The sequence below is a fragment of the Dermacentor andersoni genome, chromosome 9 (assembly GCF_023375885.2).
Source record: "Dermacentor andersoni chromosome 9, qqDerAnde1_hic_scaffold, whole genome shotgun sequence".
NCBI lineage: Eukaryota > Metazoa > Arthropoda > Arachnida > Ixodida > Ixodidae > Dermacentor > Dermacentor andersoni.
Genome location: NC_092822.1, coordinates 105,344,463 through 105,626,904, shown reverse-complemented (window position 1 = coordinate 105,626,904; position 282,442 = coordinate 105,344,463). Strand labels below are relative to the sequence as shown.

The 282,442-nt window shown below is 46.2% G+C and overlaps 1 protein-coding gene across 1 annotated transcript; it reads left to right on the top strand.

The window, feature by feature from the left end:
- Positions 1 to 118,479: 118,479 nt before the first annotated feature.
- LOC126528457 (multidrug resistance protein mrp-7-like) lies at positions 118,480 to 256,982 on the top strand. The gene is made up of 22 exons (XM_050176339.3): positions 118,480 to 118,546; positions 120,465 to 120,581; positions 122,719 to 122,850; positions 131,084 to 131,246; positions 140,137 to 140,394; positions 163,292 to 163,495; positions 168,082 to 168,228; positions 172,751 to 172,847; positions 175,396 to 175,598; positions 178,916 to 179,092; positions 180,927 to 181,094; positions 187,104 to 187,285; positions 187,902 to 187,977; positions 188,783 to 189,020; positions 190,753 to 191,063; positions 197,391 to 197,717; positions 211,051 to 211,152; positions 212,555 to 212,728; positions 229,401 to 229,559; positions 230,465 to 230,631; positions 233,487 to 233,681; positions 254,696 to 256,982. The coding sequence occupies exons 1-22, from the start codon at positions 118,506 to 118,508 to the stop codon at positions 254,844 to 254,846; spliced, it is 3,789 nt and encodes a 1,262-aa protein (XP_050032296.3). The 5' UTR covers positions 118,480 to 118,505; the 3' UTR covers positions 254,847 to 256,982.
- Positions 256,983 to 282,442: the final 25,460 nt, after the last annotated feature.

Sequence of the window (282,442 nt, the reverse complement as noted above, 5' to 3'; positions counted from 1 at the left end):
ACTGAAAACCTACGCCGTTAACCTTAGAAAATAAAAAAACGCTTATAAAGAAAAGAAGGTTAACTAAAACACACGCGCGTTACGATAGGCCTCTCAACAATAACCTTGACACTCAGGTTACTTACACACACAAAAAAGAAAGCCCATCTACTTATTAATGAACACCTCGCGATACTACATGTTTACAAAAAAAAAACGCCTCTTTCAAATCTTGAGCTTCTCAAACAAAATATAAACATAGCTCAAAGCTTACATATTGAAAGGAACTTACATCGCGAAAATTACCAAGTGCTCAAAAATAAAACAAAACAGAACGTTTTACTTCTACGGAAGCTCTGTTTGCCTCCCGTTCCAAACGTTTACGTCTGACTCATACTTTGAGCCGTACCCGAGGTGGTCGCGGTTTGAAAGCTAATCTGGCTGCCGAGGAACAATAAAAGGGCTGACTCACTATCAGCTCCCCCAAGACGTTACGGTCTCCTGCCAATTTGCGTCCTGGCGCCCCGCTTTCCTCACAAACTCGATTGACCGCGTCGCTACTCCCCACCTGGTCTCGTCCTGCCACCTTGCGCTTCTTCGTACTGCACGCTGAGCATTGAAAAGAACTACGGAACGACGAGGAGTTTAACAGCCCCGTGCCCTTTGTCCGCGTCCGTGCAGAACATGCTTCGCGGTCCCCCTTTGACCGGTGGCTCGAACGTTTTGGATGCGTCAACATCGTCTGTGACGACCGCACCTTTTTCCTCGCGCCCTGCCCTTTTGGGTTTCTCGCCATCTTTGGCGGCGCTACATTAGTTACCGTCTTTCGGTCTTTACCGCGCTACTTTTTACGGCGCTTTCTCTTTGCACTCGCTTTCATGTCGCCTTCTCGTGCTTCGTGCTGGCCGGTACACATTTCGTCGGCCCGGATCAGTCTCTTACCCGCACAGTCTGAGTGATTTACATTTAAATCAACACTCTCTCTGCCTCGACTGGCGGACAGCTCAACCGACTCTGGCACAATGCAGCAGGCTTTACTCGAGTTATGCAACTCGCACTCTTGCGAACTGCCCTCTACTACATTGCCCAGCTCATGCTGTGCATCGGCACACAGCCCGTCGGTATCGATCGCTGTCTCACGCGCACAGTCCGAATGATTAATAACTGAATTATCTCTATCTAGGCTATCTAGACTGGCGGAGAGCCACACCGATCCCTGAACAATGCAGTTGTTCTCTCGTGAGCTACGGAGCTCGCCACCCCGAGAACTATTCTCAACTGCATCGTCCAGCTCGCACTTCACTTCTGCACTCAGATCTGGTTCTACATGGGTGCTCACGTCTGTCGGGTCAGCAGTACCCTTTTCTTCGCTAGCAACCTCGCTAACATTACCAGCGACGCACACGCGCGGTAACTGTGCCAATTTGTTCGCAGCTGGCCTAGCTGTCTCTACAGTCATCTGTTGGCACAGCACCTCGTCGCTCTCCCTGGGGCCTTTAACGGCCTCTGTTGCCACTAAGGCATCGTTAGCAGCTAGCCTTTTCCTATCATTTATGAATGTGCAGCCAATCCCACAGGCACTGCTCTTCTCGTCGGCTTTTGGCGAAAATCCGCTAGACACTTCCTCATTCTTTCGCTCTGTACTACCTGCAGAATTCTCAGACAGCCGTTGTCTCTGTGCCATTAACTGATCACAATACTGTATCTCTTTGATCAGTGCTGCCTTCTCTATCTCATACTTTTGCTCACGCTCACGCTTACGTTCCTGATACACATGTTCGCGTTTATTCTCACGTTCGTGACGCTCACACTTAAGAGTAAGTTCTTGAAGCTCACGCTTCCGTTTATTCTCGCGTTCTTCACGCTTACGCTCACTATTACGTTGACGACGCTCACGCTCACGTTCACGACGCTCACGCTCCCGTGGTTCCTGTATCACCTCCCAAGCAAGCTCAATGCTTCTGTCATCATTGCCACTATCGTTAATCGCCTTTATGATAGCCGGCGTTTTCATCTGTTCGTCCGCCTCAACTCCCAAGTCGTCGCACATCAACAACAAGTCTAACCTCGTCAACCTTCTAAGATCCATGGAAGCTGCCCCGACTGGTGGTTAGAACTGTTTTCCTTAATTAATTTGTCCAAATACACAATGCAACAAATTCCCGATTCCCAGAACTATCAAAATGAACACACAACATTTGAGTCTGGCGAATCAAAAGGAAAAAAACCACGCGCTCACTTACGGTTGCAGCACCCTGCCATCTGGTTCATTGGTCCGCTGTTCCCGGTTCCTCAGGACTCCCTGGGTCGAAGGCTCGCTCTTCTTCGCTACTCCCCAGCTTCTTAGGACCTCTTTCGACGAAGGCTCTCTCTTCTTCGCTCTTCCCGGTTCCTTGCGACTCCCTTGGACGAAGGCTCTTTTTCGCTGTTCCGGGTTCCTCAGGATCTCTCTCGACGAAGGTTGATCCGTAGCGCTGCCACCAGCTGTTGCATTCGGAGGCGATCTCACCGCTGCCAACCAGTTGTAGGAGTTGGAGGACGGACTTTGCGATGAAAACACTTGGGAGGTTTATTTTACATTATTTACAGTGAGATGTCAATGAACAGTCGTACAGTCATTACGGGCCGGCAGCAACTCGGACGCTGCGGCCCGCGGAAAGAAGTTCGAGAGAGGTGAATCCGGGAATGCTCTGGAATCTCTAGGAATGCTCTCGGTCTGCGTCTTTTAAGCCCTTCGATCTCTGGAAGGCGCGTCATGTTCGGCCAATGGGAGAGCCCGCTCAGATGACGCCACCTTCGGCCAATGGTAGGCACCCGTGCGGTGGTGTCACGCCCGGTGGCTCCCCGCGGTCTTGCCTTGCTGTGTTGCAATGCTCTCTTCAAAGGCGGCCGGTGAGACGCTGCCAGGCCTTCTCGGTACATCACAGCCGTCTTGTTGTCACGGTGCATTACAGCCGTCTTGTTGTCACGGTGCATTACAGCCAGAAGGTTGTCACGGCGCATTACAGCCGTCTTGCTTCGGGGCCCAATTTACTTGCAACAATGCCGGGCTATCCCTTCGCTTTTTAGCAGAGTCAAGCATTGAATAGCCCCACCGGCAGCGTACGAAGTGGGGGCCCTCAGCTTGTTTGCCCGTGCGCGCCTCTGCGCTTCTCAATTAGCTGTGGTGCGATTCGATGTGGTCTGGGGAACTCGAAGGGGGCTCAGGAAACAGCCCCATATCTAACAACATGAAGCGTGCTCTTCCCACACTCGGCCGTCAAAAGCTGATTAGTTATGGTCAAAGTGCTTTTGTATACGGTGTGTTGACGCGACCTTTTTTTTTTTTTTGGCCCCTTAAACTCTGACGCTTACTGGATGATGTCCGTCTGCCTGATTGGTCGGAGTAACGAAATAGCCCATTGGTAGAGAAGCCTGTCCCTTAGACGCTGCGGAAACTTATTTAAGGAATAGTTTCGGTAGTTTTGGTGTGAGCATGTAAACAGTATCCGACGGCGCAACTTCACCAGGGGAGACCAGGCCGGTCAGGCAGGCCGACGACGACGGGTATGACATCGTTCTGTTTGTAGATATCTTTGTACAGTGTAAACTTAGGGTAAAATGCCAAGTGAATAAACCTAGTTGTTGGAATGCTACCTCTCGTCGTCGTACCTGCGGATTTGGACTTGCCCCTGCCAGAGCTCATCCCCTTCATCTTCCGTCTCCCTGGTGAGCTGATGCGTCTGATATCTAACTGCTGCGTCACTTCGCTACAATAGTACTCTTGTATATGTCATGCACCTTTCACGTTTGCTCATTTTTCACACCACGTTATAAGAAAAATCTGTTTTCGGAAACGAAGTCAATAAAGTGAGATCAAAGATCTGTTGCGTTGGAAGTGGAATTTTTTTTATGTCCCGGCACATGCTGGTATAAGTATGGGCAAGACTGCGTGCGTGCCAACGCATAGCCTTCCCCCATCGTTTCTTGAGCTACAGAGATTTCTAATATACTTCAAATAGGGGCTAATATAGTTTATTGCTACGATCAGATATCGCTGTGCATTTATTCTCAGCCACATTTTTAATAGTGTCGTTTTTTAATATTCTTGCTTGAGTAGCAACGTGTAAGTACAAAACCTTAAATTTATTCGTACTTGGTAAAGCACGAAGAAACTGCACTGATGGTAATAGAAGCCATTTTCCTAGTAAGCCGGAAACCTTAATAACGATCAATAATAAATGTAGAGGATTCGTTTTTATCGAAAACAAAATTTTCTGACTTAAGAAAGAAAACTACTAAAATTGTTATAAATATGACGGTATGTCATAGTGATGCCGTGCAATAAGATTGCAGAAGCCAGTATTTCTTCACAGGCCGTTGCTGTAAATATGACTGCCTGTTATTGTGGTGCCAAGGAACAAAAATATATAGACTTCTGTATATTTTATATCGGATTCCTGTAAATGTGACGGTGTGTTTCCGTGGGCCCGTGCAGTGAAAATACACACGTCTCTATTTTTTACGGGAAATTATTGTAAGTATGAAGGCGAGTTATTGTAGAGCTGTCAAATGAGATTACGAACCCCTGTATATTTTAATGGAAATAGTTGGCAGCCGGTGCTGCCGGAAAATGCGCAGTATTTTTTTTTTGCACTGTAGTTATTGAACCTCGGTGCTACTCTTGAAATTTGATGAGCGAACTAGGCTCGAAACAATACAAGTGGCTGCCGGAAAGCTATGTTTAGGCGTGCACGGAATAGCAACAAACCAGTACGTGTGCAAGTGGACACGACCTCAGCCTTCTAAGAAGTACGGGAGGCCATGAGAAAGATATGTTTCGGAACACGACTGCAGAATATGAAGGAAAACACACGCACAATTGAGATTCCCATGTAATCTCATTTAAGAAGAACGTCTAATCCCAGTGGACAAAAACAACGTGAAAACTAAACAGCAAAAATTATAGTAATGCCATCGACAGCCACAATAGATAACTGCTGAACGTAAAGTTCAACATCCAGAAATACTATACTGGATAGGCGTGAAAAAGCAAGTTATGGAACTATAGCAATCTACAAAGAATGACAAAAAATAATTTTGTAATTTGAAGCGCACTGCCAAGAGACAGAGGGATCAATGAGAAAATTGTGTTAGAGTAAATAATTTGCTGATGACAATGCATGTAATGCCTGCGGACTCTTAGGGTGGAATATAAGTCAGATGCGCACCGTCTGGAAATAGGGGAAATATGATAGGGGTATAGAAAACGATTTTATTAGTTATTCCGAGTTTGTCAAGTTTACTGACCTCAACACAGCGATTTGTATATTCGTTTTTATGTCCTGCTTTCCATTCACGACATGTTTTCTCCTCTTTGTAATTTGTAGTATTAGGTTAGGTCATCCCATCAAAAATAAGATATAAATAAACCATCTCTAGCATCATGCAGATGATAATGTCCGAGTGCGCGCGTGCGTGCGTGCGTGCGTGCGTGCGTGCGTGCGTGCGTGCGTGCGTGTGTGTGTGTGTGTGTGTGTGTGTGTGTGTGTGTGTGTGTGTGTGTGTGTGTGTGTGTGTGTGTGTGTGTGTGTGTGTGTGTGTGTGTGTGAGAGAGAGAGAGAGACAATGATACAAGCTCTAGTGGGGAGGTGTAACGGTTGCGGGACAAGGTGCACTAAATGAGGCAGCCAAGCATATTGAGTTGACGTTCAGTTCAATTTGTTGTCTTGAAATGCTATTGTTTTGTAAAACACGCGGCTCTTATGTGAAAACAAATCGACTCCAAAGTTACTTACTTTTCGTATTAAGGTGAAAGCATTATATGTCTCATCAGATAGTCAACCTTGAGCGAAAACTCGTTCACGACACGAAAGGTGCAAGAGGCCTAGCAACCCTCTACCTTTGGTGGGAGTTCAACTACGGCCATTCGTGGGGGTCGAACTCACGGCCATTAGTGTTCATGAAGGCGAAGTTAATTCCGACACAGGTATTTAGGTATAGATGAACCCAAGACTTTGCCAGGAGTCGAGCCCTCGGCCTTTGGTGAGAGTCGAACACTGCATTTTGGTGTAAGTCGAAAGCATGAACTTTGGTAGTAATTAAGGAGAAGGTAATAAGGCACAAGTAATTAAGATAAAGTTATTAAGATAAGATAGATTCGAACCATCCACCTTTGCAATCAAGAGGGGTAACTAAGGTAAGTACACGAAGCGAATTAAGCGGGATGACTAAGCGAATTAAGAGGATGAGTAAGCGAAATAAGACGGATGCCTAAGCGAAGTTGACTAAGCGAATTAAGGGGGATGTGTACGTCATATGTCCTTCTTTTATGAAACGGCACTAGCGCTTTCGCCTTCAAGTCGTCTTAGCGATAACATAAGAGACCCTGTTAATTTTTTTTTGCGCGATTTCTCCTTTACTTTTACATTTACCTCTATCCTAAGGTCTATTCCCCTCACCGCTTAAAGCGCCGGCGCGTTTGCCAATGCCCCGTAGCGGGTATGTGCCAAAGTAGAGGACAGGAGAGCAAGCAAGCCAGGAAGAATGGCCGACATAGAACGCACCAGCGAAAGCGCACCAACGTCGTCCTGTTCTACATGTCCGCTGCCTACCGCCTCCACAGCGACTCGCCATCGCAACAGGAGCCACCGGAAGCGGAAGAGGCAATGGAAGCAGCGTGCCGATGAGTCCTCTCATTCCAAGCCGATCTCAGCCATCATTCCTGCTTCTGTGGAAGAGCCAATCAGTTGCCCGTCGCCCAGGAGCAACAGCGAAGGGACAAGCGCCGACACGCACAGTACTAATCCACGAGAAGACGAGCAAAGCGCAGCAGACGCCGCTACCGCCGCTGCTGATCATGCATCGCCCTCTACCGGGTCACCCATCGCCTACGACCAGCGTGCCACGCCTCTTGAGTTTTCCGGTGAGCAAAGTGAACGTTGTACGAGCGAGCGAGCGAGACAGGTGAACATAGGACTAATCTTGCAATGAGTCGCACAAAGAATCGTCCCATAACGCACCCGACAGTTTCCCCAACGATAATCCTACAGGAGTTGCGGTGTCCGGCGCGAACAGCTTTCAGAAGCATAAACGTACAATGAGCTAGGAAACAAAGTTATGATTGGCGAAACGTTAAAATCAGGAAGACAGTGATTTGGACTATAAATGCGAATTGCCTATAAGATAGTTCATATTAAGAGCAAGAAATGGCAGTTGGCTAGACCATGCCGCGCGTAGGGAAGATAACTGGTAATCACCGAGACTGCCACATAAGTAGCCAGGCAAGCAAAATGCACTCAGTCATGGAGAAAAACCTTTGTTTTAATTATGGGGTTTTACCTGCCAAAACCACTTTCTGATTATGAGGCACGCCGTAGTGGGGGACTCCGGAAATTTGGACTACATGGGGTTCTTTAACGTGCACCTAAATCTAAGTACACGGGTGTTTTCACATTACGCCCACATCAAAATGCGGCCACCGTGGCCAGGGTTCGATCCCGCGACCTCGGGCTTAGCCGCGCATGGAGGAAAACCTGCTAAATGGCGTGTTAAAATTGGGAACTTTGAAGGTACACGATGGAGCCAGCGGACGCAACACAGCGGTAACTCGAGATAATTGGTAGAGCCCATCAATCTGTAGGGAACATAAAGATATGCTAATGACAACGATGATGATACGCTTGGATGTTTAAGCGAGTTTCATCAGTATGGATTGTCGGTACAACTAGTTATACGGATATGTACGGCTTCAATGCATCCATTTTTCCCATCATCAAGCATACGTTGGCAAAGTCACCTGATCAGTCAATGAAGTAATCCAACTTCAAAGACCCGTTTGACAAGTTCAGAACAGGCTTCTTAATGATTACAACATTTGTAGCAGCCATATTTCCCATAGGTCGTCCGACGGATGTCATGGTGAGAAAGCATGTGTATACAAACTTGGAACTTGAAACCCTGAGACACCTTTTCCAAAAACCTGAGGAGTACCAAACGAGTACGGTTACTTGAAGAGAAAACATTCTCGAAAAAGAGATTATGAAAAATGCATATGAACACCTCCGTGACTCACAAAATTATTTTTGGTATATATATTTGCCAGATGGACGGTTGTGTAAAGGAGACTTAAATAACACGGATACAGTGTAAAGAAAAAACGTTGTTTCCTTCATGGCTTTGTATTACAGCGTGTGTAGTTGTGAGGTGCTCTTCAAAATACATGGTGATATCATGAGAAGCTAACAAAGGCACAGCCTTTGCATCGTTCACAAGTGGTGATCGTTACCCACCTGCCGCAAGTTGTTTGTTCATCCAGTTTCATTTTCATTAATTTATCGCTTCTTTATTTCGTTTATTAAGCACATGTAATTTCCCCTATGTTGTCCTTGGTCTCAGTGTTTTCAGCTTCTATGATACAGACATATAGTTAGACAAGGTAGTTAAAGTTGCGCCGACACCAAATTCACGCGGGATAATTTTGTTGTCTTTGGTAATAAGTACACAGCATCTAGAGCACCACAATGACGGCTCGCATACATTTGTTATAAAACGATTTCCATCAGACAGTTGTCCTTGGCTGCAGTCTAGCACCAACGAGTTGTTCTAGAAACATAATACACGATCCTAACAATGTGGATCCCATCCGGCTGTTTGCTTCGAGAAGTGTTGGGACTGTTATATAAAGGAAGAATGGGTGATCTGAGTTCGTTAGACGTTGTCTTCGCGCTCGAATAAAAACTAGTTTTGGTATTATTCATGCCATTCTGTGCAAGTCGCAAGACGATGAAAAGAAAAGCATTTTTGGTTTGATATTGTTCCCCCTGTCCCACCCTCCCTCCGGCACACTCATCGGGGATTCATTATGGGAAATTGTGTCTTCGCAAAGAGCTGTAGCATTCTTTTATTGCGGTGCCCATTCGATATTACTGCATTACAGGGCAAAGAGCGCGTGCGCAAGCACAAAACTTCAGCATCTTATTAGCTATCCTAGACAACCACAGTGATCGCCGCATGATTCAATCAACGCAGCTAGCACTTTTCATACTGGAGGCAAACCTTGTGCCGTAGATTTCAAATGCGTGCGAACTATTCATATAGTCATCGATATTTATAAGTATGCTGACGATTGGCCCTTTGACGTATTGGTGGTTGGCTTCAGTTGACTGCCCTTGTGAGCACGGTTGTGTTTAGGATTCCATGTGGAGATGTTATAGTGAGGAGATTCACCCTATTCGCGCTCTCAGTAGCATGAGATAAAGGCGTCGACAACGCCGACTTTTGTCGAGCGCGAACCGATGCAGCTGGAGTCGTTCACAATCACGCGCCAAACGGCTGGTAGTGCACGTCACTTGTGTCGTGACTTGGCACTTTCTGTGGTTATTGCCATCGCCCAGCATTAAACAGTAGTCACTCCACGATTTTCTCTAAGCTGGCATCGCTTAATTCTTTCGAAGAACTAGCTAAAGAGTCTTCGTGACGCGATGACGACCAATTGCAGCAGGACAGCGAACCACGTCGGCTCGGACAAGTAAAGAAAGAAACGCTAGAATGGTGCTGGTTGTAATACCTTTCTTACTCTCCTGATAAATAGATCTATGGTCGCAGTTGCCTTCACAGTTCAGTTCTGTTGGTATAGCCCATTTGTCTTCAAGAAACGAATTGTAGGGCGTTTTCGTGGCCTTGTGCATGCTGAGTTCTTTGGCAAAGGAGTCAAGATCTTCCCCTCTGATAATAATCTGTAGTCTAAAAGACCAAGGCTAGTACGCAGTCTAGAGCCGAAGGATAGACAATGATAAATAATGTGTTCTATTGAGCAGGTGAACCCTTGATCCCTTGAGCAGGTGGCCTATACGGTCACTATCCGGTACTGAAGCGTTCACGTGGCGACAGAGGGCGAGGACATGCTCTATGCATGAAGTGTATGACTCTCCCCTGGGCTTAAAATGCCCAGCAAGCTTCTTCTTGACGATATCGGTGCGGATAGAATATTTCACGAAAATCTGGCGCAGGTGATGTTTAAACGTGATCCAGTTGAGCAAATGGAGCTCATGGTTAAAAAAACAAATTTTTGCGATGCCGGTTAGATGGAATGCGACGTGCGTTAGTCTTGCAGATTCGTCCCACTGGTCAAAGGCACTCACGTGCTCGTACTGCTCCAACCGGTCTTCCACGTCGTCAACGCAAAGTCCAGCAAACACCGGTGGATCTTTCGGAGGATTGGGGACCGTCTAAGAAACGTTTCCCACCTAAGAAGTCAAGGTGGATGTCGCGGTGTTGGTGTGATGGTCTTGCGACATGGTCGGGTGTAGTTCGTATAGGCGGTGTCCCGAGCGGATCTCCAGGTATACAGCGTAATTGAAGCTGGAGGGGTACCGGGGCCGAGAGGACTGAAGAACCGGACAGCACTCTCCACCACTTATGAGAACGTTTAGGCCGTCAGACTCTCCCTTGTTCTCTCGTGTGAGAGCCCCATGACACAGGCCTGAAACGGTGATGGTGAGCATGTACAGATGACAAAATGAAGTGTATGCATAATGCTGACAACATATATACAGTCATATATCGTTAATATGGACGCCTCCGTTGCTCAGAAAAATCGTGCATAATGTGAGTCGTCCATAATAACGAATCAAGTTATAAACACAAAATTTGAAGGAATAAACGTTCCAAAATATAACGCGGTTTATTCAGCCAAAAGAACGAGATCTGGGTGTGCACTGATGCCTTCAATCCTGCTGTAGTGTCCAGAAAGCGCTACACGTAGCCTACTTGAAGTGCGCGGTCTCCGTGTCCCTCCTGTTCAAGGTATGCGAGAGCCGTTTCCAAGTCATTGCGAGCTTCACGTCGAGCAACGGTTCGTCTCTCTTCTTCATCAGCGGCTTGTGTCGGCGCAGAGCTTTCTCCGAGTTGATGTTCCTGATGAGCGGGTCTGCCGACAAGCTCCTGAAGCCGCTAGTCGCTCACAGGCTCCCTAGGCATTGGTCTCTTCCTCTTTTTCCAAGAACGCCAATACTTCTTCATCTGGGTTTTTTCACCGAGCCGTCCAAGAGCTTCACAAAGTGCCGCGAGAGGAAAGTCATCCGCTTCCTCCTCTGCATAGCATAGTGGAAGATCATCCTCTTCTACTGCAGAGATGTTGACAAGAACACTTGCGTGTCGCCAGCAGTTCGTAATTGTTTCGGGCCTCACCGCGTTCCATGCGTTCCTCAACTTTTGAAGGCACCAGCTCAAGTCAACAGTTCAACAGTGGTTCATTGTCTTCCACGCAAGCGATGTAGTGCCGTGCAAGTTCAGTTCTGTAGTGTTCCTTATTCGAGCGAATAATTCCTGCGTCCAAGGGCTGTATTTTGGCAGTCATGTTGAGTGGAAAGAACTTCAGAGTGAGGTTTTCAGATTTGCACGAGCATGCATTATGAACCATCAAAACAGCCCTTACTTTAATCTTCAAGAAGCGGTTGAATGTTGCCAGGAAGCTTTGTGTTTGAGTTTGAGTCATCCATGCTTTCTTGTTGCAATTGTAGGTGCAGCACGTGTTCGGGTCAAATGTCTTTCAAAAACACCATGGTTTGCTCCGCCTTCGCCACAACAACTGGCTTCCACTTGTGAGTGCCGCTCGCATTGCACGAGAATCCCACCGTAATTCTCTCTTTGCTGTGCTTGTTTCCAGCCACATGTTCAGAAGCCAAGGCCGATGGTGGGCCGAATGTGTAGAATAAGCCAGTCTCATTGAAGTCGTAAATATAAATCGGAGAATACTGCACATAAAGTTGCGCGACATGTTTCCAAGCACTTGCAACGGCGGCTGTATTCACGCTTCCGCTCTCTCCATGAATACGGTGGCTTCAAATTTAATGCCTGGTCTTAAATCAGCTGAGCCATCCCCTTGAGTAGTTACTGTGATGAATGCCTGGATAAATACGTAAAGTTGCAGATAATAAAATCAAGCCACTTAAGAGAGAACAGTTCTTTTAATTTAGGTGTGCAAAAATACAAATTCAGAACTGACTTACCCATCGTTGCAATGAACTCCTTCGGTTTTTGTTGCAGAATCTCGTCGCTCACAGCAGCGCCTCTGAAACACAGTTCCGCGAACAACATGTTGAGGGCCTCCTACACTTGCTCAAACTTCGGGCGTCGCTGCCGGCCGGAACTCGCACTTGGTGTCGGCCCGCTCATCGACTTCTCTGATCCTTTAAAGATTGCGTGCCCCCTTCGACATCACCAGATCAATACCAAGGTTTATTTCCACTCCAGCCTTTCACGTATTGAACACATGCTGAAGGCGTCTCACTTTTAAATTTGCATATTTCTTTCTTTAGCTCAGTGGAAACTCTGTCCATTTGCGCTTAACACCAGTCACCGTCTCCTCCGAACTGACCAGAGAAGCGTCCAGCCTTGCCTACTATGCGAAGCGAATATTGTCACGTGGTCGCAGTTGCGGCGAGTGCGATCGTCTGTCATCGACAATCTGATGCTCGTCGAAACCTACTGGCTTTTAAACGTTTACCATCGAATGTTCTAGCCTTATCACTGGTCGTCGCGCCAGTCCCAGAATTTGCTCGACACAAGACAAAAATGGCTGTATTTACCCGTTTCTTCTCCAAAATAGCCATCCATAGTCCGGACGGTGGGTTTATATATTAACGGGGCAGAATTTCATGGCCAGAGACTGGTAGCCGAAAATTTCGCCCATATTGCGGGATGTCCTTATTAACGATACATGACTATGTGTGTGTGTGTGTTTGTGTGTGTTTGTGTGTGTGTGTGTGTGTTTGTGTGTGTGTGTGTGTGTGTGTGTGTGTGTGTGTGTGTGTGTGTGTGTGTGTGTGTTGTATGCGGGCACGTCGGGCTATTTAACTATAAGGAGTGTGGGCGCCACCTTTAGAGGCTACACTCAACACTTCGCAGTATTTTCATGCTTACGAGGAGTGAGTGACTGAGTAAATACTTCATTGAAAATAAATAAAATAAGGCGTGATGGTTGTGGCCCCTATTCCAGGGCCCCACTGGCACGAGCGCCTCGCAGGGCTGGGTGCAGAAGAGCCAGTTGGCTCTCCCGCCCCTCATTCGCAAACCATGCCTCCTACTGCCTATAGCTCATTAGTGAATGTTTGTGTATTATGTCTATGTGCGGAAACCCATTGGGGCACTCTCATGTAATGCGTTTTAGTGAGGCTGCGCCTGTGCATCATGGACACTATGAACCTCGTGGGGTGTATTCTGTGTAGGTCCCGCATGCTGGGGTATGTATTCGTCTGAATACGGCGCCAGTCCCTCTCCTGTTGGCGGTTCAAATTCGACTGAGGATGTCCGAAACGTCTCCACTCGTGTCTGCTGTAAGAGGTTATCACGAGGATTCGGTGGAAGGTCGTCGTTGGGCAGTGCTGTTGCTCGGTCGTTCATTTCTCGGGAAATACGGTGTGCCCTCGCGTTCCCTGCTAGTGCCTCGTGTGCCGGATACCATATGATAGTGTGGTGCCCTTCTGGTTGATTGCCTAAAACTTTGATTGTTGATTGGGGTGCCGTGCTATTTAGAAACAGGCGGCAGGCCGCTTGCGAGTCAGATAATACGACAGTGGAATTGATGTGGCGTTCGGCGTCCTGAATTGCCAAGGCGATGGCTGCACCCACTGCCACGCATGCCGAGGAAGTTTTGAAGGATGCCGGTATTATGTTGTCCTCACACGCAGAGACTACAGCGAAGGTGTCGGAGCTGGTTCAGCTAGCATCCATGTAATACACTCCCGGTCCCATGCCGAAACTTTTGCAAAGTCTGTGCCCTTGCTGTGTGTCGTCCAGGATGGATGTTTTTGCGAAGTGACGCTTCCACAATGTACGATCAAAGATTGGAGTCTATCTGTTCCGTTTCCTCTCCGCAATGCTGGAGAGTCCCAGGGTGAAGCCTAACCTCGCAAATACTTCCCTACCGTGAGTTGAAGAACAAAGTCGTTTTTTCTGAGCATATAACGTCGCGACTGTGTACTAGCCAGAAGTATTGTGCCTACCTATTCCCTCGAACCTGTGCTAGCACATTTGGGAAGACCAAGGGTGGCGTTGAAGGCTTTTCTAATTATTGTGTTTGCCTGTATTATTTCTTGGTTCGTGAAAGCCTGATAGGGAAGGACGTATGTGAAGCAGGAACACTTTCACGAAGTACGTCTGACAGCAGATGACTAAAGGCTGTAGCGCCCACCGGTGCCGCTTCGCGAGCACGTTAAATGTCGGCGCTTTCGGTGGCCGTGCAAAAAGATGACGAGAATAAAGTTGAGCGGCGTGTACTCGCTGCAGCAGCACAGCACGCGCTATTCCATTCTAATAGGCTGCAACGCTGGTGCTCTGTTTCTGGCGCTCCGTTGCGACCCCTCGGTTTGCCACATTGGTGACTGCCGGCTAGGTGACGAACTCCAGCAACCTACCACCCTCAACCTTCCGTCTGAAGCTACATCACGCCCACGAGATCTCGCAGCCCTCCAGCTCCGCCAGCTCGCGTTCTGGCGCAAAGACCCAATGGTATGGTTAACCCAGGTTGAAGCCACATCACCACATTTCCTCGGCGACTTTTAGGTTTCGCCACTTTGCAACCTGTCTCCTGAGGTGGCTCCAGATGTGCCTGACGTCATCGCTGCACCTTTGGGCGATGCCCCGTACCAACGATTTCAGCACAGTATTCTAGATCGCACCACGACGTCTGAGAGCGCGCCCCTCCATCAGCTGCTCACCTTCGAGGAGCTTGGAGATCGCCGCCCGTCACAGTTGCTCAGCGGCATGCGACAGCTCTGGACACAAGCAACGTCAACTCGAACCGTACGCTGTTGAGGGTACACTTCCTGCAGCGTTTGCCGCAATCCATCCGCTTTGTATTGTCAGCTGCAGGACATTTGGCCCTCCACCACCTCGCCCTGCTCACTAATCGGGTTCGCGACGCGCCTTTTCATAACGTCGCCGCCCTCTCCTCTACACCTGAGACCTCAGTCATGTCCGGCTTAGAGTCTCGGATCGACCAGCTCGCCGTTCCCAGTGATGCCCTTCGGACGTCCTCCCACGACCATCGTGACTCCTCCTCACGCCCCAGCCGCCGTCCCTCTACCCCGAGCACCGATCACACAGTCCTAGAAGCTCGCCTGTTTGCTGGTACCACCGCACTTTCCAGCACCGCGCCCGCTTGTGCAAGTCCTCATGCCAGTGGTCGGTAAATGCACTGCGAGATCACTGACGGCGGCCTGCGACCTGGCTTTACATACCGGGCGCCTTTTCATCGTCATGGATTGTATTTGCGGCATGCGCTTCCTTGTAGAAACGGGGGCCGAGGTAAGCGTACTACCGCCCTTCAAGCGTGGCCATGGTTCTAAGTCCCCTAGCCCTACGTTGCGCGCGGCCAACTATAGCTCCATCGCCACGTATTGTCTACGTTACCTAACTCTCGATCTTGGCCTGCGGTGCACGTTCTGGTGGGCCTTCGTCGTTGCCGACGTCAATCAGCCTATCCTCGGCTTCGACTTCCTGGGCCATTTCGACCTCGATATCAACATGCTCCGCCGTCGCCTGATTAACAGCAAGATGCGACTCTCCATCTCTGAAGTTATGTCGGCGGCCGCTCCCACTAGCATTCACACACTGATTCTACCATGCCTGTACACTCGCATCCTTGAAGACTTTCCTGAGGTGTCGAGGCCCTGCAATTTAAATCAGCCACCCAAGCACAGCGTCACCTACCACATTGTCACACATGCTCCAACTGTTGCAGTCCGTCCGCGCCGCCTGTTCGATGAGCGTCTGGCCATTGCTAAACAGGAATTCGTGCGCATACTCCAGCTGGGTATTATTCGCTCTTCGTCTAGCGGTTGGACCTCCCCACTCCATCAGCCCAAGAAAGAAGCGACTGACTGGAGTCCGTGCGGCGACTACGGGGCGCTCAACGCTAACATGGTCCACTATACTTATCCCCTTCCACACACTGAAGGTTTCACAGGCCACATGGAAGGATTGCACAATGTTTAGTATGAACCCTGTCAAGGCCTATCACGAGATCCGCGTTGAGTCTGCCGACATCCTGAAGACAGCCACTATATGCACCTTTCGGCCTGTTTGGGTATGTGCGAATGTCCTTCGGGATACACAGCGCAGCTCAAGCGTTCCAAAGATTCATTGCCAAGGTAATGCGCGGACTATCGGCTTTCTTTGCCTACATCGACAACCTCGTCACGAGTCCCAATCCACAAGATCATGAGCAATCTCCAGGAATTCTTTCAACGCCTTCAACAAATTGGCCAGGTTGTCAACTCCCAAAAATTCGCCTTTGGGTCTTCTGTGCTCGAGTTCCTGGGTCACTGCATCTCGGCGCTGGTGATTGGTTCGTTGCCCTCCCATGTCCAGGCCATGCAAGACTTCCTAGAACCCACTACTTTGCGCCAGCTGCACGTGTTCCTAGGACAAATGAATTTCTCCCGGCGCTTCATTTCGAACTGCGCTCAGCTTTGTACTCATTGACTGACTTTCTTCGCACGACCAATGGCTCCTCATCCGCGATTTCCTGGTCCCCTGAAGCTCAAGCTCCTTTCAGGACTGCTAGATAAGCCGTCACCAATTCGGTGCTTTTCATCCACTCGAGAATTAACGTGCCTACTTCATGGGCGCAGCAAATTGACTCCGAGTGGCATCCACTGGGTTTCTCTCGGAAGTTCCAATCTGCCGAGACTCCCTACAGCGTTTTCGGCCGCGAGCTGCTCGCTGTCTACACCACCACCCAGCACTTTCGACATTTCTTGGAGGGCCAGCCATTTTATGTTCTAAAGGATCATAAGCCTCTGGTGCATGTCTTTCGTACAAACTCTTCCAAGGAAGTCGCACATCAGCTTCTTCAACTGGCCTATATATCAGAGTTACCTGCGGATATCTGACACGTTAAAGGCACCGAAATTGAGCCCACGTCACCTTCCTCTACTTCTACATCAAATGTGGACTGGGAACGTCTGGCTCGGAGGCAGGTTAAAGACCCTGACCTGCAAGCGTGGCGTTACCATGCCCGTCCCCTGCCCCCCTCTACAACTCGTTCCTCACGCCTTTGTGCCTGGCTCACTTTGGTGTGACATTTCGGCGGCTGCACCTCGCATCTTCATTCCGGCTGCCTTCCGTCGTGCGGTGTTACAATGCCTTCACATCTGCCATCCCAGCATGCGAACCATGCAGCGCCTCGTTGCACAGCACTACGTCTGGCTAAGCATTAACACCGATGTTCGCCAGTGGACACGTTCGTGCCCGGCGTGCAAGACTGCCAAAGTAACCGCCACACGAACACCCACACGCATTCTTTATTGCCACATGACTGTAGCTTTGGTCACGCCCATCATGACTTGGCTGGACCACTTCCTCCCTGTCACGACTGCCTGTGCATGTTAACGATTGACCGCTTCACCCGTTGCCTCAGAGCCGTGCCCATTCCGGACATCACTGCGGAAGCGATCGCCAAAGCCTTTGTTTCACCATGAGTTCCCCGCTTCGGCTGCCCCAGCATCGTGACCTGTGATCACGGCCGGCAATTTCACTGTACCCTGTTCACTTCTCTCAGCCGCCAGCTTGGCGCTGAACACTGCCGTACCACTGCATAACATTCCTGTGCCAAGGGCGTGGTTGAGCGGCACCACCGCCAGCTCGAAGCTGCGCTGACTGCACGCCAGGATGGGGAGCACTGGGTGGACCACCTTCCTATGGTGCTTCTCGGCCTACGCGCAGTCCTTTGTCGTTACCTTGGCTGTTCTCCGGTCGAACTCGTCTATGGTACACCCCTGAGGCTTCCTGGAGACTTGATTTTATCGGACCCCTCGCCCAGGCCGCTGCAGTACCTTCAATGCCTGCAGGAGTGCATTCAGCAACTGCACCCCGTCCCGGCCTCGATCCTCAGACTACAGCATCTTTGGTCTTTGTGCAGCCGGACCTTGCATTGTCGACCGATGTTTTTCTCCGACGAGAAGCTGTAAAGGCGCCTCTTACACCCTCCTACGATGAGCCGCACAGTGTCCTCCACAAAACGGCGAAGTCCGCCACAATCCTATAAAATAGTTACGAAGAGGTAGTCTCATTAGACCGCCTCACACCGGCCAACCTTGAAACGCCTCCCACGGTGCTCCCCGCGGATGTCGTTGGCGTATCCGTGGATCTGTATGCAACCCAGAAAGCTCCATCTCTACTTCGCCGACGAGTACATTTCGCCATTTTGCCCAGGCGGGGGGGGGGGGGGGGGTCTGTAGCGGCCCACCGACGCCGCTACGCGTGGGCGCTAAAGGTCAGCGCTCTCGGTCAGCAGTGTAAAAAGATCATAAAAATAAAGATGCGCGGCGTGTGCTCGCGGTGCAACCACGACCCATGGTAGCCCATTCTAAGTGCCTCCTACGTTGGTCCTTTGGTTTTGGTGGTGGTGAAAACTTATTGATTTGCAGTGAAATTGCTGCGGAAAGGCTCCGAGTGGTCGGAGATTCTAGGCTTGCGATGGTTGGGGCCCTCAGTCCAGGGCTCCGCTTGCGGCTGCCGCTCTGCTGGTCCGGTCAATCAGACTCAGCTGATCTTCCACGCTCTCGCTGGCCAGCAGCTCCTCCCATCGCTCCGCTATAGGGTGTTGTATGGGGTGTACTGCAATGAGTGCCTGACATGACCACGTGATATGGTATAGGATTGCTTTAGCTCAGCCCCATTTGCAACGAGAAGGGTATACCGTAGGATATATTTTGTTGAGGATGTGCAAATTAGCATACGTGCAATTGTGGATTCGCCTCCAACTGACCGATTCTTGGTTAGTTAGTGTTTGTTGGGGTGAATACGTTCGTTTAAGTCATCTAACTATATTTTTTTAAGATGGCCGAGCAGTCGCACGCGTCGGGAACGGGTTCCTCATGGGCGGAGTTCTGGAGTGTTCGGCTCGTATACCCTCGAGCTACCCTATCCACTGTCTGGTTTCCCTCTAGGCCCATATGTCCCGGGGTTCATATTATTACGATATCATCGAGCGGTGCTCAAGGGACGATACGCCGCGAGAACGACGACGAAGTGGGTCTGTGTCTTTGTCGCGAGCGAGTGTCGGCCTGGCGGTCTGGCTCCAGTGTAAACAGCCTGTATATAGCCTCTTTCATTTGTGTCTTTCCACACGGAACATTCTGGTGGAGCTCAGCGATCCCCTTCCTCACCACGAAACTCCGGAGTGGTCGGTACATCGAGCTTGTCACCATGCCTCCCGGTGACGAGACCGCCTCTGCAACGGCTTCGGCTTGTCCGACTGCTCCTATCATCACGGTTGCCCAACATCGCGACCCTGGTGTGTTCTCTGGCCTGGAGGAAGAGGACGTTGACGAATGGATCAAGCTCTATGAACACGCCAGTGCTAATAACAGGTAGGACCCAAGGATCATGCTCGCCAATGACAACTTTTACCTCGGCGGCACCCCATGCCTGTGGCACCAAACACATAACGACGAGATAACCAGTTGGGACAGTTTCAAAGAAAAGCTCAGGGAACTGTTCGGCGACCCCATTGGGCGCAAGGCTGCTGCGAGAAACGCTCTTGCGTTTCGTGTTCAGACATCAACAGAGCCGTACGTTTCATACATCCTCGACGTCGTGGCGCTCTGCCGCAAAGCTGACGATACTATGTCTGAAGCAGATAAAGTGTCGCATGTGCTGAAAGGCATCGCCGACGATGCTTTTAATTTAGCTAGTTTTCGGCCACGTCTAGACTATCGACGCCATCATCAAAGAATGCCGTCGCCTTGAAGAAGCTAAGAGCCGCCGTATCACACATCACATCACGCGGCTACCCAACACTGCTGCTACGCCGACACGTGAGGGTCGACCGTGTCACACCACCCCCTGTGACGACGTACCCCGTCTTGTTCGCCGCGAGCTGGAGGGCGCCTGTTCGCCAGTTTTCTCCGCGACACCTCCCGATCCACCAGCAACCACGATTGCGATGATTCAGGCCGTCGTCAGACAGGAATTTGAGAACGTGGGTCTCAACTCCGTGTGTTCATCGTCTCCACCCACGGTTCCCCAGTTCTGTAGCAGCCTTCCTTGTCCCCGGCAGTCCTTTTCTGCCACCCCTCGCCGAAACCCGTCCGAATGGCGTACCCCTGATGCTGATCCGATGCTGAATCGGGGGGGGGGGGGGGGGGGGGTGTTAGGATGCACGCACGCCAGTGTCTGTCGCGTTCAGGATGATTCTGTGGGCAGGTTGGCTGATGCGCCCTTGTAGGTAGTTGCAGCAAGCCATCTGGGAGTCCGTCAGAACAGTGAACGATCGTCTATGCCTGTAGCCGTGGGCAAGAGCGAGCGCAATGGCTGTTCCTTCGGCCTCGGCAAAGTTGTGGCAGCGTATGGAGGCGCTTAGTTCTTGGAGTGTGTTGTCTAGAACTGTGGTTACTGCCTTGGAGTTCGTGAGGTCGTAGTTGGCGGTGTCAACATAGTATCTGGTGTTCTTGTGCCCGTACTTTTGTTCGAGGGCTTCCACTCTGGCTTCTCGCCGTCCCTGATGTAGTCGAGGGTTCGTATTGTGGGTATTTGTTTTGGCACTACGCAGGGACGCCTCGATTCGCGACAAGGTAATTTATTTGAATTTTGAAATCCATAAATGAATCGTAGCTTCCTTCGCCTGACTCGTCGCGATAGCAACAATGAAAACGTCCTTGTTGAGAGCGAAATAGTGAGGCGTTAAATACACCGGTGGCGGCCCACTTTAAGGGTGGCTGCGCATGCGTTTGCTAAACACGGCCGGGCGACACAAGTGCGCACCTCCCGCCTAGCTCCGGCGTAGACGAACGTGGGTGCAGGTGTAAAATTGAGCAGACAATAGTTAGGTTCGTCCTCGTCAACGCTTTCGTGCTTCACGTGAACTTCGTGACGTCAGATGCTCCTCATTTACGTCACTCAAAGGTTATCCACTCCTGCTGGAGGAAATTTGGAAATGTCGAATTCTGTCATGGAAATCATTGTATAACAAATTGCTGGATACATGACCGCACACATGCCGGCCGTTACTACGATCCCCTAGATGCTGTGTATTAGCGAAAAGCAAAAACTAATCACCACAGAATATTTAATTTATTTCATGTGAAATTGTGTTAGACACACGTTTGTCTGGAATGACACGGCTAAAGGCAGAAATCTTCTGCCTGACATGGGCCTGTCACCAATACATTGCTCAAAACGTGGGCGTAATGCACAAAGAAACTTAATAATCGACCCATGGCGAGTGCGCAGTAAATAGAGTTCTACAATCAAAAAGTACAAAGAAAACCAGGCATGGTACAATTTTATTAACAAAGCCCACAATGAGTCCGAAGGGAACAATAATATCAAGCAAGGAAAACACCACACAATCTCTACAGACGCCGAGATAACGAAAAAATAAAGGTAACACACTCAGGGAACAGGAAATTTGATATACTGGCAAGGCAGTATCAGTCGGCAAACTGTTATTCTGAACGTGACATCGGATACATTTTTATTACCTTTTTTGAAATCAGTAGGTGATATGCGTGTTTCCTAATATCCAGCGTGCTTGAATGGTTGTGAATAAATACCCAAGTTGTTTAGTACCATAGTTTGTTCGGCAGCGAGGATATACAAAAAATTTGTGCCAGATCGCATTGACGGCTACGAGAGAGGTATGTTTCAAAGAAACTAATATCGTTTTTAACTATTTCTGCCCCTACATAAGTAGCGAGTCTTATTTTTATATTTTATTTATTCAGAATACCCCTAAAGGCCCTCTCGCACGAGGGTACTACATAAGGGTATACATGTATAAGGGTATACATAAGGGTATACATGTACATAAGGGTACTACATGTATGCAGTAACGTATACAGATGTAATAAGTAAGTAACAAGATGAAAAAAAACGGTAACTGATAAACAATAATCACAAAGAAATAATAATACAAGGCCAATAACATTACCGTAGTACCAATAATAATCAGAACTGTAGAAAAAGAAAATACGAATCACAAGCACACAAAAGTGGAGGGTAATCTGGGTCATAGAAAGCACTCAAACCATTAATGTATAACAAATCAGAAAACAACACAACAAGTTAACTTAAAAGGAAAAGGCAAAACGCCGCAATAAAAATAGGAACAATAACCATAAAAATATGCATGTTACACAGAAGAAAAGAACATGTTTTAACACCATTCAGTCTTGCATGACATAGTTGACGAACTTTTAAAGGGACACTCAAAGCAAATATTAAGTCAAGCTAAAGTGATAGATTAGTGCTCGAGAATATCTAAGGCGTCAATATCATCGCGAACACAGCCTTAATAATCGAGAAATTGAGATAAATGCAAGACGTGGTTAGAGACTCTCCCGGGACATTGAAGTACTTGCCCGAAGACGAAAACACGCCTCAGTTCAATTCTGTCACTAGTACTCAATCATTCGTTGCAAAACCGAAATCCTTGTATTGTAATAATAGACGAAATAGAATGCTACTTGTCCAGTTATATTTCATTTTTTAAGAAAAAAGAACTCATTGAAGTTACCCTTGACAACGACGCGGGCGGTCGAAATGTTTTATTTTCGATCGACTCCACGCCACCCACGCTTTCGCGTTTCACTAGTTTCGTTATCGCATAGTGCTGCGCTGCTTTTTTCTGGCTCGTGAAACTCGCACAAAATGCAAGTAGCATAGGATTCAACTTCCATGTTATGTCGCGGGATCCCCGAACGGTCTACGCCATTTGATCAAAAAGCAGCTGCAGTGGTGAATCCAACGTTTTGTCTTCGCTCGGCAGCGCCGTCTGTTGCACAGGGTTTTACTCACCGGCGGCAGCAAAGGGCGGTGGTGGCTTATGCGACGTCACCACTTCCCCCTCCTCCCGTTTGTGTGGAGGGAGATTTCAATTTCAAAAAAGGCATTCAGACTCTTCTGAGGAAATTTTCTCGCAAACTAAGTATTTTCTTGGCGCAAAACAAGCGTTGCGAAGTTTCTGGAATGGTTTTTAAACAGTACACGTCGACTTAGTATTCGCGATTAGTGTCCCTTTATGAACCCATGCTCAGAACACAGCCATATGATCATGGCGGCCTCAGTTTTCAGTGCAACGAATAGCTCTTTTTTGAAGAATAATTATTCTGCCTATATTACATTTATTTGCAGTACTCCATATTACGAAACAATAGCGTAAATTCCACATATTTATTAGGCTGTATAAGCGAAGTTTTACCTACGCTGTATCTGAATGTGTGCACTTAAACAGCATACCTTGTAGACCTAGAGACTGTAGAATGAATTATTGTTATATTTATATAGATTTTACTTAGAATTTTACGGCGGTGGCTTTCGGCATGCTTACTGCTCAGAAGACTCAGCCATCATGTCTCTGCAGCTCCATTCAAAGTTTTCAGCGATACCCACCAGAACCTTGTGCGAGTTTTTTACTGAAGTTAAACCTTGGAGTTGAGTCTGAAGATCATTTCCACGTGGTGGTGTTGCATGACCAATTGAGGGCGCTTTTCAGTGCTCCTGCGGCAACACCCCGCTTAAACGTTTTAGCGCCATATTCAGAAATGTATGTTAACTTGAAGCCAATATTTGACTTCATCTAAATGACGCTTCGCGCGAAGGTGCCGGGTACGTTCATTGCGTTTTCATCGGTCAGTTCACGACAGGCGTCATTTAGATTAAGGCAAGAATGGGATTCAAGACGCATTTATGGATACGGTGGCTAGAGTGCGCTTGTGAACAGGGCAGAAGGCATTTCATGGAACACGGGCCGCACCTACAGCACTCATGATGCTCGCCGAAGAAAAGCTTAGGCCCAGAAAACGGAGATCGCCGAAAGCACGTAATTCGTAGGAAGGGCCCCACATGCCACAGCGCGCCAACGCTTTGTCTGATTCATGAAGAACTAAAGTATGATAGTGCCGTCATCTTACCAGGAAACTCTGGGCTATGGCTGTTGCGTTTTTGCACACTGCCACTAAGTATATGCGCTTTCAAATAATAAAAGCCGTTATACTATGCCCGCATTGCGTATTCTTGGCGCGTTTCTGTGTATTCTCCTAATATAACAACAGTACCTTTCCGCTTTAAGCATATACACGGAAATATGTGTATTTCATCGTTCGAAGCGATCGTAGTGGTTGACACTACCGATAAAGCTCAAGGCAGGCCAAGACGAACTGTGAGGACACAAGCTTGAATGCTCTGTATTTCCCAGATGTTGTTTTATACGTGTTAAAACATGTGCGAAATCACTACCTGGGAAAGGCTATAACAACTGTCATCTACAATTTCAATACAGCATGAACTGGCTTTTTTCTAAGTTGCTTTTCTTCGCAAAGAAACTTGCTCCGAAAAAACCTCGGGCACTCTATCATGTACATCACAGATTTCTGTCAACAAGAACGTCACACGCTGTAAATAAACGCGTACTTCTAACGCATTCTGTTCGTGACCACAGCGGACGGAACGAGTGACCAATCCCAGAGACCAGCGGCCAACGAGGTAGCTGTGCCGACCGCGCCGACGACCAACCTGGTTGCGGCCAACGACAGCCCTAGCAGCCCCACGGCATCGCCCGGCGCCACACTGAACAGAATCAGTGACTCAGCCCTAGTGTGCTCGCCAATTGCGGACATTTGTACGCAGGTGAGGCCAATGGATGGGGGTCATAATGTATTTTAGATGAAGCAACCGTGAGCACATGTTCAAAAGGAACAAATAGGTCGCAATCCGAAAACTGTGCCAGAACTTAGCACGGCGAAGTTTCTTAAATGAAATAATTTGATTATGATTATTGTGATGCTTTACAGCTTCACGCGTGCATCAGGGGTGGCCTGGTAGGCTATCAGTTAAAGTTCGCGTTTACGTATTTCGTATCTATTGCCATTGTGCGATGTTTTGCTCACTGGGACGTGCTCGTGTGCGCTCAACCTACATCAACGTTCCTGTAACATACTTAGAAAGCGGATAAAGCTTGCTCACAACACTGTTAAGCAATGCGTGACCGATGGTGGGACCGAACTAGGTGGTACAGCGCAGCAACCCCACGACCTTAACATTAGGGCGCGATGTCACGCACGCTTCTCTCGCACCAAGTCGCCATTCGGAACGCCTGGCGAGGGAGTAGCATGCCAGTTTCGGGAATTTTGTCCTTACAGCTCACGCTTTGAGGCGCCGCGTTAGACTGCCCGGATTCTGAAATCGGAACATACCTACCGAGTGGTTTCAGTCCACTTGCAATGTTTTCGCACTAAAACTCACAAAGTCCGAGCAGCTGTGAATGCTACGCACATGAATTAGTCCCTCACTTGCTGTGTCACCCAGTGCCACAATCTCGGTGACTCAAGCAGGCGTGAGGTTCATTGAAGAGCGGCACGTACCCACTCCAATCATGTCCCAAGCAGCTAAAGCGTTGCCGTGAAAGAGGTTCATTGAAAAGCGGAACGTGGACGGTGTATTCGGCGCGCAGCCTGCTAAAGTGCCGGGTTCTTGTCCTTGAGGAACCCCTTGTGCCGTGGTTCAGATTCCGCTAAGCATTGGATAAATTTAAGGGATTTCTTTTCGTTATTATTACTCTAGAGTGGCACATACACATTTGCCCAATTTGGCGGCAATGGCGCCGGTGTTACGACGACGCACTATATTCGGAATCTTGTCTGCACGGTATCTAGACGACCAAGGAATGACGGTGACGACTTGGTGACGAAGGTGTGTTTGTGTTGGACACCACATCGGCGCTTGCGTTTATGACATCCGCCACCAGCCGCCTCGCTTGGAATCACATTGTATACTGATCGGATATGCATGAACCCGGAATGGCAATCGCGCAAGCACCGAACCGCCAGCCACCAGCACCCGACACTTAGTCAGTGGCCTAAGTTGTAGAGTAACCGGCAACACAGCAGCAGCCAGCACTCCGAAATTGGGAGGACACCCAATGAAAGCTTGGCTTCAATGTCGAATAATGTGATATAGCGTGATTGAAATGCTCATTTTTGTGCCGAATTGTCTACAGTGTGCCAGAAAAAAAATGGCAGGTGGCCTAATCGCTGCCTAATGAACCAGTTTGCTTTATTGATGCTTTGGTTTTTCTATTTTATTAAAAATTTGCACTTTTACACTGCTGAAGGTGTGTTCCATAAAATGATTTTCTGGCCTTGTTTGTATAATGTAACATTTTATGTTTTTTTGTTCTAACGTGCCTGTCGCAATGTAATTCTGTTGTACTTCGATTCTACATGGTTTTCTTTATTGTATGTTTACTTTACCCTTCCTGCTTGGACCTTCCAAGGCCTGCAGTATCTCCTGAATCAATAAAAGAAATTATTAATCTTTGACTTAGTGGCGCTCGCACCACGGCGTTGGTGGTCTTTAGGTTGGGCGAACCCAACGCACAAACCGAACTCGGAGGCAACTCTTTTCCATTAGCTAGCGGGTTATTATCATGCCATGTTCTTGTGTTTGGCGTCACTAGCGACGTCATTACGCGCGATTTGTACTTCCGGTTTCCAGGAATTTTGCCAAAGTCGTGCTCACGCGGCGTGTCTCTAGAATCTGCGATTCCATGGTTTGGTGTACGGTAATCAGCGAATTCAAATTACTTATAGTTATTGCAGACACTTCAGTAACTCAACTCGTAACTAAACTTATGGTCTGACATTATATCTATAATGAAACCCATAAATTTTCTACTGTACTATTTTTTCTATTTTTTCTGATTTATATTGATTTTCGTCCCCGGTCCTCTCAGAGATTTCTAATTAATTCTAATTTTTTCAGATACTTCAGTAACTCAAATTGTAACTAAATTTATGCTCCGATGTCATATCTTTAAAGAAACCCATGAATGTTTGTACTGTACTATTTTATTTTTTCTATATTTTGTGATTTATATTGAATTTCGTGCCAGTCTTCTCGGTGATTTATAAATAATTATAACTATTTCAGACACTTCAATAACTCAACTTGTAACCAAACGCATGCTTTGATAGCATATACGTAATGAAACCCATGAATATTGTACTGTAATTTTTTTTATATTTTCTTCCTATTTATTTTGAATTTCCTTCTCGGTAGTGCCAGAAGGTGAACCTGAAGTGCTGCGCAAGAAACAAGAGTGTCACTCGATGCTCGTGCCACTAAAGCACGCATACATTCGTGTCCCCTGTAGCGATGCACAGACAGCTGTAATCCGTTCTAACATGGCAGTGAAAAACAGTGATATGCCTCGAGAATACGACAAACTGTAAGGTGAGGTCGTTCTCGCGTGAGTGATTACAATTTCCGGTAATTCAAGTTTTAGTACTTTCAAGCAGTATTGAAAGCGAGACGTATGATGTTTAGCTGTTCTGTTTGCCTTTGTGCTAAAGCTTACTTTGTGATAAAGTTTGCTTTTTTGCTGAAGTTTCGCGTAGAATCCGCTCGACAAATGGCGGCACGTCTGCAAAACAGACGTGCAATATCAGTTCCTTAAGGGGCGCCTATGCAGTAACCCGAGACTCGAGGGCACCACGACGCCGGTCATGCACTATGAAAGAGCTTGGTTTACAATATTCATGGCCTCCCAGTTCGGCCTACCCACCCGATCTAGGACGCTGTACAATACCGTTCTTAAAGGGCCCCTGAAACGGTTCGGACAAATTTTGTAGACGCGTAGGGTACAGCTTAAGTAGAATATTAGCACCACAATTTAAGTGAAGCGTTACGTATTAATGGAGCTACAAGCGATTACAAGTTACCCTCCTCCCTAGCCATGCTTTTCCCCCTCAACTCGTTCGCCGAGCGATCGGGGCTAAGCTGCGCCTTCACTGGTTCTGTGTCACGATGCGACGTCACATCGTGCACTTCCGGTTGTCTTGGAGCCCACCCCCACCCGCGCGAAACCTCTCCTCTGGCCGTCAACGTGACAGCTATCGAAGCAGCGTGCTTTGCGATCATTCTGTCGTAGCGCCGAATGTGTCTGGTATTCCGGTAATCACCCACTAGCCGAACGTTTCGACCGAACGGTGGAGGCATAAACTCATGCTGATGAAGGAACTCTAGCGTAGACGTACGTGAGCTGCCTGTTCGGTCTCCACTGCCCAGCCACCCGTTGGCTCAGAGCTTAAATTAACCAGCCAAAGAAAGAGCTAATATTGCTTTAAGCAAGTGTAAAACATTTTAAACATTTACAAAAACAACGTGTTAACGATTCCACTCCTGCGAAATATTTACGCCACCAGCAAAGAAGAATACATTTTGTTACTGCTACTGTGTGTGGTTGACCTCTATGCCACCAGGTGGCTGCACCGTGCAGACTATTCACATTTGCGCTTCTGTTCGTCCCCTGAAACTACACGCAAGGGGACACGGCCAGGCCCTGTACCCTTGCGCTTGCGTTTACCCTAATACCGGTCTCGCGAAACGCTATTGCGTTAGTAATCTTTCGGTGTAAAATGACGGCCGCAATCGCGCAAATTCTGGCGCCGATCGGATAGCGGCAATCCGATGCGCTGCAGCCAGTCCGCTCGTCTACTGGCTTGCAGAGGGACACGATGTCGCAGCTTGACATATTGCCAGTCGCTACGTTTGCAGTCCACAACGCAACAAATTCAAATCATAGAGCTCGCGCAAAGACAGACCGACATTGACGGCGGAGCTCTCGTCAAAGACGGAGCACGTTGTAACACAAGCAGACGACACTTGTTGTGTGCCGGAAGTGCTTAAGTGTACTGAAAAATTGTTCTTGTGCATTTTCTTTATGTTACATTCTTTTTATAAAAGCAAATTAACTAACATTCCAACTATTACGAACATCACTTGTTTGCCATAAAGTTGGAAAAATTATCGATCACGCGCCCTGGGGTGCTATGCAGGATGCGCCGAGTTTCTCGTTCACCCGAGTTTTACCCGAGTTTGCTCGACGGCAGTCAGTGAACGGAGATAGCGCGGAACGCGCGGAAGGTGCAGGCAAAAAAATATGTAGACAAAAAGCCGCGTATGACAACATGAACGCACCCTGCGCGTGCCGCGCAGGGTGCTGCTTCTACGTTTCAAGCGCAGAAGGCTGCACAACGAAACGCGCCAGCGCCTCGTATTGTTATCAACGGATTATCGCAACTTAGCGATACCGTGACTGCCCCGCTGTCTGTCTGCACACTTGCCGTGAGCCGCTTGCCACGCCTTTCCCGGGCGCGTCAAGGGCGTGCCTCATCTTTCGGGCACTGTCTTTCTATCCGCCATCGAATGCGAACAGGGTACATGCGGGGCATTCTTGCACCTACACTGTCACTCAAACGAATACGTTAAAATACAACAAATAAAATAACCAACAGTTTTATTTCTTTAGGTATCTGTTTTTTCGTTTTCAACGCTAGAAATTTGTGATGACAAACGGATATCGAGCAAATTATTAAATTTTGCACTTCTTGCCGCGAGTGGCGACAGGGAGGCGAAAGTTTAGAAGCGGTACATTAAAGCGGGTCGCACGCACGAGGGCGTTCATACGGTGATAAGTCGCCTAGGGGCGCTGCAGTGCTATTCTCAATAAAGTCGGTCATGATCCATGGAGGGTCATGGCCACTCTTTCTTTATTAGGGGAATAGAAACGCAGCGCCGCGGTATGGCTGTTCATCGCAGGCGCTTCACTAGGCACTAGGCAATTAAGGCCCCCGCTTTACCTACTAAAAACGACACAACAGCTGTCGCTGGAAAATGGCGGTATGTTATTTTAGAGTGCGTAGTGACGCAGTTCAGTGAAAATTTACCAGTTTGTCTTTGTGCGCGAAGCCTCTGCCATACATTGCGAAAAGTGCGTGCTTCCCCAGCGACACAATTCATCGCTTGTCATCGCTTGCCCAGTGAAGGCGCCTCTGAGCGCATGTACGCAGTATATGAGTGTGTTGTGCAGTCGAAGGTGCTTGCGGATTACCTCTGCTGGAGCCAGCAGCGATCGCAGATGGATATCGTAACGACGCCGCAGCACTCGCATTTCGGCAGGTGAGGGCTCTTGTGTGCAGTTATGAAATCAGATTTCGAACAGAGAGAGGTGTTGGAACTGTTGAGTGCGCTGTGCTTGTGATGAAGAAATGCCATTGCACTGGGTCTAGAAGAGCGAGCGATTCTCGGACGCTGATCGTGTTTACGACGCTGTGGCTCCGTTTCATCACCGATGACAGAGCAGCCATCTCAAACGACTGCTGCAATACGCACTCCTCAGCATCGTCGTCCCCCTCGACCCATCGACGTCTTGCAAGCAGCTACACTGACGTGCCGATAATTATTTACTGTGCGCTACGCGCCACAATGCAGGCAATGAAACCGTGTTGTGCGGCCATCTCAGCCCGAGAAGATGTATGCATAAGCCAGCGACAGTCAACGCTTTGTTTTTGGTAGTGGTGCTCAGTACATCACCGATGAGAGTGCGTTGTGCGTGTTTTATGTCGGCGGTCAAGATTGTTGATGCCTCTCAGCTCGACACCGCGTCGCTGTTGCCGGAAGATAAGTTGGGCGTGGCCCAACTGTAGTGGGTGCGCGCGCAATAGTTACATGCCTCGCGCGGGGCGTGACCTCTGGTTTTGATTGACAGGCGAACTCGTGCTAAACTCGTACATCGCGAAACCCCCTCCGAGTTCAACTCGGGAACATGGCGGCGGCAGCAGCAGCCTGTTTCATTGCATCCAGCGGCAGCAAGCGTTAGTATGACCGTCCGGACCCGTTCACCTGCATGACCGACGGGGAGTTTCAGCGTCATTTTCGCCTGTCGAAGACATCAGTGTGACGAGCTAGGGGAAGACTCTCGTCTGCGGAGACAGCGTGGCGGGCTTCATTCGCTCACCGTCGTAGAGCAAGTCATCTGTGCCCTCCGTTTCTACGGGACTGGGAGTTTTCAGGGAAGCGTCGGCGCCGAGCGTTACATTGGACGCCATCAAACTACTGTTAGCACCTGTTAGCAACTGTGTCAGAGATGTGTCTGACGCGCTTATCGATGCGGCAGTGCGTAAGCGGTGGCTAGCTTTCCAGAATACTGCGGCGGAGCGGGCATATATAAAAGAATGCTTCCTACTTCGTGGGAACATTACGAACGTAGTCGGGTGTGTCGACGGAGCGTACGTAGGAATTAAGGCGCCTTCAATGTCAGCGTTACTGTGATTAACAGACTTTTTCGCTGGTTGATCACTTTTTGCCGATTGTTCTACTTGTCTGTCAGGGTGCCTTCCAAATGGCTCACTTTCTTGGGAAAGAGGTTAATTAAGTATAAATAGATAAATGGATATCACAAATTGTGTGAAGTAACCTATGAATCCTAATCTCAGAAAGAACTTGTGGTTCTTCATTGGTGAAGTTACTAAGTATGCACAATGCTGAATTTTGGTCATGCGTAATCTATCGGCCGCACTATGAAACAGCGAGGCATTGCACAATTTGTTGCAGCGCGAGATGTGGATGTTGCACCAAGCCGGTTGTGCCTATGCATTTGTGGCGAAATGAAAATGCATTGAGAATCTTAGTGTGTTGGCTTGCATGAAGAAAATACTTCAGATTGTTTGCTCTGTTCACTGTCGATGCATGTGCCAGAGGTTCAGTGCATCTTCTTTTTTTGGGGGGGGGGGGGGCAGCGTTATTCTGGATGGATCAATTGAATATTTTCGTCTCATAATGGGGCTCTAATTCTTAAGCAGTAGAACAATGCACATCCGATACTCTGCAGAACTCTCTGTACGTGAAGATGTCATGAACCACCAAGGCAAAATTACATATCGGGAGAAATGTGGTGCAGATGCCAATGAAAAGTGGGTCTTTAACCCACCATGATAAAAATAAAAATTGCAGAGCAAATAGACCCATTGTACAGCTTTAGAGCAATGATTACACAAAACGTGATATGCCCAAACGAGTAAACCCTTGCCGCAATGCCAAAGTAGGCTGAGCGACATGCAGCATATATTGGCATTGAACATGTCTCGTAACCGTTATTTTTATTGTAAGCCCTCGCTGTCACACCTTTCCCTCCAGCACTCCCTTTACTGAAACGTGGCACTGTCTTTCCATTGGTGTCATGATGATAATGGTAACGGCAGCAGCAAGGCTGGTTAATGCTTGCCTCTTTGATTCCTGTGAGTTTAGTGGTAAAGAATATGGCACGTGCATACATACAGCTGTGCTGCAAAATTTAACATTTGTGATTTTTTGGAGAGCTAATTTGTGTTGGGAAATTTCAAAGATGTGCACCATTGTGGCCTAATAACTGGAGCATTGGTGAGGTTGAAGACGGTGTATTGGTATAGAAGCTTGAAGTTTAATTGCACAACAATTCGACGGGACACAAAGAGAAATACACACAGCAGAATGCTTTGCTGTGTGTGTTACACTTCTTTGTGTGCCGTGGAATTGTTGTGCGATCCAACTTCAAATAGAGCATTGGGCTTCTTTGGTGCAGGACCGAGGAAGTGTGAGCTATTCGACAGCATGCCAGTGCCTTGCCACACAATTATGGAAGTCTGAAGGTTTGCGAACAAAGCTTTGCTTTCAAATCCACCTGCTCATGTAATACAAGCGCTGATTGAAAGAACCATCACACAAAAATAATGGTGAAATCAATGGCCTGTGAAAAGTAATTTGTATGTAGACACTGTTGACATAATAGGTGCCATACCAGCCTCAAAATTGTACTGCACAGAGCAGTTTGTTTCCTATGTGAAGCACAACCTCCCATTACATGCTGTGCAAATAACCAAGCTCAGTTTGTTTTGACGTGCTACACAACATTCAGTGTAATCTGTTTTTGATTCTAAAGAAGTGACAAACACCACCTCTTTTTCAAGGACGTCATGGGAATATTTGGCGAGACCTTTTTCAGCCCCTCATAATGGAAGTGTGGCCAGCCAGCTTTGCTTGGATGCCTTTATAGATTTCTGCTCCTGATGATTGTGTGCTATCAAGTTGCAGAAGTCTATGCAACTGGTGCAAGGCATTACGTGTTTCTATAGTCGGATACAACTTTAGGAGGCTGCGGAATCTGCACTTCAAGGCAGGTGAACACAAGCCTGCACCAATGGGCACGCACTCTAGACTGACATCGTGCCGCCGGACAGACTAATACTTGCTCGTTGGAGAGGGACTATTTCTTTAGACGTGTAGGCAATCGGCTGCTGCGCTTTTGTCATCTGGGTGGGGCCTCTCCTGTCTTCTGAAGTTTTATCCGACTGTAAAGGATGCTGCGTTTCATACAACACAAAAGGACAAAGTGTACAATTATTTGGCCTATGAAATGGATACATCAGAAGTGTGCTATGCAAGGGCTTAAGATGTGTGAAATATGGTACATGCAATTATAAGACAATGTTAAAGAATATGTGGTATCGAACATGCATGTAATGGCACATTTGAATCGGGGAGTGTTGCAGTCATATGCAGTCTATAGGTGATAGCATTATTAAGCTCCTGCTCTTTCCTGTCTTCATTGTGAATTACACACACCGTTCATCTTGTGGCTAATCAACACGCACTGTATTCTTGCACATAGAAAGAACAAACAGCATGATGACGTGTATGCTGCATAGGTGTATTTTTATTTACATGGTCCAAGAGTGGCACAGGTTTTCTTACGTTTTTGCCTATTTTGAAGGGACACCAAGTGCATGTTACAAGTCTCCTAATATGCACAGCACAATGTTTACTGCAATAATTTTATTCATGTTCTTGAATAATAAACAAAATATTAAACTGAAAGCTCCTTTATAAGGTGCCTTCTGTGGGCTCGACAGGAGAGCAGTGAGGGCACCAATACTACTGTTGCAGAGCAGCCCTCTGGACCTCTGCCACACTCTCAAGAGCACGTGCCTGGCGCTCGCCTACTGCCACCAGGCGGTTGAGTGCCTCCAGCAGCAGAATGTTTTGCTGCAAAAAGTGTATCGGAATGAATCAGCCGCATACAAACCATTATTTACAAAGAAAAATGCTCGTTGCACTATTAGTACTAAGTGCCCTTAACTGTGGAAGCCTCTAGCGTAGTATGCATAATAAAACAATGCGTTGGTACAACGTCGCTTTATTTTTCATAACTGGGGTTTTCTTTTTCAGAGCCAATTGTCATGTTGATTAGTGTGCCAGCAGCTGAGGTGGCCCTGCACCTTCACGAGTCTCTACTGTCAGCACCACAAACCTATTTTTGTTCGCTGGAAAACAAATGCCTCACCCTACAATCCCGTCTTATATGAGCTGATTGCATCCTATGCCTACAAACATCATATTTTTGTCCCAATACGCAATTTTCTACCATCCTCGGCTGTAGTTCTCTCTCCTTGACATCCATTCTGTCATGCTTATGTAATCACCTGATATGAATTGGCAACAAGTGATCGAATACGTGCATGGCCTGCCTGCCGATTCCTTTTTTTCTTAATCTCAGCTAGCATATCAGTTGCCACGGTTTTCTACGCCACTGTCTTCCTGCCTTAACGCTATCTCCAACAATTTTTGTTACTTCGCTTTCTGCACAGTCCTTGACATCTCAAGTTTCTTTGTTAACCTCCAGGTTTATGTGCCATATCGCATAACAGGTGGAATGCAATGATTCTAGACTTTTTTCAAGGATATCGGTAACGTGGCGATCACGATTCGGCAATGCCTTCCATGTGCTGTTCAACCCATGAAATTTTTGTCTAAGTTTCCTGCTTTATATCAGTACTTGCTATTGATATTTCACTTGGATAAAGATACTCTTCCATAAATTTTGCTGGCTTAATGTGACTCATGAATTTCTGTTATCTCACCAAGTTAGTGAAGGTTACCTTCATCTTTTCCATATTTTCGCGGGCCCACTTGCATGTAAAAGCACGAGCACTCATTGGTTCTCACTCCCTTCTTTAAACTGCTGGACATTCAGTTCGTTACTACGAAAGTGACTTAATCCGTGCACTCTTAGTATGCTAAATATGAAACAGTAGAAATATACTTATCTGCAGTTTGTCGATGTCTCCTTCACTGTGTTGGTAGCGAGATCCATCGTCGGTACCACCTCCTTTTCGCATCGCAGCTATATAGCAGTCTGCCTTTTGCCCACACTATGTAATGTTCGTGACGCTCGCAGTCACGCAGAGTGGAGGAACTCGGCGCACTCGCAGAAGCAGCACCGGACAAGTTGTTTCTTCAGCACTTCGCCGTGAACAGTAGGTGCGCGTTGCGATCTGTAAAATCGCCGAAGCTATTGGCAGTCTTACCGGGTGCACGGGAAGATTGCCCACGGAGGAACAGAACTATCCAAGAAATAGTGGCCATCGTCGAGCCTGATCACTACGTCGCGCACTGCAAGCTCGTTGTACGGGTTTGTTTACACTGGGCCTCTCTGATGCTTAGCCGCCATGCTTGCCCAGTGAATGGATGTGATGACGCCTCTACAGCGTTCCCTCGTGGTGTAATGCGAAGCGTACTAAATTACAAATTAGTCTAAGACGCATTCAGTGCACATCTCGTAAGTTTCAAAATGCTTCTAAACCACGTTAAAGTAACTAATAATATTGTACTAAATGCATTTGTTTTACAACTTGCTTCTGCATGTAATGCACTCGGTGGAACGACAAACAAGTGAAAGAAGGCACGACCATGCACCGACGGTATGATCACGTGAGCCCCAGTTTGTCGACCGCCCAGAAGGCAACGCCCAAGGAATGATAGCCAGCCAGAGTGAATCTAGATAAACCAATGAAACTGGAGGCTTGTCGAAAGACAAACTGTGTCTCGGTACCATTCGTGCTTTCATCTTGGGGCGTCGCCAGAGCTCGTGAAGATCCCGAGTTTCGCCAAACTCGGCGCATCCTGCATAGCACCCCTGGTCAGCCAATCGGATAGCTCGCCCCACTGACGTCATATAGGTGATTTCCGTCATATGGGTAGGGGCGGCTGAAAATTCTGCCTAGCAGTGTGCTGCGATCGGCAGCGATGGGCATATTTAGAACCTTATAATAAATTACACGCTTTACGCGGAGCACTTAGATGTGTCAATTAATGATCAGAAGGACCTACTCTAACGATTCCGTACGTTTGTAGAAAATCGTCAAAATCGTTTCAGGGTCCCTTTAAGAGATCTTACGCCGAAGAAGTAAGTAAGGTTTTCTTCGCAACGAATTCCAGAGAGTGCAAGAAAAAGAAATTTTCGCTCAACCATCTGCGTACATCGCGTCCAAAATCCGGCAGCGCGCCGCACCCGATCTAGTGCGCCATTCTCTGTGAAACTCAAGAACATCACCTGATGGGCGGCGATCACATATACTTTCTTGAGGCCCAGTGGACTACGTAGTCTGTTGATCTTCTAGAACAATGGATATACCTAGGAACACTGAGGGCTGAGTTCGAGCTGCTAGGAGGAAGAGGATGAGGAAAAACATTTATCAAAGAAAAAGAGAGAGGACAAGGAGGTGTCTTTCGGCTTGTGCGGGAAGTGCCCTTAGTCCAGGGCTCCTGCGGCTCTTGGTGCCTCCCGGGCCCGCCGCACCAGTTGCTGCTGGTTACCAAGGTCCGAACTAGTCAGCACGGCCTCCCACTGCTCGAGTGTGGGGTTGGGTATTCGCGGGGCTGCCTTCATGTTGGGCCACGTCCATGCGGTGTGATATAGGGAGGCGTAGTCGTTACAAAGGGGACATTTGTATGAGCATAGTGTAGGATGTATTGCGTGTAGTCTGATTAAATGGGGGTATGTATTGGTTTGTAATTGTCGCCATGTTACGGCGTCTTCACGTGAGCACCTTTTAGTGGAATACTGTGGTGCCTTGACATAGATATTCAATAGGCCACTAATTTCATCAACAAGTGATTAACACTCTTCCTACGAGTAGATAGCCGCTGACAATGTAAAGCGCCGCCTATTCCTGTAATACCTGTAATATGCTGAGTTCGTTATCTTAAATTTCTGTATTATGGCATGGGAAACGTACTGTATAGCTTAAGCTGGCGTTTCGATATGCTCGAGCATATCATCATCAGTCGTGCAATTAAAGAAACAATTACTATAATTATTCTTGTACAAAGTAGGGTCTGCCTAAACAACAGTTGCTTTGCTTTGTACAAGTGTATTCACCACACCGAGAAATAAAGGTGGACAATATGTTCTAGTTTTCCTTGACGTGGAACATATTTGCGCATTACCTACTTATGTGAATCGAACTAGACATTAATCACTAAGTGAACATCTTTGTGGATGTTCTCCTCTTAGCTACTTGCGCTGAACAATGCTACTAGGGCGTTCAAAATGGATTTTGTTGTGCCCGACACCTTTTCCAAAATACGGTGCAAACATGGCGATGACGCATCGCTATGACGAGGAAGTTTCACAAGAAGAAAAAGGAATATATGCAATTAAGAAAGCTTTCTATGCAAATATTACATTTTTTCCTTTAACTTCGGTAGTGGCTTCTCAACACGGTAAAACAAGCGCGATCAGTTCTTTCTTTCTTTGTCTTTATTCATTTTTTTTCTGTCTACGGCGATAGCAGCAAGAACACGATGAGTGACTTTTTTGCAGAATCCTGCAAAAGCACCACCGCTTCACGGCACAACGTTTGAAAACCAGCTCAAGATTTGCTGCTCAAGAATTAGTACGTCTGCTTTATGTAAGTACTTTCAATTGCTAACGCCGTGTGCATAATGAGTGTTCACCTGATGTCACATCAATTTATCAGTATAAACGTGCAGTGGAATCGAGCACGTTTTGCTCTTGCGCATGTATGCATCAAACAGTCCATGGTATTTGATTCATTTTAGATTCCAGAGTTCACTATTTGAAACGGTCGGATATTTCAGTTTTGTTAAAATATAAGGAATAACAATACTTATTATATATTAGAGAGTCGAACAAGAGTGAACGATAAAAGTGACGATTGTTCCTAATGGTTATTCAGCAAGAGATGCTATATAAAACTGACAGCTGATAACAGAAAGCATTCGTTTCTCATTTACATGCTCCTCCGTTGAATGGGCGTTCTGTGCCCTCCTAGTTGATTTTGTTTTTTTATAAAACAGCAGCTACAACTTTGAATACAGCTAATGAATGTATTTGAAGAATATCATTGAAATTCCTAATAAGCATATAGTGGTGGGGAAGTCTCTTGCTTTTATCTAAAGAAAAACTTGAGATCTCCGTTGCAGGCAGCTTGTGAGTTCTGGCTCTCCCAATTCGGCATGTCATTTCCCCCCAAAAATGGTATGTTTAGCTAATACGAGAATAAACGGCGCACCTTCGTCTGAAGTTTCTCTGTAACGCACGTACATGTAAAATTTGTTTCCACGAAACAGAGTTTTAATGAGTGAGCGTGGCGATATGCGGTAGAGGGCGCGCCAGCTTGCAGATGGAAATTGTACAACCGCATAATTAAGCTGATGGCCTCATTCCTTATGTAGGTCCGTTTTATTTGTTAATGCCAGTTCTCTTTTCTAGACGAGGTCCGCCATCGCACTCAATTTAGTATAAAAACGGCGGCATACGGAAGTTTATGGCAAAACAAACACCGAGTGCCACCCAAAAACGAGCAGTAGCGCTCATTCCGCGCTTATGATACTCTCACCACCTGCCAACATATGGGGGAGCTTGAAGGACTGAAACGGGACAGGAAACAGGAATTAGCTAAACAAGAAGCTTCGATAAGTACACAAAGCAGAAATGGACATGAAGAAATTGTGCGAACCCCTGGCCCTTTGGTAAATAATCGTGCTCGCAGATTTTTGAACTTTGGCGTCTATCCAAAACTGTCCGGGGGCTGCGCAAAGCGTTGACACGCGGAGCAACATGTTTGTGAAAGCCGATTATTTGTACATGGGACGTTAGCAGCAAGGCGACCGCGACGATGATATGACAGCAGCCACGAAAACATGAGCACTGATTTATTGCGCTACGAAGAAGAAACGTCAAACTATGTTCTCTTAGACATGGACCAATAATGAATGCGGTGCAAGTTTTCTCCCTGGAAGTTCGAAGGTCAGGTTCCGATGGTGCGACTAAAACCCCGTAGCTCGTCCCGCTCTACAAAGGCCAAGTTGTCGTATTTTTTAATTGCCGTACTTTTTTCTCTCTCTTCCGTGCAGACAGCAGTGCTCCATCACATGAGTTCCAGCGTTCCGCGCGCGACCGAGAAGCTGGGCGACACGCAGGAACCGTCTGCCTGCTGTGCCTCGCCTTTGGAGCTCTCACAGCTTCGGTAGCGCTGGCGCTCCTGATGTTCTGGTGGCGAGCGCAGGACACGGCCGAACCGTGCGTCGACTTCGACTGTCAGCTGGCGATCCGCTATCTCCGCTCACTCGTCGACTCCGACATCGAGCCCTGTGAAGATTTCTACGGCCACGTCTGCCGCAAGTGGGACGCGGAAGAAGGCGGACTCAGCTTCGTAGACGCGGCAGTAAGAGACCTGGCCCTAGCCCTGAACTGGACCCTCCTGAGTATCGGAGCTGGACGGGAGCGCTACTACGGCGCTGCAGATTTCGTACGCTTCTATGCTTCTTGCCACGCGTTCCTCGCGAGAACTGGAGACCACGGTTCCCGAGAAGAGAAGATCCAGTTTCCCCTCAAGCTGTTCGCCAACGATTCGTCGATCTTGCACTTACGAAACGTGGCAGAACTCCTGACTCGAGTAATCGTGCTTTCGCTTACCAGGGGAATTTCCACAGCATTCGGAGTCAGTCTGGTGCGGCATCGTGGTACCGTTGGTCTCTACCTATCCCGGGGAAGGAGTCTGGCCGATAAGTTGGGTGAAAGAAACCAGACTAGAATGCTCGTCGGTTACCTGCGACCGCTGTTTGATACGATCAAGCTGCACTTTCTGGCAAATTCTACGTGGCTGAACCTCGAGGATATGGTCGGCGCTTTCGAAGAGTTCGAGTTCTGTCTGATGCAGCCTGTAAAACGACGGCGCGCCACACACGCTTTAGAACAGCTCCAAGTTTCGGCCTTGGACTCTATCGTCGGAGTCGATAGCTTGGTCTGGCTTAGTGTTCTCAACGCCGCCGCAGCTACAAAGCCACCGCTGACACAGCATAGCCTGCTGCTGGCTGATTGCCTAGAATGCCTGAACTCCACGGCGCGCTCGTTCGCTGCGCGGGCTCAATACGCCGCGGTCTACGTGTACTCCCACGTGGCGACGGAGATCGGCCGCTTCATTTACAAGAGGAACGAACTCGCTCCGAAGAGAGCCGCCAACGCACCGGTCGCGTGTCTGTCGGCCAGCCGGGACGTGCTGCCGCCCGTGTGGTCCCACCTGTACAGCAACCTTAGCTACAGCGCCGCTTCAGCCGATGCGCGTACCGCCGACATCTTTGAGCGGGTACTCCACCTCGCCCCTAAAACCCAGGCCGCGTTCAGCGTCTCCATCGGCGGCGTTGAGCATCAGGCATCCACAGCGCCCTCTTTTCCGGAGGTGTCCACGGCGGATCTCTTCTTGTACAATACCACATTGGAACCGGTGTCTGGCATTCAGGGTGGCTTGTTCGACGGTATCGATCAACAGGTGTGGCAGAACTTTCCCGCGCTGTATCTCGCGGCGAGAAAGCACGAGGCCTCGAGACGACTGCGAGAGCCAGTGACGGCGGACTACGCCGTCGAGAGCGCGCTGCTTCTCAGGGGCCGCGTGACGTACCACCCTCTCCGACGTGCCGTGGTCGTTCCGGCGGCCATGCGGCGGCTGCCCGTGGCGTACCCCGAGAGTGTCCCCGTCGAGTTCGAGATGAGTACGACGGGAGCGCTGCTGGCGACCGAACTGTTTCGCACAGCCGCATTATCTCGGTTCTCCCTCCAGACGCCCTGGACGGAGTGGTACCGAAAGAGCGTCAAGAGACTCGCAGATTGCACCGAGGACGTCGTCGCAGCGTCAATGAAGAGCATCGAGAAAGAGCACGTCGAGAACGACGCCTTCGAGTTGTACGTGTGGAGCCGCGCGTTTCACGTGGCCTTGGGCGCTCTCCAGGGGTACTACCTGCCCAAAAGCGCCCGAGGCACGCCTGGCTCGCAACGCTGGTTGTTGGCGCTGCAGACTTTCTTCAAGCGCTTCTGCCTACTTTCATGCGGATCCGGAACCCTGGGCTCGGGCGTGGGACGCAAGCTGCGCTGTTTGCTTCCCGTATTGAACACAATCGAGTTTCGCTATGCTTTCGGCTGCAAGAAGTTCCGCAGAAGGGCCACGTGCTTGAGCTAGTGGCATCTGGCCGATCGTGGGCCTCTGCGAAAGACGGGAAATTTCACGTGCACATAATCTCCAAAACGCGCTTCTTTATTTTTCAGATTGTTAGCGGTTACTTTATTATTATTCAGCTTGGTCGCTTGCCTTCGAGCAACAAAAATCGCAAAAGGTTACCTGCAGAAATGCCTGTCACAATGAATAACATCTGTCTCCCGTGATTAACTGGTTGATTGACTGATTTTAAGCTATGAAGGAAACACAAGGACTATAACAAGCGCAATATTCCAGGGCATTATACTCCTTGGCCACCTGAAGTACCAAACGCACATCGAACGCATACTACACGAGTGCATTTCCATCCCACCGTCATTGGAAGGCAGCCACTGGAATCGAAGTTGGAACGCGATGCTCTGCAGTAGACGGCATGGGCTACTGAGCTTCCGAGACAGGCATCACTACGACGGATACCTCACCAGTCCCCAGCGTCTATGGTATGGAACCACTGCGGGGCTGTATTTTGAACAGGAACTGTTGTTACTCTATCTTAGACAGCAAACACACACGTGTACACACGCGCACACCCCACATACACACGAAAGACTTCTGCTCAAGTTCACTTTGTTTTCGAAGATAATAGCTTTTTGACAACACGCTGAACTAAGACTTATTTTTGGCTGCGGAAAGCGCTGGCGCAAGTAAGGTTTTGCAGGGATGGGTGTACTGCACTGGCGTAGCCAGAAATTTTGTTCGGGGGGAGGGGGCACCCGGGGGGGGGGGGGGGAGCACCCGAGCTAAAGCTTCCTCTTAAAAGGAAGCTTTAGATCAGGCGCTCCTATCTGAATACATGTAGAACGAGAATTAGTTTTTCTCGGCAACCACTCCACCAAATTTGACGAGGTTTGTTCCATTTAAATGAAAAACTTGAATTCTAGTGACCTTTTGTTTCGAATTTTTTAGTTAGGTTGTCAATTCTTAATTAAAAATTGGCAAACATTTCACATTTCCAGAAATTGAAACTATCGAGTTTAAAACTCTAACTCAACAACAAAAAATGATTTCACAAATCTGTGAAGTGCACTAATAGTGCATCTGCAGCGGCAAAATTGATATGTTAGAAATTAATTTCAAAAAATATTTTGTATTATGGAAATACGGCTTTTGCAGAACCCTTGTACACAGCGTAACCAATTCACGTAAGACATAAACTGACATACCAAATTTGTCCGCTTTGACTGTTATAGTAGATGCTGTTTACATAACGGCGATATCCGTTCTTGATGCAAACCTATTAGTTTGTAAACATCCTGCTTCTATTTTTTTTACCTTCGAAGTTTTCAAAATATTTTAAACAAAATTCAGGCCCTAAATCGAAATTCCGCTTCCAATAGGCACTAGAATTCAACTTTCTCTCTCAAATGCAACAAATTTCATTAGAAGCGATCCAGGGGTTATCTCAAGTAAGCGTTTGTGCGTTTTACATGTATCTGAATAGATCGCGTCGAAGTCGAGCTCGAGCTAAAGCTTCCTCTTAAACAATTTGTAGAGGGATCAAATACATGAATAATAACTGCATTGGCATTGCCAAAGATGATGCAAGCGAATTCTTGAACGCTACGCACTGTGAGAACAAGTAAAATATTTAGTTTTTTATAGAAGAATGTACTCTTATGTGCCGAAAATTGTGCCCAAGGTAACTGATATCAATACTTCCATGTTTTTGTCTATTCAATAAGTAAAGAAAATATCACACAAACTTTAGCACTATATCAATTCGAAACCAGCAAAGCATTGCATACCGCTGATATGAAAACCTCTAACCCTACAGCTAGAATAGAACTGGCAGAACTTTCGAAGTTAATCAACAAGCGTAAGACAGCTGACAAAAGGAAGTATAATATTGCCGCCAGCATTGCGAGAACACAAGACGACCGCCACATCCCAACTGCGTTTAAAAGAGCCGCCACACCGCAAGCGTCAAGAAAAGCACCGCAAGGCAACGCTGGGCCGGTGCTGACAGACCGGCGGCTCGTGCGCGAGAATCGGACTGGCACGCGACAGGAGGCGAAAAAGAAGAGAACGACGTTAGAAGAAGCGAAGCTCAAAGGACGTTTTTGTTGACGGGCACAGGTTCGCCCAGAATAAACTAGTTCTCATAGAAACGGCCGTCGTAACTGTTGGTTACATATCTGGTGGAGGTGCGGGGTATGACTTCAAGCCCCACACGCGCCAGGGAAGGTAGCCCGGATCCCCGAAGTTTGGAGCCAACGGAAGTAACGCCGGTCCACCAACGCACGAGCCGCCGCATACGAGGTGAGGCCCCCGAGTTTGGTCTTCTCGCCGATTCACCAAGGGCAGCGGCAGCAGTCAGCCTAGGTACCAGTGCAATGGCTACTCAAGTGATGCCTCCTCACGTAGTCGTTGATTCACCCCGGACGCCAGAATCCTTTCACGGAGACACATTCGAGGATGCCGAGGACTGGCTCGAAAACTTCGAGCGTGTCGCCAGATGTAACGGTTGGGACGAAACAAGGAAACTCCGGTATGTGTACTTCGCCCTGGAGGAATCTGCGCGCACGTGGTTTCAAAACCATGAAGCGTCGTTATCATCGTGGAACGACTTCCGACGAGAGCTGCTTGCTACGTACCCTAGCACGGACCGCAGAGAGAGGGCAGAAGCCGCTCTTCAGGCGAGGAACCAGAGAAACAACGAAAGTGTGACCATGTACATTGAGGATATGACCCACCTCTTCCGCCGAGCTGATCCAAACATGGCTGAAGACAAGAAATTGCGGCACCTAATGCGCGGTGTGAAACAGGAACTTTTTGCCGGCCTGGTTCGTAATCCGCCCCGCACTGTAGCCGAATTTCGTTCAGAGGCGACGACGATGGAGAAGACGCTGCAGCAGCGTGCGAGGCAGTACAACAGAGATGTAAGCCTCGCTTCATTTGACGTTGGGTCAGGAGCCCCCTCCAACAACATGGACATCCTACGCGAAATGGTGAGGTCCATCGTAAGGGAAGAGCTGCAGAAACTGCAGCTGGCTCAAAGCCCTCCGCCAGTGTCCTCACTTGCCGATGTCATACGCGAAGTCCGGCAAGTAATTTGTGAGCCAGAGCCTCAGGTACGGCCCCGCGCACAGCCAGAGCGTCAGGCGCGGATATCGTACGCCCAAGCTTTACGCCAGGACCTAGGACGCGCCGACTTTGGACGAACGGCCACAATACCCGAGATACTTCCTCGCAATGTGCCGCCCATGGCAGAAGGAAGGCCACGTAAAAGCGATGTATGGCGCACTGCAGACCGGCGTCCCCTTTGCTACCACTGTGGAGAGGCTGGTCACCTATACCGGGAATGTCAGTATCGCCGAGTAGGACTGCGTGGTTTCTCTGTGAATGCACCTTGCCCTCGAAACGGTGAGCGCCCTGATGAAATCGAAGCATTTTTGTCCACGCGCCAAACTATTCGAAACCCCCCGCAACATGAACCTCGATCGGCAGCGCCTATGCGTTATAGGTCGCCCAGTCCGCGCCCCTCTTCCATTTCACCGAGGCGTCGCTCACAAAGTCCGCGACGGGAAAACTAGAGCCAGCGACCTGTGGAGGCAAGGCCGCTGAAGCCCGGAACACCGAATGCCCTCCATCGCCAATCCGACAAGACGACGGCTGTGACGAACCGACGAACCAGCGCAGTGATGACGCCGTTACTTCTGAGTTGCGCGTCATCATCGACGACTTCGAAGTGACTGCGTTGATAGACACTGGTGCGGACTATTCAGTTATTAGCAGTGTACTCGCCAGAAAATTGAAAAAGGTATTGACCCATTGGACCGGACCCCCAATACGTACAGCGGGGGGACACTTAGTCGACCCCGTTGGAATGTGCACAGCAAGAATCGGCATTAGAGGCTTTACATACGTCAGCAGCTTTATTGTTCTCCCCGAGTGTTCCCGTGAGCTTATACTGGGCATGGACTTTTTGCAAACGAATGGCACAATTATCGACTTACAAGAATCACGCGTGTTGTTTTCCACAGAAAATGCCGTTACCATTTCTGATACAGAACAGCCACATATTTCCTCTCTCCGTATTGTGAATGAACACGTGACGGTGCCGGCACGGTGCAGTGTGACTGTCGTTGTAAGGAGCGACGTATTCCGTGACTATGAGGGACTTGCAGACGGAAATATCGGGCTGCTACTGGAAAAGCAAATATGCGTGGCAAGAGGCCTAGTTCACCTGCGTAACGGATGCGCGGACGTCCTCTTGACTAACTTTGGCAATGAGGCACAACACGTGGCGAAGGGAACAGTCATAGCGTCTCTTCATGACTATGTACAACTCGCGGATGTGTCAACCCTCCATGCAACATCGCCAGCTTCTGTCACTTTAGACAGTGTCCTTACCTCCATCGACATTGACCGAGAGCTGTCATCACCACAAAGAGATAAGATTGTGAGCTTGGTCACAGAGTTTGCTGAATGCTTTTCCACTTCATCGAAAGTCCGTCGTACTCCCGTCGCAAAACACCGCATTGTGGTCGAACAACCCGCAAGACCAGTGCGCCAACACCCGTACCGAGTGGCTCCAAAAGAAAGAGAAGCGATAAGAAGTCAAGTACAGGAAATGCTCAAAGACGATGTGATACAGCCATCCAATAGCCCGTGGGCATCTCCGGTAGTCCTGGTCAAAAAGAAGGATAACACCCTACGATTTTGTGTTGATTACAGGAAACTCAACCTCGTCACGAAGCGAGATGTTTATCCACTCCCACGCATCGACGACACCTTGGACAAACTACGCAATGCTTACTTCTTCTCTTCTCTGGATCTCAAAAGCGGATACTGGCAGATAGAAGTGGACGAGCGAGATCGCGAAAAAACAGCATTTGTGACACCGGATGGTCTATACGAGTTTAAGGTGCTCCCATTTGGTCTGTGTTCTGCGCCCGCCACCTTCCAGCGGATGATGGACACTGTTCTCTCCGGTCTGAAATGGCAGTCGTGTCTCGTCTACCTTGATGATGTGGTGGTCTTCTCCACTACATTCGAGCAGCACATGCAGCGACTGAGAGCAGTTCTGGATGCTATTCGCACGGCGGGATTGACCATAAAACCCGAAAAATGCCACTTCGGCTTTCGCGAGCTCCGCTTTCTCGGACACATTGTCAGTGCTGAAGGCGTCCGCCCCGATCCTGAGAAGATCACTGCAGTAGAAATGTTTCCGAAGCCAAGAGACAAAAAAGCTATTAGACGTTTCCTGGGACTGTGTGCCTACTACAGGCGTTTCGTAGAAAATTTTTCTAAGATTGCCGAACCACTCACGCGACTGACAAAAGAAGATGTCTCTTTTGTGTGGGAGAAGGAACAAGAAGACGCCTTCTCTGAGCTACGACGACGTTTGCAGAGTCCTCCTATACTTGCCCATTTTGATGAAAATGCCGAAACGGACATCCACACCGACGCGAGTAACGTTGGTCTCGGTGCCATACTTATTCAGTGGCAGAATGGAGAAGAAAAAGTTATTGCCTATGCGAGCCGTACCTTATCAAAAGCCGAGACAAATTACTCAGCTACAGAAAAGGAATGCCTGGCGGTTATATGGGCCATCAGTAAGTTCCGGCCATACTTATATGGCAGACCGTTTCGAGCCATCAGCGATCATCATTCATTGTGCTGGCTGGCGAACCTCAAGGACCCTTCTGGAAGACTCGCTAGATGGAGTTTGCGTCTGCAGGAGTATGACATCACGGTCGTTTACAAGTCCGGTCTCAAACACAATGATGCTGATTGCTTATCACGTGCACCAATCGAATCTACGTCACCTGAATACGAGCAAGATTTCCCATTTCTTAGGGCTGTAAATATGACGGAAATGGCTCATCACCAGCGTACAGATCCGGAATTACTCCTGCTCATCGAGTACCTGGAGGGTCGACAAGTGAAAGTGCCTCGAGTTTTTGTCCGCGGATTGTGTTCGTATGTCATCCGGAACAACGTCCTCTACAAACGAAACTTCGAGCACACTGGTGAGACGTTTCTACTTCTCGTACCATCATCGCTGCGAGCTGAGATCTTAGAAGCTTGCCATGATGATCCTGCAGCTGGCCACTTGGGCGTTAGTAGGACTCTGGCGAGAATCCGCCAGAAATATTACTGGCCGAAGTTGATGAATTCGGTGCAGCACTATGTCAAATCATGCCGAGATTGTCAAAGACGCAAAACACCGCCACTCAAACCAGCAGGTTTTCTGCAACCGATACAGCCACCAGCAACACCCTTTGAACAAATAGGAGTGGATTTACTTGGACCATTTCCCGTATTAACGTCAGGAAAGCGGTGGATTGTGGTAGCAACCGATTATCTGACTCGGTATGCTGAGACATCTTCTCTTACAAAAGGAACCGCCATTGAAGTGGCTCAGTTTTTTGTCACACACATAGTGTTACGACATGGCGCACCTAAAGTACTCATAACAGACAAAGGAACGGCTTTTGTTGCCCGTTTGATGCAGTTTGTTATGAAACTAACACATACTGCTCATAGAAAAACCACAGCGTACCATCCGCAAACAAACGGCCTGACCGAACGGCTCAATAGAACGCTCGCTGACATGATCTCAATGTACGTGGACATCGAGCATCGGACATGGGACAGTATTCTGCCATATGCTACCTTTGCGTATAATACTGCAGTACAAGAGACGACACATTTCACGCCATTTGAACTTGTTTACGGTCGGACAGTAACAACGACACTAGACGCGATGTTACCTGTAAACAACAGCAGTGAAGACGACCCTAACGCTAGTCAGTACGTAGAAAGGGCAGAAGAAGCACGGCAGTTGGCGAGGCACCGTATCATACAACAGCAAAACGTCGACGCAAACCGGTACAACCTAGGGCGAAGAGAGGTACAGTACAACCCCGGAGACAAAGTGTGGGTATGGACGCCAATACGTACGCCCGGTCTTTCGGAGAAGCTACTGCGCCGTTACTTTGGCCCCTACAGAGTACTTCGCCGGCTAAGTCCCTTAAATTACGAGGTAACTCCTGAAGGCCAAGTCTGCTCCACTCGACGCAGGACTCCCCCAGAGGTCGTACACGTAGTACGAATGAAGCCTTACCATGAAAGGCATTGACAACCGGAATTTGCACGTATGATCAAGCCTAGCACCAGCCATCCCCTGACCAGTGTCCATTTAAAGCAGTTGGCTTCTCTATAGGCCTTTTCTACGCATCGGGACGATGCTTCTTCGGAGGGGGCTAATGCCGCCAGCATTGCGAGAACACAAGACGACCGCCACATCCCAACTGCGTTTAAAAGAGCCGCCACACCGCAAGCGTCAAGAAAAGCACCGCAAGGCAACGCTGGGCCGGTGCTGACAGACCGGCGGCTCGTGCGCGAGAATCGGACTGGCACGCGACAGGAGGCGAAAAAGAAGAGAACGACGTTAGAAGAAGCGAAGCTCAAAGGACGTTTTTGTTGACGGGCACAGGTTCGCCCAGAATAAACTAGTTCTCATAGAAACGGCCGTCGTAACTGTTGGTTACAATATGGCTAGAATTGAACAAGCTCTCAGGAACGGAGGAAGCCTAAAAGCAGAGAAGAAGAAACTAGGAATTGGCAAGAATCAGATGTATGCGTTAAGAGACAAAGCCGGCAATATCATTATTATATGGATGAGATAGTTCAAGTGGCTGAGGAGTTCTATAGAAATTTATACAGTACGAGTGGAACCCACGATGATAATGGAAGAGAGAATAGTCTAGAGGAATTCGAAATCCCACAAGTAACGCCGGAAGAAGTAAGGAAAGCCTTGGGAGCTATGCGAAGCGGGAAGGCAGCTGGGGAGGATCAGGTAACAGCAGATTTGTTGAAGGACGGTGGGCAGATTGTTCTAGAAAAACTGGCCACCCTGTATACACAATGCCTCATGACCTCGAGCGTACCGGAATCTTGGAAGAACGCTAACATAATCCTAATACATAAGAAAGGGGATGCCAAAGACTTGAAAAATTATAGACCGATCAGCTTACTGTCCGTTGCTACAAAGTATTTACTAAGGTAATTGCAAATAGAATCAGGAACACCTTAGACTTCCGTCAACCAAAGGACCAGGCAGGATTCCGTAAAGGCTACTCAACAATAGATCATATTCACACTATCAATCAGGTGATAGAGAAATGTGCGGAATATAACCAACCATTATATATAGCATTCATTGATTATGAGAAAGCGTTTGATTCAGTCGAAACCTCAGCAGTCATGGAGGCACTGCAGAATCAGGGTGTATACGAGCCGTACGTAAAAATACTGAAAGATATCTATAGCGGCTCCACAGCCACTGTAGTCCTCCATAAAGAAGGCAACAAAATCCCTATAAAGAAAGGCGTCAGGCAGGGAGATACGATCTCTCCAATGCTATTCACAGCATGTTTACAGGAGGTATTCAGAGACCTGGATTGGGAAGAATTGGGGATAAGAGTAAATGGAGAATACCTTAGTAACTTGCGCTTCGCTGATGATATTGCCTTGCTTAGTAACTCAGGGGACCAACTGCAATGCATGCTCACTGACCTGGAGAGGCAGAGCAGAAGGGTGGGACTAAAAATTAATCTGCAGAAAACTAAAGTAATGTTTAACAGTCTCGAAAGGGAACAGCAGTTTACGATAGGTAGCGAAACACTGGAAGTGGTAAGGGAATACATCTACTTAGGGCAGGTAGTGACCACGGATCCGGATCATGAGAGTGAAATAATCAGAAGAATAAGAATGGGCTGGGGTGCGTTTGGCAGACATTGTGAGATCATGAACAGCAGGTTGCCATTATCCCTCAAGAGAAAAGTTTATAACAGCTGTGTCTTACCAGTACTCACGTACGGGGCAGAAACCTGGAGGCTTACGAAAAGGGTTCTACTTAAATTGAGGACGACGCAACGAGTTATGGAAAGAAGAATGATAGGTGTAGCATTAAGGGATAAGAAAAGAGCAAATTGGGTGAGGAAACAAACGCGCGTTAATGACATCTTAGTTGAAATCAAGAAAAAGAAATGGGCATGGGCAGGACATGTAATGAGGAGGGAAGATAACCGATGGTCATTAAGGGTTACGGACTGGATTCCGAGGGAAGGGAAGCGTAGCAGGGGGCGACAGAAAGTTAGGTGGGCAGATGAGATTAGGAAGTTTGGAGGGTCAACATGGCCACAATTAGTACATGACCGGGGCAGTTGGAGATGTATGGGAGAGGCCTTTGCCCTGCAGTGGGCGTAACCAGGCTGATGATGATGATGATGTTGATGATGATGATATGAAAACTGATATGAAAAAGGTCACGAAATGAACAAGTTGAGGACAAATATGGTAATGAAACATTGTCATTCAAGAACTTTGTTTACATTCTTGCACACATGCAACGGCCAGTGAAAAATCTCGATGACGCTGTCATTTGCTCCAATTTATTACGCAGGAGCAGCTGTCACCGGTTTTGTATCGCGAGTAATTGCACCGAAATTATAGTCGCAACAGAGAGCACGCATAAAAAGCAGGAGTTCTGCAAAATATACGAGGGCGAGTCAAATGAAAGTGACCCAATGATAATTTACGACAAACGGAGTACTTTATTTAAAAGTAGTCTCCATGAGCAATCAGATGTTTGTCCCATTGACTACCGAGTCGCGTGATTCCCGTCTCACAAAACTGCTTGGGTTGCTGCTCCAAGAAGTCTGCAACTGACTCTTTCACGTCATCGTCTGACAAGAACCTGGTTGCCTTGTGCTGTTTTTTTTTTAGTTGACCCAAAATGTAGAAGTCGCAAGGTGACAGATCTGAGCTGTTTGGCGAATATTGCAGCGTTTCCCACTTTAACTTCGCCAGCTTTATATTAACCACATCAGCGACGTAGGGACGGGCATCGTCGTGGAACAAGGTGACCCCATTCGTCAATTTTCCACGTCGTTTGTACTTGATTGCGACACGTAGCCGGTCCCACGTTTCAAAATATCGGAAAGAATTGAGTATCTCAAGACTTAGCAAATTTTATCAGTAATGGCCCTTGACGATCGAAAAAGAAGTCGTAACAGCTTTCCGGTGGTAATGACGGTCTTTGCGTTCTCTGGGGGTGGTGAATTCAAATGTTTCCACTGTAAGCTTTGCCGTCGTGTTTCAGGCTCGTAGTAGTGGCACCATGGTTCGTCCCCGATCACAATTGCAGACAAGAAGTCGTCACCCTCATTGTGATTCCGGATCAGAAGTGTCAAACCAGCGCCGAACTTCTCCGTCTTCTGGCGGTGGCTTACAATCTTCGGCATCCATTTCGCGCACAAGAGCCGATAACCGAGATGTTCATGAAATATGGCGTGAACGGAACCCTGACTAATGTTCACATGCTCAGCCGGTTCATCGATGCTTATCCTCCGTTCTTGTCTCATCAGCTTATCAACCTTTGCAATTTTGTTGGGGGTGATTGCATGGTGGCTTTGGCCCAGTCTTGGATTGTCTTTGCAACTTTCACGCCCTTCTCTCAACAGTTTGCGCCAACGTTTCACAGTGGCCAATGAAATGCAATGTTCAACGTACACGGCAGAAATACGGCGACTAATGTTTTGGAGTAAAACACCTTCAGCTGTCAGAAAACTCACGACACCACACTGTTGAACTTCTGGAGCGTCCATTACGTCACGCAACTATGTTCAACCCAGCGTATGAGAGCATTAAAGAACATTTATCCTCATACCTACTGTCACTTTTGTAAATGAGAGATGCCTGTGTGCTACGCGCATGGCTCGCAGATAATGAACCGAACCATTACTACGTGGGGTGGGTAGACGCACTTTCATTTGACTCGCCCTCGTACATTAGAAATGCGAAGATACGATGTAATATACAAATGCGAATATACAGATTGATAAAGGGCAAAAGAATGTCACTGCGAACAAAGTTCGAGTCCCCCCAGTGATGGCGGCGAGTGACCATTGTTCCCTTCTCTCGTCTGCTAGCTAGAAAGCGTACAAAACTCTTTGCTAGGCGAAAATCCACTCGGCCAGAGAAAACCGAACGCGCACCGAACTGCGCCGCGCGGTTGTCGGGGCAACATAAGAAAAACGAATGCGCTCTGGCTGGCTCTGGCAGCGCGCGGGTAGGGTAGCGAGAACGAAAAAATTGAAGAGGCTCAATGTGTTCTCGTGAATAGAAGTCAAAGTAGAAAAAATAAATAAGAACGCAGCTACCTTTGCTGGCTTTAGTGTCTTGAGATGGATGCTTTGGAGTAGGTGTGAGTGAGTGAGTGAGGAAACTTTGTTGTGAACGCCTGCAGAACCGTTAGCCTTCCCCTGTTAGGGAGGCGTTACCGTGAGGCGGCCATGACGTCTTCGCGGCGTGTGGCGCCTCTACTTCGCCCGCGGCCGCACTATTCCCTGTGGTCGACCGCGCCTGCCCCTCTTTTGGGGTGGCAGCCTCCCTCCGGTTTCGCTCGGTCGTTGCCTTTCGAGGGCCGCCGAGATCTGCTGGACGGCCTGGGTTTTGACATCTTGGTCATAGCATCTCGTTGCGGCCTCGAGCCGCGGCGGGATCGTTGTTATTGTTGCAGCTTCATGCGGATTCTTAGCACAGTCCCAAAGGATGTGAGCTGCAGTGGCTCTTTCCTTTCGGCACACACAGCACAGATCACTTTCATAAACACTTGGACACACGTGCTTCATCAGCACCGGGGTGAATAATGACCCCGTTTGAAGTTGTCGATACAAAACCGCCTCCTTACGGGTCAAGCCCGGATGAGGTGGCGGCATAGTCCTTCGCTCTAGTCGGTACCATTTCACAATTTCGTTATAGGAAGTCATTTTGTCCTTGGTTTCCCACCACCAAGACGGGTCGGCTGTAGTAGCAGCGGCACGGTTGGTTAGTCCTCGCGCCGCCGCGTTCACCGTCTCGTTGTGGTTAGCGTGAAAAATATTTTGATATTTGTGTGAGATGGCGGCACAAATGAACCACCTCAACGCTTCGTCTCATCAGACCTCGCTGCGTGCTTTGTCAACTTGTCTGATAATGTGTTGATTTGGCTTGCCTTGTTGTATGTTCCGATGTACCAATTTAAAAAAGTCAATACATCTTAGGCGTCAAATGTTTATAACAGCATTAAACCAACAAAGTTCCGCAATTGAAAATCAAACGTTTATGAAAACTTTATACGCATAAACATTCGGAATTGACATCCATGCGCTCCGTAGATTCCGCGGCCTCCGCTAGATGCCGCGGAGAGCCCGTTCGCCATGAAAACGCCCTTGAAACATTGTGCTCGGATGGGGCTGCTTGCGTTATGTAACTCCTGGTGCATGGACGTTGTCGCAAAATCACGCCCAAGTTCGCAATGTTCGCGGTGAAATGTTTTTTCGAGCGTGAAAAAGACATTCTAGACAAAATTCAGAATGATTTCCGGCGCCGGGGGTTGCTTTGGTCGGCGGTGTATGGACAGCACGAAAATATTTCGGGGGGGGGGGGGGTGAAGCCCCATAAGCCCTCCCCCCTCCCTGGCTACGCCCCTGGCACTGTAGTGCACTGCTGTATTATACTGGTTCCCGCGGAACCTGCCTTTTTTTACGCAGATTTGTTTATAAACAAGGTATTTCTGTCTTGTAAGCGTAGTATGTGAACATGCCAATCCAGCTTGTTCTAAAAGTTGCTACAATGAATAAAATATTGATATACAATCAACCGCGGCCACTAACGCTGAGCAGTGGCATTTGTCGTCAATAATCAAACTCTGAAAACCTAAAATCATATATGGAGGTACACCGCCAATTTGAAAAAGCAAAAGTTTTTTTCATGTTTCTTGCTTTTTCGGAGGAGGTGCGTCGAATCGTTATAAAGGTACTTAGAGTTTTTGAGGCGAGGATAATTTTGGTGCCACTTTTTAGCCCCTTCTGGTGCTTGTTTCCGTATGCAAATAGGCAGATATGTTCATCATAAAATTGAGTTTGCTTGGTAGCGAAATAATAAAGAAAAGCTTTTCGGTATTCCTGCACTCCTACATTAGAAAAGAGAATTCTGACTGTCAGCATTTTTAATAACGAGTGTTCAAGGGCGCTATAACGTAAAACTATTCCAAAATTTTCTATTCCAATTCTGCTATCAGCCCTCTGCGATTGGTCAAAACTTTTTTGGGCCACCCCCACTTCACCTGTCTGTCACGCGACGTCACAAAACCGCACCAACTCACCACGTCAAAGTGACGTGTACGCGATAAAGATGCATTAATATGCCGAACAAAACTGAATATTTTTCGGAATAGCCGCAGGCTGCCCCGTTCCGAAAGGAATAAAAGATGGCTGCCGCCGATCGCTGAGACGCTGGCTACTCGCACCTGCCGGAGAGCATGGGTGTATATGCGTATAATAAAACTTCTTGCGTGACCGTGTAACGTTGTCAAGCACTTTCGACACGTTTACTACCTCATTCTGCCAACTCTTCTTTGCTGAGGGTCAGTTTTAGCGTCATTCTTAAGCTTCCGTTGCATGCCGCCGCGATTTTCCACCAGCCACCACAAGCTAAGTAAGGGAAAGCCGACCAATCGCAAACGCCGGCACCACCCTCTTCATCCGGTTATCGATTTTCAGTTCACTGGCTCTGCCCCAGTGAATCCCTCTCAACTTGAGTGTGTTCCTCGCCTCTTGTGAGCCAATTAGATACGACAAGCCGCTCAGTGTAGGCAATGTTATTCGCTTTTCAAGCAAATAAAGGTGACCTCCTATGAACGATTAGAGCGTTTGATTGGTCTGTTCAGACAACCCTGCGGGTGACCGCCCGGTGCTTGCGTGGGTGGTTACGCAAATTTGACGTCAGGAAATTGGAATAGAAACATATTGGAATAGTTTTACGTTATAGGGCCCCAAGGTACACTTTTAAACTCGTTTGAAGCATCGACTTGGCGACAATTTAAGTACACAGTAAGGCAATAGAGTAGCCCTCCCCCCCCCCCCCCCCCACACACACAGACACACTAACCATACACGAAAACAAGAGCAGGTGCACAGGTCAGTCAACTGCGGCAATTACTTTCTCTTTAATGAAATACAAAAAAAGTGAAAAATATGAAGAAAATTATAAAATACGGCTCTTCTTACCTTCAGAAGTCTATGGAACGCAAAATGGTTGAGAGCAGGCGAAACATACTTTTTATTCGTGTATCCTGTATTAATAATAATAAACACTATTTATCCAAAAATCAGACGACGTGTTCAAAATATGGAGGACGCTTGAGCTTTCTCTTTAACATTGGAGCGCGATAGCGTTCAAAGACTGCTGTTTTACATGCTTGCCGGCCCCTGCAGCTTATGTGACCGTAACGTTTATTGGGAAACATTGGCTACCAACGCTGTGCACGAAGGCGAGCTTTCTGGTAGAAGCGTGGCCTGTTGCGTGGGTCGATCTCCTGTAATTGTTTCGCACTTTTAATATTTCACTCTGAGACGAGCTAACATAAGGGGCATGTGCTGCCGGTGTTTTCTTTCATTACATTAGTTTGTGGGCTGCCGTTCTCAAAATTTCGAGGAATAACATTTTGGAAAGGATGAAAGACAACGTATGAGCAACTTTGATGGCAGAGAAGTGGTTTGGTATGCGTGGTCCAGAATTTCGTTCAAAATTCCATAACGCTCTCGTGTGAACATAGGCGAGCGGTGTCATCAGCATGGGATGACGTGGACCCTGGTGCGTCCGCCGCGTCCTGTCGGCAAGGCTTGCATGGCACTCGGAGTCGTCCCAGTGCTCGACGATGTGTTCCTTGGTGGCCAGTACGTTGGTGCAGTCTTATTTTGAAACAGTGAAGTAGACTGTGTTGGAGACCTTGCAGTGCTCGCATTCCTGTCTGTTGTTCGTTGGGTACATTCCGCTCAGGAGCAAGGGATGTGGAAAGAAGTTGGTATCAAGTCTCCCGAAGTCAACCGCTTCGTCTCGGCTCAGCCTGGGGTGTGGCGGTGGCTAGCGTCTTCTGTTCAATCGGTCGGTGCGCGAGTTCGTTCGATTCCTAAATAACAGCGCTAAATGGTTTCGAAGTCCTGCGGTTTGACGTCCGGAAACTGCTCAACGGCTTAACAGAGGTGCGGCATTTGACGTAGACGGAATGATTTTGATTGCTGGGATTTATTTTTACCGATGACCAAATTCAGGGCACATTGTCAGATTTTCGGCATACAGCCTCCATCAGAATGCGGCCGCTGGATGTACTCAACAGCGCAAATTGAACACGCACCTTATCGGAACATATCTACAGAACGACATTGTTTATCCTTTTTTTCCCTGTGGCTGCTTTCTTTCTGTGCTCGCGACTTTTGTAGATACCGCTCGGCGCAAGGCGGGCCTGCTTGTATGAGAACCTTCTCGATTGTCATCTCTGATTTTGTCGGTTGCCTTTGTCGTCACCGAATTTTTTTTTCTGCAAGCTGGTTGCATGCGCGACGCGAGTGCTGCTGTGCATTCTGGAAAGCACGTGAACACCAGCGAATACTTTTACTCTACCGTGTGTCACATAATAAGAGCCGATGCGTCTGACCCGTGGAACAAATCTTGAGGGTCGACGCATGTACTCATCCCTATTGCTTTGCCCGAGTGCGGTTGTTTTTTTGTTTGTATTTTTGCGGGCAAAGTTTCGCCCTATAGCTAGTAAGTTTTGTGCCACGTCATTGTGCCGTGGTCTATCCACCATCACGACAACGGGACAAGGCAAAACTGGCTGGTTCTTGGTTCGCATTGGTCATGGTCATGACCATGACCAATGCGAGCACAAGTGTTGTGGGGAACGAAGGCAGCTAATCGCGTGACTGGCAGCCGGAAAATAAGCTCATGTCTCTGTAAAAAGCTATATTGTTTATTAACTGCACACAAGCGGAAAGCTTGACTACGTTAGGGCCGGCTATCCATGTACATAGTCGAGAATTTGAAACTACTTATTTCCCTATAACTGCGCGCGCACATGCCCAAAACACAGACATATCAAGTCTAAAATAAAAAACAAGTGCAAACAAGAGAAAAAAGAACTATAAGAAGCGCTCATATGCTGCTGCCCTAATAAAAGTTTAACGTTCAAGTAAAAGCTTCTATTGAAAATAGCCCCTCATATGCCATTTCTAAAACGGACAGAGAGGATATGATGATGGTTACGTTGATTCTAGGTGTGCTGAAAATACTGCGCATTCTTCGAAAGGAGTCCATATCTTTTTTAACACCGTGAATTAGGCTGAACCACTTCATTTCTAATGAAATGAAAAAGGCTACCGTGGGTTTTGGCCACTACCTCATCAACATTGCACTCAAGGGCAGAACTAGCATTCTCAGAACAAGACTACTGTTGGCCGTCGATCAAGAGACCGTCCTAAGTACTTTTCTTTGTATTGAACATCAGGACAGTGTGTATTCTTCTGTTGCTAATTTTTCAGAAGCACTACACAGAAACACAAAATCATCATAGGCTGATAAATTATTTTTAGAACTCAATCTTCGTTTATCAGGTGGTACTAATGGAGTTAATGCTAAAGACAGAAGTTCAATATTCTACTTGTTAAATTGTATTCTCTGAGAGCTCCTTGAAATTTCTGTATATATATTTTTACCAATGAAATAGGCAACATTACAGTGAAGCTGTGTATTGGTAGCCGATTCGTCTGTCCGTCATCCGTCTGTCGCCCGTACGCAGAAGACTCCTCCGGCGCAACCCCATGCGCATGCGCGAAATAAAAAAGGGAGAGAGACGCGCGTTATTCGATGCACCAGTAGTGGCGTCGTTGCTCTCCGTCGTGGCGGACCGCGCGCGCGGCAGTTTCTCTCCAGCTCTGAAATGCGTAGGCCACGCGTCATATTTACTCCCGAGGAGCAGGCAGCTATTTATCAGCAACGCCGCTAACAGAACTGGGTACGAGCTCGTCTACGCCATGCCGATGCTGCCGCCCGGGAACAATAACAGGCTCGTGCAGCCGAGCGCAAGCAACAGCTGTGTCCCGAGCATCCGGCAGCCTACGAAGCCGTCGTTTAATGTATACAGTCGGGATGAACCTAGTGATGCACACAGGGGCCGCACGTTTGAGCTTCGCTGGTTAATTATGTGTACGGAATGCTCGGGAGGTAATTTTCTTCGCTAAAAGCCCCTTGATTTTACGTTTTTTTTTCTTGCTTATCGAGGTTTTTTAATAGGTAACAGTTGCTTAAGAAGGATGTGTGGCATATTGTTAAAATCAACAGAAGTGAGAGCAGACAGAAAGAGCCACTGTTTCAGCATTGTAGAAGGCCAGTGCACTAACACAGCTAAACCGATTTCTTCTTCTCGTGGTGCTCGTTAAGCTGGAGAAATTTCTCTAGTACAATGTAAAAAGAAGAAAGAAATCTGTCGCGTTTACCCGGTCCTTAGCTGTGTTTAAGTGCGTTTTCCTAGTAGATGTATTCAGCAGTATTCTGTTTATTTATTTGTTTATTTATTTATTTATTTATTTATTTGTTTATTTATTTATTTATTTATTTATTTATTTATTTATTTATTTATTTATTTATTTATTTATTTCCGTACTTTCATGGCCCCAGCGGGACTTACGTTACAGAAGTGAGTGGGTAAAAAAATGTTTTGTCATAATAAAGCACAATGAAAACATTATGAAAAACAGCAATAAAAAGCACAAGTTCACGTAAAATGCAAGAACACAAAAGGTAACAAGGAAGATTATTCAAACACATAGTTTCGCGCGGCGGTTTCGAACAAACAAGAGTCAAAAATATCGGCAACAGAGGTCGTCAGGTGGTTCAGATCGCTGGCCGTCTTCGGTATGAATGAGTGGAAGTACGCATTCCTCCGGCAGCATAGAACGCGTACTTTATGGTGCGAGGGGATGTGAATGACGGCGCAGAAAGAAGTTCACTTTTGAGTTGGTGATTAAGGTAATAAATCTTGTGGAAAAGTAGCAATCGGGACAGTTTTCTACGAAAGGAACGACTAGGAAGGTTCAAGGTACTTTTCATTGCAGTTACGCTAGCACTGCGAGTGAGAGAGAGAGAGAATAAACATTTTTATTAGGTAAATGCAACTTTGGAGAGGCGTCCTCATTCCAGAATGCCTTGAGCTTGGGCAGCGTTCTGGGCCCTCGAAATCAACCGTTGCTGATGCTCGAGGTGGGAGCTGGCCAAGGCTTTCTCACAAAGCTCGTTGGTGTGGTAAGGGTTCGGAGGATTTAATGGTGCCGCTCTGCAACCCCCTACAATGTGCCTAAGTGACCCGGGCTCTTCGCAGAAGCGGCACTGAGGAGAGAATTGTGTAGGGGCTATGAGGCGATTTCTGGTTGGGTGGGGGAATGTATTAACCTGTAGAGCTCGGAGGAATCGCTCCCACTCTCTAGGTAATGACTTGTGTGGGGGTGCATATGTTCTGCGGGTTAGCTTGTAGTGATGTGTGATGTCTCGGTACGAGACTAGAAGGTGCAGGCGCTCGGGTTCAGATTCGTTGGCGTCGGCTCGGTGGGTCAAATCTTGAGCCACGTGGTTTGCGACCTCGTTTTCAGGAATGCCGTGATGAGCTAGCGCCCAGATGATCATGACTGATCTCGTTCGCGGCTTTCGATTGATGATCTGGAGCGTACTGGTATGAATTCTGCCGCTAGCAAAGTTGCGGCCAGCCTCTTGGGAGTCGGTCACTATGACTTCAACCTCTGTTTGGGAGAGCGCGAGGGCTATGGCCGCTTCCTCGGCTTGAAGGGTATTGTTTCGGGTAAGCGAAATGCTGCTCCAATGTTCTTTGTTTACGACTACGGTGCCTGTTGTGGCGGCGCGTCTGGGGTAAGACCCCGCATCCGTGTAGGCTGTAGAAAGTAAAGTCTCATATTGATTGTGTATGGCCAGGGCCCAGGCCTCCCTTCACTGTGCGTGGTGCACTGGGTGCATATTGCCAGGTAGACAACGTACGGTGATGTTGCTCCGTATGGCATGGGGTAAGCTCACAGTCTGAGGTGGCGGATGGCTGAGAGGGGCAGAGAACCCCAGGCGTGAGAGTATGGACCTCCCCGCTTCCGTAACCGCCAGCCTTGTTCGCTGACTGTATAAACGTGCATCGACGAGCTCCTCGGCCCTATTGTGCACTCCTAGTCGTAGTAGGCATTCTGTGGACGTACTTATCGGCAGGCTCGTCGCATGCTTATATGCCTTTCTGATCATTGTGTTGATTTTCTTGAATTCCGTCGTGTTGAGTAGTGCGTATGGAATAGCGTGCTATGTCTCTTGCCTTGGTTGTTATTCGCCGGATCATGTGGGTAACATTGGCTGTTGTATTCTTAAGCTTGTGAATTAGTGTATTGAAGTTAGACAACATAAAACGGGCGCTGCGATTCTGTACCGAATGTAATTGATTAGTAAGGGTATCGAGGCCCGGGTGTCATAACGAGCTTGCATATTCTAATTTAGATCGCACTAGGGTTTTGTAAACTAGTAGTTTTAATGAAGATGGAGCCATGACAAGTTACGGTGCAAGTACCCAAGCATGCGGTTGGCATTGTAACATGATCGATGTGAAGTTGCCATGAAGGCTTCTCAGTTATATGAACCCCTAAATATTTATGCGTCTTTACTTGTTCAAGTATTTAGCCTGAAATATGGTACACACTAAGATTCACGTTAGCAGACCTGTGTGAAACACACATAACTTTACATTTGTTAGTATCCAACTGTGGCCTTTTCCAGGTTTGCCGTTTTTCGAATGTTCTGCCGCGTTAGAACGCAGACGTCTTATCCGATAGAGGTATTTCCGCATAGCACTAAAGTGGCATCTATGGAGTCTTTGCCTTTGAGGCAAACACTCCGCAAGTAACGATAGTCATTTCCGAAAGGAAAATTAATATTCACGTTATTAGCTGGCCACGAACAGAAAACGTGCACAGGAACTGTTGTGCAGAAGCCGGGCACGGTAGCTGCAGAAGATATTCGAATCCTAAAGGAAACGCAACGCAGACAGGCTTAGAAAGAAAAATTACGCACAATTTTGTTTCTTTTTTCTTGCCTGTAGGCGCGAATGTATTTGCTCTTGTATCGCCATCCGGTAGCCTTATGCTTGGAGGAACTCCAAGGGACGACGCTAATTCAGCTTACTGGCTTTGGTGTTATTTATTTATTTATTTTATTTATTTACAAATATTGCAGCCCAGAAGGGCTATTGCAGGAGTGGGTGAATACAAAGTGTGGAAAATACAAATCACCATACCAAAGAAGCATATGTGAGTAACATGGCTAAGGGGAGCACTCAATAGCATCTCCAAATTCTCGATGTGGTAAACAACGGATAGAACCAGGCAGGTCATTCCAGAGTTCAATTGTCCCAGGAAAAAAACTGTATTTAATAGTGTTGGTGCGAGCAAAAAAGACAGATAAGTTTAAGTCATTGCTGTTTCTCGTGATTTGGGGCTTTGCACGTGTCAGATATGTGTTAGGAGAAGGATGATGTGGGGAGTAAAATAGAGAGTGTAGAAGTTTGAGAGAATTGATGTGACGACGCTTATGTTGCTGGCTAGGAGGTCATCGGTTCTATTTCCGGCCAATGCGGTCGCATACCACGTGGGTGCAGAATGCAAAATCTTGCGTGTTCCGCACTTTTCGTACACGTTAAGCGCAAAGCCCTGATGTGAAATGCTAATTCGGAGCTCCTCGTTACGGCGCCCCTTATGATCAACCCGCATTGATTTAGCATTGTACTTCGAAAAAGTCATAAATCGCAAGGCCATTTTCTGAAGTACAATAGGTTCTACATATGAAACATACGTGTTACCCAAAGATGCAATACAGTAGGATAGATGGCTATGGAATATGCTAAAGTAAATTGTTCTCAGAGTGGCAGTGTCGAAGTAATAACGGCATTTGTACAGCATAAATCAAGCCTTGCTCAACTTTTACACAGCAATGCAATGTGAGGCTTCCAATGAAGATGCTCGTCTAGTGTGACACCCAAGTATAGAACTGAATTCACCAGCTCAAGTATATTACGGTTTAGAGAAAGCGAAAGACAATCTCTTAGTGGTGCTTTCCACGAAGTAAAGAGAATATATTTAGTTTTCTTGATATTCAGAGTTAGCTTACTTGACGCAAACCACTGGTTAACACTTCGAAATTCATTATTAGCCACTTGAAATGTTTTGTCCAAGGAGTCTGGCGAACAAAGTAGAACAGTGTCGTCTGCATACATCGCAGAAGAAAAGTTTTCTAAGGCATCAGCAATGTCGTTTAAAAGTAAAGAAAAAAATATTGGTCCAAATACTGAGCCTTGTCGGACCCCTGTAACAATGTCAGAAACGTCGGATTTTGTATCTGCAATGTAAACTAGTTGTTTTCTGTTATAGAGATAGCTGCGGAAAAACTGAAGAGTTATACCTCGAAAACCATAACATTCTAACTTATTTATCAGTATTTCATGATCCACCGTGTCAAACGCTTTTCGCACATCTAGAAATATGCCTAGGACACTTTTGTTGTTGTTCAAGTTAGACTTTACGTAGTCGTCATCATCAGCAGCCTGGTTACACCCACTGCAGGGCAAAGGCTTCTCCCATACTTCTCCAACAACCCCAGTCATGTACTAATTGTGGCCATGTCGTCCCTGCAAACTTCTTAACCTCATCCGCCCACCTAACTTTCTGCCGCCCCCTGCTACGCTGCCCTTCCCTTGGAATCCAGTCCGTAACCCTTAATGACCTTCGCTTATCTTCCCTCCGCATTACATGTCCTCCCCATGCCTATTTATTGTCTCGATTTCAACTAAGAAGTCATTAACTCGCGTTTGTTCCCTCACCCAATCTGCTCTTTTCTTATCCCTTAACGTTACACCCATCATTCTTCTTTCCATAGCTCGTTGCGTCGTCCTCAATTCAAGGTGAACCCTTTTCGTAAGCCTCCAGGTTTCAGCCCCGTAGGTGAGTACTGGTAAGACACAGCTATTATACACTTTTCTCTTGAGGGATAATGGCAACCTGCTGTTCATGATCTGAGAATGCCTGCCAAACGCACCCCAGCCCATTCTTATTCTTCTGAATATTTCAGTCTCATGATCCAGATCCGCCGTCACTACCTGCCCTATGTAGGTGTATACCCTTACCACTTCCAGTGCCTCGCTACCTATCGCAAACTGCTGTTCTCTTCCGAGACTGCTAAACTTTACTTTAGATTTCTGCAGATTAATTTTCAGACCCACCCTTTTGCTTTGCCTCTCCAGGTCAGTGAGCATGCATTACAGTTAGTCCCCTGAGTTACTAAGCAAGGCAATATCATCAGCGAATCGCAAGTTACTAAGGTATTCTCCATTAACTCTTATCCCCAATTCTTCCCAATCCAGGTCTATTAATACCTCCTGTCAACACGATGTGATTAGCATTGGAGAGATCGTATCTCCCTGCCTGACGCCTTTCTTTATTGGGATTTTGTTGCTTTCTTTATGGAGGACTACGGTGGCTGTGGAGCCGCAATAGATATGTTGAAGTATTTTTACATACGGCTCGTGTACACCCTGATTCCGCAAAGCCTCCATGACTGCTGAGGTTTCGACTGAATCAAACGCTGTCTCGTAATCAATGAAAGCTATAAATAAGGGTTGGTTATATTCCACACATTTCTCTATCAGCTGATTGATAGTGTGAATATGGTCTATAGTTGAGTAGCCTTTACGGAATCCTGCCTGGTCCTTTAGTTGACGGAAGTCTAAGGTGTTCCTGATTCTATTTGCAATTACCTTAGTAAATACTTTGTAGGCAACGGACAGTAAGCTAATCGGTCTATAATTTTTCATGTCATTGGCGTCCCCATTCTTATGGATTAGGAATATGTCAGCGTTCTTCCAAGATTCCGGTACGCTCGAAGTCATGAGGCATTGCGTATAGAGGGTGGCCAGTTTTTCTAGAACAATATGCCCACCATCCTTCAACAAATCTGCTGCTATCTGATCTTCCCCAGCTGCCTTCCCACTTTGCATTGCTCCAAAGGCTTTCTTTACTTCTTCCGGCGTTATCTGTGGGATATCGAATTCCTCTAGACTATTCTCTATTCCATTATCATCGTGGGTGCCACTGTTACTGTATAAATCTCTATAGAACTCCCCAGCCACTTGAACTATCTCGTCCATATTAGTAATGATATTGCCGGCTTTGTCTCTTAACACATACATCTGATTCTTGCCAATTCCTAGTTCCTTCTTCACTGCTTTTAGGCTTCCTCCGTTCCTGAGAGCATGTTTAATTCTATCCATATTATACTTCCTTATGTCAGATGTCTTACACTTGTTGATTAACTTCGAAAGTTCTGCCAGTTTTATTCTAGTTGTAGGGTTAGAGCCTTTCATACATTGGCGTTTCTTGATCAGATCTTTCGTCTCCTGCGATAGTTTACTGGTATCCTATCTAACGGAGTTACCACCGACTTCTATTGCACACTCCTTAATGATGCCCACAAGATTGTCGTTCATTTCTTCAACACTAAGGTCCTCTTCCTGAGTTAAAGGCGAATACCTTTCTGTAGCTTGATCTGGAATTCCTCTTTTTTCCCTCTTACCGCTAGCTCATTGATCGGTTTCTTATGTACAAGTTTCTTCCGTTCCCTTCTCAGGTCTAGGCTAATTCGAGTTCTTACCATCCCATGGTCACTGCAGCACTCCTTGCCCAGCACGTCCGCATCTTGTGTGATGCCAGGGTTAGCGCAGAGTATGAGGTCTAATTCATTTCTAGTCTCACCGTTCGGGCTCTTCCACGTCCACTTTCGGCTATCCCGCTTGCGGAAGAAGGTATTCATTATCCGCATATTATTCTGTTCCGCAAATTCTACTAATAATTCTCTCCTGCTATTCCTAGTGCCTATGCCATATTCCCCCACTGCCTTGTCTCCAGCTTGCTTCTTGCCTACCTTGGCATTGAAGTCGCCCATCAGTATAGTGTATTTTGTTTTCACTCTACCCATCGCCGATTCCACGTCTTCATAGAAGCTTTGGACTTCCTGGTCATCATGACTATATGTAGGGGCGTATACCTGTACAACCTTCATTTTGCACCACTTATTAAGTTTCACAACAAGACCTGCCACCCTCTCGTTAATGCTATAGAATTCCTGAATGTTATCGGCTATATTCTTATTAATCAGGAATCCGACTCCTAGTTCTCGTCTCTCCGCTAAGCCGCGGTAGCCCAAGACGTGCCCGCTTTTTAGCATTGTATATGCTTCTTCTGGCTTCCTCACTTCACTGAGCCCTATTATATCCCATTTACTGCCCTCTAATCCCCCCAATAGCACTGCTAGACTCGCCTCACTAGATGACGTTCTAGCGGTAAACGTCGCCAGGTGCATATGCCAATGGCGGCCTGTCCGGACAAAGCTAATACTGCTGTGCTTGTCGATCTTTTAGCTCGAAAACCCTGCTGGCACTAAGACAAAATGGATTCATGTTCAAGAAATGAAGTGATTCATTGGGCGATAAGTTTTTCAAAGACGGTGTTTAAGCAACTTAAGACAGATATAGGACGGTAGTTTTGTAATAAGTTATGGTCCCCATTTTTCTAAATTGGAATAACCTTAGCCATCTTCAGTAAGTCTGGATAGGTAGCAGTATGGAAAGAGAGATTAAATATTTTTTCTAATGGCTTGTACAGTATATCAATACGATGCTTTAAGGCCAGTGTAGATATTCCATCGTGACCAGTAGAATGCTTGAATGGCATGCCGTTAACTACGGACACTATCTCCTCCACTGTAATGTCCACAAAACTATATGAGTTTGTCGTCCTTTCTGGGTAAGTAATGGACGAAGGAAGAGGTACATTATTAGTTATTGCGTGACCAATCATACAGAAGTACGAGTTAAGCGACTAGACTAAGGATTCCATAGATATTCCTAAAATTTTCAAGTCTGGCATTGTACATTCTCTAACCGATGGCTTAATTACCCAGTTGATATTGCGCCATGTAGCCATTGAATTACCAGAATTACGGAATATTATATTTCTGTAATACTCCTTTTTACGAATACGTATAGCGCTAGTTAGTTTATTTCGAGCCATACGAAATTGTTGTTCATAATATTTATTACCCCTATGTGACTTTACTTTATATAGTGTGCCAAAAGTCTTTAACTTTAAATAATTTTAGCAGTCTTTCCGTCATCCAGGCACAGATAGGAGTGCTATAATAACTTTTTTCTAAGGTGCTTGACGATAGCGCTAATGCATCACACAACGCTTTGCTGAAACTGTGAAATGGCTGATTTGCATTTTTATGCGAATCTAGAGTTAGAGAGCAAAGGTATTCACATAATGCTGGATAGTTAACTCGACGAGAAATATGATAGTGGCCATGAGAATAAGTGGATCGATGAAAAAAGAGGGCAGCAGCAGAGTTATCTGTTACAGCCGAATCATAAACATTACACCAGCTTGAATTGGTGTTAAAGGTGCACAATATATGATCGATCAGTGTAGATGTCAATGAAGTTATGCGTGTTGGGGTTTTAATGACGTTACTGAATCCATATGATGTAACAAGATTAAAATAATCACTGTCATGTTCCTTTATAGCATCAATAATAAAGTATCCACATGTTATTATTCGTTTATTTAAATTGGTTAAATAAACTAATAAATGTTCAAAATGTTACATAAAAACTTATTTGTTCCTGTTGGGAGCACGACAAATTACCGCTGCAACGGAGCAATGAGAATTCACAACAAGCATATCAAATTCATTCGCGTATGAGTAAGAGTACTCCTTAATGACTGAGCACAATATAGAAGACCTCAGAAATAGTGCAACGCCGCCACCCCTAGTTCCCGTACTTCGAGGAGTGGAAAAGAATGCATATCCGAGTATATGGTACCATTCGTCTGAACGCAGCCATGTTTCTGAGGTAGCAATAACATCAAATGGGAAATTATGCAATGACAGAAGCGAGCAAAGATTGTCAATATTTTTGAGCAAGCTACGCACATTACAATGAATTAAAGTGTAACAGGAGGAACTGTTCAGGAAGTTATTAGCAGATTGAACTGTGGTAGACATGTTAATGCAACAAATAAACAAATAAGTGCTAGGTCGTTATCATTACGAATATTGACAACCCGTGTATTCTCAGCCTTTCGGGCGAGAATTCTTCCGTTTGCTACCCAGACAAATTTCCAGTTTGTCTTTTTCCTGGTAATAGCTTTCCCTAATAGTGTTTTCATTTCAGGGCAGAGGTGCTCGTTAATGTACACATTCGCTGAGCCATCGTATCCAAAACCCTGAAGGCTTATCTTTTTCTTCTTGAATCCTTTATTTAACGCGTTCTCGAATAGAACGAGACATGCACTTAACTACAACATTTGGCCGATCCTTGTGTTTACTAGGGACACGATGAATCACATCAACTTCTGTTTCACTAAGAGAAATGTCATGCTTCTGACAAACAAATGTGAATACTTCGACGAGGTTTTCGTTTCGTTTCAAGGGAAGTCCCTTGATTTCCAAATTTTGTTGTCGTGTATATTGCTTCCGCTAGATTATTTCATAGCGGATGCTTTCAAGCTTACCTCTTAGTTCATTAGTTTCTTTCTTTAGCAACGCTTGTTCTTTCTTCATAGCATCAATTGTTGCCTTGATACTTTCAAAGTGAGAGTTCAGGAAATGAAGGGATTGCCTTATCTCTTGCATCTCTTCTCTCAGAGTAGATCCATGTGAGTCAACCTTGCCTGATAGATCAGTAAGCAACTTTGCCAATTCCTTAATTGTAGTCGGTGGCTTGTCCGTCATTCTCAAAGGCAATTCGCACTGGACAGACAGTCAAAAAACGCACTAAAAGAGCAGTCACGGAGTGCTCCAGAAAAAGATGTACATGTATGAAAAGAAAAACATGTATGACGTTGCATACCTAAACACAGCCGTGTTTTTTTGTACCTGAACATCTACAGAATTCCACAGTGGCGCATACGTATGCACAGACCATATAGGTACACATGCGTAACCTACTACATATTCCTCGGAGATCAAAACAAACGTATCACGTTTAGGCTTGCATCATACGTATATATTTCAGAGGACACCAAAATTGATTACAGCAGAGTGTGAACAAGGCTCAAATACGTCAGCCTAGACGTCTTTTACTTCTTTTGAACTTATATTTATGGGACCGACGTCCATTATGCTACGCTATGATTATCCGCCATGAAGAGAACTTTTTTCAAACTAGTTTTTTTCAGGAATGAAACGGAACTCAAGTCCATCAAGCAAGCATTGGTGGTGCTATGACAGTCAGTACAGCTTCTATAAAATAATTTTTCATCCCTGTAGCGGCGCATTAGCGCTGGCCCTTCTATACCACCGCAGGTATTTTCAAGAGGAAGTAACAACACGCCTGGTTTCCGCAACAGCGTATTTCAGTGTAGATTCCTCGGTGTTCAGCTACAAACTTTACAAATCCCAGCAAGTGTTTCTCGTCGCGTTCGCGTCAAAACTGAAATGCCTCAGATGCGTGCTATTTATTCAGTAACCTTCCTACTACATTTTCGTCTTGTTTTCACGTAGCCTGAGCCAGCATGTTAGGATGCCACGAAGGATGACCTCTAGTAGAGTGCATATTATTGAATATATTGCACATATATTGCATGTGCCTAGCACAATTCAGGATTTCAACTATAGCAGCAACAAGTACCCCGAAGGCAGACAGCGCTGTAGCAGCAGCCAGAGTAATAAACGGTAACATATGTAACACGAACCGAAGGGGCCTGGGTGGCCCCGGTCAGCAAGTGATGTACGAATAACAGCGGGCGTCAGCTCCAACACACAACCGCCGCCGTTGTCGTCGCTCCGTAGTGATTATTCAGTTGTCGCCATGCCACGTTCATTCACCCACTGTCTTCATCCTATCGATCATTCCTCCGGGATCAAGTCGTCATCATCATAAGCTGCCGGCATTTCGACGTCAATTTATTGTCATCACGTTGCCACCGTCATTAAATCCTGATAACACAGTCATCGTCATGCAATTGTTGTCACATCGTCCTCATAATCGGGAAGTCGTCTTCAAGTCATCATCTCCATACAGTCGCCATCATCCAATTGTCGCGACGACGTCATCCTGTGCCCATCATGATCATTTCAGAAACGCCATCCCGATGTCTAGATGCTGTCGTCGTACCCTCGTATATTTCTGCTTCGTCATTCCATCGTTGTCCTTGCGTCGTCATGACACAGACGTCATTCCCACATGGTCGTTCAATATTCGTCACTTTAATGCAGTCTTCACAGCGTCGTCGTGCCATCGTGCTCGTTCCACCGGCGTCATTGTGGTGTCGTCATCCTATTGTAATCATGCCGTCGTCATTATTACTGTCATTCCTTTGTCGTCATGTTTGGGATTCATATGTTCGAGCGCCATATCTCGATACTGAGATTAACGTTCCACCTTTAACATGTGTCCAATTTGGTCTCATGTTCTACATTCCCAAATGGTCGTTAAGCAGGGAACAACATACGTTCTTCGTAAACATCTATGAAGCTTCACCCAAACTGATTCTCACAGTGCGTCAATTTCTTTTTTCAGTGATTAGAATTACCGGCACTTACTCGGGCTCAATTCTTCCACATTTGATGAAAAACTACATCCATTCTTTTATATTTATTTTACTTTCCTGATTCACTCACATGAAGCCACATTTAAGTTATCGCTGGGATCAACCATTGCAGGTGTGAAGTTATATGCCGTAAATATAGCAGAAAGAAAAAGGATCCATAAAATAAAGCTGCCCTACACGTCTTCGTTTATTCATTCACTCCTAATTAGTGTACCCGCAGGGCGGAGAAAGGGCAGCGCTGACTACTAACGAGATCTTCTGCAGGCGCTTAGTTTCTGTCGCAAGGCGCCTCTGACGGGATCTCGCAAGACAGCTGCGGAAGCATACGAGCGACCTTCTAACCAGCACTGGAGGTGAAGAGACGTCGCTGCCCTTTGCGGTGGTCGCCAGCGCAGCACATCGGCTGCTTGGCAGACGGCGTTGTAAGCTGGAACAAAGATTTCCCCAGACTTATACAACGTATGCTTGAACTTTCGCTTTTGCGCTGTTGCAGAGCTGGCGTCCAAGCGATGGAGACTGTTTCAGAGGTGAGACCTGCCGCGTTTCAGTGCAACAGTTGCTGTACGGTGTCCGCGTACAAATTGTATGTGATGTAGTCGAAAGCTGGACAGAATACCGTCTGGTCAGGTTAAATTGTTGTTGGGAATGAAGCCGCCCACTGACCACAGTAAAAATAAAAGGACAGTTCGAGATACCTGACAATTCCTTGTTATTGTGAACGATAGAGTCGTGCCCGTGCGAATCTTGAAACGCCATTTTGTTTTACCTATATGGTCAGTGACCTACTACATTCCTAATAACTTTGTGCGCCAACGCTTTTTGTGTCGCTTATCCTTGGTGGCCGTGACGAAGTTGCTGACTTCCGCTATGCCCTCGCATGCCAGGAACTGCTTTCGAGAAGTGCTGTCAGACAAATTAAGCTGGATGAACTTTCAAAAGCAGTCACTCATCAGCAATAGAGAAGCGCTACTCGAAAGGCAACAGAGACAATAATAAATGAAATAAACTTTACTGATTCTTATGGCATGTGTGTCACGCAAGACGCATCCTGTGTTCCGACTACCTAATATCGGCTGTATCGGCTGCCGCTGTTAAGCGGTCTTCCATGAAGAAATGATTTGAATTAATTCAGTTAAGACGTAATGCTTTCGCATTTCTTTTGCACTTGCCGCTAAATCGCCACAGAATTTTTAGTTATTTCAGCCACATTTTACTTACTGCCTGCAGCATTTACTTGTTCTTTCTTCTGCGTGGATTTAATAAATTCGGCCCGCCGTGGTTGCTTAGTGGCTGTGGTATTGGGCTGCTAAGCACGAGGTCGCGGGATCGAATCCCGGCCACGGCGACCGCATTTCGATGGGCGTGAAATACAAGAACACCCGTGTTCTTAGATTAGGTGCACGTTAAAGAACCCCAGGTGGTTCAAATTTGCGGAGTCCCCCATTACGGCGTGCCTCATATTCAGATCGCGGTTTTGGCATGCAAAACCCGATAATTTATTTTTTAGTAAATTCGTAGAAGTTTACAGTAACTTGTTTCTTTCGAACAATGTATTAACTTTAGCGATTCCATTACTCACTGACTGTTTCCGTGAAATCGGGGCCCGAATACCACGTGCGTCATGGTCACTTTTGTCGATTTGCATTTTTCTTGAATAAATAAAGAGTGCGTGTGAGGTCATTCCGGCTACTTCACGAGCCGTTACATCGAAGCATTGAGTGCTCTTGCTGTACAGCTATTATGTTCTATCGCGATACGTCAATCCTGATCGTGTGTATGAATGCCACAGGTACAGTCGGTGCTTAAGTAAATGCAGTAAGTACAGCAGCCCTTACGCTTTCTGCAGCAGTGGTTCTTGAAAGATTACCGAGAAGACAATTGCGACTTGTCAATTTATGGCGTTAAGTGGAGATCTCATTCTTTTGATTTGTAAAAATACGATGGACGGACAGACGAGTGGGAAGCGACTCTCAAGAATTCACTAGCATACTTGTTTTTAGACGAGCCAGTTTCCAGGATGGCACCTAAAGTATTGGGGATGCGTGATGTCAAGATAAAATGACTCACTGTGACCATCCGATTCGCTGTGCTTGCAGTCAGAAAAAAATTTGCGCCACAAGTGCTTACTTTTTCTTATAGAGAACGCCAGTGTATCGACAGCAACATTGGTGGACGTCAGGAATTATCGCTGTGTGTCACGAGGTCAGCAGAATGTCGACGACGCCAGGTCTAGCATTTTGAGGCCAACTTTATGGTATGAAACGAAAATATCTAGTAAATGTTTTATAACCTTCACAAACGATATTTCCTTCCCTTTACACGCGGCAAGCTGCTGTTAGATTTTGTATAAATTCGAGAATCCATATCGCATCACTACGGTGGTAATTGTGCTTCCTATTGACTTTGTAACTTGTATCGTGAAAATTCCGCAATACAGATTGTTCGCGCCTCGAAATCCGCCAGAAAAGAAATAATACTATTGTATGCAGCCGAAAGTTGACATGAGCTCCGCGAAACGTATGAGCAGTAGATAAAGTCACGGTTGTTGTCCTCAGATTGGCTAGCACGGTTCCGTGCAGCAATTGAAATTTGCCTTGAACAAAGTTCTCGACGACGTGAAATATATTAGTTCCGTATGGCGTAGATTTACAGCAGACTTCGTGTAAAATTGCGCGTTTTCAAACGAGCGAATACGTCAAGAAGAGCTCGCAAAGCCAGACGCCTCTTACACCAAATCCTAAAGGAATAAATAGTGATTGCCACATGCCAAAAACGGCAGGGGATCTAGAAGGTTGAGCGCTGACGGAGCTCCTCGGCATGACCTCCGAGATTGTTTCCACTGCGTTCGATATGCGGCGGCGCTGGAAGCATTGCAGCTGTTTTGCTGAAATTCCCGCGGTATCCGCTAACCATTAGGTGTGCACGACGTCTGTCAAGGCGCTAGCTAAAGCACGTTAATAACAGTAATTCCACTGGTCAATTTGGAGCCGGAACTTCTGGTTCCGCAGCGGCGAATTTCCTTTCCACTGGTCGATTAGGGTCAACTCGCCTTGCGCCGGATCGCACTTTTTCGTTCCACTGTGGAGGCGCCGATTCCGGCGGAAAATATTTACGCCACTTCCGCCTTCATATGCAGTCAGTGCCCAATACTGTCCCCGCTAAGGGGGGGGGGGGGGGGGGTGGCTTTGCTTGCGATGGAATCGTAGGAAACTGAAGACAGGTACCGGTTTGTAAGGTGTATGCACAACATGTTCCGGAGTTAACCATTGTTCTGCTATATTTGATCTTCGCAGGCCGATCTCGAATAATGCAATCCGACAGCTCGCTTGAGGACGTCGACAGCAATTTTATATCGGCGCGTGAAAAAAGACATCAGAAAGATTGACCAGCCTTACAGCTTTGCCATGATTCATTCCTTGGTATATACCAAAATCGAAATTATGAGCGAATCCTATCGGGCCGGTATGGAACACGGGGAAATGAAAGAAAACACCGACAATGAAAAATTCAGTAACGTTAACGTTTGGGCTTTCACGCGGGGGCCTCGTTCACAAATGGAAATAAAATCGATAAAAAAAGTCTCTTAACTACGCCGTATGATGCGTCTGAGGCACCTAGCACACACAGGTGGCAAATTTCCTTCGTTTCAGCTGACAGTGTGCGTCATGGTTCGACTATGAAGCGAGCCTAGATGAGGACGCATGTTTCAATTCTCTTCTTTCCCAATTAGGCGAGCATGATGCCAGTTAATAGCAAGTCCCGACGAAACACATTGTTCATAAAGGGCGCTCGATGACGCGTGTTGCTTCTTGACGTCGTTTTAATGCTGCTTGAGGCGCCTCTACGAGTCCCCTCTTCCGCCGACGTTATTCTACGAACAGTGTGGACTTGCAATGACACACACCATACCCAAAATTTGTCACTGTTTAGTTTGTGCTTCACGTTCTCGATTTGATGTAGAAGCTTTCTTGTGGATAATCTTGACTCTTCTTTTATTACCGATTTCACCAAAGTGAAATTTTGTTGCATTTGGCCTTTGAAGAAACACTAGAGGAAACTGAGGCGTAGTGAGCCGCGATGGTGCTGCGTATATTAGTCGCGACCAGTGGGCAGCTGCCACTGAACCTTGCATCAAGAGAAAGCAACCTAACGGGCGTGCTAGCAATGAGCATCAGCACCTACGAGTTGCAGATCACGTGGTCCCCATCGTTGGTATCATCTGCTTTATCTATTGTTCTCACTCCCCTCTAAAAGCTAGGCTGCCTATTCGTGGCATTGTCGAATTCGCCCATACTGTCAAATTCGCCATCCTTATGGCCCTCACTGGCCCAGAGGGCTGCTAGGGTTTGTCTGATTGGCACAAAATGCTGCCGTTACAGAATTGAACAATGTGGCTGCATTTGACATTGTCACTGAACAAGGCCGCAATTTTGCAGCGACACGTTCTACTTCTTTCTTTACCACACTTATAATCATCCGTTCAAGGTTGGATGATCCCACTGACAACGGGGGCGGAGTGTCGCGCTTCCCGCTGCTGAAGCGCAAAAGGAAGTAGCATCTGAAAAGGCATTGCTGCAAATTCACGGCCTTGCTGCTCAGAACACACAAGTTCCAGCCGACCTCTGAGCTTTCCGCGAGCAATAAACCTCTTCCTTTTTCACTCTCCGTATCCCTCTTCAATGGCGGCAGTAAGCGATGACGACAACGACAAACTGACTAAGCGTAGCTGCAGCTTGTCCGCAGCCTCACAGCAGCCAAAGAATACGCATATTTTCTATTTCTCCATACCAATGATCTTGTACTGAAACATCTTAGTCAGCACGGTCAAAAACGCGTTTCTATTCGCTATTAACACGGGGGATGCGTTCGTGTATTATCATGCAAGCTTCTACTGGAACCCACTATCTTGCCTTTACAAGAAATTTCAGAAAGAGGAAGAGGCTTGCGCGAAAGCACCGTCAGTCGGTTTTTACGTGATCTTCTCATTTGTTGAGCTTAAGAAACAAAAAGCACCAACATTCTCTGCATAGTAACTATGTAATTTGTTAGGAACTTAGTGCAATACTCAACGCAATCGTTTTTTGCAGATGCCAAGTGCAGTCCATCAGCGATCTTTATCGAAAGCGAAAAATGCGTACGGGAAGCAATATGCACTAAACAAAATGTGAACTAGGAAGTATTAATACGTAACATCAGTAAAGTAAGCTACTATGCCTGTTTATGCTTTACCTCCAGCCATTGAGGGAAAGCTTCAGCTAGGCGTCAACTCCCAATAGCCCTATTAAAATACATGATAACCACATAAATGTTCACGGAACAACCAACGGATCAATTTGAATCAAATGTCTAGCATTTAAAATATAAATCAAACTTGTAGCAACTGTGAACACAGAAACGCTTTGACCAAGGCCATCATACCCTTCACATAAAGCTACAGAAATTCTGAGAATTGTTTAATGATGCATGAGCGCTGTTCGGCTCAAGTGCGACTTCGCTTTTGCTTACTTTAGCTTGCTTGCTTTTCCTAGCTTATGCGCGCCTATCCACGGCCTTTCCGGTGGCAAAAAATATTTAGGTTTAAGTAGGCAATTGGCAGATTTTCTCGCCGGATCCATCTCCTTCCAAGCAATCGTGCCAATTGAGCCGGAACGCCGGGCACGAGTGCGCCTCCACGAAGCAGAGCGGTCGACGAGCTGCTGCAGTACCGCATTCATTGCCGCGATGCCATGCATTGCCGAATTGTACCACCATCGCTGTCGCTCTTGCAAGCCTGTGTTACGCGCGAGTTCTTTATCCGCACAAACTTTCGCCTGTCTTCTGACTGCGCCTCGGTAAGGCCCAATGAAAATGTACCAAGCGACTAAACGTTCTCGTTGCCCGCGAGGTGCTCATAACTCGAAGGACGCTCAGCAGCGTTCAATTGAGCATTGGGCCACTTCAAAATCTCAAGTTAGTCCACACCCAAATTTAAGTAGTTTCACCCCAAAAGCTCAAGTTGGCACTAGCCCACATTACAGTGGCGCGAACCCAAATGTCAAGTAGGCCCACCCCTAAATTGAAGTCGCCCACCAGCAAATTTCAGTTGGGCCACCCTCCAGCCCCAAACCTTAAGTTCACCAACCCCTAAATTTAAGTAGGCCCACATGCAAATTTCAAGTTGCCCATCCCCAAATTTCAAGTTGGTGTACCACCAAATTAAACTTTGCCCACCACTAAATTTCAAGTTGTCCCGTCACCAAATAGAAGTTTGCCCACGCCCAAATTTAACTTGGCGCATCTCCAAATTTAGGTTAGCCCACCCCCGAATTTCAAATTGGCCCACCCCATATTATAAGTGGGCCCGCGATCAAATTTCAAGTTCGTTCACCCCCAAATTTAACCTCGCTCACCCCTAAATTTCAATCTGGCCCACCCCAAATGTTAGCTTACCCAGCTGGATATTTCTACTTGGTCCACAGCCAGATTTTAGTTCGCCCACCTCTAAACTTAAGTTGGCCCACTTCAAAGTTTAGGTTGGGCCACCATCAAATTTCAAGTTGGCCCACCCCCAGATTTCAGTGGCTCACCCCCAAACTGCAGTTCACTCACCATTAAATTTAGGCTGGCCCACTCCGAACTTTAGGTTGGGCCGCCGTAAAATTTCAAGTAGGCCCGCCCCCAAATTTCAGTTGGCCTATACTCAAAATTCAAGTTGGCCCACCCATAAATCTATTTTGGCGCATGTTCTAATTTGAAGTTGGCCCAGACGCTAATTATGTTGGCCCACCCCACATTTCAAATTGGATCACCCATATATTTCAGGTTGGCCCACCCACAAATTTAAGTTGGCCCACCCTCAAATTTCACTTGAACCACCCTTACTATAAGCTTCCCCGTGCGTTTTCTAAGGAGCCCTGTGTATTTCTAAGCGTATTCTCCTTTCATTTTATTATTTTCGTACTTTAAATTGTTCCTTATAACTTAAAAGCTTGCAGTCATCTATATTTACATTATCATAACGATTAGATGTCTTAACTTTGCAAAGTACTTATTTTTGTGCAGATACCAGACATTACACTTTTCAAGTGACAGGGCTGGGAAGCTCGCTAAAGAATGCTTACACATTAAAAGTACATCGTAAGTAACCCCCCCCCCCCCCCATTTGGCACACAAGATTTAAAAACCGCTATTCCTCACCAAAAGTAGACATCGCAGTTCTGCAAGCTCCATTTGCTAGAGCATCCTGTGTGTAAATATGTGATACCTAATTTTGCAGCGTACATCAAGTTCTTAGTGTGTTCCCGAGATTTTTGTAAATGTTCGTCTTACGAAATGTGAGTAGATGTCGTAATTCTACGCACCAGCTCAAAGTTATCCGTTTAAGGTGTCTCAGTGCCTCCATATTACAGAATCGTGATGCTGTTTCTACGTGCAAACGTTACTAACCAGCACGTGAAATCTGTGGTGCTGATCTGAAGCCGCGAAACAAGCTAACGAGGAAGGCATCTGGTCCTCTGTGATGGCTCCGGTCTGCCTGCAAATCTTGTCTGCACATTTAATTAGCACTATGGGCAACGACAGCACAGAAATTTGAGGATAAAATCGTTAAGCGGCCTCCATACTCTTTAAACCACCACTTGGAACACAAGGTCTGACACGCATATACGTGAAATTGCGTTGCTCAGACGTTCGCTATTAATAAATAAAGAAAAAAATTTCTCAATAACCAACCCCGCTTACTATTGAAGATCATGCATTCGGAGGTGGTTATTTGCGGCACTATATTGCACTCTGCTATGGGGGTGCTCCCTCTAAGGTGCTCCCTCCTTCGAGGAACGCATTTATAACCCCGTGCAGCGCCTCCCACCACCTCTTATCTCAGATGACGTGACTAGAGTCGCAGCGTCACAACGACAGCGTCTCAAAGCGCTAGCTGTCACGATCGAAGAATGCGAGAAGGCTCCCCTTACCACCGTGCCACCATGCGGTACTGAACGGTACTACACTGCCAGCGTTACCGCCATGCTGTCTCACGGCGCGGTTGCACGGGATTTATCTTGAAAGAATTCTGCCTTGGGAGCACAGTTTAGGTGGGCCGACGGCTCGTAGACTTGCGTACGCCGTGTCCTCACCTCTCAGTTAGCGTTCAAGTGATAGACAGCACGAAGGTCACTTCGCTCGCTGCTGCTGCCGTGATTCCTCACGTCGACGTTTTGGCAGCGAGTGTCAGCAGTCAGTGAAGTGTGAAGTGTTCATGATTGCCTGTGGGCGCTGACACCATGCTGGGTAATTTAGATAGTAAGCGAATGTTTATAACGGGCCTTCTACTATGACGGCTGCTGCGAATAGCGCCACCGCGCGAGCCCTGTCTCGAATACGATATGCGCTGCGGACAGTGTAGGCGTCTAGCGCCACCAAGGACCGACAGCGTCGTGTGCGCGATAGCACCCATACGCTTGCGCGTCAGCCGCGTCCACGAAGTTAAACGTCACTGTAATGTTTTTATTGCTCAGTTACAAAGTTCAAAACTTCATGCTTCAATGTTATCGCTTCAAGTTTAAAATTTTCAACATTCTTTTGAATGAGCGGTCTAATTAAAAAGACGCGTTCTACAGTCGCTTGGCTTTTCCTAATTCTTTTAGTGCATACGAACCTTATGAAATGTCGGGCCGTGAATGCTGACAACGTGATTTTTTCCCTTTCCATGTATTTCGATAGGTGCTCCTTAGATAGGCGCTCCTGAGCTGCTGATTGGCGGATTGGTACGGTTATTCCTGTTTTAAAGCAGGAGCGTAAATCTCAGCCTTAGAATTATCGCCCTATTTATATATCTAGCATCATCTCAAAACGTATGGAGCAAATTATGTATTCTAATGTGGTTGCTAACTTCCTGTCAGCTATGAACTTCCTTCACACTAACCAACTTGCTATGCACAAAGGCTTGTGAAGCTCAACTCGATCTCTTCGTCCACGACATTCACTCTTTCCTCAACTGCAACATTACTGCAGATCTCCTGTGCTGGCACTTTTAAAAGGCCTTCGACGAAGTACCAAATTCTCGCTTTGTACTTAAGCTTTCCTGCTTAAACCTACGTGAGTTCGTCGTATCATGGATACGAGCGTTTCTAACCAACCGTCAAAAATTTGTCCGCGAAAGCTCTCGTCACGTAGACTCGTGTGCTCTTTCCTCTGCCTTATCTGGCACACAGCAAGGAACCATTCTTGGGCCAGTCCTCTACCTAATATACATAACTCACTTACTACTTAGCCTCCTATCTTACATGCGTTTGTTCACCCATAATTGTGTTCTATACCGCACTTTAAAGGACCCAACGGACGCGTCCACTCCAGAACGACCTCCTTAATGTACAATAATGGCGAGAAATTTGGCTTGACATTGAGCACGCTCATTGGTTTTCACCACCGGCCGTAACTTCCCTTCCCCAACTTACACCATCAACAGTCTCACTATAACTTCTGCGCATTCTTTTAAATACCTTAGTGGACATATATACCCTGTTATTAATTGGTTCAGTCATACCACCTGTCATGGTTGCTCAGTGCCTTTGGCCTTACATTGCTAAGCACGAGTTAGCGGAATCCGATCCCGGTCGTGGCAGCCGCATTTCGATGGGGCCGAAATGCAAAAGCACCCCTGTAGCGGGGACTTGGTGCACGTAAATAACCTCAGGTAGTCTACATTAATCCGAAGTGCCCCACTATTTCGCGCCTCATCGGGAGATTTTGGTTTTAGCACGTAAAACTCCAGAATTCTATTTTTTTCGGTCATACCAACCACATAACAAATTCTTCTATGTACATGGTTACTTAGGCCATAACTTTCGCTCTGCGCCTTCTCTCTCCCACCTTCTCCCGAAGAGTTTACAGCATTAATTATTATGCAGAATATTACTGAAGAACAGTGGCGTAGCTTAGGGGGAACACCGGCAACGGGCCTCTTAACCCCCCTCCCCCCGGGAATTTCTGTGTTAGTATGCCACCTACCCTGCCTGCCTCCTTACCCTCCCCGTGGCCGATTAGTGGCCATGCTCCGCTTTCCACGAAAAGTAATTGTGCCTGCGCCACTGTACCAGAAGCTTGTTATCAATGAACCACAATTTTGGGGCAAAGCAACCCGTCACGTCCGCAACCGCAAGAGCCAACCTCGTCGCGACATTAGCAGTCGTGACCTACATACGTGACTACCGTGATCAGACTGTAGAGAACCACATTAATAAAAGGACGAACATATTAGTTGTGGTAGTTGTTCGGTTTCTTGTTAACAAACATAAATGACCCGTCGAATGCGTCGAGGTGTCGCCTAGCGCCCCATCTCTTGGGGAACGCGTCCTAGAGGCGGAATAAGTCGAAACACATGCCATCTAGCAGCGATACATGAGTTCAAAATACGAAAGAAAGGGTGTTTATCGCGCGATTGTAGCTTTAAAATAAGCCTAATTTCTGAAGCAGTCGTCTTGACTCTGGTCATCGAAGACAGTGCCAGATTGTGGCGGCACGGCTGCAATGACTTTGTCAACTTTGCTTATCTATGCATTAGTGGCGGCTTCTGCATCTTGCGTGGTTGTTTTTGGAACCACGTGACTACGTTTAATCAGTGGGCACGTCCGATGAATAGAAAACCAAGTCGCAGCTCTGGTTCCCTAAAGGTGGCCAGCTATCTTTACTATATATTCATAGCCCCCTTGGTCGCAGCCTAAGGTGTGCCGTGTCTCAAATAAGAATAAAAACATATCTTCAAATTTTTCTGTGCAAAATGCAGTTCATATAGTTTTCGAAAACTATAATTTGCTGTGCTTTTTATTTTCTCGTTCAAGATGAAGAGAATATAGATTTTTGGACAGCGATTTCATGTGTAGAATGTGTAGAAATACGACAAGCGCTCCAGCATGCATAAATCGTCATTAACATAGACTAACTAGCTCAAGCCGCCATCTCGTTTCAATAGATAACATCTTCTTTATTGCTAATGCCATGGTTCCATCTCCACTGTTTCTTTAACTTATATGCGCTCCCTGTTGCTCACCGTCGCGAGTTTGTGTGTTAGTGCCGTTCTCGCGAGTTTCTTTTCTTTTGTGTTCGTGTTTCTCTTTTATTTCAGCCCTCATCACGAATAAGTCCTGAAGCAGTTTTCCGTGCCTGTTGCAAGGCTAAATTTTTCCAGTTCTCATTATATTTTCTCTCACGCGCACGCAAGCAAGCGTTCTTTCTGGTGGCCATACTAGTCGTTCTATACACTCTTCCTGTAATTCAGTCCTACAATGCACGGGTTTTTAAAGGACCGTGTTGCGCAAGCATCGCAAGTAACGTGGTGGTGGGAGTTCAGGACGCCATGGTGAAAAGGTGGATCTCTTGGATGATGCAGCAGAAGATTTTTTGTGAATGTTTTTTTCAGAAGGTCTAAAATGCCAAAATAATTTAGGTTTGGTCAACTACGACATTTTTTTTATAATTATAGTTTACGAAGATTTTCTTCTCCGTAACTGATTCACAACTTACAAGGTGCACAGCAGGGTTTAGGTTAAGGTAAGTTGGCTGTACATGATGACACGAAATCTCCTACTGAATGAGACAAAATCACAAAAAAAGGACAAATGGCACGGGAATAATCATCTCTGCCACTATGACATCTACAGGGTAAATGACACTGTGAAGTACGTGGCTCTCTGTGGCCGTTTGCATACTCAGTGCGCACATTCAAGTGTGCGAGCAACTAGCGCAATTTTTCTTTTGTTATTGCACTCTTCCCGCTTGTTTATGCCCCTTCACTCAGTGCAAGATACAAAATACTGCTTTTCTTCCGCTTCTTCAACTCGCTCGAAGTCGCTGTTAAGGGCATCTCACATATGGCTGGAATACAGTCCTTCAAGACGTAGTTGACGGCGCTCCTGAAAGGGTCGGAGTTCTCATTCGCGCTTTGAAATGCAGGTGGCATCCACAGACCTGCCTTCAGTGGTGGCGACGCAGGGACTCACCTGCTTCAGCCTCGGTGCGGCTGTACTGCTCGCGCGCCAGCAGGTGCGCCACAACAATTACCCAAGCGCCCCCGGTGGACCGCGGTTCACACTGCTCGATGTCGCGCAGACGGTGAGTGAGCGCGATCGCGTGGTGCCTTTCGCAGGCCGATGCTTCAGTGTCATGTCCGGAGTGTCCTTGATACGGTGCATGGGCAGGGAACGTGCGCTAAAGCCTACCACGTTTACAACAGCACGGATGAATCATTTCATACGTGAAGGAACTTGAGTCCCGCGTATTGTGTGACGAGTGTCCGCCCTTTCCTAAATGTGAACACATGCTTGAATTCCACGATGAGGAACGACAACTATAAATAGAACGTCTCAGCGTCCACACTGCCATTCGCGTAGCGATCATAAACTAGGCCATTACTATGCAGTCAAAAAGCGTTTGTGGCATCACTTTTTCTACGAGATGCTTGACTAAATCTCCCGATTTCGTTGCGGCGAAAACCTGTGACATCAACATTTTCGTTATTTTGATGTATTTTTTCATGTGCTTTGACAGAATAACTCTACCTCATGGACATCTCGGTCATGTACATGCGAAAGTGATGGATGGATTATAGGGGATCGGTGGTTTCCCGGCGCGTTAGACAAGGACGACAAAATAGACAGACACAGCGCTGAACTAACAGTTGAACTTTATTTTTCTGAGCGCTAGCTTAAATGGGCAGGAAAAGAAAGCTGAAGCGAGGCACGAAAAAAATGCAACCTGCGAAAACCGTCACGCTGTATATGTCACTTATTTCGCGACAATAAATCACACAGCTTATTTAGCAAAGAAAGCGAACCCACACTGACACACGGTCACCCTGATTCGAAATGTTTCGGGATTGTATAGTTTTCAATTCTATCTTTTCCTTTCGCTGTCAGAATCCCTTAATAAAAAAGAGTCCACAGGTCACAATCGGGACAATGCACCCCAAGGTGAACAATTACAACCCTTTTACATTATAAACTTGTTTCCGAGGACAACGCAAGCAGTTGAGCAAGTTGGTTCAGCATTGCAGGAGTGTATGTGACATTAGGAGACAAGGAAGCAAGAACGGACTAGACACACGTATCGCGAGCGCTTTCTTCTTGTTTGTTAGGTGCATTTACACGCCTGTGTTTCCTTCCGAGGACGTTTCTGGGGCAGCTCACTAGTTTCTCCTACAAATATATGTAACAAATAACAGGAAGACACTGTGTGAAAAGAGAAGAAGACTAAGAATAAAGGCAGTGTCCGGGTGACCATGTTTGTCTCCGTCCGCAACCTCCTGCTCTCGTCACATATACTCACTGTTGCACAAAACCGAATATACTAAACTACGCCTTCGCCACACCGCAGGAACTTGCTTTAGTACTTGGTAGTTCATCTTTGGCTAGGGCTTGAGGTTAACGCTCGTAACGTTCTCTTGATGCCAAAAATGTCAGACTTTTTCAGGAGCCGTAAACACGACTGTCGCATTAACTCGTTTCCCAGTGCACTTTACATTGTGGCGAATTTGATGCAGGTAGAAGAAAACTGCAACTACGTATTTTGCTTTATGCTACCGTGTTAGAATCTACACCACCTCTACAAGCTTTCCTATTCGACTTCTGCATTTTGTTTCACAGCAGATCTCAGGAAAAGGTGTGGGTGCCTGGCAGATGCGAAACGCTCAGTTAACTCGTAAAAAGGGGGGGGGGGGGTGGCATAGAGCGAGCGCGCAAGCAATGTTTCATTTCACTTATAACGAGCTGATTTCAATGGCAAAAAGATTCACCGATGATAACGATGCTCCGTAATGAGAATTTTGAGCGCAGCTGTTTAGGTGCTTTGAATTCGCGATATATTGCGGCAACGAATTTGATTGTCAGCAACATGCTCCTCTCGGCGGCCCGTCCTCTCATTTAACAGCCGCTACAGGCGTAGCATTTCCACCGCTTCTGTCGTTCATTGTTCAGAAAGAAAACGTCAACAAGGGCATGCGTAGCTCGCGCAGAGCGCAATCTCTGACGGCGGCGGCGCAGTCGAGGTAGCGCGTGCGCAGTGGGTCCGAAGCCCACGGCATCACTTTGTTTGTATATATGGTACCGGTGGGCCCGCCCATTGCATCTCTGGTCGCCGCCGCTGAGCACTTCTCGCGCGGCGCTCCGCTTCCCCCTCCTCCGCTTTCCTCCTCACGCTCTCTTCGCTGTCGCGGTCTTTCACCCCCCGCTGCGCTCCGCGCACGCTCGAGGGGCTTTTTCGCTCGGTTGCCAGAAACGCCGAGCCACACGAACACTCAACGCACGAAGGGCGCCTAAGAGTGACGCTCTAACACTCCTTGTCACCCCACGGAGTGTTGACGCAACGTACAAATGACTGCCGAAACTCAAGATACCTTACGTGGTCGTCCTGTGGAGGTTCCGCGTTTAATTTAAGCGGGTGCAAGCTCTAACAGAGTAAGCTCACTGGCATAGCACGTGCGAATGGTCATGGCAACCGAGTATCAAGTGGCTTCTTGTCATGTTTTCCAGTCTGAAAGCCATGACAACAATTCTTTCGTAGCATGGTTGCATTGTTTTTGTGTGCAGTCGGAGTCAACCTAAAAGTTATAAATCGCTAAATATTCTCACAGACTCGAAAGAGACCTGTCGCAACTACATGAGGGGCAGAATATGCAAAACTGCCCTTAGGATCCTCAGAGGGGGTAACCCCTCGGAGGAGGCGAAAATCAAACACAATCTGATCTGGATACCTGGACACGAGGGCATAAGGGGTAACGAGGTGGCGGACGGTCTAGCTCGAGCTAATAGATTCCGGGCTGGGCAGCAGCAGGAGTACCGTGCTAGTTACGCCGGGATCCTCAGTGACAGTTATTCGGAATTACTGCAACACTACAGGGGGACTAGATTCAAGTACCCACCGCCCCATAAAGCGCTGACGAAGGAGGAAGCAACGGGCTGGCGTAGGCTCCAGACAAACACCTTCCCCAACCTTTTCATACTCAACAAGATGTTCCCAACGCAATATAGGGACACCTGCCCCAGGTGTGGGGCTACACCCACACTCTATCACATAACTTGGGAGTGCGAACGAAACAACGCATTCCGCGATCATAAACCCCCGAGTGCGGAGCATTGGGAGAGTCGGCTCGTCAGCTGCGAGCTCGCCGTCCAAAGAAGGATGGTGGAGCACGCAAGGGACGCGGCCAAACTCAGTGGAGCCCTGGACTGGGGGACCACCCGTGCTGAAGAGGCTTCCCTTCGACGAGAAGACAGCGTGAAGAAGAGAAGACCTCGATCCGCGAGAATTCCATTTTATGATTCAATAAGTGTTTTTCTCTCTCTATCTCTAGAGTCTAATACATCAATGTCCAATTAACAGGAAGATTTCGTAGAGAACCGGCCGATTACAGTCACTCATAGCTGTGACCTCAGATTGGTGTTTCTAGGAAACTTTGTTTTGGTGCGTGGAGGGACCTAAATAAGTTGCATGCGTTGTGGTATTGGGGGTGGTGCCTACGTTGAACCTTTCAGTAGTATATATGGATACTATTCAAAAGAGTGTTGTTGCCAATATCGTACGCTGCAACTCCGAAACCGGCGACGCTGTGGTTTTCAGGTTGGTGTGCTGGGCGAAAGTTTCATTGCGTCGTTACTGGCGTGCTCACAGCGACTTTTCGAAACAGGCGCGTGCATTTATTTCTTTTCTTGGCCGTCACAGCATGGTTGCTATGACGGAGGCACTCGTTATAGATGAACACCGCCTATGAATATTACCGGGGGAAGGCAGCATGTGTGCTGTTTTACGCCAAGAGTATTTATGTACAATGACTGAGGTGAAATAGGTGCAACGACGGAAGGTGACCGTTCATATATTTAACAGAGCCTCAGGGCCAAAGGCATTATAAAGGGGAGTGGGTTACACATAGAACAGAATATATATATATATATATATATATATATATATATATATATATATATGTGTGTGTGTGTGTGTGTGTGTGTGTGTGTGTGTGTGTGTGTGTGTGAACGAGCAAACACATGAAATTCGAATCACACAATGTTAGCTACAGCGTTCTTGAACAGTGGCGGATTTGTGGTGGAGCTTACATGTGGCGGAAGGCGATGCCATTCGTCTGATGTACGTGGTAAGAATGACCGGAAAAAGAAGCGTCAGTCCTGTAAAAAATACATTCGAGCTTTTAGTGCGGGATCTAGGTGAGATGAAACATATTGAGGAGATGATATAAACTTATTGTGGAACTGATGATGATGAAATATGGCGTAATACGATGTAGTGATATCTGGTATAATATCCATGAGCTTCCAGAACATGCACTTCCTTTTCAGACATTTTCATTCACAATAAGACAAGAGAACCTAAGCCTTCTTTAAAAGTTCTTTAGCAAGTTCCCGGCAGGGCCAACACCTACTGCTTGCGCCACGAGCACACTGACAGTGCACACGACGGAAGCTTACTCGCATTAGCATAAACAGTTCGGCAAAAAAAATTGCAATTTGCGAATGCAATAATATTGACAACATTTAGAAACGGCAATTTTGTATATTCAGGCCTGCAACGCTTCATTCCCCGTGTAACGTAGCTGCAAGTCGATTTTACGACAGCCACCAATGCGTGCTCTATTTTCTCTTCCAGATTTTGGCCTTATGCTCAGCGGTGCTCGCCTTCATGAAGGGCATTTACGTGCTGGAAGGCAAGTGGTCCCTCGAGTTCATGAATACATCGACTCTGCGGCTGGCTACTTCGGCCTTTGCCATGGCGGCAACATTTGTGAGTACCGCATCGTAAGCACACGCGATCACGGCCGGTCTGCGGTACGCTCTTTACGGTACAGCCATGCGGGGTGTTGCTGCCTCTCGTCGAATTCCCGGGGGCGCTGCGAGCTTGTCCACTACCGCTCTCGCTCTCTCAGCTCGACGGGAGCTTCTGACCGGTTCGCTTGAAAGAGCATCCAGCGCGCTGGTTTAAACACCTGGCGCATGTTGCTGAGTGATGCTCCTATAAGCTGAGTGATGCTCCTAGCACGGCTCCTACATCTAACGCGTAATTTCTTCCTCGTGTAACCATCAGTTTCCCAAATAGTCCGTTTATAGGATAAGTGTTCCATTTTATAGGGAGATTATTCGACGCCTCTTTTCAGTTGCAATTTGACTGTCTTGACCGCGGCCCTTGTGGAGAGAAGCCGGACAGTGTATGTTTCCTCTGTAAATGTCTCAACATGATCTGCAACTGAACTACCTTGAATGTTCGTTACATGTTTGAAAAGCAATTTCAAAACTGCAGTATACAACCGTTGACGAAAGCGGTAGGGCAGGTAGTGACGGCGGATCCGGATCATGAGACGGAAATGATCAGAAGAATAAGAATGGGCTGGGGTGCGTTTGACAGGCATTCTCAGATTATGAACAGCAGGTTGCCATTATCCCTCAAGAGAAAAGTGTGTAATAGCTGTATCTTACCAGTACTCACCTACGGGGCAGAAACCTGGAGGCTTTCGTAAAGGGTTCTAATCAAATTGAGGACGACGCAACGAGCTATGGAAACAAGAATGATGGGTGTAACGTTAAGGGATAAGAAAAGAGCAGATTGGGTGAGGGAACAAACGCGAGTTAATGACATCTTAGTTGAAATCAAGAAAAAGAAATGGGCATTGGCAGGACATGTAATGAGGAGGGAAGATAACCGATGGTCATTAAGGGTTACGGACTGGATTCCAAGGGAAGGCAAGCGTAGCAGGGGGCGGCAGAAAGTTAGGCGGGCGGATGAGATTAAGAAGTTTGCAGGGACGACATGGCCACAATTAGTACATGACCGGGGCTGTTGGAGAAGTATGGGAGAGGCCTTCGCCCTGCAGTGGGCGTAACCAGGCTGATGATGATGATGATGATGAAAGGGGCACGCATTGTGAGGGTGCGCGTCCGGAATGATTTTGTGCAAGAAGGCCGGGCATGGGCAGGTGCCGGCAGAAGCCGCCTGTACGTGACTTCTTGTGCTTTACTGAGTGCTTTGTGCGGTAGCGGCATGGTTCTCCTTTATAGTGCTGGGTGAGATCGTTGTAAGTGACGAGGGGGTCGCGCTCGCTCCGCCATCCTGCCAAGATGGAGTCGGGGCTCGCACGGTGAGTTAGGTCTCGTGCGGCCCCTCCAGCGGCCCCTCCCGGCAGCGGCCCCTCCAATGGTCCCATGTGTGTCGGCAACCAATTGATGTAGTGTGGGGTGAGCTGTTGATTACCACGTATTCTGTTCCGAAGGACAGAATTGCCCTCTTGGAGTCGCAGTACACCAAGCTTTTACCGCCTTCTACGAGTGCAAGGCTGATGGCCGCCTGCTGGCGTGATGATGTGATGGCGTGATGAAATTAGGAAACGTACGGACATCACGTCCAGGGACAAGTACAGATGCAACACCTTCGGTATCTGTCATTCGTCCCTATGCGTGTGTTTAGCGACCGTTTCTTCAAGCCAACTGGAGTCGGTGTGTTTGCGCCATTAAGTGCGTGCTGCTCTTCATGGATCCGATGACCCTGCCTAGCTTTCTGCGGCACCTGCGCCATCGCTCCGGTGCGAGTTAACATTAATTGTGGCTTTTATTTGCTTTAAAAAACGGTGTTTCCCTTTGATATAAACAATCACGCCTATACATCACAACTTATTTAACCACGCTTGTTTTCGTGAATGATTGCATTGACCTTGCATCATTATCTTTCTATTAGCGCATAAAAACTGTTCGTTCTGCGTGATTTCTTATGAGGATTGCGCTCGTTCCATGCCGTGTTTTCTTTAAACATCATATACCGGCATTACAAACGTTGACGGCAGCCTCGATTAACACTTATTGCCAGATACTATAATGGCATCGGCTAATACTTTTCTTTTATTTCCTAATGTACCGTACCGCCGACCTTAGTTATTGATCACATTACGCTGCCTTGCTTCCCGCTTCGGTCATCACACCAACACAAATCATACAAGGTAGCTGAAACCGTACACTTGCACCCTTCCGGGTAGTGCAGTGGCTTGGGGGTTGCGCGACTGTGCTCCAGTGGGACGGGTTCGAAGCCTGGCCCCGAAGGGCGCGTGCAAATGGAGGATGTACGCAAAAACAGTCTTGTGCACACCCTATAGACCTCCACTGCACGGCTGTATATATATTGTATATTGTGTTGATCCGTTGATATAGTGTATTGTTATTGTGTGCTGTTGGTGTTGATGTTTGAGGAAAGAGGTTCGGTGGGGTATTTTTTTTTTATTCAGGGATATTTCAGTTCCTCTACGCGTTTTCCTAATGCACCTGTCACTGTGTAAACGCGCTGGACCTTGCAACAAAAAGAGGTGCAATATTTTCCAGCAAGCATATGAAGCTTTTTCACGAAGGCTAGAAGGTAATAAGTGTTTTAAAGGGTGTTTAAAGAAAACTTGCAGCTTTCTTTGAAGAAACCGTGCAGCGATGGCGTAAAGGTAGAGCATCGGCCTCACGTGCAGAAGGACTGTGGTTCAAATCCCGGTGTCGCTCAATTTTGCACCTGACTAAAAAAATCCACATGTTGATAAAATTGTATAAAGAGGCGTGGAGTGAGACCTGATCTCGGTAGCGCACTCCCACACCAGAGCAGGATTGGCTACTCTGGTGCAGTACTTGGCCACAACCTCCCATATGAATACAACATTCAAACTCCGGCCCTCAGTCCCCAGCAGCTGCGAAACAACTGACCACAGCGGTGCTCAGACCTGCGACGCAGCAGAGGGTGCTAAGAATCTCTGGATCCGGACTAGGCCACCATTGGAATCTGAACCTAGAAACGTTTAACGCTGGAAGGTTATCTAGTGAGGCCAGTCTATCAGCGCTATTGGATGAATTAGCGGGCATTAAGTGGGATATAATAGGGCTCAGTGAGGTTAGGAGGACAAATGAAGCATATGAAGTGCTAAAAAACGGGCACGTCCTGCGCTACAGGGGGTTAGCGGAGAGACGAGAACTAGGAGTAAGATTCCTGATTAACCCTTTAAGACGCCACTTGATCCGTTGATTGAAAACATGCTTTCACCAGATCTCTTGCATCTTCAGAATCATAGAAAGTGGACAGTTGCAGAAAAGATAGGGATTTTCAATTGTTTATTAAGTTTTGTCAAGCTTAGAAAATTCCGACTCCATGCGAAAGCTCACTACAGGAACATCAAATGTGAGAACATGTACTAGTTTGTGTTTTCAAAAGCTTGAAAAGCACTTATCCAGCCACTAGAAGATTACGCCTGGTGCATGACATTGTGAAAAACAATAAAAGAGGTGAACCCGCTAAAAACAGCATACTGATACAGAGTAAGAACGCCCAGCCGTCTATCTTCCCACTCAATTTGCTAAAGTATTCTCCAGATTATTCAAAATGCACCACAGTTCCAATAATAAGTACTTCAAGATGTATAAAGCACATTTTAAATATCATTACTTTCATCAGTCCTTTTGTTATTGATGCACTATCCTGACGTGCACAATTGTGTAGACAGCGCCTAAAAAGGTTAATAAGGATATAGCTGGTAACATACAGGAACTCTATAGCATTAGCGAGCGGTTGGCAGGTGTGGTTGTGAAACTTAATAAGAGGTACAAATTGAAGGTCGTACAGGTCTACGCGCCTACATCCAGCCATGATGACTAGCAAGTCGAAAGCTTCTATGAAGACGTGGAATCGGCGATGGGTATAGTCAAAACAAAATACACTATACTGATGGGAGACTTCAATGCCTGGGTAGGCAAGTAGCAGGCTGGAGACAAGTCAGTGGGGGAATATGGTATAGAATCGAGGAATAGCCGGGAAGAGTTATTAGTAGAGTTTGAAGAACCGAATAATTGGCGGACAATAAATACCTTCTTCCGCAAGCCGGATAAACGAAAGCGGACGTGGAGGAGCCCAAACGGCAAGACTAGCAATGAAATAGACTTCATACTCTGCGCTAACCCTGGCATCCCACATAATCTGAACGTCCTCGGCAAGGTGCGCTGCAGTGACCATAGGATGGTAAGATACCGAATTAGCCTAGAATTGAGGAGAGAACTGAAGAAACTGGTGCATAAGAAGCCGATCAATGAGTTAGCGGTAAGAGGGAAAATAGAGCAATTCCGGATCAAGCTACAGAACAGGTATTCGGATTTGACTCAGGAAGAGGACCTTAGTGTTAAAGCAATGAACGACAATCTTATGGCCATAATTAATGAGTGTGCAATAGAAATCAGTGGTAACTTCGTTAGACAGGATACCGGTAAGCTATCGCAAGAGACGAAAGGTCTGATTAAGAAACCCCAATGTATGAAAGCCTCTAACCCTACAGCTACAATATAACTCGCAGAAGTTTCCAAGTTAATCAACAAGCGTAAAATAGCTGACGTAAGGAAGGATAATATGGATAGAATAGAGCATGCCCTCAGGAACGGAGGAAGCCTAAAAGCCGTGAAGAAGAAACCAGGAATAGGCAAGAATCAGGTGTATGCGTTAAGAAACAAAGCCGGCAATATCATTCCTAATATGGACAAAATAGTTCAAGTGGCTGAGGAGTTCTATAGAGCTTTACACAGTACCAGTGGCACCCACGACGACAATGGAAGAGGGAATATTCTAGAGGAATTTGACATCCCACAAGTAACGCCGGAAGAAGTAAAGAAAGCCTTGGGAGCTATGCAAAGGGGGCCGACAGCGGAGAGGATCAGGTAACAGCAGATTTGTTGAAGGACGGTGGGCAGATTCTTCTTGAAAAACTAGGCACCCTGTATACGCAACGCCTCATGATCTCGAGCGTACCGGAATCTTAGAAGAACGCCAACATAATCTTAATCCATAAGAAAGGGGACGCCAAAGACTTGAAAAATTATAGACAGATCAGCTTACTGTCCGTTGCATACAAAGAATTTATTAAGGTAATCGTAAATAGAATCAGGAACACCTTAGACTGCTGACCACTTAAGAAGCAGGCAGGATTTTGTAAAGGCTACTCAACGATAGACCATATTCACACTATCAATCAGGTGATAGAGAAATGTACGGAATATAACCAACCCTTATATGTAGCTTTCATTGATTACGAGAAAGCGTCTGATTCAGTCGGAACATCAGCTGCCATGGAGACATTACGAAATCAGGGTGTAGACGAGCTGTATGTAAAAATATTGAAAGATCTGTATAACGGCTCCACAGCCACTGTAATCCTTCATAAAGAAAGCAACAAAATCCCAATAAAGAAGGGCGTCAGGCAGGGAGACACGATCTCTCCAATGCTATTCACAAGGTGTTAACAGGAGGCATTCAGAGACCTGGATTGGGAAGCATTGGGGATAACAGTCAATAAAGAATACCTTAGTAACTTGCGATTCGCTGACGATATCGCCTTGCTTAGTAACTCAGGGGACCAACTGCAATGCACGCTCACTGACCTGTACAGGCAAAGAAGGAGGGTGGGTCTAAATATTAATCTGCAGAAAACTAAATTAATAGTTAACAATCTCAAAAGAGAACAGCAGTTTACGATAGATAGCGATGCACTGAAAGTCGTAAGGGAACACATCTACTTAGGGCAGATAGTTACCGCGGATTTGGATCATGAAAGTGAAATAATCAGAAGAATAAGATTGGGCTGGGGTGCGTTTTTCAGGCATTCTCAAATCTTGTCATTATCCCTCAAGAAAAAAGTCTATGGCAGCTGTGTTCCACCAGTACTCACCTACGAGGCAGAAACCTGGAGGCTTACGAAAAGGGTTCTACTTAAATTGGGGACAACGCAACGAGTTATGGAAAGAAGAATTATGGGTGTAACGCTAAGGGATAAGAAGAGAGCAGATTGGGTGAGTGAACAAGCGTGGGTTAATGACATCTTAGTTGAAATCAAGAAAAATAAATGGGCATCGGCAGGGCATGTAATCAGGAGGGAAGATAATCGATGCTAATTAGGGGTACGGACTGGGTTCCAAGAGAAGGGAAGCGTAGCAGGGGGCGGCAGAAAGTTAGGTGGGCGGATGAGACTAAGATGTTTGCAGAGACAACATGGCCACGATTAGCACAAGACCAAGGTAGTTGGAGAAGTAGGGGAGAGGCCTTTGCCCTGCAGTGGGCGTAGCCAGGTTGATGATGACGATGATTCAGCCGTTGCCTTACTGGGAGATGGGAATTTATTAGTTAAATTGCATGCAATGCTACGGATGTCGAACTATTCCTTAAAATTTTCTTATTGGTGATCTTGCGGCGTCTCTAAACGAATAGAAGAGCGTTGCTTCAACAGATGAAATATGCCTCCGTAGCGTTTCACGAGCACGACTGCAGTGCGTGCAACACTTCTGCTGCTGCAAAAGCTATAATTTTACACAAACTCCTTTGCGAAATTTTAGACCAATTTCATAGTCCTTCCCTTCTGGTGTTCATATATCTACGGCTCAAATATGCCAGAGAAGGCGCCTGTGGGTTCCAGTCCGAGAAATTGACTGCGAAACTTTTTGACAGCCTGGCAGAGACCTAACGATGCTTTACGACACGGCACCGTGAAGTATACTGTGTTGTGTGCAGAAGCGGCAATGCGCATTCTTTGAATGCTTCGCCCGGGGCAGCCCCTTCGCCAGCGCCCGCCGTGACGGTGACGCATCCCGACACCGATTTTGTCGCGCAAAGACGCTCCCTTCGACCCGAGAACAATCGCTGGAATCCATGGAAGCGGCAACGACCGCGAACGCCAGTCTCGCGATCCTGACGAGCTGAACAACACGGAGAGCCATGAGCCAGTGTCGACGACTTTATTGGAAGGATCCTTAACCTCTGTTTCCTGATTGCCTCATCCCTGATTCCAAGGTTGGACGTCAGAGGCGGAGTCCGGCAAAGTCGTGCGACTATTGGTGCCATTTCGCGAACAGTTCGACCATTAGGATTGGCCGAGACAGAATCATCAGATTTCCTTGTGCAGTTACCTGGAGAAAACGACTGTTGTATAAAAGCGCATACCTTTGGTGCAGTGCGTGTGTGCTCACATGTGTGCTCAGGACATGTAATGAGTTCCGACATTAAAAGTGCTCCTACATGGGACGTGCTCCTATGTCTGGAGCCCGTTGTGCAAATATTTAAAATAAACCCGTTTCTCGTTTCCACTAACCTCCTCTCCTGGCCAACAAGCAACTCTCGGTGATAGCGACGGACACAGAAATCGGTCCGTTTAGCCCCGGTATAGCAAAGGTTAGTTATCACGTTTTAGGCGCTTCGGCGGTGAAAGCCGACGTCCCGCTTTATGACACCTGAGGCCGAACCACGGCTGAAGGATCCCTGCCAGCGGCACCGTCAATGGAGCCAAATTGAACAAGTTCCTTTCGTACATGCCAAATTAAACAACCGTCAATATTACTCTGCCAATACACGTTGTTCTTGAACGAACGTGACATAAATATAACCAACCTGGAACAGTTACTGCAATACTTATGATCAATCTTGTTCTCAGTGCGCGGCTTTAAAACTACTGGCAGCAATAACAGGGGAGAAACAATACATACGCGATAAACATGAGTTGCATTTGTCTAGAAGGCGCAGTAGTGGCATATGTGCCTGCGGGCATTTACCCGCTAACAGCATTATAATCCATAAGCGTTCCTTCGCGACCTCCCCAGTCCTGTGATGCGACAAGTGTGTCAGCACAAGAATGCGTAATTTGCAAAGATGTTTAATCGTTATGATGGCGTAAATGTAGATGATCGGTAGCTTTTAGGCGATGAGTAACAATGCAAGGAAAAAAAAAGTTAAATAGAAAGATAATACCCATATAGACAAACAGGGATCCTTAGAAAATGCATCGGGAACATCATTGCATGAGTGGGCCAACCAAAATTTGGGCGTGGGTAAACTTGAAGTTTCGGGCTGGGTAAACTTAAAACTCAGAGGTGGGCAAAATGAAATTTGTCGGTGGGCCAACTTGAAATGCGGGATGGGCCAACATAAAATGCGGGATGGGCCAAATAAAATTTGGGGATGGGCCAAATTGAACTTTCCACGTGGGCCAAGTTGATATCTGGTGGTGGTACAATGTAAATTTGGGGATTGGCCAACTTGAAATCTGGGCTGGGCCAACTTAAACCTGGTGGTGTCCCAACTTCAAATAAGGGGGCGAGCCTCTCGCGTCTATATAGTGGTAGCGTTTCCTTGCCTTCTCACGTCACCTTTTCCCTATCCCCGCACCCCAGCGACCCCTTTTGTATGGTAACTACGACCAAAGAATGGCAGGGCTGTTAACCACTCGTTTCGCGACTGCGTTGTTTCTACCCATTCTTTGCCTTCTCCTCCTCTTCTCCACCATTCTGTCTAGCTTCCCTCCGGACTTGGGGATAGTAGAATGGTGAGCGCTGCAATTTCTGCAGTGATTTTACAGGGGGTCACGAATATTTACACCTGTGAAAAGGCTAATGTGGCGATTGACTCCCAGGGAGCTCCATGGGGTATTGTGCATATTCGACGCGGTGCCAAAGTCCCAACAAGTTTCTCACTTCTTCTTTCCTTCCGCCACGCTCCTTCCAAGTATATACACGTCCTGAACCACCCCCGACAAGGGCAAAGTTTCGAAAAAAAAATAAGCTTCACATCAGACGAGCGCTGATTTGGGCAAGGAAAATTGTATCAAAGACGGGGGTGCTGGGCCAGAGAAGCTAAAGAACCGCCACAACAAACAGGTGGGAGGGCAGGTAGGAAAATGGCCTCGAAGTCGACGCAGAAACAGGAATATATTAATGTTAGCGGCCACCGCGCCGTTCAACAAACCGGCGAATGTTGAAGTGTGTGACAGTGACTAAAGGAAAAGAATGTTAAGAATGGGAGTGGAGTGATGGATGCGAAAAGGGGGTGGACGCGTATAAAAGACATCAAGAACGAAGTTGGTGAATAATTATGGACATATGGAGAGCGTCTCGTCACTGCCCGATTGCTCAACACCAGACAGCCGTGGGCAGTGGCCTAGCTGAGGCCCACCTGCGTCGTGATCGACTCCAGCGGCAAGATTTCCAATAGCGCCTCGATTCGCACTTCAGACCCCGAAGTCACAGAGCAAGCCGCCATCGCCCTCGCTCTACTATACGGTCGTCGGTCCGAGATTTATAGCAATTCGCATCGAATATATATATTATATCGATTCGCCGAATGTCCCCTCTTGCTGAATTTCTTTCTCCATGGGCAAAGGATAGGTCCGCAATTTCTGCGGCAGCAACGCAGCGACTCGGTTAATCGAACCACCGACGAATCGAACGAACCACCGACGGTCATCAGCCGCAATATTTTGTTACTGTTGTTGCGCCTGTACTATGTCCTCGCAGTAATTTCACGCAAAGAATAAAATACGCTGATATTCACGGCACTGTTTACAGCTATGCCTGCACAGCTGCCGGTTCACCGAGCGCCGTAGGTAGCCGTGCACTGAAGTGGAGTTTGAAAAGTGTCGGAACTCTTTTGGTGCTTAACCCTTGACCGTGGAAGTCACTTTTTATTGAAAGGGACATCCAGCAGAATACCCGCCGTGTATGCATGAGGCCACCGGAGGGAGATGCCTTCGTCCTGCACTGGACATAAAACAGTATGATGATGATGATGATGATGATGAAACCAAAACTAGGGAACTGGATAAGTGAGAAAACAGCATGACACAAGGAAGTACTTGTTTGCCGATTAAAAATAGGACACGCTTACGATTAAGCAGCGGTGGCGTAGAGGTAGAACCCCCGCCTCGCGTGCAAGAGGTCCATGGTTCGAATCCCGGTGCCCGCAATTTTCCACCGGATTAAAAAAAAATCCGCGTATTGATAAAATTGCATAAACAGGCCTGGAGTGTGTCCTGATCCCGCTGACCAGAACCGGTAACGCACTCCCTCACCAGAGCAGGATTGGCCACCCTGGTGCAGTACTTCTCCACAACCTCCTATATGAACACAACGATCAAACCCCGGCCCTCAGTCCCCAGCAGCTGCGAAGCAACTGACCTCGGCGGCGGTCAGACCTGTGACGCAGCAGAGGGTGCTAAGAATCCCTGGCTCCGGACAGGCCGCCATTGGAATATGAACCTGGCAACGTTTAACGCTTGGACGTTATCTAGTGAGGCAAGTCCAGTAGTGCTATTGGAGGAATTAGAGGGCATTAAATGGGATATAATAGGGCTCAGTGAAGCTAGGAGGCCAACAGAAGCATCATCATCAGCCTGGTTACGCCCACTGCAGGGCAAAGGCTTCTCCAACTACCCCGGTCATGTACTAATTGTGGCCATGTTGTCCCTGCAAACTTCTTAATCTCCCGCCCACCTAACTTTCTGCCGCCCTCTGCTACGCTTCCCTTCCCTTGGAATCCATTCCGTAACTCTTATTCACCATCGGTTATCTTCCCTCCTAATTACGTGTCCTGCCCTTGCCCATTTCTTTTTCTTGATTCCAACTAAGATATCATTAACTCGCGTTTGTTCCCTCACCCAATCTGCTCTTTTCTTATCCCTTAACGTTACACCTATCATTCTTCTTTCCATAGCTCGTTGCGTCGCCCTCAATTTAAGTAGAACCCTTTTCGTAAGCCTCCAGGTTTCTGCCCCGTACGTGAGTACTGGTAAGACACAGCTGTTATAAAAGAGGCATACGCAGTGCTAAAAAGCGGGCACGTCCTGTGCTACCGGGGCTTGCTTAGCGGAGAGACGAGAACTAGGAGTCGGATTCCTGATTAATAAGAATATAGCTCGTAACATACAGGAATTCTATAGCATTAGCGAGAGGGTGGCAGGTCTTGTTTTGAAACTTAATAAGAGGTACAAAATGAAGGTTGTACAGGTCTACTCCCCTACATCCAGTCATGATGACCAGGAAGTCGAAAGCTTCTATGAAGACGTGGAATCGGCGATGGGTAGAGTGAAAACAAAATACACTATACTGATGGGCGACTTTAATGCCAAGGTAGACGAGAAGCAGGCTGGAGACAACGCAGTGGGGTTACGCCCTGCAGTGGGCGTAACCAAGCTGATGATGATGATGACACTTACGATACTCACCCTTACCAGTTCACTGCAAAGGATCTCTGACTTGTAGGAGCTGCGGCAATAATTTCACAGCCCTCCATATACTTATTCAATGCCCTGTGATAGAGGCAGAGATAGAAACGTAGTTCCCTTCTGCATTTCGCGAAAATATCTCTTCACCCTTCATTTCTTCTGAGCAATGAACCGCTCTGTAACCAGAAAATAGTCTTAGAATTTTTAGCTGCAACAAACTCTGCAAATAATTTGGCCAGGTAATTTTTAGTACGCGACTTACAGCCCTGTATTCAAGGGCTCTCTTGAAACTCTAATGTCGCTGTTGTGTTTTGTTGTATCACGTTTTTAAGTAAACCCAATTGTCACTGCCATCATCACTAACTAGTCAGTGCCATTATTTGGGTACCCATATATTTTACGCCATATACAGCGATAGGGTTCGGCCCTCTGACAGCCAGGTCACATCTAGCATAACGAATTCATTGTCCACGTCATTCGCAATTCATCTGTAACATTGCCATTTGTCATGGCGCTCTTTGGCAATAGCTGGCCCTTGCGCCATAAAACACAACACATTATCATGCATCTAACCATGCGTCCATGTCGCAACGAACGCATACTTACGCCGAAAACAATAGTGTAGAACCGTAGATGTTGCCAGCACCGAAAAAGAAAGCGATGGTGGTGGGCGAACGTGTTCTTTTTTTTTTGGGGGGGGGGGGGGGGGGCTACGGTAGAAGCACGGCCGTTAGAGCACATATCCATGTTGAGAGGGTGCGTACTCTCGTACGAGGGTAATCTATATGCTTACACAACGACAATGTGTCATTGCTGAGAAAAGAGCGAGCTCCTGCGGCCGTGAGTCTGGCAAACTTAAAAATAGAGCGCGCACACGAGGACAGCACTTTCTGTACGACTGTCTTGGCTGCCAGATCAGGTGCCGGATCGTGAGGGCGCAATCTTCTTGTGCACCCGGTGTGGTCAAAGTTCGTGCGTACGTCCAGTGTTGAGCGCCAGCTACAGCCCAAGGGGCCTGCAGAGGTTTTGCACCACGAGGAATGGCACACTTACCCTTTTCCGAAAGCAGTCACAGTCACTGGAATTTTTCCAAGGGAAGGCAGACGAGATATGTCAGCTAGGAGGAGGTCGGCTGGTGGGACCATAGCCGTCTTCAGATGGCACTGAATGAGGAGCAAATTTCATGTCATGAAACTAAAAGCTGCACAGGTGTCCACTATGGCTTCGACGTTTTTTTGATGACTCGCCTAGCTGGACTTGCAACGTGGGCATACCTGTAAACGGGCCCAGTGACAGGAGAGGGACTTGACGACTTACGAAGGGTCCTGCCCTCATTGGCCTGATGTGGAGTCTTCTGACGAAGTGGTACGACGTGCGCAGACTCGACTGTAATGGCCGATCTCGTTGCACTGATATCAGCGCATGGTTGGAGAGCGCTGATGGTATTCGTCAGAGCGACTGGCTTCTCCTGCTAACGCTGGTTGACTTGGAAAAGGGTGGGGGCGGGGCACTGCAGTGCATCGTTCCATTATGTGAGCCTCGAATGCAAGAGCTGGCAGGCGAAGCGGACGGAGCTTTGGACGTTGAGGACAATGATGGCGCCGACGAAGGCTTTGTTAGCAATGAAGTCGGCGGTGAAGTTTGGGCAACCAGCCAGGACCTTCCACGACAGGCGTTCGACAGGAGCGAGCCCTTGCAGGCTCCTCAGGAACTCCAGGACCTCGCGTCAATCAAAGGAGTGACGCGAGGTAAAAGAGTGTTTGCAAAATCATTATATTGCGAGGTCAGGTTGACCTCGCCCTCTGGAGTACGTCGGTGGCACAGCAGTGTAGAAACGCGTCTATAGTAATCTCGGCGCCTGCGCATGCCGTAAGGAAAGAAGGCGTGCGCGAGCGTACTCCAGACCGGCCGCTAGTTGACGTGGGTCTTTTCAGAATGACCATGTGAAATGTGCGTTGAGTATTCTTTTGTTTGAGGAGAAAGACATATGCTGAACTTGCTTTGCAATATGATTCGGGCAAGTCACAAGATGTCCGACAAGGGAGCAATGATACTTTTGCAGATAAATATATTACGCTTCCCACCTCACTCGTGCTACAGAAGAGTTTCAGCGGAGGCGCTCGGTGCTCTATTCTTAAAAGCGTCAGGGGTTTCACTAACTATGTACTAATTTTCTTTCTTGCTCACCTTGTGCTGGTCAAATTGTTGATAGAACCACCCCATTTCGCCAATGCACCTTTGGAAAATACAAGCCGAGAACTGAATGCTCTCACTTTGTCCCGAAGCATAGCTTTGCAATTAAGCAGGCGGTGGTGACAACCACGACGAGGTCAACGAACTCGACAGGCACTCTTCAGTATCGTGACCCTTATGCCCCTTATGTCCCAGTTGCAGGCGCTAATGATCTATGGGGGGTCTTTCCGGTACGGTCTCCCTGTTTCTATTCCCGACAGCATCGGATGGCTTTGAATCGATGAACCTAGCCTTCGTGCCTTGAACAGTGGGCCATCGCTTTTTTTATGAGTGGTCATTTATCAGTGCGCTCTACTTTACGAGGTATTTCAGCCCTGTGGGGCTACGAAACGCGCGTGTTTCAATGCCGGTCGCACTGAACATAGAGTGACCACGTGGTAGTGCCTCCTTGCAGCTCATTCCGCTTGTTTCTTTCTTCCTGAAATGTTTCTGGAGACTGTCAAGGCTAATCGACCACAATGTACTCACACACGGGTAATCATAATGTCGTAACGAAAATGGAAAAATGGCGGACTGTACTACCATTCACGTTCAAGCACGCGTTCAAATGACCGAAATGTCTCCCTCGCGCGAGCTTTCGGATAGTTGCGTAGGCTAAAAAAAATTGCACATTTTGTCACTTGCAATTTATCCGCTTACTGATTCGCTTCTTTCGCAGGTCACCTTGCTGCTGGTCTTTCTGGGGAGGCTTCGCCGCACCCTTCCACCGTCGGGCCTCTGCTGCGCCCTCTATGGGGCACTCACCGTCGCCGCTTTGGTTGACATGGTTCGTTTCCTCGAGAGGATTCATAACGCAGAGGTAAAGTGTTTCATCGTCTACAGGGCTTTCAGGAGATCCCTTTGTTACAGCTCCATTCTGTACTGCTGAAGTGATGAATGCTGCCACTGATGTGAAGAACACGATGCAGCATCTGACAACCTAAAAAGGCCCTAAAAAGAAAAAGCAAATCACTTTTGAACAATTGAGTACTCCATAAAAATTACATTCTCTTTAATTTGGCAGTAGCACGTTGATTACTATAAATTAAATGAAATGAAGGCCACACGTACATATACAAAATTCCGCACAGAAACCGCAGCGCCGAAACGTTAGTGTGAAGTCACGGATTTCAGGGTATTCTGTTCCCGTATTTAGGTTTAGCTTCTTGCGGTGCTGCAAACGATTATAAAGTTGCGAAGTTCAGTCTTTGGCTCCTTTAGCGTGCATCTTAGGCCTTCCTTATCAATAAGGGATCAAATGTGTTTCAGCAGATGCCGTCAAATCGATGACGTCAGGCCGAGCTGTTGCAGAAAATCCAAGGTGATGTCGCCCCTCTCGTCTTCAGTTTTTGCGTTTTTTGCGGCTTATCAAACTTTGTCGGGCCGTAAGAGTGTTTGTTTTCTGAGTTGCGATTGTCGAGAACTAATTCGCATAGAGCTAAACACTTTTTTTATTTACTGTCTTTTTGATAAGGGTTTTTTTGCGAGCGGTAACGTCGACTCTGCGTTGTGAAAACGGCGTCGCATGGATAATTCAGAACGTTGCGGTGCGAACACAAATGTTTCGATCAATGTCAGAGCGTAAAGATATGCGCAATAAATGCTGGCATTATAGATGCGGATACTTGACGCATGCGCTATTGTTGCTCCTCCAAAACGCAATAATAAAGCTTAATGCAATCAGCCCGCAACTACGATCATGTTCGTTTATTTGTCACGAGTTCTATACTCTGTTTCAGTAATTCCATGCAGCACTACGGAAGCTATGGGCTTTTTCAACCAATAAGAATACATCTTAAAGATCTCCTTCCGCACCCTCACGTCTGCCAACGGCGAGCGCCTCAACGCAGGCGGTGGCAGCGTCTACGGACACAGTTCAACTGCATAAAGAGATCAGCTACTGTGGTAGTGACGGTAAAAAATCCGCTCCATATTTGCTCTGACACCGAAAAGGCATGCGTCTTCAAGATATTTCGAGGTACAGACAAGAAGCACGGTTGTAAAGACGGCGCAGGCGGATAATTTAAAAGGAGCACTTCGCAAGTGTCGCATGGGATGGAGGCGCCCTGCCCTTTATGTCTATTTTACCGCCCTCTTGTGCACCGTGCGCCCGCTGATATTCGTAAGTGTGGCCGTTTTCTTAAATAGAATTCGTGCACGTTTACTGCACTCCTTCCGCACTGTTCCAAGTACGTTCAACGCCATCTTATTCGTTCCTTCCGCGTAAAATAACAACTTGCAACGATACCGCACAGTCGAGTCCGCGAACGCCACCTTTGCGAAGGGCGATGCACTACCCAGGAGGGAGTCATGCGCGGTGGTGTGGCTATTCCGACAACACGTACGATTTTCACCACGGTCCAAGCAAATGATTTTTTCTCCGTGAATACAAAACTAATGCTTACATGGCAGAGGCGTTATGTTCTTCTTCTTTTCTTTTTTTTGAGCTGCACGATTTCATTCGAACATGCGGGAAACTCTACTCTCAGTATTAGAGATCCTCAATAAATATTTTATTAAAGAACGAAGCGAAATCACGCAATAAACCTTGGCTGCGACTTCCAGAGGAGCAGCAATATGTAGCGTAAGTAAATATCTATCGACAAGATCACTTTTAAGTTCATTTACTCAAGCGACGGGTTCCAAAATATAGCACTACATCTCGCTGCTCATGAATCTGCGCTAGCAGGTCTTGTTGCCTCGACTCCGCTGCGAGTAACTGCTCAAGCTGAGCATAGAGCGTGTGCAACATTCCGCCGGGCTGTTCATTCCGGCATGCCGTTTTCGTGTAAGCGCTTTTGCCGCACTAGAAAAATTCTGATTTATATGAAATGGCACTCAGTACACATATGCGACAAGGAAGTTTAAAAACAGCAGTAGAACGCGTCAACATCACCATTGACGCGTTCGGAGTTGTGTCTAAAAGTGCCGATTTTTCACGTGGACTCATGCCAAGAAGTATTGTTAGCATTTTTCGTATTGTACGAGTACGCATTACGAAGTGGTGTCGTTTATATCGGTCACTGCGATGGGACATAAGAACACGCGTGAAAATCATTACCAGCAGCATTTACAAAAGAAGTTAGTGAATGCTTGCGGTAGTCATCATTTAGGGACTTGCAATATGCCGATACCCATGGCACCATCATTACGTGAATTACTCCTGCAGGTTTTATGTGGCTCGGTCTCACACATTCTAAATTTTATAAAAATAAATTGCAATACCTAACAACAACTTTACGTCACTAAAGGTCGAACACTGCGTCTCCGCGGTGAGTGAGATGAGATGACGTGTTCCTAGCATAAAATTTGTATGCGACTACTATGTAAAACACGGTATATACTATAGCGATATTACGTAGAGGCTGCACTTACGCTGCCATGTCAAGCTTGGGCGCTCAGCTATCAACGGCGCTGGTTTATTTAACCCGCGCTTCAGAAACCAACTGCGATGTTACTTGCATAATGACTCGTTACATGTGTTTCATGCATTCTATAGTGAGCAGAAAATGTACGTTTTCGTCCAGGCCCGTGTTCACTGCTTTCGGATTCTTCCAGGATATCCACATAAACGACGTGGAACTTCGGCGGCCGGTAATAGTGGTTAGCATTCTGCTAACTTTTACCACAGTCGGGAACTTTGTCATCGCCGGCCTCCAGGACACCGTGTTTGCCAAGACAGCCAGCGTAAAGGTAAGACATCGCGATATCACCTTCACCGCAACGTAGTGCGCTGGTTGTTTCGGTGAAAAATATCGTCCTCAGCTCTCGGAACCAAACACCACGAGCTCCAATAGCCGTCGACTCAGATAATGTAGAGATGAAAAACGGCATTCCACTCGATGCTTGTCACGGTCGCGTCCTAACGTTTCTTAAAACGCACATAGGAGCCTGGCAAGCGTGCGGTCTTTTGCAGTAACTTCCAAAAGCGCGTGCCACTTGCTTCTCTCTCGTTGCTTCGCTCTTCTTCCGGCTGAAAGGATGCTCTTTTACCGTGTAATTTGGTGCTGTGAAATTAGTGAGCATGTGAAAAAGAATAATAATGCAAAACGGAATCACCGAAAAAGGAGGGCATTTCTCAGTGCATGCAAACTCCTCTTGAAGTAAAGACGGGGTAGATGACGTTTGTCTCCCTTACGAAGGGCAGGACCCGTATATTGCGAAATGCTGTTACACTAGAACTGCTCGTGAAAAAATATTCCAGATAATCCTAATGCTGGGTACACTATTAGCGAATTGTGGCTACGAATGGCCTAACGCACTTACGAACTATAGAATATCTATGAATTCAGCCCCAGGAGGCGGCCGGTCAGGGCGGTGCGCTGTTGCTATAACTTTGCATTTCATACGACCCTTCGTGTCGATGTATAAAACATCTGCCGAAAAATTTGCGTTATGCTGGCGTACTTCTGCTCCGTGCATCTTTTAGCGCTGTTTCGTATATACCGTGTGTTTCAAATTGAGTTAGGAAATATTGGCAGACAGCACAGTTCTTATCTTTGGCATGAACAGCTTAAAAATGCGGATATTCTTTGCCCCAGCAATCGAAATCAATATTCGAATAATGAACGAAACTTCACTTATGCCTTTTAAACTATTTACTTTAAGCCACATAAGCAGATTTAACAACTGAAACCAGTGAGTTCTGAAAGCACATTTAATCGGAGAGAGAGAGAGAGAGAAGGGAAAAAGGAAAGGCAGGGAGGTTAACCAGACTGAGTCCAGTTTGCTACCCTACATGTGGGGAGGGGAATGTGAGTGAAAGAGAGGGAACTTAGGTGTAGGATGTCAATAGTCGGGCACTCAAGTCTGTTGCCCTCAGGTAGTGAAAAAGCGCTCGAACTGCTTTCTGGGTTAATGAACTGTGACGCCAGGCTCCCAAGATCTTCGCTTCCTTAAATGGCCTGTCATCCAGTTTAATTAAGGCCCACTGGAGAGTCTCACGTTGATTATCGCAGCGAGAACAGTGGCCCAGAAGGTGACTGATGGTCGCTTACCACTTGCACTTAGCTCATATTGGTGAATCCGCCATTCCAATACTATAGCTGTAGGAGTTGGTGAATGCTTTTCCTACCCACAGTCGACACAGCAGTGTTGCGTCACGTCGTGGAAGGTACGCTGGTAATTTAAGTTTCAATGATAGATCGAGGCTGTATAAACGACACTTAGAGTTCTGTGGTGTATGCCAGTAACCTAACGTGATGGTATGAGCGAGACTGCGAAGCTCTCTTGCAGCGTCGACTCTCGATAAGGTATAAGGAGTGTCGGTGAGCCAGCCTGGGCACGTCAGGCAGCGTCATCGGCGAGATCATTACCAACGATGACACAATGTCCCGGCAGCCACTGAAATATATCATGTCTTCGTTCAGAAGCGCAATGTCAGCTTTCGTTGATTTGTGACACCAGCTGTTCATAATTGCCACGTCGTAAACTTCGCAAGCTCTGGAGGGCTGCTTTCCAGTCACAAAATATTGCCCATTTGTTGGGCGGTTCTTCTTCAATGTATTCGACAGCAGCGCAAAGAGCGGCCAGTTCAGAACTTGTAGATGTCGTTATGTGTGAAGTCTTAAACTTGATGACGACCGATTGAGATGGTAGAACAACGGCGCCCGTAGAATTTTCCGAGACGGAACCATCCGTGTAAACATGCATTCGGTTAGCGTATGAAGAATGCAGAAGTTCCAATGTGATCTGCTTGAGAGCCGCGGTGGTCAGGCTAACTTTCTTCACTATTCCTGGAACAGCAAGGTACACAGGAGGCTTTTTCAAGCACCATATAGGGGATGGCGTTCTTCTTGCGGGTGAGTGCCTCAAAGACAAAGCGTCACGGTTAGCCGCAGTTGATCTGGAGAACGCTGCCTTGGGTCTTTTCTCAGGCAAGCGAGCGAGATGGTGGTCAGGTAGGCCCTGACCATCATCTGGTGGTGTCTGGGGCTACCTCGAAATGCTTCAACCGTGGCAACAATTGCCACCGCGAGAGACCACCCAATAATGACCTATATAGCTATCGACACACTCCGGGCACACGTTCGCCTTATATCCAGAGTCCCTGACATATAATCGGAATATATTTTGAAACTAGCACCTGTTTCACGATACGCGCCGTATCTGGAAATATGCGCCGTATCTAGAATCCACTATTTTTGCACTTAACATTCTTTACCGACAGGTATTTAGCGTTCCATAAAAACAGAAATAGGCCGATGCGAGAGGCTCATGCGTCATAAATAGCTAAATTGTAGAAGGAAGTAGCTAGGCCCTTCAGAGGTCACAGGTTTTTTTTTTCTTTTTTCGCCCTTCCACGATGTGTCCGTAAGACTTTCCAAATGTTTCAATATATCCACACTTCCGTCGCTATATAGTTAAATGTGGAGGTGCTTCTCTATATGCGAGCTTGGTACTTTTGCACTCCATGCTAGAGACAATGCGCATTCCAGCATGCTGCGCCGCGGTGCCTGGCTGCGGGTTTTCAGCGATGCCTGGCCCGCACGGGTGCTTCGGGTCTCTGGCGCATACTTTTTATTGCGACAGCAAATACATGGACACTCCAGCCGCATTTCTGTCATCGCCCTCGGCGTCAATGTCTCCGTGATGTTCCACATAAGGTCCAAAAGGCGATAGCATCGTCCATGCGCGCCGTATTTTTGTTGCTGTTCTTTAGTTTTGCTTTGTTGTTTAAGCGAAGCTTGTATAGCCTCACTCGTGTCAGCGTCGGTGTTGCCGTACATAAAAACTCAAGCCGCGGGAAAATAACAAACACATGTCGGGCTGCGGATTCGCACCACCTACCTCCGGGTTGCGAGACCACCACGCCAACCGATTCGGCCACTCTCGGCAAATCATACGCGCACCTTAAAGCGTGGTTTTATGAGAACGAAGAAGGTAGACGCAGCACAAGGCGCGACCCAATCACAGGCGTCCCCTCCCTGCGTAGGAGGGAAAGGGTGTGATGGTGTTCTCGCTCGCCTCGCGCCCGCTGTTTCCCGCCAGTGCAGGCCCAGCAATCAGTTCGTTCTGCCGAAGAGCAGGCTGCGCTGAAGGAACGGCAGCGGGAGCGGGCCGCGCGTTCGGCTGAAAAGCTGGCGGCGTTTCATGAACGCCGCCGAAGAATCGCCGCTCACGACAAAGGGCCCGTTGTCGACGAGCCGACCTCGTCGTGAGAAAGCGCGAAGCCGAGGCGTTACGACAACGAAGAGCCGCGGATCCCGAGATTCGCTTGCACCGCTCTCCACAGTAGTGGAAGCGCGGTCTTCTCATACGTTATTCGCGTTAGCAATTACACGGACAGTTCACACGAAATTTAGTGGAATTTTTACTGTTGGGGGGGGGGGGGGGGGGGCTTAGTAATGTCCAGTAAATATTTATGCATATGCATGCTACAAGTTTATTTGTGACATGTATGCAAGGTAGATGCTCCACATTATTGAAAGACTAAGTTGCTCAGACCATATTTTTTTGTGGTATTGACTGAATTGTTCCTCCGGATGTTTGAGAATTGCAGCGCCGAAACAATAGTCATGAATCATTTGATTCAGAGCGTATGCCTTTTGCCTTAAGTTTTCTCGCAAAATTAAAAAGATAAAAACAACATTAGCGGAGTTATATCGCTCAAAGTCATGTAGTTTCTCTGGCGCCGCTCTTTACGGGCACCTCAGTGGCGCTGCTCCAATTCTATTACAGGCCTGACAAGGCATGTAAAGGCTTTAAAGGGTGCCAGAAATTTTTTGCCGGCGTCTGTCACACCCACATACAGTCAGAACGTTGTCCAATTAATTCAAGCACATCGCTAAAACCTTCATATCGCTACCAAAGTTTTGCCTTTCAAGCGAAGCTGCCAGATTTTAAATACCGTTAGTAGTGTCTCACGCCGTAGTTAGGTGCCAGCGCCGCCGCCACTGCACGAGAGCTATTTTGGAGCTGCGCTTAACAGCTTAACTGAAAAATGACCTATATAAATGCATGTTGTTGGAAAACTTTATAAACGCATATGTCGAAACTTTCTGTCATCGATTGGGGATACGCCTAGCAAACTCTCTGACTACCATTGGTAAACTGCAATGTGTGCCGCGAAGTATGATTTACGAGAGTGGTTCAATGAATAAGGAGACTAATTCGCTGAAATTTGAATTTCTGAAATTTAGTCACCCGCGCTTGCATTCCCTTCTATAGGGTCCCCAGTAAGGGAAATGGACGCGTCCTACCATTTCTTCCAAGCTTAGATAACATAAGTGAAGCCATATTTTGACGCCTGCTTAAAGATCGCCTGCGATGACTTACCTACATCTTGTTCTGCGTCAAAGCATTTTTTTTCCTTTTTTTTTGCGCTGAGGTGCACAAAGCCGGATAATAATCCATCTGAAATGCAGTACGGATAAGGGAATCGTTTCCATGCTTAGGGGAACCGTAAAGAAGGACATGATTTAACGTGTAACAAAACATGTAGTCATATCTACAACACAATGTAGGTGACTTTTAGGAAAGTGGCAAAAGGTGGCTTGACTCACGTCATCTAGGCCTGGTAAAAACTCAGCGTACACTTAACTTAACAAAAAAGGAATAAAGGTTCCGAGAAATAATTTTTAAATGCAATAATTCACTAGTCTCCGTCTTTTGATTCACCCAAGTAATTTTAAAAATTTCATCTGAAAACTTTACAAATATCGTTGAGATAGCAATTATACGGACACTCCAGGCGCATTTACGCCGTCGCCGTGAGGCTTCGTCTAAAGTCCAAGGGTGACAAACAAAATGGTCGCCGCGCGCCGTATGCTGTATGTGCTAGTGAAAGCGTGCGAGGGTGAGCCGGCGAACGCGGCTCAACCTCGCGTGTGCGAGCGAGCGAGCGAACGCGGGCTAAAAGCGCGCCCTCTCCTACCGCGCGCGAGGCACGCGGGTGAGGCGAGGGAGAAGGGGAGGGGGAGGCGAGGTGGAGGCGCTCTTCTCCGGCGGCTGCTGCCACGGAGGAAGGAAACTAAGGAGAGGCCCTGACGTCACTCTTTGTGAAGCAAAAGTGAAGCCGGAAGTTGGCGTTGCTCATGGCGATGCTCCGCCTTTTGTGCCACCCTCCTCTCTTGTTTACATCTTTCGCGAAACCACGCCGCGCTGCGCGTGGTTTCGCACGCGGAGCGCGCGCGCTCGCGCAACATCCGGCAGAGCATGGTGCAGGTAACACAGCGCAACAAGACACGGTGACTAACGCAAACCCGCCCACACAGCGCCTTTGACACGGCACGAAACCTACCAGAGCAACACGTGTGCGCGCTCAAAAAATCAGAACAACGCCGCCATTGTGGCCCAAAAGGCGTGGCCATGCAGCAAAAAAAAATAAAAAAGCAGCAAAAGAAATGAGAACCTATACGTCATTTCCGCCACACTTTTCTCCTAGCGCGCGGAGGGGGTAGGGCGTCTCCTTAGTTTCCTTCCTCCGTGGCTGCTGCTTTGTGGCGCGGCTGTGCGGCCGCCATATCTGCGACGTGGCGAAAGTGCGCGCCAGCACGGGCCTCATCTTCAAAGCGATATGCGATGCTTGCAGAGTACGCGTAGTGCCGGTAGCTTCGTACGCTTGGTACTTTCGATGTTTCGTTCGCGTTGAAGCGAGAGATGCACGAAGGCCAATTCGCTCGCTGCTGCTGCCGAAATTCCTCCCTACAGTATTTTGGCAGCGAGTTTCCGCGTTCATTGAGTGCGTGGTACCGTGCTTGTTGATTTAGTAAAACACAACTGGCGCGCTAGTTGGTTTGAACCCATGATAGAATGTGTAAGCGCGCTTGAACGAGTGCGTAGGAAAAAATAGACATACAGAAACAGTGCTGTCTCTGTGTGGCTGTTCCTTTCTACGTCCGCGTTCAGTCGCGCTTATACATTATATCATTGTTAATTAGTAAGCGAATGTTTACAACCTTATACGGCAGATAAAACTAATATCCTTACTTCGTATAGCTGTCTACTAATTTGCTGTCACAATCAGTCCTTCGCCTTTCGGGCGAAACTGCGACATTTTCTTATTCCATTTTGACTTCTTGTGAAAGCTTATTGCCCGTCTCTTTGAGAAACACAGCTGTAGGATTACAATTGTGTTATCTTTCAACGGCAATACTTGCGATTCCCACATAAATCCTCTTAAAGCGCATGATATACGAGTGGTTACCTCGATACATGATGTATCAGTGGTACACTGAGAAGTGTACATTTTATGGTTTTCCGGTGACAGCTTGTCACTGGCTAACACATGTACAAAGGTATCGCTTGGCGCAAGACGCAGCTTTTAGTATTCGAAATTTTTCAATTCCTTCGCCCATTGTATAGCAAAAAAGACCTTACAAAATCAGATTACATGCACATAGCGAATAGTGGCGCACATTCTATAGCAAACGCGAGCAACAACGAGTACGCTGGCATGCACCATCAGTGATATTTAAATAGCCGACGCTCTTCACACGAAGATCACATTTTCGTACGACCGACGACTGTGCTCGGTGCTATGGTTGTGCACCTAGTGTTACTTGATTTGCTTAGCACAACATCACCCAATACAGATTCACAGTTGTACCACCTTCTTATTCTTCACCATCACTATAACGTGATATCGAGTAGGGTTGCTTTATTGTGCACTTTATTGTCTGTGCAAGCCAAAGCCCAAGTCGTGGAAACAACGTCGACGTCGCCTCGGACCAGCGAACTATGCGCAGGCTTCAACGATTGCTACCGGAGTACAAACTTCGACCCGACAACACTAGGAAAATTATGGTCAAATCAACAAGCCCCAATGACGACACTAGTATCGCACGCCGTGTTTTAACATACCCAGGGAGCCACCGACCTTCCGTGGATAAAACTTTGATCATATGGGAAGCTGGCTGAAAAAATACGATAGGGTCGCTACGGTTAACAAATGTAAACGTGACAAGTTGCGGCATGAACATGTTTCATTGAAAGACGCCACCAGGACTTTATTCGAGGATCCAAAGTGCACGCTGAGACTTGCTTCGCAGCCCCTTCCTAGACACCTTTCACGAATGCTAGGCGCCAAAAAATGGGCAGAAACTGTAGTAACATCCCGTATGCAGCTACCAAAATGAGAATATCACAATTTTCAGCGAACAAGTTACTCGCCTCTTTCGACACACTGACCCAACGACGTGCTTGAAGAGAACAAAGTTCGCTTGGTCTTTCAGTGAGTGCAACAATACTTTTTCACTGAATTATTTCGCAATCCGCCCAACCCCTTCATCGCTTTCTCAACGGAAGCAACGGCCATCGAAAAGGCACTGTTAATGCGCAGTAGGCATTATAGCCGCCAAGTGCTATACGCCTTAGTGTAAAGTCCAGGCACTAGTCTCATGACCTCCAGAAGACCAGCTAAGCCACTGTACGTAAAGAACTGTGGAAAAGTTTGCTTGCGTCGCAGCCTTCAAGTGTCTTCGATCTTTGATATCGTAGGCGAGGAAATCCAGTCGTCACTGGGGGTTCCTGACCAACCGTAATCACAGCTGAAAGCAATTAGATACTCCGCTGTCGCACATCATCTCGTTCCCCCTTCGAGAGCGCGACAGAGTTCCGTGACGCCATTTCGTCGCCAACCACCACCGCAGCCACCTCTTCACCAGCCTGTTAGCCCGTGCAAACCCCAAGGAAGACGGACGTTTGACGTACTCTCGAGTGTCGCCTGCAGGCTATCGCAGCGGAGAAGCAGGGTGCGCGGACCGCCATTGCCCATACCCCGAGTTGCGACCACGAGGATTCGCAGTAAAAATGCCGTTTTTGTTGCAAGGTGAGCGGTGTCATGAGATAGCCGAGGATACCTCGCAGCCGCTCAATGTAGTAGACGAGCGCCCCGTTCGTCATCGCCAAGACGCTAGCTGTCGTTGCAGCGCCGACAGTACACTAAGGAAGCAACACTCAACTAGTCCAACCTGTGGCCGGTCTGTCAGCTCACCTCCGGGAAACTGAAAGCACCATCCGATGGAGGTGTGATTGCTGTTCGCCGGAATACTGAAGATCGTCCGCCACTAACGAAAACACTGCGAGAGCCACTTTAACGATGTAGCAACGGCACGCTGCCATCAAGATGAACCTGCGAAAGAAAAAACAGGCCGCCTAAACAAAATATACGTGGCGACGTAATGACAGCCGGACAATGAGGCGCAGTTGTGAACCGAGGCCGCGAGCTAAGACAAAGAACCACCGACCTGAGCGTGCTTCTAGACTGCCTCACAGTCATCGCTTAGTAGATACGGGACCCCACTGTACTTCGTCATGGGTTGAACCTTCGCCGCGAAGTTAGAGAAAGCTGGAGTGCATGGAAGGGACTGCATGGAAGGGTTCAGATACTCATTAAGCGCCGTTAAAGCCCTTATTAGCTTACAAAAACATAACAATCCTGTTTTCAATAAACTATATTCATTGCTATGAGCAGCGTACGTGTGAAACCGAGTCATTGTTGTTTTGGTGGGTACCAGGCCACAGAGGCATAAAAAGCAATGTAGCTGCTGCCGAAAATGTTGCGTCAGTAGACTTCAGTCATACAGTTATAAACGTACCAACAGCGGCCTCAGACCCGAAACCATTCTTCGAGGATTCGAGGAAGTATTCGCAAAGCCAGTGGGACAGTGAAGTATCAAATAAGCGGCACATGATACAGCCAAAAGTAGAGAACTAGACATAGGAGAGGACAGCAACGCACAAGGAAGTGCTTCTTTGTAGATTGAGGATCGGGCACAGCTACGGCACCCACTCTCACCTAGTTATTGGAAGTGATACTCTTAACATGTAGTAGATCTGACAATAGCCTTACTGTTATCCATGTTCTTCTTCAGTGCTCTGAAATAGAAATAAAGAGGAAAAAACATCGCCATGCACCCCGTACAGATGGTAAATCAGCGAACCTGAAATGTGCGGCCCCGGCGTTTATGTTGACGTCGACGTGGTCCCGAACGGCCGTATCCTCGGCCCGACGTCGCCGCTGGATGTCTCGCTTGGCCGCGGCGTCGGCGGCGTAACGCTGCCAATTCGCGAACTAGCTCGGCCGCATGAGCTGCCGGATCGGCCCAACAATTGCGCTTGCGCTCCGCATCGCGGGCCCGATCTACCGCAGAGGCATTGGCGCGGCGCCGACGAGATATCTCCCAGTCCTGCTCTCGGTTCTGTTGCACGTAAGCCAACTGCTTCTCGGGAGAACGAACGATGCGTGGCCGTTCCATTGCGAAGTCGGAGAGATGTGGCTGCGCGCGCGCTCAGCTGCGAGATAAAAACGACGTCAATATTGCCGTAACCAATGGCACGCCACACCTTCCGCCGGAGCGTTTGTGTGGTCGGACAGCGAGAGTTTCCTCTAGACACATACAGCTTCGCTGTAAAAATTCTCGGCGGCAACAGGGCCCCAAACAACCGATGCCGACTGACATCCGTAGCTGGATCTACACAGACGCTATCCCTAGAAATATGCACCTTGAATATAACAGGGCCCGGCGCCAAGCTCGGGCTGGAGCTATCAATCATAAAAGCCCTTGCTCACGTACCTGGCGTCCCATCTGTTGATGCAGCCCAATATTCCCATGGCACACGATTTGTGGCCGTCGCCACACGCGATGAAGTCCTACACCACGCCTCTAGCTTCACTCAGCCTACTTCCGAGACGGCTGAAGAAGTGACCATCGCCCTGGCCACTCTATATCCCACCTGTCACACCATCGTGTGTGACTCGCTCAGCCATCACTAACTTCTGCAAAGGCCTTATTTCTCCCCAAACTCTTCGCATCCTCTGCCAGGTACCACACGCTAAAGACAGCATGATCTCCCTGACGGGGAACCCGGCCCATGTGGGCCCTGTTCACCAACCCCTCCCCAATCTCAACGAGGTCACCCACTCTATTGCGCGAGATCATGTCAACCACGCCGGAGTCACTGGAGACGAGTTCAACACAAGGGACAACCTGACCACTTATAACGATATGGTTAAGGCCTTTTACCTCAGTCGCCGAACCTTCCCCCCACCTCATCCCAAGTACAGTCGGGCGCAGGCTACCACCCTGCGTCTACTACAAAGAAACACGTACCCTTCACCCGCCCGCTTCCACCTTACATTCCCAGACGTTTACCCTACCCCCAACTGCCGGTGCTGTGGCGTTCACCCGGCTACGCTTCCGCATATGCTGTGGGAGTGCCCAGCACAGTACACACACATTCCCACCACGACCCTCTCTTCGAGGTTGCATGAGGCTCTGCGGAGCTCCACCCTCGACGACCAAACCTGGGCGACCGAACACGCTCGTGAGGCGGCGGCGAGGCAAGCCCTAGACGTCCCTTCATGGGAGGCTTAGGCTCGGCCATTCTAAAGTGCTAGTTCTACAATAAAGGTTTATCTTTAGGCTCGGCCATTCTAAAGTGCTAGTTCTACAATAAAGGTTTATCCCTCCCCCCCCCCCCCCCCCACCGCGCGAACGCGCCAGTGCCACTGCTCACACATCGTCGTCATCGTCTTCCCCTGATGGCTCTGTTCTGCAAAAAAAAAAAACTACCACCATCAGGAATGGCTCGAACTTCGTGGTCTTCCACAGCTGGCTCCATTGCCGCTTATCATTCTAGCGTAGAATTTAACATTTGTCGTCGTGATGGGGAGGCCTTGTTTACGGGGGTATGAACCATTACTGAAGGGGGATGAGCTTAAGGCTCTTTCTGAGGTCGGACCGCGAGCGTTTCGCCTAGGCATATACAGCTTTGCTGTAAAAGTACTTCTCGTCCCTGCATCGTCAGCACATACCTCTGCACCCAGCATCTTTACAGTGAAGCTGTACATGGCTAAGGTGTTTCCGTCGTTCGCGAACAACCCACGAACTACCTCGTTGGCACCGCTCGGCGCAACCGCGCGAACGCGCGCATGCGCTCTTGCCACTGCTCACGCGTTCGTCGTCGTCGTCTCGTTCCAGAGCTGGCTCCATTTCCGCTCGTTACTTAAAGGGGTATGAGCCATTCATTGGCAAGAAGAAACTATCGTCATCATCATCAACAACTATCATCATCAGCAATGGCTTGAGCATCGTCGGCTTCTTCCACAGCTGGCTCGTTTGCTGCCGAAGCCGCGCGTCTCTTGTACTCGAACATGGACGTCACCAAATTGAACACCGAAATCGGTCTCTAAGCAGTGCGGAACGAACACCACCCTCGAGCAGTCGACTTCTAGGTTGGATAAAGGTTGAGCGGGGGGTTTTCTGCTCGCGCAGGCCAAGGAGGCACGCATGACGCACGCACAAATGGGCAATCTTCCGTAGGGAATCGTGCTCGCCCGCGAGAGGCCCTACATGCTCACGCTGTACGTCGATGGCAGAGGCGGGCTCTTCAACGGGGCAGTCAGCATGTTGCGGGAGATCGAGTATCGGGGGGCAAGGCCGCTCGGCTATGGATTCAGTTTGACGTCCCTTACACCAGTCACATGGTGCACGTCATGGCAAAACCGCTCACACAAACGGCTTGCAGTCGTGTCATCAAGATCAAGAGGGATTGCGTGCCCGTAGATTTGCATCTGGTCACCGTCACTCTGGACAGAAAGACGGTGCTTGGCTGTCAACGCAAGCCTTTTCCCGTGGTTCAGGTCAGTGCAGTTACCGTTCACAAGTCGCACGGGGCCACCTACTTGGACGTGGTGTACGAGTACGAGCGCAGGTACTAGCATAGACACGAGCATAGCAACGTAGAAGCTGGTCTACGTGGTCCTCAGTATGCGCACGTGTGTCGTCCGGCTATGCCTTAAGAACTCCAAGGGGGACCACACCATCTACCACGCCCGTGAGTACCTGGACCACAACCTGCTGCACGAGTTTCACTGACTAGATAACCACAACCTTCGCACCGTCAGGTAAGCGTTTGCGCCTAGACTCGCCGACCCGCAACATACCTTCTCGCTGGCGGCTCTCAGCGTCTGATCACTGCGTCTGCACGCGGCCGATGTGGCCCACGACGTCCTACTTCGACCGGTATCCCTCTCATGTGTCTCCGAGACGTGGTCCGATTTCTTCGTTCAAGTCGACGGCTACACCGGCGTCGCGTGCGCCCTCCGAGTCGACTAGCGAGCTGGCGGCGTTGCAATATATATGTGAGGAATGACGTAGCCGCCGTCGTCGGGCCGTACGACGTTTCGTCCACCTACCAAGAAGTAGAAAGGGCGGTGTTCTGTACCGACGCGTGTGCCGTGAAGGCCGCTGGCTGGACGCTCGTTGCCGCCGTGTGCGTTCGTCCTGCCTCTTCCAAGCGCGAAGAAGAGGACTTCAGGAACGACCACTTTGTATGGCTGCTCGATCAGGCCGACGATGATCACACTCCACTGTTCGTCGTTGGCGATTTCAACGTGGACGTGTCGAGGCCAGATGGCAATTGGCTGCCCTTGTTTATGCCCGAACGGTTCGGGCTACAGTGGTACGCCGCTTCCAAGGTGTCAACGACCCAGAAGCACTCGTGTTTGGACTTAACCTTCGCAAAGAAGCAGTCCATCGCCGTAACCAAACCCTTGGCCGTCTATCATAGCGATCACGAAGCTATAGTAACTTGCGTGAAGTAATAAACAACACTAAAACATTTATGCATCTCTGCGTTGTACATGTACCATCTATACAACTTCGCCGGTCATCCACCTTCACAGAGTGGAGTGGCTCACAAATTTTTTTCTCGACAATGAACCGATTTTTAATTTTTAACAAGGTGTTGAGCTTTTTAGCAGAAACTGACAATCATTTGGCTTGGGTATTTGTAGCAAGGCCTCCCCTTGGAGGTTGTAGCTGCAATACAAGCATACTAGTCGAGCACGTGTGTGTCTCTCGGTCCTTGCGTCCAAGGGCTGTGTTGAGGTACTAGTGCTACTGCAGCCTATACGTATCTCTTAATCATCATTCGTTGCAAATATTTTATGATCATATCGTACACTACAAATCATTGCCATTATTTTAATATATTTATATTCTAAGCAATTTACAGACACTTATTTTAGGCCCCTTTGAAGCCATGTTACGTTCTTTGGTATCATTATTACCTCATTAAACCTTGCGTTTTTCGCTCTCTGGCCGGAAATGACCCTTGTGCTATTAAAACCCAATAATCAATCAATAAGACAATGGGGATCACGCCGTTAAAGCTGGTTTACGGAAGGAACCCGACGACGACTCTCGACATCATGCTATCGCACATCACCGACGAAGATAATGTCGACGTCGCGGCCTATCTGCAGCCAGCCGAAAAGCCAGCAAACGATGAACGCTACGTGGAATACCAGCCTGGCGGCCGTGTTTGGATTTGGACCCCAGTACGCCGGCATGGACTCATCGAAGAGCTACTGCGGTGTTATTCCGGACCATACAGGATCATCCGGCGCGTTGGCGCACTGGTTGTTGTGAGCTCAGTTTGGCGGAGCCAAGAAAAACACGTTTTGACACCTTCAGAATGGACAGTCGATTTGCTTTATTCAAAAGTAAAGGAGGTTTGCCAAGTGGCAGTCCTGGCGCTCCAGTAAGGCAGCCGCTCTTCGGTTTCAAGAAAGAGCAGGGGCAATGACTCCCCTGGCGAGGAAACCTGGATTTCCGGAGCAAGTGGCAATGACCCCCACGGCGGGGACAACGAAGTTACGGACGGTCGCTACAAGGTCGTGCCCGACCGCATTACGTAATCACGACGGTGCCGCGCATACCTTGCAGTCATCCACGAAGTGTGACTTGAACAATTGTGAGCGCGCGAACCAACTCTGACTCTTTATTTCTTTATTGTCTTGTTACTTTTATTTACTATGTGTGCTTTTGTTTGCTTGTTTTATTTTGTGTTATGTTAGCAGCATTCGGATGATGTTTTTTGGAGGGGGACATTGACCAGGGTACGTTTCTGTGGTTTTGCGGTGACTGTTTTTGACCAGCTAACAAATGTAAAATGGTATCGTACGGCACTAGACGTGTATTTCTTGTGTCAAAACGTTCTTTAATGTTGTTGCCGATTCTATAACGATAAAACGTTTGTGTAATCAGGTTGCATGCATAAAGTAAATTATGGTGCACATTGCAAAGCGAATATGAATGGGAGTAACAGCGATTACGCGGGAATGTACGATAAGTGATGTGTAAATAGCCGATTTTTATCACCACCGGATAAGTTTTTTGAGGGTAGAATAATATGCCGACCACTATCGTTGAACTCCGAGTGTTATTTAATCTTTTGGGCACAAGTTTGCTGAATTAAGAGCTAGATTTGTGAGTCGTAGTTCTTATACCATCTTATTCATCCCATTCACTACGACGTTACAATATGATGATGTGTCCACCACGGTATAGTATGTATCTACGGTATATATAAAGCATATCTTCGTAAACGAACAGCTCAATACGGACGACGAATACGGATTCACGGAGCACGAAGGCTGTGAATCCTTGTCCGTCGGCTGTTTCGCGTTATTAACTTACGAAGATGTTAACTAACGAACTCGCCCAGCTTGCTGTTTTGATCCGATATAAGGTACATCCAAGAGTGCGCTCACCCTCTAGGGCAAGTAAGCAGTAAATGAAGAACATTGCAAATGTCCTTTATTATAACGCAAACTGCTTTCAGGTACCGTCTGGTCCGAAGAACGAAGATGACATGTCGCCGTTTGGAAAGATTATTGTGGCTGCATTGTTCCCGTAAGTGTTGCTTACTTTTGAAGCTAATAACCCATGAATGGAGGGATTGAGAAAAAAATTTAGACTTTTATAACTGAAAGGCATAATTGTAGAAGGGCATGGGAAATGCAAGAGAAAGCAAAGGCAACTTGCCGCAGGATTTAGTCGAAGCCGTCATCCTACCATGTGGCATCAGCGGTCTGAGAGTGTTTTCATTCAGCGCCATGGCAGTTAGCGGAGCTAAATAACACTGCCAGGGCAACGTTTTGCACATGCACATGTCCCCAAGAAAGTGGATGATAGAACAACCACCACTGTAGCGCAGCTGGTAGATACTCCGCATGTCATGTCGATGGTATGGGCTCGTCTCCCTTTGGTGACAAGTTGTATTTTCTTCCATTTTCATTTTATTATTAATGTTATATTTCTATAAAAACAGCATATCTGCCACTTTCTTGGTCTCGTTTCCTATTGGCGTAAAATGGTTCTTGCTACTCAAACATGAAGTCCTCCGATTTGCTAGGGTACCTAGACATGATCGGGCGGTTCGACAGGCTGTTTAGCTTTTGTATCGCATAGTGTAGGAAACTACATAACCACCTAAACAGAACCCATCGGCCCTTGCCTGTGGTTCGTCATACAATATTCAAAATAGAGAACATACCAAAATTTATATTTAAGCATAATTTATAATTTAATATAATATCAGGTGCAAATTTACTTCCCACGGAGTTTAATAAACACACTGTAAAGAAACAAAGTGCCGGTCCTGAATGCCAGCCGTTGTGGGGATTTTAAATAACATGATAAAGAGGAGTCAAAGAGAAGTCAATTATGGAAGTCATCGACATGTGGCTGAGTCACATTGGAGTTAGCCGAAATAGTCGCATTCTGCATACAAGCGTTTGTTTAGAAAGATAGGCTCGTCATCACGGCCCTGTGAAAGTGGATATCCAGAGAAGCTGTTGAAAGCCACCACTACAGCTCCTGAGAGGCGTATGCAATGTGTCGTTGCTTCAGAGTCATGGTAGTAACGGCAATTTACAGTAATGTAGTAATGGGAGTAATGGCAATTTTTATAGCACGCCCCCGCTAGTCGTATTTCCGTTTCCTTTTTTCTTTGCGCTCCTCGTATTTACACCGCACCTGGGAAGTCCTAACTATGCGCTGCCTACTCATAGCAGCGCTGCAACAAATATGAAGTCAGTTTCTAGGCTGGTTCTTTTGCATACGAAAGGCTAGTGACATCACTGCCCACGTCGCAAGCTGCCGTCGCCGCGGCAGGTTGGACAACAGCGATCTTTAGCGGGAAACGTATACATGGCGCGCTACGTGGTTCGCATTGTTATCAGAAGCGCCTTATCGTCAGTTATGTGGTTCAGATGCTTGTTTTCTGCTTGTTCTTCATTGAAACGAATGATGTTCTGTATGCTGTGTGCCAGATTCCACAGAATGTACGCACTTTTCGCTTCACTTTGCTGACTGCTTCAAGCCTGTTTCACTTCTGCCGCTGGTCGCCCCGGTATATCGCTACCTCCGGAATCCTCGGCCCACATTTTCGCCCACGGACGCAGACACGAAAAATGCGAGCCAACGAAAAGCCCACAGCTTCCCCATAAAAGAAACAATAAGTTTATAAAGGAAATGTTTTCTTGCTATGTTACAGCAGAGTTCAAATAATGGAAAATTTTTGAGGACGGCGACTGCGTGCTTGCGGTTTCTGTCTCTGTGGTGGCTTCTAGTACGCTAGGGGAGTAATCGCTAGATCAAGATATTGTCACCTGGCAATGAAGCAATTACTGCACATATTGAAATTTCATTAATAAAAACAGGTGAGCAAAACAAAAACGGTAGGGAACGAAAATTCTGAAATGTGTCGCTTTCAAAACATTCAACCAGGTCATTACCTCAGCTATGTTTCGTGCAACTTCAAATGCAGCCTTTTTCGAGAGCAGCTCCGTGGAAGCAAAGACATGGATTCCGCATTTCCAGAGCTAAGGCGTGGAATGAGGTGCAAGGATTTGGTGACGTACCTCAACACCTGCATCACGCGCGGGTAAGATCGATCGCATTTAAAGCTACCATAGCCTGTGATTTGTCGCACGCGACTGAAGCGTCGTAGTTCGATTTGAAAGTCAGTAGATGTGTACCAAAACGAAAAGGTAGGCGAAAATATTGTATCTTTGCTCTTTTAAGCAGCTTATACTTTATACACACCCCAGTGAGAAGATTTATTGTAAACAAGTTAAATATATTTATAAGCCAGGGGCCCTATAATGTTACACCATTCATATATGTTCTTATTCCAATCTCCTGACGTCAAATTTGCACAACCGCCGACGCAAGCATCGGGCGGTCACCCGCAGTGTGCTCTGAACAGTCCAATGAAACGCTCTCCTCGTTCATAGGAGCTCAATTTTGTTTGCTTTAAAAACAAATAACATTGCCTACACTGAGCGGCTTGTCTTATCTAATTCGCGGACAAGAGGCGAGGAGCATGCTCAAGTGGAGAGGGACTCGATGGGGCCGAGCCACTGCACTGAAAATTGATAACCGGATGAAGAGGTTGGTGCCGGTGTCGGCGATTGGTACGCTTTCCTTTACTTAGCTTGCGGTGGCTGGTCGAAAATCTCGGCAGCATGCAACGGAAGGTTAAAAATGACGCTAAAACGGATCCTCAGCAAAGAAGAGGTGGCAGAACGAGGTCGTCAACGTGTCGAAAACGCTCGAAAATGTTGCACGGCCGCGCAAAAAGTTTTATTATGCGCAAATAAACTCACGCTCTCCGGCAGTTGTGAGTAGCCAGTACTTGAGCGATCGGCGGCAGCCATCTTTTATTCCTTTCGGAACGGGGCAGCCTGTGGCTATTCAAAAGAAAATTCAATTTTGTTCCGCATATTAATGCATCTTTAACGCGTACACGTCAGTTTGACGCGGTGAGTTTTCGCGGTTTTGTGACGTCGCGTGACAGCAGGTGAAGTGGGTGCAGTCCGAAAACTTTTGACCAATAGCCGAGGTCTAACCGTGAAAAGGCGTCGAATGAGAAAAAGCAATTTTGCTTTTCTTCGGTCCAATCATGCATAATCAATGTGTACACGTCATATCAGATGGGGAGCTATCGCGGTTTTCGTGACGTCGCGTGACGTCAGGTGAAGGGGGGGGGGGGGTAGTCCAAAAAAGTTTTTGACCAATTGCGAAGGGCTGATTGCAGAATTGGAATAGAAAAGTTTGGAATAGTTTTACGTTATAGCGCCCCAGTATTGAAAGCAAGACGTACCTTTGATTATGGTAAATAACATTGTAAGCAAGAAAGCTATTTTTGATGTTTGCACTTACGTTATTGCGCAAATTCCATAGCTGTCAAATTAATGCGCTTTCATTACCACAGAAAAGGTAACATTCTCATAAAAATTTTAGTAATAAATTTATTCAATCTATGGACACCGGTGCAAGAAAAGCTTCATCAGTGTACTTTCGAAAGATCTGAATTTCAAAGAACCGTGTGAATGCGTAATGCGCGACATACCGCAGAAAATTTACCCGAGAAGTACAGGAAATGTTTACAATGTTACACCGATAATATGAAATGAAAGAAATGGATATTTTGAAGTAAGCAACTTGCTTCCAGCTCAATCGCCTACGGCAAATTAAGATTTCATATACCTAGCTCATCGGTGACGTAAGCTATAAGAATGATTTTCTGCCTAGTAGAAACTGTCTCTTCCGGGTACGCGCCAAAACTGCGCAAAACATCAAACTCTGTTACACTCGTTGCAGCATATCTCTCCCATTGCTCTCAAGATGTCATTCGTTAATGACCAAAAGGAGTGCAGTGGCGATTTGCAGGAAAAGTCGAGGCAAATGCGTTATATTTACATGGGACCTCTTTGAGGTCCCGAATCCACGACTTTAAACCGCATTCACCAACTTGCGAAGCGTCGTTCAGGAGCTCACTCGACACACTTGCCGTCTTTTCAAGAAGGAAAGTGCAACTGACGGTGGACTAGAGCAGACCTCAGTCAGTTGCACTATGTAGATACATATAATTAAATTACTACCACAATTTCTTGAAGTATGCTCCCGAACACCATTCAGCTTAGCGTAAGCCTATAAGCTTATAGGAAACCTTTGATGCTAAAGCGCAGAAAATTCCTCTTGGCTCATCAAAGAGTTCTTCTCCGATGACGCCGCAGAAAGAAGGACGTCATCCGTCGTCGCGTCTTCATCAAGTCCATGATCAGCGTCCTCTGGGTGGATGTGGTTCGAGTCACCGTGTGCACCTTGGCCTACTACGGTTGCCTGTTCGCCAGGGTTCCAGCACTTGAGTGAGTCTTGATATTATGTTGTTAATTTCGACCAATAACTTGTGTATTCAGCTGATCTCGGTCGCGGCCACGGTGATTACCGCGCAATATCGAGGTCCGTGGCAATCTATAATGTTCCGTCGCTACTGAAGATCACCGCAAGTTGTACACAGAATTTCTCTCATTTATTTACCAATACTTGCAAAGCCCTGTAAAGCTCGTACAGGGGATAACATACCTAATTCTGTCATAGCACTTTGCCATACAGAAGATGCGGGGCGCTCAATAGAAAATGCCGAAATGTACGACTTGAAGGCCGCGTAAGAATTAAAGGCAGCCAATGTCAAAGTTAACATGTGCATCCAGTGGAAGGTAAACGTGTGCAAAACCGGACCGCAGAACATACAAAAAGAACGAACATACCCTAACGTGTGTGCAATACGTCAGGGCACAGAAAGCGCGACATCGATAAAATTATAACTCAGAGCAAACCAATGCCACACCAATATGTTCATCATTCGGACAACTCAAATTGCAATTAAGGTGCCGGCATAAATGAATTCACCGATTGTGAACAAAGAACGTCGCTCGGATGGGGAATTCCAGAGCTCTACTTTAATGAGAAAAAAAGAGTATTTAGTGTGACAACGCTCAAAAATTCGTAAGTGCATTTTAGCGTTGTTTCTCCCACTGGAGTGACTCCCAATGGACATCAATTGGTCGGTCTTCGTTTAGTTTACAAGATCGTACTAAAGACGATAAATAAACTTCAGAGGCCAGCTTCCTCTGGCAAGCTAGTCTAAAAGATAGTGTGTTGGCGTTAACGTGCTTTTCTCACCATACTTATATCTTCTGAGAAGAAATTTCCACGAAGGCATATTACACAGTCTCACGAAAGGCCCGGCTACATGAGTAGTAGCCTCCAAACGAAGGTAACAGGCGGCACAGTCCTATTCTCGCCCACATCAATGCGTGCGCTACATCCTGCGTGCGTTTCGCACTCGCAGGAATGTCCACCTTACTGATGTCTACAGAGTTGGCCCGGGTGTGCTATTTTGCACGCTCTGAAACTCTTCGGTGTCAGTAAAATTGGCGAAACTTTAAGTTGCATAACATGTGTTCTAGCGTATACGTCCTCGTTGCCGTCGAACACAGTAGAAGATGGTCGCTGCAGGAAAATGACAAAACTACTTGTACACAGTTCCCAATGCTTCGAACTTGCTATGCGACATTAAATATTTATGTAATTGCTTCCGAGTAAAATTGGTAAAAGAATTGAAACTAATCTGCAGTATATTGCACAAGGCGTCTCAGGAAACTCTACACTGGGAGCATAGGCCAGAACACCAAGCCAGCCAGCCGCGCGCCCACGTGTTGCTGCGAGGACAATCCAGCATGGTCCACTTTACGAGGGGGGGAAAATTACCGAGAATTAAGAAATTATACCTGCAGCAGTTCTTGGATGTCATGAGAGGAAGAAAGCCAGCAGGCATCACAGGTTTGTCTGGCGCTAAAATCATTCACTATGAAAGAATGAGGGTGTTACCACGACCATGGCCAGCTTCTGGAGAGTTTATGTGCCATTCGCTTAAAGTCATCCTCCTCCGCGACAACATTGCCGGCGCTTCCGAAATATACGCACAGGCACCGCTGCTCTCTGACTCCTTGCAGAGCGTCTAACGTTGCAGAAACTATGAAGTGCACATGCTGGGGCATTAGCATGGGGGTTCGGGCCACCACCTCCCAACTACGCACTGCGGCAGCAATGCGAGCTCGAATCCATGTGGGGGCAGCAGGGAAAGCTTTGATTTATGCGCTTGCTTGGCAACCCTTCGCGCGACCAGCAGACGTCCTTACTTGGCTACTTGCAATGACCTATGTGTTATACTTAGAGCTGTAATGAAACTATCGAATATAACGCGCTATCTTGTTGTGCCGTCTGCATGGTTTATAGATGCGTATTAGTCGACTATAGAGACGCATGTGTCAGACAGAGATTTCTTGTTTCTAAACGGAGATGCGCTGACTCGCACGACTTTGTGCATCCCACTGCCGTGCTATAAAAGGTAGTTTTCTGAGTTTTGAGCTCCTCGTGGGCAAGCGAACGCGTTGAGACACTTGGCACGTTTTCATTCGACCTTACCGAGGCGCAGTCAGAACGCAGGGAGAGCTTGCATGGACAAAGTACGCGCACTTGACACAGGTTTGCGAGAGCGACAGCGAGGGTGACATGGCGTAGCGGCAATGCACTCTACCATCACGCAACGCCTCACGCTCAACTGCGGCAGCTGGTGTTTCCTTTCGACAGCTCAGCTCCGTCTAGGCGCGCTCGTGCCCGGCATTCTGGCTCAATTGGTTCAATTGCATTGAAGGAGTTGGATGCGGCGACAAAATCTCACAGTTGTCTACTAAAGCCTAACCATTCTTTGCCACCCGAAAGGACAAGGTAGACGCATAAGCTATACTATAGGTAGACTATACTATAGGTAGGTTATACTGTAGATACTATACTATACTATACGATACTATACTATACTATACTATACTATACTATACTATACTATACTATACTATAGATAGGATATACTATAGGTAGGTATAGCTATATATAGGTAGACGCATAAGCTACAGGAAAAGCAAGTAAGCAAAACGAAGCAAAAACGAACTCCCAGCCGAGCCAACCGATGCTTACGTATTAGTAGATAATTCTCAGAATTTCTGCAGCTTTAAAATGTTGAAGCATTTATATGCTTACCCAACGAGAAATCATGTCCACGTGAGACAAATCACAATAAATAAATTAATATGTTCATAAGAAAAAAACGTTAGCGGTGATCAGTGAGCATGATTAGGACTGATGAGGGCTGAGATTAGTCTTATCACTGTTGATAACGGTTCGACGCGGATGGATAGGGTGCAAAAGAGCGATAAGGACTTCTAATGGACGGAGAAACTCTCATAAGGATATGCACCGATAAACTTTGTTAAGGGTACGATCAAGTCTGATAACGTTGATAAGGACCGATAAGAGTTGATAAAGGTTGGATCACGCCAGATATGGTTCATAAGGACAGATAAGGATTGGTAAGGTTTGGATCGATTGCAATAAGGTTAATGAAGTACGGATCGTGTCCGATAAGATTGATAACAACGGATAAGGGTTGATAAGGACTTTGCTGATCGGATCAAACTTCATAACATTGATAATGACACTGGGCTGCATGGAGATCAGCAAGTGGCACAATGCTTACGCATACTTACACAACGCCCAGAGTAGTTTCTACATTAATTTTTCTACGTATGTGAATCTAAGCAGATGTATTTTATCCACATTACATTTGCATGAGGTCGCAACATTCTTTTAGTTTTTACTACGTCAGACTGTAATTAAGTTCTGTGAGTTCTTGCAATTATTTCTTTGTAGATAGTATAATCGTGTGTAAAAAAGTTTGTTGATGATGTAGTTTCATTATACGTAATTGATGGACATTTAAAAAAAGTTGTAAGTCACTGTAGCATATGCTAAATAGGGGGTTGGCATGCTCAAAATAATTTCATTAAATTATTTGACAATCTCATAGGAATGCATTATTACTTCTTTTCTCCCACCAAAGGTTGTGGGTTCGAGTGATTTAACTAACGGTGGCTTAATTAACTTCGGCCAAATTAACACCAAAGGCCGTGAGTTCTACTCCCAACAAAGGTCGCCGATTCGTGTGCCTGACTTAAATCTATCTTAATTTCTCTTTTTTTTCTCATAATGAGCGTGATCGGAGCCAACTGTGGAAGAAGATAACGACGAACGCGCGAGCAGTGGCACGAGCGCGTGTCTGTGCGCGTCGAGCTCGCATGACTTTCTGTACCGCGTGCCACGTTTTCCAGACCATCGGCGGTATAAGCCACCTAAGGCTTTTTCCTTAAAGAGGGTGGCCGAACACCGAGCTCTGTGGCACTCCTGATATAAGTGGTAATAAGGTTTGATAGATGATCGTACAGCTTAACGGATTGATAACTGTTTGATAATAATTGTTTTATTCAAATTATGGCGTTTTTATGACGTTCAAGGTTACAAACTTTAATGAATAAGTGTTTGTGAGGCACTTTATTGAAAGCTTTCGACAGGTCAACGGAAATACCCTCGATACAGCGAGACATATGCAGTTATTGAATGAAGATCTGTCATAAGGTGCAATAATTGCATTTGTCAGGATCGTTTATGTCGAAAGACATGGTAGTGGTCACTAAGCAAGTGACTGTCACTCATGTGGGCCTTAATGTATGAGTGAATGTCTTGTTCCACTATTTTACAGCTGATCGATGTAAGTTACACACGCCTGTAATTATATGGGTTATTCACATTGTGCGATTCAAACACGGTTGCTTACTTGAGCTATCTTCTACTCATCCGGACAGCAACCAGAGGGGTGTAATTGCTAGAAAACTTAAGTACAATAGACGAACACTGACAGGTCACCTTCAGGAGCTATGCACAGTTTTGCACACTGATTTTGCCTGGACTCGTCTTACGGAGAGTTCTGTCAAGGGCACGGCATATGCAGTGATTTATTTTGGAAAATCACCAAGCTTGATGATTGTGCAGTTCAGTATTTGCGAGTTAGCCTAAGGCAATTTAGCAGTAAATAGCGAAGGGATGTGTTGATTGTATACTTGTGCGCATTCAGCTATCGTCATCTCTCGTGAGCAACGGTGAAGCACGATTTTACTTCGCGGTGAGAAGGCGCCAAAGTTTTCAAACATCAGTGCTTAACCTATTTGGAAGACCCGCTGCGGTGGCTGAGTGGCTATGGTGTGGCGCTACTAAGCACGAGGTCGCCGGTTGAAATGCCGGCCCCGGCAGCCACATTTCGACGGGGGCGAAATGCAAGAACGTCCGTGGCTCGCGCCTTCGGGGCATGTTGAAAATCCCCTGGTGGTCAAAATTTGTCAAGAGTCCCCCACTACGGCGTGCCGCGCAATCAAATCGCGGTTCTGGCAAAGTAAAACGTCATAATTCGTTCATTCATTCCTATTTGCAAGAGGAAAATCCAAATACTGACGTTTAGAATCTGTAACCTCTGTGCGAAATAAATCAGAGAATGTTTTATATCTTAACCAATAAACCGGCACTTCAGTACGTCTGGCTATCCGGAATACCTTTTACAGCATAACATGTTATGCATAACATCTTCTTCTTGATCAGCATAGCATCGTATCACGTATCACGCGATGCGAGATGCGCACTGTGTAGCGTCGATACGTGCACACTTTGTATTGCAGTTGCATATTATTACACCAGGTAGCACGCCATGTCGCAGTTGCATGTAGAATGGCATGTGTACAATCAGAACTCGATGGCAACCAAAGGTCTGTGGGGCGCCGCGCATTAGGCGCTATATAGGGTGAACGTCTTGAAGGGCCAGCGCAAGAAGACAAAGACAAAATGCAAGGAACACGCAGATCCTGCTATATAAGGTTGTATTGGCTGGACAAGTTTGGAGTGAGGGAAGTTCAGAGTAAAATTAATTTTTAAGAACTACTGAGGAATATGGAAGAAAATAAATGGGTTGCGAGAGTGTATAGGTATTTGCACAGGCAAAACATTGACTCACAGTGGAGGAAAAGAACTAGGAAGCTCACCAGCAAGTATGCGACCGGTATGGTCAGCAACATGGCAATAAAGAACGTCAAACGCAAAGTGTGAGAGGTTGAGACAATCTCATTGGTGACGACAATGGAAAAAGAAATCTACTATGAGTAACTAACTCAAAGGAAAGAACTAAATTGGGAAAGAAACAGTTTATGATAATTCAATTGGAAGCTCTTCACTTTTCAAGCAAGATCAGAATGCCTTAGAGCGCGTAGTTATAATATGAGGTACACCAAAGGCGAAGAACCATGTGCTTGCTGTGGTAAAGCTATGGCAATCATGGGCATCTTTTGTTACAATGTGAAGATATGTACCCTTGCTGCCGGTTTAGGCTCCTCTGACCGATGGCCTAGGGCTAATGGCGAAAAGGCGTCGAATCAGAAATAACTATTTTCTATTGTTCGGTAAAATCATGCATAATCAGTGTGCAACGTCATATCATATTGGAAGCTATGGCGGTTTTCGTTACGTCGCGTGACAGACAGGTGAAGGAGGGTGGTCCAAAATGCTTTTGACCTATCACGGAGGGCTGATTGCAGAATTGGAATAGAAAAGTTTGCAATATGGTTTGACGTTATTGTGCCCTTGGTGGCAGAGAAGTATGGAGACCACAAACAACGGAGGCGTACGTAAGTAGGGTTGCCAGTAATGATTCCAGAAGTTTGAGGCTCAGGATTCTTTGCGTTTGTGTGGTTTTTAAAAATATAGGTAGGACATTAGGCGACATAAGAATAAGAGTTTGGTGGAGCAATCCACCACCCTATTTCGAAGAGGATGCTGTAGCATCCGTCCATCCATCCACCCATCCAGCATAGGCAGCATAGGTGGTACAAGGTAGATAGATAAGTTTCTATAAAGGAAAAGATTAATAATGACGTGTATAGAACAATGCTAGAATGAAAGGCATGTGTGGCATACTTCAAGCAGGCTAGGTGACTGTTTGCCACCGCAGAAAGCATCTATAGCATACCTGATTAAATCAAGAAGGCTAGGTGACTGTCACCGCCCCGTTTAATAGAGGATTCCAATAAATCCTCATCATCCCCATCATTATCATCTCCTTCTTCATCATAATACCATCTTGCCATTTGTCGCACAATGTGAGAGGCACATGATCCGCTGCTGAGAAGCATGATCCACTGCAGAACAGGCGAATCGTAGAGCTAAGCAAGGCTAGGACCACGCAACGTCGGGCTCAGCAGACCGCTGTGCAGGAAGCAAGCTCGCCGTGAGACTTCGCTGCAAAGACCGTCTGGTGCGCGCTGCCAAAAAATGGAGCTTCTGTGGAGCCGCTCCTCCAGCTTACGCTGTGACTGCACTGCGTGTACGGCGCAGGCCTGTGACTTCCTTCAGTAATGCTCGTCTTGCGATTATTTCTGAGCCAAAATTTATTCGCTAGAGAACTAATATTTACTATAGAGAAGCAGCAACATTCCATTTCTGTATTTTCATCGCGGAAGGCACGCCTGCTTGAATTGAACATGCGATCCTTAGAGTTATTAAAGAAGTCCTCTAAGAAGCTACAAAGTATGCTGTTTATTTTGCTTGCAGTTATTTGGGTGTCCACATATTTTTTACCTCGGTACGGGACGTGGATAACGAACAGTGAGCAGTTCTGTGGTCACTGATTTCCTCAATGACAAGCGTGTTTGCAAGATCAGGTTGATTCGTAAAAATGGGACGCAACACATGATTGTCATCTCTCATTTTATGAACGGCTTGCGTAAGCTGTTGAAGTTCAAGAGGGGGAAGGAACTTGAGACATTCGCTTCAATTTATTTTGGTGTTAATAGTCGCATCCTACCTGTCACTCGCTGAGTAATTGAAGTCTCCCACTACAATAACGAGGGACCTAGTGTACTGTGCTGATGTTATTTTTATTGTGTCATTTAAATAGTCGGCTAATTCCGTGCGACTATCTTGTGGGCGGTAGCGTGCACCTATGGCGAAGTTTACAAGTCCTATAAAAACAGTCACAAGTAACATTTCTAAAGACGCGTCTACAGCGAATACAGAGGGATGGTACACATCTCTCAGCTATTATCACGCCTCCTCGTGAATACCGGCCCTATCTTAACGAAGAACAGAGAACAATAGCGGTAAACCAAGTTCACTGGGGTATATGTCGTCAGTAAGCCACGTTCCCGTGCCCATAAGGATGTCGGCTGCGCATATGTGCATGCTAGTAGAGGAGATCATCTATTTAGCGAAGCACAATGCTCAAGCACGCCAGAAGATTTAAACAATAGTTCTATGAGAGCTATAATTAATGGTTAAATGTCAATTGGATAATCCTATTACGAATGCTATACAACTTTGTACGTTACCGCAGCAACATAGTCACTTGTTAGGCTGTCGATCCTACACACTTTGGGACCCGATTATCTGTAACACTTGCCCTCGTTACCATAAAGGTACCCTGCCAACCTTAACATTGAATTTAGACTGTAATCATTGGCGGAATACCGACTGAGTGAAATACTGTGCACATAATTCTACCCGCATGCTCTCTATTTTATGGCATCCCTTTCTGCACAAGTTCCAGGGGTCCGATTTGTGTCCAGCGCATTCTCGCACAAGTACAGGTCCTTGGCCTCCACTGCGCAGGCTCCTGATGGCCAGCTCCACCCGGGGAGACATGATAGCGGCGGCCATCTTGTTTGTGGCGGTCAGCGCGGCGGAATACCTTGTCTCGGTCTACCACATGGACATAGTCATCGTGTTTGGCTGCCGCATGCGAGCCATGATTCAAGGGGCCATTTTTAACAAGGTGACCGCAACACTGTTTCTTTCCTGTCTCCGTCTTCATTCTTTTCCAAATGTAGAACAGACATCCGACGCTACTGTGGTCATTCTGTCTGCTTTTGCGTGTTTTATTTTCTGTCTTCTGTTTTGTAATATGGCTACTGCGACTAGTACCAAACGCTGCTTTTGACATAATTCAAAGGCTGTATTTCTACCCAATATACTAATACAATATCGTTATATACAGTTCCGAAAGCTTGTTGTGCATATTGTCCAGGCACTTCCAATATTGGATGCTTCTGACTTACTATCGATTGTCCTGAGGAGGCGATGAGCAGTGCATGCTCAACATATCAGTAATAACCTCAGCTATTTCACTGTTACAAGGTTGTTTCGCTGAGCCCTGAATGTTCTTCATTCACATTCGTTTTTTTTTTTTTTTGTCAGAAGCAAATAATGTGCATACATCTACATGTAGGTAATAAGTTTAGTAAATTTGTGTGATAAACGCAGTACCCCTCAGCTTCAGTTTAGGGCTGATGAATGAGAACCAGATGAATACCAAGCATTAATTTCCTCAGTGACTGCACCTCACCTCGAAAGATAGATATATGGCCTGTTCGAGTGTGATTAAGATGGGACCTCTGCGTATCGGTGCTGCTTGTAGATTATAACTGAAATATTGAAATTGCATGCCGCATCGTTTTTAATAAAGGTATTGCTGGGCTTTTGGGCTTTGCCCGAAACAAATCGTGCTCCTTGAATTCTGCTCTAAGAAGCAAAGTATCCATTGTCACAGCACGTTTTAATTGCCAATGGCTTTCCGCTTCATAATATATCTATTTTGGTTCTGAGTGGGTACAATTGTCTCTGAACTAAACGCACTTAACAAAGCGACTACTCATACGCATAAAATAAAACACGATTTCAATATCACTTGAACAATGTATTTGAGAAACTGTTTACTATGCCACTATCCAAAGTCTGAGTCTGAATCTGATTCCATCATCATCAGATACAGGGGTGTAAGTTTCGCTGCACCGTGAACTTCAAATGCAGGGCCTCTTTTTCGGCACCGCAACATATATTCAGGGTGATAGTTCTGAGGATGAGGACGGGGGCAGATACGGGCGAATCTAGCTTTGCAAAGGCATGCCGGCAATAGTTCTGCTAAGGTCTTTCTCGTTAAAACACGAGAATACAGTTGCCACAAAGTTGTTTGCAACGCGTGCAGGTCGAACGTCACAAAAACAGATCAAGGCAATTATACCTTGCGGAGTTAGAATACTACTAATTCATCAAGTTCGCCCCGTACTCAAGGACCATGCCAGTGCATCAAGCGGCTTTTCCGGGTTAGCACTACTTGCTAAATATCACCACATGTCGAACATAACGGTGCCCTTAAGAAACTTCAGGAGGAGGCACAGAACGCGCACGTCAGTCCTCAAAATTCAGCGATGAAAGCAGTTCAAGGAATAGAGGAATGATGATGATGATATGTGGTGTTTAATGGCGCAAGGGCCAGGTGTGGTGAATAGAGGAAAAATAGGGAAAATTTTTTTTTCTGCATCCTTTGTTTGTCTATAATGGAGCACCAATCAGGATTATACATTTCTTGAGAAAGTTGATTCTTGGCCTATTATAAGTTAAGAGTAGATAATTTATTGAGAAATCATTAGTAAAGCGAAAACTTACCAAGGTTGCACAGTGATTGTTTTTTTTTTCAGTCATTGGAACGCCTACATATGGTGGATGTGAGAAATTTGGAGACCAAATAATGTGAGATGTTGGATGTGAGATTGTTGGAGACCAAATAATGTAGCTATGGTGTTGTTATCACTTTGTATAAAAGCATTCATATCCGAAGGTGTTAAAAATCAGAAAAGTGTAAAGCATTAAAAGGCGATCTGTCACCAGGTCATTATTTGTGTCACCTATAATTATTACATATTTGATTCAGTTTCCCACAACGTTATGAATATCAGCACAAAACTATATTGCTGACGGAGAACATGAATGATATAGCCAGTCAATTATTAGGCTTTTATTGTCGATATTGAGTCAGTCAATGTTTATTCCTGTCCAAACATGTTGACAATTATTTACATTGAGCACAAGGCTGTTGATTTGATTTGTCCATTTGATACAATAGAAGATAGGTTGCTGCGTCGCCACTGTTCCTTAACGGTCAATTGAAGTATTCAACAACAAGATAGAAAACATAAAATGCGATCATGTTCACTCAACGAAATTTGAGAGATTTTAATGATTGAAAACGGGAAGTTGAAAGCTAAATGTACACAGATTTTTGATGATGCGCAAGAAGTTCCATACAAACTAGCTAGCTGTAACACAAGAAGAAACTGCGAGCTTTGCTTAACTGACAGGCACGAGGTTGACTTACAGGTACATTCCCGATTAAGTCCGACTCAGTTACGCTGCGATAGACTCGGCTATCAGCCTAAGTTTGAAGGCTGTCTGCCTACAGAAATCTTTTTTTTTTCTTTAGAGACGAATTTGAAACAGAAGGTGTCAAATGTTTGTTCATAAAGACAGGCTTCTCTCTTATTGTCGAAGTGACGATATCACCCAGTCAAGGCCTTGGTTTCCTCGCTGTCGCCCCGAACTCAGCCTGCTTCGTTCACAAGCACAAGCGAGTCATGCTATTTTCATTTTATACTTTTATGCGATCACGATGAACAGCACTTCGGTTAGTTACCGTTACTGGTCAAGCAATTTTGTCGCCAAAAATTTATGTGGCCATCACATAGTCTTCCCTTCATGTGCACGAAATGCCTTTGACCTCGGTGTATGTTTAGTCACGACTATTGCTCTAAATTTGTAATCGCGCCACTTTTAGTTTTTTAGAGCTTTCTTTTCCGCTTTCAAGTCATCTTTCTAGACCTTCAGGTTTTCCAGGATCTATTCTAAGATTTCTTAACCATTTTATAAACTATTAATTCTTTTCCTGAATTCAGTAGCATCTGCGCCTGAGCAGTAACCTTCAGCACAAATTTCCCTAAGAGGTCGTCAAGAATGCTACCGCTCACGTTTCCAAACGTGGATTTCTTACCCTCAGTTTTTTTATTGCCTTATCAGTTATATAGACATTCCAGGCAAATTTTCCCGCTGCCGTCGCCATGATGTTACAGATCAAGTCCAAATGCGATAACATCGCGACCACGCGCCGCATACTATAGGTGCGAGAAAAAGCTTGCGAATGTGAGCCGAGAAGGACGGCGGCTTGATGCGGCGCGTCTTCTCACACACTAAAGGGAGGGTGCGGGAAGATAGGTGCTCGGGCTAGGAGCGGGCGGTTGGGGAAAGGACCAGGTTAGTGCGCATCTTATCTTTTACTCCACCTTCGACGACAGAATGCAGCCGCGAGGGCCCTACCTTGAAGGTAATCTGTGGTGGGTTTGAAGGCTTGGCAGCCCGAGATAGGTAATTGCTTCGCATGCACTGTGTTCTCGGGCGCCTAGTTCGCGTTAAAGCGAAAGGCAGCCCGAAGGGTAATTCACTCACCGTTGCTGCCGCCCGTCATTGCCCCAGCAATCTGACAGCAACGTCCGCGGTCATCCAAGAGGATGTGTTCGTGCTTGCCTGTATGCGACTGCCAACGTGTTTATTACTTTAGTTAGGACACAAATGTTTACGTGAGTGTATGCAGCTGATATAACTACTAACTTTGCTTCTATATCTGTCTGATAACTTCCTGTCGCAATCAATCGCTTTCCGGGTGAAACTCCTACTTTCTTCGCGAGATCCGTTATTTGGGCAGTATTAGCAAATTCAGCACAGTGGTCCCATCCAAACAATACAACTTTGGCGGCGCTTTGTGGTAGAAGCTGTAGCACTATTGAGAATATACATGATGCACGGGGCGCATGACCAACCTGAATATACAAAAGATGTTATTCAGCGCGTGCCTTTGTTGCCGCAACCACTGTAAGTATCAATTACTTTTTATATTGAGAGAGATATGCAAGAACAGGGTTCTCGATCAATCATAATCGGCGATATTTTAAATTTTTCTTCACGTAACCCCCATTGAGACGCCTGATCTTCGCCGTGGTCGCCCTATCATTGAATTTGACAGCTGCACAAAATAATGTTGGTACTAGCAAACGTGTCCTTTATTGCATCACATCTGGTTTTAGTGCTTTACTTATTCAGTACAGCCTGAAGATTACATTCTTTAAAGTGATCGGGTCAAAATCAAAGCGATCTACAATATGACGACAGAAAGCGTTTGCGTCAGGAAAAACACCAGCTTGACGACGGAAATTTCTGCCTTGTTAGGACATGGATGCCTGCCAACTCTTCTAATTTAAATGTAAAATACCTTTCTTTTACACTATGTTTACGATTGTGCGATTCTAATAGTTACAATAATACCATTATGATCCTTAATTAGCGTCTAGTTTAGAGCGAAACAGATTTCGGGAAAAATTGCTGGCTTTTTCGTAATCGCGAGTAGATGTTAGCATGAAATGCCAACTGGCATAGTAGACTGGTTGAAGGTGGCACTAGCCACAATCATAAAATGGGTGTAATGCATATTCGCGCCGGCACAGCCCACCATATCACACTGCACCACGCCATACTGTGCATTGGTCCATATGAACGCTGCCCAGCTAGAAGAAGAAAAGTGGCTGAAGGCGGCATGACAGGCAGCAAAAGGCGCAAGGGAGACGGAGCGCACTGCCCAGCCAGATGAATGTAAGCGCTTGAAGGGGAGGCGCCATGCCATGTGGCGGCATCTCTCGAGGCGAGGCAGAATCCACGCCGCGTAACTTACGCACCGCTGGCGTTCAGACAAGCACAGCCAATCCTGTATCAGCATCAGAAGATTACAATGAAATGTATGGTGCCTGTATCTGCCTTCTAAACGTTTCCTATTGGAAATGAGAAGCAAAACTTTAGCGTACTAGAAGTTACAGCTTGAGGGATATTGTGAAGAAACATTAGGAAGAACTCGGAAGCAATATTTTGTAACTTGTTTGGGCAGTAACTAGCGTATGTAATGCGACCCTATACAAGGAGTTGGCGTCCAGAAATCGCATTTTCATGAGTTTTGACTGGTTGCCCAGATGATCTCGTTTTGTTCTCGTGACTTTCCCGGATAACGGCGCTGGCTCTTCATCAGCATCATTTATAGTCCATTAAGGACCCCTTTCAGGGTACTATATAAGGGGGGGGGGGTTAGCAAATGCATCAATAAACACTATGGTCATTATTATACAATGGTTAACTTATTTATACAAAGGTAAACAAAACTTAGTATACATGCTAGAAGACGATGGGCGGGAACAAATCAAAACAAAACAAAAAAACAAGGTACAAACTGGCAGTAGAAACGGCAGCACTACCGGCAGTATAACAGAGCAGTAAAAAAAGGTACACGTTAGAGTAACAGCGCAGTAGTGGTAGGTTCAGGGTTTAAAAACATGACAATAGGTGCCTAAATTTATCTGAATCACTTTCATTCACTATACTGTCGGGTAGTGCGTTCCACATTTCAGTAGCAGTGGGTAAGAAATATTTGTTGAAGGCATTACAGGAACGAAGTAGACGTTGTAGACTCAGGTTGCAAAACAGATGGTGAGAGGTGCGGTTGGGTGGAAGTAGAATAGTGTTCCTGAGGTGTTAGAAATTATATTACAGTTTGTGGAAAGTGAAAGTTGTGAATACTTCCTATGAAGTGTTAGACTAGGGATGCTTAGAGATGATTTAATGCTACTTATACTTGTATGCCAGTCATAGTTTGAAGCGATAAAACGTGCCGCAAGATTCTGCACTGCTTCAAGCTAGTTAATAATGTAAGTCTGGTGAGCCTTCCAAATTGCTGACGCATACTCAAGTTTTGTCCCAATTAACGTTTGTTAGGCGCGCCTGTTTACGGGAACAGGAGACCGAAAATTCGATCTTTTGAGTAGGCCAAGTGATTTAGAACAGTCGTTTATAAGTTGTGTTATGTGTGCAGACCACGTAAGCTGATTGGTGACAGTAACGCCGAGATAACAGTAAGAGTCAATTTTAGTGAGGACTGTAGAATTAAGGGAGTACTGGTGGCCAATGATTACCCGCTTGCGAAATACACACATTTACTTGCATTTGGAAACGTTGAAAGACATGAGCCAAAGTGAGCACCAATTTACTATTTTGCTTAGGTCTTTCTGGAGTACTAGTCGGTCATTATGGGACGATATGCGCCTGTACAGGACATAGACATGAGTGAATAGCCAGATTGATCAAAGAATACTGTTAGGGAGCTCATTTATAAAAACGAGAAACAGAAGAAGCCGAAGCACAGAGCCCTGTGATACACCTGACAAGAGTGGACTACTTGACGACTTGAGGTTATCGCTCAGTGTGTTGTGAGCGGTTTGTGAGAACATATTCAATCCATGACAATACAAGTGGGTCAAGATTAAGAGAAACAAGTTTCGCGGTAAGACGACGATGGGCGGCGCGATCAAACGCCTTTGAAAAGTCAAGATAGATAACATCGGTTTGAAAACGGGAGTCAAAGTGGAGGTGAAGGTTTGTGGTGAATTCGAACAGTTGTGTTTCACATGAGTGGCCTCATTAAATCTATGTTTGGAAAGAAAAAAGAGTGCTTGTCTAAATGAGATGCTATGCAGTACAATATATGCTCTCGAAGCTTACAAGGTATGCAGGTTAAGCAAATAGGGCGGTAATTACATGGACGGGAATGGCTACCAGATTTGTGTATAGGTACAACATTTCTAATTTTCCAATCATTCGGAATAGTGGACGAGGCAGTAGATTAGGTGAAAATCAATTGCAAGAAGGGGCTAGATCACGATTTGGTGCCCTTTAGCCGGTACGCCGTCTGGGCCTGGTGCACTGGAAAGTCTAAGGTTATCGATTAAATTGGAGATTCCTTGAGTAGTTATATAGTAACAGCCGGCATTTCTTAAGGGTGAGTAGATGGCAGCGTTAGAATATTAGTAGCAGGTTCATTAGTGAAAACCGAGAAAAAATAAGAGTTGATGACATCGGGATGCTGATTCACTGGGACAGGAGACCCATACGAGTTGATCAACGCGATACTATGGCATGAAGTACGTATAAGTGACAATGACTTCCAAAATTTGCGAGGCTTGTCACGCAGAATGCTTTGCGGGTCCTAGTGGAAATATTTGCGTTTAGATTTGCTCAGCAAACTTGTGTTTTCCCGCAACACCGTAAAGTATTTTTGACATTTTAGCGGATTCTAGCGTCCTTTAGTTTCGCGGAAAATGCACGTTTTTTCCTAGATATTTTTCTACGTTTGTTCGAATACCAGGGTCCGCCGGCATCCCCGCGAATACGTACAAGAGGAACATAAGCATCAAGAAGAGACAAAAGTTTGTGCTTATAGAGCAACCAGTTTTGCTCAACTGTTCTGGAAGAGCCTTATTGATGGAAGTCTACAAAGAAGGATTGAGGCTGATTGTTAATTTCTGGAAAGTTTGCTTTATCATCATCTCGGATATATTTAGTAGGCGGCTGGCAGGTAGGAAGCTCTATAGCTATGTTAAAAAACAAAATTTTGTGATCGCTAACACATTTAACATACAGTAAAGCATTAATTAGTTCATTATTGGTACTAAGGACTAAATCGATAATGTTAGCACTGCGAGCAGGTCTGGTAACTACTTGGCTAAGGCTGTACATGAGAACTGCTTCTAGGAAATCTTTGGACGCGCGGGTTGTAGCGACGCAGTTTTCCCAGTCATTACCCGGAAAGTTGAAGTCACCGCATAGCACGAGATTAGCACGAGGAAAACGGGAGATTAGATTGGATTCGTTTGTAAATGAAAGGCGCAATCAGTAAGAGGGCAACAGGAAATCAGTAAGGCCGTGCTTGTCGGCAGTACTATCTTGAGGCGAAGGATCTCATGGTGACCTTCAGTAGATAAGCGAGAAGAGACCAGCCGTTGTTTGACAAATACCAAGACTCACCCCTCCCCCCGACGACGGTCCTATCGTGCCTATAAATGGTATACGATATGTTGTTGAGACGTTCACGGTCCTTGATATCAGAGTCGAGCCATGACTTTCAAGGCTCAAGGTCTCTTCAATTTCGCCGACAAGTGGAGATAAAAGCATTTCAAACTTAACGTACGAATAGAGGCTCAAACGAATTTAGCAGAACGTGATCTTTAGAACCCGCTCGAACATTCGGCTTTACCTGGAGAACCTCCAGCCATATCACAGAACGAATGCATACTGGCAGCAGCCATTCACACCACCATTACGTGGCTGCTTGATGAATGAATGTCACGAATATTTTCGTTTGTCCGTACTGCCGATCATTCTAGCCCCGACTATAGACGAGATATTTTTTTCACTCTGACACTCGCGTTTAGGGCAAGCGTGTTTAATTTCAACCAAACTTGACGACATTGTTATGATGAGGGAACGCTGAAGGCGGGAGAAACACTTACGTGAGAGAAACAGGCTGAGTGCCAACTCGGTCATTCGTTGAACCGGTTCCTGCAGTTATTAGGAAAGGATGGCTGCCGCCCAAATAGGCTACAAATTCTGTTCTACAGAGCAGTGCAACTTTTCACAGCGTCCTAACTAAACAAATCACAATCAGAATCGGTTTTTATTGAGATGATTAAAAATATTATAAGATGCTAACGTACAGAAGTAGGTCCCGAAGTCAAAGAATGCAATTGGACCTCCTTTAGAAAGTAAACGTGATAACACACAAATATCTGAAGATTTCTTAATAAACACTTTCCCTTTTGCCTAAACAGACAATTTTACTACTCTTCGAGTTTTTTAAATATTATTCAGGTCTCTGCTGGAGTACGTTTCAAATTTCAAGATTGATCGATCTGAGCACGCCGTCTGCTTGATATCAAATGTGGTACCTGGCGCCCTCTGTCGTTCAGGCCGTCCACATGCCGGCGACCATGAGGAGCGCCTACCCTACAGGCTCGGTTGTGTCCCTGCTGGCCGTGGACTGCGGCACGCTCGCCTTGAGCATGATGGTGTTCCCCATGCCCCTCGGTGGACTGATCACTCTACCCGTGGCGCTCTGGCTCCTGGCCGAGAGAGCGGGCACCTACCCCACGCTCTGCTGCCTGGCCTGGGTTCTGATCGTCTTCGCGATGCCCTTCTGCGCATTCAGGTTCCAGAAGAAGTTCTGGGTAAGTACCGGCTGAGCAGTGACGCTGTCAAAAGGCCGATGCTGGCCTAAGTCTTTGAGTGACCGCTTCTGATGCTGCATTTCAATCGAATAGCCCTTTCCGCTGCTTGGTCCAGATTGCTTGTTACTTGCATCCATACTGGAAGGAGGATGTGGAGAAACTAAGAGACGCAACAATTAGGGAATCGCAACTTTAAAGTCCTATCGAAACTAACACATCGTACGTAACCAAGATGGTCACTGAGACAGACTTGATGAAGCCATTGTAGAGCAGCTAAAAAGAAACACAGAGAACACTACATTAGGCACCGCGGGTGCTAATATGCTCTTTGTGTTGTGTTTAGTTGCGCTATAATAGCTTCAAGTATCAAATAACTAGCCAAGATTAACCTATCGCAACTAGGTGATACATTATACTGAAAACCTCTACACGTCTGCTCCTGCTTCAGCATCGCGCTGCAGCTGGTCCAGCAAAACTGAATACGATTCCTGTTTAGTGACGGGGCTCGATCTGTGTAGCCCTGAATGATACCTACGTGTCTTGTCGTTAAGAGGAATTTTTAGCTCGGGGGTTCCTATCCAAATACACGGGAACGTACAAATCGCTTTGCTCCGCAACCACTTCACCAAATTCGCTGAGGCTTTTTGCATTTAAAGTAAGAGTTAGAATTTCGTTACTGCAGTAAGCACATTCTTTATTTAGACCGTTGGTGTTCTTGTAAAAATTATCTAAAATTTCAAATTTTCAACAGCAAAGCGATGAAGTTTACGAATGTGTAGCTCTGCAATGAAAAAGATACCGCAGTTATAATTATAAACTGCGCCTAATAACAAATATAACGCGGAGAAAATTTATTTACCATAAACAGCTCAGAAATCTAGTACTATTTTGTGTGTGCGATTCAGGCGAAGCACTTGTACACGCTGCAAGAAAGTAACACAAGCTTTAAATTTATATGCAACATTCGTCCCTTTTGGATGATCGGACTGTGGGAGTCCATTTTTTAACCTTACTAATGTTTCTTTGTTTTTTCTTTATGTTTTATACATTGCAGGCCCTATACCAAAACTGTGCTTCTTAGAGTCGCTAGAATTTAGTCTTTTTTTTTTTCTCAACTGCTGCAAATTTCATTCAAATCGGTCAGGCATTTGTGTTAGAAGAGCATTTCTGCGTTTCACGTGTATTTGAATAGCGGCATTGGAGTTGTCGCATTGCTAAGGCTTCCTCTTCAGATCTCGTTCAACAACGCGAAACCACATAAACCACAAAAGGACGAAAGGAAGACGAAGGGAAGATTGACTTCCAGCTAGTTTTTAATATTTCAAATCACAAATATTTATACGCCCACACTCGCGCGCTTTCACAATCGCTCAGACACTATAAATCCTAATAAAAACACACTGTTAAACTTAAGTGCGCGCACTACTTTCTGTCTTGTTCTTTGTGCGACAGAGCTCTGGAAGGCTTACTGAGAGTTCTTCCTTTTATTGTAACTTTGGTTTCTATTGCAACGTAAGCTGTTATGGGCTCATCCTAACGCCCGTTTCGGTTGGTGTTGTTGTCTCCACCGCCGCCGGTGTCCATCGCAGCTATCGCTATGAATGTGGAAAAAAAAATACTCAGTTCCAGCCGGGGTCCAGCCCGGGTACTGCACGGTAGTCAGCTACAGTACGACTGCGTCACACCAGCACTTCCTAGCTGCCACAGAAACATGCCGTAGACACGCGTCCTAGCGCGCGATAAGCCACTCGTTAGGAGACGCGCGCCGCGTAGCGTCGGTACGTGCACACTTTGCATTACAGCTGCATATTATGGTACCAGGTGGCACGCCATGTACCACTTGCATGGTACAACGTAGATAGAGAAAATTTGAAGAGGGAATGAAGATTAAGGAGGTGTATATGAAAACTCGAGAATGAAAAACGTGTATAGCAAAGCTGGTTAAATTTCTCACCACCCCGTTTCAAAGAGGATCCCAATGAATGATCAGCAGGAGCAAAGAACATTCTGCCGTGGCACTTGTAATGATGATGATGATAACTTGTGGCTAATGAACCCTTTGTAACGTGTGGACTCAATAAAGTGTCCTAGCCAAGAGAACAAAGAACGGAAAATAAAAAAGACGAAACGACCGAGAAATACATTGTCAGGAGCAATACCACAATCGGCACCTTCGCGACTGTCTTATGTCTCTCCACCTCAGTTCTAGGCTAGCTTTAGCTTTGGCTACGCTTCCGCAGCAGCGGCCACCCTCTACGTCGAGAAATCCCAGGGCCTGCGACATGGCGGTGCCCTCTTTTAGAGCGGGAAACAACTTTGCACAATGAAGGGTCAGGTGTTCCGCCGTCTCCCGCTCGCCACCGCATGCCCTACACACAGCGGCCTGTACCTCAGGGATGCAACCAAACTTACTTCGATATTCACGAGTGCGGAGCACGCCAGCACGCGCCTCAAAGATGAGGGTGCTGCCACTGCTATTGTTGTAGAACGGTTCCATCGGGATGGGGGCCTCCTTGTTGTCACAGTACAGGCGAAGCGTCTCCCATGGCCAATTGCCACAGTTGTAGCTCTGCCTCGAGTACACTATCCTGAACACCTTTGGTGGTCTCACACGCTATGTTATATGCGCGCTCCGTAGCGCCAATACTTACAAGCTTTGCCTTGCAGTTTGTATTCCGCCAAGTACTACGACATCTAGCAGTTGCACCATATCGTGCCACGTGTCAAAAGGTGGGACATGTGCGCCGCGTACTCTCGATACCTGTGTTTACTCTTCGGTGCACGTTATGGTGCCTCCTTGCAAAGTACGGTCGGCTTATTAATAAGCTAATCGTACAACTTCACGCGCGGCAGCAACCAGGCAACGTCGAGCTCAGCAGACCGCCGTGCAGAGAGCAGTACAAGCCGCAGCTCGCCGTTGACGCCGGGCGGACAGTTCAGTTAGTTCTCGTGAAAACGACGCAAGAGACTTCGCCGCGAAGACCCTCTAAGGCGTGCTGCCGATACTGGACCTCCCAGGGAACTGCTCCACCAGCTTTTGCTGTGACTGCGCTGCACGTGCCGCGCAGTCCTGTGAATATTTGATTGTTCCGCTCTGCTCGCATGTTTTGCTACCACTGTGGCGAATGCAATGGCCCATTTTTTTGTCCCTCCGATATCCTGCTACCCCTGTCTTGCACTAGATGATACCAACTTGTGCCTGCTAGTTTCCAAATTCATCACCCCACCTAGTTTTCTGCAGTCCTCGACTGAGCTTCCCTTCCGCTGGCACCCGTTCTGTAAATCCAACGGTCCACCGGTTATCTACGCTTCGCATGACGTGGCCTGCCCAGCTCCATTTCTTCCCCTAAATGTCAACTAGAACATCGGCTAACCGCGCTTGCTCTCTGAGCAACACCGCTCCTTTCATATCTATGAACGTTACGTTAACAAACAGAACAATGCAGTACCAAAACACGCCCCTGCCCTTTTGAACTTTTTGAAAGCACTCGTGAAGGTACACGTTGATACACTCACCAGTTTGCCCTACATAATGTTTACCGTACGAGAGGGAGATATTAAATACTACATTGTTGCTAGAGTTTGCGATAAGGTTCCTGCGCTTAGCATTGTAATTTCGTTATTTCTTTAATTGGACATTTTAAGATGAACAATTCTCGCAACATAAGAAGATCGTTCGCCAGAAAAGGCGCCATAATGCCTAGGCGCTCGATCATAATCTAGAATACGCCTTTCAAAGACATATTAAGGTTTCCTGACGGCCCATTCATTCAACTACAGTGTTGTTAAGCATCTGACGTAGCTGTGGCAACTACAAACAATATCGCCGATTGTCATGTCACGTTACAGTATTTTGCATAACGCTGTCATATTCCTTTTTGGCGATTACGATGTTCGGACGAATGGTGCTGGATCGAATAATGACACGTGCCAGTTGAGGTTTAGATTCTGTATCTGAAGTTGCCGCAGTTCAATTGCAACTTAAGATGCCTTGTTTCCAAGCATTGCCATTTTAGCTTTGATTTGAGCGCGCGAATATACTTGCAGTTGCACGCAGTCATCGCTGCAAGGGGGTGTGGACGACCTGTAGAAAAGATTGCGCAGTGTAGAATGTTAACAGGTTATCAGTTGCAGTCAAAATAATGCATCTTAACATATCTTGACAGAAAGAAAACTAAATCAAGTGGAAGAATGCAGTGCTCGTATTTTATAGCAGTGTGAAGAAGGACGGAACAAAAAAAAAAGAACAGGCAAGGCATGAATCTGGGGTGTGCTCATGATGCTATACTTTGTTTTTAGAAAACTTACAGTTCAGGTCAGTGCTTCGCCTCGTCTTACCTATGGCGTCCCTCGTCTCTATTCTCTTGCTGTGTTTCAACTGCACTTTTATTGACCCCAAGCGTCCCAATCATTAGCCGCAATTGAACGCATCCACTGCTAGTCTGATGCCGACGGCCCTCGTGCTAGCGTCTCTCGGGTCAGCGTACACTCTGTGTGCGTGCAGATGTTGACATAGGCGTGTAACGTGCATATCTGCAGCTCCACGGGCTTTTAATGGCTCCCAACGCAAGTTATCACCCTTATATTACCGGTAACGCCGCGGGAATACATGGCGATGAATAGGGGGTAACGCGTACACTCTAAACATTTTAACACCCTTAAGGGTGTAAATGACTTGTCCCATGGGTGACACCCTTTTTGGGTGTATTGCTACACCCCAAGCGAAGGGGTGCAAATTAACACCCCACAAAAGAAGGGGTGTTAATATGACGTCACCTTGCCTATGGGTGTAAAACAAACAACACCCTTTCTATATGGGGTGTAACACAGACACCACCCTTTCAATATGGGTGTAGCATGGACAACACCCTTCCAAAAGGGTGTTATCCCTGCAAGTATTTTAGCGTTCACCACAGCCATGTAGTTAATGGGCAGACTAGCTGTTGTGAATGCTGCCTAGCCTTTGCTATGGTACTACCTCGTTCAGTATGAGCCAGAATCTGTGAGGCGTCGTCATATTGCGCTTCTGGTCCGTCATGTGGTAGCATAACGTGCGACCCTTTCAGGCAAAAAATTTAAGTTTCATGATCGCAGAAATGCACACATCCTATGCTTTTCGTAATCTTCCTCTGCAGTTATAGTACACTGCCGGCAGGATGCAGAGCGCAATAACAACGCGCGCTGCACTAAGGACACAGGATCTCCCGCACCTTGGTGCACCAGTACTTACCACTCCGTGGAAACAGCACACAGCCAGAAGCATGGTTGCATGCATTTCAGAAATAATTAAAAACCTCCACTTTTCTTGGTCAAAAATTTTCGCAACACCAGTTCGACCGGGAAGGAAAGACACCACAGCTCGTTGTCGTGGTTCATATTGAATGCAATAGAGCGCAAGCAATGCATGGATTGGCGACGGTAACAAGTGCAGTACTACATAACATATGTTTGCCTGTGAAGCAGTTTTTTGCCGTTTTAAGCACTTATTTTATACCTCTATTCATCAAAGTTGTCATTTATCTCCACGGGATGCTTCTACTAGAACTTTCACATATATGACTTAAAGGTAGCACTGAAAGCCAAAGAACAAAGTGCAACAAAGCGCTTCCACTTCGAATATTGTTTCAGCATTTACGAACAAAACAGCATGTGTAGCTGTGCATGCTGTTCAATATATAAGCATGCACTATTTCCAGAAATATATGTATGCTCCATTTACTGCCAGTGACCTGCTTATACCCAATAATTTAGTTTATTTTTCACCATGTGCCAGCATTGAATATCCCACAGGCATTGTAAGTTAAGCTACCAGAATAACAATCAGCTAGTCTAAGCTTACCTAATTGAACAAAATCATTGTAAAACTTGTGACGAAATGTCAGAAGTATTTATTACTTCATTAAAGAGAAATGGTTACATAATACTGTTTGCACATTTTATTAGTAAAAAGGAAGATAAGGAGTAAAACCATACCAATACAAAGACATAAGCTCCGAATAATGGCACAGGCTTGCTCAACTAAATTTTAAGCAGAACAGTTTTTCTAAATAACCTCACTAAGAACTATCACATGTTTTCATTCGAAAAGCACTGCATCTTATTATAAAGTACAAAAATAACCGGTCACATAAGTAAGAACAAGTCTGAGTGTGTCTATGTTAACACAAGGATAGAAAGTTGCGCGAGTTGGTACAGTAACATGATCTTGGATTGTAGCGCGAAGTGACACGTACACAGACTAGAAGCAGACCAGGATGAGCGCTAACTCTCAACTAAATTTTTATTGAAACGAAGAACATATATATATATAGGTGACTGCAAAAAACTGCAGTGTAAGAACATGACAAGGTATGAAGATATCAGTTAAACATATCAGGAAGTAAGGAAGTAAAAAAGGAAACAAGAAAAAGACTACTTCAGATTAACACACGTGTTCTGAAGATACTGAAATTCGCATCCTAACAGAGACAAAGATGCATGGCTAACGCAAGTCTCTCCCAATCTTTTAATGTGGAATGCCTATCTATTTGTTGTGAAAAACTTTGTTTCATATTGTGTGGACATGATTAGTAATGGCAAACTTAAGAGCTGAGTAAGCTAGTCATGTCCACACAATATGAAACAGTTTTTCACAACAAATAGGCTCGAGAAGGCTAGTTATCCTGTGCATTTATTATCACTAAGTTGCGAAAAGCTTTTAAAATGGGTAAAAGGCCAGGCTAAGAAACAAGAAAAACCGAAAAAGAAGGTTTGCTGTGGTGCCCTATGTACATAGATTATCCCATGGTTTATGGAACGTGGCCAATACATATGATGTGGATAAAGTTTTCTCGGCCCCGCAAGTTGTCTATCATGTGCCTATGATAAATAGGAAACTTGAACAGGGTGGCAAAACAGAAAAGATAATTGCGGCGTTAGACATGTGTCCCTTTTTGTGCCTTATAACACTGGTATAGTTTATCAGATTCCTCTCAAGTGCGGGAAGACTTACATTGTACAGAGCGGCAGGTGCATTAATATTAGACTAAAAGAAAACAAACATTCACTTTACAACCCTAATGCTTCACATCTAGCATCACATTGTTTCAATTGCAGTTGTAAACCTTTGTTTGAAGACACAAAGATTCTTTCGAGACAAATGTCAAACCACACGGGAAATAATCAAGGCATTCCACATTAAAAGATTAGGAGAGACTTGCGTTAGCCATGCATCTTTGTCTGTTAGAATGCGAACTTCAGTATCTTCACAACACGTGTGTTAATCTGAAGTAGTCTTTTTGTTTCCTTTTTCGACTTCCCTACTTCCTGATATGTTTAACTGATGTCTTCATACCTCGTCATGTTCTTATGCTGCGGTTTTCTGCAATCACTATATATATATATATATATATATATATATATATATATATATATATATATATATATATATATATATATATATATATATATATGTTCTTCGTTTCAAGAAATATTTCGTTGAGAGTTAGCGCTCGTCCTGTCTGCTTGTAGTCTGTGTCCGTGTCACTTCGCGCAATAATCCAAGAGCATGAGTGAACACAACATGGCTAGTAATAACTAGTGAGCACTGCACGAAAGTTGAACATGAGAACTAGTAATAGTAAAGACATATACTTGCATAGACAATATATAATAGTATAGACAATATGTTGCAGCTGAACTGCAAAATATTGCAAATATCACAAAGACAGCATAAAAACTGGGCAGGACAGAGCGCTGACTGTTAGTTATAGTTGCAATATACACACCAAATCTAGACATAAAAAGTCAAAACTAAACTGCCGGAAATGGTCATCTCTCCAAGAGACCACTGATGAACAAAAGGTATACTTTTTATAATTCCATCTCATAAATTACTGATCTAATTAAACTTGACACATGACCCCTTGTGTGTAACAAATGCCCTGTTCTCATTACATATGCGTGATTACCAGCCTTGGTGAAAGAATGACTTGCACTAATGTTTTGAACCCCGGTAAAAATGCTGCTTGTTCTCAACTTTCTGTTCCGACAGCACACTTGTGGGCAGTTGTGAACGTAGTTGCCTATAGGGCTCAAACACCATGTTTTGGCTGCACAGCTACTGTCTACCGAACACCTGGTTCAAGATAGCTTGCATCTCGGAATGTGCAGCCACACTGGTGGCACAGCATTATTTTTTCAACTTGCCAGTTGATAAAGCCTCAGCAGCTGCAATCACCTGCGATTGCTCGTAAAGGTGCCATAAGGTCAGGCAGCAAACACAGATACCACGTAGCAAAACTTTCAGAGTGCATTGTGTGAGTCGAGGTGTGTAATTTGTGCTTTAGTTTGGCAGCACTGCCACATTCACAACTATTCATTGCAGCTCCTAAATTTCAACATCAACAAAATTAGGACAGTTCCTTCTGTATGGTGGCAGATGCACAGCTGCAGGGTTTCTAGAACGATGCATTATCTTCAGACAGTGCCAGTACAGCCCGTAGCACATCTTTCAAGCACTCCAGACAAGTACACCGATTACACTGTACACAGAGCATCTGGTGTCCATTTACCTATAGAGGCAAGGTAGCCCCTAGAACACGTTTTGTGACAGGCATGCTGGGCACTTTGTCCCCTGAAATGCAAGTCTCATTTGGTACTTCAGTGCCTGTAGTGTCCTTTACATCTAAATGAATATTGAATACATAGTAGTAACATGAAGACGACAAACAAAAGCCATCAGCCATCAACTGTGTGGCAAATCTGGGTGCAAGCTATTCTCTTATCAAGTATACCTGCAGGCATTGTGACCAATGTGCTCCCAAGATGTATGAGGCATTATCATTGCAGAGATGTAAGGACATGACAATCCTAGGATGATTATGTTCTTCAGGCGTTTTTCCCCACTTTCCATCTTTTGAAACATGTATACTGTAGTCATGAAAACAAAAATGCTACAACTGGCATGTGATAAGTTTTGCGTCTTATTTCCTAGCAGCTCATTGAAACGAGCCACGATGACAAATTCAAATGCTGTTACCTCATCAGACATACAAATTTCTTAAGCACTAACAAAACCAGATAGGCATTAGAGTGAGCATCACTTAAATACATTCATCATCATCATCATCATCATCAGCCTGATTACGCCCACTGCAGGGCAAAGGCCTCTCCCATACTTCTCCAACTACCCCGGTCATGTACTAATTGTGGCCATGTTGACCCTCCAAACTTCCTTATCTCATCTGCCCACCTAACTTTCTGTCGCCCCCTGCTACGCTTCCCTTCCCTCGGAATCCAGTCCGTAACCCTTAATGACCATCGGTTATCTTCCCTCCTCATTACATGTCCTGCCCATGCCCATTTCTTTTTCTTGATTTCAACTAAGATGTCATTAACGCGCGTTTGTTCCCTCACCCAATCTGCTCTTTTCTTATCCCTTAACGTTACACCTATCATTCTTCTTTCCATAGCTCGTTGCGTCGTCCTCAATTTAAGTAGAACCCTTTTCGTAAGCCTCCAGGTTTCTGCCCCGTACGTGAGTACTGGTAAGACACAGCTGTTATACACTTTTCTCTTGAGGGATAATGGCAACCTGCTGTTCATGATCTGCGAATGCCTGCCAAACGCACCCCAGCCCATTCTTATTCTTCTGATTATTTCACTCTCATGATCTGGATCAGCAGTCACTACCTGTCCTAAGTAGATGTATTCTCTTACCACTTCCAGTGCCTCGCTACCTATCGTAAACTGCTGTTCCCTTCCGAGACTGTTAAACATTACTTTAGTTTTCTGCAGATTCATTTTTAGTCCCACCCTTCTGCTCTGCCTCTCCAGATCAGTGAGCATGCATTGCAGTTGGTCCCCTGAGTTACTAAGCAAGGCAATATCATCAGCGAAGCGCAAGTTACTAAGGTATTCTCCATTTACTCTTATCCCCAATTCTTCCCAATCCAGGTCTCTGAATACCTCCTGTAAACACGCTGTGACTAGCATTGGAGAGATCGTATCTCCCTGCCTGACGCCTTTCTTTATTGGGATTTTGTTGCTTTCTTTATGGAGGACTACAGTGGCTGTGGAGCCGCTATAGATATCTTTCAGTATTTTTACATACTGGCAGCGGTGGCGTAGAGGTAGAACACCCGCCTCGCGTGCAAGAGGTCCGTGGTTCGAATCCCGGTGCCGCGCAATTTTCCACCGGATTAAAAAAAAAAAATCCGCGTGTTGATAAAATTGCATAAACAGGCCTGGAGTGTGGCCTGATGCCGGTGACCAGAACCGGTAACACACTCCCTCACCAGAGCAGGATTGGCCACCCTGGTGCAGTACTTGGCCACAACCTCCTATATGAACACAACAATCAAACTTAAATACATTACACTGGTTTAAAGTTATTGCACCACTTTGTGCCAGGTAAAAATGTTAGAAACATCAAGAAAGTTAAGATTCTACGGCCAACCGTGAAAACTAAATAAAAAAATCATTAAGCTTTCTTAAACGGGTACAGGAGCTTTACAACTGGCCGTCTTGGTGATGGACACGCAGATAGATGAGCAGCCATTCCACTGACACGAGAATGTTGAGGACTTCGCATGGAAGTCTGCGAGACACTGCAGAGTAGTTCTTGGTCCACATGAAGGAGGTTGCTTGCATACACGTCTGGGCCACCATACTGAATGCATGTTGTTACCGGAGCCTTTTCCCCCTACATTGTGGTAAAAAAGAGGTGAGGCATGCAGACAGGACACGAGAGTAGAGAAGTGAACACGAACGCGAAAAACATGAAAAATTTCATTAAATTGTTTTAATAGATAAAATTTTTATACTATGTGTCATTCATTATGAGGGTTCATAACCGCAACATATTTCATATATAAGCAGGTAGAATTATCAGCTTGGTCAGTTTGTACAAGCTCGTTTGAGGCAAGAAATCGAGTTTCACAAACACAACCTCAACATTCTTGGTTGAAAAAGGAACACCTCAGATGACATGCAGTCCTCTGAGTGGGAATTGCACAGTTCAAGAAAAACAAATGAAAACTCACACACCAATCCCGAAAAAGGAATAAGCACCTGCTACTGCAAAAAGCTAATTAATTGATAGGTTTTAGTAGCACACGGTCATCTTTGGCCAAAAAGCACCAAGTCTATATTGCAAAAGATAAACCTAGCGCATCTTTACAAAGCAAATATATAAAGATGACTAATGCCTCTCTGCGCTACAGTTGCTTTGCTCTAGCGTGAAATCATTTTAATTCATGCACACGTACATACACACGCTACACCCAAGTGTAACAGCTGCAGAATTAAAATTGGGCAGCAACGAAGTCGCAACCTTTAACCCTTGATCCCAAGCTGTACTAGTGACTGCAGGTAGTACCAATATCGCCAATGACGAGTCGCACTCTTTCTGCCCGATGTTATGCTGCTCTTATTGTCAAAGATGAGTTACAGTCGGCATTGAGGGAAAGCAGCCCTCAAGAGCAGCTCTTATTTTTGTGTTATTTCTAACCAGAGACCAATGAAGTAATATATTTTTAGAATGAGAATGACACCGAAAAATTTAGTACGTAAAAAATTTGGTGCATATTTCCGGAATTAACTTGGGGGTTAACGGTTAAAGCGGCAATCCAGAAACTAGAACAAGTTTTGACATGTTTGCTACCAGTGAATGCTAGAACATATGTTGGCATTCTGTAGTTTTGTCCAACAATGCAAAATGGATTCTTAATAACTGAGGAAATAAATGGAAAAGTATCATGAAGTATATTTCGTGAATGTAATGCAGAATCACTCAACTTCTGTTACTATATAATCTCCACTTGATTAACCTGCACTTCCTGAACTAGTTCAGGAGGTGCTGCATTTCAATACTCATTCCACCAGTTCAACGTGGCAGCAACTGCACGTTGTGATTTGTTTTACTTAGTGCAGGCTTTGTCCAGGGCGAGTTCACAGCATTCCCTGCACTTGGACGAAAGGTAGTGCATGTTTACGCAGCAGGTGTGGTGCCGCTTCTGCAAGAGTTAGGTGCAGAAATCAGTTTCATACAATAATTACTAGAGGGAACTCTGACATTAGTGTCTACAGGAGATCAAACAAGAACGGCTGTACCAGCATGGAAATTATGGGAAGTACATGGATATGCCTAAACTTCGTCTGTTTGGCTTCAAACGGCTTTGTGACTTTGTAAACTAGTCATTTTGAACAATATACTGTGTAATAAATAAATAAACATTAAAATCGTCCGACGACAGGATTCAAACACAGGAAGTCTAGAACAGAAGTCTGATATTGAAACCATTAAGCCACGGAGGCATGTAACGACAAGCGAGTGCAACGCCCTGATGAATTTATCGCGGGCATACCAGTGCCTTGAGACGCTTGGCGCCTTTCGATTTGGCCACCTGGACAAGCTCAATCGTTGCAATTAATAGCAATTATGCGTGTTGGCGCCGTCTTCTGCACTTCGAAGAGCATAAACTGCGCTGAAATTTACAATAAGATTTATATAGCGTATAATATACGAAGCCACAAGAACGTCTGAATTCACAAGCACGAATATCAGACAAATCCATGTGCTTCCCATCATTCCCATGGTGGTACGACTGGAGCGCCAGAGTTCCCTCTAGTAATTACTGTAAGAAACTCTATGGCAGAAATAACTGAAGTGCCTGGCATTTTGTTCTGGAGTAATAAACAAAGTTTTGCTGTCCCATAAATCTTACTGGTCATTAATTCCAAGTTTTAGTGCAGTCACATGTCTAGTAGGCAATTGTGGTATTTTGCATAAACATTGCAAAGCCAACTGTGATGAATGTTCACTCTGGTAAATTGTTTATGATCGAGTAGCATAGACTACTGAAGCAATCTCTGGAAGGTAAGTGAAGTAATTTTCTTATTCGCAGCCTTTAAACAGCATTCGAGCATATGACACATGCACCTCAGATATGCAGATAATATTTCCTTGACTCAGCAAGCGATGCTTCATGTTCCACGAGGCTACTTCAATCAAAGCAGTATTGGTGCTCTCTAAAAACAATACCAATGCAGATGATCCAAATATTTTTCAGGGGCAACAGTTATACCTGAAATCATGCTAGATTTGTTTTTTTAAACACATGATCAGACCATGTTAGAAGTGCTTCTTAAAATCCTCCTATTCATTAGACTAGTCATATATCTGTACACAAAGGCTACTAATTAGGTCCCATGCTATATCATCATCTTAACAAAAAATTCACTTAGTAATACACATGCTGTGATAAGATTTGAGACCACATTGAGATGCTGAACAAAGTGAACTCATTATATTTAAAATGAAGCTCCTGTTCTTCCAAATGAGAAGAAAGGATACTGAGGGTCAAAATTTTTCTGAGTCACAGCTGGAAGATGCCAGGGAAGGCACGTGGAAACTTATGTGTAATTTTCTATTTAAATGTAGAAATGAAAAAGGGAAATGAAAATGGTAAAAAAAAAGACAGGCATGTGGAGAGAACGAACCTACAGCATTTGCATTAGGCATGTGATGCACTAACCACTGTGTCACCGAGGCAGCATTCAACCGTCCACAATGGCCCCTCAGATTGTCGACGCTCGAACACGGCCGTAGTACCACAGTGGTTAGTATATCACATGCGTAATGTGAAGGTTATGGGTCCGTTCCTCACCCACAGGTAGATATCTTTTAATCCACTTTCATTTACCTAGAATTTATCATTTCTATACTACATATAAAAACTTAGAACATGTTCCTGTATGCTTTCCTTGGCCTCATTATCTGCTGGCTTCTTCCCGTTGTTACTTCCAACACTTATACATATTCTAATCTGGTAAGTAAACAGCTTTTGCATGATGCTGGAATGCAATATAATACATTATTGCAGGGCCGTGTTATGTAGAATGCCTAACATTGCCCAGGCAAGGTGTATTAATGTCAATCTGAAAAAAAAAATTCCCACTCTAGGCAGAAATGCTGTGTACTGCTGTGTGCAACAGGGTTTAAGGAAAACAACTTGTTCAGTAATAAAGCCGCCAAACAACGAGGAAATATGAAAACTAGATGAAAATTTGTGCAGTTGCATGTTAAAAATTTAATGAAGGAAGCGCGAGGATGGTTTATTTTGGACACACGAGGCAATATACTTGAAAGATGCATATGAGCTTACACATGGAGAAATATTGTTTATGTAGCAGCTAAACTACGAACAGGCCTAGAACACACTGATACAAGGTATCGAGCATGTAAATCTTATCATGCCCTTAAGTCAAAGAAACATGGCCGTTTCGCATGATTCGCTACACATGGCCGGCTCACACAACTTAGCCACTGCTATATATGCCTTGTAATTACCAGACGGTCTGTCTGACATGTGGAAGCTTTAAATATGTACAAGTGCCACGTAGCTGGACAGCACCAAGGTAATGTCGTTTGCCATTGTTTTGAGGAAGTGAAAGCAATTCTTGAATTTTTCCTAATTAGGTAATTAGTTATTAACGATTATTTAACTGCTCAATTATTATATTCAAAGCAAAAGTGTCAGTGCGAAAATTGCAGAGCATCCTGAAAAATTCCCAATCCAGCTTTCTACTGCTCAATAGGTGCAACAAGTTTTTTTTTTTTTTTCAAGCTTGAAAGAAGCCAGTGAATACATACAAAAAGTGCCGTGCAACTAACCACTCGTGCACCTGAACACCAATTGGCTCCTCCTTTCATGCTTGAAAAAAATTTCGAAAAGAATATTTTAGAAATTGATTAATTATTAGGCAAAATGCATGAAATAGTGTGACTGCCACCTCCATTTTCAGAGACATGAATTGACTCCATTTTCATGTCCAAATCCAGCTATACATGGTGCGTGTTTTGAGCTGGTTCTGTAATTTAGGCTGGTTTTAACTAATTGAAGCTTCGCACCCTAATAACGGAGTCAGCCTAAAAAGAAATTGGTACATAAATGGTCGCTGTCAGTACTCCGTACTCCTTTAACTTAGTGCAAAGTGCTTGTGAGCCAAGCAGTTGGTAGTTCTAAGCAGTATTTCTCATTCTGACCTGGTGTTATAGCCCACTTACTATGATGCCATGCTGCTCAGTCATGCTGGTCCTAGCTTCAATGTAGGCCATGGCAGCTGCCCTCCAATGGGGTAAAATGCAATAACGCTTATGCACTTAGATTCGGGTGTACATTAAAGAAGGCCAGGTTCCCAAAACTTCAGGTTGTGACTTTGGAATGTAAAAGCCCATAATTTAATTTTAAAATCTAAAGGTGCTTTATTAGGAGCAGGGGCATCATTTTGAGCTTTTACTGCACTCCGAGTAAGTAAAAACAATTTCTTAGACAATGTACGTATCTTGCAAACATTTACAAACACTTCTCTGCATGCACCTCTGTTGCTGTTATATTTAGATCCGTATGCCAAGGCGGGTTATGATGTTAGAACATGTTTCAAACTTGTCTTTTTTTACCGCTTTAAAGTTATTGGTTATTTTGCATCTCATTGTGTGTCGAACGCACATTTCAGTGCATCAATTTCTTCAGAAAGTGCACTCTTTATTTATTTGTGCATGCAAAAAGGGTTCAGAACAACTGCTTTCTGAAGATCTGTATAACAAGCAAAAAACAATTCTGTGTAGGCTGCACAAAGAGAAAGGATGGGTTTGTAAATATGTTATTTAGTTCTTTAAAAAAGAGGCAGCTGTCAGTATTCTGTTCCAAAGTAAAAATTGCCCCTACCTGGCTCTGTTTCATTTTCCGATGTTGATGGTCCATTCGGGGGCATTTAGCTGATAGGCTGCACTTTGGCCATGTCGGGTGTGCTATCACCAGGCCCAAGGTTGATCGACATCCTCACCAAAAGTCGAGTCCAAACGCTATAAAAGAAACATCTCATCATTTTGCTATCATTTTTGTCATCTTCCGTGTTTCACACACGGCCGTAAGTGAAATATTTCGTCACTTGGATACTGAAAAAAATTCAAGCATTTTCTGGCAGCCAAGCTGAATACACATAAATGGAGAACTTAAAGAGCAAATGCAGTTGTCACATTAGATTGATCAAGTACAGCAGAAATGGAAATAAATCAGTGATACTGTGTCTGTTGGCTTTGAATGCAAGAAACGTAAAAACAGGAACTTGCAGCCACGCCACTTTGAATTTCCCGCGTTTGCTACACCTCACGACAAGTTTGGCATCGTCCGGTATACTCGGGATAGTAATCGCTTAAACTTAAGATGAACGAGCGTCGGCATAAATTAACAGGATACTTAACCGGGCAATATTTGCGCATAAAACAACTCACGTAGCGAAGCTACTGTCAAATACCCGATGACGCATCTGCGGGCGGTGCGGTTTGGGCGAAAAATTCAAAAAGGAATGCGAGTTTCACTTGTTTCACGCCTACTAAGCTAAGATAGAATTTGAGTTTCCTACTAAACTATACTGGATATTTACGCTCCGAATAAAACGCTGGAAATTTTGTTACGTCAGATTGCATACGTATGAAAGTGAGGAAATTGCTTTTATTGTATTCTCCCCAGGCGGCATGTAGCAGCTACCACTCTCATGCAACAAAAGCATGAAAGTGGTACTCGCGGCACGGAAAACAAACACATACAGCGCCAACGTTACGCCTCTTGCGCCTCTTGGAGTTAGAACTAAGCACGATCAGGCCAGTTTTCTAGCCTTCATAACGCCATGAACACGACCAAACATCGAGCGAAACAACTGTCTGCTCTCGAAAATTATTACCGCTTCCATTTACATACCTATCGCTGCCACAAGCAAAAGTCAATGGGCTAGCTGTCGACAAGCCGCAGATTAGACTGACAGCAACATATTACGGTAACGTAAAACAATTTCCACGCTGACTTAGCAGCCGCGGTGTGCTCTAAGTGCCACAGTTCTCGTTTGCCGCTCGAAATTCACACCATGATGACGGGCGCTGCATCTTTCACATGAAATGTTGCACGCTTTGCTCCGGAGCTCAATAGGAGGGCGAAACGCATTTGCACGTACTACCTGAAATCCGCATGCCGCAAACCCGTCGACGCTTCCGAGAACGGGGCACACAGCCATACACCCGTACAGCGGCTTGACTTGGACGTGAGGCACTTCTATCAAATATTTCACATGCGACATGTTTCACACCGATTGCGCGAACACGAGAAAATGAGCCAGGTCGCAATGCGACGCCGTGCACCCGAGCATCTACCGATGAGCTGCGTGCGCGGACTTGCAGAAAAACAAAACTATGACAAAACGGCCGGCGCGAAAGGATGGCGGCTCTCGTTGCGGATACGAAGCGGACAATGAAGCGCGAATGAATGTTGCCAACTGTTGGTTCCGCGTTATGCCGGCGGTGGTGGCTTTAGTGGCGTGTGTTGCGGCTGTCTAATTTTTTATTTCTTTTCCTCAAACAGTATAGCTAAGATCAGTTCTTTGTGTGAATTTTTAACTGTGTCGTTTCACATTATCTTTTTGTCTTTTTATGCTATTAAGCGGCCAATTGTGGCCTCCCAGGTTCGCGCGCGCCAGCTTCGCGCACAAATCTCGGAGGCCATAAGACTACGCGTGCGGAAATGCCGTTTTTGTCGTTGTTAACGTTTCATCATCGTTTCTTCAACTGAGATAGAGGGGTAGTGTCCCTTTTCCCGGGTTTGGGAGGGGGCGTTCAAGACGGCATCGCTCAGCGGGGGGCGGGGTGTTGGTTGTTACCGCGAAATTCGCGAACCCAGCGATTTTTTTTTTATAACGTAATACTTACCCAACAAGAAAAACCATCTGTCCGTCAGTCCGTACCGCACGATATCTTTCAAAATAGAACCCGCAGCAGCGAGTGAATTCACCTTCGTGCTAGCTCTCGCCTTAACGCGACCGAAGCGGCGAGAACACTGCGCTCACGAAGCTTTCAGCTCATGCCGCACTATGGGCTTTCCGCAGATCACTTTCAAGATAGGTGTACGCGCGTCTGTTTTCAAAGCGAAGTAAACGGTGAGAACACAGCGAGCGCGTGAAGTTTTGAGCAGTGGGCACACTCTGTCCACAATGCAGTTCGCTTTCAAGATACGGTTCGCGCGGCCGTGCCACAAGCAGCCGCCGCCGGAGAACGGTTGATAATGATTCGACGCGGACGAGAAGTGCTAAAGAGCGATAACGGCTCAAAACGAACGTAACGTCACCAGCGCACCTGGCCCCGCCATCTGCAGTACTTTGCTTGCGCCATTCACTTGGCGCCGCCGACCACAGCAGCTCGTGTCGCCGCAGCGCTGTCGCTTATACTCGTCGGATTAAGTCTCATAACATTGATAACGACATGGACTGCGTGTGGATGAGGAAGAGTCACAATGCTTACGCATACTTAGACAAATCCGAGAGGAGTTCCTGGGTGATTTTTTTACCGGAAATGTGCAGTCAGCGGTGACCCAGAGTTGACAATGCATCTAAGAGGGGTGCCAAGCTTTTTTTTTTTATGAGAGTCTTGCCCAGCTCCCAAAGATCTGCTCAAGCTAAGACTTGCTGATGGCTGTATCTGTTTTTTTATTGTCGCATGAGGGCCCTCGAACCGCCACGAATCCTACAGTGTAATGACATTAGAGCAGTATTCACCTCCAAAGGGAAATGCAGCCGGTAATTGGGCTGCCTAAGGTTTGCGGCCCGGTGGCAGCGGCCCACCACTCCCCCGTTTCCGTTGACAAGATAAGGGGAGGGCTCTGGAGCAATCTTACACCCCCTCCCCGCAGTGGTGTAGCCAGAAAATTTTTTCGTGTGAGGGGGGGTGGGGTCCATATTGACCGTGGAGGGGGAAGGAGCGGGGCCATTGCCATAGTAGCAAAAAATTTACTGTTAGTGAGCGTTACAAGTGCCCGGCGTGCCCCACTTGGCTACGCCGCTACTAGCCTCCCCCCCCCCACACCGCAATCGACGCAAATCGAGCTATCAGAACGTGCATGACACGCATGCATGTCATAACATGAATGACATGCCGCGAAGCTGGCATGGATGTCGTCACATCATCATCATCATCATCATCAGCTTATTTTGACGTCCATCGCAGTACGAAAGCTTCTCCAGCGATCTCCAATACCCCTGTCTTGTGCTAACTGGTTCCATGTGTCTTCAAGTTTCCCAATTCCATCACGTCCACATTATTCTCTGCCGTCCTCGACTGTGCTTCCCTTCCCTTAGCACCCATTCTGCAACTCCAATAGACCAGCAGTTCTCTCCCTTACGCATTGCAATGTCTGCCCAGCACGACTTCTTCCTCTTAACGTCAACCAGAATATCAGCTATCCCCGTTCGCTCTCTAATCCGCATCGCTGTCCTCCTGTCTATTATCGTCATGCCTAATAATTTTCATTCCATCGCTCGTTGCGCGGTCCTCAACGTCTTCCCAAGCTTCTTTGGTAACTTCCAAGTTTCGGCCCCATACGTTAGCAACGGTAGAAAGCAATGATTAGCAGCAAGCTCCCTGGTCATGATTTAGTAATGCCTGCCGTAAGCTCTCCAGCTAATTTTGTATTTTTCTTAATTTCCTTGATCAGAGGCCCCTGCGAGTAATTAACCTCAATAAACTTATTTCTGCGCAGGTTCTAGAGGCTGACTGCCGACCGTTCTCTCGATTCGTTCTCTCGCCTGGCTGCGGAACATTACTTTTCTCTTCTGCATACTAACTCTCAATCAGACTCTTACACTTTCTTCGCCAAGGTCCTCAAACGTTTGTTGCAAATAGTCTGCAGCTTTGCTGAGTATGCCAATGTCATCTACAAACAGTAAGTTGGTGAGCTATTTACCGTTGGCCCTCACTCCTAACAATTCCCAGTCTAACTGGTTGCACACCTTTAAGTATTCAGTGATAGCATTGTAAATATTTTGCCATTGAACATATGAAGCCTTTTGCAGATATCTGGCTATGCAAAGTCTGCGCGTTAGTGGCATCCGTTCGATATCAACATTCGTGGGAAACTTCATTATTGACCGCTGTTCGGAGCCAGTGCGCTGCTGCCTAGATGCCCCGATCTAATCATTCCAGCTACCTGATTCAAGCGCAGGTAGCGCGCGTTTCATGTAAAGCCAATATCAACGCCTTAACTGGCAATGTTAATTTATCATATATTGTAAGATTGTTCACTTACTCCCTTATAATTAGGGTGTAAATTAGAAAGGCTGGGGTGTGCCAAGGGTGTTTTCTTGTTGAACACCCTTTCCCATTAAAAAAGGGTGTTTCAAGGGTGTTTACAAGGGTGAAAAGATGAATACACCCGCATTACACCCATAAGGGTGTGAAAAATTTTAGAGCGTAGGTTAGACGACCGGCGGACCATGACGCTTACAGGAGCGCCAAGAGAAGCGAAGCGCAGTCGAGGATGGCAGAAGTCTAGGTGGGGTGATGAAATTAAGAAATTTGCAGGCGCTAGTTGGACTCGGTTGGTGCTGAACAGGCGTAATTGGAGATCGAAGGGAGAGGCCTTCGTCCTGCAGTGGACATAAAATAGGGTGATGACGAGGACGAGACGGTTTTCGTTTTTAGTATTCAGGGAGGACGCTTCGTTGTGCGATTAGGCTAAGCGTCGCTGGACTATTACGTTTTTCACGATCACCTGGAGAACTTAGCGACTGTCGTGTGGCGCTACATCAGTCAGCGAGCGGAAGTGGAAGTAAATGCGTAAACAGTCCTATTGATTTTATACCTTGTTCCCTCCTAGTAGTTCTTGCATAGCAATAGTAGTTGTGGTACATGTTCCTATGGGCAGCGCAACCCGGACGAAGGACGAGAGGCAGAACACAACACGAGCGCTGCCTCTCGTCCTTCGTCCGGGTTGCGCTGCCCACCCATAGGAACATGTTCAATCACCAACTCGCCCAGCTTGGCGTCTTAATTTAGTAGTGGTAGTTGTAGTGGTAGTTGATGTTCTACCATGTTAAGCAAAATTACACCCTTTTTCAACACAACGATAATCGTCATCTGTCTTGTCCGCATTTCCTTTCTTTAACGCGGCGAGCCTGGTACTTTCCAGTAACGAACGGCATGCGTGTTATCAGCATGACATAGCATCCCCGACAGGAAAGTAGTGGGCGCGGCGTTTTCAAGAAAGGAAACGCAAGTAAGGCAGATGACGATTATTGTTGTGTGGCAGATATACACCCCAAAGGGTGTAAGCTTGTTTTTAGAGTGTAAGTGTGTACACTACCAAAAAAAAAACACTTACCTCAACAAGACGCTTCGAGAGAAAGAACACACAGTGACGATATACAGATGGCGACGCCTGCTTCAAGTTCCGGCTCCAGTTCGCCGTGACGTCCACGATTTGACGGTCTCTGCTCGAGCCTAGTTAAGCTTTAACATTCATGATAGGCTATACTGACACGTGTACTTACTTTCTTTTTTCTCGGAGACTACATTTCGCCCTCTAACAGCTTAAAGTTACTGCTCAACGCCATGACGGGCTAGCGTGATTCGGAACTTTATCGAAGGTTATCGTTCAGTCTGTCTGTTGTGTCTGCTACTGCCTCACCTGGTGTAATCTGATTGCATGCGCGAGACGAATTGTGTGGTACTTTCTGGAAGGCACGCGGTCACGAGCTGTTCAGCTGCAGTCTTCGACGAGTAATGCATAAACAATCGACGCGCTTGACCTGCAGATCAGATTTTCATGAACGCCGGCTGTGATCACCGCTGTCGTTGGGCTTGACTGTTCTTTTCTGGGCACAGGTTCGGCCAATGAAGAGCTACTTTCGTAGTTCACAGTTTCCGCTACTGTGTTCTTCACCGTCACTACAACATGACAATATATTGTACTCTGAAAGAAGTAAAGATTGAACTTCGCATGTTTCATGAACAGGCACACACTAACAAAGGCACACATGCGAAATAATACTTTGAAATTCGTGACGTCCAACTGACATACTGGCGCTGAGGTTTCGGCGCATAATTCAAGAAATGGTAGCTTTAGTTTTACTTTGTCTAAACCTATTAATGTGAATTCAACACAAATTTAACGAAAGCCATGTTTTAAAATGCTACTTTAGCATTAAAACCATATTTAGTGCTTCTGTTTATTATCGCCTTAAGACGGTGGGCGCTTCTGTCCACCTTCCACCTCTCGGAACAGATCTCGTTGGTTGATAGGGCGATCGCAGCCAAGATGGTGCATGGCTTCCCAGGAAGAAGGAACCACTCCTGTAAATCAAGCCATCCTTAAGCACATTAAAGATGGTTTTTTTCTCTCCCTCTCTCTCACCTTGTGCACAATCTCTAAGTAAATGACTGCATGGTGGTAAAAGGATTTGCAAGATACGCTCCTCTCATTGCCATGTGAATACGGCACGTGCAATTGCATGACGGATTTCGCGAGTCTTGCATTGTTCTTTGCTTTAAGAGCGCAGCTCTTAGGCACCCGTTCCTGCGACAAACATTGGCGTTATCCCTCGTAACCGAGCGACCGTACACAGCGAAAGATGAAAGCGAACGCAGAGCGTAGTGGTAGACGAAAGACGGCGATAGTGAAGAGAGCGCGAGGATGACAGCGGGGGAGGAGGGTGCAGCGGAACCATGAGGCGAAAAGCGGAGGACTAAGGTATGGCGAAAGCGTGAGAAGAAAAGCGTAGTGCCGCGCAAGACGGGCTTTGCGGCGACGATGGCTGCGAGATGGCGCCAGAATAGCGCACGTCGTCTGCATGCAAACAAAGCGCTGCATAAGCGGTGGCCTGTCTGCTGCGCCTGCTGTGAATCTCGCCAATGCGTCACTCACGCGCCCCCTCTCGCGTTCTTTACAACACCGCTCGGTTTACAACGTACCGCACGAGATAGGTTGTCCGCGTCAGCCAATATACCGCGAAATGAAAACACGTATGCAGCCGCGCTGAAATTTCGCTTTAGGAATTATCGTAATGGTCGGTGAATTGTTTTGCCCCTGTTTTACAGCAACGTCAAATGAAAGCCCGTGAGGAGCGCATTAAAAGTCTGTCGGACCTGTTCGCATCCATCCGAACGGTGAAGATGTACGCCTGGGAAGAGGCCCTGCAGGAGACGGTGCAGCGTCTGCGCAACGTCGAGCTATCGTGGCTCTTTCGGGCGAACCTGCTGGACGGCGTGCTTGATTCTGTTTACACGGCCTCCACCTCTGTGGTGCGTATACAACGCATGCATAGTAGTGAATATTAGTTTCGGCGCTCTGTTCAGTGTCACGGGACATTTTCGTAACGTGTGTCTTTATCGCGCGTTTATCGTGTCTCTTGAAAGATTTACTGGCTCAAACACGATACGAGGAGGTGAAAGTGGGAAAGGAAGAATATAAATAAAGGACTCGTTAAGAAAAGTGTAAAAAAATAATTTGAACAGTTGAGTCCTGATTCTGGGAAGTTGAGCGGGAATTACGAAGCTTTCCCAAAATAAAAAAAAACAAATGTAGAATGTTAAAACCTACAAAGCTGTTCCAAACAAAGGGACTCTACGCCAATTGTTCGGTCGGCTACTCGGGGCTGTGAAAACATCACCTAACTAGCCGTGGCACATATGTAACCAGAGCGGTTGTTGCAGCGCTTTTCTCCAGGCTGCAGCCACCATGCTGATCTCCATAGAAACGCTGATTTTCGTATTTCTGCACATCTTCAAGCTAATAAAGAAACGGTCAACCAAGTGTATACGCTAAAGAAGGCAAGATCGAAGTAAACAGTAGTTCAACTGATTCGATGAATAAATGTTGACTACATTGGTTGTCGTTCTCTCTCCCTCTTTCATATTCATTGTTCCCTCAGTTTGTGTTGTTTCGTATCGTATTTCATGCGCAATTACGTAAGCCTTGTCTTATTTCGGGTCGACCCTTTACAGGCACTTTCTATCGTTGATTTTTTTCTTTATTCTTCGAGGAAAGTTCATTGCAGATAGCCAGATATTCCGAACCAGTGTGAGGTCACCGAAAAAGATATTGTCTTCATAAGCATGCAAACTCGACGCGCCCTGCTAAAGCCATGGGCCTGCCAGAACAATGGAGATCCCTGCACGCGTGCGACTTAGACGCAGCTGCAGACCAAAGGCCAATGGGATGCCTACGCCCGCATTGGGCGATCGCAGGAACACTACTAATGAAGCTGTGCAGGGCGATATTGGCTGGACAAGTTTTGAAGTGAGGGAAGCTCAGAGTAAAATTGATGTTGAAGAACGACCGAGGAATGTGGAAGATAATCAATGGGTTGCGATAGCGTTTGGATATTATTATTATTATTATTATTATTATTATTATTATTACTATTATTATTATTTGTTTTGAACACATATACACATATACACAGTTAACAGGAAAGGGAAAGCGAGGAGCAAGCTGGCAACTGCCACCGGAAGGGGCACAACGCCTGCCTACTCTTCTGAAGGGAGGTGACAGCAACACAGAAATGGAAGATAGGAAGGAGGGGAGGAAAGAGGAAAGGAATAGCAACAGGAGAAATCTAAAGACTAAAGTAGAACACAGTACACTGCGCACGTTGTTCTGCCGAGTTTCGACTCTGCAGCCGGAATTAAAGTGACGCCGCGTCGAACAGCCTCCACAATTATCAACCATATCCATGGCTAGTTCGCTATGCGGCTAATTGTGCTCTCCACGATGAGATGCCGAATACAGCTGCACGCAATCACCGTTTCACCGGTAGTCGGTTCACAATATACACCCCAAGGTGTTTGAACCCGCCACCTCCCATCTTCGAAGGAAGAAGCGTTAGGGCACAGCACTGATCACACACATTAGGGCCGGTCACTGAAGGTCACGCTACTACAGAAGGTTGAATGTTCACGCTACAGACGTGAACCTAAGGTAACTCTAGAAAGGTTAGTAGGGCGCGATGGCCCTGATCACGTTTAGATACACAACCACTGCACTGAAAGCGGGACACTCAAAAATAAGGTGCTGAAGTGTCTCGTAGCAGCGACAAGACGTACACAATGGACTTGCTACACGCTCTTGTCTGTATAAACGTTCGTGCACGTTCAGTTAACCAACCCTCAGCTTGAGCAGTTGTGCTCTAGCGTGACGAGGCAAGCCTCGACCACGAAAACGGGGCGGGAACGTTCCATTTGCGACGCGCTGATCTGGATGCTGCTTGAGTAGGTGGCGATGAATCAGCAGACGAGCGTCATCAACTTGCACAACATTTCTGGGCAGACACAGTTGCTATGAGCGCAACTTGAAGCGAGCCGATCAGCCTCTTCCTTTCCGGCGATTCCTACGTGTGAAGGTATCCACTGAGCAACGAGAGATACCCCACGTGATGTAATTTCGCTCGCAGAGTCAGTAATGCTGCGCACAAGTGGACAATCAAGCTCACTGCGTTGTAGCCTGCTAAGGACAGCACGGGAGTCCGTAAAGATGACGATCTTCGATGTAGTTAACTCCTCTTGCACGTTTTTCGGTGCAACATTATTCGCTGCTAGTTCCGCAGTTGTTGACGAAGTTGGATGAGATATTTGAAAGATACGTCGTACTTGAGTTGAAGGGCAGAAAAAAGCTGCAGAGGCGCCTTGACCGTCGTTGTGTACAGATGCATCTGTGAACACTTGAAGATAATCTGGAAACTTTTCGAACATGTGAGATTGAGCCAATTGGAATATTGCCGAAACAGCGAAGTCAGACTTTTTATGCATGTCAGGGATTGTGAGGTAAATGGGCAATACGTGTTTTGTGATACCTTTTGGAGGCGGAGACGTTTATTTATGTAGGAAAACATTCACTCATAGTGGAGGAAACGAACTAGAAGCTTACCAGCAAGTATGTGACCGGTATGGTCAGCAACATGGCAGCAAAGAATGTCAAACGCTAAGTAGGAGAGTCTGAGACAATCTCATGGAGGGTGGCAACGAGAAAGAAACCTGCTATCAGTAACTACCTCAAAGGAGAAAAGGTACACCAAGGATGAAGAAGCATGTGTTTGCTGCGGTAAAGCTAGGTCAACCATGGGACATGTTTTAATAATTGTGGAGATAACTACTCAGCGGCCGCTTTAGGTAACTCTTGCCTCCTTGAAGCCCTTGGGTTCAATAATAGCAGGAAGAAAGTAAACATATCCGCAGTAGAGATCACTAAGAGGCAATTGGAGGTTCGTTGGTATGACCATAGGCAGACCACAAACAACGGAGGCGTACAGAATTCGCAGTGATGGTCCAAAAGTTTGACGCTGGCAATATTTGTATTCGCGTGCTTTTCGAAATTATACCTAGGACATTTGGCAAAATAAGAACAAGAACTTGGTGGCGCAACCCACCACCCTGCTTCAAAAGGGACCCTCATAGTATCCATCCATTCGCACTCACACCGGAAGCGCAAGGCGAAAGCGTGGGGCATGCAGGAACAACCAGTATAACTGTACGCGTCTGTAAGTTAGCGCGTATTCGGCAAATGGTGCTAGTAGTAAAATATTGCGCACTCTATTCGCTCCGAATATTTAAGGCTATTGCTACTTGTTTTCGGCGTGGAGAGGTATCATTTGGTGCAGTTTTCATGCGCATATGACATATCCAAGTCACTTAACCGAGTGTGTTTTTGTAAAAGTTGCTACCAGATAGCCAGATCCGAGATACGCTAAAACCATGTGCCCTCAGCAAAGAAGACCTTGTTGTCAGGAGCAACTATTTATTCACCCTAGTTGCATTCCACACTGTTTATTATTCCCTGGTTCTTCCGCCGAATAACCGATGCTGCGTTAGGGGGAGACTAGCATACTTCCCAATATGTCCATTGAATGTCGGGGGTGTACTGCGCCGAACAATTGTCCAGCACCAGGCACACTTTTGTGATGGCGCATGTCAGATATCGATGCTGCAATTTAGGCCACTTTTTGTTTTGTCTGTCTCATCAAATAGCGAGCGATCACCGACTTTCCCTCATAAGATTGAATTTGTAAACGCATTAACCCCAATGGCACGCATTTGGGCTTTGGCGGCAGTCAAACTAATAATTTGTAATACACGGCATATTTATTTTAAATTTTCATGGTGCTATTAATGGTACATTCCGCTCCTTTGCAATGCGATGCAACTCGACGCGGAGAACCACCGTCACCGAGACAGCAGGCCTTCACACTCTGCTTCGTGACGTCATGCTGCTTGGCCCGAAGCTTCCACTGTCAAGCGAAGCGTGACGATAGCAGTGGCGAAATAATCGACGCGGCTGAGTTTCGAGAGCGCCCATTTGAACGTATGCAACTCGGGCCAGACAGCATGACGCCGTTATCCTGATCCCGGAGGCTTTATACTGTCTAGGTGGTGTTGGGAGAACCCACTACAGTGCAGCGAGGTAAAGCCTGCCTCGGCCGAACGTTCACTTTCTCCCAGAGAAAACGGAGGCGCTAGGATAGGGAATCTGTGGAATGTCCGCTGTGGTCCTAGGTCGAAGGGGACAGCGTCCTCTAGCGCTCTGAGATGCAGCGCGGCTTTCAGGATGAACTAGGTGAATGTATTTCACGCGCTCTATTCAACGATTTGAACGTAAGCTGCACCTCAGAAGCTCGCTAGAGCGCTCGCAAGCGACCAGTCAATTGGGCCATTGGCGAGAAAATGCAGCTGTAACTACCATCTAGCACGGAAACCCTCCTCAATTCATTGTAGTTTCAATGAGGAGGACGATACTATAAGCATTTGTGGATGTAGAAGCGCGTGCAGGAATGTTGATTTTTTTTTAATGAAGGCAGCTTACTGTGTACGACGATGCACTGGCACCATCTACGCAGCTGACGATCATCCTCTTCTCCGCGTTGTACTTTCTGGAGCCCCACAAGCAGCTGACGCCAGAGCTGTCCTTCTCGTGCCTGTACCTGCTGTTCGTGACGGAGTTGACGCTCTCCTCGACGGCGCTGATCTTCAGGAATGGACGGCAGGTATTCTCTTCGGCGACGTGCCACATGTCGTCGTTGCTTATAACCCATAGAGTCACGGTACACGGTGAAAGCATTTCCACACTTGAGGGCGGTGCTTAGTCCATGGCTAAGTATATGGTTTTGGAAATTCATCGTGTGTGTGTTTTTTTTTCTTTTTTAACCTAAGTAGGACGTTAGACTGTACAATAGCAAGATCTTGGTTCCGCAAAACACCCCCCGCCCCCCACCCCGTTCCTAAGGGGACGCTCATAACACCCGTCCATCCATCCATCCATCCATCCACCCTGCCACCCTAATCCTTCACGCCAACATATGAATGTTCCAGGGAAAAAAAATAACTGTAGCAGACTTGCGCGACTTAGCAGAATCACAACCCCATTTCCAGCGAAGCTGGTTCTTTAGGACAGCTTAGAAGAAGGACTTCAGTTGCTTGTAATTAAATCACGTGCTTTAAAATGTTGCCACTATATGACTGGCCTGTTCGAAACTTCCAGAGAAAGTTTTACTAAGGCAGTAATTCATCTATACACGTTTTACTTCGCCAGAACATTGGACATAGGGTCCACGTATTCCCCTCTTTCCGATTCTCGTTATTATTTGATCGCGGTTGCGTTCCCAGTTCCACAAGGACCGCGGTGTAAATGCGGGTTGGTTGTAAGAGACAGCCGCAACGCTCTGGGGCGCTTGCATAAGCAATTTGCTGCAAATGACGCAGTTAATCCACAAACATCAAATTTTACCAATTCATCACTCAGTAAATAGCCCTTACACTCCCCAAACAAGCCTCATTTAACTCACCGATAATGTCATATAACGCATTGAAAATCCGAAAAAGCAAGGGTTCAGTAAATATTTGCAGCGCTTCTATTGAAACCAGGATACTTAATATATCCCGCCACATTGTACTTGAGATGGCCCAAATTTTGCCTGAATAAAAAGGTTGTATAACGCAGAGTTTTCTCGGCACATTGGGAAATGTCGCTGATAGCTGCGATCTCGCACATTCTAACACTTGTTTAAGAAATTTTCGCCAAACCTTGTATTTGATCCGTAGGCATTGAAATTCGCGCACAGATTTGCCGTAGTGATCGGCACTATTTTCTTCGTACAATTTAAATTAAAGTTAGATTAACGGGTATTACGTGCCAAAACCATGATCTGATTATGGGGCACGCCATAGTGCGGGACTCCGGAATAATTTGTATTAACTGGGGTTCTCTAACGTGCACCTAAATCTAAGTGCACGGGTGTTTTCGCGTTTCGCCCCCGTCGAAATGAGGCCGCCGTGGCGGGGATTCGATACCGCGACTTCGTGGTCAGCATACCAACGCCATGGCTACTATGCAACCACGGCGGGTTCTTCGTATGATCTTGTCGTTGTTCGTAGTTATGCCATAGCAGGATGCTCAATTTTGTACCGCTCGTAAAATACGCTCCTACAGCGCTCCGGACCACTCGCAGACCTATTTTATTGCAAGAGTTTAAATTAACCAACACACTTTGAAAGTTGCATACATATTGCTTAACCCGTGTCCCTTATTATCTTGAAATCTAAACTATGTCCCCCATCACTAAAATCTAAAATTGCCCCCCATCACTTCGAATTTAGCCTACGCACGACCTGCAGCCTGCCCCTTTATTAGCCAAATATGAAGTTTTTACCGGTGCTAACATATGTTGCAGAGACTTGGTGGTCAACAAAGAAGCTCGATAACAAGTTCAGGACCGCCCAAAGAGCAATTGAACGAAAAACGCTAAGCGTAATGTTAAGATACAGGAAGAGAGCGGTGTAGATGAGAGAGCAAATGAAGATAGCCGATATTATATTGGAAATTAGGAGGATAAAATAGAGCTAGGCAAGCAATGTAATGCGAAGGGTAGATAACCGGTGGACCATTAGAGTTACAGAATGGCTGCAAAGGGAAGGTAAGTGCAGTCGTGGACGGCAGAAAACTATGTGAGGTGATAAAATTAGCAAATTTTCAGGCACAAGTTGGTTTCAGCTAGCACAAGACAGGGGTAATTGCAGATCGCTGGGAGAAGCCTTCGTGCTGTCGTGGACGTAAAAATAGGCTGACAATAATGACGATGATGATAGTTCTCTTGGGACACTCGGAAACATAGCGTCAAAAAATTGCATAATGCTTTCAAGCACTTTACGGAGAATTATTTTTGTGCAAACGCTGTATTCACTGCACATACATTTACCTTACGCGCGAATTTTCCGTAACTTTATACCTGTGTTTGTTAAACCTGATCTTGGTGGGATTTGTAGTTCGGCCAATGCAGCGTACTCAATTTTATAGCATTCGGAAAATGCACTGATAATGCTCCGGGACACTTGATGACCTAATTGCATTCAGAGGCTGTAATAAACCCACAAGTTCAAGTCCTCCCTATATGTACGTTTTACTCATAATGTGTTCACGAAATATAAACAAGGTACGTAATTTATTTCGCCGAGGTCATTAGAGAAACCAACTACGAATTCCTTATTAGGCATAACATGTGAAAAAACGAGTATTCAATAAAAATTTGCAATGTTTTTAATTAAGCGCGTAGCACTAAAGTTTTAGCACTTACTAAACTTAATATTAGCTTTATTCTTACGGAATTTGTTGTGAGTGTTTTGTGCCGGTATTTTAGCACTCTGGCAAACATTGCGCATACCGTATGACACTGTGGAACGCTCTAATAAGTAACTTCCTACAAAAGCTGTAGCTAACGTGATTGGTTTAAACATTTCCCCCTCGTCACTCAGAACAGTCTTACTTCTTCAATGAAATATAAGCGCTGCACCTAACATATTTCACTAAAGAACCCTAGGAAAAGCAACAACCTGCCTCGTATTGGTATAAAAATTGAATGCGCAGTATTAAGTATTCATTTTTGAAGCACCCAATTAGAGCACGCGATTCAAACTTTCGGTACCCGTCACATATAAAACGGCTCCGATTCCCTGCAAGTACGAAATTTCTGCGGTTTACAGTACTTCCAAGGGTATAGGGTAACTTTTTAAGCAGTTTTTATAAGCGCTCTACACGGGCCAATAGCTAGGGTATAGCAATATTCATTTAACCACTAATTGACACACACACTTCGACATTTGCGTGATTATTGCTCCTAACATTATCCACATTCCCTTGAAATACTAACTCCGCGAAAATATATCGACCTTTTTTCCAGAAATTCCTGAAATTCGGCATATACCGATTGTGAGCGCTTCTACTTGGCTTAACAGCTTCGCTGTAAAATCGCAACTGCAGGAGCCTCACGAGTCTCCCGCCATTAAAAGCATCTACTACGAACGCCCACTACACAGCAAGGCTGGCGATGTCGGAAGTCGTGTTCTTCGAGGCTTTGTTGACATCTCGTAGTCAGAGACAGATCTGCTGTCGATCTGTGAGAAAACCGAATAGGGTTGACCAGTTTATTCCGTCGTGTAAAAATACAAGGAATAGATATTCTTTAATTTACAGTTTGCGACAATTTACCATTGAAAACGGAACGTGCTATGTCGCTGGAGGTCGTGTCTATTTTCACTGCTCAGAGTGGTTTCTCCGTACAGGGTGACGGGCGTTCGTTTGCATTTGCCGCTGTTTTCGCGGAACGCATGAACAGGCGCAATACTTTCCAGACGCACTTAACAACATCCCATTTCAGCAACACTGCTCGTGTATTTTCTATGCCCAAACATGGTGAAGGCCCCTATAAACTTAAGTGATTTTAATGCGATAGCGTTAAGGGTCCCTTGTCGCATAAAATCCGACGTCGGCGTGCCGCGTCTATCGTCAACCGTCTTCTTGTAAACAAATCATTCCGAACCCTGCATACCCAACCACTCAGGCCTTCCGTGTAGCGCAGAGACACTACTCAAATAATTCAATTTCTCAAAGCAAAATGCGTTATAAAAATGTGAAAGTACAATTTACACACAACCTACAGACATGATAGTGTCGGATTGTAGCTTGAATATACGAGAAAACATAATTCTGTTTTCATAGATGGGCAGCCGGTGACAGCATTAGTCGACACTGGGGCCGATTTCTCTATATTTGGTCAGGAACTCCTCCTCCAACTGAAAAAAGTGGAGATGCCATGGTCAGCACCTCCCTTAAGGACGACAAGCGGTCAATTACTGATTGCTTCTGGAAGATATTTATCATCGGGGATTCTCAAACAGAAACCCCTTTTCTAGCGTTCCTACTACTCATAGGGCGGTGCGCCCGGTTCTTTGCAACACCTCCAGATGGCGCTCGCCACTGCGCGTCTGCGTCCCGCGCAAGAGGACGCCTTTCTACCAGAAAGCTGGCCTCCGTGCATAGCGTTCGCTGACAGCTTTTTCCGGTAAACATTACGGTTACATAAGCTGCAGTTTCCGGGAAGCATTAAAGGCAGTCGGGGATCTTCTAATGCTGTCGCATTCCACTCTTAAAGGCGAAGCTTAAGCGTCCTTCAAATTTTTTCGCTTGGTATTACAACAGTGCTGACGTAAAACATTCTCTTTTTTTTTCTCGTGCAGGTAGCTTTGGGTCTCGGACGCATATCAGAGTTCTGCACTGAGATGGATCAAGAAGAACACAAGGAGAAGGCTACCTATGACATTTACAGAAAGGCAGGTGAGCTGCCATCCTCAACGATAGCGACAGCAGCAGTATACCACTACCCACATCTCACGCGACACGTATCACATGTATCCAAAAATATCTTATGCCCATGTGAACGAGCAAAATAGAAACAGGGGCTCAATTTCTTTGTTAATCTCGACCATATCCATCCACCAGGCAATGAAGCCGAGGAAAGCATAGGGTAAATTAGCGCTTGAAAAATATTAAATTGTAGCAATATAAAGATGAAAAGGGATGAAGAAACAACTTGTGGCCGGTTCGAGACGAAATCACAATCTCCACATACGCGTGCGTTGCACTAACAGTTGTGCTACGACGATGGCTATCAATCTATCCGCTGTCTTGGACATCTATGTGCACTCGATCTAGCCCTGGGAGTGTTAGCAAATGCCGCTCAGGCTCATGGCGGGTGGATGCAGAACATCCATCTTCGCCTGCAAGTGGGGATCAAAATTAATCCAGAGACCTCCATTAGGCGTCCTTAAAATCCGTGGTGAAGCTCAGGGATAGTAAACTCGTACATATGTGTATATGCCTGATGGCTACATGAAGGTTAACGTCTTCAAATATGAATAGAACATTTTTCCCCTTTCCAATTAATGTTTAAGTAAAAACAATATTTTGAATTCGTCAACACCGTTTTTGTTCGTATGTAAGAGATAAAACTTATTGGAGGCTACAGAGCTAAAACTTATGAAATTGAGAACTATTCCAATTGATTATGCTCCAGGAGAACCATGGAATGCCGCGCAGACATAACAGTTTCTTTAGCGAAAGCTTGGGGCAGGTAACCTTGCTAAGTAATTTCCAGGCGTTGAATGCGTCTTTGTCGCTTTTATGCAGCCCGTATACGAACTTGGTGTCTTAATTTGGGTACAGCAATTGATAATTTGGCCTGACGGCCAATTAATCAATTGTTTCAATTCCATTGAACACAATGCGTGGTGCCCGTGGGATCACTCTTCTCTCGTCCTGCCAACACAACTGACCTCGTTCATCAGAATACGTGCTGTTGGCTTGATTCATGAATATCATTAGACTGTTCTAGTAGAACGTTTACGGTGCGCTCCGCTCATACCAGTGTATGCTCACAATTTACACACAGCCGCTCAACGCAACGCTAGAGCATATGCCCAACGCTCATACAGGCAGTGGAACGTAGAAACAAGAACACTGCCCAAGCTCCGCTACAACACGGATTGAGCGGAGAGGCTTTCTTTGCTTTCTTTGTTGTTTCAGAGCATAGTTGACAGCACGCCACTGGCGTCTCCGTGGGAGACGCGCTCATTAAATAAGCGAAATGAACGCAGCTCATTCAGGCACCACTGCGCGTGAAATGCCAGCGGAGCGAGCGTAAGCAACACGGCAACAATCTGCTAACGCTAGAGATTCTTAGCAGAATCGGTCTGAGGGCCGCTACCACGAGCGGAAGAGCGGAGACGCTACTGCGCCTCCGCAGAATGCTGGAGCGGCCAGTGGGTTTACGGAGCGACCGGTGACGCTCGCGCGTGCTCGTCTGCTCGCCTGTTCACCCGAGCGGAGCGCGCCCCGCGAGCAAGCGACATTATTGAACCAACATGGCGGCGCCACGACGAACGCCGCCATGTTGGTTCAATAATGTCGCTTGCTCGCCACATCAGCATCGTTTCCTTCAACGCGTCGTTAGCACGTGTGCAGGCGAGAAAGCCTCGCAGATGCTTTGCTGCTCAAGAACTGTGGATTCCGCGTTGAGTAGCAGCAGTGAGGCTTCTTTAGTGCGAAAGCATTATATTGTCACGTGGTAGTGACGGTAAAGAACAGAGTAGCAATACTGTGAGAAACAAAACTAACCTTTATTGGGTGAACCTGCGCCCACAAAAACAGGCTACACTTAAAGCACAACGATAGCGGTGAACACAGTCGGCGATCATCGGAAATCTGATCAGCGGGTCAGGCGCATCAGCTTTTATACATGAGCCATCGAAGGCTCCAGAGTAATCGCTGGTACCCGCGTGTCTTCCAGAATGTTCTGCACAATTCGCGTCGCACATGCAATGAGATTACGCAAGTTTCGGTGATAACAGATAGCAGCAAGAACCGTCGATAACATTCGAGAAATTTCCGATAAGTGCAGACGCGTCCCGCGCTGAGCGATATAATGCAGCGTAAACGAGCAGGTTTCGCAACAGCGGAGACTGATGTGGAAGTACTAAGCTCGGGTATAATGAAGCGTTTCCAAAGAATCCGGTATAACAAAAAAAAAAACTCAACGGAAATACTGGAGCGTTCCGGAAGTACATTCCAGATTTTGCGCAAAACCAAACCATCGACATAACCCAATCACAGAGCGCAGAGCACCTTGAGTTGCTCCGGGTACGAGTTACTCGGCTTTGTATACACCTGCGAAGAATTTTTTTTATAGCACAGGCGTCGTCAGCAGAGCTTTAGTGAATGTTTCTGTTCACTGTCATTTTAACAATAAACGCACTGCGAGGCATCGAATGCGGTCTAAAAGAAGTTGTACAGAATATGGTTAGGTCGCAGCCGCTGCTGTTTTCAGGGCATGTGAACCTGAGGAAATGCGGCTTCTCGTGGAGCAGTCCGAAGGAGGAAAACAAACAGGAGCACCTGAGGGCCGTCAACCTCGACATCCGGCCGGGTTCCCTGGTGGGCGTGGTCGGCTTCGTGGGGAGCGGCAAGTCTTCGCTCCTGTCGGGGATCCTAGGAGAGATGCCCTGCACGGTGGGGCGGGTCGTCTGCACGGTGAGCTACGCCTCGTAAAAAACTCGTCTCGGTCAGAGCATCATGCACTGCATAGCGCAATGAACGGAGCAAAAGACGAGTATCCCGATGAAGCGCGAATCACTAGAGAACTTTACTTTCATTGTCCTTAAACTTCTTAACGATTTCGGATTACCGGGTGACCGGAGCCGTGGACAGAAACAGCAAAACCGGCAGCGACACCTTGTGAGGCAGCATCCAACTACGATGTGTCTGAATTATTTTGCGGTCGCGTGAGCGTTCTTGTCAAACGAAAGTCATAAAAAGACCGCAGGTTAAGAATGATGTCGCCGTAAACGCTTTGCACCAGCAGTTGATTAGAATGTGGTAGGTCAGTGCAGTGTCAGTTTCATTATTTTTTATTGTACAGTATCAGTTTTGTGTGCTCCCTGGTTAAACTCTCCGTCATAAGATGTCCCTATCAGCGCGTTGTTGCTGTGCGCCTCTGCGGTAACACGGTTAACCGCAATCAGTAGGAAGGTGGCGGACAAGCTAAAATTATTCATTCTGTCTGCCGAAATTTTATTTTCATCAGTTTTCGCACATCTTACAAAGCCTACACAGTAGATCACGAGTTTTCGGCCTTGACAAATTTTGTCAAGTTTGCACGATGTGGATACCATGCGAAAACATTCTACAGAAAAGTGAGACATCACAACAAGAACTAATTCAGCGTTAGTGTACTGGAAAAAATACGTACCCAGTGATTTAAAACTATGCTGACGTAAAACATTGTGACAAGAAACAAAAGATGCCACCCTGTTAATTACGACATGCTGGCACCGAGAGCAAACTACGATCCGTCTTCATTCCAACTAATTTTACTCAAACCCTGTACTTATATTATTCGAAATTATAAAACAAACCCAAAGAGTTTCAAGATGTGTCCGACGCATTTTAGATGCCTGTATTTTCGCCAATGCATTTATTTCTAATGCACTACCTGAAGGCGACCTACACCAAAACCGGTGGGTCGGAACGGTTGACATTTGAGGACAGATAAGCCAATTGATACAGAAAAGTGGCTCAGCAGAGCCCAAAATTATTCTAGAGAAGTACTGGCTGAACATAATATACTGTGGCGCGACAGACGTCGGTAACACTAGACGAAGGTAACGCACAGATGAATCGCGGCATTAAAACAGCAGTGCCGGAAACGCAGAAGAGTCCGAGCCTTCTTACGGATAGAGTTCGATCACTGGGAGTGTCTGAAAACACACTGCATGTGCATAACACCCAAAGTGAGGCACGTCACAAAAAATACTACTCGTGCAGTAGGTCACCGCGATTCTCCGGCCGCCATTTATGTGCACAAGTAGGAACAGCTATGAACAACGGCACTTTTAAAATAAATCGTTGAATTTATTGCTAAAATCCCTAGCGGGAACCCTGGAACTCCGATTGGGCAGCTGCCGTGGGAGCTATGAGTAAACACAGATCTACCTAATGTTGGTGCTTATGACTTGAGACGTTTCTGTCGCGTTATTCACTATGAGCTAGTTTTGTAAATTTTCTTGCAATCGTTTTTTTTTTTTTTTTTCGAATGCATAAAGGCAGTGAGTCGTCGCACAGATGAATAATTATTGTAAGTTATTGCATATACAGCCATTTTTTTTTTCAATTGTCAATTTGAATATTGTATGAAGCGAAATCGTTGCTTGATACCCAACCGACGAAGTTTATGCAAATCGAAGCGGTGTCCGTCGTTCGCATGCTGGTTGAAACGCCATACTCTAACTCGCGTAGCCACAAGGGGCAGATTCCCCTGTACTGATTTTGTAGAAAACTCTCTTCACGGGCAAATTAGTCTCGTCTTCATAAACTTCTGAGCGCTGGTGAGAGCATTATTCTTGGCCGCAAGCGTAGATATTCGTGCAAGAATTACTAAAGGGAACTTGCGACCGTTTAGCTAGAATGGGTATGATGGCTAATAAATAAATCTGAAACTGATGGGACAGCGCTGAACGACGGGACAAGAAAGACAACATTTGGCAGCATGTATTTCTTGTCCCGCCGTTTAGCGCTGTTCCAACAGTTTCAAATATACCACCAAGCACAATTTTCAAGCTTTCTGCAAGGTTTTGCCTGATTATCGTGCTTGTGGCCCAGATGTCGTGTGGCTTTATTTACGGCGATATTTCGAATAAATGAAATTTTTGAAACGCAGAAATGAATAAATAAGTCTTATGAACATGCATAATCACTCCGATATGTTGCATTTATAGTACAATGTCTCACCGAAAAGGATTCCTTGACCAAGTCACAAAGCTGTTTGAAGCTACAAGGACGAAGTTTATGCAGATACATGACAACCATGGGTGCAATTCCCGCAACATCTACGACTTTTTTTCTTGAACCACGGTCACCTCTAGGGACATTCTAGAATCTTACGAGCGACGTTCCCGTCGCAGGCAGACACGTCTTGTGTTCCTGTCAAAATGACACATTGGAGGCACATATTTGACGGTACGCAGAAACTTGGGGTAAAATTGCTTTTTTGTACAAACATTCTGTCGACTTCTATGTACTCTAGAAAGTCTGTCGAGTTTTTGCAGTTTATGTCACGCGAATAAATTAGAGGTTGTCGTAGGCTGTTACCAGATACCCCATAACCTGTCTACCAACCCTCTCTTGTCTTTTAACATTACACATTATTAAGAAGATGAAGCAACAAACTGGGGTAAGCTGTGCTTCAGTTACTGAAATTCTTGGGAAGCGACAAACTTCTCAACCTGCGTAATCGCTGAACCGGTATATATAACATTTCATGCATTTCAGTGAAATTTCGAGTTTTAGTAATTCGGGGAATCAAGGAGTTTTTTTCTTCTTGGAATAGCGAACTTTTGCAACATTTTGTAAGGTTTCACATAAGTGCAATCCACGATTACGGGACAGAAATATAAAGTCAAGCTGGACTTTAGGCACGCGAGTGTAATCGTTTGGGATAGCGTGCTGCTGCAGAGTTCGAATAGTGACGTGGGTGGGGAAAACACATATCACAATATTAGGCGCGGGTTGCCAGATTGTGCTGATAAAACGACAATAAGTATGTTTTGGGGGTTCCCGCGGTAAACAGTGCAATATTCTGAGCTTGGCCAGATTTGCTAACCTAAAAATGAATAACTACTCGGAGCTCTTAAACGAAAGTGTCGAAGTAGCACTTTTGCAGTTTCCAAATTAGAAACAAAAATGAGTATACTACATATATTCACTAAAGGATCAATGTAGCAAGACAGTATTACAGCAGGGTAAACTTTTCACTTGCCGTTAAATTTTTTCTTCTACATTTCTACCTGCAGGGTCGCATCGCATACGTGCCGCAGCTCGCACATGTGCACAACATGACAGTTCGCGACAACATACTGTACGGGAAAGCAATGGACGACGACTTCTATGACGAAGTGATCGCCTGCTGTAAACTCATCGACGACCTAAATCGACTCCCTGCTGGAGATTTGACGGAGATCGGCGAGAAGGTGAGCCACACGGGAGCAATGAAGTTTCTTTAAGCTTCCGTATTACTCGTGATAGAACAGTATAGATGGTATTTATAAGTACATTAGGTGCTGTAGCGGGGGACTCCAGCTTACTGTTCACCACGTGAAATGCTCCTGAAAGGAGGACGTGACACAGTCGTCTATTAGCTTGTTATTGCAAGGTTAAAGGGACCTATAATATTATGCACACAAAAGATGGAACTCTAAGCTCGTGCTTTAAACTACCGATTGAACTTAAAATTATTCTCCTTAAAGGACGCCTCTTGCGCAGCCCACGCGAACCATGACAAGCCCCGAGCTTCAGATTGCCGTAGCAGATTAAGCAGGTTGCCACAGCCAACGCGGCATTACGCGACGTTTTCCCGGCGCGATGGCCACTTCTCGCGCTTTTAATTGCACCAGCAACGTGTTACTAACGACGCCTAAAATGCCTTATGAAGTCATTTGCCTATATGTGGTTCTGGGGATCGCATCGCGAAACAAACGACGCGGCAACGGAGCGGTGTGCCTGACCATCGCCGATAGTGTTTAGACAGTGGAGATGTGCATATGATTAACGCATACGCGGCGTCATTCGCCGATGTTCTAGGCTGGAGATGCTGACAGAGGTGACTTTTCATGAAGGGGACATTTTGTGATGCTGCCTTACACTTTTTTGGGATGTTTAATGCAAAGATGCGCACACAGCAGCAGCGGCAACTGGTAATGTTGTCATTAATGGGCTTTTTTTTTTTGTTTTTGCTCAGCATGGTGTGGTTATCGTTTCTGCAGACTTCTTTAGGGGCTGTGTGAATATATCCTATATTGCCTTTATAAGCCAGGACACTAAACACAGTTAAGCTACGTACCGCTTAATGCTGTTGATTCTGAATGGTCTCTTGGCATTCAAAAGTTCCCGAATGAAGGGCTCGTTCACAGAATCATTTCAAATAACTAAGCACTTTAGCTGAACTAGTAGTTAACACAATTTCGCTCAATAAAGACAAGATGAGTTAGATGGAGAAACTTCAAGGCCCCTCATGTATCCGGCTTGGCGCGGTGTATAGAAATCTTAAAACCTTATAAGGTTTTAAGGTTTCATCGTCGTATACGACGACGAAATTCTTGAACATGCCGTCTAATCACCAGCCATGGATGAATATACTCTGGCTCGCATTCCTGCTGCACTTATTGCTTGAATACCACCTATCTACTTCAGTTTATACTGAGACCCACTATACTATTTATAGTCCTATCGGGCAGCAGTATGGTTCCAACGTTTTGTACACCGCGGGCTAGCAAATGACGATGAATACAAGAAAACAAGAGCAGCGTTTTAAGTGAAGATTTCAATTTGCGGGCGCCTTCGTCCACAAGCATGCTCGTTGGATGCATGTTTGTTTCTCTTTATTGTTTTATGACACTAAGGTTCTGCATAGAGACAGAGATCAAACAGGTTAGCAAATAATCGAATGTTTTCTCAATCAGTAGAATGGAGGACGCGTGCGTAGGCCAAGCGTCCTTCGCAATGTCGGATAACAAATTTGAATGTCTTTATCGTGTCAAAATCAGGCGCGATAATCGTACGGAGTTGTTTATAATCTTTTAATATCCGCTATAATTGTTTCAGATAGCCACCGCGTGGTTAATTGTTCACCGTTGTTTACATTGGTTTCGTGACAAAGTACTGCATCTGCTGTTCTTTCCTAGTAAAACCTGCAGCTGTGATATAGGCGTCTTTGTTCTATAAAATCACCGTAATATAACAGCTCGCACACGTATTCGTTTTTCTTCAATACGTGTCTGTTGGCTCCCCCTCGGCAACCACCCCCAGGGCGGCAACCTGAGTGGCGGCCAGAAGCAGCGTATCTCACTCGCCCGCGCAGTGTACAGCAACAGCGACGTATACCTGCTCGATGACCCACTGAGCGCCTTGGACCCCGTGGTCGGCAACAGCATCTTCCAGGCCGTCATCGGAAACACAGGCATGCTCGGTAACAAGGTACGTGACCTGTCTGGCTTTATATATGGTGTGCATGGACGTCAACATGGTCGCCACGTTGAGGCCCCGGAACAGAGAGAAGCAGCGTGAAAAGAAACTCGAGAATGGGCTGATGTAATACAGCGAGACCTAAGACTCGATTCTTTACCTCTCTTATCCTCCAGCGCACACGGCCGGCTGATCCCATTGACCACGTGGTCGGAGCGTCGCTGCTAGGATTGACCGCCATGTTCAGATACTAGCATGGCGAGCAGTTGCGCCCATGGCGTCACAAGAAAACAATCGATACACAGTGCTACAGTTAGAACACACAGGGCCTCACGATGACAACGGGCCCCCTTCGCTCCGTAATATTGATAAACAAGCCATTTCTTTCTTTAGTGTCAGGTGTGCCATTCCGGTTGTCCCTCCACCCAGTCTCGTCGGAAAATAGCTAGCTTCAGAGTACTGGCAGTTAGCGTTCGCTTTTATTGTTATTTTTTTCCTTTATTGAGCTAACACCTATACGAACCAGGGATCCGAATGCTTTCACACCGCAGCTGATGTCGTGCTGCCCTACTGAAGGCGCATGCGAGTCTCGCGTGCGGAGGGCTTCAAAAAACGCGGAGTGCTTTTGTCTGCAAAAACGATGAAGCAAGTGGACACATCCTCAGCGATACGCTCAATCGTCTCTATGGTGGTGGAAGCAGTGGTGCAGCCAGGATTTACTTGGGACGAGGGGGGGGGGGGTGCAGGGGAGGGGAGGGGTAGGGGCGAAGGCACGTACTTCACCGCGGGAAGTGCTCAGTCGTCGTTTGGCGCAAGGTATCTCTCGCACACAGAAATTATGAAAGAGGAGGAGGGGGCAGTGTTCGAGGCACGTGCGCAATAGTGTCCCTCACCCCTTCTCTCGGCTACGTCCCTAGGTGCAGGGGCCGCTTTCTGCCTTCCGCTGCTTCCAGGAGCGTTGTGCAGCAAGCACGCTATAACCGTGCTCTCTTTCAAGCTTTCTTTCGTTGTGCATGCTCTGGTACGCGCACTGAACGTCATGCTAACGTTATGTAATATTCCACTTGTTCTGATTTACGTCGTGTGTCTCATCTCGTTGCCCCCATCGAGGTCTGACACCTGCAACGCCACTGTCAGCGCTCATCCCGCCGGCGTTCACTTTCTAATGTTTCAGTTGCACATACAGTACGTACAAGTCTAAATGAGTGTCGTCCGTTTGGCGTTGATATGTTTTAAGGTGTGCCGTCTGTTTCGCGCTTCCACATCGCAGGCGATGATCAGCTGGAGCCGTCAACAACGGCTGCTACCTACCCCATAAACAGCTAAGCTTAAAAATTACGTCACTTCCGCGCAACCTTTCGCAAAGTAGCCGAAACGATTGGGGGCCTCCTTTTTTATTTTATCCTTCCTCTATGTCCTCTTAACCCTTCGTGTTCAAGCCGTGCATCGGGACCGTACGACACCTGCCGACAGCCTGAATGCGCCTCGAGCGTCCTTATAGTGCATCATTGCAGTGGCGACAGACCCGGTGGCCTCGGCGTCTGCGTGGGCGTTATGCGTGGGCGTGCACGTTCATTTCCAGTTCAAGTGTATTCTGTTGCACTGTTAGCTTAAACAGTGCTCCTCGCCTCCGCAAGACCGCCGACATATAGTGCGGTCAATGCTCGTGCGTCCTCTTTAGAACAATGCAAGAATGCACAGGCGCCGACAAAAGTAGTATACTCCACGCAGCGGAGCCGGAGCCGGAGCAGCGGCACACTGTTTCGCGACGCCATCTACAGGCGGCATCTGGGATCGAGACAGCCAATGGGCGCCCTTTATTATCGGCAGACATGATCCCAGATGCTGCCTGTAGATGGCGCTGCGATGCAGTTTGCCGTTCCTCCGGCTCCCGCTGCGTAGACTGCGGGGATTATACCACTTTTGTCGTCGCCTGCGTATATGAATTATTTATTTCTGCGTTTGCCGATAAGGTATGCAATGTAGATACGTAATCTCATCAGTCGCACATTTATTGCACACCTGTGCATATCTCTGACATATCACAGCACATTGGTTTTATCCGTGGTATTGACTATATCAGTCTAAATTCGACCAAGGTTGTGTGACTGTTGTAGAACTACAGTGCACCGGACTTGCACCCCACCTAGGTCGTGTACATAGTATACAGTACATATGCAATGTTATTGCATTTTTTGTTTATTCATTAGTTGACTGAAACGATGGAACGCTGGCGCTGCCAGGACGAATTATAAGCTGCAGTGTGCATTTCTTAGCCCCCTTGCATGCCATCATTAGATTTTCTGTATATTCATTCTGATTTTATTTTCACCTATATTTAGGAGAACGAAAATTTTAACAGACGCGGTGCTATAAGAAGGTACCTTGTGCGCGCGCGCATGCGCTAGTTATTGCTGTAGACCTACCATCAATCCGGTCTTGCTTCTTCCACTTCGTGTGCGTAGTAAAGCATCCATTGAACTGCTGTTCTATTTACACAATTTTAAAAGGCGCGAACCTGTACGTAGATTCTTTTAGCGCACTGCATGCTTGTTTTCTCGCTGTTGTAGAACTGAAGCGCACCGCACCGGAGGAGAAACGGTGGTTACGTCACCGTCGCCGCGTCAAGGTTTTAACAGAAAGAAAGGGAAATACAGAACTTAACACATGTAATCGTTATGATGGTGCAATAGTAGATGATTGGTACCGTTAGAAAAAAAAAAACTGGTTACGTCGCCTTCGCCCCGTCAATGTCGTAAAAAAAGGAAAATACAAAAGGTAACGCATATAATTGTTGTAATAGTATAACAATTTATACATCATTCGTAGCTTTAGAATAAAATTTGAACACTCGAAACTGGTCGGGTCACCGTCACCGCTTCAACGTTATAACGAAAAAGGAAACTGAAAAATGAAAATAAGAAAATAGCTGTGGTGGGTCAAGAAAAACGATTGTGACGGCGTTCTGGCTTAGTTGACACAATATATCTGCAAAATATTTCCATAATTGGTAAAGTTTATACGTGTAATCTTTATAACAGTGTAATAGTAGGTGATTGGCAGCGATGTGTAGACATTCATAAGCTAGCTAAATAAGTAAGCAAAAGCGGAGTAGCAGCCGAGCCAAAGAATGCTTACGCATTAGTGCATAGACCATTCTCACAATTATTGAGGCCATTCTTTTGTCTTCTTTTTTGTCCAGGAGCGTTCTAGTTCTGGCAAATTTATTTATTTCGATCTGCTGTGACCATACTCTGGCCAGTGGTGCCTAAATCGACCGCTGGGTAGACGTCTTCTAATTCTAAAACATGCTCTATAGTTTCCCTAGCTTTACCGCAGCAAGCACATGCTTCTTCTTCATTCTTATATATCCCTTTATAGGTGCGTGTTCTAAGGCATCCCGATCTCGCTTCGAACAGTAATGAGCTTCCCTTTGAGTTATCATAAATTGTTTCTGTCCTGATTTCGTTTTTTACGCTTAGGTACTTACTCATGGCAGGTTTCTTTTCCGTTGCCGCCACCCATGAGATTATTTTAGCCTCTCTGACTTTCCGCTTGACGTTCTTTGTTGCTGTGTTGCCCACCCTACAGGCCGCATACTTGCTGGTAAGCTTCCTAATCCTGTTCCTCCACTGTGATTCAATGTCTTTCCTGTACAGATACCTCAACAGATACCTGTACGTATACTTGCCTCGACGTCCAACGCCAATGCGGCGAAAGAGGGAACTACGCTGACGAGGCGCTCTCCATAAGAGTGGCACGGCCTGATTTTTCGGTGGCCACGGCAGCATGCGGCTATGTTTAGGGGCGACAAAGAGATGGCACCACCACGTCCAAAGTCATGGGGCCACATACGGCGCCATCTGAAAACAGCCAAATGGGCACTGGGTGCTGGTCAGATGGAATTGCGGCTGTTTCGGCTTCCTACAAGATCTGTGCCGACGCCAACCGCATGGGCAGCGACGAAAACGAGACAGTTCTCTGAACAGCAACGGACGCGTTCCAGTTTAATGCCTTGCTTGTACTTCATCGAACCTGATAAGCAAAGAATTGCCCGATCCACGTTAGCATTCGAACCACTCCAAACCGGCCGACCCGCCGCGGCCGCTCTGGAGCGCATGCGTTCCCAGACGCCAGATGGCGTCTGGGACCTAGGTAGGACATTAGGCAGTATAATAGCAAGGGCTTGGTGGCGCAACCCACCGCCCCGTTCCAAAGGGGGCGCTCACAACATCCATCCATCCATACGGCACGCACAGTTGTAACACGGTTGTATACTCTACAGGCAGTCTCACGTAACTTGCGCCTAAAAATACGCGAGTGGCACGTAACTCGACAAAACTAAGGTAATTTTGTTGGCCGTCGCTTGGAGCTAGTGATACAATACTAATATTTTATTTCGCCTAACTACATAACTAGGTATTCATTAACAAATATTATAATCATAGCAAAATTTTCAAGCAGAAAATTGTAGGCCATCATGAAAGATTCGTGATCAGTCCTTTCGTTGATCAATGCGAGCCACATAAAAGTTTTTTCCCAAGTGTTTTCCAAACAAGAAAAAGTGCCACTCGGCTAGTCGAGCGGCACATTTTGTTTCGCGAGCTTACTTCAACGTTTGGAAAAGACTTGTCTGCCTCGCGTATACAGAAACAGAAAGATGAATCGCGAATTTCTCATGTGTTTAATGGCACAGCAATTACCTTCTCTCTAATGTTCGTTTTGAACGCCTCACACTCATTGCCTTAATTAAACTGCTGCCATGTTGGTCTGTGATAAAACTAATTCAATCAGCAAAAATAAATTGCCTAGGCCTCAAAGAAAAGCGGTGAGAGAATTGCACACTCTGCCTATCATTTGCCCGTGGGAACGCTGTTTCCTCGTCTTCGTATGTTACCTGTAGAAAAGCGCCTATGGCTACCAGCTATGCATTTCTATAAATCTTGAAACTAATCTATAGATCAATGTTCTGATTATACTTAGGAGGCTTGCGCCTAAATCTGCCACAAAATATCGCATGAAGAGCCCTGAATATTGGAATATTCACCCGTTCCACCAGTTCATTATGAAACTCAAACATTTTCCTTTCAAGAGCTTAATATCCTTAAAGGTACAGTAGTACCGCAAATTGTACATTAAATAGCACGACACCGTGTAGTGTTCGTTTGCTTTCTCTCTATTTTACAGCCTTCTTATTTTCTTTACGCGTTCAGTTTTATTTTATTGCTTTCCGAACTTTTATATCACCCCACGCTTGTAAAAACAAGTTCTGTTTCGATTTCGAACAAATGTTGTTCCAACGTTTTAATGCTCATTCATATTCCAGTGCAATAATGATTAGCGCACAGCCTAGCAGCATTCAGTGCGTTGCTGAACTTCATTTCATGGCAAAGAGTCCGTAGATGCGGTGCACTTTGTTCGTATACGTATATTTATCTGAACCAAGTGTTCGGTTGTCGCTTGAGTGCACGTTATGGGGCTGAGTAGCTCTGAGGGTCATTGTTCCGTTGACACTTCACTTGCGGTCGAACCGGAGCGTGACCTGAACATCGTCGATCGAGATTTGGTATGTTTGGGATGCTCCATATGCTCCCCATGCATGCATGTTGTCGAGGCATGGATGACTTCATAGGTGCGTGTACAACGTATCACGTACCAAAGTCTGCTCATTATATTTGTTTTCATTACGTCTCTGCGGTGTTGTTAATATTACTTTCTGTTATCAAAATGAGCAACTACGGTGCCACCTCTACGAGTTTTCTAGACCTTGCGGAGAGTGAGGCCTAGTGGAGCTTTTCTAAGGCTTTTTTTCCTCACTACTTCCACAGTTATTGACACACTTCCTCAATAAAGCTTGTTGTCCGTCTATGACCAGTTATTTCCCTTAAATATCAGGAAATAGCTATTCACTGCGCAGCGGCTGTCAGTCGACTAAGTTGTAGATGCAGTTTTCTGCCGCCTCACGGAAGCCGTAGTAACGAGTGACGCTGCATGTATCGACTCATGGTTTGCACAACGCAGACCCGCATAATGGTGTGCAACCAAGGCAGCTACCTGCGCTACATGGACAAGGTGGTGTTGGTGCATGGCGGAAGCATCCGCGTCTACACCAACGTGGACGACCTGCTCGCGGACCCGGACGCGCCAGAGACGCTCAGGGACACGGCACGAGCCGAAGCCATGCATTCGTGCGAAGACGAAGGGTAATGTTAAGCTCGCCTTGCTCGTTGGATCGCATGCTTGTTATGTGGCTTCAGTTAATAATTTTGTTGTAAAATGTCGCCGTAGCACATGGCTACGGCCTTTTGTGCAGAGCGGCCAGTCAGGGATCCGTTCACCAGCGCTTGTGTACTTAGTTGCAGCTGCATGTCAAAGACCCTCATATTGTGAAAATTAATCCATATACCTTTACTAAGACGTTTCTGATAGCCATTGTTTATTTTTGGAGATTGAGAATCAGTGACTGGTGGAGTAAGTCAACCAGCCGATCAATCACACAAACATTCCATCGGTATTTAGTTGTCGATCGTAATGGTAATGCACTCAATAATTGCGTTAAGCGTCACAGGTGCTACGGGACCACGGGAATTTTCTCATGCCAAAGAAATTTATTAGAACGTTGAAGTAGGGCTTCGTTAAGAAAATTGAATTCATTTTATTTTCCAAGCCACTGCAACCGAATCACCACTTAGAGTACGCGCTGCAGTTAGCTGTATGATTGGGCGTATCAGCCATTTGCACAAGACCGCAGTGGACAATTAGGCACTTGAACATTTCATCTTCATCACCTGGCAGCAGCACATTTCTTTTTCCTTCCAGCGCCGAGTCTAAGGGAGGTCAAGAGAATGAATCGGCGGGCCGTGTCACTGAAAAAGAGCAACAAGGTTCGGACAAGGTGTGTATCCGCATTAACGGACTGCAGTGCCAACGAATGCTGCGCATGTCAAAGTGACTCATGCTGATGAATTCATAGCGTTGGAGCTGAGCTTGACTGCTACAAAGCCGCAATGTGCCGTTATTTTTCTATGTATCCACGAGTAAGCTTAAATTATTCGAAACAGTACTACTTAGGCGTGTAGCTTTTGTTTATCCGTATTGATTGCCACGTGGTATAATGTGCGAATGAAATTGCATGTAAGCATGGAGACCCGTTTCGTGCAGATACTGCAACAGCATCTTGTGAAATGTATTTTCCGTGAGCCATAGTATAATGAGTTGATCAATTCTTCACTACACATCTCTTAGTCCACTTTCGCGAACGTCTTCCCTATTCTTCCTGCGCAATCTATGTGCTCGTGGTGTGCCCTGAGTATGTCCGCGAAAGACTGACAATCGCAGCCACCTTGAGACATATATGCAATAGACCACTGTCGGAGGACCTCTTGCTAGGCGCATGGCCCCACACAGTTGGCGGACGATAGAGACAGTGCGTGCTCTTTCGCGTTTCTTAGGCGACACGGGCCTGGACTCACGCTTGTGGTAACAGTTATACAATGTGTCCTTCACCTCGTTCCTCCCAATATCGTCCCCCATTGTGACACTTTTTCTTCCCCTCTTCCCCTTCCCTTACGTAGAGTAGCAGGCCAGATGCTCCATTTTCCGCCCGACCTCTCTACATTTTCCAATCATTAAACTTCTTCATATCCGCGGTGCTGCTAATAGCGTTCCTCTGTTGCCCTCGTGCGGTCGTGACTTGCCAGTCGGCGTCCAGCATCCTGCGGGCCCTGGTGCGCCTGTCCGGCTGGCAGGCCATGGTGGCTCTCGCGGTGTTCGCGTTGAGCGCGACCCTCCTTGCGCTTCAGCAGCTGTGGATCAAGGTGTGGACGGACGTGTCATCGGCCCACGACGAAGAGACGTCGGAGCACAACGACGATGCCGCCCTCGAGGCGCACCGGACCTCCTGGGTAGCGGTGCTGATCGGACTGTGCATCTTCGACGGTACGTGCCTTCTTACTTACTTTCTCGCTCTCTCTTTCTCTAGTCCATATCCAACGCGTCGAGAAGCTGGCACTAAGCCGTGCTCCTGAAAGGGCTTCGCTCCCTTTAGCGCTCCCTAAGGAGCCCATGGCTTACAAATTTTAGTCACAGTTATGTTAATCAGGTTGCACTCTACGTTCTACAAAATGCACTGCAACTCCTTTCTGTAATGTATACGACTCCTTTCCGTATTGCCATCGAGCCTGGAAATTATTTTAGTAGATTATTGAATAAATAACCGCACAAAACGTTTATCCTTTTGTTTTGTTTTGTTTTTATGTTTGTTTTTTGCCCTAAGGTGTATATATTATAGAAACAAAATCGCACGATAAGTAAACGCATGCACCCCTACTGTGTGAAGCATGTACTGGAGCAATGAGAGCATTTGTTCTCCCTTATGCAACGGATATAGTTTGCAACAGCATTTGGCTTGAGTTTGGCCTCGCTGAGCATCTTGTGCTTAAATATTGACCAGCCATCCCTGCCCTCCGAAAGTTGATGTCCAGGGAAGCCGTTGAAAACCACCACTGCAACTGCTCTGGGGCTATGCTATGTTTTATTGCTTTAGAGTAGTGGCAGTAATGGTAATTTAGAGTAGTGGTAGTAATGGGAGTAATGGTAATTTTGACAGCACGCCGCTGCACATAGTGGTGGTGTAATAACATTGAAATCAGTTGCTAGCCTCGTTCTTTTACGTAGGAAAGGCTAGGGACGTCACTCCCCACGTCGCAAGCTGCCGTCGCCGCGGCAGCTTGCACAACAGTAATCTTTACCGGGAAACGTATGTGGGGAACGCTACGTCCTTCGAATTCTTATCAAGAGAGCTTTATCATCAATTATGTTGTTCGAATGACTGTATTATGCTTGTTCTTTGTTGAAACGTATGCTGTTCCGTATATTGTATGCATGATTCCAAAGAATGTATGCACTGTTCGCTTTACTTCGCTGACTGCTTGAAGCTTCAGCCTTACGGGGATAGGAGCCACTGCTCCTGCCCCTGCACTGCCGCCGAGATCGGGCCACATTGTTACTTATGCACGCCGGCAACAAAAATGTCGACCAACTAGAGGCTAATAATAATAGCAATACCTCAAGTGCCTAGTTCCCGCGAGGGAAGACGATCAATGTGCGTTGTAATAAGCCGGAGCTGGGCACTTCAGCACGTTCCACGGCCTTCACTTGCAGATCCCCAGGCCTATGTAACTACAGCTGTCAAGGCACAGCCGGTAGCCTCCTAAAACAGACTTCCTCAACCGCGGAAACTTTGCGAGGAAGGAAGCGGACGCACGGCGTTATAGGTGCACACGTGCCCCGTCAGGAGGAATAAGCCTCTCGATTGCAGGAAAGCGCGGTGGCGAGAAGGTGGCGAGGAATGTAAAATGTCTGTACACGAGCGTTGCGCCTGCAGTGTGGCTCTCGCGAGAGACCTCATTTGCAAGTGCCCGAGAACATTTATATTTTGTCAACATTTATCTTTTGCGTGCGTGAACATTAGAAGTAATGTCCTTGTATTTATTTAATTGTTGTTTCTGTTGTAACCACTAGAAGTAGGACGATGTCAGAGACGAGTAGCCAGCGTCTCGTCTAGGCACTAATATGTCGTTATATATAATCAACAAAAATTAATATTTCAAAAAAACGACATAATTATTGAATGAATTGTCTAAATCCGCGACCGGGGCCTGGCTTGCAGTGTTCTGCCGCATAGTCGGGGGCCTCCTGCTGGCGGCCAGCAGCCGCTGCCTCTCGGGGCGTCTGCACAGCGCCATGCTGGAGCACGTGCTTGGCAGTCCGGTGTCGCTGTTCGACTCGTCGCCCCGGGGCCGTATCCTGAACCGGTTCTCGGCCGACATGGACTTCGTGGACTCGCGCACCTTCTTGAGCGGCAAGCAGAGCGTGCAGAGCGTCCTCTTCACCGCGGCCAAGGTGGTCGTCATCGCCACCCAGTCGCCCAACGTTCTCGCCGTCGGCGTGATCACCGTGCTCATCGTCTTCTTCGGACTGGTCGGTGCATGTACAGCATGCGCATTATTGCAGTTGAATACTCACAAAGCGCCGTGTTCACAAACCCACTGGGCTGGAAGCTTTTCCCCGCCCCGATTTTCCTACCGTTCCTCTGAGTGATGACACAACCGTCCATTAGCGCTTCACGGTGACTTATATTGACGAGCTACTCCTTATTTCTGCAAACGCAGCTTAACTCCAGTGTATGTGGGTAGACAGACGCTGAGATCACAGCTTCATTGCTTAGTAACCACAGCAGAGTGTTGCTGAAACGCACTGGCCACTTCTTTGCAACGGCGATGCTCGAATCTGTTTGCTTGAGTACAGGTAAAATGTTGATGGAAGAAGCGTTCTTGAATACGAGAGCAAGAAGTAACGCCAGATTAGGCGTTGTGAAATTCATCGAGTGAGATCCGAATGGATATCAGCTATCCTTTTGTTACACCGCGAAGCGGCCGCTAGGTACTCCCTGTCGGTCCCTACGGGGGAGACGCCGGCCTCCGGGGGAGAGCGTCCTGCAGGAGCAGAATAAAGCGTTCCAATCCAGTCGACCAGTTGGCAACTGGAGTTTTAGTACTCGGACACTTCCAGCACATACATAACTGCACTGGATTGAAAGTGTGTTCGTCAAGCAAATGTCCATCACCGGAACCACCGTACATTGTTTAGGCAGATCGTCCATACCAATAGAAACGCTGTCGCTTGGCGGCTATATGGTGTTGCGCTTCTATAAGGATGAGCTCGCGGGAGCAAATCCGAGGCGCGGCGGCCGCATTTAGACGGGGGCGAAATGCAAAAACGCCCGTGTTCCGTGCATTGGGGGCAGATCGTCTGGTGTTTAAAATTAATCTGGAGTCCCTCACTACGGAGTGCCTCATAATCAAATCGTGGATTCGGCACGTAAAACCCCAGAATTCAATGGAAGCGTGGCGCAGCCTTCAACTAGGGAAAGTCGAGAGAGTCCATTGCGGGTCCTCTATAATGAAAATGAGCGTAATATACTATTGCGATAGCAATTATATGGACACGCCAGGCGCATTTTCGCCGTCGCCGTCGTCGTGAGGCTCCGTATAAAGTACAAAGGCGGTAATATCGTGACCGCACGCCGTACGCTCTATGTGCGAGTGAAAGCATGCGAGAGTGAGCGAGCGAACGCGGCTCATTCTCGTGTGCTCGAGCGAGGAAGGCGGGCCGGAAGCGCGCCCTTTCCGGTCGCGTGCGGAGCACGCGACAGGAAATGGCGACAGGAAACAGGCGATGGAGAGGGGCGTGCTTCAGCGGCTGCTGCTTGGGCGCGATCGCGCGGGCGCTGTATCTCGAAAGCGATCTGCGACGTGGCCTCGCGGGCCTCATCTTCAAGGCGATCTGCGATGTTCGCAGAGTGCGCGTAGCGCCGGTAGCTTTGTGTGCGCTGTGCTTTTGACATTTCATTCGCGTTTAAGCGAGGGATGCAGCCAGGTCAGTTCGCTCGCAGCTGTTGCCGCGATTCCTGACTGCAGCATTTTGACTTCCGCACTCATCGAGTGAGATGTGTTCATGTTTACCTGTGCGCACGTGACACCGTGCTTGTTAATTTAGTTAAAACACGTTGGCCGGCTAGTTGGTATAAATCCATGATGGAATGTGCAAGTGCGACCGAACGAAGACGTAGAACTAACACGCACACAGAGACAACGCTGACTCTGTACGTCTGTTCCTTTTTCACGTTCTCGTTCAGACGCGCTTGCACATTCTATCATTGTTAGTTAGCAAGCCAATGTTTACAAGTGTATACAGCCGATACAACAACTATCTTACTTCTTATACTTATCTACTAATTTGCTATCGTAATCGGTACTTCTCCTTTCGGGCGAAACTGCGACTTTTTGTTTCCAAAGTTCACTCGCGTTTCTTCGGCTCAGTAAGCGTGATCATTATCAGGGATGATTAGCGGTGAAGCTTACTTTTTACGAGCCCCAGCTACGGCGTCGGGGACGATAACTCAACGTCTTCGATTTCAAGATATGGTGTCGCGTACCGCCGCCACGTCTGGAAGCATTTCCAAACAGCGGCCAGGTTGTGTCCGTTTTATATTACGATGTAATGTCATTTGACAAAAAATTCATTTGTCCCGATAAGACGTGAAAACGTAAACCTAAAATTAGTTTGTGCATGACTTTCGGGCGCCAATTCGCCGCCCATATATTTCTTCTTTTTTTTTACTTTCTCGGTTGCCTTCACGATGACTCCGCTCCTGGTCATGTCCTCCAGTGTGCTGTTTCAATTAATTAAAATGGAAGCGCAGTTTAATTATCTCTCGAAATATTATTCGTGCTTAATAATATTTTAAAGTATAGACACATAAAAATAGCGTCAAACTTTTATTCATATGAACCGAATTTCATTATAAGGTCTGCAGAATTGTTGCGGGATGGGGCAGTTTGGCTAATGTCAATGAAACCACAAACCACAGTGACGTCTCGAAAGATGTCGTGTCAGGCATTCTAGTTTCACGCATTCACATACAGCACATCAATGCTACGATGTCAACTTGCAGCCAAGCATCTTTTCTTTTTCTTTCTTGTAGTGGAGAGCAAGCATTCGCAGAATACGAGACGCAGTAGTTCTCTTGAATGCCGATGTGGAGCCCGGTAATCAGTAGCAGCATTGCGAAGAAAAACGCTTTCTGTAGCAAGCCTTGTTAATGCTAAATATAACCACCATTCTAAAAATTGTTTCTATTCTATGCCCTATAGTGCGTTTCCAAACTTCCCATCTATACGCATGATTTCTCAGTATTACTACAGCCAATCAGAGGCAACGATAACTGTGCAAAATTTCTCTTGATCCCTGTGGTAAAAGGTAATTTCTTTTCCCTTTTTTCTCTTCCAGCTTCAACACAAGTTAAGGAGGGAATGTGTTTAAGGTCCGAAGTCGGCGCCTCTCGATGACTCGAGTGCACGGTGGCACCGCGAAGCAAGAGCCGTTGTTCGCTAACGAAACGCTTTATTCAAAAGCCAAGGCGTCTCTCCGGGCCCAAGCCCGAGCCTTTGCTCTATTACACACTACCAAACCCTCAGTAGCACACAGTCACGAACCAGCCAATCACACATGGGAGTTCACATCTTTGCAACTAATAGGTCCGAAGTCGGCACCGCTCGATGACTCGAGTGCACGGTGGCACCGCGAAGGAAGAGCCGTTGTTGAACATCGAGCGAACAACTCGATGTTCAATGACTCGAGTGCAGGGTGGCACTCGAGTCATCGAGTCATCGAGAGGCGCCGACTTCGGACCTTAAACACATTCCCTCCTTAACTTGTGTTGAAGGTGGAAGAGGAAAAAGAGAAAAGAAATTACCTTTTACCGCAGGGATCAAGACAAATTTTACGGTTATCGTTGCCTCAGATTTGCTGTAGTAATACTGAGAAGTCCGGGTCCAAAGCTTTCCTGAAGGACGTAGCATTGGTCAAAACAATAACACAATTTACTATACGCAAGGTGATAGGCTCGTTGAAAGACACGTGTCATACTCAATCTCCCCTCATTTCAAAATAATTTACACCCTAAAAATGAAAAAGGGTGTAAATGTGTCTATAACTCACAACCTTAGGGTGTCAGTTATACTAATCGCACCCTAAGGGTGTGAGTTATAGACACGTTTACACCCTTTTTCTCTTTTTAAGGGCCCCTAACTAGGCCCCATACACAATTTTTGGTTATACACTGCAAGTTGTTACGTGTCGTCTAGCTAGCGTTCTGCCGCAAAATTTTTTTCAAATCGGCTCATTAATAGCATTATTTTACAGGGTAGTTAGACTCCTAGTATTGGCCTTGATGTCCTCCGGCGCTGGAGGCCAGGCTCGAGCTTGCATGTGTAACCGTAATTTACCCGTGTCGTTCCCGTTTGTCTGCACACAAGGCCGCGGGCAAAAAATCTCTCGTGAGCAGCCGGTACACCAGCTGCGAGAGTATTCCCCAGAAGCCACGGCTACTGACGATATGGGTGACTGACTAAGGAAACTCGGCCACTTCGTGCAGCTGTGGGCCGGGTCACTTGAATGCCCGGGACACAGTAATTGTGGCCCGATAGCAGTCGCGCACAAAACCACCGATTGGTCGCAGCCAGCTAAGTGTTCGTAAAAAATATCTCCTTTTTCTCAAGGCACTGTCAAAAACCGCGCGCCGACGCCAAAGAGTGGCACTGAAACCGGGCGGCCGTGCATCACATTACTGAATTCCCGTCAATATGCCTCCCCGTCCGGCGACGGGGCCCATAAACAAGCTACAACAGTGGCCGAGAATGTCAACGTGATATCTGGAAACGCCGGGGGCATATTGCGGTAGCTGTGGCTTCAACCACACCCTCTCCTTTGCTCTTCATTCCCGTCTCCCCGAACGCTTCCCACTCAGCTCGAACCGTATTCCCCTTTGTTCCAAGCGAGGCAGCACCATCGCCGGCTCTTCTACGGTGCAGCTAACTAAAGCGCATTTCTTTCCACGCGCGCATGTCTCCCGCGTCCCCTGTACACGGAGCCGACCCACGTCCTTCGTTTGAAAGAAGCATATACGACGAAACCATTACACGGTAGTTGGCCCATGTAGCACCGCGAGAAATCGTCCTTGCACTATCCAACACTCGCATAAACAAGGTCAAAGGACAGCAGAAACAGCAGCTCCGTATAACTTATACTGACTGTAAACATTTTCTACAAGCGTGGCAAAAGTCGTGCAATGCTTTGTGCAGTTGAATGTCAAAGAGCTGTGAAAGATTTGAAAAAATAACCCTCAGCACCAGCATATGTGTCACGCTGTTGAAATTCTCCTTTACCTTTAAAAATAAACTATTCAGTCGAGTTCGTTGGATAGTAGGAAGAATCATGTTGGCCTTGTCGTTACATTTGTCGACTATCTCGAGTCTGTTTAGTTCCTAGCTACTCATTTAATTTTTCATTCGACAATGTTTTCTTGGTGCTTGTAAAAGTGTTTCTCTAATTATAATAAGTATTCTCCCAGAACAACAATTTCATGTTTCAGAGGGACAAGAGAAGCTTGTTTGGCGAACAATTAGCGTTAAAAGCGAGAACGATGTCTTGTGCCAAGATAGGCGCATTATCAGGAAATGAGGTAGGATTATAAACGTAAGAATGTAAGCTCCTCCTTTATGCACCGTCATGGGGCAGTATTGCATGTATTTCCTAAATATGCGTTATAATTGCTCATCATCAAAAAAATTAGGGGGGGAGGGGGCAAGCATACTAGCGCTGAGTCTCCTTCCACTTGAAAAACTAAACTTCACTTCCTATCATCCACACACATGGCAGGAAGTGGACAAACATGCAGGCACACTTACATCAAAACAACATAAGCTAAAGTGCAATGGCGTTGTCATTCTAATATTGCTCAAGCGCATTCAAGTGCGCTGCTCTAGACAGCCACTTACTTGCTTTCTGAACTTGTAAGAGCCGTGATGTTCGTTCTCCGAAGTACAAGCCTATAGACTGTGCCTTCCGTGATGACATAAAAACCCGCCCTACAGAAGCTCTACAAGCAGTGGAGGCGAGGCTGTATTATAATACTGGAAATTGGAAACTAAGCAATTTGTGGGGGTGAGCTAATTGGTGTTCTGTCGTTAGGTTCACTGCACTGGCAGCGATCGATAGGGCCTCTATTTGTCAATAATGTATCTCTTGTCGGGTTTTAACACACATCAGTTAAATGGCACTCTGTTATAGCTATGTGTAGCCAGTAGTTCTAGTACCCTGTGAACCTAACGGAATCCAAAAGCTAGCAACTGCCACCCCGTACTGCGAAGTTTTACAATAGGACACTCGCTAGCCTTTAGCGCAGCATGAACTCGCCAGCTTTGAGTGTTTGCTCCTCGTACCTCCCTTCGAATTGTGTCTTTGATGCGCTACCTTCTGTTACAAGTGTGGCTAACACACTAGTCCATGAAAGATACTTCAATATTTGAGCACGTAAAACGATCAAAAGGACGCTGTTTAGGCAAATTCATGTCCTCCCCACCACGCTACTTAAACCAACATACTGACAACTTCCGTAGCCAGTGAAACCATAATTCCGTCTAGTATCATTTGTGGGAAACACTTTGGTCGATATTCAGGTATACGTGGTAAGGATTATTGTCTTAAACACAACGCACTTGTGGACACGAGCATAACCACAAAAGCAGGCATAGCACAAGCGGAGAGCAACAGCAGGGCACTCTGCGCTCGCGTTTCGGCGTTCTTGTCGCAAGAGCGGTGCTTTTGTAACAGTAACGGCCAAGAACCTAGCCCGCCAATGTGGCCCCAGCAACCGTAAGGACGCAGCGCTCCTTCTGTTCGCAGAGGCTGTCCGTGAGTGCGTCCTACCGGGCGCGCTTCTTTGAGAGCGTGGTGCTGTCGCGGCTCCTGGCGCACGTGACAGAGACACTGGAGTGCCTGAGCAGCCTGCGAGCCTATGGCGTGGTGCGGCGTGCCTGCGACCGCTTCTGCCGCCTGGCGGACGCCAACACACGCGGATACTCTGCCTTCTGCGACACTTACAAGTTCACGCGCGTCATCACCGCCACGTGCGGCTTCGTCGTCGTGCTCGCCACGCTACTGCTCAACGTCGTCTTCGTCGACAAGTGGGACTCGAGCCGCATCGGCCTCGCCATGAGCTCAGCGTCGTCGGTGAGTTATTCTGTGTGAAAACACAACCTCCAAGAGTCAGGTGGCGTGCGCCGCCCGATCTCGGAGGCTGTGAATGGAACACTGAGTTTTCTGCAAAAGGTGCCAGAGAGAAATCTGGCGCTAATGTCTGCGGGATGCGGCAAATATTGCGTTTCTGCCAGCATGGAAATGATTGACGGCGCATGTATTTGCCGAAACATTGTCCTTCTTGCTTCAAAGGACTTTATATCTTTCGAAATTATTCATTTTAAACAAAATGTTGCGTTATAAATGGCTCATCTCGACGCAGCCAGGTGTCATTATCAATGTGGGAAACTTGACGCGGCCAGTATAAACATTTATTAACCCTTATCGGTTGTTATCAATCTTATCGGACTCGATCCGAGCCTCATCAACCCTTATCGGTCTGTATCAACCTTATCGCAATATATCCGATCCTTATCAACCCTTATTTGTTCTTACCAACCACATCTAACTTGATCCGACCCTTATCAACCCTTATCGCTGCTTATTAACCTTATCACAATTGCTCCGACCAATATAAGGCCTTATTCTTCTTTAACACCTTATCCATCCACGACAAACCGTTATCAACCGGGATGAGACCCATATCCCCTCATCGTTCCTTATCATCCTTATCAACTCATTCACTGCTTATCTGTCTGTGTTGCGCGACGATAAGCGCTTCAGCCCTCAGAGATCGGTGGTATTTTAGTCACTGAAGAAACGCCCCAACGGAAGGCGCATCCAGCGACCATGCAAATGCACCAGGGATGTGGTGTGTTTGGCATTAAATTTTCGGAAAACTGAAATTTTTCTGATGTCTATAATTCTCCAAGTCAGCTCTACGTATGGTCCTAGAGATGTATTTTATTCCACCATCAGCAAATCTTTCAAGAAACCCTTTGTAGAAACTGTTCTGCATTGACACTTGTTTTGTACCGCCGGTACAACACATTCATATTGACACGTGCATTTGTTTACTTTCTCGCGTGACCGCTTTTCCCCCTCTAACAGATGTTATCGCTCAGCGCGGGACGCGCCCGCATGTGTCAGAAGTGTCTCGAATGTTATGAGTGGTTCTATCCGCTGTCTGTTGTCACCGAGGCTTTGTCTAATTGATTGCATGTGCGACGCGATTTGTGAAGGACTTTCTGGAAGAAATACGGGCACCATCGATTGCTCTTGAACCTTGGATGACTCATGTACAAGAGCCGACACGCTTGACCGGCCGATCATATTTTCGACGATCGCTAACTTTTATTGGCGAACTTGTGCCCACAAAAGCAAGTTACACTCAAAGCACAACGATAGCGAAGACCACGGTTGGCGATCGCCGAAAATCTGATCTGCCGGTCAAGCGCGGTAGCTTTTATACATGAGTCATCGAAGGTTCCAGAGTAATCGCTGGTGCCCGCGTGTCTTCCATAATGTTCTGCACAATTCGCGTAGGACATGCAATCAGATTACACAAGCTTTGGTGACAACAGGCAGTAGCCAGTAGTACCATCGATAACATTCGTCAAGAGAGAGAGAGAGACAAAAAGGTAGGAAAGTCAGGCAGGTTAGCCAGTGCAAGTAGCCGCTGGCTACCGTGTGCTGGGGAAAGGGGTAAAGGGAATAAAAGAATGAAGAAGAAAAAAACTGAGAAAAAATTCACACAATAACGCGATGCTACGCGCTACAATATTTAAATATGGTTGCACAATTTACAGCTCCTTAAAAACTTCAGCAGAGCCCTTAAAGCCCTCAGTGCCGAAACCCGGCTGGACCAGTGTGCTAGAACCTTTTCTTCTGTGAAGAGGCGATTGTCTAGTTTTTCGAGCACAGTCACGAGCACTCTTGACACATTATAACGGGAGGGTCACAGAGGATAGGCTCGATCGTCTCCTCGCAGCCGCGGCTGTCGGCCATTCCATTGCAGAAGAAATAGGAGTTTGTAAACGCCACGCCGAGCCACAGGCAGCACAGAAGCGTTGGAGGAGCAAGAGAATGAAAAGGAAGGATGGAAACGTAGGGAGGTCAACTGGATGCACGTCCGGTTTGCCACCCTACAGAGCGTAAGGGGTTTAAAAGAAGGAAATAAAGGAGAGGCAGGGAAGAAGGTACTATGGGTGTGAGTACGTGCAGATGTCCATAACTTCACGCCTATCATGGGTCACTGAGGCCAGTCGCTTTCATGAAACGGAACAGTGCCCGCGTCGTTCTGTAAGCCTACAACGCGTGGGGCCATGGTCCGAGAATCTGAGTCTCTGAAACTGGCCTGTTGCCTAATCGGTTTAACATCCTCGGAAGAACGTCGCGTTCGTTGTCATAAAGATTACAGAAACAACACGTGCTTGATCGTCTCTTCACAGTTGCACAAGTCACAGATTGCTGCGTCGGACATTCCAATAAGGAATGAGTAGGCTTTCGTTAGAGCCACCCCTAACGAGAGGCGGCACACTAAAGTTGCATCATGGCGAAAGAAGTTCGACGGAATCTGCAGCTTCAATGTAGAATCCAGCCGGTGGAGACGGCAGTTGGAGAAAATACGGGTGTTCCACGAAGTTTCAGTCTTGGTTTGAGCAAGTAAACGAAGACCCCTCGCAGCATGCGTCCTTGATAAGGGTATAGGAAATGTCAGTGTTTCTTTATGGGCTCACCGAGTGGCATCATCTGCAAGGTCATTTTCGACGATGCCACAGTGTCCCGGGAGCCATTGGAAGATGAGGTCGTGTCCGTTTATGAGGGCTTGATGGAGAACCTCTCTGGTCTCAAACGCGAGTTGCTCATGGGTCTCGCGTCGTATGGCTGACTGCATACTCTGAAGGGCTGCCTTGTGTCACAAAAGCGACCCACTTTCGAGGTTTGGCTGGTGGGATGTAATTAACAGCGGCACGTAGAACATCAAGTTTTGTTGCCGTGGAGGTCGTTATCTGGGACACTTAAAAAGTAATTGTAATTTGTAAGGCAGGGATGATAACAGCGCCTGTGTAGTTGGTGGCTGAGGCAGATCCATCGCTGGAAATGTGGGTTCTTTGTCCATATGCCAGTGTGACAGTGTGAGCTGACGTAGAGCCACTGTTGAATGACGGATCTTCGTTGTTCCCGGAATCGTGAGGCGTACTTGTGGTTGTCGTAGGAACCACAGGGGTAACAGTGGTCTTCCTGCTGGTGTAAAGCCCAACGGAAGGTAGCCTTAATGTGTCGCAACCAGTTTGGGCAGTGTAACTTGAGGTCTTCGTGCTGGCACAGCAGCAATATAATGACTGGCAATACAGATGCCGAATGTGCGCTGTAAGGCTGTCAATCCTTTTATATGCTGCAACCAAGTAGTCTCTAGCAACCATGACAGTTGCGTGAGTCGAAGCGCATCGTGGTAGTCCAAGACATGTCTGTAGAGCCTGGCCTTGTAAACTTTCGAGGGTACGAATAGTTGTTTTAGATGTGTTCGCCAAAACCGGCAAGCTGTACCGTAAAAAGCACAGAAACAGTGCTCTGTACAGCGGCAACATGGACCGTACCGACGTGCCCTAAGTTTTTCCGCACAGGAACCTCAGTATACGTACAATCGAAATTAGTATCCGCTTCAGGTAGATGCAGTGGGGGCTCCATGAAAGGTCCCTGTCAATAATCACACCTAAAAAGCGGTGAGACTTCTGATAATTGATAGTGTGGCCATTAACAGAAACAGGTTACGGTGCCATAGGTTTGCGCGTAAACGCGATTAACGCGCACTTTTCAATGAACACTCTAAGGCCTTGTTTGCGGAGATACGAATAGGTTAGGGTGAACTTCCCGCTGAATTCTTGCGCACACTTGAAGACGAGTCAAAGCCGAAGACCAAAGACAAATATCATCAGCGTATACTGATACGTTAATTGCCTTCGGCAATATTTGAGCAAGGCCAACCATAGCTAGGTTAAATTGAATAGGGCTCAATACCGCTCCCTGTGGGAGTGCCACCGTGTGTAAAATAGTTGGCAGTCGTGCCACCTTCGGTCGGCACGAAAAAGGACCATGTGCTAAAATCTACAGAAACATTTAGCCACCGATTCCAACAGCCTCCAATGACTCGAGGATCGCTTCATGTGTAACACTGTCGTACGACCTTTTCACATCAAGAAAGAGCGCCGCTGTTCAGTTTAGTTTCCTTCTATTTATTATATTACAAACGTTGCCGGAAATCACCTGGGCCCTTAGCAATACTGCTAGTTCTGGGCGCATGCAAATGAACAGAAAACAACATTGCAACTCAGGTTAACAGGTAATGCGATTTGCAAGTACAGATTTGCTAACGTTGTTGTTCACATGATATTAATAAATTTTTATAGCGTAAGAGAAAAACAAAAAATAGGAAAATCCGTTCCTAATAATATACAGAGACATATTGATCATTAATTATGAATTGCTTAAGATTATACGACAATCTTGGACTATCTTTTATCTACTTCGGAAGATTATTCCACATTTACGTTCCATTGTAGGCTAACCTGCGCTGACCGTACAAATTGCTAACAGGTGGTACGTTAAAACTTGTGTTCAGTTGTGTCCTCGTGTGTCTGTGTGGCGGGATGAAAACGGTACTTGGAAAGGGGTTATTGTCCGAAAGTATGGAATGAACTGAGCATGCTGTTTTGAAGTCTCTGACAATTAGGAATGGCATATTGTTAGTTTTCTTGAATAGCGGTTCCGTGTGTTCCGTATAACCAGAGACCGGTACAAGCTGTTCAAGCCGTACAAGCCGTATAACCAAATTACGGTACAAGCTGTACGTGCCTGAGTCGCACGCTGCTGTGTAGAACGAACGTAGTCACAATCCTTTTTATACTTGAGGCAGCCAGGCTATCTTCCGCCACGCGGCAGCCCCGCTATCTTCCAGGTGGCAGACGGCGCGTGCGTGAAGAACCTCTTCCTCTAGCTGTGCATTCACGTCATCCGATCAGTGGAACCGTGTCGTTGAGGCCACTTCACCGGCCTGCGTGGGAAGTTCACTGGTCAGCCTGAAAGTATATATAGTCTCCATCAGCAATACGGTATAAGCTGTCCGTGCCTGAGTCGCACGCTGCTGTGCTGTTGTTAATGCGCTTGAGGCACTTTTGTGGCTGTATGGATGTTGTGAAGTCAATAACATTGTCTATTATTGACCTACCTCGCCGAAAACCTGTCATGCAGTCACGGTACACATTGTGGAGTTCAAGATACTATTCCAGGCGTGTAATAATCATTTTGCCATCTCAGCACGTACTTTCCCTATGCAGCTCGCCAGGGAAATAGGGCGATATGACGTCAGGTCGGAAGGCGACTTGGCTTGTTTGAGTAGCGGTACGAGCCTACTAATCTTCCATTGCTGAGGAACGATGCCTTCATGCCATCAGCGGTTGTAGTAAATTAACAGCTTTTGCCTGACGTCTTCTCGAAGATGGGCAAGAACTCTATAAGGGATGCCGTCGGGCCCTGGTGAAGCGGAGCGTCGAGAAGGAGCTAAAACGGCGTCCAGTTCTTCCATAGTAAATGAAATTGCCATTTCTGGAACGCGATATACAGGGACGACACTCGCGTCTTCGACGTTGGGGGTGACACACACGGCAGCGATCTACACACAAAAATAATTCGTTACCTCAAGTTGCGTCTGGCAGTGATGTAGGGCTAAGGCCATGAATGAATGTCGCTGTTGCAGAGACGAGCGCAGACTACGAAAAGTCCTCCAGATACATGAAAGTAGTTTGCGAGGGTCCAATAATTCACAAAAGGACTTCAAGCGTTGTTTCTGCAATTTGTCCAAACAGCACTGGATTTTCTTCTGTGTTCTCCGTGCCGTTCTCAGGTCACGAACTGCCTTCATGCGTCTGTATCTCCTTTCAGCTCGTCGCCGAAATGTGCTTAGCCTCTCCAGTTCTACGTCAAATTAGGAACGGTTTGCTGTCAACGTTAGGAGGCATGAAGCTTCCCTCATCGCCTCTGTGAATGTATCCTCCAGGCTGCGGCTAAGGTCTTCTCTGCATGCATTTTCCATGTGTAGCTTAAATGAAGTCCACTCGATTCTTCGTACTGCATTCGACGAGGTAGAACTGTTTATCCCCCTGATCCGCAAATATGTAGGGATATAGTCACTTCCATATGTTTCTGTCGCAAAACCACTGAACTTGCAAACTGAAGCATAGTGGTACCAAAGTCAAATCCAGGCAACTGCTGTTCTGAAGGCCTCGCAGGTATGTAGGACTGCCATCATTCATGCCACAAAGGTCGTGATCAGAGGTGAACGACACCACATTCCTGCCTCTGGAATTGATTGCAGGGCTACCGCGCAGTAACTTTTGGGCCTTGAAATCTCCCTTTAGAATCCAAGGGCCACTGGTCTGCAACAGTATGCGTTGCTTCCGCTCGTGGCAACCCTGGTGGAACACAGAGTTGCAGACGTCGATCCAATCTGTGGAGACATGCGTTCGTGAATTCACTGGTGTTCCATAGAGTTTGCATAAGCTCGTGTGCGAGGGAGCGAAGGCTTGTGGCTGCATCTGTTCTTGACAGTGGCATTGGTAAAATACGGGCGCCATCGTGGGCCGATCCGGCAGCGTCATCCGCACTGTGATGTCCCGAAATTCCACAGTGACCCGGTATCCACTGGTACATGATGTTGTGCCCCTTATTGTTAGCGTGATGGTGGAGTAGTCAGATGTCTGCGAATGATTGCACATTAGGTCCATGGTTGAAAGTGGACAGCAGACACTGGAGAGCTGCCTTCGAGTAACAAAAGATGAACCATGAATGTGACGATTTGTGGCTAATAAACTCCAAAGCAGCACGAATAGCTGCGAATTCTGCAGCCGTCGATGATGTAATGTGAGACGTCTTGAATTTGATAGTGAAAGATTTTGCAGGAGTTACCACTGCTTCAGTTGAACTTTTAGAGGAGACAGAGCCGTCCGTGTAAACGTAGATGCGTTTTTTGTGCTTGTCATGGGGGAATGAAAACATGGTTTATTTGAGGGCGAAACATGACATCTCCGTTTTCTTATTGATGCCGGGAATGACAAGAAAGACCTGGAGTGGATGCAGGCACCACAGCGGTAGAGATGGTCGTGCTGCAGGCGTGAAGTTTGGCGGTAAAGTTCCATGTTTGAAGGCAATATTCCTGCAATACGCGAAACTAGATCGAGCCGCAGGAAGGGAGGCTAGATAATGCGATGGAAGTCGTGCGAAGGGCCTGATGTGCATCCTTAAAGCGTCGACTTGAACAAACGTATTGATGTAGTGGTCATGCGCGATGACTATTGTGGTTGGCGTGGATGGTGGTAACAACTTTATTGAGATTCTGCTCAGTTATCTGGCAGGCCCGAGTCCTAGGATGGCCCCTCACGAGGAGCGACCCTTTCGGCCCAGGCAGCGAGGGCTTTTTGTAGTTTTTCATCCGGCGTTCTGAGTAGCTCCTCCCACTTCTGTTGTGAGGGAGTTGGCAGGAGTGACCTGGGAGAGGGTAAGCCCTCGCACCCCTAAAGAATGTGATTTTGGGTAGCCAATGTTTGATTTGTGCAGTTTTGACATATTGGGTTCCATTGCCCGTTGGTAATTATGGCCAGCCAATGTGGGCTGGGGAACGACTTAGTTTGGATTAGACGCAGGATTGAGGCTTGCGCTCGCGTGAGGCTTGCGTTTGGAGGCGGGTAGATTCGCCTTTTTTGCTTGTATGCTTGTAGTAGTTTGTTATCTCGTGGTATGTCATCGGTGCCTCATCCATGGGATCCGAGTCTGAGGGTCACACCTCCCGGTTGATTAGACTTCGGGCTACCCAGTGCGCCTCCTCATTCCCTTGATTCCCCGAATGGGCAGGGACCCATACGAATTCTACAGTAATTTTATTTGTAAAGTCCCGTAGGACTCGCGCTGCACAGACGACTATGCTGCCTTTCGAAAAGTTGACTATTGCCCTTTTTGAGTCGCTTATGATAGTTTGCACGGAGGGATTCATGATGGCCAAAGCAATGGCAGTCTCTTCCGCTTCCACGGTGGACACTGTTTTTATGGTCGCGGCGTTGAGAATACTTCCCTCTCCGGTCACGACGCTCACTACGTAAGTTTGGTGATTTTGCTTTGCTGCATCGACGCGCACCTGGGAAGGCCGAGACAAATTCGCAGAGCTTGAGCTTCCACAGACTGGAGAGCACGGAGGTTGGTCTTACCGGTCCCACCGAGTACAGGTAAGCTATGGCGTAGGAGCTCCAGGAACACTGCGTTATACAGTTGGAGCATCGCATTTACAGACGCACCCCATGACTCCCCTGCAAGAAATCTGAGCACGTGGGTTCTCATGACTAGCTTTTTTTCTTAGGTAGGATATATGATAGGATACATACAGGTAGGATAGGTAGGATGCAGGAGAACTCCAGGAGAGGTCTCGATCTATTATCACTCCTAAAAAGCGGTGCGTCTTCTCGTAGGCAATAGGCTGTCCATTAAATCTGACAGCGTAGGGTCTCATTGCTTTGCACGTGAGAGCGACCATAAAGCACTTCTCGAAGGACACCTCCAAACTTCATGCTCGAATATAACCTGATGTTAGTGTGACAGATTTCCCGAAATTCCGCAGTGACCCGGTATCTACTGGTAGATGATGTCGGACCCGTTGTCGATTGCGTGTCGGTGGAGTAGTCGCATGTCTGCGACTAATTGCACATTGCGTCCGTGGTTGAAAGGGAACAGCAGACACTGGAGAGCTGCTTTCGAGTCACAAAAGAAGGACTCTGAATGTAATGATTTGTGACCAATAATCTCCAGAGCACCACGGATAGCTGCGAGTTCTGCCGCCGTCGATGATGTGATAATGTAGAGTATCGGAAGTTTGATGTTCTTTAAACTTCCGATACATGTGGGCGCGTTTCGCGCTGAGCGTTAACGTTTTTTAGATGGGGAAAAGTGGTCACCCAGAAAAGATAAACAAGTACACGTGGTACACATGGTTCATATAGTTTCACCTTCAACAAGCGTGGGTGTTTAGACTGTGTAGCATGCGTTCATTTGCCTTTCATGTGGGCTGAATCGAATGTAATTTCCCCATGAAACTACTCACAATTTCACGCGTTATAGGAAAAGTATGTGCTTGAGCCCATGAGGCGAGAAAATATTTTCAGGCCCATTAGTGAAGGTGGGCTTGGCTTAGTACATATTTATGTGCGGCAAATAGTGTATCGTTTCGTCTTTCGCGATACTTCGCATCCTATAATTCGGTGATTCATGCAAGTCACACTTGTTAATGCGTTACCTGATTTAATGGTTTCTTCTAATTTTTCTTCGCGTTTTTGCTAGTGGGGGTTCATGCAAGAAGTTTACTTGGCGGTTCGTTTCCTGACAGTTCGGTTTTCCACTGAATACTTGTACTCTGTGTCGCGTAAAACGTTATGCAACAAGTTGTTGTTCATGCTATTTCCGCCTCCATTTTACCGATCACTATACATTTAATGGCCAGGTCACGATGTACTAAAGCGAGTTCGTAAATTGTATATATCCCCTTGCTGCAAGACATTCTTTTATAAACTTCATAGTGAAACCGTACCGGTAAAAACATGGCTACAGAAAAAGGGTATCTTTGTTTCTTCTTTTAACTGTCGCCCTTGTGACATGCCAGAGAGGATTTAACATTGTGTTATTAGATGCACGGACGCCACACCATTTTGGGATGTCCTCCAACAGACTTTAAAAAAAGACTTTGAGATTAACGCTCATACTGTGCGATACCTGCTGCCGACCTCTGATAATAGTGCACCTTTCGATACGTTTTTTCTCATCGTAATGCACAGTTTGTGGAAAATGCGAATGATGGACCGAAACGCCGGAATGGTTGCAGCTACAAGGGCACATTTCACGCATATGACACTACACCTAAAACAGGTTTATGATGGACTCGATACACAACCGGACTGGTACCCAATTTTGGTGAGGTGCCTATCCTTACCACCCTTCTGAAGCGAAATCAACATTTCTACCCACAGTATGAACAATGTCTTTTCTCTGTATGACTTTCATTGTGCTCTCCATTCTCTGACTAGGCACAACTGGTGAATGTCGGGTTGATTGCTACAGTAATAAATACCATGAAATAAAGAAAAGAAATATATATGTGTTTAGCCCAGTAGGAAAGGCACTCGGCTTCTTAGCGTAGGGTCATAGGTTTGAAACACGTCACCACCAACATTTCTATTTTTTTCTTTCAATTTTATTTCGTTATGCGCATTATTTTCTTTATAGTGATTCGTCTCGCATGACGGGCGGACGGGTTTCCTTGTTGTCTGGGCATAGAAATACTTACCCATTTGATAACATCACAATAGCATTTAAAGCCACAAGCGCGACGAATAAGCAAATCCATGTAATGTACCCTTCTTCCCATAGTAACTGAGCATCAGAGTTTGTCTCTGGCAGTTTGCGTTGGCAAGCCCATGCGTTGAAATAAGGCACTTACAAAACACGCGTTTTCATTATGGGGGAAGATGGCTAGCTTGTCGAGCATGTTGGTAGCTTGTTTTGTGTTAAGGATTTTCCCATTTCAAAGTGATCTGCGAAATGGAATATATAATCGACACCGTAGACGAGGGTCCGGGTTAATTTTAGGTATCTGGATCTTCATTATTGCGAACCTAGCGCTTGCTACGCGAGCGTATTCGCGTTCTTACAACTGCAAACGCAGGCTCAGCGGCCGTCATCAGCGCCCCAGGTCATAACCGCTAAACCACCGCTACAAGTGGAGTTCAAATCCCTTATCTCTAACCACTATCTGGCGGCTTTCGTGAGCCGATATCGAAGTTCAGTCAAAAAAGAGGGCCGTTCTTGGGGGTATGTGGCACTGGGTATGCGCCACTAAATATTTATCACTCTTCATTGATGCCCTTTGACTCTAACTTGGGTCACTGGGTACTAGAAAAAGAGGCCACCACGCGTCGCAGTCCGCATTAGCTCTCAACATGTCACAAAAGCATTAAGGGTTCGCTGCATAACAGCTATATGATTCATAGCAACCATTGTGCACCGAACTAATGTCAATGCAAGTTGAGTTAGCTTTCATTTTTTTAGGAGTTGCACGTACCCAGAGCCTTCTTTCTTTTGCAATGTTACTGTGAGATTTAGTGTAAAGACGATTTGTAATAGAATAATGGCTTATGTTATTCAGTATTGAATTTCGCTAGGAATTGACGCATATGCATACAAATAAATATGTGGCAACAGATGACAAAGTATTGGCATGCTTGCCATATTGGAGCAGCGAAGCTGTATCGTCTTCTTTAGGAATTTTTATAGATATATTGTTCAAATTATTTGGCGAGAATTCTTATAAGGCAAATAAACAGTTCTTTATTCATGGTTCATGATTCTTTGAAATATTTCACCTGTTTGAAAAGGCGGCCTCCATGAAGGTCGTGGTCATCCTCACTGCCTACAAGGAAATCACTAGGGGCTATTGGCTGAAGACGCGTAATATAACAAAGCCTGTTTTTCTACCCTCAAAACCAGCCACCCGTTCTGGCCTCTTCAATCAGTTATGCCGTCGATTTTATAATGTTGAGTTACTTGAAAACAATAAACAGCGCTCATACATATAATTCTTAATAAGAATTGAAGGCCCTGCATTTGAAGTAGCTTATAAAGCACAGCTCTTAGGCGCCAGTTCCTGCGGCGAGCACCGGCGTCGGCGCCCTACCCCGTAACCGAGCGAACGAGCACAGCGATAGATGAGAGCGAACGTGGAGAGCAGCGGGGAATGAAAAAAGCGGCGAGAGCGAAGAGATCGCGAGGAGGAAAGCGAAGGAGAGGGTTATGGAGAAAGCGCGAGAAGAAAACCGCAGTGACGCGCACGACGGGCTTTGCGGCGACGATGGCTACGAGACAACGCCAGAGTAGTGCGCATCGTCTGGATGGAAACAAAGCGCTGCATGAGCGGAGTTTTTCCGCGGCGGCTGCTTTGAATCGCATCCAAGCATCATCCGCGTGCTTCATCTCACTATCTCTCGATTAGCAAGGCACTCGCGCCACACTTCGCTCTGTTTGGGACGAGCCGCACGAGACAGATTGTCCGCATCAGCCAATGTATCGCGAAATGAAATACCTATACCGCTGCGATCCAATTTCGCATTAGGGAATATCGTAATCGTCGGTGAATTTTTTCATCTTCGAGTCCTTTTAGGATGGAGCAAATTTTGAAGCACTTCTGATAGTTAACTAGCTTAGCGAGGCGTCATGCTGCATATTTTGCCCACAGCAAGAAATTTTACACATAGTGATTTATTCTTGAATAATTCACACAAATAAATGCACCCCTTTGGTACTCACTTTTAGTTCTTGTAGTGTGTGCGTTGACTTTTTTCATATGCCCTTAGTTTAAAGCACTCACGATACCTGGAAATTTTTGCAAGCGCCTACATTGTATATAGCCTTCTCTGCAATGTTGTACGCACGGACTCATTTTGTTTCTCGTCTCTGTATAGTTCAATAATATTGTTTTAGATAGAATGGAAACAGGGATAAAACCGATCGACCACCTTTTGACATCAAACTGCGACAAGAATACCTAGAAGCTTATTTTCGAATTTGGATACGTATAGTATTAGAATTGAATCCGTATTCTAAACTTGAAATATTCCCCAACTCCTAAATTTTAGAAGCAACTATACGAAGCCAGCAGGGAAGTCGCAAAACATAACAAAATTTAGCAGTTTTCCTAAGCTGTGCCAATAATTAAAGATTATGGTTATTTTAAAATAATAGGGACATTCTCTAGAGGTTAAAGGAAATAAAAGTAGAAGAAAAGTCAACGACCGAACCCAGCCTCACTGAGTGCTCACGTGTGGGGCAGAATTCTGCACCAAGAGCAGAATCTGGCAGCCGAAAATATATCTGGGTTGGTACGACGCTGTGCGACCCGCATGAGAATTTTTTTTTTTTTTTGTAAATTTTCAACATCACAGCCAGCAATCGTATTTTGGCACTTAAATATCTTTTTTTACCTGTCTGAGAACGCATCTCCACAGTGTGGACAAGTATACACAAGTGCATTATTTTAGCTCACTTCTTTCGGGAAGATTACATCACAAACAAAGATAGCAAAGCCAGGAAACTTGCACTACAGAACAACAACTTACGTTAATGCAGACGCCCGTCCTTATGTGAAAGAAGGGATGTAGTTGCTTTATGACGGGTGTGCTCAAACGTCCTTGGACTTCATGTGTCAATATTTTCACCAGCGAATAGCTTTTCGGCGTGTCCGCCGTTTCTCTGAGTGGTGTTGCAGCCTGCGTATGAGCAGTGGCTTTGGCTGCAAAATTAGGTTGCATAGAGCTGCGGGGGTTGTCGTATTGCTTCGCAGGTGCCCCTTGCGATGATGTACCTGTGCGTGCTCCTCTTCAACATGCTCCAGATGGTGGTCAGCTTCGAGCGGTGCCTCGAGTACTCGCTGCTTCCAAAAGAGGTGAGAGTCATGCACATGCTGAAACGAAAAAAAATGTAGATGGTACACTCCTACCATAATCCAAGCATTGCTAAAGATAGAACACAAAAGAAACAACGACAGTGTTGTTGTAATGGTTGCCTTCCATGTTAGAGGTGGTGAGACGGCCACATATCCGCTTCAGGCGCAAGGTTATTCTGTCCATTTAAAATTTATTTTCGCCGCGTCTCTTGTGTGCTCAAAATTAGGAGTAGCGCACAGCTGCACAATATATATTTAGAATTTTCAATTATTCAATCAGTTTTCTCAAGTTCACACAACTTAGACTCCACGCGAGAACTCTGCACAGGAAGGTCAGATATGAGAACATCGACTATATTATGTTTTAACCATGTTTAGCATACATGGTTGGAACCTATCGTTCCACTTGAAAAGTATGCCTGGTTTACAAACGGCGAAAAAAAAATGAACGCTCTACATGAAGACGCACTGACAGTACTAAAACCCTCAATTTACATTAGTATTCAACCTTGCAGCATATGTCCAATCAAGAGCGCTTACTGTCTATGCCACACATTTTAAATGTAATTGTTTTTCATCTTGTGATTTAGTTGCCGTAGAACAAAGAGTGTCGCAAAAGCCAACGTTTTCACAAGGGGACTTGTCAATCTTCCCGTTGAAACGTAGGCTTCAGCAACATTCCTTTATCTACCACAATTAATGACTTCAAGCCTACATCTCCCTCTACACTTTTATCGTGCTTTAGATTATCTTTGCCGGAGGTATTACTTTTCATGCACTAGCTTGGCGCGCACAATTGTACACACAGCTCTTTAAGACGACATTAATATTAGTCAAGACCACCTGATGGCAGAATGCCGTGTACAACTTTCGTTGAGGTTCGCCGTCCCTATTTGGGTGCTTATAAACGCACAGTACCAGCTTGAAGGGGCTAGGCTACAGCGTCCGTCAAAAGGTTGCAGTGACATTCTCGGGACCTCTATTCACTTCGATGAATATGGGAAAAATACCATGCCCCTTTCCGCGCCTAATCGGCCATCTCATCGAAATGCTATTGTCCGTTATTTCCCTTTAGTTCGTGGTCGGGCAGTAGTTCTTTCTCCGCTTTAGCAGCGCTTTCAGTTCAGTTCGGACACAACACTATCACTGCTTTCATGTCAGCTACCACCATTTTTGCAAATCAAGCTGTGCGAGCGTAATTAGCATTTCTGCTCTAGACACGCATAATAAACGTTTATGTTGATGCACAAGTGCACAAAACAATCACCTTTGAACATACAAAGTACACCCATCCTAAATAAAGTGTGCGCAAGACTGTAATGACTAGACGCCTTTTAACGTCGTCGTTGTCGGCCACTGTATCATTTAGGAGTGCTTCTCTCTGCTTCGTATTCCTTTTCAGCTCGACGTAACGGAAGACTTGACCGAGGAGAAGAAGGACGCTCTATTGAGCTCCCTCTCAGATTGGCCCTCCGATGGCGCAGTCGAGTTCAAAGACTACTCAGCCTCGTATCGACCAGGAATCCTGCCTAACGTGCTGAGCAACGTTACATTAACTGTGCTACCCATGGAGAAGGTACGCAGCTCTTTCGAACTTTGGAAAAATATTCTTAGCCACAGCTTTTGTTCAATGCTACATAACGCGAAGCACTGTTGTAGTAAAGTCGAAGGGCCCTCGCGAACCATGGCAATTTCCTGAAGCGAGACGTACACCACCGATTCTGAAGATAAAATGTTTATTTGCCTTAGTCTTCCAGATTATTATCATGTGCAATTTTATAATTTGACAGGGTGGGTTGAATTATAAATATGTGTATCACTTGACATGATTACCAATGTCAATCGGTTCTATGGTTGTGGTCTTGACGCTTTCTTTACCGCTGGCAGCACTAGGGATTTAACTGGTGAATTCAACGGTTAGGGCGGGGCAAGATCAATGTGCGTATGGTGACGTCTATACACCCTCGCGTGAGAACTCGGGTGCGCTATTCCAAAAACTCGAGAGCACACGTGCGAAGCCATTAGTGATTGCACACTGTTTTATCGACGCTCTGTCGGGTCTCATGATGACATTGAGCGCTATCTAAGTGTTTCATAACAGCTGTGCGTTCCAAATGCTGTCCTAAGTCGCTGTTTGAGACGGTGCTTTACTACACTTCGGGATCGGCCCACAAACATGGTCAAATACCCAGCGAGAAAACCGATCTGCATTCGACAAGACTGATTCGCATTAAAAAGCGGGAGCGATTTCGCGCACAGTCTGTGCACTGGTATGTGCTTTTCACTTTGTTATTTTTTTTTTATTCAGCATGTTGAGTCTTTCTTGTTTTCGCATTATACAGTGAACTCTCACTTGAGTGAACTTCAAGGGACCAAAGATAATAGTTCACTGAACTGAACGTTCACTCAACTGAATATTCACTACACCAACATAAGACATGGCATACAGAGTCAAAAGTTTGAAGTGCAATTCATGAAGCAAAAGACGTGGCATACATAGTGTTAGAAATGTGTGACATGGAATTTGTACATATCAGCAAGTACAAGGTTCATAACAGTTATAATGCTGCCTTTCTCACTTAGAAAAAAGTCTGTAATCTTCTGCATTTGTACTTTTAAAGCACAGGAAGTAACAAAACTGTCCAAAGAGTCGATGTTTTTGTACACTTCTCTGGCACAGCTTGCTGTTGAGACACAAAGTCTCTCAACTTTCCAATGTACCCTACAAACTCAGCTAGAGTTATAGGGCTTGAAACTGGCTCGGCAGTTGCCTCTTCTTCGTCGCAATCTTCTTCAGAAGAAGAAGAGTGCGAAGAATGACACGACTAGCTGGTCGGAAAAAAACACACCACGTGGTTTGTGGTGTGACAGGTCACGTTTTGCTCTGGCGGAATTGTCCGAACTCGCCTTGGTCCTCTGAGCGAGTTCGTTAAACTGAAATATTGACTGTTCCGAAATTCGTTTAAGTGAAACATTTTTGCAAAGAATCTATTAGAAAATCGCCGGGGATCTTTAAAAAGTTGGTTATTCTGAAATATTCGATAAACCGACGTTCGTACAACTGAGAGTTTACTGTACTGTGCACGCTCTCTTGTTTCCACTTTCGGCGGAGACGCGCTTTCAGTCTCCTCATTTCTCCTACATAACAACCGTAGTAGCTGCTTCTGAAGAAAGGTAGGCGAGTTTTGTACTTTTGTACGGGACATATGTCGCACTCTTCAGAATGTGTACGGCGACCGCTAGCTGGGCTACGCTATTCCGGAGCGTCATACTATCTTGATGCCAAAAGGCACCTGTGCCGTCGCCCATGTCCATCACCTATAGTTGCTTGTTGGCGAGGAGATGAGGTCGGGAGGTTTGAAATAAACGAATTGGTTTATTTTACACATTTACAACTCACAACGCTCCCTGGATTTGGGAGCGTCGTGCTCCCATATCCAGACATGCAAAGTGCTCCATGTCGGAGCACTTTGCATGTCTGATCTCACTACATGTCTCAGCACACGCATGTCAGCACACTACTCTGCGCCAAATATGTCCGCTCTCAAAAAAAGTCATTTTCCCTAAGTAACTAGGCGAGGGAAGTTGATGACCGTGTCTCGGCCAATTAAAGGGGTCGCACTATCCACAGCACTCCGTCCATGCTTGCACCACCTTGCTGAACTCCGCCTTCTGTGATGCATGATCTCCCCCGCACACCACGTAATCGCACGTCAATTGCGAATCATAAGTCAACGCTGTTCCCACGGAAGTCATCGACGTTGGCTCGCTTTGGCAGTCAGCCTGTCAGGGTCGGGAGGCTGGCTTTGACGGTCGTTACTGCTTGCACAGTATGCGGCGGTCGCTGTCACCTCGAAGGGAGCTTGTCTATTGGCCCGTCAGCAGTCAGCACTGGGCTTCGTAGTCGTCTAGGCGGGCGCTGGTCAAGTGATCGCTTCTTGGATGGATGGATAGATGGATGTTATGAGCGTCGCCTTTGGAACGGGATGGTGGATTGCACTACCAAGCTGTTGCCATTATACTGCATAATATCCTACCTAGGTTAAACAAGAAAAAAAAAAGAAAACACTATGAACTCCCACAACCAAATTTTCTGATCCCCTATCGCGAACTTTGCTTTTGTACATCTCCGTTTTTTGTCGTTTCCCTACTTTTCTTCGACCAATCCTCCAATCGCCAATTACTAATCCCTATTGCGGACATGTTTACTTTTCCACTGTTCTCGCTGAACCCAAGGGCTTCAAGGAGGCCAGTGGTGCCTAAATCGACCGCTGAGCAGACGTCTTCACATTCTAATAAAAGATGCTCCATAGTTTTCCTAGCTTTGCCGCAGCAAGCATATGCTTCTTGTTCCTTCTATATCTTGCTTTATAGGTGCGTGTTTTAAGGCATCCCAATCTCGCTTGGAAAAGTAATGAGCTTCCCTTTGAATCATAAATTGTTTCGTTCCTGATTTCGTTTTTTCCTCTTAAGTAGTTACTCATGGCAGGTTTCTTTTCCATTGCCGCCACCTATGAGATTATTTCGGCCTCTCCGACTTTCCGCTTGACGTTCTTTGTTGCGGTGTTGCCCACCCTACAGGCCGCATACTTGCTGGTAAGCTTCCTAGTTCTTTTCCTCCACTGTGAATCAATGTTTTTCTTGTACAGATACCTCAACACTAACGCAACCCATTTACTCTCTTCCATATTCCTCACTCGTTTTTCATACTTAATTTTACTGCGAGCTTCCCTCACTTCAAAACTAGTTCAGCCCATATCACCCTGCACAACTTCATTTGTAGTCTTCCCATGAGCGCCCAATGCGAGGCAGCCCACTGATTTTTGGTTCCCATAGAGTCCTGATTGTACTTCGGATTTAAAGCAAACAACCGCATTTCCAAAAGTAAATCCTGGAACCATTACACCTTTCCACATACCTCGGAGCACCTTGTACCTATTGTATCCCCATAGCGCTCTGTGCTTCTGTGAGTTTGGAATGCATCCAAAGAATGCCAATTGCGGTTTAATGCGTAACAATGTCCAGGGTGTCTCGGCTAACTCCTCACGAGAAGGCACCCAGATTAGTTTTCTTTACTCTCCCCTTGGTCAACTCAAAATACATTTAGTGTTAGCCTAGGTAATTAAATCAGAAATAAATTGTCAATTTTTAAAGCACTGCATTAATAGCAAAACATTCAATGGGGAACGTCCTAGGACCGCGTATTGAGAAATATCGAAATAATTTTTTTGCGTGATAATAGGTGCGGTGATTTTAAGATTTTCACGCGGTCAAGAAAGAGAGCGAGGTTTGAAAAAGTACCACGTGAATACTCACGTACATGCAACGACATAAATTCCCTCAAACATGTTACCAACAAATATTCCATGCTGCCCGCAGACTTAATAGAGTGACATAAATTAGTGTGCGCATGTCAGTAAAAAATAAAAATAACATTGCGCTGCCACCACCGCCTACAATATGCTGACATACCTAACAGGCAACGTTGACCGCAAGCAAAAATGATAGCTTATGGTCCCACCCGTCGTATCCGATACATCATCATCCACCGCCAAAACCCTTCACTATTTAAGCTGTCTGTCAACAACAAACATGCCAGTAGAGTTTCATAGAATTACTGTGCGTTATTTCTGGTATCTCAAATAGCTACATTAGTCGCGTTGTTTCAGCAGACAAGATATCTAAAAAAGAGTAGAAGTCGAAAACACTGCGTTTGAACCATCTCTGTTACTAAAAGCCTCTTCATGAGCCTTTGGTGTGCGTGCAGCATTGATCATTGTACATCTTGGTAGTGCGTTTGAGGGCAATAATGTCGCTGCGCGGGAGCGCCTGGTATCGTGGTACTTTCTGAAATCTCGCGCGCTTTCTTTGCAGCCCGTAAGACTTAAAAACAACGGCACTCATCAAGGAAAGGAGTTACTTGAACATTTCTCAACCGGGAAGCTCTACAACTTCTCCATTGAAGATCTTGCTATTAAACAGCACTTTATAGTTTGTTGCTTAACCATCGGTAAATAATTACCTCAGTTCATACTTCAAAGACACTTTCAGTTGATCAAGAGAACAATGAACGATAATAAGTTGGTTGCATTCTCTTAACGCACACTTTGATTTTTTAAGGGGTGCCACAAGTGAGCTGAATTGACTTCTCGTCTTCTCGTCATTCAATTTGACCATCTCCGATAGTGCTTCCACTGTTGCCATCGCCGATTCTATGCAGGTAGTGCCAATGTTTTCGGATCACGAGATGTCAGGGATCAACAGTTTCTTCATAAATTAAAATACCCTGAAATTATAAGACGCAACAGATGCTTCCTCGTACGACTCGCCCCACGTTGTACATCTAGGTACCAGCGTGTGCGGCGTACCACGCGGAAACTCGACTGTTTGGTGAACAAATTGCTCCGAAAATTTTTGTGGTCGGCTGTACTTCTCTTCAACGCTGAAAAGTTCGCTGAGTAGAGTTTTTTTCACGTTCTTTATGAAGCCTCTCTATATCGTTCTTCGACCACCGACACCACGTGACCTGCTGGACCTGCGATGCGCTTTCATGAAGAGATAAAACGCTGGCATGGGTGAATAAAACGCAGATACACAAGCGAACAGATATTCGTTGGCATGTAATAAATGATGGCTTAACTGAGTTTTTCAACTATAACGCGAGCGGTGGTGCACCGCTTGAATAAAAAATAAGCCGAATTACTCTGTCATGCCGCAAAATCACGCAACAGAGGACTTGGCTTACGAATTGTTCCATTCTATCTGCCCAAAACAACAATTAAAAATTTACTTACAGCGATGAAAATTTTTATTTTGCTGCGTACTCAGCCTGAGTGATCACATAATTACAATTTCTGGCTCGCGTGAATTAAACAAAGCATTCCACACTGCCCATGCCAGCTGAACTTTGGCTGGATGTTGAAAAGGCATGATATTTACAATAAGTTCGCCAATTATCCGATACATTCTCAAAGAAAAGGTCGACTTAAGGTTAATGTAAACCGAACAGACAGTCACCCAAAGGTCGAAAAAAAAATACTTCTATGAGCGATGTTGTTTATTGCTTCAGAACAGCTTGAATCACCCTCGCTCGAAAGCTGCACAAATGTAAGAGAATTTAGCTGCAAGCCTAAGGTAAACACATATTATCGTAACACAGCGAAGTGCTTGTGTGCTTCGCTCTGCCAGTAATTCGACTCTCCCACTAATATTACCGATAGAAGCAACCAAAGCATAGCTTCCTAGACGCTGAACCTTATCGAACGTTTTTCGGCAAATTAGCAAATGAATAAAGAATAGGGGAATAATGCCAATAAATAACTAAGCTGGCGAGAACTACTGCGCAGCGTGCTTCAAATTACTGACTTTCTTTTACTGCTAATTTTTCTCGCTGTCAGAGAACACGTACTCGCCTGATTCTGAGTAAGGCCGCACAACCAAGTTTCCAGAATCTTCCTAATTCAACATGACCTGGCACAATATTACGGCCACGAAATCGGGCTGTGTGGTCACTGGACAGTTTTTATATTTCTATAGCCCTTGCGTACGCAATAAAAGACCGAGTCCAAAGTGCCTGTGCGCAGCAGGTTATGAAGGGCTAGGCGGGTTACGTACGCATGCTGTCTTTCGGACTTAGCGTTGCCACCTTTGTGTGGCAAGTGTGGTTTTGCAACAGCATAGCCACGCCGAGGTCTCCCGATTCGATCCAAATTTCTGCCTCACTACTTCCTTTCCATGACGACAGCAAGGCACTGACGGCACAGTCGGCTTTCGCTTAGACGCATCTCTCCCAGACGACAAACTATTCCAAACTGAGCTCTCTGACCTGACGCTTCCAGGCTCAGACAAGTACAAAACACTCTAAAAATATTAAAGACAAAATACTAGGTATTGGACAAAATAATTACGCAGTGAAGTATTAGATACTCGTATTCGGAAAGTGTCAGAGTAGAGTACAAATTACTATAAAAAAAAGGGTGGTCCTTAGTTTAATTCAAGGTACTTTCAAGATACAGGACGCTCCACAAACAAAAGAATGTCTCCAACTTGTTCACGGACTTGTGGTGCAACAAAAGATTAAGGACGATACAACTAACACGAACAGGCGCACACTCCCAATTATTTCATTGCCAGAAGCAAACAGACTATCCCAGCTAAGTGGTGCTCAACTTTAAAAAAATTCATGTGTGAGCTACGAGAGTGCAACCAACTTAGTATTCTTCGCTGTCCTCTAGGTCAACTAATGGTATTTTCCTATAAGCCTAGGTAATTGAATAAAATAAATAATTAGGCAACTTTTAAAGTATTAATTTAAGGCAACATATTCACTGGAGATGCCGTAGAGGCCCCGTTTGAAAAATATTCGAATAATGTCTTTCCATGTAATAGCTGCTATGATACAAATTTTTTCTTGGCTGCAAAGTAAGTGCGTTTGATCTGGAAATGTGCCACATGACTACGCACTTAAGCGCGGTTACACAATGTCTTCAAACATGCCACCAAAGAATAATGATCAATGGTGCACGTAGTTCCCAAGGCCAGAACAGGCCTTAGATAACAAAAATGAATCGAATACAATAGTCTTGGCTTCCACTGTTGCTCAGAGATCTAGGGCGCTATAACGTAAAACTATTCCAAACTTTTCTATTCCAATTCTGTGATTATCCCTACGCGATTGGTCAAAATGTTTTGTGGACAACCCCACTTCACCTGTCTGTCACGCGACGTCACGAAAACTGCGATAGCTCCCCATCTGATATGACGTGTACAGACTGAATATGCATGATTTGACCGAAAAAACAAAAATAGCTATTTCTGATTCGATCCCTTTTCGCCATTAGCCCCCGGCTATTGGTCAAAAGTTTTCGGGCTGCACCCACTTCACCTGCCTCTCACGCGACGTCACAAAACAGCAAAAACTCACCCCGTCAAAGTGACGCGTACGCATTAAAGATGCATTAATATGCCGAACAAAACTGAATTTTCTTCTGAATAGCCGCAGGCTGCCCCGTTCCCAAAGGAATAAAACATGGCTGCCACCGGCGGCTCAGGCGCTGGCTCCTCGCACCTGCCGGAGAGCATGGCTTTATTTGCGTATAATAAAACTTCTTGCGGGGCCGTGTAGCATTTTCGAGCTCTTTCGGCACGTTTACGACCTCCTTCTGCCAACTCTTCTGCGCTGAGGATCCGTTTTAGCGTCATTCTTAAGCTTCCGTTGCCTGCCACTGCAATTTTCGGCCAGCCACCGCAAGCTAAGTAGGGGAAAGCGGACCAATCGCAGACGCCGGCGCCGCCCTCTTCATCCGGTTATCGACTTTCAGGGCAGTCGCTCGGCCCTGTCGAATCCCTCTCCACTTGAACGTGCTCCTTGTCTCTTGCCAGCTAATTAGAGAGGACAAGCCGCTCAGTGTATGCAATGTTATTCGTTTTTAAAGCAAACGAAAGTGACCTCCTATGAACGAGGAGAGCGGTTGATTGCTTTGTTCAGACAACCCTGCGGGTGTCCGCCCGGTGCTTGCGCTCGCCGTTACGCAACTTTGACGTCAGGAGATTGGAATAAGAACATATTGGAATAGTTTTACGTCATAGGCCCCCAGTCGGTTGAAGCGGCGCAATGTGCAAAAAACTGACCACCCTTATCGTCAGCCTATTTTCACGTCCACTGCCGGACGAAGGCCTTTCCCTGCGATGTCCAATTACCCATGTGTTTTGCTAGCTTATTCCCACTTGCGCCTGCAAATTTCCTAATTTCGTCCTGCATAGCTCCATTTAGTTTCCTTTATTCTCAACTACAATATCGTCCATCCTTGTTTGCTCTCCGATCCACACCGATCTGTTGCTGTCTCTTAACGTTATGCCTAATATTAGTTCTGTCGCTCTTTGCGCGGTCGTGAACTTGTTCTCGAGCTTTTTTTAGTAACCTCCAAGTTTCTACCTCTTATGTTAGGACCGGTAGAATGCAATTATCGCACACTTCTTTTCAATGACAATGGTAAACTCCCAGTCAGGATATGCAAATGTCTGCCGTATGCACTCCAACCCATTATTTTTCTTTAATATTACTTCCCATGATCAGGGTCCCCTGTTAGTAATTTACTCGATGAACGTACTCCTTCACAGACTCTAGAGGCTTACTGGCGATTGTGAACTCTTGTTCACTTGCTAGGCAATTAACCATTACCTTTATCTTTTGCGTGTTATTCATCAGTCATAACCTTAGAGTTTCTGCGTTCCTCAATAATTTGTTGCAATTCGTCCCCAGTACTGCTGAACAGGACCATGTTGTCTGAAAACCGAAGGTTGCTGAGGTATTCTTCGTAGATTTTCACCCCTAAGCACTCCCAGTCTAATAGTTTGAATACTCCTAAGCAATCAGCGAATAGCAATGGAGAGATTGTGTCGCCTTGCCTGACCCCCTTCTCAATTTTTCTTGTGGAGAAACAAGATAGCTGTCGGATGTTTGTGTATATTTCCCGAGGTATTTACGTGTACCTCCTGTACCCCTTGATTACGCAATGCATCCATGACTGCTGGTAGCTATTCTGAATCAAATGTCTTCTCATAATCTACGAAAGCCACATAGACAGGTTGCACAAGAAGAAAGGGGGCTAACCGAGGCACCCGATTTTTATTAATCATATGTGATAGGAAGATGTGGGCCCAGGCTTCAAACCCACAGGAATGGCACAAAGAACACATAGAGGCTTTAATGACACAGGGACGGGACAAGGGTAACGTACACGATAACACACACAGTTCCCTTCATCAGTGTCTGTCGTTTCGGTATAGTCAAGCACAGCGTCAATATAGGAAGGCGTCCGATAGCGCGTCGGTATCACACTCACGGCACGAAGAGGCGCAAAGATGAATCTGGAGCAGCGAGTGGCGCAGGGGCTGGAGGCCGGAGCGCCACCCGCGCCCTGGCCTCCAGCGATGCCCGACACACGACGTGCCACTCGCGTGACAGCTGGGTCGGGACGTCTGCCCGCCACAGGGTAGACCATTCGGAAGGCTTAGCTGTACCGGAACATGTCGGCATCGGATGCTCGCCCAGCAGTGGAGCAGGCCGGTTGAAGACCAAGAACAGCCCGGCGTGTTCTGCTGCACACCCAGGAACACCGGCCTTGGGTAGACGAACTGCTCGGCTCATTCGGAAGGCAAGCCCAGGCAGCTCAGGCAGTTCGCATGGCTGTTGTTGTTGTTGTAGCCTGTGATGCGTGTGGCTCCTACCCACGATGGGGGATTGGCCAAAAAATGGGTGGATTATTCGAAATTAATATGGAGCATAAATTTTCTAATAGCTATTGAAATAGCATTGAATAGCGCAGAATTACCTGTTAAATAAAATCAGGAAAGCCATATTGAATGAGTAATAATTAATTTAAAAGTAAAAAAAAGAAAAGAATTTAGCAGGGCATTCGTTTAGATTCCGTAAGGAATGTTCGGACAGTGAAGCATGCATCCCTGTGGCTGAATCCCGAAGTGGACGCTCCGAACGAAAGAATTGCAGGTTCTGTCAAGTCCAGGCCAATTCTTCGAAAAGGTATTTCCAACCATCTTTTTCTCACCACAGTAAAACGGCGACAAGATAGAAGAAAGTGGTGTATCGTTGTATCGTCTCTTCCTCATTACAAAAAGAACAGAAGGGGGAGGGAACCAAGCCCGACCTGTGTAAATAGAAATTCAGCGAGGGAATGCGGCAGCGTAATTTGGTGAGGCAGACCTCAAGCATCTTTGTGTCACAGGATTCGCTATGCCAGGGAAGTGCCAGGTGCTTATACTCTGGAGAAGCAGTCAAATGCGGGTTTGATAAGGCTAATCTTATTGATCGCATCCGAAATCGTGCCTATGTGATCTGTGTTGTCACTGGTAGAATAGGAAGAACAGGGCCGGATAGTGATGCATTTGCCAGTGAATCGGCAGTTTCATTAAAAAACAAACCTTTATGGCCAGGCACCCAAATCAAATGAACACATTGTACATGGGCAGGAACTAGTAAGTGGAAGAGTTTTTGCATGGGTGACTCATTAGTAGCGGTAAGGCAAGAGCATACAGAAAGGAAGACAGTCAGAATTGCAGCCGTTGTAATCATTGGGTCTAATTTACGTAACGCTAGGATTACTGCTAACAACTCGGCCAGAAAAATAGGCACAATATCAGGCAATCTTAAAGAAAGAGACCAGTCGAGTGCAGGACAAAATATTCCAGTGCCAGCTTTTTCCTCGCACTGTGAGACATCTGTTGCAATGATAATGTTTGTTTCTAGGGTGCTTAGGTGGTCTTGCAACATGGCGTTTAAGATGCTGTGAGGGAGTAGTTTCGCGTGGTTTGGGAAAATGTCATCGAACCTGATCTCTGGATAATTTGAATGCGTATTATTATGAGGCACCTCACGAATTTGTACATTTAATGGTTAAAGTAATGTTTGCACAAATATAATCTGTGGTCTATGAAAGCTGGGCCAATGAATGCCCCCCACCAATTAATCTGTCTGGGTGGAGGCCAATGACCTCCGCCCAGACACCGGCCCTCTTCTTCCTCTTCGTCCGTCGCCGCCCCACAGCAATCACGCGCATTCGGCCGCTCCATTCAAATAGTGCAAACTCCTATCACACATATCATTAGAAGCCAACAAACAAAGACACAAAGGAAAAAATACGGGATATTATTTCTACTTACTAATTAAACTAAACAAATGATAAATTAATGGCAATGAAAATGTATTAAAAATAAACTTGCCAGATATGGGGAGCGGATCCCACGTCATCGCATTACGCGTGCAATGCTTTAACCAATTGAGCTACAGCGGCGCGGTTTCCCCATCCACTTTCTCGGGTATTTATGTGTTACTACTAGAACTAACCTTGAGAGTGTTAGCCAGTGCCACCACTCACAAACCTTGGTGGCGGATGTTGAACATCCTTTCTGTCGCAGGCGTCACGAGTACGTGATCTTTCTGGGTGAAGGCAACTGGTCAATAAACCTGCACATGATACCTGAAAGCATCAATGTTGCCGGATTCTAGAGGGTTAACCGAGGAGCCCGATTTAGTTAGTTCTAGTAGTAACACATAAATACCGAAGAAAGTGGATGGGGAAACCGCGCCGCTGTAGCGCGATTGGTTAGAGCATCGCACGCGTAATGCGTAGACGTGGGATCGTTCCCGATTTGCGGTAAGTTGTTTTGTCATCCACTTTCATTGCCAATAATTTATCATTTATTTATTCAATTAGTAAGTGCAAGTAGTTTCCCCTATGTTTTTCTCGGTGTCTTTTTTGTGGGCTTCTCATGATAGAGAGGTTGAGTGTGCTCTGCATATTCCTCAATGAACTGATCAATGACATGGATATGATTCATGTAGAATATCCCTTCTGGAGCACTGCAGGGGCCGAGGCCGACTCGAAAGCCCCGGCCACGGGCCGAGCCGGTCCCTGCTAAGAGTTTTTCGGCGGAGTGGGGCCGGGCCCGGGTTTGAAGCCGATGGACCCGGGCTGAGCTTTGGGCCTTCTCATTAAAGGACCTAGGCTGGGCCTTCCATCACACGCGAACGTTGTGCATTGCGTGGTCCAAGGGATTCTGTGCCAAGCTGAAGTGACACGTGCGAAAGCTGGTTTAGCGTACCTTAGCGAAAAAATAGAAAACAGGTGCTTTCATTACTTTTTCTTTTTCACAAAATCCAACACTCTTTGCGTGTAAGAAAAAATTAATTATGCAAAAAACCGCTCTTCAAACCATTTCCCTGTTACCACTTTTGCGATTGCAGTATTACCACTTCCGCTACTATTATATTATTGTAGCGCTAACGCAAGGGTGTCTCTTTCTTGTTCAGCTTTTAATTTATGCTATATATGCTCGTAAATTTCTCTGTTTGTATATATATATAAGTACATATATATATATATATAGATATATATATATATAGATATATAGATAGATAGATAGATAGATAGATAGATAGATAGATAGATAGATAGATAGATAGATAGATAGATAGATAGATAGATAGATAGATAGATAGATAGATAGATAGATAGATAGATAGATAGATAGATAGATAGATAGATAGATAGATAGATAGATTTGCACGCTAAATTACCTCATAAGACCAAATCGTACGATCAAGGTAAATGCATGCGCACCAGCGAGACAATAACCGCACAGGAAATGGACCCGAGCATTCATGTTCCTAGGAAAGAAACAAAAATTTCTATCTTTTATCGTTTATATACTGCAGCTGATTAGACGCCGAGAAACTGAGGCTGACACATACGGTACAATCTGTAACTAGCGAAACCAGTTTTAGTTCTACTAGGTACGAACTACAAGAGAGGTGGTCATGCTTAAAGCCGCGGAGCCTAGACAATCTGTTGTATTTACACAATAACATGTAATTTTTGCGCTTTATTTGCCTTTGCATGGTCCTACTCTTGTGGCATCGTTTTCGCTTGCGATCTTTTTGTGTCACTGCATGTTCTTTTAAGTGTATTTTCTATCTTTATTTCAAGAAAAAGGGAGGAACCTTTTATCAAGAATAGCCTGAAGCGTGGCTTGTGAAACTTTGAATATAGTATAATCGATATTGTACGTCATGATTAAGTTTTTATGTCGTCGTTAGAATAAGAAGAACCATTTACATTTGATCTGATTTCGCTTGCTGTACACCGTATATAAACCCTAAACGTTTTTACCTCGCTGCAACAAATTATAAATCACGAGTGTAATTATTATTCTTTCCAACGTGAGGTATAGACAAGAGTATTAAAGAAAATGCCCGAGGTTTGTTTCTATCCGCTTTTAATGCCGCCCGCTTGTAATAGCGCGTGTCGCAGAAATTCTGGCGTCGGCGTAGCACTTCGCTTCGGCAAAAAGAATTACGGACCAAATTTTGAACCACGCATACCCTACCCCTTCCCTACCACCAAAGTTGCTCATACCTTGACTTTCATTCTTTACAAAGTTATTCCTCGCATGTTTCCAGAAGAGGGTTGTAGCGCCGAAAAAGACAACATACAGCAAGCGAGACGGGACAGGCGCTGTGTGTTGTCTTTTTCGGCGCTACAACTCTCTTCTGGAAACATGCACCAACTAGCCTCCCAAATAGTATTACTTATTCTTCGCAATTTTGAGGACGGCAGCCCACAAACAAACGTAATAGAAAACAACACCGACAGCGCATGTCGTTTACGTTAGCTATTCTGAGACTGAAATATTAAAGGCGCGAAACAATAACGGGAGATCTACCCACACAAGAGGCCGCGTTTCTACCAGAAAGCTCGCCTGTATGCATAGCGTTCGCAGCCAGCGTTTCGCGGTAAACGTTACATAAGCTGCAGTTGCCGGGAAGCATGAAAAGCAGCGAGGGGTTTTTGAACGCTCTCGCGTTCCACTCTTAACTTAAAGGCGAAGCTTAAGCATCCTCCAAGTTTTTTATGATTTGGACAGTTTGTTGTAAAACTTTTTTACCATGCTTTATTGTCATTATTTGTTTGTAATGACTTTTGTGTACCGCATAAGGAACATATTTTATTTATATTCTGGCGTATTACGTGCCAAAACCACGATGTGATTACCAAAGACGCCCTAGTAAGGAACGGATTAATTTCGACCACCTGGGGTTTTTCAACGTGCACCTAAATCTAAGTACATGGGTGTTTTTGCATTTCGGCCCCATCAAAATGCGGCCGCCATGGCAAGGAATCGAACCCGTGTCTGAGACCTTAGCCGCCCAACGGCTTAACCGCTAAGCTGCCACTGCGGGTAAAAAACCCAGGGAAAACACGGGGAAGGCAAGAGATGAAAATTCAGGACTATGAGCAAAACGAGAACGAGGTGAAAGCCAGAGCCAACGTTTCGAAAAGTGGACTTCCCTTTTTTCAAGGCGACATGAAACGGACAAGACCCTTTTTCGAAGGGATTTGTCTTTTTCGGTGTCTCCTTGAAAAAAAATGAGTCCACTTGTCGGAACATTTGCTCCGGCTTTCACATTGTTCTCGTTTTGCTCACTGCGGGTAAAGCAACATTTCAAGGCATGTACGCACCGGATTTCCTGTCTGATAGCCCGCTACAAAGGTCAAGGCACGAATAATATTATTAATCATCAATAAATTCTCTCCAGCGTGCCCGGCCAGGCCTGGTCACGCACGTGCGGGACCTGGCTACACTTAGTATTGAACGCCCGAGCCCAGGGTGGGCCTGGGATTGGTGTCACCCACCTGGGCTCGGCTCAGGCTTCATAAAGCGGGCCCGGGTCGGGTGCAGGTAAAAAAAATAAGGCATGAGCAGGTCTCTAATTACTTCCTGAAGCCAGCCTGTTTTCTAGGTTAACTGAAGTCAAGTGTAACCCCTACTCAATTGAAAAAAATCTTGAATATTTTATACAGTACTGAAAGCAAGCTAATGGACTTATATTTAATAAATTCTTTAACGTCTCCCTTTTTATGGATTAGTAAAATTTAGGCGTTCTTCCAGCTCTCTTGTTCCCTTGAAGTCGTGAGGCATTGCGTAACAAGGGCCGCAAACTTCTCACGCATAATATCTTCACAGTCATTGATTGAATCTACTTTTATACCATCTTCCCCTGCTGATTTTTTCTCGGAACGTGTCTTGCAAAGCCCTTTTGACGTCATCGCTAGTTATGGAAGGAAGCCTCTGTATCCTGTTCATCACTACTTCCAATGAAGGTTGCATGGCTGCTGTGGGTATCGTACGAATCTGTGCAGAATTCTGCTGCTTTTACTATATAATGGAAACTACTGATGGTCTTACCCTGCCTGTCTTTCAGTACAGATATCTTGCCTTGTCCTGTGTCAAGTTTTCCTCTCACCGATTTCATGCTGCGGCCATTTTCTACTGTTTCCGCAATCTTCCTACGTTATAATTTCGAATATGGCTTACTTTCTTCTCGTTTATCAGTTTTTATGATTCAACAAATTGTATCTGATCTCTTGAGTTAGACACTTTCATGCTTTGTCGTTTCTTTATTGGGTTATTTGTTACTACGCGGCTATAAATAACAGGTATCAATTCCAGAAGTTCTGTCATAGTTTTTGCTGTTGCAAGGCCGCATAAAGGACGAGAAGGTTTTGGCGGTGGATGGTGATATATCGAAGACGATGGGTATGGTCATCGCGCACCATTTTTTTTTCTTGCGGCCTATATTCATTAGGCGCTGCCCAGCGTCGATGCTGCGTTGGTAGCATGCTTGAGGGCACTAACGACGGTACTCTTGAAACCTCATTTTGGCATAAAAATAAATGTGGTTCGGTGCTGCATGGAGTCATCGCCCATATTTGTTTTATTGTGATAACAATTATATAGACACTACAAGTGCGCTTATGCCGTCGCCGTCGGTGTGATGTTCCGTACAAAGTGCAACGGCGATAACATCGTGGCCGCGCGCTGTATGCTGTATGTGCGAGGGAAATCGTGCAAGGGTGAGCCGACCACGTTGGCTCGATATCGCACGGGCAAGGCGGCAGAAAGGCCATCTTCCATCGCGCAAGGCATCGAGGGGGGCACGGCGATGGGTGTAGGAGTGCTACACTTCTGCGGTGACTGCGTTTGGCGCGGCCGCGCGCGCCCTACCTTGAAAGCGATCTGCAATGGGGACACAGTTCCCCGAGTGCTGATAGCTTAGTGTGTGCTGTGTTCTCGTCGCTTGGTTCGCATAGAAGTGCAGCACGAAGGTCTGTTTGCCCGCTGCTGTTGCCACACTTCCTCATGCCAGCGTTTTTTACAGAGAGTTCCTGCGGTCATCCAGTGAGATGTGTTCGTGCTTGCTTGAGCACGCGACATCATGCTCGTTAATTTAATTAGTAAGCAAATGGTAACCAGTTATACGACCGATAAAACTGCTATCCTTACTTCGTATAGCTATCTGCTAATGTGCTATCGCAATCGATGCTTCACCTTTCGGGCGAAAGTGCGCCTTTTGTTTTCATATACTTTTCGTACGCTCTAATAACAAAGGGTGTCACCAAGTTGTAAGAGTGATAATATGGTGGAGCATCTGCTAGCCGTAACGCTTTTCCTAGACTTTATGCACTCTATCAACAGCAACGTAAACGAACTCTACCACTTCCGCAGAGTAGAGGCCACAGAGGAATTTAGCTCTGCTGCGCTGAAAAAGAGGGGCTGCAGAAGTGCTGATTTTACTTCATTCCAACTAGACAGAGTCACTGCAGTAGAGCTGTTGCAGCTCCATGCGAATTGTGCGGCTTCGTATGATCATCGTTGCCTTTCCGTGGCAGGTGGGAGTGGTAGGCAGGACCGGCGCCGGAAAGTCCTCGCTCGTGCTGGCGCTGCTGCGAGTGTTGAAGCCATCGGAGGGACGGATACTGATCGACGGTGTCGACATCGCGGATGTTCCGCTGAAGAAACTGCGCAGTAGCATTACCGTCATTCCGCAGGTGAGACCACCGCAGCTTCTCTGTTCGGCTCTTCTTTGAGAATTGAACACAAGTAAAGAAAAAGTGCCGATAGTCGTCTTTCCTTGCAGCGCCTTTTCTCTCTTATTTATCATGGACACAAAATAGCATTGGTATTTTTATTCATTTCTCCTTTGCATTTCTTCGCGCGATTCAAAAATGCACTACGACAAGGCACACCTTTTTTTTTGTAATTTACGAGTGGAAGTTGCCTTTTCTGGTGATAATGCATTGATGTTTTATGACAGATTATGTATGCTTGTGCGCGCGCGCGTGCGTATGACCGAAGTCTGTCTTGTGGTAGATGCGTGTCGTAGGCAGTAATAGCCTCTACCGCTCAACAGGAGGTTGTCAGCTCAGTTTTCGGATGATGTAGCCAGATTTCGATGAGCACAAAAGTTAAAAAAGAAAGGAAAGAAACGGTCACCCGCTTAGATTTAGGTGCACATGGCAGAACTCGAGGTCATCAATATTATTCCTGAATTAAATTAACCCCAGCGTTGCATTGGGACATTAAACCTCACTAATCAGTCAATCAGTCACCGACTATGTGGGCACGAGTGCTATGAGTCTTCAATAATTCTTCGTGAGTAATTGTCCTGCCTGAAGTCAGGTTATTCGTAAAGTCTGCGCGTCGCTGATGGTTTGCCGGTGTCTCGGCTAGATAATATGGAATTTTTTTTTCAGCACAATGCAGCATCTCAGCTGATAAGTCAATGTCTGACTTGTCGTCGTCCTTTGCATCTGTCCGCGCTATTTCGAGCAAGCTTTCTTCAAATCATGAGTCTTTACCGACTCGTTCGCCATGGCATAGCACTCTCGTTTACCTATCCGAATTTGTCTTCGCGTTTTAGGCGTGTTTCCGCAAGCAAGCTGTGTTGACGCAGGATCCAAGCCTACTGAGGGGCACGCTGCGAACTAACCTGGACCCCACAAACTCCTACTCGGATGAGCAAATTTGGAAAGTGCTGGGTCAGGCGCACTTGGTCAACATGGTGACAAGCCACTCCAAGAAACTGCTACTGGAGACCGGCGATGGTGGATCGAATCTCAGGTGAGGAGCGCTGCTCCGTGGCGCTGCTGTGTTGTTCAGTTCAGCGAGAAGGCGTGAGTAGCCACGGAACCGTGGTAGACAGGTCATTTCTTTTAATAAGTAGAACTGTTTTGTATTTTATATGTAGAAAAAGGCAAGGAATAAGCCTCTTTAAGGGCCGGTGGTCTCGAAATTACAATTACACTGCTAATGATTGGTGATAATGTATTTTATAGATTATAATAATTATTACGAAGAGCGGCACATACCCAGTGGCACATATCCAACGGCGCATGCACCCATAACCAAGCAACGAAATAACCATAAACGTAACAGCAATAAAACAATAAATTGGCGTAACGTAGCATAACATAATAAAATAAACGCATCTAGCCCTGTCTGGCACAGACACTGTAACAAGCGCACTTGCTGTCAGTTACCGAATGCGTATTGGCCGCGAGATCTAACAGTGTCGCCGCCTGGTGGGCATTGGCTGAACCACGGAGAGTGTGAATCGCACCGCACGTCATCTGCTAGGCACTACTTGTTCACATGAGGGGTATACGGCGTGAATATTTTTAAAGGCCCCTTATTCCGCGGCTATAGCACAGCCGTAACTGCTGGTCCGCATTTTTTGGTGGTGTACAAATGCCTTTAGCGTTACGCTCTCATCTTTGCGCTGTAGTAAGATCAGTGAATGCCCGTGTCGAGTGAGTGCGCGATGTGTTTTTTTCGCACCCCCCGCTCGCCACAATCATATGAACTGTACGCGTACTATCCCTTCGTGTTTCCAGAGTATCGGAAAAAGCCTCTTTAACTTGATTTAAACAAATTAAGATGTAGCAGTTTAATGTGAATGCCGCGCTTCAGTGACTTGTCACGATGTGTTGATAACTTCGCAATGTCTTTGATACCGCGAAGCACGAATGGGTCGTGTGAGCGTCACTCAGCAGTAGAAGTCGTAAGCATGCACGCATATCTTATCGTGTCATACACTTTATATTAAGTAAATGTATTACGATAATGGCGATAATTGCGATAATTGAATCACTCTCGCTTAGGGGTTAGCGATCAAAGATGTTCGTTTTATTACTGGCTCTGATGCCACTGTGGTGAATTATTTTGCCTCTATTAAACCGGGGCTTTTGTAATTTGATTCGCTGCTACAAAAGGAAAGCTAAAATAGGGTATTATACGAAGTTGATGTGTGACACGGCAGTCTCTAGATGGAAGACGCCATAACACGGCGTTGAAATGTGGATAGTGTAATTTTCTTTCACTCTTCGTTGTGTCGTTGCTAGCATGATGGAAGACTGTGGCTAATATTGGCTGAAATAAAACTACTTTAGGATTTTAGCTTCTCAAATATTTACAATTTGGTCACGTCGTTGTCTTGCGCGTACCGTGCAAGGGCGATAAATATAATCTCTTCTGAAGCAACCTGATGATCCTTCTAACGTATTGACGCCCACAGCGGCCTAGCTTACCTAATTTGACTCATTAACTGTTTGCATGTCACAACGAATAAAAAAAATAAAATGAGATGTTGAGTGCACATCTATTGGTGATGTACAGTGCGCTTAGCTTGCTACTTTACCTTCGATGTACAATAATTCAGACGTTTTTAAACCACTGCAGGATTCGCAGAGCATGCCGTTTTAATTAACTGGCGCTGCAATATTAACAGAGCTGGTGGAACGCAAGCGAAATATACGCAAAATATCCCAAGAAAGTGCAGAAGCAGACTGTGTGGCTGAGTACCGGTACCCCATTGAATGACAGTTTGCGCATTTTGCAACTCAACAGAAACGTCGCGCGCATCTCCGGCAAACATGTAGCATTGGAGGGCAATATAAGATCAGCTCAGTGCAGTCAGCACGCTTTCTTACAAGAAAATTTGGACAAATTGTTCACAGTGGAACGCCGTCGCATACGTTTCAATGCCCGCTGTCCATCGCCTATCCATTTTAACGCGGCGATCAGTTCCTTGTAGCATTAGGCTTGGGTTTGGGCTCTTTTGTGTCTATTGTGTGTCTTTTGTTATAAGTACCCAGGTGCGGCCACAGAAGGTATACGCCGTAGACGCAGGAGCCGAGAATTTAGGACATCTTCCAGGGTTGTGATTTGTAGATTCCCAGGGCCAAGTGCCACCAGGTGTCAGAGCCACCCCCAGCCCAAAGCCTCTAGAAAGGCTTCCTCCGCCCACATGTTTGTACCGATCGTATGCAATCGTATAAATAATGTAACCGTAACCACGTGTTTGCATTGGCATTCACAAGTTTGCACTTACCTTTGCTGTAACATTAATTTGCTGAGGAAAGCAATAAATTCCTGGCGGCGCAATCGACCGAAGCGTAAACCTTCGGATAACATGGTCCTGATATCAGTAAGGCAGAGCGTTTAAGTCACTGCACAAACTAGACGCACACAGACAAACCCGCGTAGAATGTTTCCATCTCGGTTCAGAAGGCCAGTGGTTACCGCATAATGAAAACAGCCGGTATTGTAAGACGGCTGAGGTTCCAAAGCTATTTCTCCCTTCTAATGCACCATCATAACGATTATATTCGGCCACGAGCGACCACGAGCTATATAACCCGCGACAGCGACGACTTCTACGGCGACACCACAACGCAGCTGAAAAGGTACCAGCTGATACTGTTAAAGCATCGCTACTTCCGGTCGTCTTGAAGTTGTCTACCAGACGTATAACTTCTGCGGTCACTTGCTTTGATTCCGAAACCACTTCATTGGGCAGTTTGGCGAACAGTAAATTGGGCGAGTTTCTATTGATTCATTACTGGACGTAGTATTCCTTCTTTGCGCCGTAGAGCTAATGTGCAGTTTCGCCCCCGTTTTTGTCGAACCGGACGCAGCGTTGGCCAGAGGCAGCTGGTGTGCCTGGCGAGAGCGCTGCTGCGAAATACCCGGCTGCTGCTGCTGGACGAGGCGACGTCGCAGATGGACGGCGACACGGACAGCCTCATCCAGAGGACGCTCAGGGAGAGCTTCGCCAAGTGCACCCTGTTCACCATCGCGCACCGGCTGCACACAGTGCTGGACTACGACAAGTGGGTGATCGCACACGTGTCATAGATATACGTAACCCGTGAAGTGGGTTAACAATAACACACCCTAGGCCAAAGTATGCGGTGTCATGACTATGGCGCTGTAGGCACCGCGGCAGTAGACTTACTGTATAAGCTCCCTTTAAGGAGCCAGAGTTGCGCCGAGGTACGCCATCGCGGGCTCCAAAGTTATGCGGGAAAGCCACTTTGCGTACGCGTAGGAGACACCCTCGCATGGCAAAGCCATCAGCGCTTTTCTTTAGCTTTCATTTTACTGATTTATTACTTGGCAAGTACCACTCATAAGCTAAACTCATGATTACAAACCTGGAATTTTACGCTTGCGTTCCTTATTATCTCATGTTTACTCAAAATGCAGCGTGTGACGAACACATATGCCGGTCGGCGTGAACGTCTGTGAGCCTTTCCAATTTCTCTGCAAAGCGTCAAATATACGCCTATGCTTTCCTAGATTAGCTATAATCCTTATTCCGCATCGATTTGATCACGGCTCGCGACATCTGAAAGATGCGTATATGCCAAACATAGCGCTGTCACGTCCCACACTTCGTGTATGCAAAGTAAGGGAGCTAAATGCGTTACAGGTGGACCACGCGAAGAATTCCCCTCACCTATGCACCGTTATATTGATTCTAACGGTTCAAGTGTATCCATATTTCGTTTTAAGCGTTACGGATAAATTTAGCCCTGATACTGGTATCATACGTAGCAGACTCACACGTTGACTAAGGCTGCATGCCTTGTGTGCTTACTCTATGAGTAAACTTGCCGTGGTTACATTAAATTGTGCAAGTTCTGCAGTGCCGGGCTCAGATGAGAAAAAAAAAAGCACGTTCTTTTACATCCTGTCATAGCGCAAGAGGTGTCAGTGCATCGTGCGACATTGATTCTTCAATTTAACCTAGAAGAAACCTGCGAATACTTGCTTCTTGACCAGCAGCATTCAGTAAGAGCTACAAAAGTAAGGACAATGCCGCTGTCAACTGCGCTTGGTTGGCTGGTTCCTGTGGAGGGGTGGCATCGCCTGCGAAGTGGTTGCTCCTCCGCAGCGCACGGGAGCCCGTTTTGACCACGTGATGGTGCTCGGCGAATAGGGGCGCTAGAATCGCTGGAAGCTACGCTAGTGAAGCGCGGAAAACACTTGCGCTTCGCTTACATTGATTCCCACATGCGTGGAATCCGTATATCGTTTGAGACGCCTGGCACGTTGGTCACGTTAGGGTGGCTAGAACTGGCAGATGCGAAAACCGGCCGCTCCAAGCTTGCTAGGATGCGCGATCCCGCCGCAATGGCAGTGTCGTCGAGGGCGCTGGGCGACTAGAAAACAGTGAATTGGGGTTTGGTTTATCCCATGTGCGTAATGGACAAATGGTGTAACAGAAGATCCCCGGACTGATGTTTGCGGACGATAATTTGCAGCTAGCGGACACCGCAAGAGATTTACGGACACTTGCGAATGTCTATGGAAACGCAGCGACAAATATAGGCCTTAATTAGCACATAGAAATCGGGAAATATAATTCTTGATGAATAGCCGAGTAATTCGAGTGTGTCAATTCAACAGCAGGCCATACCCACAGTCAAACAATATAAATACCTCTGCTTATACATAGACGATGGAATGACTTACTCAAGCACCCACCAACATAATCTGAAAATAAAAAAGGTAATGTAAAGCAGCAATACTGAAACATAGATGACTTTGGCGTCATAATAAGTATTAATTGGTGCGTGGAATCTGGAAAGGAGTAATGATACCCGCGCTAACGTCCGCAAACGCCATTCTATGCTTAAAGTCAGATATCTTCTCCAGGGAAGAAAGTTAACCAAAAATCAATAGGCCGGTTGACTTTGGGGACCCATGGTAAAACCACAAATCAGGTAGTGCAGAGTGACACGGGTAGGGGCGTTATTGAATTAAAAAAAGCGTAGAGCTAAATAAGTTTTGAAGAAAAACTCAGGAACATGGATCAAGATAAATTGGCGGTGAAAGTGCATAAGTATCTACCTGAAAGGCGTGGACACAGAACGGATGAAAAGAACAAGCAAGCTGGCAACCAAGTACAGGGTAACTGAAAGTGTAAATAGACAACCACGAGTCATTCGAAAGAAAGTGAGATAAAGAGAGAGTGAATTCGATGCAAAGAATGAAAACGAAAAGGACCATGGAGAATTATAAGAATGGTCAGGAAGAAATTAGAAGGGAAAATCTGCACGTTAACAAAAATGGCAGTGCCTTGTAAATGTCATCATCAAGGCACTCGAAGCCAAAGAGCAACAGAACGGCTCCTTCTCGCGAATGTGTACTGCTTTACTTCATCAATACATAGTTCGTGTTCGAAGCAGTCACTGGTCTCGGTCGTTTTAACAATGGTCCAGTGAACCAGGATACTACCTCCCCGTTCACAAGGAAGGTCAAACTGCAAAGAAGTAGCACAGAAGAAAATGGCGCTGGAGCAGTGGATCGACCTGGATCGAGCGACGAGACCCAAGTGAAAATTATAAGCATCGGAACGGCTGATTGACTAGTAAGGCATCATTGTTAACTGCCTAGAAATTAACAAAGTAGTAATGAAGTAAAAGGAAGCGCTTCTATCCCAGATCAAGCAGCTCATCAAAGCAGCCGAACAGCAAATTAATGAAAGAGCTAACAGAGAACAGTTCCTCACAATGCAGGCACAGGTTAGGGGAATAAACCAAAGCCTCAAGAGCGCCAGCGAACAAATGGAGAAATTTCTGAGCGAAGATACTGCCGAAGCTGAATTCGATAGAATAATAGAGTACGACATGAAAATAATGACGATCTTATGTACAATAGAGTCCAGAATTCGAGAACCTGTACAGTTGGATTTGAACAACAGAACAAGGCAGGTGGCCTCACCAAGCACAGAACAAGACGCAAGGGAACTATTTTTTAGCTAAATAAACTAAACATGGCCAAGTTCGGCCGAATAGATTTGGAGTGCAATCATTCCTGGCCTCAATACGAGTCAGCAATTCACCTCAGACGTAGCATACGCAAGGAACAAAAGTTGAATTATTTATTGGCATCTCTAACCGGAAAGGTAGCGTCTGGTATAGAAGAGCTTCAGTGCTCGATCTGCCGATCAATATAATGATGCGATAAAAATACTGCAAACAGCCTGCGGAAATCGTGAACAATCAGTGGAGCTGCACATAAACGAGCTATTAACCGCAGAGAAAGTGACCTCGGCGCAAGAAACTGATGAACTGCGCAAGTTAGTTCACACTGGCACTTAAAACACTGAAGGTGGAAACCGAGAGCTTCGTGCAGATGTTGCTGACAGCATTGAAGAGAAATTCCACCGGAGTTATCAGTGCAGTTCAAGTCAAAAGAAGAAATGAGAAACAGTTCAGCCATTGAAGCTAATGCGCAAAGCAACACAATAGGAAAAGAATGTGAGAAAAAGCTGGAGAGGCTTATGTCATTTCTGCGAGAGCCAATATCGTTTCGTGAAGAAACACAGCGTGAACGGGAGAGGATACTTGCGAAGTTAAGGAATAATAGCAAACAACTTCGAACAACTTCGAGCTTTTATTGCTCAGGAAACAGAATCTACCTGGTCTGCAAGCGGGACAACCATGTAACTGAGGTCTCTCGTCGAAACATTCCAACGACGAGAAAAAGGACATTCTCAGAGAGAATAGAGCATGTTTCAGATGCACCCGCCCAAAATACACTGCACATATTTGTAGAGCAAGAGTGAAACACAAGCAATGCAAAAGATGGCATGCTATATCAGTGTACAGAATGGTACGACAAAAAAAAAAGGCAGAACAGGTCCAAACTCAGCGAGTGGAAGCGACGACGCCTACTCTACGCACAACTGAAAATGTAACGCATAATTTTGTGCTTTTCTGTGGCTTGGATAGGGGAAGGATAAATGGCCGATATTGCCGTTGGTTATTGCACTGCTGAAGCCAGTGAACATTTATTGAATCTGTATTCTGCAAATGGCTGCAAAGATAATACAACAGGAAAGGGTGACGATTGGATCTTTCGGAGGGGGCGAAAAATTCAAATTAATGAACGCTGTGAAAGTAACTATAGCAACACCAGAAAACAAACCAGCCACGGTAATCGAAGCTCTACAAGTCGACGTCATATCTGACAATTCTATTCCGACTCCAAATCTGAAACTCAACGAGAAAATGAAACAATTAAAGCTACAAGTTGCGGATGACAGAACCGAGACGACTGCAACAGACGCCGTAAGACTGCTCATCGGCTCAGAATATTATTTAGAGTTATTCCCTAGTAGAACACTGTGATGTGTACGCGACGTCGTACTATCATATCCGATACTGCTTTCACGGGCTCAAGGGCAATAATGTTACTGGCGGATAGCTAGAGTATCGACGTCCCAGCTGATTGGCCGTGGCGCCTCGCTGCTGCGGACGCGCAGCCCAGCCCAGCCAATCAGAACTACAACAGCACACGAAATGGACAATGGACATGTCCATTAGGTGGACTCTTACGGAATACTTCCGCTGGTCGCCGCCGCAGAGCTCGTCTCGCGCGGCACCCCGCTTTCCTCCTCACCTCTTCGCCATACTCTCCTTCTCCGCTTTACTCTTCACGGTCTCTTCGCTATCCCTGCTGTGCTCCGCGTACGCTCTTTCATCCTTCGATGTGCTCCTTAGCTCGGTTACGCCGAGGGACACCGACGCCGACACTCAACGGAGAAACGGGCGCCTAAGAGCTGCGCTCTAGAACGTGTATACCATACCTGAATAAATCAACGAGTCAAGGTGACTATTTTTCACCGCCCCGTTTCAAATTGGATGCCAATAAATCGTCATCATTATCACTAAGAAGCGCCAGATATAAACCCTAAGGCGATTTAATAAAGATGGCGTTGGAACAGTAATGGCAGAACGAATGTCATTCAGACAGTTCCCACGGGCAGCTTTCTGAGAGAAAGGAGGGAGGATAAAGAGTATATATGCATTTCTATGTCTTGAGCGCGCGTGCGTGTGTACTTGCGATTGCGTGTGCGCGCGTGTTTGTGTCTCCCTATTTGAATCTGCGTACGCACGAGTGCGTCTGGGTGTGCGGGCATGCGCACGTGTGTGCGTGCATGGGCGCATGTAAATGTGGGTGTGGGCAAACATGTGTCGTATCTGTGTGTGTTTGTGTGCGTGCTTTCGTGCGTGCGTGTGTGCTTGTGTGCGCATATGTGCGTGTAAGAGAGAGCATTATCCTGCTTACTCCTACTGTTGGGGACGAATGTGACAAATTTTTAAACTCATATTTAAGCCCCCAAGATAAGAACGGATGACATAGCATTTATAGCATCATCTCTTTCTGAAAGCAAATCCGAGGCAAAAAAAAGGCACCCGAGAATCCACGATCGCCGCCCCAGATTTCTTCACCATGGAGCCATCACCATCGGCACGGCTCCGTGAAGAGCTCCCTAGCTGTTCAATTTCATTATCTTGCTTCCCTCGGCATCAGTGCTTTATCTTGATATCAGCGACGCGCTAAATCTGCACTATCAGTGCGTTGTTCATCGTTTCTCGGGCCAAGCAAGCATGCGGCAGCACACGTTCGCTTCTATATTAACGTTAAAACTTTAAACTGCATGACTTGGGAAAATAACGTGCATGAAAATCGCAAGCGAACTGGCCACAAGGGACATGCTCAGGAGCCATACGATTGATGACAATATCAGAAAAAGCTAAATGCGGTCACGTCGGCCTTACAGACGTTCTTCTCTGCGTCAGTTACGCTTTCCAAGGGCGTTTCATTGGAAAATATTTGTTCGAATAGCTGTTACAGAAGCATGTTTAATAAAACTTTCTTCGCTTGGCTAGATAATCCCGAGGACGGGCTCCAAACGATTCATTTGCTTTGGCCACCTAAGTTCAATTATTGGAACGGTAATTAACGAAGCTTCGTTAATTACACACGCAACTGATCAGCCTACTCCGTATCTAGAGGTTACAAATCTCAACAGTCGAATGATGAACTGTTGTCATGAACATTTATAATAGTTTAACATTTTTATTTGGTACAGGTAAAAACAGCAGGCATACTGCAGGTGCAGTAGTAGGCTTCTTACAAAGCAGTGTGAAAGCTGCGACAGGTTTTCTTGGTGCAAATCAAGTACGTGAGCCGAAACACATGTGTCGAACCGTGCACTTCTGTCTTTATAATTGATTCTCCTACATTACACAAGAAGCACCCCAGCGCTACGGTACATTGCACAATGCGTGTAAGAACATTGTGTGCGCTCCGGATTAGATTTCTGTGCGTTGGTGGCATTAGGCTGGGTTTCTTGGCGTCATTGAGAATTAAAAAAAATTGGCAGAGGCTTAGCTTGGCTAAGCCTAGTGGATTGCGAAAGCAATCTTCTGTTCAGGTTGTAGAGTTCCATACTGCTCATCGAACGTGTAAATGCAGTCTCGTCGCCATTTAAAGCATCCATAAGGCTTGCTGTCGAACGATCAGGTGTCGCCAAAGTCGCGTCAGCATTGAGAGCACGCATGATACTTGTAGATGCACCCAGATCAAGAGATGTTGAACGCATTCGCCTGGCTGCATAATATGCACGCCGTTTAGCTAAACGTTATTCCCGCTCTTCATCCGTTTCTTCCGCACGCCGCCGCGTCTTAGCTGCAGCACATCGTTGCAGCTTCACCTTATACACGTCATCCGACATACCGTGGAGGATTCGCTGGGATGACTGCGACGAGCCGAGTTGGGGGGGCCGCTTTTCCACAGCTGGCATGACGTCACGTACAGCGAGCGCCCCTCGCGGCAGCGGCGCGCAGCTGCAGCATGGAGGATTCGCTGGGACGATCGTGACGAGCCGAGTTGGGGCCCCGCTTTTCCACAGCTGGTATGACTTCACACATAGGTCACGCTAAAGGTCAATGGTGGATTCTCCGGGACGACGGCCAAGAGCGGAAACCTCGAGCAGTATTGCTTTCGCAATAAGAGAGCTGCCTGGGAGGGAGGGGGGGAGCATTTCATAAATGTTTCACTGCTTCGTAACAGATGGAGCAGCGCAGACAGGTGTGTTAGAACGAAAACTACTGAAGCTTTAGGTTGAGTGCCTTGCGGCATACATTTTTGCTTTCTAATGTCAAACATAAAAAAGAGAATACCGCGCTTTTGGGACAACTGATGCTGACATACCTACAATCACGTGAAATATGGGCTCCGACACAAAGCTCGGGGCGGAACTGGCCCTTGTACTACAGAGCTAGTGACACACGTAATGCCGGTTTAATAAATACCAGGTCTGGAAAATGTTTATTTCTTGAAGTATTTGTACGCAGGTGTCTCCCTGTGGTCGTCTCGGATGCTTGTTCTACCACGTACAGCCGCGTACACATCTGTGTAGAGCACACAAGCAGCCGGCATTGCTCTGCGGAGCACCGCCTTGCGGCAGTTGCAAGATCTGACGCACTGTGCCCAGGAGCATGCGTGGCCTAATATGCATGCAGACCTGCATTGCACGAGTGGCAACGTTGAAACGGGCCGTTACTTAACCGAATATGTACGCTTCCTCAGGGCGCTCTCGGTATCTCCATGCCAAAAGATTACGCGTTTCAGCTGATAACACGCACCCGACTTTCACAACAAACTATGCGCGCTTTCTGGCCATTCAGATTAGGCGGTGATACGAAAAAATGATAACGCCAACAAAGGCATAAAAAAAATCGAGGCGTTAATTTTTTGATGCCGTCTTCTGCCTGCCCTTGGCGCTTCTAGATAATGCGTTACTTTGTATTTTGGCTCAATATTATTTATTACAGGAAGTGGCGTGTTCAGCCATTGCCAAAGGAGAGAAGCTTCACCCTACGGACAACGTTTCTAAAAGAGACCTTGTGGTGTGCCTCCTTTCTGAGGTTCCTCTTGTTAGGTCGCTGCGGACTACTTCGAATCTCCGTCTTTCTGTGGCTCCCTTATCATTCTTTATAAAAAAACAGCATTATGCTCAATATCATAGCCATTAGAGCAGCAATGACCGCTTCGTTGGATCAGTAGGGTTATACGATGGCTTGTACTTTTTAAATATAAACATGGAAACACTGAGAAAAAGAACAACTTTTATTTATGCGAAAATATGCAACTGGAAATAGCGCCCATTTTCTAATAGAAAATGGGTCATCCACGATTCTGCTTCACAGTTTCGATCCTCTTGGCAAGCGAGTCGTACAGCTGATTCACAAGGTCTGGCAGCTGTCGGAGACGGTCCCACTTCTCTTTAATAGCTAACCAAAACTCGTCAGTGGTGACTGCGTCTAGACCTGCTTTTTTGACTTGATTTGACTTCATCATTCCCCATACATTTTCTATGATATTTGAATCGGGTTTTCTCGCAGGCCAATTTAGCCTTGTCACACCTAAATTGTCCAGCGTCTGCTGCACTACCGTTGATGTGTGGATTGGCGCGCTGTCCTGTTGCAGCCAGTAAAGTACATCCGGGAAGGGGCCATCGAGACCATGCGGAATGAGAACTGTCTCCAAAACGTTCATCTACGTTTCAGAGATCATCTTCCCTGACAATCGATGCAATGGTCCCAAACCTGTGTGACTGACCGCGCCCACACGTGAACAGTGGTGCGCCCGCTTGAACGAGTACCCAAGACATAGCGGTAGTCGTACCTGCGGGAGATGTGTCATCGACGTATGCATTAAACTAACAGCTATTGCGTTGACATTTTTCGGTAAATCAGCAACGGACCATGTTACAAAAAAAAGAAAGGGAAGTGCTTGATGTCAATTAAAACTTCGCTGAGTAAGGCGAACTCCGAGACCATGCAGGAAGAAAAAAAAGTATTAGTAGCAATGCTGAAGTTAAATATTATCGTAGTACATGTCATAACTGCTTAGAAGATTTAGATTACACAAAAGGCGCTTTCGTTTTCAAGCAAGGCGGTTCCTGACAGAAGTAGGGAACTACACAGCGCTCGCAGCCAGCAACAACGGCAGGAATACGTGACATACCGGCAGTTGCGCGGACGCCACATCCTCCTCTGCTGGTCCCAACGGGTGCATAACGAGGCCTCATCCGTGAACACAACCGCGCGCCAGTTGTTCGGGCAACAAGACTCCACCGCAGACGCAGATTCAAGTCGCTCATTGCGGTGTCTTTCATCCAGCATCACTTTTTGCGCTGATACTCTGCTCCTTATACCGGCTTCGTGAAGCCGTCTCTTGATTGTCGTAAGGCTTATATTTCCGAGTCCAACTTCATCCCTTATTTCTCTGGCGCTGAGGTAAGGTCGGTCACAGCTGCTGCCACGATTAAGCGGCCCTCATCTTCTGATGTCACCCGCTGTCGACTTGCACGGGGAGCATCACTAATTCATCCTTCATAACAAGCTGCCTGAAGGACCCTGTTAACTGTGCGCATAGGGCGCGGGGTAGCTGCGCATATCGCTCTTTGGGACTTCTTTGTCTAATATAGGGAGCACGCATACGATGTTGTCATTTCATTGGCCGATAACATTATCTGGGATTGGTGAAGACAGTTTTTCATATCAAGTGCCGTGACAGAATCACACGCGTTATCACTCACGTGCGCAATTTCCTTGTAATCGCGCGTAGTAAGACGTCGCCCTCGGGTAACGCGCACAACCTGCAAAACACGTGCGCTTACCAACATAATTTCTGGTTTAAAGCAGGTGCACCGATCTGCATGTCTATTAGGCCGCGCATGCTCCTTGGCACACCCCGTCAGACCCCGCAACTGCCGTAAGGCGGCGCCCCGCAGAGCAAGGCCAGCTGCTCGCGCACTCTACACAGACGTGGTCGTGGCTATACACTATGTTTCAACTAATATTTAAAGCAGCTCTACCTTTTTTTCAGATTTGGGTGAGCTTTTCTTAACGTCTAACCAGTGTTCCAAGTTATCGCTTGGCTGAAGACGCGTCTGCATGTATTTCAAGTATCCTGAAAGTTGCCACGTATTCAGTAGCCAAAGAACGTTATCTAATCATATTGAGCTCGTGAAGCGAATACTGGCGTACATTCTCGATCGCATTAGACCTCCCGCGACTGCGCTGCAACGGTACAAGAATTCAAGTTTGATGAACCGATGTCTTGATCCGTAGACCATATTGCGAGGAAGGACAACTTTGTGCGCAGTCATATTTGTGCTTTGAGTATTTGTCTTTTTTTTTTGCAACGCAAGGTCGTCTCATGAAACACAATGGGGGACGCTGAGGCTGCCATTGTGGTTGTCGAAGCGGCCACTGTCTTCCTGGTCGTATCAGGCAGAAGTCCGTGCTGCGGGGGCAGCCCTTGCAGTCTGCGGCCAGCTCGCTGGTCTTGGCGACGGTGGTGTTGTCTTCGTGGTTCGGGCTTGGATCGCGGATTTACGGGGGCGTTCGATACATGAACGCACTAGCACCTCCACCAGATGTCACGTGGTAGTTACGGTGAAGGAAGCAGCAAAACTGGAAATGACAAAACTGTCGATTTATTGGTCGAACTTGTGCCCTCAAAAACAGGCTACACTCAAAGAACGGCGACAGCGGTGAACACAATCGGCGTTCGTCAAAAATCTGATCAGCGGGTCAAGTGCGTCGACTTTTACACATCATTCATCGAAAGTTACAGAGTAATCGCTGGTGCCCGCGTGTCTTCCAGAAAGTTCTGCACCATTAGCGTCGCGCATACATGCAATCAGATTACACAAGGTCAGGTGACAAGCAGCCGGAGGGAACCATCTATAACTTTCGAGAAACTTCCGATACATGCAAGTGCGCCCTGCGCTGCGCGTTAACATTTTTTAGGCGGTGAAACGTGTCACTCGATAACGATAAACAATTACATGTGTCAATATTCATTTAAATCTAATGTATTACAGCCGACAGTGTTCAGCCGCATTTTTTGTAAGAGTTATTTTAAGAAATAAAAAGCATCACATGGTGGCGCTGTTTCCAACTATAACCCCGAATACAACTCGCACTGCATAGGGTTAGTTGTAACCCTGGCCTCACCACTTACAGCAATGGTGCCAACATGGGTCGTACACACGCCACCGGTAGCGTTCGCGAGTCTCATTCAGCCTCCCGCCACCTACCGAGCCTAGACCAATTGCAGTAAGCGTTCAGTTGCTGGCTCTGGTGGAGGTAGTATAGCATTGGTTAGATTATATAGTTATTAATTCCACCTTGACAACAGAAGTCGGCCTAAGAAGGGCATATGACTCAGCAGGCGTTGCCATGACGAAAGGTCCAGAGAACCGGGAGCGAAGTGCCCGCTTGCCTGCTGGCTGTTATAACGTGTCTAATGAGGATACCTCTGCACAGAGAACCAATTTTGGTCTATTTGACGCGCTGTACTGGCTGGGTGAACGACGTGACTGGCGAATTCGGTGACAAGTGGCCAGTTTAAGGAAGGAAAATCTAATCGCACTCCAGTATGCCAGTCAAGCAGTAAAAGAACTTGAGTATCTTCTGCTGTAATAACGGTACGATTTATAACAAACGTAACAAATAATATCCTTCTGTCCCAGTCACTGTGATAGACAACGGGTAGATATACCGCATCACATTTACCGCTCAGTTCAGGCGCGCGGTCAGACCGCCAGTGTGTGAATGATAGGCTGTGCTTAGCCAGCGTTCAGTGGGGCAAGCACGAAGGATGTTACCTACCACTCGTAGCTAGGCGTACTTACCACTGTCCCTGAGGAGCTCATCTCGGGTGTCATGATGGAGAATGACCTCGTAGAGGAGACAAGTAGCGACATCGGTAGAACAGCTTGTCGGCAATGCTCTGGTGATAGCAATGGTCGTGGTGTAGTCCATCGCGACCCCAACCTATTTATTTCTCGAGGTGTACGTAGTGACAATGCCTAGAAGGCCAAGGCCAACAATGAAAAATGATTATACAGGGATATAAAAAGGTTGTAGCATGCAGACAGGCTGTGCTGAAGTGCGCTGGTGGCCTTCATTAAGAAAAAGGAGGACCAAACATGACTGGAAGCACGCACGTCTCAGCACATTTGGAAAGGGGCGGGGGACATAGAAATGAAAGGAGAGGGTCCAGGCGGCAGGCGAAGTCGCAATGAAGGGTCGAGAGAATGCAAGCGGGCTTTGGTGAATTCCAGTGTAGATATGATGTGGCGAGCAAATGATTGGAGCCTCCACCCAGCATCTGTCCTTTGCAGTTGTATAGGCACCCGTAATTCATGCTAATAAACGTTTCCTGAATATCATTCATGGCAATTACTTCGTCATCGGTCATACCTCGAAGCGTATTTCTTAGCGGCAGGCTCTGGGAATTACAACTGCGGTGTCGCGACAACTTGCAACTTAGAGAACAAGTCATACTCCTGACTCTTGCGATTACCCGCCATGGTTGCTTAGCTGCTAGGGCGCTGGGCGGCTAAGCAGGAGGTCGCGGGATCAAGTCGCCGCCACGGCGGCCTCATTTCGATAGGGGCAAAATGCGAAAACACCGGTGTTCTTAGATTTAGGTGCAAATTAAAGAACTCCAGGTGGTCCAAATTATTCCGGTATCCATCTCAACGGCATACCTCACAATTAGATCGAGGCTATGGCGCGTAAAACCACATAATTTAATTATTATTTTTACTCTTGCAACTGCGGGAATGCCTGAAACGTTGGTTAAATGCAAGCAACTATGTAGCATGACACGGTGAGCATCCCTTGAGGATTGAGTTTACTGTACCAGAACGAAGGGATAGAAATTCGTTAGACGACAGGGTGCTGTCCTGGGTCTCGTGACAAAAATATCCAAGCCAACACAATTCATTAGCAACCATCATGTCGTTTCCATGCCGACGCGTCTCGTTGGACCTTTGGAGGCCGGAATCTCGTCGCTGGACTCTCGACGTTCCAGGACCTTAGTACTAGCCGCTCGGATGGCAGACCGCGCTCGGAGAAAAATGTACTGAGAACTTTTCCCAAGTACTAATAGACGCTCGAGGCGACCAAGACTAACTGCGCTTGTTGAAAACGACTGCACACAGTATACGAACGCTCACGACTGTTAGCGGTCATTCCTCTTGGAGTGGGTCCACTCTACCTATCCCTTCACTGTTCTTATCTTTCTTTTCACTTATGGTTTCCTCTTTTAGAGCGCAGCTCTTAGACGCCCCTACCTGCGTTGAGCGTCGGCGCCCCTCGGCGCAACCCGGCGAACCAGCACTTGCGAACTAGCAACTAGCATTTCTGAGTCGCGAATCTAACCCCATATTTCGCGCACTTGTGCCCTGGGAAAGAAGCAGCGCTCAAAACACAACGATGGCGGCGAGAACTGTCGTCGGTTGCCGGAATCTGATTTGCAGCTAGAAGCGTGGGGTGACCAGACATAAATCATCGTACATTACAGCGCAATCGCTGGCGCTTGCGCTTGATCGGGGATGTACGCAAGTAATCGCTTCACGGGTGCGTTTTGACCGTATAACACTTTTTAGCTGTAAACTTATGCGACAACATTTTGAAAATTTCGTATACATGAAGACCCATGTTGCGCCAGACGATAACATTCTAACACTGGTTGGACGTTGAAGAAAGGTCAGCGGAAAAAGTTAGAGAAATGTAGTACACTCGCTTTAAATTTACCTCAAACGTGGTTGAACGGTCCCCCAAGATTGCACTGCGGCCCCGGCATATCAAAAATTGAAGAGCTGAATTACTGTTCCAATTACTAGTAGATGAGAAAGCAGTATTTCGTCTGCCTATTTAGCCGTGCGGCTTTCGGTCTACTTCTACCACAGGCACCACGTCAGAGCCCATAATTAACGCTACTGTTCATATGCCAGCACTATCCCAATACCCTGTATTTTCTTCTTTAGGTCTTAACATTAGACAGCCAAAACACATGCCAAGAGCAGTCATCCCAATACTTCAGTAGTTTTTCTCTTGACGCACATGTCTGCGCTGCTCCGTCTGTTACAAAGTACTGAAAAAAATATACAATGCTTTCCGCCATGCAGCTGTCCTTATTCCTCATAACGGCAGGAAACCGAGTATGATGCCACAAACTCTCAGAAATCTAATAGCGAGCGCGTACAGTGTTCTCCCTCAACTTGTGTGACGTATCGTAGCGCTGAAGTGCTTCTTGTAATACGCGTGTGAATCGATTTTAAAGGCAGAAGTGCACGATTGGGCACATGCGTTTAAGCTCATGAACTTGATTTGCGCCAGCAAAACCTGTCCAAGCATTCGCACCTGCTTCTTCAGAAGGGCACTGCACCATGAATATTCCGACGGTATTTTTAAACGACACCAAATTATAAAAATTAGGAGAGTGTAAACGTTGCTGACATTATTGTTGTTATAGGTAACCTTGAGCAGCTGTGTGCGTACTTAACGAAACTACGCTAATTAAGTTTTAAATAATTGATCTTGGGTAGCAAAAGCCAATTCCTAGTTTTGATCGCGTTCTCGAGATAGTGTAGCTGAGCGAATAAATGTTTATTCAACAAGCTCCCATAAGGGATTCAAACAAATATTTTGCCATTAAATGATCTCTCAAAGCGCAACGGACGCGGAAGACGATCGTCGGTAACGTTTACCTGACCGCACCCAGCCTTTTGTGATATCAGACAGCTTTAGTTGGGCGTCCGCATCAGCTCTGCGTACGCGTCAGGCGTCAGTGCGCATGCGCAGTACGCAGGAGCACGCACTGTAGCTTGCGTGCACACGCTGCTTTTCAAGAGCTGCGTAGCGTCCGCTGCGGGCTCAGCGGGCTTTGCGGGACGTTCTCTCGTGTACTCGCGTGTCCACGAGAGCGCATTTTTCGATATCGCTCTTGCCGTAGATATGACTCTGGCTTGTGATTTGGCTTCGTGGCGGCTGATATTAGCTACACAGTTTCAGAAGGTGGCATATGGCGGCGCTGAGTAGCACACCACTGGTTCCTACGCGTGCAAGTCAGAAATCCACTTCTGAACTTTAGCGTTCGGCCAACTCTTGCCGTATCGTGCGCGCGCGCTTTGCTACGCACCTACACCCTCGCCCGCTGCGTACGTGGGTGGTTGCGGACGCTCAACTAAAACTGCCTATTGTTATCAATGGTACGGCTCCGTGAGCAGGTTCCTTGCGGCCAGGCTACTCTCGATTTTATTCGCGTTGTTTTTCCGAAGGCAAGCAGTTGAAGTTAAGCAGTGGTCACGTTGAACTGCTTAACCATCTATTATAACATTCACACCTGACTGCGTGGCAGAAGTCCCACGAGCGCGTTTCTTCGCCTCGAACGTGTCGTGTCTGCCCCTGCGCCCGCGCGTAACATGATATAATTTATATATATATATATATATATATATATATATATATATATATATATATATATATATATATATATATATATATATCCCGCGCTTTCCGACGGCATACCGGAGCTGCTCGTGGTTGCCAGACGCCGGCGGCGACACCGAAACTCGCTAAACCCAGGCTGTGCGCTACCACACTACTCCCCTTCCTCGTAAAATGAATAGACAACTATATTAGGCAAGGATATCGGCAGCACAAGTATAGGCGAACAGTCAGTCAAGTCCCAAATTGTACAGGTTAACGCACAGTTCCTCCTGAACGTGCGGTCCACGGAAGTGTGAGTCTTGGGCGCATCTTGGTTTCGGTGTCATTGAGCTGTCCATCTACGTGCGCCGGTTTCATTCAGCCTACAGAGATGAGTTGGGATCGTTCACGAATTTCAATTCTGGAAGTTTTTGACTTGCGACGAAGTACTTTCAATAGGCCGTCGTACGCTGGCTGAAGGGGTTTCTTCACAGCATCGCGGCGCAAGAAAACATGGGTGCCGCTATCCAAGTCTTTGGACACGTAAACAAGCCTAGTCTGCTTCGCTCGAGTAGGTGTGGGACGGTGGCTGTCCATCATAGTCCGCAAGTGAGACACGTTCTGGAGGGGGTCGGGAAAGTGCTCATTTGGCTCGCTTGTCTAAACTGGCCAGTGAGGTGAAGGGTGCTGCCATAGAGAAACTCGGCGTTAGTGCATTTCAAGTCAATTTTCAGCGTTGTGCGCATGCCGAGAAGAGCAAATAGCAGCACTTCGGTCCATCGAAATGGTTCTCCGTAAACTATTATAGAAGATTTGTGCCGCCGATGCATTTGCTCAACCAGACCATTAGGTGCTGGATGGTGCACGGTGGTGCGAATACGAGGTGTGTCGAGGACAGCGAGAAGTTCCTTGAAAATTGCAGGCTCAAATTGGCGTCCGTAGTCTGTTGTGATGGAGGAGAACGTTCCGAAGCGCGCAATCCATGTCTGCGGGAATGCCTTTGCGACGGTCTCAGGAGACATATCTCGCATAGGAACGGCTTCCGGCCAGCGAGCGAAGCTATCGGCAGAAGTAAGAATGCAGCAACAATCCTAAGAAGGTGTCAAAGGGCCAGTTATGTCGATGTGGAATTCTCTGAACCGGGCGCCTGGTGGCAGAAAGGTTGACAACGGAGTCACAGTGTGAGGCTGTATCTTTGAACGTTGGTACTGAGTGCAGGTGCGCGACCACTGTCTCATGTCTTTATTCACACCTGGCAACAGGTATTGCGTGGTCACAAACCCTTACGTTGAACGGGTTCCCGGATGCGAAAGAGAGTGTCGAGAGTCGAATACCATAGTGGGGAAATTATTCCGGTACAAATCGGCGTGGTGTGCCAGTGTACATGTCCCATGCAAGTAGTTGCGTATATGTTTGCAAGGGCATGTCTTGAAAAAATGACCGTCGTGGAAGAATTTATTAGCCCTCGGAGTTTTTCATCACCCCTTTGTTCCAATGCCATTTTGTCAACCTTGATCGAGTTTTAATATAAGGTTACGTTCCTCATTTATGCGCGAAAGATTTCATCAGCTGCAGCCTTCTAAGAGCCGGCGACATGGCGAGTATCAGTGCACACTTCTGATATGAATTCCAGTTCTAGAATTTCTCTTGATGGCAATCCATCTGATTTCGTCGTTAAAGCGTGGGTAAGTGGCTTGTGACCAGTGAGAATTGACCTGTTCTCCAAAAAGTGACGGCAATATTTTACTGCCCTATACCTGTAGACAGCGAGTAACCCACGTCCGTAGGTGCTGTAGCGGGTCTGCGCTGGGGAGAGCATTTTTGAAAAGAATGAGAGATTTCAATTCATCCTTAATGTATTCCTACAGTATGGCACCCACGCCATTGCTGGAAGCGTCTACCATGAGGTGGGTTGGTGCATCAGGCAGCGGATGAGCGAGAAGAGCTGCAGTCGCCAGATGATCTTTGATTGTGTTGAAGGTGGCGTGAGCTTCATCCTTCCACTCCAATGGTGCTGTGCTTGGTCCGGGTGTTGAAAGAAGACCGTTTAATGACATCAGTGTGCGTGCACAAACTGTTATAAAAGGGCGATGGAAATTAACAAGCCCAAGAAGCTGTCGAAGTGTTCGCTTGTTGGCCGGCATACGGAAGTTTTGAACAGCTGGGACTTTGTCATTCAGTGGCTGTATACCGTCATGCATTATGCGATGTCCCAAGAGACGATTTCTGCTGCTCCGAATAGGCATTTCTCTGGGTTGATCACAAGTTTGTATTCGCCAAGGTGAAAGAAAAGTTGCCTTAAGTGAGTGGCAGGTTCTTCAGCTGAAGTGCTAGCGACCACTGTGCCGTCCACTTGCGCATATCAGAAATACAAGCCCCGGCACACCTCATCGATTAACCGCTGGAAAGTCTGTGAAATACAATCTCTTCAATGCTATTAGCTGCCCGGTTGGAAGAAGTATTCAAGCTATTAAACTGGGAAGGCTTAGTAGTGAGGATCAACGGCGAATATCTCAGGAACCTTCAGATTGCAGATAACAGTGTCCTGTTCAGCAATGCTGGAGACGAATTACAACAAACGATTCAGAACCTTAAGAGAGGAAGTGTGAGAGTGGGGTTGAAGATTAGTATGTCGAAGACAAAGGTAATGTTCAATAACCTGGCAAGCGAACAAGAGCTCAGGATCTCCAGTCAGCCTCTAGAGTCTGTAAAGGAGTACGTTCATCTATGTCAATTACTCACATGGGAGCCTGATCATGAGAAGGAAATATACAGAAAAGAAAAATGGTTTGGAGTGCATACGGCAGGCATCGTCAGGGTTCACAAGTCTTGAAACCCGCGCAATGCCCCTTGCGCAAATGTTTGCTAGCACATTGCGCGACAAAAAAAAAAGTCCCAGCAACTTAGGTATCCCTACATAGATGAATGCGAAAACATTGCGACGCCTTCCCGATGATGACTCGTTTTATGAAACGTAAAAGTATTGTTTTCACGTCGCCTTGTATCATATCTCGCATCACGTGCCTCGGCCTCGTTCGCGTACTTACGCAGACGTCTAAAGGTGCCAGTAGCATATACTGACTGAGAAGTCGAAGGTTCGTCTATTGGAGCGCACAACAGAAGTCACCGAAATCACCGCACCGACTCACATTGGGCCAGTGCCGTCAGCGCTTGCGCAGACTAAGGGGCAGTATGGGAACGCTGGCATGACGAGTGGCATCAGAGCCAGGCGGTGGAAGAAGACGATGGACGCGCGTGCAATGACACGAGCGCGTCTCTGTGACCACGTGATATTTCGTACCATCTCTGGCCACGCCGCCGGATTTTCCGTTTCATGAGCCACATAGTTCGTTCGCATTAAAACATAGAAACATGAACGTGAAATTGTAACATGTGCGCAGTTTGTGCAGACCTCGTCATACAGTTAGATAGCAGTAAGGCGGCGGCAGAGACTTGGAGGCTGTCAAAGAAGCTTGAGAACAAGGACCGCGCAAATAGCGACGGAACGAACAATGCTAGGCATAACGTTAAGATATAGACAGAGAGTGGTTTGGATCAGAGAGCAACCGGGTATAGACGATATTCTAACTGACATTAAGAGAAAAAAAATGGAGCTGGCCAGGTCATGTAATGCGCAGGTTAGGTAACAGGTGGACCATTAGGGTTACGGAATTAGTGCCAAGCGAAGGGAAGTGCAGTCCAGGACGGCAGAAGACTAGGTGGGGCGGTGAAATTAGGAAATTCGCTGGCGCTAGTCGGAATCGGTTGGCGCAGGACAGGGGTAATTGGAGATCGCAGGGATAGGCCTTCGTCCTGCAGGGGACATAAAATAGGCTGATGATAATTATGATGATGAAGGCGGCTGACGAATGATGTAACCGTGCATTCAAAAGCAAGTGATTATGTGTCATTAACAGACATTAATGCAAGAATATTTATGAAAGCCGCCACTTCCACGCTGTTCAGTACTGAACGATTGAATCATTATTACGAGCAAACTATTGGTCTTCGGGCACCTCCTCCACATGCTTGATTTCAACAGGGCGTTAACTTGCCCCGTTGCCTGCGCTGCTCGCCACGTTGTTCCTATTATCCGGTGACAGAGCAACGTCATGGCCGGCGACCACTCCCCCGTCCTGCCAGTGATTTTTGATTCCACGCGACCACCGCCTGAGATTTCCGCGCCATGAAGCCGAAAGCCACGTCGCATTCACACGAGGTTTTTTATTATCGCCATGAAGACATATTCTAATTATTTTTGGCGCTCTTTAGAAATGCAGTTTTCAATAAGGCCTGCTTGAGAGTTCCGCATAAAGTGAGTCGAGAGTGCACATATTGCTACAGGTTACAGCCTGACTCAAGTAAACCAAGTGAAGTAGTGAATGCAGAATATTGAGCTGTGTGGAGCTGTGATTGTATCAGAAATTTCTAATGTTTAGTAAAAACGTAGCTTGCTATCCTTTTTCCTTGCTTCCTCTTTTCCAATAAGCACTAAACATTTCTAATGGTGAATCGTGGCTTTTCATCACAATAGTTCACTTCGCGCCCGTTGTGAACCTTCGCAAGATTGTGCTCTCTTCGGGTGCATGTACACCCGCCCAGTAACCCCTTAGAGCGACCGCATTCTTTGCCACGAGAAAATTACATTTAATGCGGTTAGCATTCTTAGCCTACTTCATTCCCCTTATGTCTGTCTAGCCTCTTCACACCATTTTTTCTTCAATGAAAAAAGGGAATTCCCCGGTGTAGGGTGGATTGTAACCCGCGTCACGCGGGTTCCCCAGAAGCCCGATGCTTTGGCGCGGCACCACGATTTTTTTTTTGTCTTGATTATCGATTCATTGACATGTTAGAAAAGCCAGCAACACACTTGTTTCTTTGAACAAAAAGATAAAGCAACGCAGTGGCAGTTAGCGACCCCATGGCTGACCTTCCCATATTTTAATTGCTTCAGGTCTACCAGAGCCTGCACCACGGGCAGCCAGTCAGGAGCAAACGTTTGCGTCTCGAGCACTTCAATGTAATGTGTTGTTGCTCTCGCGAAACAGCAGGGTTAGAGGACGCCTGTTGTGGTCGCAGTAAAATCCGGCCATTCGAGCGCGGCGTAAACACTGGAGGCCAGAAAGTATTATCATATCAAAAGACTTTTCTAGTATCTTTGTTTTCGATGCTAGAAACCCAGCATTTCCTCGGAATGTGAGCGAATAACTATCAGCCTTTAGCACGCACCTGTGCACAACCTCTGCAATCTCGGAGCCCACGCAAAAAAGAAGGGGGGAGGGAGGTCATAGCCCGTCCGCCACTAGATGGCGCAGCGTGTCCAGAGTCTCCAGGAACCCAGCTGCAGTACAGTGCGGCGTATGCATGACGCGTTTCAACGATAGTAATACGGTGTGCCGATACATTTCTTAAATGCTACTACCATCAATGTTAACAGCCATCGTGAGATGGTTTCTGCCGGAATTCTTTTTCGGCTTAGCGTCGCCATGAAAGTCGGATGTTTCGGGTCTATCCGCTCTATATTTGCGCACATTGCATCCGAACAAGGTGCTAAGGAAAACAGCCAGTAAAAATGTTACATCGCGAATTTCGAGTGCGAATTCCAGCGATTCGCTCAGACGGGAAACAAATTTATACCTGTTTCTTGGTGCACACAATATACCGCAGACGCTAATCTCATTTGCGCATATCTTTGATTCATTCCACGTAATGTCAGTGGTTTTGTTCTGTTCCTCTTCCGACAGGATACTGCTCATGGAAGACGGCAGAGTACTAGAATTCGGCTCAGTATCGACGCTACTAGACGACCCGGGCTCTGCGTTCCACGCCCTGGCCTTCGAGGCTGGTGTTCTCTCTGGAGAAGATCTGTCCAGCACGAGCACTACGGCGCTGTGACCTTGAAGAATAGTATTTCTCAACGAGAGGAAAGGCTTCGCAAATTAAGGGGAGCGAGAAAAGCGCGTGTGTGTCTTTTGTTGGGTACTTTTTATATGCAATAATTCTTTCTGGGGCAAGCTAGCCCTTTTTTCTAATTACTATACTACTTTTTACCTCTTTAATGGAGATACTGAAAGAGATATACGCGTGCGAGTATTTCGGCTGGTCCTTTGTGCTGCTTTATAAAGTGGCAGCGCTTTGTACTTTGCAAATGTTTTCGTGAGATCCTGCCACTGTTACATCTTTGATGCACAGTCCAACTGCCAGAGTACACTGCAGATCAGGGCTCCGCGGCATGCAAGCGCGCGCTTGCATGCCGTCCGCAGGCGACCAGCGATCAGATTTTCAGCTGCTCGCCGAGTTTAGACTTATGGTATGTGGGTCGCTGCAATCAGATTATGGCCATATGATGAGAAAAAACTACTATTTTGTCGCCAAGCATTATAGACGACAGAAGCTCTGGCGGCGTCAAGCACATCAAACCAAGACAATTTGTATGGACGCAGTCGATCTTCCCTCTCAAAACAGTTTACAACCTTTGCGCAGTATCTGTCTGCTACAACAATAACTGTCATCTGTCTAGATTGTGTTCCCCTTCGTGAAAACTATGCACTCGCTACTTTGCTGTCAAGAATGCTGTGTCACGCTGATAGCCGCATGCCGTTCGTGGAAAGGCACGCAAAATATGTGGCAATTATTGCTGTGGGACACAAACACCGCAAAGAGTACAAAAACGTTTCAGAATTAGGAGTAGATAAGAGATCGTACAACCACCATGACTACCAAAGATATCGAAGCTACGAATTCCACGACTGCATGGCAGCATTCATATCGGAATGCTACACGTGTTTTCCCAATATGTTCGCGATATGTTTCGATAGCGCCTGCGACAAGACGCTTTTATTGGGTGTTCTCATGCTATCTTTTAACCTTTATAAATGTTTTCACGCATTGTGGTGCATTGGAAGTAGGCGTCAGCCAAGCTTATTCGGTTCTAGTGACATTAGCACCGAGTAGGCTTCAATGGCGGAAAGTAAATCTCGATTGGCACCACTGGCACTAACGAAGTTTTTCGAGGCTATGTACTATAGGCCAATGCAATGAACAAGCCACTTTTAATTGACACATTTTAGAGGCCCGTAATAACGTGACCAAGCCTTGGCGGGTCGCTTTCCTGACAATATGCTAGCCCGTTCCATAACGGTATTACGAGGCAGGCACGATCGCTTCTCGTTCAGTCCAACTGATACAAAGGGCTGCGGCTATACAGTACGACTACAGCTACAAGTTTCCAGAGGTGCGTAGTGTTGACCTTAACTCAGCCTTAAAGTGACCTAAGAAGATACACCCAACATCATTGTCAATCATCCAATTCTCAGTAATAGCTTACTTGTTGTGGTATAATATAGAAATTTCTTGTTAATCCTCTAAACGCCAAGCACAGCAGAAGTGTTTGGCTTTGCTGATGATTCTTGTAGTTATTTAATGCACATCCATATTGGCAATCAGCAATGCGGGATGCCTTTTATTCACGCGGTTCTGGCTTAGGTGAAGTACCGCGTACAAACTACCTAACTTTTGTTCGACAAGCAACAACAGTTTTTATTTACAGAACTGAAGTTTAAATTTGACCACATGCGTTGGCGTCATGAACATAGTAAACGCAGACTTTTCTTGTCATGCGTGTCCCGCAAGACTTGCAAAACGTGACAAGTCGCCACCTTTTGTTGGAGCAGCACACTTGGGCATGTCACCACTAGCTGATAATTAGTTTCAAAAACCAGCAAGCAGGCAACTACAGGAAGCTCTTCGTCCGCCCAGAACCATATTCGCACCCAGAACCATATTTGTTGCGAGAAGATGGTGAATTAACAAGGAAAGGAAAGGTAATATATTTCAAAACCCATCACTGCAGTTATATTATACGTACGTGAGGTGTCGCAGATTTAAAAATATCGCAGGGTAAAGAGGAATGAAAGTATTGTTCAGTGAACGTGAGAAAATATTTTTTGTTGTATGCTACTCATGTATATGTAACACTGATATATATAATGTTTTTATGTATAACAAATAATAAAAGCTGGTGGTTGGTCAGCGTTGTCTCTGTCGTCTTGTCTGTTACGGTATTCATTTCTCTTGCGATAGCAATTATATAGACGCTGTAGGCACATTCACACCATCGTCGTGCGTTCTCGCTCTACGGCGCATGCGCAGCACGCCGCAGAGGATTCGAGCGAGGGTTTCCAGAGAGCCAGAGTGCGTCTGGCTACAACGACGATGAATCGAAGTGGACGCACCGTCATCACTACTGTCAATCGCATCGGCGACGGAGCCGGGTCAGAGAATTATCTTTCGTTGCAGTCATGAGCGTTGGACGAATGCACACATAAGCACACTAGTGTTCCTGCTGAGCTGCAATGTCACTGGTCTGAGCTTAACATGCAGTAACCGTATCTAATTTTTCGCTGGGCGCTGAGTAATGCCAACGATCGGCCTCATATCATGCACCATCGATGTGGGATGCCTGAAACGCCTCTGGCTGCGCGCCTCATCAAGCCAACGTTGTGAGACGCCTGGTAGCTGTAGGGGCGTTGTTCTTTCTGCACAGAGGGAGCTGCCTCGAGCAGTGTGTCGCGCCAGCACGTTGCATCCACGTATATTGTGAGAACAGCGCCCTTCAAGCGCAATAATAAACCTTGCTATCGCTGTTAGTCCTTCGCTGTTCGGGCGATACTGTCAGTGATTTCACACATAAAAAGCAAAGGAACAGGAAAGATGCACAATCATTGCTAATTACACAGCTACTAATTAGCAAAATAACATTACAGGAAATTAGTGAGACAGCAAATAATTCTTTAGTTAGTAGTTGAAAGAATTCAAGCTAGATGACAACTTAATGGAATATGGTAAACTGTTCCAAAGTTTAAGCGCGCAGAAATAGGGAGCCATCTTTCCGTAATTAGTATGACATAAAGGCAACAGGAAATTTCCTTGTGCTGCAAACATTGTGTTATTAGGATTAAAAAGATCAGAACTAACGAGGTTGTAAGAAACTTATTGACTCAGTAACTTGAAAAAGAATATCGCTACATGATAGTTAAACCAATCAGTAACTTGAAGAATGCGGTTCTACGTAGTTATAAAGAGGCGTTAGAGAAAAAAATGGCTTCGCATTATAAAGCGAATAGCCTGATTTTGAATGTGCTGAATAGAAGAAAGATGACAATGATAAGTATTACCCCAAGAACCGATACCAGAAATGATATCACTATGAATGAAAGCGAAGTATAACGATAATAATGCTTCTTTGGAAAAAAATGCACGTCATTTGAGTAGTGCTCTATTGCCAAGTGCTCCTTTTTCTTGGATGTGTGCAATGTGTTAGTAAATTTAAGGTGGGATCTAACTTGATGCTGAGGAAAGCAACACAAGTGGAGGCAGGAATGTCATGCCCATTGAAGGTTATAATCGGAGAGCAAGGTAAAGGTCTCTGCGATGACTTAAATATCATGAACTGCGTTTTCGTATGGTATATAATTAGAAAATTGGCGTTTCACCAATCAGTAATTTTAGACAGATCACTGTTTAGTTTCTAAGTTAGCGAAAGTAATAATTTATCTGCGGGGGCAACAATCCTATCGTCTCCGTATAATATAGATAGTGTATAATTAAGGCAGTCAGGCAATCATTCATATAAATGCAAAATAATAGTGGACCTAAAATCGAGCCCCGAGGCACTCCTTAGTTAATAATTTTGCTTTCAGAGAAAGACCCGCTTGCGTAGACTTTTAGTTCACGATTAAATAGATAAAATTTTAATATATTAAGAGCAAGACCAGAAATTCCAATAGACTCCAGTTTAGTAAAAAAACTTTATGGTTTATTGTATCAAATGCTTTAGTAAAGACTAAAAAGACCGAGCCAACAAAATATCCGAGATCAAGCAAATGTCGAATATAATCAGTTAATGTTCTAAAAGCCAAGTTAGTCGAGCTTGCTGAAGGAAAACTGTACTGACAAGGTTTCAAAAAGCTAAATTTCTAAGCTAACTGTTAATAAGACTAAGTATTACCTTTTCAACAACTTTGCTAATTGAAGGTAAAATACATATGGGACGATAGTTACCGACTTGAGCTTTGTCACCCTTTTTATGAACAGGAATTACTTTAGCTTTTTCTTAGACTTCTAGGGAAGGTACTGGTTTTGAAAATAAGGTTAATTAATTTACTGAGAGCATCAGAAATAGTTGGATCAATAAGCTTTAAATAAAATGCGGAAATTCACTCAAGACCAGGGCTTGTGTTCTTTAAGTTGGAGACCTAAATAAGGACTTATTCAGACGTTACAGGAAACAAAAAGAAAAATTATTCGCATTGGCTGGTATGATACACAGAAAAAACATGGGTAGTATTATAAATATCATAAAAGTGATTACTGAACGCACGAGCAACGCTAGGCGGGTGAGTGATAGTTACATTATTGTAAATTACTTTTTCATTGGAACTAGAATGCGGTACATTCAAAAACTAGTTGATAAGTAGCCATTGTATTTTTTATTGAAGCTTATTTTTCATGAATTCATATTCTTAATATTGGCTTTTTAAATTTTTTCTATAAATTAATCAACATGTTGGATTATTTCGGATAACGTAACGCTAAATTACATTGAAAGGCTGTTTTTTAGTCTTCCTATACATAGTTCCTTTTTTCCTCATGCTCACAAGTAGTAATGATCCAAGGATTATGAAGAAATTTAAATTTCTTTTTGCACCTAACAGTGACAGTGTTAGCATGAACAGCTTTTAAAAATAAATAAGGAAATAACTGAAGTGCTTCTTCTGGATTTAGTTTCGTATCTATAACTGTCCAGTCAATTTTGTCAATTGCATCAACAAAATTTATCGTATCAAGACGAGACGCAAAATTGCAGAGATCTGACCCAGGAGGGTTAGATTCGGAAGTCACGAATGCAGGGTAATGGGATCTGATATGTCTATGTCAATTATACCAGACTCTGGGGAAGGCGAAATATTAGTGAGTGCATGGTTAAGAGGGAGCTGCTTCTTTGGGTGGAAAACCTCATTGCCGAAGTTAGTAATTGCTCAAGTCCAAAGCCAGTAAAACAGTCCATATAAGCGCATGCAATGCTATTGTCGACATCAAGCATGTTAATATTTACACCACCTACAATTAAGACAGGCTTGTTTTCACTAGTAATTGTTTGAAGAACTAAGCGAAGATGACGAAGGAAATCAGGTATGGAGAATATAGAGAACGGTAAATACAGCCAATAATAATTCCGCCCCAATAATTTGGAAGAGACAAGGCATCGGTTTCGATCCAAACAGTTTCGCAGTGAAATAGACATAGGGAAAGGTCCAGTCTGCGTTTATATTTATTGTAGGGTGCAACAAAACTTTCGCTACCATCATGTCGATCTGCTACACGGTGACAATACTGAGCCTGATAGGCATGGAACCCGTACAAATTGCTATCTGCAGGGCCAAGCCATGTCTCAGTTATGCAGATGAATGAAAAAGTGTGGGAAAGAGAGTCGATGAATGAAGATATGTTATCATGATGCTCACGCAAGCTTCGCGCATTGATGTGAAGCAACGGACAATCAGCAGATTTAAGCATAAATGTAGCTTCAGATGGGGAAAACAAAGACATGTTTGAAGGATTGGTTCACCGACTAAAATACAGACAAATAGCAAATAATCAGGCTAAGTTATAACGCTAAGGTCAGACTCAGAGCTTATGAAGAACGCTTTGCTATACTTAGCCTTGCGTGCTTTAATCTGTCAGTTCTCTTTCCAAAGGAACTGCCAATTATGCTGCTTCTTTAGACCAAGCGCTCGGCTGAATAGGCGTTTGTTCTCAAATGTGAGGTGCTCATTGACATATGTAGGGCTATCATTCTTACCAGAGAGCCCAATCATGGAACTTCTCAGGCGTGCTATCGAGCCTTACGGAGGAAATCATTCGTCTTGACACGCGAGCAAAGCCCAACAATTAAATTTTTATGCCGTGACTAGCTAGTGGCCCGTCATCGCTAAGTTTTTGCTTATTCCATATTTTGTTTCTCTGCTCTGTATTCCGCCTTATTTTTTATACAGCTTCTAATCCAAGGGTCCCGGTGCAGTGTCTGACTATGGGACCCTTGTCTATATAACATTTCTTGTAAGCAGTTGTTATGAACAAATAATAAACTGAAGCTGAACATCATAATACGAAAAATTATTACGAACGGTCTATAGGTTTATTTGTACGTCGGGCCTGTTGGAATGGTTCAATTTTTACTGATCATGTAGAGCCAGAGAGCGCAGTTCACTTTTGCATAATGAAAGAACAATTCACGGCATATTACACCCTGTACATATAACGCCGTCTCATAGGTATAGCTAAATCGTACATACATCTTTATGAAATAGTGAAATGGCTATAGTGGAATAGAATGCCCCATAATAAACAGCTTTTTCTATATTCCAAAATTTTGTTATACCATATTTCAAACTTGCATAATTTTATATATTTTTATTAGGTACACATTTCTCATCTTTATTTTGTTATGTTATACATATTTTTAGTGATGTTGGGCCGCTGTGTATGTGCAATTGGGTATTTTCCTATTCTTGACCTCTGTGATAAATCAAGTGAGCGAAGCGAACAAGGTGATTGGAGGTGTTCAGCATTTTGTTAATTGCAACCACATAAAGAAATCTGACGACGCAGCCAGAAATTTTGCAGTAGAAATTCAATTTTAATGTGAACATTTCAACATAAATGTAGTAAAGCACCGAAAAAATGAAAGATGACGCAAGGACAACCACCGCAGATGGGCGCCGAACTCGCATACTCCGCATTACGCGTTCGGTTCTTCACCAATTAAGCTATACCACGGCAGCTATCGTCGCCAGAGGTTTGCCCCCGAGGGCTCCGTGATCGCTGCGCACGCGCGAGCTGAGAGAAGGTGAGAAAGGAGAGCAACTCTCGTCTACAGGATGTGACTTCGCGTGTTGGTTTGTTTGTTTGTTTGTTTGTTTGTTTGTTTGTTTGTTTGTTTGTTTGTTTGTTTGTTTGATGGTCTGTTTGTTTTTGGCTTTTGTGGAATAGGTACTCTCGAACGTAGCTGAGTCATTGCCGTCTCGGGTGTCGGCTGCAAAACGCTCTGCGTGCGCTCTTGAGCGTGTCCAAAGGGCCAAAGCGTGCGCGATATTCATGCAATCGCAGTTTGGCTTGTGCCGCCGTGGGCTTCGACTCCGCGACATTTGCTTTCGCCATATGGGAATTAACGGCTTGCCGACAAGTAAACCGCCGCTGTACTTAGGTGAATAGTGCCCTGAAATAACAGATGGCGCGTCGGTGCGTTGGCAACTGCAGTGGAAACCGGTCACTGAGAATAGCGGGTGATTTAATCGCCCGAATACGAGCTACATTATCAGTGCAAATCGTGAAAAGCGTACGGTATGAGCCTTACTTCCATCGTTCAGTCGGTTACCGTACGTTTCACTGCTATCCACTTCGCATTTCTTGATATCCCCTAACGATCTGCTTCAAATATCGATGGAGTGTCGGGCAGCTCCTCTTTTAATTTTATTTCTTATTGGTTGATTCAGTCAACCTCTTTTTTTTGCTTACGACTCGCGATGGGCAGCAGCGCTACGGCCGCGAAAGTTTCGCTTTCGAACAAACCTTTTCAAATTAGGTTTTCGCACATGTCCACGCGATAGGAACTTTCAGCGTTACATTCGATGCTATATTTTTTTTATTCTATGTGACCTAGATTTAAGGGACCTCCGGTTGTATTTACACGCAGAGGCTTTTAGCAAAAACACATGTCAGCTGAAAATCAATGCAACGTGCCAGTTCTTTTGGATGTTGCGATGCTTGTCAAACTGAGTATACTATCCCCAAGTAATACTAAGCTACTTACCAGTCAGGTGCTGAGACTTCTAAAGGAGTTTTTGCAAGGCTTTCCTTCTAACTCAGTATTGTAACTGACGCCTCCCAAAAGTGTGAAAGTGTTATTTGCCCTGCAGCACTGCGACGAGTTAAACATCAAGGTCCAGAAGCACGTGTTGCATGTTATCGCGCTCGCCGACTGTCTATAGCCTATATTTTTAGAAAGTACAAAGAATTCATTTCTCAATTGTCGCAACATTTCTTTTCCTTTCAATATTCCGGAAATTCCTTTCTTTTTGTCTTTTTTTGCATTCCTGGTCAATGTGGATTTGCATACATTGAAGTTTCGGAAAGTTTGGCAAAAGCATTGGGCCAAACTGTAAAGCCTTTTTTGTATTTAACCTTACCCTTCTGACTGGCCAAATTCTGTTGACAGCAACAGTGAATCGCTCCTTGCTATACTGAATTACAAGTAATTCACATTTCCTTGGAATGTCTGTTCCGTGTTCCTCGTAACAGTACATGGTGTTATTTAGTATTCTACAATATCGAATACTAAATGCCAAATCCACAAGGGTCTCTAACGAATGCCTCATGAGACTGAACTATTCTCTCGTTGCCCTATATTGTTCTTGAAGCAACAGTACACAACAACAATCTTGTAGCCTCCTATTGCCGTAACATAATGTAATTGCATAAGATGTAGGGTCATTTCATATGCATCAATGAACATTACATATGGCTTAGCTGTTGCTTTTAAGGACAAGTCTCCCTCGAGCTTAGATGTAAAGGAGCACTGATAACAAAGTATTGTGTTTAATTTTTTTATGTTAGTCTCGTTACACATGCCCGCTTTTTAGACCATTCCGCGCCATGTAAAGATGGGTGTGCTTTGAGCTATTCTAAACCTGTGCCACGAACTGCTTCATTAAATAAAATGCTTCTTTGGACCATTCGCAAACATTTAGAATAACATTAATTCTAAATTCAAGAAAGGAGCTGACCAATTAACAAAAGAACGTGGTCGAATATATGACCATGTTCGTTGAAGTGGCTGGCTACTGCTTTAGATAAATTGTGTTCTGTATCCCTGCGGCGACTGTTGAGTTTTGTATGAATTTATTGTACAGCCTCACCTATGTATTCTTTGCTCCAAGCGGCACATTCTAGACAGTAGTCTACGTTGCTTGTTGTGCAGGTGAAACTCAAAGTTAGCTTGTGTCAGTGATTCGACGCTGTACTTTTTACTGCAGTACTAGATTGAATATGCTTGCATGTAGAGCACCTGGGGCGGCCAGAGGGACTGGTTTCCAACTTCGTCTTTGTCGTTAGTTCGGCATGCAGAATCATAATCATCATCATCATCAGCCAGGTTATGCCCACTGCAGGGCAAAGGCCTCTCCCATACTTCTCCAACTACTCCGGTCATGTACTAATTGTGGCCATGTTGTCCCTGCAAACTTCTTAATCTCATCCGCCCACCTAACTTTCTGCCACCCTCTACTACGCTTTCCTTCCCTTGGAATCCATTCCGTAACTCTTAATGACCATCGGTTATCTTCCCTCCTCATTACGTGTCCTGCCCATGCCCATTTCTTTTTCTTGATTTCAACTGAGATATCATTAATTCGCGTTTGTTCCCTCACCCAATCTGCTCTTTTCTTATCCCTTAACGTTGCACCTATCATTCTTCTTTTCATAGCTCGTTGCGTCGTCCTCAATTTAAGTAGAACTCTTTACGTAATCCTCCACGTTTCTACCCCGTACATGAGTACTGGTAAGACACAGCTGTTATAAACTTTTCTCTTGAGGGATAATGGCAACCTGTTGTTCATGATCTGAGAATGCCTGCCAAACGCACCCCAGCCCATTCTTATTCTTCTGATTATTTCAGTCTCATGATCCGGATCCGCAGAACCTACCTGTCCTAAGTAGATGTATTCCCTTACTACTTCCAGTGCCTCGCTACCTATTGTAAACTGCTGTTCCCTTCCGAGACTGTTAAACATTACTTTAGTTTTCTCCAGATTAATTTTTAGACCCACCCTTCGGCTTTGCTTCTCCAGGTCAGTGAGCATGCATTGCATTTGGTCCCCTGAGTTACTAAGCAAGGCGATATCATCAGCGAATCGCAAGTTACTAAGGTATTCTCCATTAACTCTTATCCCCAATTCTTCCCAATCCAGGTCTCTGAATACTTCCTGTAAACACGCTGTGAATAGCATCGGAGAGATCGTATCTCCCTGCCTGACGCCTTTCTTTATTGGGATTTTGTTGCTTTCTTTATGGAGGACTACGGTGGCTGTGGAGCCGCTATAGATATCTTTCAGTATTTTTACATACGGCTCGTCTACACCCTGATTCCGCAATGCCTCCATGACTGCTGAGGTTTCGACTGAATCAAATGCTTTCTCGTAATCAATGAAAGCTATATATAAAGGTTGGTTATATTCCTTTTTTTTCTTTCGATAGTAGTGCTATTAGGGTTATTATAATTACACGAAGGTATTTCGCCCTCGTCAGCAGCAGTCCTTGAGATAGTTATTCTGGCGGCTAGCTTCCCACGCTATGCGTGCCGCCCTCGCACCTGGTTAAGCTGTTCCTAGACGCTAGAGTTATACTATATCCGCGCAACTTTGAGCAATCGGAAAGCGCGTTTTCCCCTCTTGCCCGGCGGAGAAGGGAGGCTTTGTTTCCGGCCGAAGAGCCCTCCACGTCTCAGTAGGATGCCTGGTGGTGGTCTCGTGCGGACGATGCCCTCTGTTAAGAATGGCGAGCTGCAAGGAAAAATTGCCACCCAATTACGACTGGGGGACAAGGCGCGCATCCCCCACTCTCCGTCGCTGCAGCTAGACTGCGTTCGAAGAAGCGGGCTTTGTGCTGAAAACCGCCTCCATCCATGAGCCCCATCTCCGTTGTGACGAAACGGGTTCGACGGACGAACTATTGTGCCCGAGGTCTCCAGCGCGAACCTGATTTTGCTACGCATGAGCAAGCCGCAGCGGGACAACGAGCTACCCAGAATGTCTCCGAGCTTCCCGGAACGACTCCCCTCTGTCGTCGGCTCCAGTCCTTCGCACCTGTGTGTTTGTGTGTGTGTGTGCGTCACCTTGTCGCGGGAGGCGGCTAGTTTTGCGAGGACGAAACGAACATTCGCTGCCTTGCATCGCCGGAGGACCGAGTGGTTAAAAACGGCTGTTGTGCGGAGGCTCGACACACTTCTCTCGTGCAGTCAGGTTGGACTGACACACTTTCTCTTGAGCAGTCATGTTGGACTGACACTCTTTTTCTTAAGCAGTCATGTTAGACTGATTTAATTTTCTGTAAATAAACCCATTTTCCTCGTTCTCGATGAGAAGCAGTTCTTCCCTTCATCAACGTCCTCAGCGTGGATAAGTTGGACGACGGCATGGGCCAGCTACCTTCAAATTCATGCCGGACTCAAATCTTGGCAACGGATCTCGAGCGATGGGATTGAGCCCCCAATCCTGACACCTCTCGGTGAGCGCATATTCCCCCCTCATTTTTAAGAGGTTCAATACTTACAAGCGTTTGTCTCGCAAACCATATTTATTTCAAGGGAATTTTCCACGTCTCAATAATTTCTCTCGTCGTATTCGAGTGCTGATTGCCGTGTTATAGTTTTTAAACGAAGCTTTCCCTCAAGTTAAATATTTTAAGGCAGTTTTCCTAGTCCCTAAAGCCGCTCGAGTTCGCTCTTCTCCTCGGGCGACCATTTTTCCAAGAATGTATGCCTTCCAACCACTCGGACTATCGCGGACAACACCAGTCCCTTTCCACGTAAGTATGAGGCTCGGAGCAGGACCTATGGCGCTTGAAAGTAACCTAGGGCCTGACGAACCAACCGACTGAGCTATCTTTCCGGGCAACATCCAACGGTCACGAGCTCAAATCACCTGTTATGTTCCTTTTTCCCCCTTTTTCTTTCTTTTTTTTCAATCTTATTAATGTCTTTTTCTTTATTTTATCACTGTACGGGAACCCTCCTGAAAAAAAAGAAATATATATATCTTCAATTATGTATGGCCACACATGTGCAGGTCATAAATACCAGGTTCTCTAGCCGAGTGCCATCCGTGCGGTATAACCGAGCTCAAATTGGTCCACCTTGACTGATCAAATAGGGCACAACTGTAGGTTAAATGAGGCGTACAACTCCTGCGGGACCCGCCGTGGTTACTCAGTGGCTATGGTGTTAGACTGCTGAGCACGAGGCCGCGGGATCGGATCCCGGCCACGGCGGCCGCATTTCGATGGGGGCGAAATGCGAAAACACCCGTGTACTTAGATTTAGGTGCACGTTAAAGAACCCCAGGTGGTCGAAATTTCCGGAGTCCTCCACTACGGCGTGCCTCATAATCAGAAAGTGGTTTTGTCACGTAAGACCCCATAATTTAAATTTAATTTAACTCCTGCGGGGACGGTAGAGTATCCGCCTCCCGTGCAAGAGGACCGTGATTCAAATCCCGGTGCCGCACAATTCTCCACCGGAAAATACAAAAAATAACGTGTGTTGAGAAAATTGCACAAACAGGCCTGGAGTGCGGCCTGATCCCGGTGACCAGAACCGGTAACGCACTCTCTCACCAGAGCAGGATTGGCCACCCTGGTGCAGTACTTGGCCACAACCTTCTATATGAACACAACAATCAAACCCCGGCCCTCAGTCCCCAGCGGCTGCGAAGCAACTGACCACGGCGGCGGTCAGACCTGCGACGCTGCAGAGGGTGCTAATAATCTCTGGCTCCGGACATGCCGCCATTGGAATATGAACCTGGCAACGTTTAACGCTAGAACGTTATCTAGTGAGGCGAGCCTAGCAATTCTATTGGAGGAATTAGAGGGCAGTAAATGGGATATAATAGGGCTCAGTAAAGTTAGGACGCCAACAGAAGCATATACAGTGCTAAAAAGCGGGCACGTCCTGTGCTACTGGGGCTTAGCAGAGAGACGAGAACTAGGAGTCGGATTCCTGATTAATAAGAACATAGCTGGTAACATACAGGAATTCTATAGCATTAACGAGAGGGTGGCATGTCTTGTTGTGAAACTTAATAAGAGGTACAAAATGAAGGTTGTACAGGTCTACGCCATTACATCTAGTCATGATGACCAGGAAGTCGAAAGCTTCTGTGAAGACGTGGAATCGGCGATGGGTAAAGTCAAAAGAAAATACAGTATACTGATGGGCGATTTCAATGCCAGGGTAGGCAAGAAGCAGGCCGGAGACAAGTCAGTGGGGGAATATGGCATAGGCTTTAGGAATAGCAGAGGAGAGTTATTAGTAGAGTTTGCAGAACAGAATACTATGCGGATAATGAATACCTTTTTCCTCAAGCGGGTTAGCCGAAAGTGGACGTTGAGGAGCCCAAATGGTGAGACTAGAAATGAAATCGACTTCATACTCTGCGCGAACCCTGGCATCATACAAGATGTAGACGTGCTCGGCAAGGTGCGCTGCAGTGACCATAGGATGGTAAGAACTCGAATTAGCCTTGACTTGAGGAGGGAACGGAAGAAACTGGTACATAAGAAGCCAATCAATGAGTTAGCGGAAAGAGGGAAACTAGAGGAATTCCGGATCAAGCTACAGAACAGGTATTCGGCTTTAACTCAGGAAGAGGACCATAGTGTTGAAGCAATGAACGACAATCTTATGGGCATCATTAAGGAGTGCGCAATTGAAGTCGGTGGTAATGCCGTTAAACAGGAAACCAGTAAGCTATCGCAGGAGACGAAGGATCCGATCAACAAACGCCAATGTATGAAAGTCTCTAACCCTACAGCTAGAATAGAACTGGCAGAACTTTCTAAGTTAATCAACAAGCGTAAGACAATGGACATAAGGAGCTATAATATGGATAGAATTGAACAGGCTCTCGGGAACGGAGGAAGCCTAAAAGCAGTGAAGAAGAAACTAGGAATAGGCAAGAATCAGATGTGTGCGTTAAGAGACAAAGCCGGCAAAATCGTTACTAATATGGATGAGATAGTTCAAGTGGCTGAAGAGTTTTATAGAGATTTATACAGTACCAGTGGCACCCACGACGATAATGGAAGAGAGAATAGTCTGGAGGAATTCGAAATCCCACAAGTAGCACCGGAAGAGGTAAAGAACGCCTTGAGAGCTATGCAAAGGGGGAAGGCAGCTGGGGAGGATCAGGGAACAGCAGATTTGTTGAAGGATGGTGGGAACACTGTCCTAGAAAGATTGGCCTCCCTATATACACAATGCCTCATGATCTCGAACGTACCGGAATCTTGGAAGAACGCTAACATAATCCTAATCCATAAGAAAGGGGACGCCAAAGACTGGAAGAATTATAGACCGATCAGCTTCTGTCCGTTGCCTACAAAGTATTTACTAAGGTAATCGCAAATAGAATCAGGAACACCTTAGACTTCTGTCAACCAAAGGACCAGGCAGGATTCCGTAAAGGCTACTCAACAATAGACCATATTCACACTATCAATCAGGTGATCGACAAATGTGCGGAATATAACCAACCCTTATATATAGCCTTCATTGATTACTAAACAGCATTTGATTCAGTCGAAACCTCAGCAGTCATGAAGGCACTACGGAATCAGGGTGTAGATGAGCCATATGTAAAGATACTGGAAGATATCTATAGTGGTTCCACAGCCACCGTAATCCTCCACAAAGAAAGCAACAAAATCCCAATAAAGAAAGGCGTCAGACAGGGAGATATGATATCTCCAATGTTATTCACAGCATGTTTACAGGAGGTATTCAGAGACCTGGAGTGGGAAGAATTGGGGATAAAATTTAATGTAGAATACCTTAACTTGCGATTCGCTGATGATATTGCCTTGCTTAGTAACTCAGGAGGCCAATTGCAATGCATGCTCACTGACCTGGAGAGGCAAAGCAGAAGGGTGGGTCTGAAAATTAATCTACAGAAAACTAAAGTAATGTTTAACAGTCTCGGAAGAGAACAGCAGTTTACGATAGGTAGCGAGGCACTGGAAGTGGTAAGGGAATACATCTACTTAGGGCAGGTGGTGACCACGGATCCGGATCATGAGACTGAAATAACCAGAAGAATAAGAATGGACTGGGGTGCGTTTGGCAGGCATTCTCAAATCATGAACAGCAGGTTTCCACTATCCCTCAAGAGGAAAGTGTATAACAGCTGTGTCTTACCAGTACTCACCTACGGTGCAGAAACCTGGAGGCTTACGAAAAGGGTTCTGCTGAAATTGAGGACGACGCAACGAGCTATGGAAAGAAGAATGATAGGTGTAACGTTAAGGGATAAGAAAAGAGCAGATTGGGTGAGGGAACAAACGCGGGTAAATGACATCTTAGTTGAAATCAAGAAAAAGAAATGAGCATGGGCCGGACATGTAATGAGGAGCGAAGATAACCGATGGTCATTAAGGGTTACGGACTGGATTCCAAGGGAAGGGAAGCGTAGTAGAGGGTGGCAGAAAGTTAGGTGGGCGGATGACATTAAGACGTTTGCAGGGACAACATGGCCACAATTAGTACATGACCGGGGTAGTTGGAGAAGTATGGGAGAGGCCTTTGCCCAGGAGTGAGCGTAACTAGGCTGATGATGATGATGATGATGATGATGGTGATGATGATGATGATGATGATGATGATATTCCGCACATTTTTCTATCACCTGATTGATAGTGGGAATATGGTCTATTGTTGAGTAGCCTTTACGGAATCCTGCCTTGTCCTTTGGTTGACGGAAGTCTAAGGTGTTCCTGGTTCTATTTGCAATTACCTTAGTAAATACTTTGTAGGCAACGGACAGTAAACTGATCGGTCTATAATTTTTAAAGTCTTTGGCGTCCCCTTTCTTATAGATTAGGATTATGTTAGCGTTTTTCCAAGATTCCGGTACGCTCGAAGTCCTGAGGCATTGCGTATACAGGGTGGCCAGTTTCTCTAGAACAATCTGCCCACCATCCTTCAACAAATCTGCTGTTACCTGATCCTCCCCAGCTGCCTTCCCCCTTTGCATAGCTCCCAAGGCTTTCTTTACTTCTTCCGGTGTTACCTCTGGGATTTCGAATTCCTCCAGACTATTCTCTCTTCCATTATCGTCGTGGGTGCCACTGGTACTGTATAAATCTCTATAGAGCTCCTCAGCCACTTGAACTATCTCACCCATATTAGTAATGATATTGCCGGCTTTGTCTTAACGCATACATCTGATTCTTGTCAATTCCTAGTTTCTTCTTCACTGCTTTTAGGCTTCCTCCGTTCCTGAGAGCATGTTCAATTCTATCCATAATATACTTCCTTATGTCAGCTGTCTTACGCTTGTTGATTAACTTCGAAAGTTCTGCCAGTTCTATTCTAGCTGTAGGGTTAGAGGCTTTCATACATTGGCGTTTCTTGATCAGATCATTCGTCTCCAGCGATAGCTTACTGGTATCCTGTCTAACGGAGTTACCACCGACTTCTATTGCACACTCCTTAATGATGCCCACAAGATTGTCGTTCATTGCTTCAACACTAAGGTCCTCTTCCTGAGTCAAAGCCGAATACCTGTTCTGTAGCTTGATATGGAATTCCTCTATTTTCCCTCTTACCGCTAACTCATTGATCGACTTCTTATGCACCAGCTGCTTCCGTTCCCTCGTCAGGTTTAGGCTAATTCGAGTTCTTACCATCCTATCGTCACTGCAGCGCACCTTTCTGAGCACGTCCACATCTTGTATGATGCCAGGGTTAGCGCAGAGCATTTCTAGTCTCGCCGTTCGGGCTCCTCCACGTCCACTTTCGGCTATCTCGCTTGCGGAAGAAAGTATTCATTATCCGCATATTATTCAGTTCCGCAAACTCTACTAATAACTCTCCCCTGCTATTCCTAGTGCCTATGACATATTCCCCCACTGCCTTGTCTCCAGCCTGCTTCTTGCCTACCTTGGCATTGAAGTCGCCCATCAGTATACTGTATTTTGTTTTGACTTTACCCATCGCCGTTTCCACGTCTTCATAGAAGCTTTCGACTTCCTGGTCATCATGACTGGATGTAGGGGCGTAGACCTGCGTAACCTTCATTTTGTACCTCTTATTAAGTTTCACAACAAGACATGCCACCCTCTCGTTAATGCTATAGAATTCCTGTATGTTACCAGCTATGTTCTTATTAATCAGGAATCCGACTCCTAGTTCTCGTCTCTCCGCTAAGCCCCAGTAGAACAGGACGTGCCCGCTTTTTAGCACTGTATATGCTTCTGTTGGCGTCCTAACTTCACTGAGCCCTATTATATCCCATTTACTGCCCTCTAATTCCTCCAATAGCACTGCTAGGCTCGCCTCACTAGATTACGTTCTAGCGTTAAACGTTGCCAGGTTCATATTCCAATGGCGGCATGTCCGGAGCCAGGGATTCTTAGCACCCTCTGCAGCGTCGCAGGTCTGACCGCCGCCGTGGTCAGTTGCTTCGCAGCTGCTGGGGACTGAGGGCCGGGGTTTGATTGTTGTGTTCATATAACCTCCTATATGAACCACCTCCATGCAGAAGAATATGTTTAAAGTTAGTGTTGCATGTGTAGGCTACTCTGGGCGGGTCGGGAGAAATGTTAAATTTCTGGTTGCTAGTGAGAATTTTGTAGTATTTACTGAGGATGTTCACGTTTGGGAGTGCATTTGAGAATTTAGTAGTAAGAAGAGGCCTCTCCCATACTTCGCCCAAACATAAGATATTCTCCCGCTAGTTTGTGATACGCCAGTTGACACCACACACTTCATTATCAATGTAGGCACAAACAACCTCAGTACACAAAGCGCCGCGGAAACGATCGAGTCTATGAACGTCGTAAAACGAACTATTCAAGCCGCTCGCTCAAACGCACACATAACCGTAACTACTGTCGCTCCCCGCCTACAAAACAAGCACCGCCCTTTAATCCACCAAAATAACGCACTCATGAAGCACAATGAAGGGACTAACAAGCTCAACTTATTCATTTTTAACTTAGAACACTTCGAACGCTGGCACTGTGCATCACGCAGAAATACACAAAGCACCGCATTAACACCCAGCTTAGGACGGTTTCCACTTCAACCGCGGAGGAATACAGCTAGTTTCTCAACACATCGAATCCTTTATTAAGGACAAGTACAGAAAGATACTCTTTAAATCTACTTCAAATACCACCCCCACCGACTCTGCCGACCGTGCCACCCTGAACAACACAACTGCGACAGTCACCTCAAGAACACTCGGAACACAGACAGCGGAATGTGAAACGAGCCACAAGACACACACTACTGCAAAAACGACATCAGATACAGTGCAAACAGACACAACTGTAACAGACAACAGAAAATTCACTACCGAAATTTTCATACAGATGCCCACACACCTGCCTGCACAAGCACAAAGTCCAACAGAGCTGGAATTAAACCAGGCATGCGGTAATAAACCTGCAAAATAGAAACACGCCCCACTCAAGTCTACCCGAAAAAAGACAAATAAATGAGAGCCATCGCAAATCAATAACTCTTCTCTGCCACGAGGCGCCGAATTCCTACAGGCTAGAAAACTTACCAAAAAACATGCGAGCTACACCTCCCATCTGAAAACCTATACAGTGTGCACGAAGAAAAAGATTTCCTAAAGGTCTAAGACTGAAGGCTGTACCAGCTCTAGGAATACTCCCACCAAACCATCGTGCAAACTGGGAAACAACACTGAACAATGCCTCACTTTCACTTTTGAATATCCTCAAGGAACACTGCTAAGAACAAATCGAAAGTTTTAGCCACAGACTTCTGAGCATAGCTCTGACATTGGATGAGAAGAAAGATTTAGAGCATTACGACGAAAAACAGTCTAGAAAATTGGTTGAATAACAAAGGAACAAAGCATACTTTAATAAAGAAAACAACCTTCCAGGCAAACAGCCACCTCACGCCAACAAGAGGAACCTCGAGTCTAGAAATACCAAACGGGAGGGAAACTTCCCCAAAAGTAAACCATTCCAATGTTGTTGACATTTCAAAAACGTTAAGCAAAAAAGAAATAGCTGTGCTCAACAGGGACGTAAGCTTTTGTCCCACGAACAACACAAAAAATGAATTCGAGCTTCACAAAGACCTTTCACAATTTTCCCTACGAATGCAGATCAGACACTTTTTAGCAGACAACAACACACCAGACACCGGGACGACGCCACTTAGAGCCCAATCCACTTGGACTCCCGAACCAGAACAAGCCAGAGAATTTGACATATACCTTAAAACTGTCAGTAAAGAAATTATAAGCCAATCCGAGAAATCTAAGCGACGTAAAAACATAACTGCGTCGGAGAGTCGTATCATTTCGAATCTTAGTTGCTGGAACGACATTGTTATTAATGAAGCAGATAAGGGTCGAAGTATAGTTATTTGGCAAGTAGACAAATACAAGCACGAGGCTTATAGACAACTAAACAACCCAGAACATTACCGTAAGCTAGATAACGATCTGACATTGTCCTGCACAGTGAAAATTACCAACTGGCTGAAATCACTTTTGGCTGATGAACTGATAACACCGTCAGAGTACGAATTTCTTAAACCAAGCAACAACACTGCCTGGCGCTTCTACCTCCTTCCAAAAATTCTTAAAATTCCATTCCCTGAACACACCGTTATTATCCACGTCGCGCGATAGTATCAAACAAGAACACCCCGACAAAGCGCATCTCCACATTCCTTCATCACTTCCTTGGTGACTTGCCAAAAGCACTTCCGTCATTTGTACAAGATACGCCCCACCTGCTGAGAATTATTAAGGACAGTAATACTAAAGGCACACTACCTCACAAAATAATTCTTGCAACATTAGACGTCACGGCCCTACACACCAACATTCCAATACCCGATGGTTTATCTTCGATAAAACAAACACTGTCTAAACACAGTGCACAAACCTCTATTGAAGCCTACTTGTCTCTGCTTGAATTAGTTCTAACAGATTACTTCGAATTTGAGGAAAGTTACTACCTACAAATACACGGGACAAGCATGGGTACGGCTTTTGCACCAACCTACACGAACATATTTATGGTGATTCTAGAAACAGATTTCCTCTCGCGCTGCAATGACAAGCCCCACACATACCTACGATATATAGACGACATATTCATAATATGGGGACATGGTCAAGACAGTCTAGATAAATATGTAGCATTTATAAATTGTTTTCACCCAGCAGAAAATTCACATCAGAATCTTCCACTGAGCGCGTAAATATTCTGGACACAACAATATATATTGACAATGTGGCACTAATGACAACGCTGTATAGGAACCTTTCGACAAACAACCCCACCTATAATATACGCGCCACCATCCCAGACATTGCAAACAAGGCATCTTTAAAGGCCAAGCCACAAGACTACGTCGCATTTGCGTTGAAAGCTTACACTACATAGATAAACTCGATCTTCTTAAAGAAACCCTATGAAACAGGAACCACCCAAACAGTGACCTTCAAAAAGCCTACACCGCCACAGAAACTGGATCGAGCCGAGGTCCTCAAACCCCGCCCGAGGATCACAGTAACAACCACGCCTCTTCTTACTACTATATTCTGAAGCGCTTTCCCAAACGTGAACAACGTCCTCAGTAAATACTACCCGATTCTCACCAGCAACCGGAAACTTAAGATTTTTCCCGACCCGCCCAGAGTAGCCTACAGACGCAACACTAATTGTAAAGATATTCTTGTGCATGCCAAACTAAAACACAGATGAAGGTGGGAACCGGTCCCTGTGGCCGCCCCAGGTACACTACATGCAAATATGTTCAATCTATTACTACAGTAAAAAGTACAGCGTCAAATTACTCACAAGAGCTAAATGCGAGTTTCACCTGCACATCAAGCAACGTAGTCTACTGTCTAGAATGTGCTGCTTGTAGCAAACAATACATAGGTGAGACTGCACAACAAGCTCATACAAGACTCAACGGTTACCGGGTGGATAGAAAACACAATTTACCTAAAGCAGTAGCCAGCCACTTCAATGAACATGGTCATCTATTCGACAAAGCCAAGGCTCTACATACTAGAAACAAACTTCCTTTCAATTCCCGAAAGGAAATATACGGAATCGTACCTCCCACACAAGTTTAATTGCCTACCCCCGACTGGAATTAATTTGGCACGTGGCAACTTAGAATCTTTAAAGGCGGTAACTTAAATCGGAAATTCTCATAACATCAACCAAGGCACAAAACACATTATGCCACCAGCTAACCTTAATTCTTAACCTCACCTAATCCTCCATTTCGAAAAATTATTTTCCTGCCTACTGCTCAATTTAATGTGCTCTTTCAAGTTTTTACGTTTATATTAACTGCACGAACCCCTTTTCCCAAGTACACCTGCCCCCGCCCGCTTCTGCGCGCGTCACCTTCCTATTTGTTATTCCGGTTTCGGTTCTCCCCCTTTTTTCTGTTTTTTTATTAGATATAGTGAAGGTGCAAACACCTTCACCAACACATTTCAAAGTCCCAGACACCAGGATATCTTTTTCGGCGCCTCAGCCACACAGTGTATCGCCACTTCTGTATAGCGCCGTAACGACACCTACCTTGAGCTACTGGGGCTCACGTCCCTTGAAAGACTATGCCGCTGCCTTCCAGTAATACCATGCATCGCATCCCAGACTCCTTGTCGCCATCTTAACTCCTTCAAAATTACTCGACGCATTGCTGCTACTCTACTAAAGTCATTCTTTCAACTGATGTCCTTTTTGGTCTTCTTTTGTTGCTCGCGCACAGACCGCCTGGCCGGCTCTTCTAAAACCACAAAAACATGACGCCAACGACACCCCTGAATACTCCCTAACCTCTCGTTTCCCCAACACCCTCCCATGCCCTTCTTTTTCTTTTCTTTTTTCTTTTTTCTTTTTTTTCCGTCTTGGTGACCTTTCTTTCTTATTTTCTTTTTCTTTTCTCCCAGTCTTTCCACTCTCACGCTCCTGTCCCCTCGTCTTAGGAACCACCTTCACAGACGTCAGGCGACAGCGCTCATTCTCTTTGAAGCCTCTCCCTTTACAAGAAGCCGCCACCGACAATAACCGCACGTGACATCACTGTACTAACCCGTTAAAACTAACATGCTGAGGACGTCGAGGCCGCCTTTGACGATGATAGGTCCTCCTATCGAAACGTTGGCCAGCCTTTCTGAGGCACCTTATCCCTGTTTTGTAACATTTATACCACATGAATTTAATTCTGGTGTTCTGAAAGGCACAACCACGATACCATTACGAGGCATGCCATAGTTTGGGCTTAATTTTGATTGCCTGTGGTTTTTTCACGTGCACTCAATGCACAGCAGACAAGCGTTCTTGTATTCCGCCGCCACCCGGATGTGACCTCCGCCGCCAGAATCAAACCCGCGACGTCAGCAGAACAATGCTTCCCAGATGTTTCCTTGCGCTCAGCAAAAGTAAATAAAAATGAGCCTGCATTACAAACTTTTCTACTGCCACTTCTTAGGGAACATGGAGCACCACCCTCACTTTTCAAGTAGCTCCTCCTATCTCATGTCATATGTGCACCAAGACAGAAAGGAAAGGCCAATGTTGTGACGCAGATGAGGCCTAACAGGTCGGTTTTATAATTTATTTTTTCTGCACAGAAGGAACTTGAAGCTTTACACGGTTCATGAGTGTATGGCGCTTAGTATTATACTGACGGAAGAACTTGAAGAAACGACATAAAAGGACAAGAAACGGACGTACGTAGCGCAACATAGAGCATCATCCTCGCCTTCCAAGTAGGTCTTCCCAATCGCATGTCAAATGTGCAACAAGACAGAAAGGTCAATGTTGTTGCGCAAAAGGGGGTAACGTGCGTGGTTTTCAATGGCCGCTACTCATGTCCATTTCTTGTTCTTTATGTTCGTTCTTCAAGTTCTTCTGTCAGTATAATACTAAGCGCAGTACAATCATGAATGTACATTACCTATCCCCGTTCATTGCTTCGGAGTGTAATTACCGGTTTGCTACACATGCATAAGAAATCGTGCCAGGACTACTTAACCTCCGCAACTTTTAAATGGGATTGGCCCATTCATAAGATTTTACATGTTTCTGATGACTGCATGTTACTCATTACAGCTATGCCAGCTTTTGTACTCTTTAGACGTGCAATGCTTGCCACGGTTTTATTCTGCAGTCCTAGAAAGCCACACCACTTCACGTTGGCAGATTAATTCAGAAGTGAATTTTAGTACAATGGAGTTGCTCCATGTTGAGGTCCACAAGCATAGCATTCTAAATTGGTGGGGGAAGCAGCAGTGTTTCAAGCACGAGGGACGTTCCGAAAGTAAGTTTCGTCAATTAAAAAAAAAAAGATCGAACACCAGGTAAAACAAACAATCGCCATAAGAATGCACGTCCTTTGCTGGTTGAACGACGGAAGGTGCGTCAACGGAAGAGGAATTACGCATGCGCAGAGCGTCGAAGAAGACTGAGTAGCAGCAGACCGGCATTCCCGAAGTTATTGGAGTAGAAATAACGATGGCAGAAAGGCGTGTGCTGTCAACGTGGTCGCCAATCGAAGTGCGTGTTGTTATTCAGTATGAATAGGCACCTGTTCCCTGCATTCAAAGCCGCACTCTCGGAACGTCACTTCCAAAACAATGCTTAGGTAGAGCATGCTGTGCTGCAATTCCTTGCATCGCAAGGCACCGTGTTTTACCAGTGGTTTCTTTAATCTGATTGCTTGCTTCGATAAATGTCTCAATGTCGGTGGCAACAATGCGGAGAAGTAGCGCAAGGTGTTCATGATGTCACCGTGTATTTGTTTGTCGCAATGAAGTTTTGCTTACAGGGCAGAACTTGAGTGCATGAAACGCGTAGAAATAGCTGTCGATTGTGCTAATGAAGTTCTAGCGATGAATCGTAGTTTTGCTCTCAGGTTGAAAAAATACAACAATGCTGTAGCAATCACTGTAGCGAAAGCTGTTCCAGGGCTCTTATGAGGTCCTGTAGGAGGCGGCGCGAAGAGTTAGCCGCCGTAGTCACAGTTTATTTAGGTAAACCAGCCATGGTGCCATGGGATCTCGGGAGCGGCCCACACCGAGGCAGCTCAGCTCGTGTGCGCTAGCGTCTTCTATTCTCGCGCTACCTGCACGTAAGCCCATCTTCTTCGGCTGCTTTGGAGGCAATAGTCGCGGCGCTACAGCTCCCCCCCCCCCCTCCTAGTGCGAAGCACGATTGAAATAAAGTCCAGTGATAAACTCCACGTAAAGTGAGCACATGGTGTCGTCGCTGGTAGTGTCGGGTTCACTCAATCAGAGATATATCAGGCAGCGCCGGTAGTTTAGGTTGTGAGCAAGGCGCAGCCACAGTGATGCTGTAGTGCGAAATCGTGACCTGCTGGAGGATCTCGTAGGTGCACTGTCCTGGTAGAAGTCGGAGCTCCGAAAAAGACCGTCTGGCAGCTCGCGACTTGCGTGGAGATAGCGCAAGTGTTGGTCACTCAAACTGTTGACGTAGAAGTGATCCTCAAGCTGCAGAAACAAGATGGTAGGGCTACTCCTGCAAAGCTTCGGTAGGCCATGCATTCGGGAAAATTGTGGCCACAGAACATCGGAAGGTTCGCTTGCTGCTGCTTGTGGTGAAATCTCGATCGCCTATAGCATCGGCGGTGCAGTGGTCGTTGAATGCATCAAGAAAGTTGTGCTTGTGGCGTTGCTGTGCCTGTGAGAGTGAAACTTGTGCCTAGTGGAGCCGGTCGGAGAGCGTCTGTATTGGTGATGAAATGGCGCCCCCGAACGGAAAGCGAACATCTTGCAGGAATGTTCAAGGAAGCAGAGCGGCGGGCCGTAGAATAGTCGAGAGCGTTTACATTTGGCCCAGTGAATTCCAAGTTGGAAAGAGTCGTCGCGCAGCTGCTTATGAGCTGGGTAGGAGGCTCACGAACCAAGCAGAGGTCTGATGCTGGGGCCGGCACCAGTGGAGGCATGTACGCGATATGGGCCGACAAGGCACGGAATGACGCGACGGACCACATGGCGAGAGCTGTTGTCAGTGAGTGCTCGAGGTGAAGTAGTGAGCAAGGACGGCTGGCCAGAAGCCCACGAAGAAGTCGGGGCCAGGGGTTGAAAGCCGGAGCCTGGAACGCAGTTGGAGCATGGAACTGTGTTGGGAAGGAAGTGATTATCCAGCTGGATGAACCGGATGTCCGGCATGTCGATGTAGAATTCCCGAACACCCTACAACCGCGGGATGCCTGGCGGTCTGCTTGAGGCCACGTCACTCGCCTTGGTAGAATCACTGCTTTGACGTTGGCGTGACTGAACCCGGTCGTTTGGATCATCAATTTATGGGAGGCGCCACGAAGAGGTATGCGCTCTGGCCACACTTTATTTAGGCTGGCCAGCCATAGTGCCGCGAGGTCTCGGGAGCGGCCGACACCGCGGCCGCTCAGGTCCAGTGCGCTAGCGTGTTCTATTCTCGCTCAACCTGCACGTGAGCCCATCGCCTTCTTCGCCTGCTTTGTAGGCGATAGTCGCGCCGCTACAGTATATCCACCACTACATGTACATATTATGCGCATGCAAGAGGCTTTAGCAGCAATACTCACAGTAAATTGCATCTGTGAAGCGGCGCTCTGCTTTTTAACACTGCCAGGTTTGAAGTCCCTGAGAGAAGATTGGTCTCTTTCGTTTGAATTGTCGATACACAAGGAAAAATGCTTCCTGGCATGATACAGCGAAGCCTTGTCCATTTCAGTCTGCAGTCACTCACTGCGCTTTCAAAAGCGCAACCAGAGCAGATAGCACAGGAAAACACACAAGCAGTATTTTCAGCAATTTACTTTAAACAAATGCACCTTTATTTTACAAAACGACCACATTCAGAAAAATCAACCACATGTTATGCACATAATAAAGCCAACTTACGTTAACAGAACAGCTATCAATGTCTATATGTGCAAGTGCATCAAGTTTTAAAGTGTGTTCATGCTTTGTAACTTATCCTTTTCATTTGAACAATTGAAAGCTTGAAGAAATGAACCATTGCCACATGGACAGAAGAAAGCTACATATTAAGATAGCAACTCCTTGTAGAACAGAAAAGTGCATACACAGTAGACTTCTGTTAATCCTACTCCGGTTAACTTAATTTTTCGAATAATTCGATACCGGCCGCCGCCCATGCTTTTTATGGGCTTGAAGGTTCATTATTGCGATCCTAAACTTGGCATTCGCCAGAAAATCCGAACTTTACGAGACCGCCGGAACGCACCTGACCCCAATAGCTATCCCTTTTGGTGGCAGCGCTTATGTCAGTGGAGCTTAGGAGACTGAATGCGTTAAATGAATGTGATTTCCCGTCGAAAGCGCCTATTTTGGACCCACCTTAGGAGGATTTTCGTGCACGAACGGTAGCTTACGATATATTATTATGGTATTTGTCCTATTCTAACGGGCGCCTTTTGTTATTCAAGGAAATTGAGCCGAAAAATTGCCATCGCTAGGCAATCAAGTGCGAAACCGCGGTTGGACAGTCATAAGCTTTACCGCATAACGGAACTATATTGTGGCGAAGCTGACCTTAAAAAAATCGGCTGTCATTCCAATAAATTGTAGGCGCGTTAGCTTTCTCCTTTGGTTCAAAGATTTAAGGCATTTCTATGTTAGTTTTCTGCTTTCGACAAATATAAAGTTGGCATGCGTTTGTTTCAGAGGCGTCATAAACTCAAGCAAATACTGCCAAATGAGACACCAGTGTTTAGCATTTTTGTATTTTGTTTAATTCGACCTACCAGATAATTCGATCAATTTCGTCTGTCCTGTCAGGGTAAAAATAACGGAAGTCGACAGCAGAAAGCACACGATAAAGCGCCAAAAAAGTTACCTGTGCTGCCTCGCCGCTCTTATTGTCTTGCTCAGGTAGTGAAAAATCATGGAAAAAGTGGCTCGTAGAATGTCGTCAAATGTGCTCTTTTAGAGCTGGTCATCCATATTGTCCAGTCTTCACTGTCTTGCTACATCACCATTTGCATAGCTGTCTATGTACAAAAAAGTCGTTATGAAAAACAAAATGATTTTATTCACATGTTTTTGCCATCCGCGAAGTGTTTATTGCGAATTATTCTTGCTTTCTGTAACCTCGCCTGTGTGTTAACACTGTATGTTAGCCTGTATGTTAACATTGTATGCTAACAGTGAGCTAGATGGCAAGCTTACTGAAAGGGGAAGAAGAATATTGGACGTTTGTTTCTGTTCACTTTTTTTCACATGTAAAAAGTTGAGGTATTGAAAGCAAGCCGCATTTGCGGAACGCTAGCAAAAAGACTAGCTTGCAATATCTCTCACAAAAATGGTGTTATCAAAGGCGTCGCCGCGACAGCCATTGCCTGTGAGTAGGAAGCTGAGGATCTGTTCATTGCTACCTTCTTAGCAAGGAATCCAATCATAAAACAAAGAGGGCAGGCGAAAATTAAAGATTCTGTATCGTGTACACATGATCTCCATTCACGTGCTTGTATGATGATAGCTGCTAGTGTTCTGAACAGAATTTCACGAAAAAACTTTATCGATTATCTTCACATGACCGGAAAAAGGTACTTGTTGACCTGAACTTGTATGAACTCACCAGGAACCTAATAAAGCGCAGCCCAA

What these genes read in the sequence shown, in the direction of transcription:
- LOC126528457 (XM_050176339.3), top strand. Translation starts at nt 118,506, where the DNA reads ATGTCGCCGTTTGGAAAGATTATTGTGGCTGCATTGTTCCC. An exon ending in ACACGGCCTCCACCTCTGTG is followed by an intron (nt 163,496 to 168,081) that starts GTGCGTATACAA and finishes CCATCTACGCAG; the next exon opens with CTGACGATCATCCTCTTCTC. An exon ending in TGACGGAGATCGGCGAGAAG is followed by an intron (nt 179,093 to 180,926) that starts GTGAGCCACACG and finishes AACCACCCCCAG; the next exon opens with GGCGGCAACCTGAGTGGCGG.